This window comes from Electrona antarctica (assembly GCF_951216825.1).
Source record: "Electrona antarctica genome assembly, chromosome: 4".
Lineage (NCBI taxonomy): Eukaryota > Metazoa > Chordata > Actinopteri > Myctophiformes > Myctophidae > Electrona > Electrona antarctica.
In genome coordinates this window covers 16,063,576-16,351,933 of record NC_136809.1, presented here as the reverse complement: position 1 = coordinate 16,351,933, position 288,358 = coordinate 16,063,576, and the positions used below count along the sequence as shown (strand labels likewise).

At 43.3% G+C, this 288,358-nt stretch overlaps 12 protein-coding genes across 24 annotated transcripts; 5 read left to right on the top strand and 7 right to left on the bottom strand.

The window, feature by feature from the left end:
• Positions 1 to 4,136: 4,136 nt before the first annotated feature.
• On the bottom strand, positions 4,137 to 37,646 carry LOC306922435 (tudor domain-containing protein 7A-like). 3 transcript variants are annotated; one of them, XM_079500036.1, is made up of 26 exons: positions 37,493 to 37,646; positions 36,680 to 36,900; positions 31,977 to 32,130; positions 31,501 to 31,633; positions 29,069 to 29,161; positions 25,577 to 25,624; positions 25,313 to 25,360; positions 25,068 to 25,115; positions 24,908 to 24,939; positions 23,916 to 24,067; positions 23,104 to 23,532; positions 22,714 to 22,851; positions 22,036 to 22,232; positions 21,038 to 21,230; positions 18,455 to 18,566; positions 15,641 to 15,840; positions 13,043 to 13,177; positions 12,302 to 12,385; positions 12,045 to 12,179; positions 11,500 to 11,604; positions 10,480 to 10,666; positions 9,720 to 9,877; positions 8,941 to 9,134; positions 7,940 to 8,100; positions 5,006 to 5,126; positions 4,137 to 4,411 (listed from the first exon to the last, which is right to left on the bottom strand). In XM_079500036.1, exons 2-26 carry the CDS (start codon positions 36,881 to 36,883, stop codon positions 4,312 to 4,314), a joined length of 3,561 nt encoding a protein of 1,186 aa, XP_079356162.1. In that variant the 5' UTR covers positions 36,884 to 36,900; positions 37,493 to 37,646; the 3' UTR covers positions 4,137 to 4,311. The 3 variants fall into 3 exon arrangements, with proteins under 3 accessions (XP_079356162.1, XP_079356163.1, XP_079356164.1); XM_079500037.1 differs by lacking the exon at positions 37,493 to 37,646 and adding an exon at positions 37,259 to 37,452; XM_079500038.1 differs by lacking the exon at positions 25,068 to 25,115.
• Positions 37,647 to 40,133: 2,487 nt separating this feature from the next.
• On the bottom strand, positions 40,134 to 52,476 carry stra6l (STRA6-like; the record flags this gene model as incomplete). Its single annotated transcript, XM_079498290.1, has 18 exons — positions 52,432 to 52,476; positions 50,347 to 50,418; positions 49,926 to 50,026; positions 49,336 to 49,466; positions 47,843 to 47,963; positions 47,433 to 47,478; positions 46,944 to 47,069; positions 46,189 to 46,262; positions 45,955 to 46,066; positions 45,455 to 45,608; positions 45,154 to 45,229; positions 43,778 to 43,859; positions 43,614 to 43,662; positions 43,324 to 43,441; positions 42,709 to 42,828; positions 41,429 to 41,592; positions 40,603 to 40,746; positions 40,134 to 40,381 (listed from the first exon to the last, which is right to left on the bottom strand). The coding sequence occupies exons 2-18, from the start codon at positions 50,410 to 50,412 to the stop codon at positions 40,134 to 40,136; spliced, it is 1,932 nt and encodes a 643-aa protein (XP_079354416.1). The 5' UTR covers positions 50,413 to 50,418; positions 52,432 to 52,476.
• Positions 52,453 to 54,849, top strand: spink4 (serine peptidase inhibitor, Kazal type 4). Its single transcript, XM_079499071.1, has 4 exons — positions 52,453 to 52,564; positions 53,291 to 53,322; positions 54,089 to 54,204; positions 54,709 to 54,849. The coding sequence occupies exons 1-4, from the start codon at positions 52,513 to 52,515 to the stop codon at positions 54,752 to 54,754; spliced, it is 246 nt and encodes an 81-aa protein (XP_079355197.1). The 5' UTR covers positions 52,453 to 52,512; the 3' UTR covers positions 54,755 to 54,849.
• A 3,011-nt stretch (positions 54,850 to 57,860) lies between these two features.
• LOC306921586 (uncharacterized protein) lies at positions 57,861 to 93,861 on the bottom strand. Of its 2 annotated transcripts, none has more exons than XM_079498780.1 (25): positions 93,749 to 93,861; positions 89,122 to 90,601; positions 86,846 to 86,907; positions 86,676 to 86,705; positions 86,296 to 86,504; positions 80,520 to 80,710; positions 80,142 to 80,342; positions 79,868 to 79,975; positions 79,385 to 79,422; positions 79,233 to 79,276; positions 78,487 to 78,638; positions 77,262 to 77,399; positions 77,007 to 77,045; positions 75,022 to 75,150; positions 73,937 to 74,092; positions 72,095 to 72,823; positions 69,687 to 69,842; positions 68,898 to 69,341; positions 67,100 to 67,810; positions 66,162 to 66,440; positions 64,771 to 64,966; positions 64,381 to 64,620; positions 63,027 to 63,125; positions 61,724 to 61,845; positions 57,861 to 59,794 (listed from the first exon to the last, which is right to left on the bottom strand). In XM_079498780.1, the coding sequence occupies exons 2-25, from the start codon at positions 90,256 to 90,258 to the stop codon at positions 59,759 to 59,761; spliced, it is 5,646 nt and encodes a 1,881-aa protein (XP_079354906.1). In that variant the 5' UTR covers positions 90,259 to 90,601; positions 93,749 to 93,861; the 3' UTR covers positions 57,861 to 59,758. The 2 variants fall into 2 exon arrangements, with proteins under 2 accessions (XP_079354906.1, XP_079354907.1); XM_079498781.1 differs by having other exon boundaries at positions 69,696 to 69,842.
• A 2,382-nt stretch (positions 93,862 to 96,243) lies between these two features.
• On the bottom strand, positions 96,244 to 128,609 carry LOC306921584 (uncharacterized protein). 7 transcript variants are annotated; one of them, XM_079498773.1, is made up of 27 exons: positions 128,493 to 128,609; positions 123,491 to 125,383; positions 120,657 to 120,718; positions 120,227 to 120,256; positions 119,960 to 120,078; positions 118,386 to 118,502; positions 117,397 to 117,639; positions 116,528 to 117,201; positions 115,885 to 115,916; positions 115,732 to 115,775; positions 115,456 to 115,589; positions 114,149 to 114,316; positions 112,155 to 112,400; positions 110,905 to 111,072; positions 109,817 to 110,596; positions 106,160 to 106,813; positions 105,000 to 105,554; positions 103,400 to 103,930; positions 101,669 to 102,505; positions 100,737 to 101,273; positions 100,081 to 100,246; positions 99,277 to 99,525; positions 98,834 to 98,965; positions 98,381 to 98,629; positions 97,938 to 98,069; positions 97,695 to 97,828; positions 96,244 to 96,518 (listed from the first exon to the last, which is right to left on the bottom strand). In XM_079498773.1, the coding sequence occupies exons 2-27, from the start codon at positions 125,108 to 125,110 to the stop codon at positions 96,483 to 96,485; spliced, it is 8,649 nt and encodes a 2,882-aa protein (XP_079354899.1). In that variant the 5' UTR covers positions 125,111 to 125,383; positions 128,493 to 128,609; the 3' UTR covers positions 96,244 to 96,482. The 7 variants fall into 7 exon arrangements, with proteins under 7 accessions (XP_079354899.1, XP_079354904.1, XP_079354905.1 ...); XM_079498778.1 differs by having other exon boundaries at positions 99,277 to 99,501; XM_079498779.1 differs by having other exon boundaries at positions 101,978 to 102,505.
• Positions 128,610 to 134,147: 5,538 nt separating this feature from the next.
• On the top strand, positions 134,148 to 135,776 carry LOC306921651 (ADP-ribosylation factor GTPase-activating protein 2-like; the record flags this gene model as incomplete). The annotated part of the gene is made up of 1 exon (XM_079498884.1): positions 134,148 to 135,776. One exon carries the CDS (start codon positions 134,148 to 134,150, stop codon positions 135,774 to 135,776), a length of 1,629 nt encoding a protein of 542 aa, XP_079355010.1.
• Positions 135,777 to 140,823: 5,047 nt separating this feature from the next.
• btr01 (bloodthirsty-related gene family, member 1) lies at positions 140,824 to 156,062 on the top strand. 3 transcript variants are annotated; one of them, XM_079498834.1, is made up of 13 exons: positions 140,824 to 141,236; positions 145,388 to 145,614; positions 147,022 to 147,428; positions 148,599 to 148,779; positions 149,843 to 149,938; positions 150,040 to 150,129; positions 150,975 to 151,118; positions 151,264 to 151,411; positions 152,622 to 152,675; positions 153,363 to 153,389; positions 153,723 to 153,898; positions 154,542 to 154,930; positions 155,139 to 156,062. In XM_079498834.1, exons 2-12 carry the CDS (start codon positions 145,411 to 145,413, stop codon positions 154,908 to 154,910), a joined length of 1,896 nt encoding a protein of 631 aa, XP_079354960.1. In that variant the 5' UTR covers positions 140,824 to 141,236; positions 145,388 to 145,410; the 3' UTR covers positions 154,911 to 154,930; positions 155,139 to 156,062. The 3 variants fall into 3 exon arrangements, with proteins under 3 accessions (XP_079354960.1, XP_079354958.1, XP_079354959.1); XM_079498832.1 differs by having other exon boundaries at positions 154,542 to 156,062; XM_079498833.1 differs by lacking the exon at positions 140,824 to 141,236 and adding an exon at positions 142,932 to 143,202 and having other exon boundaries at positions 154,542 to 156,062.
• Positions 156,063 to 183,292: 27,230 nt separating this feature from the next.
• On the top strand, positions 183,293 to 184,484 carry LOC306921177 (GTPase IMAP family member 9-like; the record flags this gene model as incomplete). The annotated part of the gene is made up of 3 exons (XM_079498289.1): positions 183,293 to 183,311; positions 183,477 to 184,147; positions 184,416 to 184,484. 3 exons carry the CDS (start codon positions 183,293 to 183,295, stop codon positions 184,482 to 184,484), a joined length of 759 nt encoding a protein of 252 aa, XP_079354415.1.
• Positions 184,485 to 192,252: 7,768 nt separating this feature from the next.
• Positions 192,253 to 197,400, bottom strand: adisspa (adipose secreted signaling protein a; the record flags this gene model as incomplete). Its single annotated transcript, XM_079498288.1, has 5 exons — positions 192,253 to 192,359; positions 193,226 to 193,351; positions 194,690 to 194,831; positions 196,466 to 196,596; positions 197,382 to 197,400. The coding sequence occupies 5 exons, from the start codon at positions 197,398 to 197,400 to the stop codon at positions 192,253 to 192,255; spliced, it is 525 nt and encodes a 174-aa protein (XP_079354414.1).
• Positions 197,401 to 201,493: 4,093 nt separating this feature from the next.
• On the top strand, positions 201,494 to 211,297 carry tmx2b (thioredoxin-related transmembrane protein 2b). The gene is made up of 8 exons (XM_079500169.1): positions 201,494 to 201,866; positions 203,517 to 203,577; positions 204,908 to 205,021; positions 205,631 to 205,707; positions 208,257 to 208,363; positions 208,547 to 208,612; positions 209,395 to 209,524; positions 209,735 to 211,297. Exons 1-8 carry the CDS (start codon positions 201,678 to 201,680, stop codon positions 209,912 to 209,914), a joined length of 924 nt encoding a protein of 307 aa, XP_079356295.1. The 5' UTR covers positions 201,494 to 201,677; the 3' UTR covers positions 209,915 to 211,297.
• A 6,405-nt stretch (positions 211,298 to 217,702) lies between these two features.
• zdhhc5a (zDHHC palmitoyltransferase 5a) lies at positions 217,703 to 260,899 on the bottom strand. Of its 2 annotated transcripts, none has more exons than XM_079499769.1 (12): positions 260,569 to 260,899; positions 245,093 to 247,997; positions 235,280 to 235,401; positions 233,065 to 233,213; positions 232,805 to 232,977; positions 232,181 to 232,283; positions 230,476 to 230,567; positions 229,660 to 229,786; positions 228,821 to 228,929; positions 227,757 to 227,866; positions 223,044 to 224,149; positions 217,703 to 222,217 (listed from the first exon to the last, which is right to left on the bottom strand). In XM_079499769.1, exons 2-12 carry the CDS (start codon positions 245,260 to 245,262, stop codon positions 221,974 to 221,976), a joined length of 2,505 nt encoding a protein of 834 aa, XP_079355895.1. In that variant the 5' UTR covers positions 245,263 to 247,997; positions 260,569 to 260,899; the 3' UTR covers positions 217,703 to 221,973. The 2 variants fall into 2 exon arrangements, with proteins under 2 accessions (XP_079355895.1, XP_079355894.1); XM_079499768.1 differs by having other exon boundaries at positions 217,704 to 222,217; positions 233,065 to 233,222.
• A 5,802-nt stretch (positions 260,900 to 266,701) lies between these two features.
• Positions 266,702 to 285,462, bottom strand: LOC306921674 (dual specificity testis-specific protein kinase 2-like; the record flags this gene model as incomplete). Its single annotated transcript, XM_079498916.1, has 10 exons — positions 266,702 to 267,954; positions 269,742 to 269,838; positions 270,538 to 270,624; positions 272,923 to 273,006; positions 273,986 to 274,076; positions 274,738 to 274,820; positions 277,437 to 277,583; positions 278,766 to 278,814; positions 280,126 to 280,247; positions 285,250 to 285,462. 10 exons carry the CDS (start codon positions 285,460 to 285,462, stop codon positions 266,750 to 266,752), a joined length of 2,178 nt encoding a protein of 725 aa, XP_079355042.1. The 3' UTR covers positions 266,702 to 266,749.
• Between the last annotated feature and the right edge of the window lie 2,896 nt (positions 285,463 to 288,358).

The following is a 288,358-nucleotide window of genomic DNA, read 5'->3' as shown; positions in this document are numbered from 1 at the left end:
GTCAAGCGGTATACATGATAGAACAAAAAGCTTGTATTTTACTAATTGCAAGTTAATTTGTGATTTATAGCATTTTAGCTAAAGCTTAAAGTAAATTAGCCAGTACGCTAGTTAGCTATAGCTAGATGTGGTGCCATGCCCATGTCAGTTGAGTTCCGACAACCCATTTATCAGGTTGGCCTCATTTAGACATTACTAATCATGACTAAACATTAGTAATGACCAATTACCGACTTAACGTTGTTAACTACATTTACTTTCACCTGCTAACATTTATCTCATGGTGAAGGAGAAGTCTTTATTGTAGCGCCCATGTTTATTTAACGGTGACAACGTTTCGACATGCGTGAAGAGTAATGGAGTAAATTAAGTAAGGGAGTTCAACAAAACACGTGCAACCCATATTAGACTGGAACACCCTACCAACAGCCATTAAGACATGTGATTCTCTTGACTCCTTCCAAGCCGCTCTCAAAGAGCACCTACTCGAATTTAAATCTGAGCTCCCCCACCCCTTTCTCCCCATGCTGTTCATGTTTTTCCTTTTACCTTTGTATGATTTCCTGTTTTATAGAAGTGTATACGTCTAAATGTTCTGATGAATTGAAAATGGTGGACCCTGTTGTAAACCTGTTTAATGCTTAATCATGGATCGTCCACAGAGTAACAGTTTTTGTATTGACTTGGCTTTCATTTGAAATGTACCCATTCTGCATACTGTGAATTTGTGAAATAAATAAATCAAATTTTCTTTCCTGGCATCTCAACAGTCAGACAACCATGGCTGCCACTGCTGGCGGAAACAACCCCCTGAACCCACCTCCAGCTGACAATGCACCCGATGGCGGCGAATATAGAGTATTAAAAGGATAGACTGAACCGGAGCGATAGGCATTTTGTTACAAAAATGTGTTTTGCAAAAATCCACCTGTTGGTGGCGCTATAACAGGCCAAGGGTGGGATATATTCCTCAGCTTAGTGGGAAAGTCTGTGAAAGATTTCACGCTTTTTGTTCCAAACGGGCCAATCCTGCAAACTTTGAAAGCCAATGTTAGCCAATTAGGATGGAATATGAAATATCGGACAGATCCGTCCATCGAGATAGTGTGTACTTGAACACATGACTATGGAGATAGTGTGTACTTGAACACATGACTATGGAGATAGTGTGTACTTGAACACATGACTATAGAGCAAATATCATGCAGTGTAAGGCCCATTAGTCAGAAATAACGATTGTGCTGTCCCTCTCTACCACTCTATCACACACACCCCTTCCTTTTCTCTTGTGGAAACTTCAAACATACGATGGAGCTTGCAAACAAATTTGTCCAAGTTTTATACGTAAACCTGTAATGACACTAAAGTCGATTCTGATTCTGATTTAGGCGCAGATAAGAGCCGGAGGACGACGCCAGACCTAGACAAGGATCCTCATTTGTTTAAAAAACTAAAATAAAAGTAAAGTAAGACCATATAACCGTGTTCCAATTCCTTTACTTTCTTGATAAATGGGGGGGGGGGGGTCCATTACTATACATTTGTGTTGCAAATCCATTTGCTTTGTTTAAAAAATATATTCACGTATTTACAACCATTAATCTCTCAAGTTTAATGTATACTATACTAAATTCATTCAGAGCTCATAAAGTACACATAACATTGCTTGGTGTATCATTTACTATTGCCAGCCATTATAATATGCCACATGAAGTGTTGCTCTACAAAAATGACCTGTAATTAAGTCATTTCCTTTCAGACTTCTCTAAAGCAGTGGTCCTCAAACTTCCAGTCAGACCCATAATATTTGGTGCAAGGACTAACATGGTTTTGTGTTAAAATATTTCAAAATATATTCCACTTTGAGATCGTTTGGAGGATGTTCCAAGCCCTGGGGGTCCCCAGACTCCACTTTGAGAATCACTGCTCTAAAGTAAACAGACAGGAATGTAGGCCATTATTCTGCAGGTTGACCCTGCTGTGTCCCACTTCATCTTCTAATTTCAGTGGGTTTTTGTGTTTGTTTTTTACAAGACAACACTTTGCTATGTTTCAAATAGAAAATTTGTATTTTTGTTCACAACACTTCTAGGAAGGTACTCTTGGGAGTCACTTCAGCCCCATTTTAATTATAGTGAAAGTATCCAATCTACCAGTATCACAGAATGTAATAATCCTGGTTATGGTCGTTATTGAATTTGTAGATTTAGAGACATTGAATCAAGCTAAAATGGATTTTCCATTTTGAGGCTGTGGATGTTTGTAAAGAGGGGAAAAAAACAATTGGGCCAAGAATATATCCCTAGGAGACCTTGGTCAGTTTACCAAGTTACCAAGTATAGGGTTTAAATTACTTAACATTCCAGATTCTGCAAAGATGGCTGTGAGCAAATGTATTTTGATGGTGAGAAACAAGGTATAGTTACTGAATAAGGTCTTCTGTGGTTTCACACGTTTCATTTTGACTACAAGAAGTCACTCATTCCATGACACGCCTTTCAGAAGGTTCTGGGTTTTAGATACACGGAACCAATTTGGACCTTAGATTAAAATAGGGTGCATTTTGTATCCCAAAACGCATTTTATAGTTAAGAGACACAATAAAACAACGGCCTCTGCATCCATGGGATGCACTACTGTACCGTTTATTATAGTTTATTTTGCTAGCTTTAGTTATAAAAATGTCTTCTTCCATTTTCTACATGAATATAACCACATTATAACCATATAAAATGAAATGAGTTAAATGCTGCAATTTGTAAAAATGGCAAAATAGGACTCCTAACATCATTGAAGAGGGACCATTCCTGCACTCATACATTGAAAATCTATTTACATCACTGACCTTACTCGGTAGGTACTGTAGTAGAACTCCTACTTCCACATTTAATTTTTTTTAAAAGGGCAGCTCTACAACCTCCCAATGTATCACTATCACTAGGTGCTTTTAGATCAGCTGTTTTAATTTAGTTTATAAAGTACCTCCCTGGTTCTGTTCTGGTTATCACAGAATTTCAGATTCTGCAAAGATTCAGGTTCTGGATTACTCTTCATTGTCTGAAAGACTCAGACGCAGCTGAGACGACACTGGGAGTTTATTTGGATGCAAATGAGCCGAAAAACTAAGACCTTCAACAGTTCACCAAATGGATGCTTAAAGGAATAGTTCAGATTTTTTGAACTTAAGTTGTATGAAATACTTGTCATTAATATAGTGGTTGCAACTATTAATTGATTGCCCGAGTCCTGTGGTGAGAGTTCTGCTCTGGTTTTGGTGAAATATCAAGTAGTTCCGGTCATTTTGTGGGGGGCACTGGGGGCCACGCAGTAAAAGTAAATTAATCCACAAAACTAATTCGTTTCTCATTTGTATTGTTGACCTATTTCTAAAATATTAGTGCAACTTCCGTTCTTTTTTTACCCCTTTATCACACAGAACTATGTTTTTTGTGTTCATATCACTACACCCAAAAAACAGTTCCATGTGATAGAGGGGTCAAAGTTGAACGAAAGTCGCGCTAATATTTTAGAAATAGGTCAACAATACAAATAACGTTCGTTTTGTGGATTAATTTACTTTTACTGCGTGGCCCCAGTGCCCCCCACAAAATGACCGGAACTATTTAATATTGACCAAAACCAGAGCAGAACTCCCACCATGGGACTCGGGCAATCAATTAATACAGTTGCAACCACTATATTAATGGCAAGTATTTCATACAACTTAAGTTCAAAAAATCTGAACTATGTCTTTAATGACAAGGGTGCCAGCCAGCAGAGAGCCTGATGTGTTTTCAACCATGCCCCTGCTACAGCAGACCCGACACATGGATTTGGCTTAGGTATGTCTAATTATGCAGACCCACAAGGGTCGAAACGTTCATACAAATAAAGAATTTTCCTGGGAGCAGTGAATCAGTGTGTGGACATCCCTTCCTTTTCATTGTACGTATATTTTTGACCAGCACCTGTAGAAGTTCTGGAGATGTGCGTGCTTCCTGTCGGATCCTATCCCTATTTTTTAACCACGTTAAATCTGGTGCCCCCGTCTTGGGACACCAGGTTTTGGCCATTTCCCCCTTCTTAAGAAATTTGCTTAGATAAAAATGGTGCTTAAATAAAAGAGTTTCGAAGTGTTCATTTCTTACACATTTATTTGAAACATAAGTCTTTTTCAAATTATTAAAGAAAATGACAATTTAAGAAAACATGCATTTAAACCACAAACAAAAGGCTCCCAACTCAAACTATTCAAATACAAACAACAACATGCAGAAACAAAACGATAATAAAATAACTTTTTAGTGTGTCCTAGTCAGCGGTGGGCAGCTTCTCTGCAATGTCTGCCATGATTTTGTGGATCCACACGTCACTGTTTTCCTGGCTGGTGTCCACCAGGTACACCGTCAGCCTGCGTGTTAAAGTAGGGATGTCACTCAGTCACTATCATTACATTTATTTATTTTTTTACACTGACTCACAACTTATACTGTATATGGAGAAATGGCAGACATTTAATAACTTTATACTCTCAAAATAAAATAGTGGAAATAGCCAAACTGCATTTCCAAACTGCCTTGCAAACGTGAAGCGAGGAAGTAGGCGTTGTTGCCTGGATCAACACAGGTCTCCTCCAGGTCTGTTGAAGAGCAGCGCAACAAAGCAAGCGTAAAAACCGAATCCAGGTCTGGTGAATCGCGTGTGCACGTAATGAGCACGCGTGCAACAAATTCACGGGACCGCTCACGTAAATACGCTTGCGTTGTCGCAAAAAAAAAAAACGCAGGTCTCATTGAAAATGAACTGAGGCGCGTTTTATCACTCGCCGTTTGCAAGGCCGTTAATGCATCGCGTTGAGCTTGCATATTGGCAAGTTTTTATAATGTTTGAAAATGTATGAATTTTATTTCCAAGTAAAGTGGAAAGGATTATGGAAAAATAATCACGGTTATTATATCAAGTGATTGTGATTAGACGCATGTGGTCATAATTGTGAGCAACCTACCTGCGTGCCCACACCTCCGGGCCCTCCTGCACACTCTCCACCTGGGCTACCAGGGCCTTTTTCTCCACGTGGTTCCTGAACAGGTTGGAGGCTTCTTCGGACCACTGCTGCTGTCCCACACCTGGTGTGCAGACAGGGATAATAATAATATCCCTCTTAAGCAAGTACCCCTCAGTTTGATATGCATTAGGCCACAGACAGACAAAAAACATTCTGGAGACTGAATCTGAATCTGTCTGCACGTGCACACGGCTGAGAAACGTAAAAAAAAATGTGGAAAAAAAAAGTCCCCCTCCCCACCTTGGTAGCCACAGAAACACCTATTTGCATGTGAGGTGACAGACAAGACAGTGCACTTCATCCCGCGTGCGGTTAGTGTTTGAGGTAGACTCAGAGTATCGGACTAATAACTGACTGTTAGTATGTCGGAACTTATGCCTGTACCCAAGGCTCGTAATAAAATCGATTCTTCAATTAGTTGCCAACTCATTTAGTAATCGAATCGGCAACTAATCGCTGGAGGTTTTGCTGCAATTAATCGTGGGTGTTTTCCCACTTCGTTTTTCCAGTGTTAAATGTAACTAAGCTAAAGAGGAGTCAGCCATCGGCCTTCCCTTACAATCTGATGGTGGTTGCACATGCACAGTAGCGACTGCAAAGCATGATACATAATGGAGAATCACATGGTATCAGAAAACCTCTAAGGCCATTTTACCTTCAACATCTTAAAGAAAGGGATTACCTGCAGAGTCTATTGTACATTAACATTAATGCCAATATCTGACTGCACCTGCATTCAGGATTATAGGATCAAAAACAAAATATGGCTGGCATAATTCTTTTCAAATAGCCCATTTACGTTTAACCCATTTTAAATAAACTTTCTATATCAGTGATTCTCAATATTACATGTCAAGGACCCCACAAATTATATGTAATTGGCCACCGACCCCCATCTGAACATATGTTGTTCCAGGGACCCACCAGAAGCAAAGATTTGAGTTAAAAACGTCTGAAAGAAAATATATTCAAAGATTTGCACCACATTTTCACTATTTTTCAAATAGCTAAATTATAACATAATGCTTAAAACAAGAGTACCGTTACTTTTTAGACTGACAATGTGTAACTATGTTTTAACTTTGATAAAGACTCAAATGTATGCAGTAAGAGTAAAGGTGGCTTTGATTTATTTCGATGTTATTTGTCTTTTATTTGAATAGCAGCCTAATCAGCAGCTGAGCAAAATGTAATAAAGAATGTACTTTGAATGAATTATTCATCTTTAATCTTTTTTTTTGTTAAAACATGTCTAAAATAACCTAATAACCTAATCTACAAGGTGATAGCTAAATAAGTGCCCTAATCAGGGCTCCAGACTAACCTTTTCACAGGTAGCACTGGTGCCACCTACCTTTTCATTTGGTAGCGCCACCACAAATTAGGTTTGCGTGGTATTAATACATGACCTTATCATGCCCCCACATCGGGCGCCATTTATTTATGTAGTGGTTTCCACCATTAAAGGTTTGAATCATAAAACCCCCTACAAAAGGTCACTGTGTAAAAAACAGCAACCTACCTGGTTGTACTTCAAAACACTGTAGAGTAGATGGTTTCAACCCAACAAGTCACTCAAAAGTCAATAAAGGCAATACTTTTACAATATCTCCATTACCATTATCCAAATTAATTCCTTATTATAATATTTGTACATTTTGGAAAAAAAATAGCTCTTTTGCAATGTGAAATGCCACCGAATTCTTAATTTTACTTGTCTTCATGGCCCAACTTGTGAAAGCTGCATGCTTTTATTGTGAAGGCAAAAGTTTCTGAATGTTCTCAGTGCCTGCATATCTCCGCGTGCTGAAAATGGCTGATCTACAAGCTCACAGCGCGTCACGGACGCAACGCTTTGTGAGCTTGTAGATCAGCTATTTTCAGCACGGAACACGTACGACGAAGAATAAATCGGGCATCAGTGCGCTTCACTCACTGTGGAGTGAAATGTCTTTGGTTGGCCGATCGTATGGACACATACCTCCTCGATGGAAAAATAACAAGCTATTGGAAGCCATTTCTCGTGGCACATTATGTTATGTTTAATCAAACAACAAGTTTACCTCCTCAGTGTTTGGGTCGGGAGTCGGCTGTCTGCGTAGATGACTGCATGCAGTTACATGCGCGCTGCGCGCTCCAGTGAAATTGTACAGCTGAGAAGTATTAGTTAATTTGTGTCGTATAAGGGCTTATTGCCGTTGGTGGGTATTTGTGAACGATCGTTCTTTGAACGCGTTCAGGGACAACACTGGGCGTCAGGCGACCGTCCAATGTTTTTATCAATGGGATGGGCAAGCACCACGGGATGTTTTTTTTTCTTCCTCCCTGCAAGTCGCACTGGTGCGACCTCGTTAAATTTTAACTCGCACGTTAAGAAATTAAGTATCATATGCGACCTATTAAGTCGCACGCTGGAGCCCTGGCCCTAATCCAATTAATCGTTTAATTGGCAGATTAATCGATTATGAAAATAATCATTAGTTGCAGCCAGAGATAATCGTCATGGGGGCCCTCCCGCTGCCCTCGCCCCCCCGCTTTCTTCGAGATCTGGAGATACTCCAGTTACTGAACAATCTATAGCAATGTTTACCATCAGAAATGTTTTGGGCCCGGGCGGCTGGCGTAGCCGTCTGGGCACCTTGGCTGGTAATCCAGTCTAGCAGTGTGCCGTGGGTTTGACTTTACTGCGTGTCACCACCCCTCCCCATCTCTAAGTAAAAGCGGCCATGTCTTTCCGCCACCCCAGAGCTCCTATTTTGGGAATCCTGGGAATGTTTGTGTTAATATCACCACCGTCTGACTCCAAACATTTATGTTTATATAAATGACATGTAGTCATTTAAACTATTTTACATTGCTTTGCACTCAACTCACCTGCCAGCTGTGCGGTGATGGCCTGGAATGGAAGCTGTCTGAACTCCTCTATGAGAGGCTGGAGTTGAGTAGAGCTGACCAGTTCGTGTTTGCCGTAGTCCAACTCGTAGATGGACACCAGTCCGTTGGTCAGAACCCCCTTCACCATCACACGGTGCCAGCTAGACAGACAGGTCAGGTTTATTGGAGCAACATGTCACATTATGAAACAACAAGCACGACTATTCTATGACAAATTGTACAGGATTTGCAGGATCTAATGGAACATAACATTGAATTCACTGTGATGCTAGAACATATGATTCTCAAACCTTTTCATTTCAAAGAGCCCCAGTTACCATGCATCAGGCTACATATGGCCATAACTCTGATACTAATAATTTAGCTGGTGACCCCATGGAACCCTGGGGGTCTCGGCCTGGACCACACTTTGAGAATCACTGTGCTAGAGGTGATATTGGGTTGGGAAAAAGATGCTTTAACCACTTCAGACCGTACAACGTGTACAGCCGTCATAACTAATCCAACCTATGGATCCAGTGGACGTGTACAAACGGCCTAGCGCTTTTTCATTGATATCAAACGGGGGAAAAAATATTCAGAATTTTTTCTTGCGTTGGCCTCTCCTTCTGCACCATACTCCTTGCTGTTCACGCATGCGCGCTGGCGTTCACTTCCTTGTTTAGCGCTCAGAAAGAAAGGCTCGTCTCTCCTAATCTAGGGAGCTCTCCGTGGTTTTGACCAGATGTGTATACTTCCGTCTTCATTTCTGACTTTAACATGCCTCTCGTTTAAAATATCAACGCTTCTAGAGACTCTCGTAATGATCGCAAGGTAAGCAAGCAACATTATGCCTCCTGGTGTGAAGTGTCCTTGAGCAAGACTGAACCGTTAATTTCTCTCCATGTGCAATTACACAATAAATAATATATATAGCGCTGGACTATTTCAGTTTGTTGACCCTAGATGCAACATGGAGGGGGAGAAAAACTGCCACTTACGTCTTGTCCACTTTCCCGGCATAGACGTGTCCTTTGTGGATCAGTGTGTCTGTGGAGGTGTCCTCAGTGCGGTTGTAGTAGAGAGCCATCTCTCCCATCAGCACAGACAGCTTGTACAGCTCCTGCCACGGCTGCACCACAAAGTAGCCCGGGTGAAGAGCCACAGACACGTATACGTCCAGGTTCTGACCCGCCTACAACACCAATGAATGGATGGATAAAGGACAGAACAATGAGGAAGCATCAAAATAATATTCATATGGCGGGGCATTTTCATAACCACTTAAGCCACAGTACTGTACTTCTACCCAACACATCAGGTGGAGATGACATAACTGCAGTGCATAGCCTTTGCAGAGGTGTTGTGCTGTGTTCATGCACCATTCATTTTCAATGGAAGCCAGCGACGTGAAGATACAAAGCAACGGCAGACGTTTGGAGCTGCTACAAAATCTACAATCCAATTTGAGCTGGCTTCAACTGCAGCTACAAAATGACCAAGTGTTGTTTAACCATCTTCTCTCTGCACACAATTCCTGTTTGTAATGGGGAAACAAATTTACATGATCCAGTTCCTTGATATTGTTGCGGCTCGTCAGGACACATGCATAAATCTTTGGTAGCCGTAAGTGTGAACACACCATTATGTGGTGGTGGTTTTTATATGTTTGAGTTTTATTTTGTAAATGAATGCCCTACTTGATCATGCATCACACAAAAGCATCAAAAGCAGTATTTTTTAACTTTAATCGAGAAAAGTAACAGTTTTGGACACCCACCCGGGGAGCCTCCAGTGGAGGGGGCAGGGACAGTGGCTCCTCTACAGCAGTGGGGGTCTTGGCAGGGCTGACCACTTCAAGCTGGTCCCGATGGGATGAGCTGATGGGTCTCAGGGCTGGTCTGCTCAACCTCTCCACTACAGTAGAGTCATCATCACCTATAAGGAGTATGAACAGCCTGTGAGTCATCCTTGCACGTCTTTAATTCTGACCCAGTTATTATAAGCTACTGTGTGTTGTTGTCCAGAGGTGAATAAACTGTTCAACATGAATGACAGACATCAAAATTATACTATATAGGTAAGTCAATTGTATGCATTACTAAATGTGACAAACTTGCCTGTTATGTAGTAGCTTGAAATTAACAATCATTTGAAGTATCAGAAAAGAGACATTTGGGTTACTCTCTAGTGGGCCAGAAGCCATCCTGCACGTAACCGATTATTGTCATTCAAACAATTAATTGGGCCTTGGCTACTGGTAAACCTGGTAAAGTGTAAAGCATATAAATAAAATCTACATTTATTTCCACAGGTGGCCCGGGTTAAAATCGGACCAGAGGCTCTCTTTCCTGCATCTCATCCCCACTATATCTCCCGCTTTCTATCACAGTAAAGCAGAAATACAATAATCTCTAAAAAAACAACTCTGAATTAGAGTTGTTTCAATGACTTGGTCACAGCTCATCGTTCTGACCATCCAAGCGAGTTTCACCAAGACTAGTGTAGTCTTGGTGTAGTAGTTAAGCACTTAGCCGTACTAGAGTCCAGACGGTGGTTGGGGCTGCCGACTTCGACAATGTTGTTGTTCTGCTCCGTGAGTCGTAGCCACAGCTCTGACTGGGCCAGCTGATGGTTGAAGCTCTTGTCCCGCTGACTTCCAGAAGAGTTGGGGTAAAGGTAGATGTGGACCAGCCTGTCCTCTTTCACCTGGTCTAACTGCACAATCTGAGAATGATAAGGAGACAGCCAGACTGAGGTTCAATTTGTGATGATTTTGTTAATGGGTAAAGTTGATCAGAGTTGGCTCTGTACTTGTTGCACTCTTTCCTGTAATACCAAATCGCTTTGTGGGAAAACCTACAAGTTCCCCACAGAATTGGGGGGGGAGGGTTCAAGTGTTTAAAAACCAACCCCACTGACCGTAGAAATGTCACTTCATTTAAGCATCAACATCTATATTCAAACATTGCGTTTGTGGATACATTTTGGGATTATGTAAACATGGAGAGATTATGACACCCTGAATGGGATTGCACCTAGGAACAGGATTCACGGTTCAAGGCCGCCTGTCAAAATGCCCTTGAGCAAGTCACTGATGAGCCCATAACTGATAAATAGGATGATGCCTTGCGTGATGCTTCCATTATAAATCTTTGTTAACCCATTCTGTACGAGAACCTGTTTGTGTTTTAACTAAGCATTATGTTATACTTTAGCTATTGAAAAATAGCAGATCTACAAGCTTGTGGCACAAATGTTTGAATATATATATTCTTTCAGAATACTTTTTTTTCCCATTTCGACGTCAGGCCTAAATGGGTTAAAGGGCTACAATGTGCCTGCATGATACGGTTTGTGGTGTGTGTGTGTGTGTGTGTATACGTGTGTGTGTGTGTGTGTGTATATATACGTGTGTGTGTGTGTGTGTGTGTGTGTGTGTATATATATACGTGTGTGTGTGTATACGTGTGTGTATACGTGTGTGTGTGTGTGTGTGTATATATACACGTGTGTGTGTGTGTGTGTGTGTGTGTGTGTGTGTGTGTGTGTGTGTGTACCTTCATGCTACAGTTGGTGGTGTATAGTAAAGCTTCTCTCAGCCAAAGAACGGTCTCAGAATTCCCTACTGGGCCAGTCAAGTCAGCCAGACAGCATCTAATAGCCTGGGGGAGAGAGAGAGAATAATGTGGCTTAATATACCGTAGTTTCACAATCTTTACATCAAGTTTACAACTTTCAACATATTAAGCCCTGCTGCGTGTGCATAAGGATGCCGCCGAGGTCTGTTGGACGAAAGGACGAAACGACTTTGCAATGGTGATTTTTTTATTTAAACTTGATCACTCTCCAGTGATATTTTAAAATATCACATTTTGCCACACTAACACGAATTGGATTCATTTCACGACAATTTGTTTCATGAAATAAAAGGTTTTGAAAAGAAATAAATGTGCTGTAAACACAGGCACATCTAGGAAGGTTTGGTATTTTGACAGTTTTGGACTGACAGGCAGACGTATGGATGGAAGTCACCCGAGCACCTTATGGCTGGAAGACATCTTAACCTGTATTAAAGCGCACGTGTCACACACATGCAACTGACCTGTGGTGGTATGACGGTGAGATCATTGAGGAAGGGTGTGGGGATTTCTCTGAGCTCAGTCACCGACACAGAGGCTGGTATACCGAGATCAATGAACACGATGTCCATCACTCTGTTGCCATGGATGTTGGTGATCTAACAACACACAAACAACAAATCTGATGGAGTACTGAGGGAGTTTTCCTCTGCATGTTTTCTTTTATTATAATTCTTCCACGATGTGTGGAGATACTAGATGTTCTCGTGCAGGTTCTTACCTCTGCTCTGGACCACTTGTCTTTGTAGCGGGACAGGCAGAGCTTGCCATAGTAAGGCCTGGAAACCAGGGACTCTGACGTCACCTGAAAACAAACACCCAGCATATATGAGGACTCTGATGTTAACCTAAAGACATAAATCGTCCATCAGCGATTTTGGGCCAGATGGGTGATAGGAAAATATTGGTATATCGCCCAACCTTAAATCGAACGATACTGATGGAAAAAAATTGAATATTTCCCAAATTAATATATGTCAAAACCCACGTCAAAACTGTTACCGTGTGTGGGAAGGAGGGGAGATTGTTTAGGCCTGTCACAAAGATATTAAAATATACTATATATCTGATTGACTTTATACCACTAAGATCAGTTTCTCCAGATTGGGTAAATTGCAGATCACCGATCAAGTTATTTTGAGTGAATACCGATCGGTTGCCGATCGATCGGAGCACCTCTAAAATGAACCATTTATAAATTAACTACACCAGTTCAAATACAATCATGAATGCACGTCAAAAGCCTGTGAATTCAGATTTCAGTAATATAATACATCTACATAGTAAGTTCAAAGCTGTAGGGTCAATCTAAACCACCATTGGATGAAATGTAGGCTCTCAGACCCAAAACTAAAGACTATTTTGTTGTCATTGCTCAAAATAACAATTCTTCTACATTCTCTAATTGAAAAACTACCAGCCACTACTAGTACTAACCTGTCACTTGTGATGTCATGCGTACCTGGGATAGGAAGAAAGCCTGTATTTTATCCAGTAGTTCATGGAGCTTCACGGTGCCTCTGCTGGGCAGCTGGCAGTGCAACGTCCCATCTGAACACACATTGGTCACACTAACGTCCTGGTATGTACTGTTCACCTGGGATACAATAGAATAGAAATACTGTAACGAACAGCAGAGAATAACTTCTGTAAAGCACACTTTCAGAAGGGCACACTACTTGGGTAGCCCCCATTCCCCATTTTGGGCAATTCATTATAGTGGTTCTCAAACGTTGTCACTTCCAAGGATCCCATGACTCAGAGTGTACAAATGGATACAAATGGCAGGTCCATTTGTACACCCTCAAGAGTTACAGAACTGTAAAGACCCCACAGCATACTCTAGTTTTAGGTGATAACATACTCACCGCGTTGGTGGGGAAAACTCACTCACCCCAACACATGTTTTACTAAACCAACATCACTTAAAAGTTGATAAGGTGCAGGGGTAGAGGGTTTGTAAGGCTAGACGAGGCTAAATGTGCATTTATACTCCAGTTTGAGGTGATAGTTTATCACCACTGTGTAGTTTCTTTAATGGTTAGAACATTACGTCATTCACCGCAGACCCCGACACATCTCTGTATTTACTGTCAGTCTTTCAGACAAGTCCTTTCACTCTGGGGCTATCACCTCCTTCACCGATTGGTCTAGAAGTTGGGTGGGTGGTCCCTTAAGGTTTTGCAAGCACGCGGGGACACGCATCTGAACCAGAGGGAGGCGGGGTCAATGCTCGACAGGCCTTGACTCATTATGAAGGTGACAGGTGAAGGTGATAATCACCTAAAACTGGAGTATTTATGAGCCTTAAGCCTTCCCAAATTTGATGCTGGGTATTTTACAAATCTATGTAATATATGTGTGCAGCATTATATAGGCTGTAGTGTGTGTGTGTGTGTGTGTGTTGTCGCTGCCCCCTGGTGACAATCGGGTAATACTACAGCAGCCGGTTGGATGAGGATTGCGATTGGCTACTTGGCATGTCTGCAAACCTTCACCTTCCAGTCGCTTTGTAGCAAACAGTAGTGCACGCCGTTTTGTTTTGGAAAACAGCAAAAAGCTAAATGGATATACGGTCTTTTTCAAGGCAAAGATGAACTAATTCAGAAGAAGCTGTGAGTCAGCTGTACCAGTGACCGCACAGTTCACCCCCCCTGCAACACACAGCGAGCCGGGCATGCTGACACGGTGGTATCCGGAGAACTCACCAGTTTTCCTACTCGCCGCGGTTTAGTGCATTTTAGTTTTACTTTACCTTCATTTAAATTGCATTGAATTGAGAGAGAGAGAGAGAGAGAGAGAGAGAGAGAGAGAGAGAGAGAGAGAGAGAGAGAGAGAGGATAGTTGTTTAGAGTTTACACTAGATGAAGTAGGAATGCTTAAGTGCATTGGAATTCACAACATCTGTGGGTTAGACATACTACACTGATGAAGACAGCATGTTAACATAACAATGAAGACATTGATGAAGAATTTTCCCTGCAGCAAGTTGGTAAACCAACGAGTTCTCCGGTATCCGACACGGTAAGCAGAGAGGCTGCCGTCTCTGTGCAGTCTGTGAGGAGCCATGAGCCAGGAGGGGCAGCAACATTGCCACCACCGGGTAATCTCCACACTGACTTGAGACTCAGTCTCAGCCAAAATATCCCAAAACAATGTCCTGGAAACAGAACACTTAATTTTCCTCAGACTACTTTAAAAAGGTAAGATGCAGTGGCTATAATTGGGTCAAGGATCTTGCTTTCGTGAGCAATGGTGTACGAGATTGGTAGTAAATTGGTCAAATTATGCGAAATAACACATTTTTGGCCATTTTGTGGGAATAAATACATGCCGATTTCACAGGAGTAATCACCCACGCAATTTTGACAGTGATCACCTAAAGTGGAGTATGCATCCAGCTCCATTTGGAACCTCCTCAAGGAACCCTGAGGTAGATCTTGTAGATCGGCTATTTTTGAAAAAACAATCAAGTTAAAGTTCTGGAACTCAGGGTTAGTAAGGGGTAGGACCCAAAATAAGTTCTGAGAAGCTTACCTGAAACAGAGTCATAATGTACGGAAACCAATCCAGAACGGGAGCCACGATTACAAAATGTAGGTTGACTATTAATTGTCAAACAAATAATATTCTTTGGCTTTGAACACTGAACACTGACTATACAATTTAAATTTCCGTTTGCCTTGCTTTGTGAACAAAAGTTCAAATATATACAGTATATGAAAACCATGCATCCGTTACTTAAACAATGTACAGTACAGTACACACTTTGGAATTACGTTAAATATGGAACCTCCGCGGCATGAGGTGGGTAGTTAATTGTATAGCTCAAAAAAAAAATTAGGTGCACACCTGATTATGAACTTTCCAGAATGGAAAACGTCCATTGAACAAAAAAGGTTAACAAAACACAGGTTTACATGTGAACAAAAGTTCTCGGACCTAGAACAATAGTGTTGCATACAGCGATCACACTAATAATTGTGACAGACCCATTATATTTCACGCCACCACTTGCTTAGTTCTTGTGGAAGAAAAGAGACAGTAGCGTACTACTAACCGTCAGAGGGTTATCCATGGTCCTGTCCTGCACGGCCTTGAGGCAGAGCTGGTTGATGTTGACGTCGTCATCTTGTGAAGTGTCGTACAGCACGACCAGGGGATCACAGCGATCCACGAACTCCATCAGAAGGATCTTCCCGACGGCCAACGTGTCCAGGCTGGCCAGGACAGCCTGATGGGAGCTGAACGACTCTAGGCCTGGGATGGAGGCAGGGAAGAGAAGGATACAAGGAAAGGGTGGTCAGAATTGGGACCAATGTTCGTCCTAACGTGCGCCCGTGCACGCACGGCTGCATCACATGTTCGTTCGTTCGACCGTTCACACACACACACACACACACACACACACACACACACACACACACACCACACACCAAAAAAAGTTTTCTACCATGAAAATGCAGCGGTCCGATACATGCATTAATGTTGGTCAGACTTGGTCCAGCTGGTTTAGTTTTGTCCAACGCAAAACAGCGTGATAAAGTCCATAAGCAGGAGGAGAGCCTAGCCTACAAAACGAACATAAATGTTCTTTTGCGTCGCATATGGAAAGTGACTGAAAAAGACCATGGATATAATCCCTGTGCGCTGCGCACAGGGATTAAAGCCATGGTCTTTTTCAGTCGGAGATAACGCACTTACTCCAGGTACGAACAAAAAACTGATCTGAAGCTGCACCTTCACTTTGTGTTGATTTTTAACTATCTCCAGGGTCCTTTTTGTATTTTCTGTGGATTAACCATAGTCTACAGTTTAACCCAGTGATTGACAGCCATTTTAATTTCAAGGAGCCCCAAATTAAATTCATATGAATTAGCCTAGGCCATTTCAGTATGATTTTCATCTCTGGACTGGGACCCGAATCTACATGGCCAAAAGCAGGTGTTAATTTAACTCCGAGTGTAGGCTAGTAAGGCTACAAATGGTAGGCCTAGCAAATGCTCACATCACACCATACAGTATATAGATTACATGCATATATTAGGCTACCGTCTTGTATTATTCATAATGCCTGTCACTTCTCTGCTAGGACTAACTTGTTTAAGACATCTGTCAATATCAATCAATAGGTCAATGCATTCTTTTGTTGACTCATTTAGGCCTATTGTATTTATGTACACAACATTTTGTCAATGTGTTCACAACACATATAATACTGAATAATAATGGATGTGCTTTTTTCCCCTGGCAGGAAACGGCTAATTAAAATAATGCAACAGTTACTTATTCTGTAATTAGGTTTGAATAAGCCATAATTGGACATGAGCATAATGTACACAGCACACTCATGTTGCTCAGCAGTTGTTCAAGTTGCGCTCAGAAGGTTGGAGTGTTTGCTCAGATCACTGATGAGAGAACATTGATTGAGATCGGGAGAATCAGATCCAACATTGAGGAACTGGACTCTCTTCAATCACATTTGGAGACGTTTCCAGAACCCATTTTATCTCAGTCAAAGCTGGTACAGTATGTGGACTTCACTTCTGCTATACAATTACAATACCAGTGCTTCCAAATACCAAATGCTTTAATTTCAAGGACCACCATAACTCTTGACTCTTGAGTGTACAAATGGAAACAAATGGACCCGCTAGTGGCCGCTACCGTTAAAGGGATAGTTCAGATTTCTTGAACTTAAGTTGTATGAAATACTTGCCATTAATATAGTGGTTGCAACTGTATTAATTTATTGCCTGAGTCCTGTGGTGGGAGTTCTGCTCTGGTTTTGGTGAAATATCAAGTAGTTCCGGTCATTTTGTGGGGGGCACTGGGGGCCACGCAGTAAAAGTAAATGAATCCACAAAACTAACGTCATTTGTATTGTTGACCTATTTCTAAAATATTAGTGCAACTTCCGTTCTTTTTTTACCCCTCTATCACACAGAACTATGTTTTTTGTGTCCATATCACTACGCCCAAAAAATAGTTCCATGTGATAGAGGGGTCAAAGTTGAACGAAAGTCGCGCTAATATTTTAGAAATAGGTCAACAATACAAATTACGTTCGTTTTGTGGATTCATTTACTTTTACTGCGTGGCCCCAGTGCCCCCCACAAAATGACCGGAACTACTTAATATTGACCAAAACCAGAGCAGAACTCCCACCATGGGACTCGGGCAATCAATTAATACAGTTGCAACCACTATATTAATGGCAAGTATTTCATACAACTTAAGTTCAAAAAATCTGAACTAACCCTTTAAGTACACTCTCAGAGTTACAGACGTGTAAGGATCCATTCCCTAGGAGTGGTTAAAGGGAACCGTTAAGGAATCGGACCGTCGTTACAATCCTAAAGGATCCCATTCCCAACCCTCCAATAAATGGAAAATGCAGAAAAACTAAAAGAGTAATACATTACTCTTGAGACCAAGTAATAATACTTTTTAAAATAACATATTACCTTCCTGAATAATATCGCCCAACACTGGTCTTGATACATACAGTTGGAGGCCATCGATATTGTCCTTTTCTTTTTGCTGAGGTTTGCGTGATCTGCGCAAAACCCCTTTTGGTGTTTTAAACATTGTTATAATTTAGCTATTGAAAAATAGCAGATCTACAAGCTCATAGCGCGCCACCGAGTGGCGCGCTACGAGCTTGTAGGTCTGCTATTTTTGAGAAATCGTGAAAATATTTATTTCAGAAAACTGGAGGATTTAGAAGGATTTCAGGAGTTCAGGCCTAAATGGGTCAAATGATAAGGGACAATATCGGTGGCACCCAACTGTATCAAGTTCGGGGTCGTTGGCATGAAAATGTTCCTGAACCACTGACTTACATGTACAAAAATAATGGAGGTGGATCTACCTGCTAGTCTGACGTTGGTGGCCTGGAATGGCAGTGTCAGGAAGTCCTCGTGAAGCTCCAGCAGTTTTGACCTTTTGGTCTCCTCTGAGAAACCGTAGTCCACGTAGTACACCTGGTGTGCACACAGACACGTTTGTTTTTTTTACAGACACAATTAGTTGTCAACTAAACACATAAGTAAGCTAATGGGCTCTATGCACATCGGGACCCCAGAGCAGCTGGGAAACTTTGAATCTGTCTTACCGTACTGGCCAAAGCTGAACTGCAGCCGGGCAAAGTACAAGCACGAGCAAAAGAGTTAGAGAGTTCTTCCGGGTGCTTCAAACGCCACTGAGCAACTTCCATCTAAATGAATAGCAGGGCAGTCCCTCTATTTTATATATCTATTCTAAATCTATTCTACTGTATCTATTCTAAATTCAAGAAGCAACTTCCATCTAAATGAATAGCTAGGGGCAGGGCAGTCCCTCTATTTTATATATCTATTCTAAATCTATTCTACTGTATCTATTCTAAATTCAAGAAAAGCTGTCAGACAGCTGTCGCAAAGTGTCGTCTGTCTAAGACCTTCCTTAGAGCAAGACTGCTAAACGCTTTGGGGCCCCATCTCACAACGCATGGACAGCCACAAGGAACCTAGCGCCGCACAGCCCTGTCCTCCAACCTCAATGTGCACTGCTTGCAACCACCACCCATTTCTTCCACTATTTTAATTTACTTAATTTTTGCCAAAAAAAACAACAACTCTTACGTAAGCCCATCTTCCCGCAGATCACGCGTCACAAGTGAAATGCATGTTGGGAGGGACACAGATTAATGTATGGGTCAGTTTTCTGTGCAACACTCCCGGAACAGGGGAATTAGCAGCCACAACGTTACGTGCGTTATCGCCAACACATGCACTGTCACCACAACATGTAATGAGCAGGTCCATTTAGCTACACTCCCAAAGTTACATTACTGTGACGGCACAATGACCACCATCCCGTGCCGTCAGTCAAATAAAATGATAAATACATACAGAGATGCAATGACAGTTAAAGGGTAAGACCACTTTTTTAGAGGTTTGGGTTGTTTTCTTACCTTATTATGGTCAAACTAGTCCAGTCCAGGAGTTATTTCGCTCCATAGTGCAGTTTTACAGAAAATAGCGTTATAAAAATACCAGCCCATTGACTTACATTGTACACTGAAACAGCTCTCAAAATCACTCTTTTAGTTCGTAAACAAACACAAACAAAGTTGTTTCAGACAATATAGAGCAACACCAAAACTCATGTGGTTTTATTTTTTCATAAAAATGTTAACTTCCTGTTGATTTGTCCATTTTTATTCAGAAGAAAACCCGGACTGGATCCATGGATCCGGATCCAGATCTTCATATAGTAAAATCAACAGGAAGTTACCATTTTTATGAAGAAATAAAACCACATGAGTTTTGGTGTTGCTCTATATTGTCTGAAACAACTTTGTTTGTGTTTGTTTACGAACTAAAAGAGTGATTTTGAGAGCTGTTTCAGTGTACAATGTAAGTCAATGGGCTGGTATTTTTATAACGCTATTTTCTGTAAACTGCACTATGGAGCGAAATAACTCCTGGACTGGACTAGTTTGACCATAATAAGGTAAGAAAACAACCCAAACCTCTAAAAAAGTGGTCTTACCCTTTAATGACAGATATCTATCTATCTGAAATAACATTATTTTGTGCCCAACAATTATTCTTCTACATTCTCTAATTGTGTAGACAGACACTAATTGTGTAAATTAAATAATGCAGATGTTTAACATTAATTTAACTTTTGTGAACGTAACATGAAACCAAATGCACCCATACGGGTCCATTTGGTTTCATGTTACGCTCTCAAGAGTTAAAGATCTATAAGGGTTTATTTGGTTACCAACTCTTCATCATTTAGCTGGGGACCACCTGGAGTCCCTTCAGGACCACTGGTGGTCTACGGACCACTGGTTGAAAACCACTGATATATAACCATAGACAGGTAGACGGCTAGACGCCCCTTTAGCTCTGGGACATCTGTATCTCGGGCGCCATCTTACAGGGAAGGAAGCCACAGAAGCTTCCGCGTGCGTAGGCCAGAGGCAGGTGGGGTTCTCAAATTGTTAATTTTAAGGACCTCCACAAATTTGTACACAGTCAGTTACACACCCATACGGGGCCATTTGGAACCCACTGGTGTGAGCCAACATGCACAATAGCAGCACCCTGACTCTGTTTGACCAGAATGGAACAGAGCCTTCATTAGTATCATCGGTAACACCTGTGAAGGAAGTAGGGAAGGGGCCCCAAGTTCTTTCCAAAATGGCGTGTGTGTATAGAGCCCATTAACACAAACTACACTACAGCATAGTATATTCTGGCGGGCAAAAACAGCAGATCTACAAGATCACAATGCAATACTTGGCTAAAATATTTGGCGTAGACAGAAAAAAGCAGTGCAAACTGCAAAGCCAACTCAGGTTATATGGTTAACCATTTATGATGAATATCATTTTGCCCATGTTGACAATACCTAAAATACATAGGTACGGTACACCAGGTTGAACATGGTCAACTCTTACCATGATCTTGTCAAATGGCAAGACTGCCACAATCTGGGCCCTGGCTAGCTCATCTCCATCCTCTCCTTGGACAGCTGCCAGCTGACCCATGGCAGGGCTGGAGAGGGGTTTTTGGGCAGAGCTTTGGCTGTAGAAGGTGCGCATGGTGTCTTCCATGGCCTCTAGGGCCTTGGAGAAGTTGTCACCTACATACCTGAGGTCAAGGACACAAAGAAAGAGAAAGTGTATTTAGTGAAGCATGTTTTTCAGTCAGATTATTATTGTCTGTGCCCACTTCAAGAGCACTAGGCTCTCCCCAAAGCTTAGAACAATGGAGCCGTGGATCCATTTTATCATGAACATTAGTGAGGACCAATTATATGAAGATAAGTTCAAAAGTGGCCCTTTAACAGTTCTACTGCGTACTACGCGTTTCCCGCATTAAAATCAAATATTCTATGCTGCCGGGATTGTTTTATTACCTTTAGATCATACGCTGAAGTATCTGGGCTTTTGATCGTCGAAAATCCGCGAAGATAGCTTGCGCCGGGTGTTTACATTCCATCGCACCAATCGCCATCTTGCTACGCAAAATGGAGGGGGGTGTGAGGCTGTTGTAGTCAGACAAAACCCCCGTCCACTTGCATTGGACTCAATTTCTCAGAAGCCCTAGCAGCCCAGCTTAAGTTTCGATTTCCAGTTTCGAGATCATAACATGAAGCTCTCTCCCCCTGCTCCGCGGCAGAGACGGACTTTCTTTTTAATTATTAGGGCGATTTAGACACATAAAACAAATAGCGGGGATGTTGTATTAAGCAGGGCATATCGTTTGATCAATCAATTTAACGCCCTCAAAGTGTTAAGAGTAACTAGACTCAAGTGAACATGCTTTTCTTGGTCTGCCAACTACAGCACTTTGCTTAGAAAACCGTAGCTAGATAGAACATAGAAATATTGAGAACCCACCAATTACAAATAAGAAATGGAGTTAAAGAGTCAGTCCAGAACCAGTGTCCTACCTCACAGTGACAGCAGTGCAGTCTTTGGCGTCAGTGACCAGTGCAGAGGCGAACTGCTCCTTTGGCATCTCCAGAGGCGGCGGCACCACAGGGCTCTGAACTCTGAGTCCTGAAGGGATCAGTGGACTGCTGCCAACATGGCTCTTATGGGTTTTTAACATGTCCAAGTCTGCAATAATGGAACTATACAGGATGGCCTGTATGGGGTCAAGAGAACAGCATTAAATTACCATAGACCAGTGGTCTCAAAATGGGGTCCAGGAACCCCCAGCTCTATAACTAAGTCATGGGGGTCTGTGGAGTAATACATAACAAAACTGTGGATTTAGAAGTGAATCACTACTATAGACCATTTCAACAGTGTCCTTAATGTGCTAACCTTTGTAAACTACCTGTATGACTATTAATTGTTTTGTATTATCCAACCAGTATTATACTTATTCTAACCAATCCTTCAACTTTAAGCCCTTTCATGAATGGGAAATTGCTGCTTCACCACTGGCACTCCATTTCAAAAGTAACCAATCTACAAGTTCGCAACACAGACTTTTGTAAACATTGTACCTATAATGGCATGCCGAAAACAGGGACGCCAGGGTTAATGTGGCTAAATAGTGGTGCAATTGTGAAGCATCTTGTAAGGAATAGTGAATCCACATTGACATGCCAACAACCTACCTTGTTCTTGTTATTGGGGAAGGGGTATTCCACGGTGCATATGTCTGGCAACATAGACAGGTTGCTGTGAACCTGTTCTGGGAAGGCAGTCTTGTACGTGTCCAGGTAAAGCTTGGACAAAGCATGGGCCCACAAACCCTGAGTGCAGGTGGAATTTATTGAAATGTCATAAGGATAGAGGGGGAAAAGTCAGATGACAGAACATCAAATATATCAATGTCTTGTAACTGCAAAATATTGGGAGCTTTTAATAAACCTGAAGTTGATCAGTTTACTGATAGAAGTGTTAGGTATTTGACAATTACGTAAACACAATATCAAGATTGCCTGAGTTCAGATAACTTGTGATGGGCAAAGAACAAAGCATCAACAGATGAATGGATTAAGTACCTGTGCATACTTGGACAGTAGCTCCTTCAATTTGACACGCACATCTGGCGATACATGGACAGAGGGGGGAGAGGCGACGGGGGTCAGGGTGATGTCACCGGGAGAAAGTGGGGATACAGTGAAATGAGAGGGGGGACATAAAGAGATGGAGGGGGGCGTAACGACAGATGGACGAATGCAAGTGGCAGGAGGTACAGGTTTGACCGGGGAATCGTCCACTGGCTTTGGAGGGAAAAGGAAGGTAGGACCGGCTAGCGGACTCTTGGGGCTTATGGTGGGTTTCGGGGTGGGGGGTGGGGTGAGGATGGCAGCCGGGGGGCTCATCCTTGGCTTGGGTGTAGGGGAGCACGTGGTGGTGGACACAGAAAGAAGTTTGGGAGGGAGAGGCGGGTAGACCAGACAGTCTGCTCTGTTGACAAGATGCTCTATCTGTAAGCAAAAAGGCAGGGGAACATGGAGCAAATAGTGAGGACAATGGTGAATGTGAAAGGTGCATTTAATGTTTAACACTACGCCAACTGTCCGTTTAAACGGCACACGCACACACACAAAAAGGTGTTGCTTGAAAATGCGATTCAGTTCAATTGGGACCAATAATTCCTCTCCTGTGTGTAGATGAACTAACCCATTTATATATTATTCATCTTCCTGGTGTCAGTTTTGTCAGAACCTCCTCACCTGGTTAGCAATACACTTTAGTTTCAAAGCGACAGATTGTGCCTTGCAACATGTTTTTTGAATAATGAAAAGGAACAGGTTTGAATGTAGAATGTTTCCAACCAACAGTGACAATACGCAGACTACCAACTCACCTGACAGATGTGTGTCCACTTGTCCATGTCTATGAGAGTCTGGGGATGGAGCTGCTCGTTGAACATTTTCTTGTAGACGTCTGGTAGCTTCGACTTCCACAGACCACTGTAGTGCTTAGCAAGCAGCTGAGTTAGCCTGCTCTGAACTTGCTCTATGTGATAGACAAAGACAGTGTTTGGTTAGTAAGGTAGACTGACTTTTTTTTAAATTAAAGCTGTATTCAAATGAACCACTTAAAACAGTAATTATTGTTTAGTAGTAGACCAAGGGTCAAGAAGGGTCAAAGGCCCCCTCCTTTTTCCCTCTAGACAAAAAATATTAGCTGAAAATACAGATTTACAAGCTCAAAACACAACAAGTTGCATTGTGGGCTAGTAGATCTGCTACTTTCGCCGAATGTTTGCCCCAGAGTTGGGGCATAAGCGATCATTTTCTAGAGATCATTTTCTGTACATGATTAATATGAGTGATTATGATTGAATGAGTGATTATGAGTGAAGGTGTTCCGACTCAGCCTCGCCTCGTCCACCTTATGAAAATGTATGACTACGTCTTCATTCTAGTTTGTTGCTGGATCTATTTAATGCTGCACACACACTAGCGGCTACAAATGCTACAAAATGACCATTTTCCGCTACGCTGTCAACTAGTAGCTGTTGAAATGTTGCTCGACACCCTCACTGACATTAACTGTGTCCGTGAGCAACGAGAAAGACAAATATAAAAAGGAAAACATAAAGGCTTGGGTTAAAAGGAACGGACTGACAGGGGAAAGAAATCCCACTTTACAAGCCGGAATTGTGTGAAGGGAGAACATGACTGAAAATCGTCGAGCATCCATTTGTATCTCCATGTTGCTGAAAACGGTTTGTTGCCTTTGCTTTGTAGCCATAGCTATAGTGTTAACACAGCATAACACCTTAAGGACCTTTAAGCATTCTATTTTGACACAAGGACAGGATATAGATGACTTTGTTATGGTGCAACATACCTCCAGGCGTCTGATAGCTGTTCTTCTCGGTCCTGATGACAGAGAGAAGAGTTAGTCCTGAGAGGGCGATCATTTTGTTCAAAACACATTGAGATGCATGCTTCCAAACACTGGCACATGAAATGCTTTTTTGACTGCTCAGTGTCAGTTACAGACTCACCGGTTAAGCTGGACAGGTTGAGCAGACGGGGGTGAAAGGACAGGTGCCCTGTGACAACAGAGGGAGAGTTAGGCCTGAGAGAGAAAACATTTTATGTTCAAACCACATCAAGATGCACGCTTTTAACAGAGGCTCATTTTCCAGCGAGATCAAGTATCACAGAGCAATCCAGTCACCCGCCGGATAACCCAAGTGTTGTCATTCATCTATCCTAGGACATTTTGTGCTGTCAGATACAGACTCACCGGTTAAACTGGACAGGTTGAGCAGAAGGGGGTGAAAGGACTGGTGCCCTGTGACAAAAGAGGGAGAGTTAGGCCTGAGAGAGCAAACATTTTATGTTCCAACCATGTCAAAATGCATGCTCTTAAACACTCCCATTTTGGAGCAAGACAAAGTATCACAGAGCAATCCAGTTCCCCGCCAGATATAGCAAGTGTATTCATCCTAGTCCTTATAGAAGATATAGGACATTTTGACCACTCCTGTGTCGTCAGTTGCAGACTCACCACTTAATCTGGGCAGGAGGAGCAAAAGGGAGTGAAACCACTGGTCCCCTGTGGCAACAGAGAAGAAACATCTTAAATCACAGAAGCTTTCAAACACTGAAGAAACTTTTTTTCCCCCACTATGGATCGCAGCGCCACCCAGTCCCCCGCAGGATATACCAAGTGTTGTCATTATATAGTCCTTATAAAGCGTCGCAGTCCCGCCCCCCTTCATGACGACGCCAGGCCCAGGAAATGATACCCAATGCATTTTTCCCATAGACATTTCAAAAAGTATTTATTTAAAGACGGTTACGCCGCGGACAAAGCCAACTCGAGTCAACTCATGACAACAAACAATATTTTGGACCAAACAAATAATTACAAAGAAGAAAAACAACAAAAGAAGTGTTGTAACCTGCCGTTTTTTTCTTCTTTCTAATTATTTGTTCGGCCCAAAAAAAATGTTTGTTGTTATGATTTGTCACGACAAGAGTTGGCTTTGTCCGCGGCGTAAACTTCTTTAAATAAATACTTTTTGAAAAGTCTATGAGGAAAATGAACGGAGAATAATTTCCTGGGCCCTGGTAGGGGGCGGGACTGCGACGCTCTATAGTATCGGAGATTAGGGGTGTGCACGCTTATTTGGTTACACGGTTAAACAGTGCTGCTGCCCCTACTATCCATTTTATAAATACAATTTGGTTATTCCATTTTGATTTTTATTGCGATATTACCTTAATTACACATTTTGCACATACAGTATATTACTGTAATCTCTTAATAAAATGTTGCCAAGTAAAATACCGGTAAACAGATTAGGTATTTATGCCATGGTTGATTTGCGGAGAGGGTGAGCCTGTCCAAAAAAAGAATGGATGTCACGCCGATACGACTCTACAGGCAGTAAATTAAGCCAACTCTGGAGCGATTTCAAATCCGCCATCTTTCTATATCCGGGTCCAGACATCCCGGACGAATGCCATTGGTTGGGACCAGACTACTCTAATAAACCGTTTAAAAAAGGTTGTGTACACAAGTCAGTGAAATTAACCGCCTCCCCCGGGCAGGCAGTTGCCCCCTGGCAGGGGGGGGGAGGCAGTTGCCCCCTGGCCAGGGGGAGGCAGTTTAGTGACCAGAATTACTGCATGTTTGGTGAGGGTACCTACCCTAGGGGATTAAGGAGATATGACCAGGGCAGGAATTTCACGGCGGCCATGGCCGTCGTTGCCCCTCTCTTTGGCCTTGTGCCCCTCGAAAAATTATATGCCCAGACGGCCACAGTGGCCGCGGTGCCCATGTGCCCCGACCGGCGCCCACAGCAGTTCATTTTACCGTTTTTCCTCTGCGCAATTTTCCAGTCTTTACGGTAACCTTCCCCAAACGTCTCGCGCAGACTTGTATTGTCTGTAGGCTATTGTAGTTGTGTTGCCATTTGCCAAGTGGTTTGATTATTTTGCGTTACTTTGCCTCCTCCGCTCCATGCACGCATACACGCACTGACAGCTCTCACTCACACTGACACCCAGCGCTTCAGGATTATTATCACACAGAGCCCGTGTGTTAAGACCAACGTGACTCGTCTTCATGGACATATAAACTCACAAAACAACACCACGCAACAGCATAGACTGCAGGACTCCTCCACCATTTACCACGCTATCGTCTGCTACGTTAGTTGACAGAGTAAATTGTTTAAACAGCCAACGCTGGCCACTACACGGCTAATATCGCTAGCCAAACGCTAGTAGCCAAGCACCAGAGCGCGCTCACTGTACACCACGCGTCCTCAGTCCTGCAGCCCCACAATGCCATATGCCAGTCTAGCCTTAAAATCTACATTTATGTTATTGTCTCCACCAGGCCGAAGGCATGGGGAGAGAGTATGTTTTGCACTCCGTCCGTGTGTGTGTGTGTGTGTGTGTGTGTGTGTGTGTGTGTGTGTCCGTCCGTCCTTCCTTCCGTCCGTCCGTTACCAGCTAATCTCCGGCACCGTTAACCCGGTCGATGCCAAACTTTGCACACACACTCCCTGGATGCCAACGATGAACCTCTGCCCCACATTTTCCAGAACGGCCTGTTATAGCGCCACCATGAGGCAGCTTTTCACATTTTTTACCTAAATCTGCACTGATCTGCGTGAAACGTTGCATGCACACTCCCTAGAGGCCAAGGACAAACCTTTGACCTGCATTTTCCGCATCTGCCTTTTATAGCGCCACCAGGAGGCCGACTTTTGTAAAACACATTTTTTGATATTACTCCTCCAGATTCTGTCCAAAAATCTCACATATCGTTACACAGTATCTCTATGGTCATGTGCTCAAGTCGGATCTGTCCGAGATTTCATATTCCATCCTAATTGGCTATAATTGGCTTTCAGTTTGCAAGATTGCCCTGTTTTGAACAAACGCCTCAAATCACAAACACAGTGTGCAATTTCCGTGAAATTATACACGCACATTTCCACTAGGCCGAGGACGACATGCCACTATTTTTTTCCCCAAATCAGCCTCACGGTGGCGCTATAACAGGCCAATCCTGTTTTTAGCTATAACTGCATCGATCTGTATACAACTTATGTATGCGCACTCCCAAGAGGCCATGGAAAAACATTGTCCCTGCATCCCTCCACATCTGCCGGTTATAGCGCCACCATGAGGCCGATTTCTGCAAAACATATTGCTTATGTTAGTCGCATAGATTTCATCCAAATGTCACGCAAATCGGTACACATGATCTCTGTAGTCATGTGATCAAGACGAGTCTGTTGGATTTCTCAGATTCTACACTGATTGGCTAACATTGCCAGTTTTCAGGAGTGGCCCGTTTTGTACAAAATGCTGCACATGTCCTGCTCATCCAGAATTCTATCCTCATGCTATGAGTGATCTGGCTCTGCATTTCCTCAACAAAATGAAGAAAATTGTTGCAAAAAACTAACAAACAAAAAAAACATGTTTATATTACTCCTAAACATTTTGCCTAACATCTCACACAGTCCTATCCTCCTGGTGGAGACCTGTGCCCAGAAGGGCACTTTTTCTAGTTCAATATATTACTTTAGCACAAAATATAGGCTTTTCTAAAACAAGCCCTCATTCAAAAGTTATGCAAGTAATTAAGTAAATGTTATTTATAAAGCACCTTTTGAACCTTTTAAAAACAAGGAACATATCACACAGTTGTGACTAGCAGAACAAAAACAAACAAGGCAGAACAGAAACAGGGATATAACAATGAATGTAGGCTATTTAAGAATAACTGTTCTGAACCAATGTTCGCCTTTAAATTAAAAAAAATGTAATCATCCTTAACCTTTAAGCTAAAATAATGATGACCGGGGACTTAAAATCATTGTTTTAATTGATGGCCTTCATGCCCTGGCACTTGGCCTTGTGCCCTCAAAAAGTTGACCACACTAAAGGCCAAGTGGCCTTGCCCCTAAAAGGATGAAATTCCAGGCCTGGATATGACATTTTGCCCCCTCTGTGTTGTCAGTTGCAGACTCACCAGTTAACCTGGGCAGGTGGAGCAGAACGGGGTGGAACCACTGGTCCCCTGTGCTGAACAGGAACGGTAGCGTTCAACATCTGATTAAGCTGCCTGTAGTTAGAGGGGAGCGAATGTGATAGAAACTTTTAATATCCTAAATCATTGCAGTCGAGCAGAAACTATGAAACGCTATACTCTTAAATCTTTGTTAGAAAAAAAAGAAATCACACCCATGTGAAGTGAGGGGCTCGTTTATTAAATGTCCCCTTCAATGTCAATGGTGTTTAATGTTTTGATGTTTTTTTTTATCCCACGATTTTGCAACACGTTTTTTCCACTCAGTGTCAAATATCTAATGTAATCATGGGTGCTACACTTCCTCTGCCAACCTGGGGGGGGCAGCGGACTGACCTCATGCTTCCTTCTATGCATGAGGAGTCCAAGCTGCTTCTTTTCACCTTACAGGGGGGAATGTTCCCGGTCGGACGTAGCGTGTGGAAGAAACACGTTATTCCGACCAGTTCATTTCCCCTCCATCAGGCGCCCCAGCTGGCCTGGGGGAGGTAGTTTAGAGAACAGGATTACTGTATGTTTTTTGTATGGGTACCTACCCTAGGGGACACAGGGAGAACATGCAAACTCCACACAGAAAGCCCCTTTCGCCAACCCCGCCTCGGGTATGGGCACTGATGACGCGGAGGAGGGAACACGCCCCCAGCGCCCCCCAATGGGAATCGAACCCAGGACCTTCTAGCTGTGAGGCGACAGCACTAGCGATTGTGCCACCGTGCCCCCTAATGTTTTGATGTTTAATTTACGTCATATTTAGCGAAATTTTGACCCAATTTTTCCGTTCGTTTTCAAATGGCAAATCTTGAGACGTGTGGGGACAAAAGCTGTTTATAGAAGGGGCTAGCACCCCTTAAAAGAGAAATAAATACCCCATGGCATATGACAATGTTGGTAGAGTAGGTAAAACAGCTGATCTACAAGCTCACAACATGTGAACCACCATGAACAATCTTAATATTGGCCACATTATGCATACTTAGTTAATTCATACCTTTCTTTCTCTGGTAAAACCGTCACAACCATTTTCATTATTTGAGAATTTCTTCATTTACTTTCGTCTATGACGACATGTCCAAAATAGGTTTAAGTGATTACGTCTGTCTGAGGGTTTTCTAAATATTTACCACATGAAGTATTAACAAGAGCTTGTAATTAAACTACATTGGAACATGCAGTATCAAGATGGCTTCAAAGCTAATACAGACATAACCTTTTTTTTAAATCATCCTATCCTTGTTGATATAACACCATTTAGGTCAATTAGATCATTGGTTCCCAATCTTTTTATACTGAAGTACCACCTCAGAATATATTTGGCTCTCCAAGTACCACCATAATAATGATTTTAAAATACAGGACCGTGGGGTGTCTGTTGGCCTAGTGGTCCAGGCGCATGCCACATATAGGCTCTGGCCTGCGTTGCGTGTTCGAGTCCCCAGTCCATTTGATTAAGAAGGGTTGGAACGTGCCAAGTATTGTAGAAGAGAAGGGTGTGTATGATGGGTTTAAAAGTGTTCTGGTTGTTAAAGTATTTGTGATTATATGGGCGCCTAGAAATGTGATTCAATTATGTTGTACATTTATTTAATAGTTAGATTATTCCTGTGGTATGGGAAATGTCGGTAAAAGCTAATTGATGGTTAATAGGAATCTGTACTTGTGGTAGTATCCACTCCCTATAAAGGGAGGCTGCAAGGGACAGACAATCAGTAGTACTGTATCAGGCAGGCAAAGCGTTAACAGCCGGGTGACAGAGCTGACAGGGCCCTTAAGGGATAGCCTTTAGTGCAGTCACTGTATGGTTTGTCGTCTTTAGTTGTGCTTTAAGTTTCCATTGTTTTTGTAAATCTATTTTCCCCAGTCTTATTTATTGAAAAGGCCTTCATTTTTTAGAGAAATAAAGAACCCAAAACCGGTAATCCTGAACTTGTTTATTTTTGGAGCCTAGGCCACTCGGCCAACGCTACACTATCAATAAAGGCAGAACAGCCAAAAGAATAAATACAGGAGCGTATACCTGCCCTTTTTGTTCCATTCCTAAGCTAATTATGCCGATCTGACAAAATCAACACAATTGATGATAATTCTAATGTGAATAATCCATTCTCAAATCTTCTACTAAAGGCTAGGTGTGCGGTCATGCTCATTTCAACACGACTGGATAGCCTATTTCAACCAATTGCTTGGTCAGAAGAACTACCTGTAGTACCACCAGTAGTACCTCCTCTGTGTACCACCAGGAGGACTCAAGTACCACCAGTGGTTGGGAACCTCTGAATTAGATAACATGTAGTGATATGATTATATAAATAGTAGCTAGTCAAGTGTCTTCTGTGTTTTGGTACGATTGATGCGCGATCGATCCCACAACCTCCTACCTGTAATCTCCTGTGGCACTGACACCGCTTCTGGACATGTTATAGGGCCGTGATGATGATGATGATGGACGGCTCGGTGGCCAGGAGGGTAAACCATATGACGAGGGCTGCCGGAGGAAAGACTTGGGAGTCACTGGAGGGAGAGAGAGAGAGAGAACATTAACTTACCACTTCAAGTGTGTCTCTTTTTTCTGAACAAAGGAGTGCACAGTGCACACCAATAGTGGGGAGGTACTGACCACGGGAGATAAACTTGAACAGAAAGGAGAGGTTGCACAACTCTTAGTCACAATGCAAGAAACTTATTTTAAGGTTCGGCATAAAACCCTTTATAAGTTTTATCCCATGATTTTGTACCCCATTTTTTCACCCTGTACCAATTGCCTAAGCTGTAATCCTGGGAGCTACTCCCCCCTCTGGATTTGAAGACATATTGTCCAGTCCTAGTGTGATTGGCTCTAATGCATCTCTCCTACCGTTGGGCATGTAGAGCCTAGCGGGACTGGGTCTCATTCTAGAGTTGACCATCTGGAAGCGGCTGGTCTTGCTGGTTTTCTTGGTGGATTTTTGCCTGGCCACCAGCTCAGCAATGTGGGCCGTCTCCTTACACACTGCAGCAAAGCACGTTAACTGCACAACACAGACGCACAAATCAAAATATATCAAATCACCACAATTCAGAAAGACAGTCTGTGTTCACAGACCATTCTGTCGATTACAGTTATATAGCAGCAATTTAAGAATCTTGATTTATTTTCTTTAAAAAAAGAAATTAAAAACACAAATCTTGTATGGGTCTTTATGTAATTAAAAAAAACTAAAAAAGTCAACCAAAGAACTAGATTCAGCAGTGGTTCCCAAACTGTGGTGCGTGCACCCCTTGTGGTGCGCGAGCGCCTTCTAAGGGGTGCACGACATGAAAAGGCTAATGGTTTTATTTTAAATATATTAACATATTATGCCAATATATGGCAAGTATATAATAAAGCCTATGCTGCATATATTATGCCATATTCAGGTTCATATTATGTGCATATATGTGGATAAAAAGGAAATAAATCTCTATGCTTATGCAATTTATATTTCCATGTGGGGGGGTGCGTCAGCTAGGTCGGTTAGGTAACGGGGGTGCACGGCCAAAAAGGTTTGGGAACCGCATTGGGTACCGCAGTGGTCAACACCTTGAAGACCCCAACAGGAGCTCTCATACAAGGTTTCGTCGACTGCCCATTTTGACAGGCTGGAATGGCTTAGGGTTGACGACTTGGGGTCTGGTCCACAAGATTCTCTACTCCACCAAGATACCCATGTAACTATCTAAATACTTCCTTAATGTCAACGAAGTCCACAACCACAACACCAGAGGGAGTTCAACAAACCACGTGCAACCCAGATTCAGCACAAACGAGGTACTAAATTAATTTCGCTCCTATGCCACCAAAATGTGGACGGCCCTACCAACAGTCATTAAGACATGTGAATCCCTTGACTCCTTCTAAACCGCTCTCAAAGGGCACCTACGGCCGGCTGCAAAGTTTGAAAACCATCTAAATCAGTGGCCCCATTTACATGCAGAAATTCATCAGAATAAAAATGCTCATGTAAACACCTCAATTGGAATAGAATATCCCATTTCGAATGAATTTTCATTCCGGTCTGGAGGGGTGGTATATACCGTTTGAATCGGTATAGATCACCATATAAATACTTTATTCCGAATGCTATTGGGAGTTTGGAATACATGTATTATTTACATGATCATATTTGAACTGGGGACACCCCACCCTCCCTGACAAGCAATTGGAATGTAGGCCACACTACTCTGGATCTTTTGCAAAACGGATATTTTCGTCCTCCGTTTTATAAAAAATCCCTGCCCATACGACGGAGATATCTGAGTCCACACCTAAACGCAGAAACGCATTGAACACAGGATAAAATCACTGCAGTAGCAGGTTTCAATTGTAGGCTATATTATATTTGATTTTATATTTACACTTATGAGGTGCCAATCATATTTTTTAATGAAGGAATAAGTACCGCATTTTAAAAGCCACCTAAATTGTGAGTGGAAGTATATGTTTCTTTCATTGTCTGTCAGCATGTCACACTATGTGACAATTTAAAAATGATACACTTTACCATTGCTCTGGCGACTTGGCAAGTCCTGCAGAGAAATTAATAGCAGAGTCAGACCTATAGAAGTGTCCACAACCAGTTGTGAGCTTGTAGAGTGGCTATATTTTCGAGCTGTATAATAAATGTCACGTTATAATGTAGGCTGTTATATAATACAAGTTCACGCGCACATTGTCAGCATGTAGGCACAGTGACATGCAGTCAATGGTGCGCCCTTAATTACCTAAACATGAGAGAGATGTGCAATATATGCGCACGCACGATGCGATTCCATTCACACCTCTCTCTCTCTCTCTCTCTCTCTCCCCGCATGACCATGAAATGGAGAGCAAAATACAGCACGATATAGTTTCACATGCGGCTATGCACACACCACGCATAGACTTGTTGGTGTAGGCTACTGCGCAATGGCATTTGGCCTGGGTCCTTATTGGTAGGTTAATATCCACAGTTTATCTGTAGCGGTCCGCAATTAACCTATTGGCTCGGCACTCGGCACCAATACAAATGAAACTATTTGAATAAAGGTTGTACACATCAGTGAAATTAACCTCTGGGAAAATCCCTAATTGAGAGAGTGTAGGCCTAGCAAGCGCACCACAGATCATATAGGCTGCATGGCTATAAGGGCTTGGGCACTACCCGTCCCTACCATCTCTCTATATCATTTGATAAAGGCATATTAAAAACATGACTTGTACACCCAATGAAAATATAAACTTCACAGAATATATACCACTTTGAATTATAACAATCTGTTGAAGATTATCTGAATATAGCACGAGTAAAATCTCAACTTCTTTGCGCAACGGGCCTGGAGGACTGGCAGTGTTTTACCTATACTTTTGAGGACCTCTGCTTGGATTCATGCATGAGTGGGGCACCGACGGGCACAGACGATCTGCAAGCTCACAACACGATGCATGTGGACGCAACACTTGGAGCTTGTAGATACACGGAAACATTTCACAGAATATATACCACTTTGAATTAAAACAATCGGTTGTGCGTCCCACTCGGCACCAATACAAATGAAATCACCAGTCTGTACTGCTGGACTAGTAGGCTGATTATTATTATTATTGGATGCAGCAGAGCAGAGCCTTTGCTCGCTGCAGTTGATGCAATCATGCAACATATGATACGTTTTTAAGTTGTTAACAGTGATATATAAACATGAACAATTGAATAGTAGTAGTAGTAGTTTCCATGCAGGCACAAGCTGCATTTCACACCGTGACCTAATTATAGTAAAAATGATATGCGCTAATAAGCGGTGACATCATAGTTTCTCAAAAGCGCTGTTTCGCATGACTACACAGCTCCACTGATCCGGATATTTTCGAAAACCTTCACTTATTTATCCGTTTCCAAAAACCTCCGTTTGAGTGGCCGAAAGCGCCGTTTGCGTGTGGCTGAAAGGCCCAAACGCACAAAGAAATGTGCGTTTTGCAAAAGATCCATATACGTGAAGCCTGGGCCTTAGTTTGACTATAGAGTATGCACATGCATGATTTTCCCATCAGGACACGCCCCCCTCATCTAGACCGAGTGGCAAAACATTGAGCAGCATGTGTTGGCGTTTGGAAGCGCTCGTTGGGTATCACTCAACCGTCCTGCGTACCACCTGTTTCTAAATGTCACATAATGCAGGAGGCAGCTAAATGTTGTGTTATTGAAAACAAGCACTTCCAAACTCTGACACTTAGAGCACGTTTGGAAATAGCACACTGAGCCCACTGCGCAATGCAAACTAATAGGCGAGTGCGCTCCGGTGTGGTATTTCCGAACGCGCCCTTAGAAAAATAATCAAATGCAGGGCATTTCTTGACAGAAAGTAGCTCATAACTTTTCTATGGTGGATTTTTATGAAACAAAAACTTTGCAGATAGACAGAGGATAATTCAAGCTTTTCGTACAGCTGCAATGTTGGTGAGTTTAACATTGTTTAATGCAATCAGACAGGACTTTTCTGTTTGGATGAATGGGCTGGCAAGGCCATAAAGTAGTTTTTTGCCACTCAATGGGCGTTCCCGCATAACTTCCAGGCACGATGATGTCACGCGCATACCCTCTATTGGAGATCTATACAAGCTAGCAATGTCTTCCTCTTTCTTACTTAGTTAACTATGAAATCGTGTCAGTTGGTCACGCCCCATACTGTATATGGTCATGCCTCGTGACATCACGTGATGTCATCAATATTAAGCCCATATATGGAGATCCCTGATGTCATCAATATTGGCCAGCAACTCTACATCTCACCTCAAACCCTTAGATCTCCATATATGGAGCTGACCTGTTCTGACATTCACCGACCCCACAGGTTGAGAACCACTGATCTAAATCAGTGGTTTTCAACCCTTTTCATATCAAGGTCCATCATTTATTCAGCATTAGAGCCACGGACCATCATTATTTTTATGAGATTAAAGGTGGCCTTACACTAGCCGATGATCGGGCGGGTGCCCGACCGCTCAAAGTGCGATCGGCCAGATCAACATCAAGAATGTTTGATATTTGCTCTGCCCCGCTCCGATTATCCTGTAGTGTGTGGTGCTATCATATTTCAGATTGAAAAAAAATCGGCTAGTGTAAGGCCACCTTTAGCCTCTGAGACCCAAGACTCTGAATACATTGTCGTCATTGGATAAGATGTTGTCCAAAATTCCATGCTGTATTTATGTGGTACCATATGAGATAACAGGCAAACGTTGATCAAAATAACAATTATTTCACTTCTTAAAGTTAAATTAAGTAATGCAGGTTAACAAATTTTAACCGGTTACATGTTACACTCTCAAAAGAGTTTAAGATCTATAAGGGTACATTTGGTTACCAACTCTCCATCGTTTAGCTGGGGACCACCTGGAACCCCCTCAAGGAGCACTGGTGGTCTCCGGACGACCGCTCTAAATTAATAACAACAGAGCAGGCAGCGCATGGTCACTGTAGAAAATAAAAGCCTTGGTACCGAGGCTACTGTATGATGGATGCAATCACAACACGTTATCATCACTGAAAGAAGCCACTTAATTACTTCTCCCATGCGGTTCTCCACGCGGACCACGGACGGGACGGAGCGCAGGTAGGGCTCCAGCTCCTTGTAGCCGAGCCTCCACAGCGGGATCATCTCTCCGCACAGGGAGCGGTACTCGGCCTGCAGCCGGTGGATGGACACCCCGGCCTTGCTGGACTGGAGGACGGACCTCAGCATCTTTTTCACAGACTCCGCGTCCGACATTGTTTTAAATCACTGTACTGAAACAGAGAGACAGCGGTGGAAGATATGATTTCATTCAAACGTTCATTTAAAATTAAGTCCAGCGTGTCTGCGGTCGGCCTTGGCTTTGCGAAAACAAAAACACATCTACAAGCTATCAACTCGTCACGGGCAGGTTACCAGGTTTGTCCGCGACGCGTCGATAGCTTGTAGCCTATCCGTTTTCTTCTTTGACAAACGATGGCGTGTGGTTCTAGTAAGTACTAGTACAAGTTACAACGCGGGTGGAAAGCTTTAAATACAGAAGACCGGCTCATTGATAAACCACCTGTTTGACATGGGTGTCGAATATCACATAAATGTCAAATGGAATACGTCAATGTAGTTTAACGTTACTTTGCTTCTTTAACGCGAGGCGAAGTCGGGAGTTGCAGCTGCTAAACGACCACGCCAACAAACACATACACACGTTTGGTCCAACAGGTGTGTAGGCTTAGCTTAGCTGTAATTAATTACACTTTTTAGCGACAACGTCGAATCGTGAACGAACAATATTACTTGCTAGAACTAAACGAAAATCTTTGTGTTGTGTCGCGCGTACTGCTCGACGTACATTTTACACTTTTTTACCTGTTTTCTGCTCCTTGAAAAACTTTCTCTCCAAACTCACTTCTGTTCTGCGCACCTTTTCTCTCGCTACAAAACTACAAGTTACAAAACTCGCGAGATGAGATCATGGCATATACCACGTGTCAGGGCCTGGAACAATGTTGCCAGAGTGAGAGTGAGAGTGAGAGAAATAAGCATCGAGGTCTATGAAAACAAGCCCAAAGAAGCGAATATTATTGATTGATTTTTGCATTGATTTTTTTCACAGCCTATGCAGAATGGCCCTGGCCCCTGGGTACATTTCAAACGAAAGCACAAGTCAATACAAAAACTGTTACATTGTGGACGAACCATGAATGATTAAGCATTTTCAGGTCCACCTTTTTCAATTCGGGCACTATCTATACTATAGGCTATTGAAAATAGCAGATCTACAAGCTCACAACGACTCTGTGAGCTTGTAGATTTGTAGAAAAATATTGAGGAAAAAAAGTGACAAATGTGGAATTTTAACGACACAAATCTGGTATGGGGGTCCCTGGCACAAAATATTTGTAGATGTAGGGTCCTTGACAAGACATAAATGTGTGAGAATCACTGGTTTAAACGACATTAGGAAACAAGCCCAAATAAGCGACTACACTTTATAAACAAGCCTAAAAAAACCGAAAACCGCTGCCCACAACTACAAATATTTACAAGCAACTACAGAAAAAACCCAAAGTCGCTTATAAAGAATAAGCGGACATGGCAACACTGGCCTGGACTGGCTGGTGACTGGTCCGGGTGGTCCCCTCAGGATAAGGGTCCCCTTATTACTCTATGTGGTCCAGGGGCCGGGTGGTCCCTGGCTTAAAGCCTTTTTAAAAGGTCAACTCCGCGCTTGGTTTTAATTAAGAACTACTGAACTACATAATGTTGGGTGTGAAAAAGAATACTTTTTTTTCTCCTATTCTGTATCTGTATGTATAACATGATAGTTATTTACATAATACATGAATTTATGTACATGTAGGCCTATTTATGTATGTTTATTTATACAAACGAATAGCTAAATACATAACATGTAATATAGAACCAAATAAAGGATATCATTGTATATGAGTAACAAACAAAAATACATATAAAAACAAATACACAAACATTATTTCAGGTTTCATGGAAAGGTTATCTATTTGTTGTACTGATGGATTTAAGTAGCCTGCATAATTCTGTTCTAAAAAGAGAAAATTGTGATTTCATTTAGAATAAAAATCACTACCTTTAGAGGTTGTGTAAAAAAACGTTCATCAGATCATCAATAGCGCCATCTTCTGCATTATCATAGCATCACATATAGCTGTTAGTTAAACGATAAATAACAACAACAAACAAGTATATAATGCCATAAGCTTGAGAGAAGTGTCTTTTCAAGGCAGCCTTGAAAGAGTCCAGGCAGTGAGTGCCACTGCTAGAGCATGCATCTCCATTGGGACTGGAGTTCAACAGGGACAGGGTGTGGTGGGGGTAGCTCTGATCCATAGCTCTAATGCCTTCATTAGAGCTATGTTACTCTTCTCTTCCTGCGCTCGTATGAAATGCATACCAGCAAAAATATAAAGAACGTTTTCGCTACTCACCAAAGGTGGCTTGTGTTATTGGAAAGCCTACTTTCCTTTAAGTGGACACACTCTGAGCCCCCCACCACCACACATAAGATTCATGGACTTTTTGGCCAGAAGGGGATTTCTTTTTCCCACTGGAAGGTAAAATCTTGTGTATGGGGTTTTCTCTTGCCAATATTGGTAGAGGGTGCAGTGGAGTAACTGAAAGTAGGCTTTCTAATACCACAAGCCGCCTTTGTATTGTTGAGTAGCGAAAACGTTCTTTATATTTTCGCTACAGACGAGAGGCTGGACTTGTTTTAATAGTTTAATAAAGTAGGCCGTTCTCCATAGCGTATCAAATAGTGATGACAATCAATAACTTATTGACGTGTATGGTTAAAAGATAATATATGATATACGTTTGACTCTTATCAAATTAATTTCCCATTCCAAGTGCATTTGTCTCATACGTAACACCAGTGCTGCTATTCCATATTTAAACTATTTTCAGCAATGGTATAATAAAAAATCACACCCGTGTGAACTGAGTGGTGCAAGGTCTTATATAGTCTGATCAGCTATGTCAGTGACGTCACACACTAACCATAGCAACCATGCTCGTTTTTTTGGTACCAACAAACACGGGTACACGGGGTACACGGGTACAAAGCCAGTTGTTGGAGTGGTTTGCACCACTAAAAAAAAAATCAGTGTGGGCACACCTGGTTTAGGCTAACTGTACCATCACACTGACATTTCTATAAGTTTGACACCAGCAAGGCAGCAATCAATATCAGCATAATTATATTATAGGCACATTTCTGCTGCTTCATGCAACCAGAAAACAGAAAATGCAATGTGTTCATTAGAGCGCACCACCAAGCCGGAGGCTCCACTGCCAGGCATTGGACCTGGGTCATTTTAATCTGTTTTAATGCTACCATATGAATCATTAAAGGCATTAACAGTGACTCTGAATACCCATTGGAATCGTTTAACTTATGAAATACCATGCAATGGAGGGAAAGAATTCCTCATAAGTTTACTTATACATATGTATGGATGCTGAGTCTTTATTATTCTTCACATGGCGTGATTATGATCTCCGGTGGTGGTGGTGACGCTGGCTGGCTGTTCTGCATCTGTGATGCCATGACCCATGTCCGAACCACTATGTCCTGGTCAGGATGGTGGCTGTCTGACTGTGGTGATGATGGTTGTGGTGATGTTGGATAGTGCTTTCTGAGGAGGATCAGACGAGGGTTCCTCATTAAGGTGTAGAGGAGCAGCCAGCGTCTCCTTCCTCTACTGTGTGCAGAAGACTCTGGAAGGAGAAGAGATGAAGAAAAGGAAAGTCAGGAAGAAAGATACAAGGTTGCTTCAGAGAGACACCAAGGGACAGAATGGGAATTATTGGACATACGTAACATGAGACATTATTATGAACCTTTATTTAAATGTATAGTATACAGACTGTATTTTACTGATGCGAGCCTGGCCCTAACATGTAGGTCACGCACACACACACGCACGCACACAACTGACCGGTTGGTCTGTTGTTGAATGTGGAGTAAGCAGAGGCCGTACGTCTCTCCAGAGTGTTGGAGACGAGAAGCTGACAGAAACACACCATCACTGGATTGTTGTGGTAGTGATCAGCGAAGATCATCCCAATCCATGTACTGTAGCCTGGAATATGAGGGAGATACAGTTACACACACTGGAGTGGACAAAGATCTTATCAATCTATGTATTGTTGAAACTTGGATGCTAGATACACATACTGGAAAAAGATAAATATCAATCCATATTGTATCCTGGAATTGACCCATAATGTTTATTGACTGTATATATCAGTGGTTTTCTCTATTTGCACACTAAATTCAAGGATTTTACTGTGTAGACTGTACAAGTCAGAAGTCACCAATGTATACAGCATTTACAGTACTGGACATTGTACAGTACCTACTGTACAATGTTACACATTGACTTGAGGTTGTAGGGAAAAATAGCCTACATTATTACACATTATTAAAAGGATGAATATTATCGAGTCGATCAACAGAAATGTATTAAAATTGAACTTTAGTAATCAACTGTAATCAACTGTACTAAAGTATGAATGCTTGTTATTATGAATACTATATTATGAAATACAGTTATTTGAACAAAATCCTTTTGACTACTGTGCCAAGATATTAAGCAATTTCAAGATGTTTGTGTTCAGAGAAACTTTACTATAATTCCATGGTCTAAAATGTATTAACAACATAGATTATTCAAAGTCAAGTAAGTGGCTCATGCTCCAATAATCAGTTTTACATGCAGTATCATTTGTTCTGCAACATGTTCTCATTGGTGATGAACGTACCAGGGTCCATGGTCTCGTACCCTCTCTGCATGATGGTTCGGTCGATACGGGAGACCAGCCATGTTCCCACCACCACGCTGGACAGCAGTCTCAGGATGCAGTTGCTCAGCCCCATCACCACATTGTAGAAGAAGAAGAAGTAGTTGAAGCAGTGGAATGCCTTCCTGATGAGTGGGGCACAAAAGTTGCGTTAAAAGAGCAACTTCACAGAGACCTCGTGCCATTATGAACTGGGTGTTAACATTTAACACCTTAGTCTTAATGCGTTCTATGTCTTCAGAGCTTGTCTCAATGGAATGCTAGGGTTTGCATTAAAAACTCCCTTTAGAAGGAGTAGTTTACCCCAAAAATCACTTATTTTCTCTCATTACACACAATCCTAGAATTCATGGAGCTCTTTTTTGGGGGTTTGTCGCATTCCTAATCCAGTGAGTGGCAGAGTCTCGGGTAGGAGACTCAACAAGTCTACAACTACTAATTTAAAGAGTCTACAGTACAGTAGGAGACGTCTCCCACGAGTCTCCTATTGACCCGCTCATCAAATTATTGTCTCAGGAATGCAAAAAAAACAAACATCTCCACGAGTTCAAGGATAGAAAACAAGTCATGTTTGGGTGAACTAATCCTTGAAGCATCACATAGTTTCTGCTTAGATGTTTATGCAGCCTGGGAAATTAATTTGTCAATTAAACTACACCAATAAACCCAAAAGTATGCTACGGGTGCGTTCGGAAATGTGCACCGGGAGCGCACTCGCCTATTAGTTTGTATTGGCAGTGCGCTCAGTGTGCCTATATCAGAACGCACCCTAGGTTTTACCCGTTGTCCTGTGACCTGTGTGCAGTGTTGTTTTTGGCAACAATTTTTTATTTTAGTTTTAGTCATAATCCCTTGAATAGTTTTCATTTAGTTTTAGTCACATTTTAGTCACCTGGAATGTTTTAGTGTTAGTCTAGTTTTAAATCTACAGTTGATTTTGTCGAACAAAATGTATTTCGGCAGGTCTTGATGCCGTCGTAATGACGCGCCGCGTTGTCGGCTTGTAGATCGGCTATTTTCAGCATGCAACTAATTGTAAAATTACTTATACTTGATCTCTTGTCCACTAGTCCCTTCCTAACATTTTAGTCTTTATAGTTTGTAATCATAGCGTAGTTTTTATTTAGTGTCCATTTACTTTCCGTCAGTGGAAAAAGATAAGTCGACGAACATTTTCCGTCTTAGTTTTAGTCGACGAAAACAACACTGCCTGTGTGTACACTTTCATTACTGTTGCCTACCTGTTGTTGAGAGCTAGAGGTTTGTGTTTGTCAGTGGGAGAAATCTTGTCCTGGAGAAAGAAGATCTGAACCAGAACAACCTGCAGAATCACCAGCGCTATCACCACACCTATGGTTAGACTGACACAAGCAGTACAGCGGTCAGTATCTTTAGGTATATCACACAGACAGAATGAGATACAGACTATTGATCAATCAATCATTCAATAGACTCTATTAATTGATTGATCAATATATCGATAGATGATAGGCTTTTATTGATCCCACAAAGAAATTCAGTTGCCAAAGGCAGCACTATGGCAGTTAGAAACACAGGGCAGTTCGATACAGAAAAAAGGAGATATGGCCGGGAATCAAACTTTCTGTTTCCCAGGCGGTACCCATCTTGTAGCAACAATATACTAATAGGAATGATAAAATGTATGCAATATTATAATATACAGTATCAGTGAAAACAATATCAGTATCAGTGAAAACAATATCAGTACAGTGTACAACACTGGATGTTAGGACAGCAACAAATGCAGACAAATCCCGAAGACCACAGTTGTCAGAGAGACAATGTATGCATAAATACATACATACATTTACAGTAGGTACAGTAGGTAGTCTTACATTATGATTCCGAGGTTAGTGAGCATGGCTGCCACTCTGCCATGCTGTATTGGTAAAACCAGCACGTAGACAAAGAGCAGGGCAAACAGAAACTGGACAAAATGAACTATCAGATAGCCTGGAATCACATCAGAAAACAATAATGAAGCACATTATCTGCCATATTCTTGTCTCACTAAATCAACAGCGCTATCATATATTTGTAGCATAGTATTTTGAGTTTTCTGAAAGTCAGGCTGATCTTGTATCATACTGTGTTTTTATCTGCATCGCAAAAGAAAGGTTCTTACCCCACAGTGTGAAAGCTATCTGCCATCCCGAGTATCTTGCAATCGCAGCCTGCAAAGAGCATTAACACATTTACGTTGTGTTTTTGTCCTTAATGGTAAAGTGTGTAGTTGCGGTGAGTGCGTGTGCGTGCGTTCATGCGTGTGTACATGCGTGTGTTACTCACTACGCTGACAGCAGAGCTAGGGTTATGGAACTTCTCAGGAAGAAAGCCTTTCTGTCCAGCCCACAGTCTCTTAAGGTGTTTCCTATGACCGTAGTACATGAAAACAGTATTTAATAATGGATTCATGGCTAACAGGTATTTCATATCAATAGTTCAATTGGAAAGACTGCTTTCAAACAACAATTCTTTATAGAGGGTATGCACATGCATAAAGTCAGTGGCAAATTGAGTGGCAAAGTGAGTTTAATATCATTTAACATCGTTTAATACAATCAGACAGGACTTTTCTGTTTGGAATGACTGTCAAGGCCAGAAAGTTGTTATCGCATAACTTCCGGGCATGATGATGATGCCACATGCAAACCCTCTATTGGCATCCATATTGAACCATGTCCTTTGTGTCATATTATTCAAATACAAAGGGGTGACCCAGAGATAGATGAGCGACATGGCTGCCAAAATTAAATGTAAATTTAAAATCTTTTGTCATCTTAAAGCTACAAGCTGTCAGATGGAGTTCATTACCGGCACATTAATCCCATTTTGTGTTCAGTCTCCTTCCGATAATTCCATTGACAACCAGTAGGTGTCATATTCAACACTCAACACTTATGTCTCAATGGAAGACTACCTCCAAACACTACAGTACTATTTTATATTGTAATGACATATAGTACAGATTACTTAAAATAACATTTTATTTACTCAAATAAGACCTGTAGCTTTAATTTGGGAAAGTGAAATGGGAAAATAATCTTTCAAGATGCAATCAGTCTCATTCCTATATGATAACTAGTTCAACAAGTTACAATTTGTGATAATTTTTCTTCTTGATCTTGAAACGACCAAACTACAATATATATGTCAGGTACTGAGTTTGAGATCTAATATAGAAATGATGTTTCTTGTCCAGAATCAAGTTTCATGGTGTTGTGTCCTGATTTAATGATAATGTAGGCCTTATTAATCCCACAGGTAGAAATTCAGTTCCAGCTTCACCCAGTTGATGGCTACTTTAAGGTGGTCATATTGAGCGCTCTGGGGGGGGACGAGAGCAGTTAGGCTGTACGTTTCTCGTTCATGCACACCTCAACACATAACCGTGGCCGGGAATCCAACCTTGTGTTTCCCAGGCAGCCTCTGTACCCATTCCAGATGAAACTGCATATAGGGATGTTCCGATCACATTTCTTTGCTCCCGATCCAATCCATATCACAATAGTACAATATCCAAAAGCGCAGACAATATCCAGTCTAATATCATGATATGGATATAATATTGATACTCGATCATGTTTTTTTGCTCCCGACAACCCTAATAGAGCCATAGTGGACAGACTACAGTACAGTGACATACCGACAGAACAACCTCCTACCTGTAACATGCCAACACATGGAAGATGTACACTCCAGAGGTCAGACTGGCAAAGATGGTGGTAGCAAGCCAAGACTCTGAACCAAACAACAAACAAACAAAAAAGATTTGACTTCACTTTACTAATTGCTAATTCATGGTTATGGTTGGGATTACACTACACATCAGTGTTTGCGCTGGGGTCGATTTTATTCTAGTGATTCGATTATATGGTTATGAATCATACAACTTTGAAGACAAGTCAGAAAGACTTCTTTCACTTCAGCCAATAAGCAAGAACGCACGCACGCACGCCAACTCACTCCTAGCCACATAGATGAACTCTTCTAGCTGTGGAATCATGGCTTCCAGAGCCTGACTCTGGTTACAGGAAGCAGCCAGATGTTGAAGAGTGTTCTTCCACATGTCCAACCTGTCAAAAGCCAGGTCACTGAGACTGTAGTCTGCTAATGTCATCTGAGAGAGAGAGAGACAGAGAGAGAGAGAGAGAGAGAGAGAGAGAGAGAGAGAGAGAGAGAGAGAGAGAGACAGAGACAGAGACAGACACAGGAGAATTCGTCAAAAAACAGAAATAATTTCATGGTCCTTGTCTACAGTGGGTAGACAAAATGAGACAGTGAGAGGGAGTGATAGAGGGGCAGACACAAAGACATATAGACTATGTTCTATTTGTCCTCTTGTAAGAGGATCATAAAGTTCTGTTATAATCTACACAGCTATGTGAACAAGTGTTTGTTTCTGTTAAAAGTTCACACACACAATACATGTACATACACACACACACTGGACAAAATCTCCTTACCGTATAAAGCCCTATGAGGGATATTATAGCAGTACCGATGATTCTGTTGGGGAACTTGAAGTATGGATCCCACTCATACACCCTCCTCTGAAACCAGCTCACTGGCTGACCACTGTAGACACAGGGTTGATATACCGTTATGCCTGATTTATGCTTAAGTTGCACAGTGGTGCGCGCACGTGGGTGCGTGTGCGTGTGTGTGTGTGTGTGTGTGTGTTTGTTTTGCTGGTATACCTGTCTGTAGGTATTCTCTGCAGCAGTCTTTTGGTATGCTGTAGCTGGTGTTGTTGCATCAGTTCCTCTGACTCCTGCAGCATAGACAACATCTCCCAATGAATAATCAAGGGTCTATACCATAGAGTATATAAAAGGATAGAGACTGAACTGGCGCGAAGCTCCGCCCCCCCAGCTATTCATGTCAGTGGAAGTTGCTCAGTGGCGTTTTGAAGCACCCGGAAGACTGCCGGAAGTACCGTCTACTTCCGCATTTGACCACCAAAGTTTGGTGGTCAAATGCGGAAGTGCAACCGAGCGCTCAATGTTAAAGCCCAGCTGCACGGGGTTTCCCGGTCATGAATACACGGGTCCGCCTGTAGTCCCTCCTCCTACCACTAGGGCCCAGAGCTTCAACGTTGAATAGCCTCACTGGCCCCTTGGTCTATACTTGTCCCCCCAGGTTTTTCACTCTACACCAAATCGCTTGGCCAAAAATACCTGCGTCTTTCTAGCTGACAAGCTCATGCGTCGTGTTCCGATACAAGTACAGTTTCATGATGAAGTAGACATCAAATCTGATTGATTGATTAAAAAATATATTTTCACAGTATGCAGAATGGGTACATTTCAAACAAAAGCACAAATCAATACAAAAACTGTTACTTTATGGACAATCCATGATTAAGCATTACACTTGGGTCCACCATTTAGAGACGTACAAATATACACTACAGACAGCTTTGACGTGCACACACATTCGCATACATTCTAACCTCTTGCTGCAGTTGCAGGTGCACGCGTACAGCTTTGAACAGCATGTAGACATATCGTCCCAGGAGGAAGATGAGAGACAGGATGGACGGCCACTGGGAAATGATCTTCTGGTATTTACCCAGCTCCTACACACAGAGAGGAAGAACATGTTTCTTTTGTTGGTTTGACCAAACATGTCTACCGATGATGTCACTGGTAGGTTTCGGGAACCCTCCGCAGCCCTCCTCTGAGACACAGTGAATAGACAAACAATGTATTATATTATAATAGTTTACATCAGTGATTATATGATTGTGAGATGGAGGAAGACTGATTTAAGCAGTCACACCTGGCCTGAGTCAAACTTGGCTCAGAGTTGTTGTGACTGCTGAATTCCTCCAGCTCCTGGCCCTCATGTAAGGGTATATTCATTTCCAATATCTACACTCCCTGGAGAAAAGCATTTTATTTGTGTTGATCGGACCAGAACAAAATCAGTACTCACCTACCTTACCACCAGCGCAGGAGAACATGTCCCACAGAGTCACAATGGTCCTGCAATCAGACATGACCACACACATACAATACATACAGTCAGCATACATTACAAAATGCAATTGTGTAATACAAATCGTTAAAGATGGAGTGGAGATGGATTTTTGTACTTTTTCTGTTTTGTATACAAGTACAGTATGTGTCTATATGGACTACTCTAATAGACTCCCAGGTGTTTTGTATTATGTCTATGGAGTTAACATTACTAATAGACCCCCAGGTGTGGTTAGAATACTGAAATGTGTCTTCCTTGTGTATTTTTGGTTTCTTGCTGAAAGCTGAAAGCCTTTGAGTGGTATGAGTACATATAGTCCTACTTAGTATGCTTTCCACAACTGAAAGTAGCTCAAATAAACATGATTACCAGGGTAGAGTGTAGAGTATTCCCAGCACTGCTCCAACCCCTCTGAATGGAGTGGACAGACAGGCAAAGAAAGGGAAGTAAACCAAGCCAATCTCCAACGCTCCAACCAGGTACACTATGGCTATATGCAAAAAATAACATCATTATTAAAACTCATTCAGTGCCACCTGGTGGACACCAGTTTTGGCCCTCGTTGCCACCGAAGCCCATTATAAATAAAAGAAAGAAAATGAAATTCTATTGTGCATGTCATGTACATGTCATCACCTGCACACCGGATTAGAGGAATTTTCAAAATAAGGAATAATAAAAAAAATTTTTTAAAAGAGGCGTCCTTGGCACTCTAGGACATCAGGGGGAGGCGTCCAAAGGCGTCCTGTGGCACTGAAGGCTAAATGGTAAATGGTAAATGGTGCATTTATATAGCGCCTTTATCCAAGGCGCTTTACTTGGATTGTGCATTACATTCACCCATTCACACACACATTCATACACCGATTGCAGCGGAAGCCATGCAAGGTACCAACCAGCACATCGGGAGCAATTTGGGGTTCAGTGTCTTGCCCAAGGACACTTCGACATGTAGACAGGAGGAGCCGGGATTCGAACCGCCGACCCATGGATCATTGGACGACCTGCTCTACCTCCTGAGCCACAGCCGCCCCTGGCTCATACATAGTCTGGATTTTCGATGGTGAGGTGACCACCGCTCTGGTGGTGGGCTGACCACCGGAAAGGGCTGGAGTGGTGGCGGTGGTTTGCTCTTCCCCGCGGCTCGTGACGTCACGTTGTAGTTCGGTGGTCACCTAACCACCGAAAATCCAGACTATGTATGAGCCTTGAGTGAGTTAAGCCATTTTGAGCTGAGATCAGATTCTAAAAATGTCTTCTACATCCTGACAGTTTTCTGAAAAAGCTATGTCGTTCTTCGATTTTTCAAAAATAGCAGACCTACAATATCATAGCGCACCACTCGGTGGTGCGCTATGAGCTTGTAGATCTGCTATTTTTCAATAGCTAAAGCATAACATAATGCTAACACCAAAAAGGGTTCCCGCCCAAAATGGGTTAAGCCAATAAGACTAAACGATTCTGGGGCGATGGGGGATGTGTAAAGAAAATGAAAATGCTTAATAAAAAACACAAAAAAAAGACTAAACGATTCTAAACATGCCTTCTAAAACTACTACAAGCGACACGCTTTGCGCCACCTTGTGAGCCACCTTGTGAGCCACCTTGTGAGCTTGTAGATAAACATTTGTTTTCTAATTTATGGAATTTCTTAGATTATTCGTTCATTTCTTCATACAATTACTGGGGAAAAAATCATGAAAATATTTGCTTTTTTGGGATTTTCTTTTGAAAATATTTTTGAAATAATAATCATTAAAGACAAAATGTAGGAAACTAAAAATAAAGGGATCCATACAAATCTGTCCGTGACCCACAAATGGGTCCCGACCCAGTTTTGGGGAAACACTGCTGTACAATACCTCTAGCCCAGGGCGGGACATGGAAGGGGATGTAACGCTCAGAGAACAGCAGCAGGACACTGGAGGACACGGCACCAAACGCAAACCCATAAGACCAGCGGTTACTGAGGCTGCCGATGGCGTCTAGAGGCCTGAAATACACAACACAGCACATGTCTGTAACACAACTACAAGCACACAAACTTTGAGTGGTGTAGGTCAATGGTTCTCAAAATGGAGTTCAGAATCTTTCCAGGGGGTCCCGACTCCCCAGCAAGATTAACATTAATATAGCATCAAAAGCAGTTTAACCACTTTAAACCTATATACCCTGGCTGATGGCTATTTGAAAATAGCAGATCAAGGTACAACGATGCAACACATTTAATGCTGCTTTTTTTTTATAGCTTGTACAGTAAGTCTGCTTTTATTTTATCTGGAACACGTTTGAATATTTTCTGATGGGGTTCTTGTATTTAAAAAGTTTGAGAACCACTGGTCTACACACTAGTAGGTTCTGTAGATTTGATTGAAAGCATATAAGAGCACTGGACAAAAACATTTCCCAGCATGTATGACATTGTATTGTGAGAGAGAATGTTCATGCTCACACGACGACTCCAAAGCGCCCCGCCAGGAACGGCAGCCTGTGGTCAACAGGCAGCCGGCGTGCACGTGTCTGCAGGAACGACAACACCAGTACAATCACCACCTGGGAGACAACAGCAAAATACATGCCATCATAATAATAATGCTCTGCAAAAAGTTACCAAAACACACAAAGATAGACTTTACTAATAGCTGAGGAGAGGTAGTCGAGTCCACTTGTTTGGCACAGTATAGTCAATGAAGTGTATGATGTAACCACAAAAATCCCAGCATCATTGTTGTGGCTTTTGCAGAAGATCGCAGATCGACAAGCTCACAGCTTGTACTGTCGATTTCCAGTGAAAGCTTTCACCACAAAAACAGACAATACACTAGTACAGAGCCTTTATGGTTTAAGTGGTTAAAGGTTTGAAGTTGACTTACTGCTGGGATGATGGACAGATGCAGGAAGAGCTCCATGGAGATTCCATTGTGACAGGTGGCTTCCATGGAATCCTATTGGAGCACACAGCATGATTTCATAATATCTAGCATACAATATATTTATCCCACGATTTTTTTAACCCATTTTTCACCCGGTGTCAATTGCCTAAGTGTAATCCTGGGCACTACTCCCGATGCCAACCTGAGGAGAGCTCCGAACTGAGCTCATGCTTCCTTCAGGAGTGAGCGGGCCACTTCTTATCACCTGACAGGGGGTAGTTTCCCTGCTAGAACAGGGGAGGAACACGTAGGGCGTTGAAGGAACACGTTATTCCAACCAGTTTCTTTCCCCTCCATCAGGTACCCCAGCTGATCAAGGTCAGGCAGTATATAGAGACCAGGAATACTGCATGTTTTTTGTGAGGGTACCTACCCTAGGGGACACAGGGGGAACATGCAAACTCCACACAGAAATGCCCTTTCTCCCCCAGTGTCCCCGGCGGGAATCGAACCCGGGACCTTCTAGCTTTGAGGCGACAGTGTTTAGCCTATAGCGCTACCGACTGCACCACCCTATATAGATATATCTGAACAAAGCTGACCTGAACAGAACTACTAATTGCTCCCGATGTGCTAGTTTGTGCCTTGCATGGTTTCCGCCGCCATCGGTGTATGAATGTATGTGTGAATGGGTGAATGTAATGCACAATCTATGTAAAGCGCCTTGGATAAAGGCGCTATATAAATGCACCATTTACCATTTTATTTACCATTTAACTACAGTTAATTGTGTGATTTGTTTATGTATCATGTTATTTGTTTGTCCTGATGGTTGCTTGGAGAAAAAATCTTTATATTATATTATATTATATTATATATTATTTTGGGTCATTTCCGGGCCAGCTGTCAACAACAGGCTTATACTGTATACGTAAATCCATTTTGACCAAGTGCAGTACATAGAACAGTAATACAGCAGGTCATTTACATGTGGACTGTGGAATGTCTTGAATCTATAATGAAACTGAACATCTCCCAACCTCATGCTTGAGCTTTCAGTTCCCACTACACTTCTTTTGTATGTTTACAAAAGGCTCCTGCCCCCTTCAGAGCTTAGAGCTCACAGCCTCACAACATGATCGTATGAACTTTACAATGATTTGCATAATCATAAACTGCTGCTGATAGTAAAAGACATAACATTTTGCTATCTCACAGTTTTGGATAAGAATTTGGTGCAGTCGTTACTCACCCTTTTTGATGTGTCCTCATCAAGGAGATAAAGTGGTGTTTCAGCCTGTTATGCGATGGCACTGTGTGTGGAACTGTTCTCTTTTTCCTGTTTCTGAACATGTGACTCATACAGCTGACCCTTGACCCCAGGTTTAATCTGTTTATTACTTCCTCTGTCTTTATTAGCTTTCTCTTCTCTCCCTCTCCTAACTTCTTGACACACACACACACACACACACACACACACACACACACACACACACACACACACACACACACACACACACACACACACACACACACACACACACACACACACACACACACACACACACACACACACACACACACACACACACACACACACACACGACTACCAGTTACTCAGTATTGGAACTGTAAACAGTGAGCTCTCTGACAGAAGATAACCAAACGACCATTCACCTCCCGCCTCCATTCCACAACACATCCTTCATTCCAAAGCATTGAGAGCAACACATTCTAATCAGAAAAGAGAGACAAAGGAGCACATCTGTTTGGCTGGAGTATAAATCCCCAACAAGGTGCTCTTTGGTGCAAACATGCGTGACAACATTTATTTGCAAAAAAGGCACTCTTGTGGAAAATTTAAAAAGCCTTTAATAGTATATTAGCAACAACATTAGTAACAAAACTATAGCAAAGTTGCTTTGAAAATGAATCAAAACCAAATGAAATTGGTCAGTTGGTTTTGTCAAAACTAAAAATGAAAAAAGTAAAGGTGTGCGCATGCGTGAGACCAATGGTGTTTGTATGTGGATGCGTGCATGGCAAGCATATATGTGTACTGTAGGCAGATGTGAGCCTGTGTACCTCTCAGCTGTTGCATTCCCACAGATATTGCAGACTGTAGCTTGCTTTCTGTGTTAAGGACAGACAGACACTTGGAACACGATGACTGCTAAAGTGCTTTTGTTGGGTCTCCTGCTCATCCTCACAGCTGCAGGTAACAGATAAAACCTTATCTTTATGTTTTAACATGATTTAAACAAGTGTTAATTGCCTCTATATTCTCGTTGTGATAGACTATAGTGATTGTTCAGGGGGGTCTCTCAACAGGGGTTTCTCAATCTTCAGGTCAAGGGGAGGGAATTATATGGCACTCAAGTGAAATTTGAAGTGATTAAACAAGTATAGAAGGAGACAAAATTGGAAGTGGATCACAAGATAAATGCCTCCTGATCGGATAAAATTTGTAACCCACCTGAAAATGAAAACATGGTTGTTACTGCCGTTACTGAACAAACACTCCATAGCAATGATTACTTGCTATATAAGTGAATAGAGCTTTTACTTTAACAATAAACCGTACAGCACCTTTAACACATTAAGACCTGAGGCCCATTATACAAATGCGTTCTAAACCAGTAGTTCTCACTCTTTCAAGATTTGTATAAAAATTGTCAAAATATGTACAAGCTCGCAGCGTGACATGAAGTGACGCACTGTGAGGTTGTACATCTGTTATTTGTTATTAGCCAATGCAAAAATATAAAATGACAAGATCCTTTCCCTTACATACCGTATTAAGTATGATATAAATGACAGTTCTTATATGGTTGTTTAATATTTTAGCCTTGTGTACGGACTCATGTAATCAATATTGATTCACCATATTTGACAATGAAACCATACTGTAAGTGGCCTCATCCATAATGTGCTTGTTTCACAGATGCAGAGGACAAATCTGGTGATGTGAGAAAGGTGATAAATCCTTTAATGTCGTTAAGTCTCTTCAACTTTTTGTGCGGGAACCCCTTTTAGTGTTGTAAGCATTATGTTATACTTTAGCTATTGAAAAATCGTGAAAATCGGCGCAAATCTTTGAATATATTCTTTCACAATGAACGTTTTAACTCATACCTTTGCTTCTGGGGGGTCCATGAAACTACATATTTTCAGATGGGGGTCTGCGGCCAAAATCAGATAAATCTGGAAAAGGTTGAGCACCACTGACATAGAAACATGAGTTTTTCAGAAAACTGTTTTTAGAAGACATGTACAGAATCGGCCTCAGGTCGAAATGGGTTAAAAGACATCACTCATTTCATATTATGTACTGCAAGTTGACCTCAGTATTAATTAAAAAATATGTCACTCTGAGAATCCGTAGTGAAAAGGAACTGAAGTTATTAGTACACTCTAAGTTAAATTAATAGAGTATTTATTATTAATCTAACTACTAATTCTAGAGATTGCGTCCTCAGACGCATTCTGAACTGTGATTGATTGAGCATTGCATAACGGGTGTGCGACATGAGCCAATATACTGTAAGTGGTGGGGATAGACAGTACAGTACAGTACAGTACAGTACAGTACAGTACAGTACAGTACAGTACAGTACAGTACAGTAGCCTCACGTGCCTGCATGTGTGTTTGTTTGGCTGTTCTTAAGCCTGCACAGGTATGGACTAGTATTATTAATGTTGTAATTTTCCTTCCGTCATACCACATGGTTGTGCTTGACAGCCATCTTGCCCTAACATGGATGAAGAGATCATGGCATGTCCTCTCAATCTTGCTCCTGTGTGTGGCAGCGATGGCAACACCTATGCCAACGACTGTACCCTGTGTGTCCACAGGCAGTGAGTATAATTATGTACACAGCTGCTCCGTTCTCAGGGCTAGTGCGTGAATCAGTCTCATGGGAGATGAGATAACCACTTTTGACCTGGCTTCCAAAGTTCGGGGCGTCATTATAGACGGGTGTGACCTACTGGGGTGATGAGAACCCAAAGACACGACAAAACAAATGATTTGCCGTCAGGTGAACAGAGATCAAACTAAAATGATGCAACACTAAACAATGACTAAACAAGGACTGATGGGGAAACGTTAACCTCGCGTCACCAGGGAAAAGGTACATGTGGGGTGATTACAAATGAGATACAGCCAGTGGTGGACAAGTACTCATCTCCCATACTTGAGTCAAAGTATAGATACTCCTATTCAAATATTACTCAACGACAAGTGAAAGTTCTCTGTCAAATTTATATTTGAGTTCAAGAACTGGAGTACTTGCTTTCAAAAACACTTTATGTACAGGTACTGACTACCTACTGACTGTCACATCATTGTTTGTTCTCCAGGACAACCAGAATGGATATCTTGATTGTCAAGGAGGGGAGCTGCTGACTTGCCAAGATGTGACATCACCACCAAGCAAGCCTATCAGATCTAAGGATTCTACTTGACCTGTCTTTCTTGTTTACGTCATGACAAGATTAAACATAATTCAGCAAAAAAAAAAAAAGTTTGACATTTTCTGTACCGTTTTATCCACAAAATGAGAATAACTAGTCATTCACAGTTTATAAAACTGTTAGGTAGGCTATTATTTGTTATAACTATGTATGAATTCCTGCATATGCGTGTGGAAATAAGTGCAAAAAGTGTCCAGTGATGAACTGAACAGTGCCCATGCATGGTGGGAACCTGTTGGACTTCCGACATGTCGGTAAAAAAAACCTTCAACTGATCTAGAATGGCACAGCACGCCTGGTCTTCAACCTCTCTAAATTATGAAATGTCTCTCTTCTGCATTCCCCTAAGGCTTAGGGAACGACAAATCGCATATGCCTCCGGTTTGTTGCTTATTTAATTTCATTCATGTATGTGCACCTGCATCAGTTGCTAGCCATACCCACCTACTTGATCTTATAGGCTTTGTAATGTTGTAGACCAGTGGTTCTCAAACATTTTGATGTCAAGGACCCACAAATTAATATCCATTTGGCCGTGGACCCCCATGTGAAGGGCTAGAATGCACATTGGGTGGGTAGGGGTCTAGGGGAGCATGAGGGGTGACTGGTGTGATCAGTGAGGGGGCCACTGTGAGAGCATAGCGGGGTGTGGTGGCTCACTGGCTCTCAGGAGGCTACAGGGAGGTTGGGGTGGTTGTAGAGTAGACTGTAGAGGTTAAGAGGGGGGTGGAAGCCCGGGATGTCATGTGCTGTCCCCATTATCCCCTCTACATATCTCAAAAGTGCCATACTTATAATAACTTTATTTATATAGCACCTTTCTAGGCATGAGCCACAAAGTGCTGCACAGGAATAACAAGAAAATTCACAATAGAAAAATAGAAAAACAAATAAGTGACATGATCTAACATAATGAACGCAATAAACAAGAAATACCCAAACATTAAACAAATCAAGATAACACAAGATCAGTAAAAGGCAAGGAAAAACAAAAAGTTATTTATAGGAATGCTTTTTGAAACAAATGGGTTTTTAATAGGGATTTAAAACGTGTGAGGGAGTCAGTGAGGCAAATTAATTCTGGAAGCTCATTCCAGAGCTTTGGTGCTCGGATGGCGAAGGCCCGATCACCCTTTGTGACGTAGTTCGTGGAACGGATTTTTAGGAGCCCCTTGCCTGCAGACCTCAGGCTGCAAGGAGGGTCGTGAGGGGACTAAGCTGGTCCATCATGGGCTTGGAGAGGGAGTGGTGGTCAGTGCTTACAGTTTACTGGGCTAGTGTTTACTGGGTCTTGGCATAAGTAGTGGAGGAGTATGGCGGGAATAGGGTTCAGATTGGCTTGCCGCAAATGTCTATTCTGGAGCATTTTAACAGTAAGAGGGTAGTAAGATGGACAGCTCATGACGCGCTGTGCTCCAAGTCTCCCCATAGGTTCCATGCAGTGCTGTGTCCCTGCTGCTATCTGACAGACAAGCATTGCTTTCTGCATAGGGGTTTTTAACTGGAACAGCCCAGGATCTTCTGCCTGGCTGGGCCACATTGATAAATCACTGTGGGGTCCTGGTAATAGGCCTATTACTGGTCTTGGAAAATACCAAACAGCCACGGCAGATACCGACTCTCCTGTGAGCCAGTCTGACATAGGGACACCCCGTCTGCCTGACACACTCTTGCACCACGTGGTGGTTTGACAACCACCAACACTGGGAACCAACCTTCCTTATTATCTATACGCACCCACAAGGGACAAGGGTATCTTGGGCATACGAGCTACTGTAGCATGACCGCCCAACATTCCCACAACCCATTTTATTTATTTTAATTAAATGTATTTAAAGTATCTGACTCACGCAAATAACTATGCTATGACATGGTTAACAGTCTTTGGGCCTAGTGGTGAAAACAGTTTCATTCTCCTGGGTTTCACAACAACATACAACTTGACAGAATTCTCTTTGCACAGTCGCAACTCTAATAAGAGAGTGGCTTATTAGCTCATATGTATTATGGAAGTCAAATAATCAACAACACATGATTATTATCCGTGTTCGTTACATACCAATAGTTGTCACAGCTTGTTCTCCATCCAATCCATCTTCAACCGCTTATCCATAGTCGGGTCGCGGGGGCAACAGCTCCACCAGAGAGCTCCAGACTTCCCTCTCTAGAGCAACATTACTAACTTCCTCCTGGGGAATCCCGAGGCGTTCCAAGGCCAGTGAGTCGATATAATCCCTCAGACTGCGCCTTGGTCTGCCCCAGGGTCTCCTCCCAGTGAGACATGCATCAAGGACTTCCGAGACGCTCGAGTCGAGAGGCATCCTAACCAGATGCCCGAACCACATAAGCTGTGGCTCCTCTCCAGGGGAAGAAGCATACTCAGCTTGTTCTCAGGAACCAAAACAATCTCAAGGAAGTGAAAATTACAGAACAGTCTGCAGTTTCTGAATATAAATGGAGAAAGTGTATACAGTAGGAACAACATACAACACCTCTAAATCACTTTTCTAGTAGCCTCATATGACTACACATAGCAATGATTACGGTAACTTAACAAAACAGGAGGGAAAAGATTCAACCAAGAAATGTTTGCAGTGCAGACCTGCATTTTCCAAATGTGCCTTTTATAGCACCACCAGGTCAACTTATGTGAAACTTATTTTTGATATTCGTCCAAATATCACGCAAATCGGTGTACATGGTAGTTATGTGATCAAGGATTAAGATGATCTGTCCGATTATATTCTATGCTACTGTAAGACATTGTCTATTGGCTATTAACTACTGCTTCTATGATCACTCAATACCAAACAATGCAACAAATGGTCCTAACCTGGTGGAGACCTGTGCTCCGAGGAGCACTTTTTGAAAACACAAAAGAAAAAAAATATTCTTCCAATATGCTTAAAAGAAAAAACAAAGGTGGAATATGCTTTTGATACTATAGTTACAGTCTATTAGGAATTCAACCCTGTTCATAATGGCTTGCGGCAAACAGAAATGCTCCAGTATAGGACATTAAAGACTTGACAAAGCAATGACAACATAATAGAACAAACTTTATTTATAGTTTCTCTTAATTCTGTAGAACAGGGGTCTGTAGAACAGGGGTCTTCAATGACCAAGGAACCCAACGCTGAGAGTGAGATGAAGCCTGGCATGGCCTGACTAAATCACTACGTAGATATTAGTCTGGAACTTCGTTGTGCAAGACTTAGTTCCAAGGGGCTGTTACAAACAAATTCCAACACCACAGCAAAAAAGTCTCACTTTGAATAGTGAGCTCTGATTAGTCACCCACAACTCTGGGGTGGGCAAAATGAAATTCAAAGTGCCAGACCAATCTACCCAGGATTTCTTTCCCTGTGCCAGATTCGTCTGGTTTCCAGGCTAGGGAGGGGACTGGCCCCCACTACATCTTGTATAAAATTGTGTTACAGATTAAAAATATTCATAGATAGCTTAACCTTTGGCTCTGTACTTTGTCTGCTCTTTTCTCCTCACTACACCAAAATAGAGCTCTTCACCGGGTCCCCCGACTCCGAAAATGCCCGAGTTGACCCGAGACCCGCTCGGGTCGGAGTCGTGTTTTAACGTAATCACTCGGGCCAGGTCGGAATCGGACGTATCCCCCTTGGATCTCGGGTCTGTCAATCATTATGTGTAATATCCGAGTGGATCCGAGAAGACCCGTAGGCTACTGTGTGTGTGAACTGTCTGTGCTTTTTTGTTGTTGCAAATGTTAATAAAATATTCATTCAGTGTGTGATTGTGTGCCAGTCTGACTGAGGCTATATAGCTACTCTTTCTCTCTGTCCGCTGCATGTGCGTTCATGCTCCGCATCGCTGTGGAGGAGAAAAACGGGGGGAAAAGTTCTGTTTAAAGTGTGATCATTTAGGCTGACCTAGGATCAGGTTAGTGTTGCAGCGACACGAATGGCTGTTACGTGTGATGATTATGCTGATTTAGGATCAGCAGCACAATGGTCTCAACGAGGTGAAAGCAAACTAGCAAAGCTCAAATCAAATGAATATAAGGATTAAAGCAACCATGATGAAAACTCTCCTGTGTATCCCATTCCCCACACGTGGATAAAGAAGAGGGCAAAGTAGGAGCGGTTTATAAATTAATTTAGTGTCGCGCCTTGTTAATATTCCATTCAGCCAAGACCGGTACATGCATCTGCTTCTGCTAAAACTCTGATGATTGTGTGTAAAAAACAAATGATCCGTTAGGTTAATTTTAAATGCACGCTGAGGAGACGAGAAGAGACAACTCTTTTTTTTCTCTCTCTCACCCTCTAGGCCTACTGCAGCGCGTAGTCTCTCTTTGTCTGTCTGTGTCTCTCTCGCGCTTTAATCATAAAATGGTAATTGGTCAATACGTTATATTATTTCTATATAGTCCACATTTATGTCTGCCTGGCTGGGTCTCTCGGAATGTCGTAAATAATCGTATTTCGGTCTGACTCTGTGCCGCAATTTGAAAGAAATCTCGGAACGGGTCGGAATCGGACGAAAATGTCACAGACATTGGACCCGTGAAGAGCTCTACACCAAACCTCTTTGCCGAAAATAACTCACAGCGCTGCGAGGCGCTGTGAGCTTGTATATCTTCCATTTTTGGCCAAAGGTCTTCTCAGAATAGGGATACAAGTGGTTAATGTAAAAAATAAAAAAAATAAAATCCTATCACACAGATAGATTTGACAGACCCCCTGTAGTAACTCTGAGGACCTACTAGGGGTCCAGGACCAGCTGTTGAAGACCCCTGCTGTAGATCATTTTTCACCAATGACAATCAAACTACCGCCAAAGAAAAAGTGACAATGTCACAATAAAACAAATAAACACAATAAACAAAAGGTTTACCAACAACAGCGAGTAGACCGTTGACAGGTGACAACAACACATTCAGGTTCACATAATGTAATGTTCATCTAGAGGTCGTCTTCCTGCTCTTGAGATATTTCTGTAAAACAAAAAACAAAAACCAGAATCAAACAGGGCAACCAAATAGACCAAAGACACCAAACTACTTCACTCGCTCCAATTTCTATGTTAATATACGTTCCCACAATGCCCAGCAGAGGGCAGCAGCTTGCAGTTCTTAGAAGTTGTACGTCTTGTATTGAAGGCCCAAACCGCTGGCCTGACGTACTTGTTTAGACCAGTGGTTTACAACCCTTTTCATATCAAGGTCCATTATTTATTCTGCATTTGAGCCACCATTAAATCTCATGACCACCATTTTCATGAGATTTAACCTCTCAGACCTAAAACTGAATAATATGTCCACCTTTCCATGCTGTAGCCCCGCCACCAGGGGGCGCCAACAGTCCCAGACCGCCACCATATATATATTATTTTATTTTATATTTTTTTCAAAGAAAAAAGTTTTTTTTACCATGTTAATAAACACGAAAAACACGTCCTTGGCGCTCCAGGACATCATGAAAAAGAAGTTAAATAAGTCCTTGGCGACCATTGAGTTAATGTTGGTACCATAGGAGAGATAACATGCAAACTTTGTCCAAAATAACAATTCTTCTACATTCTCCAATTGTGTAGACTTCTTGTCATGTAAATTAACTTGATGTTTAACAATAATTTAACTCTTGAGTCTAAATATTACGGGTCCATTTGGTTTAATTTTACACACTCAAGAGTTAAAGATCTATAAGGGTCCATTTTGTTACCAACTCTCCATCATTTAGCTGGGGACCACCTGGACTCCTCTCAAGGACCACTGGTGGTCCCTGGACCATTAGTTGAGAACCACTGCTTTAGACCAGGGGTTCTCAACGTTTTTGGCTGGGGACCCCCGGAAATGCTTTGGCCATGTCTTGCGACACCCACCTCGCCCACCCCGAATACAAATTGACCGCTAAAATAACCTTAATAATAGAGAAAATACATCATATAAATAAATACTGAAAACAGATATAATCATTAGGGAAAGTTTATGCATGCACTGTGTGTACTATGTAAACTCTCAATTTCCATTTTCCAGCCATTTAGTTGAAAAATGAAAATAATAATAATAATCTTTTTCTTTTTTTTTTTATCATCTGGGGACGCCCCCCAAATAATTTCAGAACCCCTCAACTACGACTCATTGTATAGCTGCCGTTCCTGCCGACCATTCCAAAGCATTCTGTAGTTTATTTCAAGTTTGAAACGTGCCAGTGAGGAGCCCCCACTGGGAGGAGACACGTAGTAGAGCCTCTGCCCTACACCTCCCATTGAACACCCTCCACCTACGGGCAGGTGCCACCCCAGCCCATAGGAGTCGCTATCGTAGGGGGTCTCGGCAAAGATCACCCTCCCTGTCCAGCAGAGCTCTAGAAAACACCAATGTTCCTATCGCGCTCACTGGATAATCAGAAAAGACCTCCGAACATCGCCGATTGGTTCAAAACCACAGGCAGCGCATTAGTTTCCGAAGAAAAAGAGTGCAAAGGCTGCGACTAAAACAGAAGCTAACAAAAGCAGTGCGGTCGGGGCCCTGACAGCGGTGCATAGCAACCGGAGCGGTTCCAAAAATGAAACACAGCGAGGCAATGTTATAGTGATATCAAAACACCTTAAGACGAGCCTGCACATTGCACACAATTAATTAATCAGGACGAGTATACGTGTCAACAGAATCAAATGTGTTAAATTTAAAGCATTAAGTTTAGAACTTCACTGACTATTGTCTAAAAGGGAAAAAATAGATGGAGCTGAAACATTGTCATAATAAAGTAACTTATATGTAGCCGTTGTTTGCTACATACTGTATATATTGTAGCCGATAAGCAGAACCATAAAATCATTTTTATGGGTGACTTTAGAAGAATTGCAACGAGACAGACATCTGCAATGCAACATCATCTTGTGCACAAGCATCCAACTGTACCTGCCAGTTCTCATGGTGATTCTGACTCTTGCAGTGGTTAAGCTCAGACTCCCGGCCTCCGGTGAAGAAGCGGTTGCACAGTTTACAGAAAAAACCTGTTTTGGGAACCAGGAACTCCATGCCTGCAGGGACAATATGAATGTATAGAACAATATTGAACATGAACAGAGAAAATCAACCTTTTTAATATACTAGAACTGTACGTGCCCGTCGCAGTCAGCCACCGGCCTACTTGGGAACGATGCAACTTGGGAACCTAATGATATACGTTGTCATAGCACCCGTTTTAACTGTCAGCCGGTGTCCCACATGGAGATCTGTGTATGTGCCTGTGTGCCTGTGTGTGTGAAGACTGAGTCTGTAACTCCGGTACAATACGATGTATATTTCTTTCCCTTCCCCTTTGGGAAAAAATCCACAGTGTTAATTTAAACTAACTGAAATGGACCCGTAATTGTTCCATTTGTACACTCTCAGAGTTACAGAGTAGACACATAGTCCAGTAATAATGTAATTTGACCTCTAACTAATTGCAAAAAAAACAAACTCAACTGATTTTGCATCTTCAATATATCCTGAACAACAGAAAGAAAGTTGCCTGGAATTGTCTGAGGGGAAAGTGTTGAAAATGGCCTGTACAGTATGGCCACCATTGACATCCTATTATAAGGCAATATTTTCTATATTTCCTTATGCTTTAAGTAGCATGTGACATATCAAACTAGGTTGTTGTCATGATGCTGAAGCCATTCCAAGCATTAGTTTTGCATACAAACACTCATTGGGCTAAATTTGGCCATAGCAACTTGCCAAAATGTAATGAGGTCAGCACATTTGGGCAAGTTGCTATGGCCAAATTTAGCCCAATGAGTGTTTTTATGCAAAACTAATGCTTGGAATGGATCCCCTCAGACAATTCCAGGCAACTTTTTTTCTGTTATTCAGGATATATTGAAGATGCAAAATCAGCTGAGTTCAGTTTTTTTGCAATTAGTTAGAGGTTGATCCTGTATTTTCCATAGATTTCCTGTACTAACAGTGTTACAGCTGATGGCATGGACCGTATCTCACCAACAGCACTGTTCAGGTCAGAGTTACAGAGTAGCTGATGGCATGGACCGTATCTCACCAACAGCACTGTTCAGGTCAGAGTTACAGAGTAGCTGATGGCATGGACCGTATCTCACCAACAGCACTGTTCAGGTCAGAGTTACAGAGTAGCTGATGGCATGGACCGTATCTCACCAACAGCACTGTTCAGGTCAGAGTTACAGAGTAGCTGATGGCATGGACCGTATCTCACCAACAGCACTGTTCAGGTCAGAGGGAGGAGGCTTGTCTTGTGTCTTCTGTTTCTTCTGTATAGGTCCTTCCTCCTTCTCTCCAGGCATCCTGCGCTTCGCTGAAACAAAAAGAATGTTGGGAGTGTCCGGGATTACATAAAACTATAAATATTATTGCAAGGCAAATTGTGGTAAACTGCTTTAAGTTACAATCAAAACAACATTTGATAAGTAGAATGATAGTGATGTCATATTTATTTTGTCTATGATAGCCCCATAATTCGATCCTGCTTACTTAGCTGTGGCACCTTGGAGAACTTGAGCACTTTATTATTTGGGTTTTATAAGTTTAGGTACCAGGCCCAACATTTAAATACAATATAATAGGTTATTTTCTTAGCAGGGTGCAGGGATGGAAATGAGGTTTCGATGTTACTACACCTTCTTCGATGACCTGATGAAGATTAATCGAAACGTTGCCATTTCCATCCTTGCACACCGTTAAGGAAATAAAATAAAAGGCTCCAACTGCCAACTTGCTCCAGTGTCTTCATTCTACTTGCCATGTGTGATGTATTGCTCCTGAGATGCACTGGAGCAGCCTGAACTTGTCTTGAGCCACGGTGGATAAAAGTTGGTATCCGAAACCGGGGGAACCAGATCCAACATTAAAGAACCAGAGTCGCTTCCATAACATTTGGAACCGTTTCTGGTTTATCGCACTGTCAGAGCTGGTATGAGGACATCCCGTCTGCTATAATACAATACGGGTGGTTCGGTTCTCCAACTTTTTAATTTCAAGGACCATCATTCATAACTCTGAGAGTGAATAATTTACCCTCTCAGAGTTACAGATCTGTAAGAGTCCCTTTTGGAACTCTATAGAAATCGTTCAAAGGGAACCGCTAAGGAATTAGACACTAAGAGGGAATCTTTAAATCCCAAACGATCCCAACCCTAGCGGTGGAAACCCATTCGTACAATAGGTTATGTTTTTTTTTAAACCAGATAAGCAATAGAATGAAGGCAATATTGAATAATCAAATAAAGTACGAACATTTTAACCCATTTACACCTGAAAAGCCTATACGTTCTTATGGAAAGCATCTGTGTCATTTAGATGTTGCTATGTGTATACCTAAATATATCTAAATATTGAATCAAGCGACTTAAAAACTAGGGTGCACACAAAAGCCAGGGTAGACATTAAAATGACCCCAGAAGTGAAAATATCGCTTTATTTATTTATTTTTTTAAACTGTAAAAACTTGCTTTTATGGATTCGTTTGTCATCCTCATATTGATAAGCACTTTCGGTCAATTCTTGTAGTTTTAAATGTTCTATATAAATAATGAGTTGATCATTCAACCTACCAGAGACGGAGGCTGCTGTCTTCTCTTTGACCCTTTGTCCTTGGTTCTCCGGCTCTACTTTCTCCGGCACCAACTCCTCAGCCTGGCTGTGGCTGTCTGGACCTTGGTTCTCCTGCTCTCCTCCTGCTGTAGGCTCCACACCAGAGGAGCACACCTCCAAATCAGGGCTGGTGGAACCCTCAGGTGATCCGGCTGTCCCAGCTGGAGCAGATGCATCTGCCAGGGTGGAGTCCATATTGGCTGTAGTTGAAGACATCAAAATGCATTAGGACTTTTCAGCCGGTTTTGTATTTCGGTATTAAACTACAGTAAAATTCCCAGTTTAAATAAACGTGTCCCATCATATTAAAGCAGGTTGTAGATGTGCTGGAACAGAGGGAGCAGTGCTACCTGCTACAGGCTGAGGCACAGGTGTGTCCAGCTGGTCAGAGGAGCACATGGCCTGGGGGACAGGCGAGTGTGGGTGCTCAGCGGTGACGACCGGGCCCAACGCGGATTCCACACATGCAGGAATTTCAGAGGCGGTCGCAGCAGTTTCATAATTGTCTGGAGCAGCTGTTGCCAGGGTGACAGTCCCGGGTGAGCCCTAAGAGGTTTACAACAAGTACACGGGAAACACATTAAACACTGTTAAAACAAAAACAAACACAAAAAAGGAAAACAAAAAACTTAGGACAAGATAATGTCCTCGTCTGATTGAAATGAAGCGTCCACCATGTTCACCGTTCGTTAAGACACAGTGGTGTCAAGCTTGCTACTACGAAAATCCTTTTTGTTTGAGTGCAGCACGGAAAAAGTAGCAACAACTCGCAGTATTCTGCCAAGCGGCAGTTGGGTTGTGAATTCCTTTTAAATCATTGAGTTCAAAGTGTTTCTCCCTAATGACTCCTCTGTGTGAATGGGTACTACTACTTAAATCACTTTTTTGTTTTGCCATGGTATTTGTTCAAGAAATAGTCATTATTTGAGGTGTAATAATAATAATAATAAAATGCATTATTTATTTATAACGCACTTTACATTCTCACAAATCTCAGAGTGCTACACGGTTAAAAAGCATGGCAAAACAAATTAAAAACAGCATAAGCAACAATCAATATCATGGGACCCAGCTTGGCTAAACTGAAAGGGTCAAGTTAAGACTAGGTAAGATAAAGAATAATTAAGAGAATGCTTTGTTAAAGGAGGTAGGTCTTGAGGCGACTGTTCAAATGTGACAAAACGTAAATCCAAACTTTGATTAATATGCTGTACTCGACTCGTTAAGACCTTAGATGACCACCATGATCCCAGCAGCCCACATCGACCAGCTGGGTGGACATTCAGACAACTGAGAAATAATGCACCCACCACCACATTGACCTGAGGCCCAGTCTACAAATGGCTTAAATTAGTAGTTCTCACACTTTTTTCAAGCAGCAAGCTCGCAGCACCGCACAAAGTGACGCACTGTAAGCTTGTATAATTGCTATTTTTTAACAAAAGCTAAAAGACACCCGGTTTTAATGGGTTAATTTACTCTTCCAATGATTTCAACCGTAGCCCAAAAAAGGCGAGGAAATGTGGGCCACTGTTTGTTTCCCAAACAATGACATTTTAAAGTAAAGATCCCTTCTTTTTTCCTCACATTGTTTTTGGTTTAATTATTATTTCAAAAGATTACAAAAATAATAAAGCAGAATTGATAAATGTTCACAAAACATGCTAAAAATTGTGCAAAACGAAAAGGAAAAAGCAGCGGGGTTGAAAAGTTAGCGGAAGCTAATCACAAATGGAATTACCTGCGGTGTGTCTTCAGACTCCGACTTGCGTTGTTCTTCTGTGCTCTTCTCCTCCGCCGCCTCCCAAGTATCCATGGCAACGACAGCGGGCGGAGGTGGAGAACAGGAGAGGTAACACACGTCTCCCGTCGTCTCCTCTACCGTTGCTGTGGTATCCATGGCAACGACAGCGGGCGGAGGAGGAGCGGTGATATCGTGGACGTCTCCCACCTCGTCCACCGTCACAAAGTCTGCCATGTCAAACTGGAAGTCTTGGAACGGGTCCTCCTCTGACTCCACCTGAGGATAATGCAACAGCAGTGTGCAGTTTGACAGGACATTTTGATTTAGTCACAGCCTTCAATATATTTAGAAAATAATCTAAATCGTGAAAAATGGAGTTAGCTAGTTATATACCAATTAAAACATGTTTTAACAAAAGCTTTAGCAGTAGAAAAGTAGAAAATGCTAAATGGTTATTAAGGACTTGTGTTCACGAACACTTCAGTTTCACTGTGAAGTACGACGATGGAGAAACAACAGACAAGTGGATAAGATGAAGGCAACATTATTCAGTAACGCGTTACTATTGAAAATTGCCATTTATGCTAGAGTTTAATCTACAGACTCGAGTGTTTCAGCAGTGATGAAATACTGCAAAGGGTAAATAAAACCCACAAGGTGTGTTCTGCTGTGTTCAAGTCAACATGAATGACGATATGATTTTATTTGACATCATAGCACAATCCAACTATCAGTTTAGGAATTAGCATTACGGTTATTCATACGGAAAACGATGTCCAAAGTGATTTTAGGCAGATTTTAGGCAGACTTATTGAGTGCTTCAGTGCCTTATTTGCGTAGTATATTTTGAAGTGGCCAGGTAAATTGTTTTTATTCATATTATATTGTCCTCTACTGTGCACGTTAAGACTCCCCTTTGCAACGATATCAAATACCTTGGGAAGTTCAAGACAAGCAGGCTTGCATGAAGAAACCTCTCCATCACCAGCAGCAGAGCTAGACGACTTGGTCTCCTTTGGTCCAATGGTCATCTTGTCCTCTTGAGGTTGCATGGCGAGGGACTTCATGGCCGCATCCGGGTTGCAGACTCGTGTGGGAGCAGCGTTGGAAAGCTCCTCTCCAACCTCAATATCCTGCTGGTCTTTACTCTGTTCTTTCCCAGCGACTTCATCCTTGCTGCTGATCTTCTCATCTGTATCATCTTTCAGCTTGCCCTCCTTCATCTTCTTCCACAGTGAAGCAGTGTGTTTTATTCCCTTCAGGTGTTCGCATTTAAAATTATTATTTTTAAGGTATTTGATTGAGCACTTACAGAGAGAACAGTAGTAGTGGTTGGATGATTTTGGGTGTTGTACAATACATTCATCTTCGCTGAAGATCTCAATATCTTTGTCTTCTCTCTTCTTCCCAAGGTGCAGGTTCAGGCTTAGCAGCTGGTTGTGTTTTTTTCCATTCACGTGGGCGTCTACACATTTAGCGTCTCTACTGTTCACCGTGCTTTCACAGAGTGTACAGAAGAAGTCTATGGCCGTGCCATCGTAACAAAGGTCCACAAGATAGTCATACTTTCCAGTCTGTTGAGGAGTGGAGTCCTCCTTGTCACCAGGGGCCACTGCATGGCTGTCTTTGTCATGGACAGGTGACTCCTAGGAACAGAAAACAAGGACATGTCAAGCTGGACAGTTAAGAATAACTTATCTAGATCGAGGGTTCCCAAACATTTCAGGCCGCATATCATTACAGGTGAAAGGTTTCCCATAAATAATTGATATTTGCATGACACAAGACAAGTATACAATAAAGATTAAGTGGATAATCGATGATCAGATAGATAGACTAGAAAACATACCGTTCTTCTCAATTATTAATATATACACAAGTTATCGATAGAAAATTCACTAAGAGGGGGCACGGTGGCGCAGTCGGTAGCGCTGCCGTCTCACAGCTAGAAGTTCCTGGGTTCGATTCCCGCTGGGGACGCTGGGGGCGTGTTCTCTCCTCCACGTCACCAGTGCCCATACCCTAGGTGGGGTTGGAAAAAGGGCCTTTTTGTGTGGAGTTTGCATATTCTCCACGTGTCCCCTAGGGTAGGTACTAGGTGGGTACCCTCACAAAAAACATGCAGTAATCCTGGTCTCTAAAATGCCTCCCCCTGGCCAGCCGGATGGAGGGGAAAGGAACTGGTTGGAATAACGTGTTCCTTCCATGCGCTACGTCCCACCGGGGAAACTCCCCTGTCAGGTGAAAAGAAGCGGCTTGGACGTTCATGCATTGAAGGAAGCATGAGGTCAGTCCGTTGCTCTCCCCAGGTTGGCGGAGGGAGTGTAGAACCCAGGATTACATTAGATAATTGACACTGGGTGAAAAAAAAGGGTTACAAAATCGTGGGATAAAATGTAGTGAAAAAAATCACACCCGTGTGAACTGAGTGGTGTAAGGTCTTATATAGCCTGTCTGACGTAATGAAATCATGTCTGACGTAATTAAATCACACCCGGGTGAACAGGGTGAACATAGCAACCATGCTCATTTTTTCTGCACAGGTAATTAAATCACACCCGGGTGAACAGGGTGAACATAGCAACCATGCTCATTTTTTCTGCACTAACAAAGCCAGTTGTAGGAGTGGTTTACACCACTCAAAAAAATATATATATATACGCCAAGAATATAAATCGATAGTTGCAGCCCTACACCCGAGTGCTATTTTTGGGGCTCCGAGTCCTCTCCAACCTTAATATCCTGCTGGTCTTCATCCTTGCGGCTGGTCTTCTCATCAGCATCGTCTCGCAGCTCGCCCTCCTTCAGCTTCTTGGCATCAAAGTCTAATGCGCTTTTGTGTGCATTTGAACGCAGGTGATGTGCTTTACGATAAGACGATATGTTGCAGAGTTTACAGTGATACATTTGCTGTCCTTTAACATTACGGACCGATTTCTCCAAACACTTTTCTCCCAACAGTTGTAAACTGTGTCTTCTTTCCTTCAGGTGTTCATCTTTAGCCTCATCATCTTCGCCGCTGATCTTTGCATCACCGCCTGCAATTCGGTTTCCCATCTTAACATCTTTTTTCTTCTCTCCTGGGGCAGATTTTGGAGTAGAGGCAGATCCTGGAGTGAAGTCCTCCTTGTCAGCTGTGGCCACTGCGTGGTTGTCTTTGTCATTGACAGCTGACACCTAGGAACAGAAAACAAGGACACAAAACAACATAGACAACAGAAAATTAAACCACATCCACGAGCGCAGCTGACCTGTATGACATGCAGTAGAGTCAAAAGTACAATATTTCTATATGAAATGTAGGCATTTAAGTGATCAGCTTGCAAAAAAACTACAATAAAAAACGAATGCTCCCAAATGTACTTAAGAACAGTACACAAGTAAATGTACTTAGTTACTGTCCACCACTGCCTATGACAAAGTATAAATTGGCCTCAAGGCTGAACTGGGACGACCTTGGGAAGTCGGTCACAGCTCCCATCTTGTGCACCGTTACTGTAGTATCCATGTCTTTAAACTCACATCTCCTACCTTATCTACCATCACTGTAGTATCCATGGCAACGGCGTCGGGCACAGGAGGATTACTGGGGAAGTCGGTTACGTCTCCCACCTCGTCTACCGTCACAAAGTCCAGGAGGTCTGGGAAGTCTCGGAACTGATCCTCTTCCGACTCCACCTGAGGATGGTGATGAAATAGATGAGAACGCTCCTCCGTCCTACTCCTTCCGGACCCGGAGGCCCCAACACTCCCTGCCTTCAGGTGCCCCCCCATAAGAGTACGAGTAGTGACACAAGTATACTGTTGATTTAGTCCAGGGGTTGTCAACCCGTGGGTCGCGACCAAAGAAATCTTTGCAACTGAATGGCTGGAAAATGGAAATTAAGAGTTTACATAGTACGTGGTGCATGCATAAACTTTCCTTAATGATTATATCTGGTTTCAGTATTCATGTATGATATATTTTCTTTATTATTACGGTTATTTTTGCAGTCAGTTTGTATTGGTGGTGGGGGGAGGGGGGGGGGGGGGACATGGCCAAAGCATTTCCGGGGGTCCCCAGCCAAAAACGTTGAGAACCACTGATTTAGTCGACTGAAATGTATTTTGACGGGCCTTGATGGTGTCGTAACGACTGATTTTAGAGTTGGTTGCATGCTGAAAATAGCCGATCTTGTAGAGCTGCTATTTTCAGCAATTTTTCTGCTATTTTATGCTTGATTCATGATGAACCAAGCATAAAATGACAATCTATGCATTATACAAGCTCACAGCACGTGGCAGCTAGACATGTTGTGAGCTTGTAGGTCTGCTATTTTCAGTGCGCGACATGCTTTCATAGAAGACATTCTATGGAATCCATATGACGGTGACAGAGAACTTTAATCCATGTAATCATCTCAGGCTTACGACAGTAGCGTTGTGCTATATAACTGTTACTACACACAAGCTGGTGTTATTAAAATAAGATGTGTGCCGGCAATGGAGTTACTGCATTTAAAATGCTCAAAACATGTTCATATGGGTAAACGTGGTCACGTTTACTGGCTAAATGAGGTCTGATCAATATGAATTCTACAGAATGCACCGGCCTCAACATTAAAAGGCTCCATGGCTAATAAGCCAAATATGCCTTAATGTATTATAATTGCCCTCTATAACTAAAAGGTAAAATTAAAAACACCCTAAATATTGTATTTATTTTAGAAATAGTTGTCATTTCAAAAATAAAAAAATATATATGTAAGGTGTTTTTAATGTTTAATTTAAGTTATAGACGGCAAATAGAATGTATTAAGGCATATTTGGCTTATTAGGTATCATTTTAAATTGAGTGTCATTAAATTGACACTTAATTGAAATCACTGATTCCAAAGACCTTTTTAGTGAAAATATTCACAAGGCCAACACACCGCCAGAAGGTTTGAGCCCAGTGAGACTGTCCTGAGCAAGCTACAAGTGAAGCGAATGCTCGCCCCGAGTGGTGCAAAGCGGAAAGGTTTTACACTGCCCCAACAATACCACTCCCAACAATATTCGGTTACTAGTCAGTAAAACGGAACGGATACTAAAACGCCCGCCCCTAAAACACAGTCACCACAGGCGTACAGCCGGCGGAACGGCTCAGCCTGGTATTCCTAAACATAACCTCAGTGGTTCTCAAACTATTTCATACAAAAGACCCCAAAATATTATCTGTATTTGGCCAGAAGTAAATATACAAGTTAAAAATGTTTGCTTTTAGTTTTAAAGCATATATTCAAAGATTTGTGCCAGATTTTCACGATTTTTCAGAAATAGCAGATCTACACTGTGTGACCAGACAGTGGCCTTGTGGTTAGAGTGTCCGCCCTGAAACTGGGAGGTCGGGGTTCGATCCCCGGCCGGGTCATACCAAAGACTGTAAAAATGGGACCCAATGCCTCCCTGCTTGGCACTCAGCATCAATGGGTTGGATTGGGGGTCAAATCAACTAATGATTCCCGAGCGCGGTGCACGCTGCGGCTCACCGTTCCAAGAGATGGGCCAAATGCGGAGAACAAATTTCACTGCGGTAACGTCTGTGACTAATCGTACGACTTTGACTTTACAAGCTTGTAGTGCGGCACTCATTGCCGCACTATGTAGATCTGCTATTTTTCAATAGCTAAAGTTTAAAATAATTAAAGTTAAAGTGGTTAAACGCTAAAGCGACATGGAGCATGTCACAGATTTAGCGACACGGATTTAACGTCCTAAATGGGTTAAGGCGAGCATTCCGGTTACCAACAGAACATCTATATGAAATTAAAAAAACATTTAAAAAAAAAGGTTTTATCTCGTCTGATCCACGAGCACATTTTTACTTTAAAAAAAATAAACATTATTGACTTATACATTTCCGGTGAGCACCTGGTTGTCTCTTTTTCTCTGCCAACTATATCAAATACCTTGGGAAGTTCAAGATCAGCAGGCTTGCTTGAAGAAACCTCTCCATCAACAGCAGCAGAGCTAGATGACTTGGTTGTCTCCTTTGGTTCAGAGTTAATCTTGTCCAATTCCTTTGGTGACGTGTCGCACACTTGTGTGGCAGCAGCGTTGGAAAGCTCCTCTCCAACCTTAATACGCTGCTTGTCTTTACTCTTTCGTTCTTTTGAAGCTGCTTTCCCAGCAGCTTCATCCTTGCGGCTGGTCTTCTCACCAGTCTTGTCTCTCAGTTCGTCCTTCTTCACCTTCCGGGCACGCTTGTCATCCAGTGACATTGCGACACTGTGACATTGCTGCACATTGCTGCGAGCAGCGAGCTTTGCGCTGCGAACAGCAATGTGGTTTTTTCCCTTCAGGTGTAGGAATTTAGACTTAAGGTCATTGATGTAGCACTTACAGAGATGACAGTAGAAGCGCCTGAGGTTAATGTTCTTATTAACCTCTTCAACATAATCTTCTTGCTGCATGCGAGACAGCATCTGGTGCCTTTTCGTTTTTAGGTGGGCGTCTATACGTATAGGGTCTAAAGATTTAAATCTGCTGCCACAGAGTGTACAGAGGAAGCCATTTTTTATGTCCGTGCCCTGATAACAAACTTCCTCAAGATAGTCACGCTGTCCATTCTCTTGAAGAGTGGAGTCCTCCTGGTCAGCTGCGGGCACTGTGTGGCTGTCTTTGTCATCGTCAGGTGACTAATAGGAACAGAAAACAAGGACACGGTCAAGTTGGACAACAGTTTAAATGAATCCAAATCCACGAGAGTACCAGACCAGCATGATGGCACTCTAAAGGGGGTTTAGTTATAAACACCTGCAGTTGATTTCAGTGACAGAGTTTAAATACGTTTGAAACACTTTTACAGGATAGAATTATGTATGTTACAAGTTGGAATCTTATCGTTACCAAGTATCTATATGAAAAAGGCTTGTTAACCGTTTTCTGTGGCCACACGTCCTAGGGAATCCAACCGACGACTCCATACGTGTGTACACGTCCTAGCGCATCCTCAATGATAACAGGCGAGAGACGAATATTCTGAATTTTTTTATTTTTTTTTATTTTTGAGTGAGCCTCTAAGGCACCCGTAGCTTCGCTCTGCCTTCATATTAGCATCTCGTTCACTTAGCTGTTAGCGCGGCAGAAAGAATGCCTCGTATCTGCTCATCTAGGGCGCTCTCCGTGCTTTTGATCTGAAGGATATACTAAGCGCTTCATTTCTGACTTCAACATGCCTCTCGTTCAAAATATGAACGCTTTGGAGCTTCTAGCGATATAATAGAATTGAGACCAAGGTAAGGGGGGGGGGGGGGGGGGGGGGGCTGTCTAAATAATAACATCATCTATGTCTGTGATACTACTGTGATACTACTTAAATGTCGGGAAGTGGATGCACCTAATCGAGGTACTTGTATATAGTGATCATCAATAGAGTAGAGAGGCAGATATCTCCCCTTGTGCGTATTTGTATGTATATTGTTTGTTTGGTTGTATTGTCCTTGTCTTTTCTTTTTCATGTATGTTTGATTAAAATTCAATAAGAAGTAAATGGAAAAGAAATAATATAGAAATGTGGGTTCACAGCAGAAACCAGTGGTGACCATTGGCAATCAACCGACTGCTGCTGATTTAAGTGAATAGGCTCTTAATGTGGGGTCCCCCAGGGTAGGTTCCAGAGGTTCCTCAGGATAAATGATAGTTAGGAACCAAATGGACCAGTGCAGGTCTGCAACTCTGAGAGTGTACTCATACATAAACTCTCAGAATGATGGTAGTCCGTAGCCTATTGCATACCAAACTGGGGTTACCTTGAATGAATCCCGGAAGGCAGGCAGTCGATTCGATTTGAAGTAGTATCGATTTGAGGTGAAGTACAGGGGATTGCTCTGGACGATACACGGAAACCTGTAGTAGTGTCTCTTGACGTTGCAAACCGCAGCAGCTGATAACATCTCACAGATGATCTGAACGGTGGAATGAGGGATTGTTTTCGTCAATAAAATACCAAGTGTGCAACAGTTACTACTCATACGAAAGAGTTTAATATAAAAAATATAGCTGATCAGTGAAATTCCACAACAAAGTTTAGTCCGTTTAGCTCAGCAGTTCTCAAGATGGGGTCCCAGTTAACCCCAGGGGTGCCCAGTTAAATGATATAGGAACCAATGGACCCTTACAAATGTCCACCAGGCAAAAGTTCCTGCCTAATGTAAGTCGCTCTGGATTAAGAGCGTCTGCTAAATGCCTAAATTGTAAATTGTAGAGGTGGACATTTGTGAGAACCGGAGATTTAGCTTTGCAGTGATGCTTCTACTGAAAAGTGACAGCTTATAGGCATTTATTTATTTTAGATATCATTTGGACTATTTATGCCTTTATTTGATAGGACAGTAGACTGCCAGGAAATGGAGAGAGATGGGGAGTGACATGCAGCAAAGGTCATCAGGATCAGGATTCAAACCCACAAGATGCCGTCAGGCTTGATTACCCGGACATATACGGCAGACGTCCAGGCCATCTAATGGGTATTTATGTGGGGACCGAAATCTGCGGTGTGATTCGGTCTCGTAGGTACCTGACATATAGGAGTATCGGTACCCAAGCCTACTTATAGGGAGGGGCACATAGGCTAATCAAATACAAAAAATCAATATGATTTTGTTGAGGCATGGCGAATGGCTTGGGCATCCCTGCTCTATCATATCACATGCAGCCAACCAGGCGAATGGCATGGGCATCCCTGCTCTATCACATGCAGCCAACCTGCTCTATCACATGCAGCCAACCAGGCGAATGGCATGGGCATCCCTGCTCTATCACATGCAGCCAACCAGGCGAATGGCTTGGGCATCCCTGCTCTATCACATGCAGCCAACCGCAATGTGTTTCTCACCATGTTGTGATTGAGAACCAGGGTGTTGTTGACAATTTCGATTCGCTCGACTAATTTCAGGACCTCCAAAGATGCGGTGGGCGTGTCAGGAACATTTCTGATCACCAACAGTTGATTCCAGTGTATGTCCTGCAAAACATTCCATCATTAATTAACCCTAGCGTCCCTATAGTGGGCATGTCATAATAGGTGAGCATTCTCTTAAAATAGATGAGTGTGTGTTGTGAGTTTGTAGTAGTAGGGGTACCGCAGTTAATCAAACTAATCAATTTAATAGATTACTTGTTTGGCAAGGACTGTGTCAATGGAGTGTACAAACTATCTTAATTTCGAGCACATGTTTTAGTCATAGTGTATGCCCTCGTCAACGTGAGATTTATCAACCAGGGGTAACCGGTCAATTCTAGCGTGAGATTGTGTTGATAAATGTGGCACAGCCTAGTCACACATGTTTTTTCAAACAAAGCCTACACAAGCTGCAGGCCAGACGTGAGCTTTGGCGTGCCGTGTGTCAAAAGTCAAAGTCACGGTTGAATGACACTGGTTGATAAATGAGGGCCATTGTGATTACAAGTGACTATAAGTGGTCAACGGGTGTTTTAAAGGGATATTTCACTTTAAAAAGAAAGTATGGTCATTTCATTGTCTACTCCGGCTATTATGAACACACCAGGCAGTTTTTAAGTTGCTTGATCCAGTATTTAGATATTCGATACAAAAAACCCATTGTGACTTCGAACTCTTTTTAGCCATGTTAGATTAATCAAAAACATCCGTGCTTGGTTTTGGTGACTGATATTGTCCTTCTAATAAGTGAGGTTCCCGTGTTTTATGGATTCTTGTCCTTTTCATTTAAAAAAAGAAAAAAAATCACACCTGTGTGAAGTGAGTGGTGCAACGGAGTGGTTCCGGCGAGCCACCCGACGTCCGAAACGGTTGAGAAATACCGTGTGGGGGTCCCTCTACTGTACTGTACAGTCACTGTACTGTACTGGCACACCCGAAATCATATATACAGTTAATATGTGTGTGTTTGTGTGTGTGTTAGGTTGCGCACAGGTGGTGAAAAACAACCATGCTGTTTTCGTGCTCAGACCCAGGCGGTGAAAAACAACTATGCTGTTTTCGTGCTCAGACCCAGGCAGCCAGCCACCCAGCCAGCCACCCACACACATAGCTCCGTAAGGGAGTGGTTGCACCACTCAAAAAAAAACACGGGCTCCTCACATATTAGGACAATTTGAGACACCAGAACTAAGGATGGGTGTTTTCGATGAATGTTTAAAATGGAGTTTGAAGTCACAATGTGTGCTAAAATGAATATCAAATATCTAAATACTGAATCAAGAAACTCTCTGGGGTGTTCACATAAGCCTGAGTAGACAATAAAAACACCAACAGTTTTTTTTTATTGAAATATCCCTTTATGTGAATTAATTAAATTGTGCTGTGCTTGACATTGTTACATTTTGCTTATCTACCAAGTGATTATTGTCATTGATCACAGATTCAGGAAAATAGTCACTTCCCAAAAAGAACAGATCTACAGTACAAGCTGTAAAAGGCGCAATTATATATTTTATCCAAAGCACTTAATATAGATAGATATATAGGCGGAGGAAACCATGCAAGGCATCAACCTTCACATCAGGAGCAATTAGGAGTTCAGAGTCTTGCTCAAGGACACTTCATCACCAACTCTGGGGGATCCCGGGATCGAACTGGGAACCGCCACTCTACCCCTGAGCCCCAGTTGTCACAACAATGCAGTGATTTGGTACTGTAGCTTGTAGATCTGTTATTTTTGGCAAGCAAGCAACACCAACAGCAAGGCGGTGTATCATATCAATTAAAAACAATCGATTGTAATGTACATATTTTATGGACTTTTGGGTCAACTTTAGTTGTGCTAAAAGTAAAGATGACTTGACAATAAGTTTGCCATTAAGATAGGGAAGCTCAGAAGGAAAGACAAAAATACTTACTGCTTTGCTAGATTGATTCAGAAGATTGTACAGCACCACCTGCAGGACAGGTAGATTATTTTCAGGGTTGGCATTTATAAGAGGACAGCACTACATGTCAACATTGAAGGATATCAGGAATATGTTATAATAAGTTATGGCCCAAAAAGACAGAAACTATATAGTAATAGTAATAATATAATAATAGCCTAAAATACAAAATATAAACTAGCGTGTAGATAGAGACAGGATTGCAGATTAGGGCTAGAAGCGTACTGGTGTGTTGGCTGTGGGTTTGATGGCCTGATCCAAGTTGGTCATCTTCAGTTCAGAGTCATTGATTTTCATCGGGGTGATGCTGTGGTTCTTCATCATCTCCTCAGCCATTTCCACATCTGGCATCAACAGCAGCACCTGATGGACAAACACCAGAAGTAATGTATTTTCACTTTGTAAGTGCAAAAATCATCTTGCCCTGGTCAACAAAAGAATGTGTCAAACTTTTGTGGGAGTAATATATAAAAAACAATTCTGTTGCAAGGCCGGGTCCAATGCCGGCGTGGTAGATGTTCTCTTTCGATTCCATCTCACCGGGTCTTGGATGTAGCGGTGCATACGTGTAGAGTTAGCCGAATCCCATTCCCGCTTCCAGGAATTGCCAGCCATGCCCTTGTAGACAGGTCCTCAGGAATGGAACCAAGCATCTCCTGTACTGTCCAGTTGAAGGGGTGGTGGGACTTGAGTCTGCATGGGGGTGCTGCCTTAGTTGTAGTTTCTTGCAGGATATGCCAGGATATGCAAACTACCATCCTCAGCCACGTCTCCTATGAAGACGAAGCTTAAGCCTGGGTCCAAGAGAACTAAGCCAGGGAGCTCTGAGACTGATGAAATAGTGGGTCTAATAGACAGCCCTGCACATGGTGAGCTGTCAAAGTGCTAGTTGCCACGTTAGCGACCATATTTACAATATGAAAACCATGCATCTGTCAATTGAACAATGTAGGTTACACATGTTGGAATTAAACATGGAACCTGCAGCATTAGGTGAGTAATTCATTGTATATGTGTTGGACGTTTGTGGTTGTGCTAAACAGACACCTGCTGCCAAAGGGACCCTCCAGCTGCTTAACGACTACAAATACACTGTCCGTGACTGTGTACTACTAGTGTAGCTTTGCATCTTTTTATTTTTTGCATCTGCCCATGTGGAACACAGCATAACGTTGTGGCAGGAGAGGAACGTCCATACACCCCCCCCCCCCCCCCCGGGATTCATATGATTTGATACCGCCGTGGGGTGTGCTTAACAAATCTAGTGAGCTTATCTAAATTAAACAATAATTATGGAATAAAATAACAGTTATAGCCTTGTGAGAATACAATATCAGAAGGGTCTGTCCAGCACTCAGTGCCAATAAGAACTTGTTGTTTTCAGTTCAAAACCGCATTAAAACCCTTCCCTGCAGTGTGTGCGCGTGGTGAGAGATACCACCACACCCACCTTTCCTAACTGCGCAGCCACGATGATGTTAGTGGGGGGAACTCCAAAGGGCTGGCACAGTTTGATGACATCACTCTCAGTCCAGCCGCTCTCAGGAAGCCCAGTGATCAAAAGCGTGGATTGTGAACTACATTTCAGATCAGGCCCGTTTCCTGTAGGAGAAAACACACACAGCTCTGCTAAATGTCTCGTTTAGTCAACCCAAACCTTTCACAGACAATGCAACTGGCCATGTTTAATGGACCACTTCACCACTTTTCAACCTATCTTCATATACTAGTCCTCACTAATAATCATGATAAAATGGCTACCATTTTTTTCTACTCAGTCTGTGTCTCATAGGAGGACTGTGGGCAGTTCAGAAACCCGTCCACCAGTGACATCATCGATGGGGAATCCAAGCCATTAGAAACTGCAGGCTTTCTAGTCCTGAAAAGTTGCAATGCGAAAATGGAAGCAGACTGAGTAGAAAGAAATGGTGCCATTGTATCATGATTATTAGTGAGGACCAATTATATGAAGATGGGTTGAAAAGTGGTGAAGTGGTGCTTTAATGAGCAACAGAGTTAACACAGAGTGAACTGCAACTCTTGTTACATTTTACAATTTGCACACCTCTATTTCAGATTTCAGTCACCAACGTGACTGAAATTATTCTGGGTAAAGAGGGTTGACCTACACTATATTGAATCAATACTGATCTGATGCATGTTTTATTCTCTTCATGGGCTTTGGAATCATCTTACCCGAATCCTCACCACCTTTAGCAGCCAGGTCCTGGGTAGATGTCCTGTGAAGACACAAACACATTTGTTTTATCTCTGATGTGTTTTGTTAGAGGAGGAGTGAGAGGGTATGTACAGCAGGGTTGTAAAATAAGAGAACACATCTAACTTACCCTTTACTGACTGCTGTTGAATCGTATGCTTCTGGTTTCTAAAAGAAAGGAAACAAGGCAATAAGAAAAATGCATTTATGCCAAGACAATTAATCATATAGGCCTACTGTAAGTAGAGTATTCAGACGTCAATGGATCACACTGTATCTGAATCACTTCAACTCTATATGTTGTTGATCTCCAGGGATCTGTAAATGGTGCCCTCTTTTCCCCCTCGTCTACAACAATCACTTCGCTGAAAATAGCCGTTCTACAAGCTCATAACACCTCATGCGGTGAGCTTGCAGATGTGCTATTTTCACTGAACATCTGGCTATTATGGGGAGGATATAGGGGTGCTAGGGTTCATGTGGATCTCTAATTAGTCATAGACAATGTTTCATATTTCTGAATCTTCACAACACACATGCAATATAAATGTTTGTCCCTGATGGAACTACCACCGATTAATACAATAATTAATTAATAAAATAAATAGGAAACCTTGGCTAAAGTGACAGTAATGGGCTCATTGGGCTGGTCTCCGATGGAGAGGCTGCTACACTGGGCCAGAGCCAGAGCATCATTTTCCTTCTCCATACACACTGATGCCTAGGAGGGAAGACAATAACAGTCTGTTAATTCTGCTATTCTGCTATTTTCATTAAATAAAGATAATAATGATAAGCGTCTATTAAAAACAGATAATTGAGAGAAAACGTTTGAATTAATGGTGATGTGGATTTGAGGTCGTATCGACCATCCCTAATGAGAATACCGTCTGGCCTTGGTCTGCCTCGCTGCCAGGCAACAGAACCACATTGTTGTACTTCCCGAAGTCCCTGACCCACGTTTTCACGTCTTGTTCTGTGGCCGTTGTGGGGATGCCCGTCAGGTACACCAGACACGCTGCGGTACAGAACGGGCTTCTCTGGGTGGATACTTTCTGCATTTTCTTGGCCGGCGTAAATTTGGCTGACTGGAAAACAATAGACTTTTTTATGGCTCTTTGACTGTAAGATCAAAATCAGCAAGCACAGCACACAATCAATTGATTGATCATTAAAATAAACATGTTCTGAAATACACATCTGACCAGATCTACATAATTTAAAACTATATTTGTAACTTTAAATAATAGTATATTTAGACCCACTATTTCATCAGTCTCAGAGCTCCCTGGCTTAGTTCTCTTGGACCCAGGCTTAAGCTTCGTCTTCATAGGAGATGTGGCTGATGATGGTAGTTTGCGTTTGGCCAATTTGGGAACCAATCTGGCAGTCTCATCATGTTTGACAGATGCATCGCGGTGACGTTTCAAACCATCGCGAGAAGAACTCCCTGTATCTGTAGATTGAGGCAGGGGGGAAAAGGGAATAATTAATAAAGACAGACAACATCAAAGGGCCCACTCCAACCAATCGACATTGCGATCTGTAGAGCCTTGCTGCTAGGGAGCTAAGCTGCCCTGAAGGAGGTGCTAGAGAACTAGTAAAGTGGTCACCAAAATCTGTGATCTGCCAATTAGATGAGATATCATGTGCACGATTGGAAAATATCGCTAGTGGAAAAGGACACAGGGTCGTCAAACAAGTGGGATTGACCAGGATACCAATCAGGGAATATTATAAAAAGAATATTGAAAAAACAATCCTTATCAAGACATTTCAACACATTTCAAAAAGTTGAGTTAGTTTAGTTGGGGTACTGTAACCGTATCTGGGACAAATCTAAAAATGATTGAGTAGCTTATGAGGGGTAAAACATTTGTTTGCACCAAAACAACTCCTTGGCATACAGTAAGTACTTCCATGCTCATTTGTCCTTCTAGCCATTTAGTCCGGGAGCCGTGGGGGTGAACGTGGTTTCGTCAGATAAAGTTTTTTTCTCAACTGATTCTTGTAGCTTGGGGTCCCCTCTTAATAATTCAAGAGGGTGCCCAGTGATATCCCTTGGGCATTTTTTGTTATTAACCCCTTAATGCCCGAAACAGTAAAAATCAACCCAAAATAGAGTTTTATGGTATGTCATGCAAAATGCTTGATCTAAATGCATCAAATTTGCTTTCTACAGTTTTTATACATGAAAGTGGATGTGTACAGTGCATTAGATTTAACATTTTTGCATTTTTAGATATTAACCCCTTCATGCCCAAAACAGCAATATACCATACAGTTAGATTTATGACGTTTTATGCAGAATTATCCATTCAAATGCTTCAAATTAGCTTTCTACAATGTCTGCATTAATGTTTATGTGGAAGTGGTCATGCACATCATATCCCGTTATGGTCCAATGATACCAACTAGCCAAATTTGTCTGAGACCCCAGAATCAGAGACGGAGACGAGAACTAAGTTTACAGGAATTTATTAAAAAAGGTAAATCCTATCTAATATCACTAGTGTGGTGACTATGGGTGCCTTGGCAAGTGTGGATGGTGTGTGTGCTATGCTACATGTGTGAGTGTAATACCTGTGTAATAGTGTAAGAAGCTTAGGGTGGTGTGTATGTACATGGAAAGGTGGGTGTTATATAATGTGCTGCAAGTCTATCGATGAGCCCAGGACAGAGGTGAGGGAGTTTTTCTGGGAATCGATGTCGGGCTTAGGAGTGTCGAGAATGTTCTGGGTGGTGGGGGTAGGTGTTGCCATGGCCGTGGCCAAGTCCCTGGTGCGTTCTCTACGCCGAAACGACTGGTTCACGTCAATAGATTTAAAGGACGCCTATTTCCACATCCCGGTCTACCCGCCACACAGGAAGTTCCTGAGGTTCGGGTTCAGGGGGAGGGTGTACGAGTATACGGTTCTCCCTTTCGGGATGTCCCTGAGTCCCAGGGTGTTCGTGAAGTGCACCGAGACAGCGCTCGCTCCCGAGCTATATCGACGACTGGCTTTTGTCCGCAGACTCAGCCCAGGAGGCGCTAGGGAACACGACATGGATCGTGTCCCACATGTCCTCCCTTGGTTTCACCATAAATCACGAGAAAAGCGTGATGGTGCCCTCACAGTCGATAGAGTTCATAGGCATAGCACTGGATTCGGTCTCCTACACGGCTCGGTTGAGTCCGGCAAGGGTCGACGCTTTCCTACAGTGTATAGCTCTGTTCAAACGGGGCTGCAAGCTCCCGTTCAGAACGTGCCTACGGATGTCTGGACTCATGGCGTCGGCCATATCCCTAGTCAGGTTAGGCAGACTGCATATGAGACCTTTCCAGCGATGGATAGGCTCTCTGCAGGTGCCCACCAGGGCCCTCTCACGACGAGTTACGGTCTCTGGGACCTGCACGCTTGCGTTGAAGTGGTGGTCAAACAGACAGGTCCTGACGGAGGGCGTCCCTTTGGGGATACCAGTGGTCAGGAAGGTCTTCACCACAGATGCCAGCCTGACTGGTTGGGGAGCCACCCACGAAGGCAGGACGACCAGAGGAGTGTGGGAGGGATCTTTGAGATCCGCCCACATCAACTACCTGGAGCTCCTAGCAGTTTTTCTGGCTCTGCGACAGTTCGAACCGCTCATACGGGGGTATCACGTCCTGGTTCGTACCGACAACACCACGACGATGTGCTATATCAACAGGTCCTGAGGTCCCTGCGACTACACACGCTAGCACACAGACTGTTGATCTGGTGCGACACGCGCTTTCTGTCCCTTACAGCTTGTCATGTCCCAGGGCTCCTGAACACAGGCGCGGACCTGCTATCCAGGGGCCCTCTCCGCTACCACGACTGGTCCCTACACCAGGGCGTGGCAGCACAAATATGGGAGACGTTCGGGACGCCGGTGTGGACCTGTTCGCCTCAGAGGAGAACAAGAAGTGCCAGCTCTTCTTCTCAATGAGGGGCTCGTCGGCCCTGGGGATAGACGCGATGGCCCATCGCTGGCCCCGGGGTCTACTGTATGCATTCCCTCCCTTAGACCTGATTCCTCTCGTTCTGGCCAGAGTGAGAGCTCAGGGCTCGAAGGTGCTCTTGGTGGCACCGGCCTGGGGGTCTTGGAGACAAGAAATATTCCCCCTCCTACACGACCAACCTTGGCAGCTCCCTCCGTATGGCTTGTGGAAGCCATACGGTTGGCTTATACAGTTGGAGGCATGGAGCCCCCGGAGGGCCTGAGGGCCCATTCCACCAGGGGCATGTCGGCATCCTGGGCGCTTGCAAAAGGTGTCTCTATTCAGGATGTCTGTACGGTGGCAAGTTGGTCGTCTCCATCAACGTTTGCCGCGTACTATAACCTGGATGTGGTGCCGTCTGAAATGGCTCATGCTGTTTTGGACGTCGCTCCCAGGTAAAGGGTTGGTTGGGTTGGCCGTCACAGGTGAAAACCTGTGACACAAATACTGGGGGCCCGATGGCCCCCTCGTGCTTTTCCTGGCAACTAGTGGTAGTCATACTGGGGGTGTATGATTCCCCATCGGCGATCCTCTTAGCGGAATGAGATTAAATAAACTCTGGGTTACTTTAATAACCTCAGTTTATTAATCGAATGGAGCGATGAGGATCGCCCTTACTACCCTTCTTGCTTAACAACGGCAGAAGAAGCTGGTTGTCTAGGAATGACGTGACAGAGCATGGAGGTGATATTTATCACCTGGGGGCGGATCAAAGACCACACAATGTCACGTAAAAAAGGCACAACAAAACAAATCAATTTGATCGTGAGGTTATGGATGTACTTCTGTGTTCACGCCACTAGATGGCGCTCCCCATCGGCGATCCTCATCGCTCCATTCGATTAATAAACTGAGGTTACTAAAGTAACCCAGAGATTCCCTACTAGCTTGTCAGTCGAAATAGCAGGGAAAGGTAACATGGACGAATTGTGTTTCTATTATGTAGGTTACAGTTATGAATTGATACTATTACAAAAATATATTATTTTTGTAATCCGACTGTTTATTCATCTCGTGCAATATTTGTATTTTGTCATTTATCAATACACATTTGAAAAATCACACCCGTGTGAACTGAGTGGTGTAAGGTCTTATATAGCCTGATCAGCTGTGGTCTGACGTAATGTCTGACGTAATGAAATCACACCCGGGTGAACTGGGTGACCGTAGCAACCATGCTCATTTTTTTACGAACAGACAGACAGACACGTAAACTAACAAAGCCAGTCGTAGGAGTGGTTTACACCACTCAAAAAGTAAATTGGATGGTTTTGATTTGAATGTTTTGATGTTTCCGTGCAGGATGCTCAAGATGAAATGCTTAATAAAGGGTTAATATGCATTAATCTGAAAGGAAACATTTAGTACATGACCAGTTTCACTCATATACTTTGAAGGAAGCAGATCTGATTTGATTTCATTGCTGAGCAAAAAAATGCCCTAAATCAAATTTTATGGGATTTTGGTGTTTTGGATATGAAGGGGTTAATATCTAAAAATACATCAATATTAAATCTGATGCACTGTACACATCCACTGTCATGTATAAACACTGTAGAAAGCAAATTTGATACATTTAGATCAAGCACTTTGCATGACATACCATAAAACTCTATTTTGGGTTGATTTTTACTGTTTCGGGCATTAAGGGGTTAATAACAAAAAATGCCCAAGGGATATCACTGGGCACCCTCTTGAATTATTAAGAGGGGACCCCAAGCTACAAGAATCAGTTGAGAAAAAAACTTCTGACGAAACCACGTTCAGCCAAAAATCAGCAGTCGGCTCCCGGACTAATTGGCCAGGTGCAATTTCTGACTTTTCTTGTGACCACTGCGCTCATAGAAAATAAAGGTAATGGATCGCACACAGTGGCAAGAGTCAATCTCAATTCTATGTATTTTCTACATTTTCTAACAGAGACAGACGTTTCGGCTACTCAGCCTTCATCAGTGTGTGGTGAATCTAGAAGTGAAGAAACCATACTCCAAGATGCACAGAACTGTACCCGTCGGTCACAGCCTTTCACAGGCTTCTAGACAGTGACCTAAACTTTCCCAGGCAAGTTTTGAAACAATATATTAGTAAACCAGAGACACACTATGGGATCTTTGAGAGACCTGGTCATTGCTAGACTCTGAATCTGCCAAACTTTTCACCTCACTTTATCTGCCCAGTAACTGAGTCTTTTCTGCAGGTGAGCCTTTCAACAGGCCAACATTATTGAAAAACTATGCTCTGAACAGAACAAATAAAGTAAAAGGTGTGCCAATACATAAATTGTATAAAATGTGTTGTGGTTGATTCCATTAAAGGACCACTTCACCACTTTTCAACATCTTCATATAATAGGTCCTCACTAATAATCATGATAAAATGGCACGATTTTTTTCTACTCAGTCTGTGTCTCATAGGAGGGCTGTGGGCAGTTTAGAAACCGTCTTCCAGTGACATCATCATTAGACAGATTCTTTTTTTGAGTGGTGTAAACCACTCCTACAACTGGCTTTTGTGTGCAGAAAAAAATGACCATGGTTGCTATGTTCAAAATAATTTCTGACGTAATTAAATCACACCCGGGTGAACTGGATGACCGTAGCAACCGTGGTCATTTTCTCTGCACAAAAAAAGCCAGTTGTGAAATCACATCCAAGTGTGATTTCATTACGTCAGATCAGAGCTGATCAGACATTACGTCAGACCACAACTGATCATGCTATATAAAACCTTACACCACTCAGTTCACACGGGTGTGATTTTTGATGATGTCACTGGTGGACGGGTTTCTGAACGATGGCTTCCATTTTTGCATTGCAACTTTTCAGGACTAGAAAGCCTGCAGTTTCTATTAGCTTGTATTCCCCATCGATGTCACTGGAAGACGGTTTCTGAACTGCCCACAGCCCTCCTATGAGACACAGACCGAGTAGAAAAGAATTGCGCCATTTTTAGTGAGGACCTATTATATGAAGATAGGTTGAAAAGTGGTGAAGTGGTCCTTTAACTTGTATGTAGCATCCCTCATGCAGCATCCCATTTACCTTGGTGGTGACGATGATAGGAGTGACGGGGGGTCTGGTATGATCTCCTGTATTGCCCTTGAGGGTGGGGACCCCCTCTGGGTTTGTCAGGAGGAGGAGAGCTAGGGCTTGGAGACCAAGAATGGGACAGGGATATAGAGCGAGTGGGAGAACGCTCCTTGGTGTGCCAGTTGGTTTCGCTGTCATCTTGGCCCAGGGAGTGTTCCCTCCTAGAGTGGCCAGGAGACAAAGAGGGAAAGGGAAGTAAAGTTACATTTCCGTAAACGGTAATAGTTTAATTTTAAAGTGACATCTTCCATGTTTTCAATGTTTCAGTGTTAGAAGTGCTTAAAAAACAAAATAAAATAACTGAAACACGTTAGTGTTAAAGTGATACTGACCTTGGTAGCTTGTGTTTCCACTCTGGGTAGCTACAAAACACACACACACGCAAACACACACAATTTAACACTCTATAGGCAAGCAGGTAGTCCAACAACACGCATTTCACAAGTTTTCCATAATCATAAGGCGATTTATGGCTTCTACAAGTGTTTAAATGCCTCCTTACTTCTTGCGTAGGTCTCGGCAGGATTCACTGTGTATTATGCTTTTGACATGCTCAATCCAATCCTAGAGGGGAAAGAAAGATGAGAGCGAGAGTGTCACAAGTAATGGCCAATCATCTAGACACCAATTAACTGCATGCACAAAGCAAACACATTAGTAAAATGCAGATAGAAACCATATTTAAAGTAGTGTTTTTGTGGCTCTGTTAATACTGCTATGGCTTAGGTCTCAGAAGGCAATGTAAGAAGCAGAACGTACAAAACCATTTCTGAGTGAGGTCTTCTATTTACTTTTTGCTTCTAAGACGCAGAGCTGAAAACATGTCAGACTCGGATAAATAACTGTCTCAACATCGTCAAGGACCATACTTTTGTATTTCTCTTGGCTATGTCAGCTGTACATCTACAAAATATCTGTGTTAGGGGTTAAGTGTCTCAGAAACACTAGTCTCTAACTGGTGACCTTCGGATTACCAGACTGCCCGTCTACACAATACCCACTCAGCTACAGCTGTACGGTCACTGTATCTCTGCTGTCTGTAAGAAACCACCAAAATGTTCATTTTTCAGGAAATTTAAAAACATCCAGCTCAAGTGGAGTTAGGAGGTTTTTGTCCAAGTGCTTTTTAATATTTTTCATTGGTTCAATAATATTTTAACAAACACACAGACAAAAAGGGTGTTCAATAGCACTCATTTATGGAAAAAAAAAGATGGCCAAAACGGGTGGAGCCTGTTTGGCAGATAGTTTGAGGATCCAATTGAGTTAGGAGGTTTTCACCGAAGCACTTTTTAATACTTTCCATTTGTCCATTTTGTTAAAAGGGTGTTCAATAGCATTGATTTATGAAAATAATATATAATAGCCTATGTCTATATAACATACTTTTCCCCACTTTAAGTTAACTTTATGACGTCTTTCTTTAATCCATTTAGGCCTGACGTCGGAATAAAAAAAACGTTTGCTCTGAAAGAATATATATTTGATAAGATTTGTGCCGCTTTTTCACAATTTTTCAAAAATAGCAGACCTACAAGCTCATAGCGCGCCACCGAGTGGCGCGCTACGAGCTTGTAGATCTGCTATTTTTCAATAGCTAAAGTATAACATAATGCTTAGTTAAAACACCAAAAGGGGTTCCCGCCCAGAAAGGGTTAAAACAAAAGGAAAGGATTCCAAATAATCCTGTTGGCTTCTTCCTTATCTTGCACAATTTGATATGTATCATGATTCATATCCATTTTACAACGTAAACTAAACTAAATCCATTTCAAGTTTTGAATTCATATAAAAAAAGGGAACAAAATAAACAGATGCACAACATTTTCAGGAATTTCCCCAGAAGGCCAGATCGATAACTAGGATGAATAAGATGGGGCTGTTAGTTGCTGACCGGTGCATCAGTCATTCAGCAATTGAATGTTCCGACTCAACTCGAGCGGAACTTTTGTTACATGTCCCCCCATCTGTCGTCAGTTTCCTGTTCCTTCTAAATTACTACTGTAGATAGATTACATTAAAAAAACATAAACTGACTATAAAGCTATTACATATTGGTGGCAATGGACTGAGAGCCCAGACATGTAAGAAGACTTGGCTAAAAATAAAGAAAGGTTCTGACTCTGCCTTAATTTAGGCAAATGAATAACAGCAACATCAAGAGTTGATTCAGCTTAAAGCTGAACTGTTTATCCTAAATTGCCATCAAAGAGAAAAAAGGTAAAACTAATACAAAACAATACATCGATTTCATATCCATACAATTTGTAGATTGTAGCACAGGTGTGCTAATTTCATTACGACAGTTTGACTCCAAGACTGCTTTGATAATAATTAAAACAATATAATTAAACTGACCAGAGATTATTTTCATTACTGTAATACTGATTATTTGTCCTTTCATAGAAACCGATATAATTTTCAAATGTTATTTTAATCAGTCAAATAAAATGAATACTATGACTTGTATGTAGGCTATAGTAAACTATAAACCAGATTGCGATACAATCCTCGTCTCTTTTCGCCTTTAAAAGAGTCCTCTTGATGAACTTGTTTTTCCCTTCACCAGGCACTTTCACAATATTGTTAAATGATCCAATTATGTATCCGACATTCAAACAAATGGGAACTGGTAGCCACTGGTCTGCATTGTAGTTTGGAACCAGTGATAAACCAATTGGTTCCAATTAAGAACAACACAGATCAGAATTAATAACAAGCGTACAGGTATTCCTTTCAGGAGACCCATAGAGTAGATGATGACACGTTGACACTCACCTTGGCGTGCTCACAGTCTACCTCACACAAGGAGCAGGTGTGAGGGTACACCTTTGGAGACTGTGCTGAGAAATCACATATCATGGTGGGAGTGGGCAACCTCTTGGTGGTCCCATGTGATTTCAAAACAGGATGTCTGGATGATGAGGAAGGGTCGTTCCATGTTTCTGATGAAGGCCTTGGTTTCGGGCCGTTCCTACTGTACTCTCGGTCTGAATGACGAGGTCTGTACAGTGGGGAGAATTCTCTCACAGGCGGCAGTCGTTTGTTCTTGTGAACCTCAAAGCTTGACCTGCAGTAATCCAGGTCTACATGCTTGTTTGGTTCAAAGGGTTGCAGAGGAGCATGCCACCCTTCAGGCATGCTCTCTCCAACACTGCTGTCATCGCAGTCTTGACTAGCATGATCGTAGTCAGTGACTTTTCCTGCAGACTGTGGAACACTGTGGAACCTGGGCACTTCTGGGGTTCGCACATGTCCAGTACTTGGCAAGGAGCGGGCAGGAGGTGGCAGTATATCATGGATGACACGTGAGGCACTCTGAGAATATGAAGAGGAAGCCGCATTGTTCTGGCTTTTTGATTTATTCACCTGGAGAAACCGAAGGATGAAAGGTAAATTTTCAGGGTTTAGCTGCTCTTCAGGATACTGACTCAGAACCTCCAGATCCTCGGTGGAGAGCCCCAAGGTAGCCAAGATACTCTCGGCACGTTCTGGGGTGTATAAACCTTGCTTATCCACACCTCCACCACTGCTATTTCCACCACCATGAGAGCCCCTAGTCTGAGGGGAAGGTGGGTCATAGACAGGGGTTTGCATCCAGGCCTGATTACCCATTGCAGAGTGGCTGCTCTGCGGCTGCTGGTTGACTGTGGAGGAAGGACTGGAAAACATTTGGCTCGGATTTGGCCGAGACCTTTGGTTATGGTTTGGCTGGTTCATAAGGTCCATGAGACAGCGGTCCACGTCCCCAGATCGCCTGGTAGCCATGGCCGATACCAGCTCGTCAGGCAGATGGCTAGGAGGAGGGTACCTTTGCTGCTGCTGTTGATTTGCCTGCTGCTGGTGATGAGTAGGACCGGGCCTATTGGAGGAAGGCTGTGGCGGTCCCTGTTGCTGGCTGGGGTGGTGATACATTGTGTTGCAATGTTTAACCCCACTCCCACACTTCTCAGCACACACTGTCTACTACTGAGATGTTCCTGGATACCAAGGAGACAACAATCACGCTGCCGCTATCATGCGGCACACTGGCTGCCAACAGTTTCAGCTGCTGGAGCAGTAGGTTGCTGGCGGCCGAGCTGGGCCTGAGCTTCAGTCTGGACCAACTGTGCAGAGCTGCCACTGCAGCAGCACCAGCTGTAGGTCCAAACAGGCAAGGGGCCTCTCTGGTGCCGTTTGTGGTGCCAAATGTTCTGCTGCTCTGGTCCAAACGGTCGGGGTGAACAAGACTGATTGTCTTTCTGTGAGCACAGCAAGGCTGGGAGATGGAAAACAGAAATATTAGATTAAAGATGAACAAGCTTTTCCTCTGAAGTCTGAAAATGTTTTGAGAGGAAGTCCCATCCCTGTAAAAAAAATACGGAATTGTCCCGTATATGGAAATTAAAAGTGTCCAGTATTGAACTGATACAGGTCAGGACACACTTTGTTCCGTATTTTGAGGTTGGGGAATCAATATGATGATTTATTTTAGAAATTACGGTAATTCTGCGGTCCTGCAACTGCTCCCCTTCTCGTTGTTGCATGACCTGTGAGTCTGGGTCTATGTCTGAAAATGTGCTCAGCTCATTGGCTCATTTACTCATGACATGACCAATGAGAGAAGTGCTTTTAGTGTTAAGATACGATCTCTGCTGCCGCCACACCAGGGGTGCCAACTGCCAAGTCTGTTTATTTCCTGCAACGTTTGGCTTCATTTATTTTTTCCCAGAGGAGTTGCGTTTTAGCGGGTTGCGGTTTTTTGGGCTAGTTTTAAAAATGCGGTGGCTTGTTTTGAAAATCTAACAAGCTACATTTCTTTGATGTATATAATATAAATAAATACTGGTTTGGGGGAGGGTGAATTCACAGTTCGTCTGGTGTCTCTACTTATAAGCCATGGCTAAAGCATGGGTGTAATAGTATAATAATTTAAATGACCAAAACATTCATTCTTATACAGTAGTATAGTATAGTATAGTATAATTATAATAATGCATTGAATCTTTTTAGAATTAGGATTATATGGCCATCAATCATATTATTGGGCTTGTCTTTCAAGGGGAGATTTGGCTTATTTCTCTCACAAGAGTTGGCTTGTATTCGACTTGTTTTTGGGGGTGGGTTGGCTTATATCTCTCACGAGAGTTGGCCCCACACCCTGCCTCCATTCAAAACCACAACAAACCTGCAAGCATGAGTTGACAATGTGACAGTACTACCGGCTCAGAAGAACACAAGTTGAATTTATGTCTAAAGAAGAATCAGACCAGTCTGAAGCGATTGGTGCAACAGCACCCCCTACTGGTACTCTAAACATAGTCCCATAGATAGACCCATAGGGACAAAGCTGTTCCTTGGAGTGGTTGCACCACTCAAAAACTAAAGACTGAGACATCAGAAGTATGGAAGTACAGTACCGTTTCAGCCACGGTAGAATCCACAAAGTAAACAATTTAAAGTGAGAAGCAGCATAGAAGCCATGAGCCGTTCCTTGTCTGCCAGAGGCCCCCAGACAGCTAACAGGTATTGCTGAACAGTGAAATCATTGTCAAATCAAAGCGTGTTGATTAAAAAAAAAAAAAAAAAAAAACTCTGGTTGTTGTTAGGCTTGTAGTATGCAAATATAGTTAAACCAGGGGTTTTCAACCCTTTTCATATCAAGGACCATTATTTGTTCCGCATTTGAGCCACGGACCACCATTTGATGAGATTTAGCCTCTCAGTAGGATATTTTGTTGTCACGGGATAAGATTTTGTTCACAATTCCATGCTACTACTACATTCTCTAATTGTGTAGAGTGTAGACTTCAGAATTAAGTAATGAAGATGTTTAACAATAAATTAACTGTTGATAGTCTAAAATGAAACCAAATGGAACCTTATGTGTACATTTAGTTTCATTCTATGTTCTCAAGATTTAAGGATCTATATGTGGGTCCATTTGGTTAACAACTCTCCATTTACATTTAGGGACCACCTCAAGGACCACTGGTGGTCCCCGGACAGTCCACTGCTTGAGAACCACTGAGTTAGTACTGGGCAGAGCCATCTAATAGAAGAGTTGGGATATTGAGGGGGCAGAAAACAGCCCGGTCACGTGGTTCATGTACTCGCGAAGCCCATAGACTCCAATGCATTCCGTAAACTTCCGGTTGTCCCCATGCTCAATAGAAGTATATGTAGAAGAGCCACCATTGGACTGGCCCCATGAAGTGAACCGAGTTTGCGTAACTCTGTCTTACTCTATGGCTCTGGTACTGGGTAACCAGAAGAGTGCACACCAGAAGCCCGTATGCTTTGGAAAATGGTCTGAAATAAGGTAAAGTACTGGTATACTGGATTTGAACATGCTTGAACATTTGAAATGTAAGGCCTAATTGCAACCATTACTATAACATTTGTGGACATCATTTTTTGATGAATTGAACATGGTGGACCCTGTTGTAAACAAGTGTAATGCTTAATTGGGTCGTCCACTCACAGTTAACAGCCTTTGTATTGAGTTTGTGCTTGAAATGTACTGTAATTCTGCAAACTGTTAATAAAATTTTCAATCAATCAATGATCAATGGCATAAACAATAATGGGGACGGCTCAGAGTGTTCCCAACAAGCAAAGTAGGCTTTCAACATCTTAAACCCATCTTTGTTTTGGTGAGAAAAACAATATATTAATGACGTTTAGAAGATTTATAACACTTTCCTGGGGTCTTTGTGTGTGAAATTGTGGTTTTAGATATTTTAGATTTTAGCAGTGTCCATTATTGGGCTCACTTACTTCCGTCCTTACATATCCACAAGGAGGAGCAGTGCACCAAAGCATTATGGGAATTGTAGTCCAGGAAGCAAGTGTCCAGTATGCATGTCTTGCATGACATCTAAAACCACATATTACACACATAAAGACCCCAGGAAAGTGTTAGAAAACGTCATCATAAACATATATTATTTTTGCAAAAAGGGTGAAGTGTCCCTTTAAGTCGAGGGGCTGCGCCACAGTGCCCGAAAAGTGAGCTAGCAAGCAAATGAGCTATCCTCCAGTTTCCTAATGCTAATGTTAATGCTAACGTGTAACACTAACGTTACAGTGGCTGCTCTGTGATCATGTTAAAACAACAAGGTTTATAAACGTGTGGGTTCAAGTCACTACAGCACACAGCTTCCAGTCCACGCGTGTAAACAAGTTACAACGCAATAATATAATGTGCAAAAATCAATGTAAACAGTGCGCATGCATGCAAGGCAACTTCTCTTCCCTGTGTGTGCTAAAGACTATTTGACTATACTTTATTTATCCCACACATGCATTGTGATTCATAACCTCTATTTCAACACAGATAGCTCTGGTCCATAGCTCTAATGCCTGCAAAAGGCATTTGACTTGAGCTATGGACCAGAGCTACAACACAGATATATAATTGTACCTTTTTATCACGTATTGTAATGTGGAACTCCTTGGATTTGTGTGTCAGGAAGGATGTTTGTTTATTCTCCTCAGACGCAGAGCGACACACTTTCAGCTCAGGCTGACTTCTTCTTCTTCTTCTTCTTCTTCTTGTGAATTTCCGGCAAGTCTAGATGCCTTAGTTCCGGCACATTGCTCCCTCCCTCCCACCTTAGAGTAAAGCCTCCCACTGGTCGGGAGCTCTAAGGTCGGGAGTGCGTTTTGATTGATTGATTTAAAAATGTATTAACAGTTTGCAGAATTACAGTACATTTCAAGCACAAACTCAATACAAAGGCTGTTAACTGTGAGTGGACGACCCAATTAAGCATTACACTTGTTTACAACAGGGTCCACCATGTTCAAATCATCAAAACATTTAGAGACGTACAAATAGACACTTCTATATAGACAAAGAACAGTACAGGAATTCATCATAATGGAGGTAAAAAGGGAAAATAAACATATACAGTGAGGGGAAAAGGGGGGGGGGGGGGGGGCGCTGGGGGGGATTCATATTTTACGGGGGCCAGTTTCGAATTGCAGCCATCCGTAGGTGCCCTTTGAGAGCGGTTTTGAAGGAGTCAAGGGATTCGCATGTCTTAATGACTGTTGGTAGGGCGTTCCACATTTTGGTGGCATAGGAGCGAAAAGAATTTAGTCCCTTGTTTGTGCCGAATCTGGGTTGAACATGATTCGTTGCACTCCCTCTGGTGTTGTGGGTGTGGACTTCGTTAACATTAAGGAAGTATCTACACAGGTACATGGGTATCTTGGTGGAGTATCGAATCTTGTGGACCAGACCCATTGCAAGATGCTGTACTCTGTCGCCGACCCTAAGCCATGCCAGTCTGTCAAAGTGGGCAGGGGTGAGGTGGGTTCGGGGGGTGAGGCCAAGTAGGAGCCTGACCAGTTTGTTTTGGGAGGTCTGGAGCCTAGTTTTAAGGGCCTTTGAGGTGCTGTGGTACCAGGAGGTGCATGCATAGTCAAAGAAGCCTTGTACGGGCTCCTGTTAAGGTCTTCAAGGTGTTTTTGTCGACCAGTGAGGAGATCCTGTAAAGGAATCTTGTTCTTTGGTTGACTTTTTTGATTACGTTGGTGGCCATTTTATCACCGGAAAGATTAGCCTCCAGGATGGAACCTAGGTAGGTAATTTCATCTTTACGTGTGATAACATCGTCACCCACTCTAACCAAGAAGCCATTTGCCTTGCTGAGATTACTATTAGATCCAAAGAGAATGGATTCAGTTTTTCCCAGGTGTAAAGATAGTTTGTTATCTAAGGTCGGGAGTGCGTGAATCGTACATTTGCGTAAAACAGACACAGAAAGCTGGGCATAGGAGGGGATAGCACCCCTCAAAAAAGGTGAATGACTAGTGCTTAGTGCTCCATCCCATCCTTGGCCCACTTATTTTCTCCAGCTACAAAAATCTATCACAGTTCATGCTGTCCGGGACAGCAACATCAGGGCCTGATGATTCAGAATGATTATTGATTCCCTGTTGACTTGCGTTACCAATTTACCTGACCACAGAGAGTAGGCCTACAGATGGATTATCAAATCCATGCTCCCTGGCCACATAGTGACTCCCTTGCCCTGGATGGGTTTTAAATCAAAAACTGTGCATCTTAATGAAACTGACACTTATTACTGTATATGTCCTTTTAATGAAAAGTCTCTAAAACATGTCATTATTAGCGCTATGGACAGAATGACCAACAAATTAAAGCATTAGCACATAGAGGAATATTGCTAATGTGTGATTGTGTGTATAAGTCAGTGCTGTAGGAAGGCCAAACATTGACCAACTTCTACAACCAGTAAGAGATCATAAACACATTTAAAACGTAACAACTCTAAATAATTACAATATAATTAGACTGGACTTATGTACATATAAATTGTCATCTTTTCTAGGTTCTGTGTATTAAAAAAAGAATCACACTTGTGTGTAGAGGGGCGCTCTTTATATCATTCATCATCACATTCCAGGCTTCCAGCCAAACACTTTTGGCATCCTCCCTCACTTTTGACCTCAGCCAATCAAATCATCGCTATTGGGGGGGGGGGGGGGGGGGGGGGGGGGGGGTACACACAGACACAGAAATCTGGGCATAGGAGGGGCTAGCACCCCTCAAAAGGTGAATCTTGCATCCTAGAGTCACGACAGTGCTGGTGCAGAGGTAAAGGACCAATCTGCTCTGGTTTTACAGCAGATACACAGGAATTTATAATACACTGAATGCTGTGACTCAAGATATTATCTTGGCTCAGTTTCACGGTTTCTCTGGGTTTGTTTAATTGTTTGTTAATTGTTTAAAATGAAAAATAGCCTACATTTTCTATGGTGAGGAATGAGGATTCACGTCATGTCAGACATTTCTACATAGACCTAAAGCCTATAGGGTCCCACATATTTAGCATGGCATTTGAAAAATCAGAACACACGTTATAAATTATTACAACACCAGAAGTCAGTCACCAGAAGAAAAGACCAAATACATTTATTAATATTATTTTCTCTTTATAAGTTTTCGTTAAAACAACTTTCTTTTCAATCATGATTAATCAAAGTACCACAAAATAAAAAGGAAAAGTGACAATAACAAAATGTTTACCAACAAGAAAATGTGGACAGTTGATGGGTGACAATACATTGTTAAGGAGAGGATTGACTTGACTCCGTTATTCAGGTTCATAATAAATGAATGTTCAGCTAGAGGTTGTCTTCCTGCTCTTGAGATATTTCTGTAAAAGAACAAACAAAAAACAGAATATAACATCAAATACACCAAATTACTTCATTGGCTCAAATTTACATGTTCACAAAAGTTCCCACAATGTCCAGCAGAGGGAAGCAGCCTGCAGTTCTTAGGAGTTGTACATCTTGAAGGACCAAAATTGTCAAAATGATATTATCACTGAAAGTGCAGAAACATCCTTGAATTCTAAGTGGTGGTAATTATATCTGCCAGAGTCAATATGTTACATTATGCCAAAATCTTAGCAAATGGGTTGCAATGATGTCAAGTATATCATGAGACAGAGTAAACAATGTTCTACAACAGGTTCCTTAAAAATACTAGCATACAAAGAACTTTACAATCAGGCTCATTTAGGGGTTCGGTGTCTTGCTAAAGGCAGATTTCCCTCACATTTTTAACAATGAATTTTCAAAACGTTTCCATAACTTCTTCAAAGTATGTCATCCCATTTCTAAGCCTATAGCAATCATACGGTGCAATAATGAGGCACCGTATGATTGAGACAGTTACAGTTTACACCTATGCTATCAATGCCCCACGACTCCAGCAAAGGTCTCACGTGACAAAAATAACTACAGATCTACAAAGCTAACACAACGTATCTATTATTCGTGTCCACGTGACATCCGGTATACATTAGGGGCTGAACATATTTCACGTAATGCTAGACATGTTTTGGGACATGAACAAAATCAATAGCATTTTCCAAAACATTTGATTAATTCCAAACCTTTTCCAGGCCTGGAAAAAGGTATTTCATGACCGTGGGAAACCTGTAAAGCAGTGGTTTTCAACCTTTTTAATGCCATGGCTGATTATTTATTCTGCATTTGAGCCACGGACCACCGCCTCTCAGACCCAAAACTAAAAAATATTTTGTTGTTGGACAAGATTTTGTCCACAATAAACAGACAAAAGTTGATCAAAATAAAAATTGTACATTCTCAAATTGTGTGGACTTCTTGTAAAGTAAGTAATGAAGATGTTTAACAATAATTTAACTCTTGAGAGTGTAAAAACCAAATGGATCCTTGCGGGTCCATTTGGTTTCATTTCACCTACTTTATCTATCATGTCTACTTATCTACCTCCTGAGAGCCACACTACCCACCCCATCCCTACTTGTGCAACAGCATCGTCTTGTGCATGTTGGTCCTACCTGCAGGTTGTGGTTGTGCTCCAGGCTCTTGCAGTGGTCCAGCTCTGACTGCTGTTCTCCACTACTGAAGAAGCTGTTGCACACTTGACAGAAGAAACCCGTTTTGGGAACCAGGAACTCCATGCCTGCAGGGGCTGCATGCAAGCACAGACATTGAGCAATCAAGGACAATAGAAATGTATGGAAACATATTGAACATGTAAATCATCGATCCTACAGTGGATGGCATGGACAGCATCTCACCATCAGCACTATTAGGGTCAAAGGGAGGAGGGCTGTCAGCAGTGGCAGCTAGTGTCTTCTGTTTTTTCTGCGTAGGTTCGTCCTCCCCTCTCTCGTTTTCAGACCTCTCGTCTTCAGACATAAGGCGCTTCGCTAAAACAAAGAGAATGTTGGGTGTGTTTATATTTGTAGAGAGTAAAATTAAGTACTATATGTCTACAGACTGGCCAGGGGCAACATGCTGTTGTTTGACTGTATTGTATTATCCAAGTTGTGCCACACACCATTCACATTCAGTTAGCCATTCAAATTCATGTGGAGGGTTGCAGTAAAATGTAAGGCTATTCAATGCTGAAGAATTGTCGGCTGAAAAGCTGGATGGCACCCCAAAAATAATAACTTAAAGAGCAATCCACTACAAAGTGTGTATCATTTCTAAACAACACCACATTCATAGATCCTACCAGAGACAGAGGTAGCCATCTTCTCTTTGTCCTCGACATCCTCCATCGGCTCTACTTTCTCTGGCACCAACTCCTCAGCCTGGCTGTGGCTGTCTGGACCTTGGTTCTCCTGCTCTCCTCCTGCTGTAGGCTTCACACCAGAGGAGCACACCTCCAAATCGGGGCTGGTGGAACCCTCAGGTGATCCGGCTGTCCCAGCTGGAGCAGATGCAGCGAGGGAATCATCTGCCAGGGTGGAGTCCATATTGGCTGTAGTTGAAGACATCAAAATGCTTTAGGACTTTTCAGCTGATTTTGAATTTCGGTATTAAACTACAGTAACATTCCAAGTTTAAAAGACAACTTTGTTTTTTCTTTCCAACCAAGGTTCATGTTTTAGGTTGTTATTAGAGAAACTAAAAGATGAGTGTTATTTTTTTCATTTTACAGTGGATGGCATGGACAGCATCTCACCCTCAGCACTATTAGGGTCAAAGGGAGGAGGGCTGTCAGCAGTGGCAGCTAGTGTCTTCTGTTTTTTCTGCGTAGGTTCGTCCTCCCTTCTCTCGTTTTCAGACCTCTCGTCTTCAGACATAAGGCGCTTCGCTAAAACAAAGAGAATGTTGGGTGTGTTTATATTTGTAGAGAGTAAAATTAAGTACTATATGTCTACAGACTGGCCAGGGGCAACATGCTGTTGTTTGACTGTATTGTATTATCCAAGTTGTGCCACACACCATTCACATTCAGTTAGCCATTCAAATTCATGTGGAGGGTTGCAGTAAAATGTAAGGCTATTCAATGCTGAAAAATTGTCGGCTGAAAAGCTGGATGGCACCCCAAAAATAATAACTTAAAGAGCAATCCACTACAAAGTGTGTATCATTTCTAAACAACACCACATTCATAGATCCTACCAGAGACAGAGGTAGCCATCTTCTCTTTGTCCTCGACATCCTCCATCGGCTCTACTTTCTCTGGCACCAACTCATCAGCCTGGCTGTGGCTGTCTGGACCTTGGTTCTCCTGCTCTCCTCCTGCTGTAGGCTCCACACCAGAGGAGCACACCTCCAAATCGGGGCTGGTGGAACCCTCAGGTGATCCGGCTGTCCCAGCTGGAGCAGATGCAGCGAGGGAATCATCTGCCAGGGTGGAGTCCATATTGGCTGTAGTTTAGTTAGACATCAAAATTCTTTAGGACTTTTCAGCTGATTTTGAATTTCGGTATTAAACTACAGTAACATTCCCAGTTTAAAAGACAACTTTGTTTTTTCTTTCGGTTGTTATTAAAGAAACTAAAAGATGAGTGTTATTTTTTTAATTTGCTGCTTTCTTTCATTTTAGCTATTTTTGACAGGGGTGGGGGCATTCAAACATGGGGCTAAATATGTATTAATATTTACTACTACTAGACCCCAGGAAATTACATCTGGCCACAAAAGATCACAGGATCTATTGAATGAGAAGGGGGAGGTGACAAACTGACATATTATTGAGCCTACGACACAGTATGGCATCCCCCCTAGTATACCCCTTCACATTCACTAGGTCCCATGATCTTTTGTCGCCAGATGTAATTTCCTGGGGTCATATTTTACTTTCTCTAATAACAACCTAAAACATGAACCTTGGTTGAAAAAACCCAGTTGTCCTTTAAATAAACGTGTCCCATCATATTAAAGCAGGTTGTAGATGTGCTGGAACAGAGGGAGCAGTGCTACCTGCTACAGGCTGAGGCACAGCTGTGTCCAGCTGGTCAGAGGAGTACATGGCCTGGGGGACAGGCGAGTGTGGGTGCTCAGCGGTGACGACCGGGTCCAACATTTTTGAATGGGCTTCTGACGTCTCTGGAGCAGCCGTTGCCAGGGTGACAGGCCCCGGTGAGGCCTAAGAGGTTGGTGTCAAGTAAAGGGGCGACATGTTAAAACCGAGAAAGAATAAATGTAAGTGTCCACCCTGTTCCCTGTTAGGCCAAAGTGGTGGTATGCTTGCTACAAAAGAAATTCCTTTAGGATCCCATCAAATCCTTATTTACTCTGCCTCAGCTTTTTTTAAGATCTGCCTTAGAAAATAAATGCAAGTTAAAGCTGCTATAAGCAATAATATGTCAACATTGTATTGACCTTTTTTTGTATTCAGACAGCCAGCAATGGGTAGAACGCTCCCAGAAAAAAATTGTCTCTGTGACACATTCCTAGAAGCGTTGTCATTGGCTGATTTGCCTGTCTACTTCCTGATTGGTTAGTCATTGCGTCCGGGTTTTTTTTCAACCAATGACAAAGATTCTAGGAACATCTTTGAATGCAGATTGCGGCCCCTAGATGTGTTACAGAGACTGCAAAACTAGTCAGCGAAACAGATCAACTATATCAAATACCTTGGGAAGTTCAAGATAAGCAGGTTTGTTGGAAGAAACCTCTCCATCACCAGAGCTAGATGACTTGGTCGTCTCCTTTGGTCCAGAATTAACCTTGTCCAATTCCTCTGCTTCCGGCTTGCAGACTTGTGTGGGAGCAGCGTTGGAAAGAACCTCTCCAACCTTAATATCGTCCTGGTCTTTACTTAGTTCTTTTCCAGCGACTTCATCCTTGCAGCTGATCTCATCTGTATCGTCTCTCGGCTTGTCCTCCTTCATCTTCTTGGCATCAAAGTAAAGCCTGAGGTTTAATCTTCTTTGGTGTGTCTCGGTCTTCAAGTGACTGTGATAGTGCGTTACGGCGCATTCGCAGAGATTACAGTGGAGACGAATGACCTGTCCAATAGGATTACAAAACTCCTCGATATATTCATCTTTTTCGATAACACCTTTCTTCTTCTTCCCTCCTGGGACAGATGTGTCATTCTCTCGAGGAGTGAAGTCCTCCTTGTCAGCAGTGGGCACTGTGTGGCAGTCTTTGTCATCGTCAGGTGACTCCTAGGTACAGAAAAGGACACGTAAAGCTGGGCAAAAGTTAATAGATACAGTATACTGTATAAGGCTAGTGGCGCAAGGCAGAGTCAGCAGCACAGCGCTTTTATGTATGGTAGCTGGTGATCTGCTCAAACAAAATTACTCTTAACTCGCTGAAATCTTGACGGATTTACAAAGATTATCAACATGGCTATGATTCAGGATGCTTATCTGATTAATGTTATTTTTATATGACAGTAAATTATAAGTATGCAGTACATACAATACATCATCTGATGTGTATAACAAACCAAACAGTTTGAAAATCGGTTGCCAAAAGTTATGGCTATTTAAAAAGTACATGCACCATAGACACAATGTTATGAGTGAGCGAGCTCATTGGAAAGCTCCTCTCCAACCTTAATATCCTGCTGGTCTTTACTCGGTTGTTTCCCAGCAGCTTCATCCTTGTGGCTGGTTTTCTCATCAGTATTGTCTCTCAGCTTGTCCTCCTTCAACTTCTTGGCATCAAAGTAACGCTTGATTTCTAATCTTCTTGTGTGCACCTCTGTCTTCAGGTGCCAATCCATGAGTGTCTTCACGTGCTGGTCTTTTTTATTTGTTATGCTGCATTCGCAGAGTTTACAGCGGAGAAACGCCCTTGCCACGCCCTTGCCATTAAGAGTACGGACCTCTTCAAAATATTCATCCTGCTGGTCTGTACTCACTTCTTTCCCAGCAGCTTCATCCTTGCAGCTGGTCTTCTCATCTGCATCGTCTCTCGGCTTCTTGCCATTGGAGAAACCCTTGTGTTTTAATCTTCTTTTGTGTTGCTCTGACTGCAGGTGCTGTTTTCTATCACAAAGCTTTATCTTACGTTCACAGACTTTACAGAGGAGGAAAGTGACCTTGCCAGAAGGATTACGAGCCGCAACGTAACATTTCCGTTTTTCATAATCCTCTGTATTTCTCTTGTCTCCCTTGGCAGCAAGTAGGCCTACTAGATCTTTGTGTCTTTTTCCTTTCATGTGCAGCTGTGTGGAAACGTTTTTTGGTATGGTGCATTCACAGAGTTTACATCGGAAGCAGAGGAGCCTGCCAACAGCATCAAAAACCTCCTCAACATATTCATGCTCGCTGCTGATCTTTTTATCACACTCTAAATTCCTGTTATCCACATTAACATCTTTCTTCGTCTCTCTCTCATTGTCAGCAGAGGGCACGATGAGGCTGTCTTTGTCATCGTCAGGTGACTCCTAGTAGGAACAGAAAACGAGGACACAGTCAAGCTGGACAACAAACGGTTCAAACTAGAAAGATGCAATTCTTGACAAATTGTAACGCCTGCCCTGAAAGTGTTATCCTGTACGCGTTAACACACAATTTAAAAGGGCCAGACTAAAGAAGTGCTTTGTTCATCTGTCGATTTTTAGGCTGAATTTAGAACCTGGCCATGGGCCAGTAAATATAGAACAATGAAGGACAGCACTGCTTGTCTTCATGTTTGTGAGGGGCGCTAGCCCCTCCTATATACAGGTTTAATGTTTGTTTTTAGTTCAAGGTTTGTTTTAAAAACGCCATTGACAATGAAGGGAAAATGTACGTCATTGTACGTCGTTTGTTTTGACACTGTTTGTTTTACATCATCCTTACATTACCTAATCATAGCGTGATAAAGAGTGCCCCTCACTTCACACGGGTGTGATATTCATGTATGTATTCCAATTTGTTCTGCTTTGGCGTGTCAACTTTGTGTATTATGTGTTGCGTGGGCTGCTGTATCACAAGACAAAATGTGTATTATGTGTTGTGTGGGCTGCTGTATCACAAAACTGACAATAAAGTAATATCGTGCCAATCCCTCCCCCGTGCAAAGTGATTTGATATTTACATTATGTTCAATTGATTTAAAAACTGTATTAGACTGGATCGTTTGTACACCAGTGATTTGATTAACTGACATGGGTCACTCATTTCTTGAGGTCACTTCACGGACCCACTAGGCTCTATAGCAGTGTTGATAAGCTCAAGTCTTGATTTATTTTTGGGTCTTTAAAAGATTTTGGAACAGGGCCCTTAAGAGAACCCGGTTTCGATCCCCAGGCATCCAGACTCAATACACAGCAAAACAAACTAACTATATAAAATACCTTGGGAAGATCAAGATCAACTTGTTTCCCAGCAGCGTCATCCTGGCCGCTGGTCTTCTCAGCAATATTATCTCTCAGCTTGTCCTTCAACTTCTTGGCATCAAATCTTCTTGTGTGTGTCTCTGCCTTCAGGTGCTGGTCTTTTGCATTAAGTGCCACGTTGCATTCACAGAGTTTACACTGGAGATAAAGGAGCTTGCCATTAGGAGTACAGATCGCTTCCAAACTTTCATCCGTCTTTAGCTTTTGTAAACCATCAGCGTGTCTTTGTCCCTTCAGGTGCTTCTCTTTATCATTTGAGGGGAAGACAAATTTACAGAGTTTACAATGAAGAAGAATGACCTTGCTGTTACGATTATGAGTCTCCTCAAAATATTCATCTTCGCCGCTGATCTTTGCATGGCCCTCTGCATTTCTGATGTCCATCTTAACACCTTTTTTCTTCTCTCGTGGGACAGATCTTTCATTCTCCTGAGTAATGCAGTCCTCGTCAGCAGTGGGCACTGTGTGGCCGGCATTGGCAGGCGACGCCTAGGAACAGTAAACAAAGACACATAAAATAAAATTGGGCAACAGTTCAAATCCACAGGTGTGAAGTGTTAACTGAAAAGTATAGTTAATGCCTGCAAGTGATTTCTGTTTCACGGTTTAAGTCAGTTTGAAGCACTTTCACTGGATAGAATCATGTAGGCTTTAGTCAGCAAGTATCTCTACAGTCTACACAGTATGTAAAGGCGTGTTAACCAACTGGCTGGTTGTCACCAACATGATCAAATATAAGTGAGTGCACAACAGCCAGTGGTGACCATTGCCAATCTACAGTAACAAGCAGATGTTGGTTGATTGCCAGATGTCTCCCTCATCTATCCGTCTCATCTACGCCTACACTGTCTCCCAATCAGGACAGCATACCACACATTTAATTGACTTGAATTTTAAGATCAATGATGCTAGGAATGTTCTAGCAATGCATGCCACCTAGTACTGTATCAAGGGCTGTGCCTGAAATGAGTGTGGTGCAATTTACAAAATCGAAATGGTGGCTAATGACATAATGAAAAAAGCACATCTACGCACTCACGCCGCATCACATCTGCTAAGCATCGTGAGCTATTTTCTGTGTGACACCTTCCCACGACGAAGTATACTGGGCTTAAGGCTTAATGCTAAACTGGGTGACCTGGGGAAGTCGGTAACGTCTCCCATCTTGTGTACCATCATTGTGGTATCCATGTCTTTAAAGGAGCATTCAGTGATTTGGGTGATTTGGAAAACCACCCAGTCCGCCCCGGTAACAAAATGTGCACATGCACGCTCTACAGTGGGGTGAAGTGCAACAGGCCAACAGCATGTGCACCAAAGCCCGCCCCCAGTCGATCATGATTGGAGGAAGGCCCCTCTCATCCTGATTGGATGAAGGCGTTGCCACCCGCCACGAAAACTGAAACTAGGGTTTTTTGACCCCAGGGGCTCACTGGGGACAGGGAGGAACTCCTTATATGGTCAGCACACTCTATAGTAGGGAGGATTATCCAGAAAAAAAGAAAAAATAAGTGATATTGGAATTAAGTAAAATCACTGAATATACCTTTAAACTCACATCTCCTACCTTATCTACCATCACTGTAGTATCCATGTCAACGGTATCGGGCGGAGGAGAACTGGGGAAGTTGTTTATGTCTCCCACCTCGTCTACCGTCACAAAGTCCAGGAGGTCTCGTCCAGCCACTTCATCCTTGCCGCTGGTCTTCTCATCAGTATCATCTCTCAGCTGGACCTCCATCAGCTTCCTGTTCTTGCCAAGCAGATTAGCAACGTGTCTTCTTCCCTTCAGGTGTAGGTCCTTCCCACCTGAAGGGAGGGTGCGATCACAGAGCCTACAGTAGAAGCACCTTTTATTCGGGGCATTAACCACCTCTACAATATATTTATTGAGGTTCGCCTCAATCTCGTTTTCATTGTGAACCCTTCCCGTCAGGTGGGTGTCTTTAGTATCAGTTAGGAAGCTGCATTTACAGACTTTACAGTGGAAGCCAAGGACCGTGCCATCATCAAAACACACTTCCTCTAGATAGTTTCCATGATCTTGAGGTCGTATGGAGTCCTGGTCAACAGTGGGCACTGTGCGGCTGTCTTTGTCATCGGCAGGCGACTCCTACAGGAAGAGTAAATAAGGACATGTCAAACACTTCAAATGAAACCAAATCCACGGGAACAGCTGACCTGTATGACAGGAAGTAGTAACAAAAAGGAGTGAATTGATTGCTGTGTCACAAAGAAAATCAGATTGAAACAATTTTTACTTAATACTATGTCTGAATGATATGTCTCATCATGAGCAAGTATCAAAATGAAAAGGCTTGCTATAAAACAAATTGTTCCGTTAGCTTATTGATTGCTGAACCCAGATGTTCGAAAGCACTGAACAAACAGACAGCTGGACCACATGTATCAGTATCACTGCAACGACATCTTACTTTACAATATGTAACCCTTGTCCCCACAAGTAAACCATTCCTGCATATCTGTGGACCAGCTAAGATGGATCACAAGACCGAGAGAGATGTTCACAATCAAGCTCAAAATAAAAAAAATTAAGATCAAAGTTGCTAGAAGGAATGTTCTCAAAACTCCAAAACTGTGATGTCTACAGCAAATAATGGCAAGGAAAATAAGAGTAAAAATTACAGTGCAGAAGGATAATTTTAAAATATTAAGTCACTAGTCAGCAAAACTATAAAACTATAAAGTATCAAATACCTTGGAAAGTTCAAGATCAGCAGGCTTGCTGGACCAAACCTCTCCATCACCAGCAGCAGAGCTAGATGACTTGGTCTTCTTTGGTCCAGATCTAATCTTGTCCAATTCCTCTTCCGTGATTGCCTTGGTCTCTTCCTTTTTATACAGCAGTTCTGCTATCCAGTTGTACCAAAGAACACCTTGTTGTAGAGGTGTCTGTTTTACTCCAGCCAAACAGATCCCTTCCCTGACCTTCACCCTCTTGAACAACAGTGAAGTAATGTGTCTTTTATTCCTCAGGTGTTCGTGTACAGTCTCTTTGAGGTTGTACTTACAGAGCTCACAGTGTAAGCGAGTCATACATTCATTCCTGCAGATATCCTCAAAGTCATATCTCTTCATGGCCAGGTACAAGCTCCTTAAGGTGTTCTTCTGAATGAGCAATACGTTGTGTTTTTTTCCCTTCAAGTGGTTGTCTATGGTCAAGTGGTAGTTTATGTCTTCTTCATTCCTTCTGACGTTACAGAGATTACAGTAGTAGCCTATTACCTCACCAAATAAATTATAAGACATCTTAATATAGTCAGACTTTACATAATCATAAAGAATTGACATGGAGTCCTCCTCTTCAGCAGCGGGCACTGTGTGGTCGTCTTTGTCATCGTCAGGTGACTCCTAGGCACAGCAAACAAGCACAAGCAACAGTACAAATTAAACCAAATACATGACAGCAGCTGACCTGTATGACAGGAAGTATTCATTATTATTAATAATTCATATATTGTAGTTCATTAACTAACAATTACAAACACTATAGAAACATTGTCTTTCATTTTTAATGAATGATGATTGTGCAATTGTTTTTCTATTTTATATAGACTAAAGTAAGAAGGGTGTGCATTATAAGATACGGCTACACCTTTTTGGTCTAGCCGTTGTTTTTGTTTGATGATGTATGATGTGTCATCTATCACAAGAATTTAGATCACAATTCTCACACGAATCTAATTTTTTTCTCTGAAAATATTTATTAAAAAAACATGATAAAATAACAAATTAATTGGAAAGCCAACTAGTGCTGCACAATTCTTCACAAAATGAGATTTCATTGCATTTTCTGATTAATTGTCCAGCACTAACTGTCTACTACATTAACTGCAATGAGTTAATATCTCCAATTGATTGAAGACTTTAGAATCATTTTATCATTAGCAAGTATAAAAGTAGTGAGGAAGTGAGGAAAAAAACTAAAATAAAAAAACTAGATAAAGTGCCCCTCAGGGCACAGGTCTCCACCAGGGAAGGTCAGGTTGTGGCCTCCTGGTGGCGCTGCCGCGCTATAATAGGCCAATGTGAAAAGGGTGCCATTTCTTCTTACGCCTTGGTTGGCAATTGGATGATTTGAGGCATTTTGTTCCAAAAACTGCTGGTGGCACTATAACAGGCCAATGTGAAAAGGGTGGGATATATATTCCTCAGCCTAGTAGGAAAGTCTGTGAAAGATTTCACGTAAATTGCAAATCCTGCAAACTTTGAAAGCCAATGTGAAATATCGGACAGATCCGGCTTGAACACATGACTATAGGGATAGTGTGTAACGATTTGTGGGATTTTTGGACAGCATCTGGAGGAGTAATATCCAAAAATGTGTTTTTCAAAAGTCGGCCTCCTGGTTAGAACAGGCCGTTCTGGAAAATTTGGGGCAGAGGTTCATCGTTGGCATCCAGGGAGTGTGTGTGCAAAATCTGGTATCGACCGGGTTAACGGTGCAAAACATACTCTCTCCCCATGCCTTCGGCCTGGTGGCGACAATAAAATAAACAATTAGTTCTGTTGCTTCTGACTGGCTGAAGCCTGTTGTAAACACTCAACAAACACACACATGGACCTGAATCACTGCACCAATGTCTGGTTTACAGTAAGTGACCTATGTCTGGAATGAGGCATTTGTCTCTCTTTCATTCACAATCAAGCTTAGTGACACATTTAAGTTATCAATAATTTAAGATCAAAGTTGCAAGGAATGTTCTCAAAATCCCAAATTATTCCAACTAACCGATTACATGATTAATGGAGAAAGTAATCGATAGAATAATAGCTCTGAAAAATAATCGATAGTGGCAGCTCTACGCCAAACATTGCATGTCCACATGCTCACGCATTGTGAGCTTGTAGATTGCTTCTTTTTGGCACGTCTACGGCAAAGTATAAATAGGGTTTAAGGCTGAACTGTGTGAACCAGGGGAAGTAGTTCAGTTCAATTCAAAGGATCTGCTGTCTAAAGTAGTAGCTAATTAACCTGACTCCGCCAGATGAAAGACACTTGCTTTACATTTGTTTCACAACCAACTTCCATCTGGGATCACTGTAGCCCAATCGCTGAAGAAGGCCATCCATTTTTTAAAGCTACTTGGCAGGTGATTGGAAGATCCCGCCCGTAGCTGTCGCCGATTGGTCTGGCCCGCCACGGGCCGGTTCATCGGCAGTCCCTGTCAGTGCCTCCAGATATACGCAACAAGGGGCGGCAAAATGCCACGAGCGGCAGGAGTCTCTTCCTGGTTTTTAGCAAGGAAGCTCTGAGAAGGAAGGGAAGTGGTCACGTGACTGGGCTGCGCCATGACACTTTCATGGACACTTTCATGGGAGCCAAACTCACACCGGAAGTGCAATGAATACATGGCAGTGAATGGAGCCGGCTGGACCAGCTCATAACAAACATTATTTATGAACAATTGAGACCTTTTGTAATGTAATCACTTCTGGAAAATAACAGAAGACATATCACAGGTTGTTTTCTAATCACTTACTTTTCGATGTGCACAGAATATAATTTTATCTGAGGATCTAAACAGCAGGTGTGGAAACGGTGGGAAGTATCGCGATACTTGGTGCGTTCAGAAAGGTACTTTGTGCTCTTTAGATACCATACCTCTATAAAAATTACAGTGTACACATCGAATAACAACACAGCAGACAATAATGTGTTACATGTCTTCTGTTATTTTCCAGAAGTGATTACTTTACAAAAGGGCTTCCTTGGTTTTTAGCAAGGAAGCTCTGAGAAGGAAGATAAGTGGTCACGTGACTGGGCTGCGCCATGACACTTTCATGGACACTTTCATGGGAGCCAAACTATCCGGCAGTTTGCACTGGAGTCAATGAGAGCTCAGTGACCAGCTCATGAACAAACATTATTTATGAATGACTGAGACCTTTTGTAAAGTAATAATCACTTCTAGAAAATAACAGAAGACATGTAACACATTCTGTTCCTTCTCAGAGCTTCCTTGGGTTTTTAGACAGCTGGTGGATGGAAATTAAGCTCCAGAAAACCGGAAATGCCCACGCTGCAAGTTACCGCGTGGGTGGAGCTTCATTTCTATCCACCAGCTGTCTAAAGACCAGGAAGAGACCCCTGCCGCTTGCAGCAAGTGGCATCTTCGTGTGAATACAGTCTGAGCAGCACCAGATGGGGCTGTATTATGAACTTGTGAATCAATACCGCCACCCATCTGGCGGAGTCAGGTTAGGAGCTAATGGGGATCCAAATAAACAAAGGAGTTTTAGTTCACCTCTTCCACCTCATGTACCATCAGGTGCAGAAAACAAGGAACAGAAAACAAGGACACGTCAAGCTGGGGAAAAAGCCATGGGAGCAGCTGAACTGTATAACCTTACCTTTTTTACTTCCTTATACCTCCACTCGCTCTCCCTGTCCCTCTTCACATTCTCCTCCCGTCTATCCTCCCGATGCCGTCTCTCTCTCGCATCTTTCTCTCTCCTGGCCTCTCTTTCTTTCCGTTGGTGCCTCTCCTCCTCGGTTTCAACGTGTTTCGACACATCTTTCTCTCTCCTGGCCTCTCTTTCTTTCCGTTGGTGCCTCTCCTCCTCGGTTTCAACGTGTTTCGACACATCTTTCTCTCTCCTGGCCTCTTTTTCTTTCCGTTGGTGCCTCTCCTCCTCTGTTTCAACGTGTTTCGACACATCTTTCTCTCTCCTGGCCTCTTTTTCTTTCCGTTGGTGCCTCTCCTCCTCTGTTTCAACGTGTTTCGACACATCTTTCTCTCTCCTGGCCTCTCTTTCTTTCCGTTGGTGCCTCTCCTCCTCTGTTTCAACGCGTTTCGCCGGGTCCTTCTTCTCTTGTGCTTTTACCACCCTTTTGTCTCCCTGCCGGCTGGATGTCTCTGCTGTATCCACGCCGTCTCTCCCTGAGCTCCGCTTACTTCCCTTCGACCCTGACCCAGGAGAATCTTCCCTGTACCTTTTCCGCCTCTCCTCCCTCTCCCGTGTCCCCCTGTCCCCTCCTCTCCTCTTCTCCTCTGCTTTTACAGCGCTTTTGTCTCCCTGTGTGCTGGAGGTCTTTGCCTCTGGTTCCTCCACTGTGTATCCCACCTCGTCTACTGTCACAAAGTCCAGGAAGTCTGGGAAGTCTTGGAACTGGTCCTCCTCTAACGTCACCTGAGGAGCATGATAAAATGGATCAGTTGTCGCTCGACATGATGACATCTCTCCTATTGGTCTGGGGATGAACCAGGATGAACCAATTGCCAAAGTCTCCCTCTTTGGCAACACCCATCTCAGAAAACTCTGAACAATGTGAAGCACTTTCAGACTGAATAATGGAGTAAAACTAAATTAAAATTCCAAACATTCTGATAAGCTACCTGGGGAGATTTTTTAGGTCTGAACTATTCCGTTCAGTGTCATTGAAGCTACATTCAGAGTTTACAGCCCAAGAGAATGACCGTGACGTCATCATTACGAACCTCAACATTGCTGCTGATCTTTTCATCAACCTCTGCATTTCTGTTGTCAATGATAATGTCTTCTTCTTTCTTCTCTCCTGGGACAGAGTTTTCATTCTCTTGAGGAGTGAGGTCCTCCTGGTCAGCAGTGGGTACTGCGTGGCTGTCCTCGTCATTGCCAGGTGACTCCTAGGAAGAGAAAACAAGGACATGTCAAGATGGGCAGCTCTGCCGTTAAGAATTTATGGTCGGCATGTTGGTCCACCCATGTCCCACCGCTCTTAACCAATAAAATAACAGCTTAGAGCCCTGCACGGTCCCAAAATATGGGCTCTGGCCCAGCCCGGGTCCATTGAGTTAAGGCCCGGCACCGGCCCGTTATAGTACCTCAGTTTTAAAGCCCGGCCCTGCCCGAAGCCCGACACCTTTTCTAGCACGTCACTGTGCGTGCATTCACAGTCTAGCAGCGCTCTGCTCTCACGCTGCATGATAAAAAACAAACCCACAATAATAATGATAATGACTGAAGAACACTGTACTCGTGTGGTAGGCGGTAATTCTCCTGCAGTATTTAAATTATGACTGCTTGTTGCTCAGAACGGCACTATAGCCAATCTACAAGCTCACAACACGTCGCTGTCTCGGGGTGTGTGTGTGTGTGTGTGTGTGTGTGTGCGCTCGCAGCTGCAGCGCATACTGTAACTAATTAGAAGAGAGAGAGAGGATGAGAGCACGGTTAGCACTGTAGCACGGACACTCTGACAGACAGAGATTGAAGGAAATAAGTTTTATGTCTGAAGATAATTCAACACACCGTTTGTTAAAAGTCTTCAGATAACTGTGCTTGTCTGTGTGTGTGTGTGTGTGTGTGTGTGTGTGTGTGTGTGTGTGTGTGTGTGTGTGTGTGTGTGTGTGTGTGTGTGTGTAGGGGTGGGTTGTGGGTGGATTGTCACGTCACTATGGAGTGGACAGCGGCCGGAGCATGCTGCCGTGCTGCAGAAGAAAGTCCAGTCTGGGTGAAATTCACATCGGAAAATTAATCTAACGGCACGTGAGCCCACCCCAGCCCTGGGCCTGTTGGTCAGGGATAGAAACGGTCCGTTTTGGCGGGCCAGGCCGGGACCTGGTCGGGTCACAACAGGCTTGCAGGGCTCTAGCTCCAATTGCTTTTAGTCTCTTGTGATCTTGCGGATTGTCACTTACTCTCTATTCCAAGAATGAAATGAGTGTTCAAGTGTGTGTTCAATGTGTGTTCAACCATCATCACAAACCTCTGCATTTACGTTGTTCAAGTCGGCACCTTCTGATTTGATCACTCCTGGGACAGATTCTTTATTCTCCTGAAGAGTGGAGTCCTCCTGGTCAGCAGGGGGAACTGTGTGGCTGTTATTCTCCTGAAGAGTGGAGTCCTCCTGGTCAGCAGGGGGCACTGTGTGGCTGTTATTCTCCTGAAGAATGGAGTCCTCCTGGTCAGCAGGGAGAACAGTGTGGCTGTTTTTGTCATCATCAGGTGACTCCTAGGATAGAAATCAAGGACATGTCAAGCTGGACCACAGTTCAAATGAAACCAAATCCAGCAGCAGAAGTATTAAACACTTTTACAGGATAGAATCATGTATCGTATCGTTAAACAAGTATCTAATATTTATATGGAAAAGCTTATTAACACCTTGCTTGCCCGGACCTATTTAATCCATTACTTAATGTGCCCATCATTTATAGCGCCCGGATCACTTTTACCGGCGAACCGGAAGTTTTTGTGAATGTCTGTGTAGCAGCTAACAATAGCCACACCACTCTAGAGTCGATCGACAACAACGGGAGGTAAGAATAAATCTATTGCGACTAGCGACTGGACTGCGGAAGGCCGTCAAACACAGGATCTTTTTTCAGAATTAGACGGGATGATTTAGATCGGGAGTTATGAACGTTTTAAGATTTTCGTTTTCGTCAGCTAAACAGGCAGGGAACATTTTCGATGACGTGTCACTCTTGCGCGTCATTGAGGATTGGGCAACAAGCGCTCCTAGGCTGTGGAGCGATGCGATCGGTTTTGATATCATTAATCTCCGTCCTATTTATCAATCTCCGCCTTGGGCACTTGACCATGAACTTGAACTTGACGGAGATCTCCGCCCTGGGCCTCCATGGTGTTAAAAAAGATTGCAGGTGACTTTACATAGCTGTTTCTCACTTCCGGTCCAAGGCCGCGAATCGTTTGCCTTCAAAATAACAGTACAAAATGAAAAGATTGTGAAAAGATCGTGGCAGGAGTGAATTAATTAATTAATACCTGGCAGGGAATGTATTGACACATTCACTGCTTAATACCTGGCAGGGAATGTATTGACACATTCACTTCAAGGGAAAAGGCCCGCTCTACTCGGACAGTTTCATATAGTTTCAGGCGTGTGCTGGGTGCAGATTCAAAATGAACATATAGAAAATGAATAAAATCCGCACATCCAGTCGAGTAAGAGTCTTTGTTTAATGATCATAGTGCTCCGCAGCAGCAGTCATACCAGACAGACAATGGCCTCCATGGCATGACTGCTGCTGCGGAGCACTATGATCATTAAACAAAGACTCTTACTCAACTGGATGTGCGGATTTTATTCATTTTCTATATTGACACATTCACTGCCATGTATTAAGAAATCCTTCCAAAACCGGCAGTGTTTTTCCGTCAAGAAAGACGGGATTATTTGAAGGCCCACTGGGACCCGAGATGTGAACCGGATGTAAAAAAAAAAAAACCTTCCGTGTAAATTGTGTAACAGTGATCATCAAGCTTTTTTTGACCAAAAACTAATTTTCCAGACTGAATAATGGAGTGAGACTAAATTAAAATTCCAAACATTCTGATAAGCTACCTGTGGAGATTTTTTAGGTCTGAACTCAATTCCGTTCAGCGTCATCGAAGCTACATTCACAGAGTTTACACAGCCTAACAGTGTTTCCACACCCAAGCGCAAAACGGCAGACAGCCGCGCACAGAAGAAGCTGTCTGCAGCTTATTTTCCGAGTTTTTAGACAGCTGGTGGATGGAAATTAAGCTCCACCTCCGCGGACGACTGCCACGGAGGAGAGCGTTTCCGGGAATCTGGTCGTCGCGCAAGTCGTCCGCGGAGGTGGAGCTTAATTTCCATCCACCAGCTGTCTAAAAACCCGGAAAAATAAGCTGCAGACTGCCGAGAATGTCCGCGGCTCTTTAGATAGTCTGGCAGCACCTTAAGAGAATGACCGTGACGTCATCATTACGAACCTCAACATTGCTGCTGATCTTTTCATCAACCTCTGCATTTCTGTTGTCAATGATAATGTCTTCTTCTTTCTTCTCTCCTGGGACAGAGTTTTCATTCTCTTGAGGAGTGAGGTCCTCCTGGTCAGCAGTGGGTACTGCGTGGCTGTCCTCGTCATTGCCAGGTGACTCCTAGGAAGAGAAAACAAGGACATGTCAAGATGGGCAGCTCTGCCGTTAAGAATTTATGGTCGGCACGTCGGTCCACCGCTCTTCTTAACCAATAAAATATCAACAGATGTATATATGCTCCAATTCACGTCTTGGGACAAAAGATGTGAACCAGATGTAAAATAAATGAGAAAAAATTAAACAAAAACGCTGTGTGTTGTGGAAATCGTTGAATAAAGCTTTTTTTGACCAAAAAAACTGAATTTGTGAAAAGAATCTTAGATAAATGTATTTTTCAAAATCTGATAACGTGGAGGCAGATGCCAGGCAAAATCGTCACTACTATATTATGAAAACAAATGTGTTAATTGTGGTAATTAAAGCCCATTGTTAATAGACAAAAATGTTATTTGGGTTATTTCAGCAAGTCAATATTCATTTGATTTAATAGTTTAAATGAAACTTTTTAAATTATGCAGCCCTATCAGCATGGGCACACTTGAGCAGACAGCCGCGGACAGAAGAAGCTGTGTTTTACGTCATTTCCGAGTTTTTAGACAGCTGGTGGATGGAACAGAAGCTCCACCCCTGCGGCTGACTGCCGCGACGGACAGATTCCCGGAAACGATCTCCTCCGCAGCAGTCAGCCGCGGGGGTGGAGCTTCTTTTCCATCCACCAGCTGTCTAAAAACTCGGAAATGACGTAAAACACAGCTTCTTCTGTACGCGGCTGTCGGCTCAAGTGTGCCCATGCTGAACGAGAGAGGAGAGACCAATATGAGAATAGCCTGTCCAGCACTGCTTGCTGATGAGGAATAGGATTTTTTTGTTTTTAGTACAAAACCTCATTAACCCATTTAGACGCATGTGTGTCATATTATAGCTTTAAACCCATTCTGGGCAGGAACCCCTTTTGGTGTTTTAACTAAGCATTATGTTATACTTTAGCTATTGAAAAATAGCAGATCTACAAGCTCATAGCGCGCCACCGAGTGGCGCGCTATGAACTTGTAGATCTGCTATTTTTGAAAAATCGTAAAAATGCGGCACAAATCTTTGAATACATATTCTTTCAGAGCGAACGTTTTTTTTATTTCGGCGTCAGGCCTGAATGGGTTAAACCCTTCCCTGCAATGTGTTTGTGATACCTTCACACCCACCTTTCCTAATTCCGTAGCGTTAAAGGGCTGGCACAGTTTGATGACATCACTCTCAGAAAGCCTAGTGATCAACACGACGGGATTATAACTAAATTCCTCTGCTGAAGTTGTCTTGTGAAGTTTAGGCCTGTTTCCTGTATGGGGAATTGGAAACAGACTTCAGAATCACTGGCTTTAAACGGCATAAAATGGACAAAAAACTTCTGGGTAAAGAGGCTCTCGGGTTGACCTACAGTATATTTTGTATTCTCTCCATGGGCTTTGGCATCACCTTACCTGAATCCTCAACACCTTTGGCACACAGTTCCTGGGTAGATGTCCTGTGAAGACAAACACAAAGTCGTTTTTATCTCTGATGTGTTTTGTTAGAGGAGGAGTGAGAGGGTATGTACAGCAGGCTTGTAAAAGAAGAGAACCCCTCTAACTTACCCTTTACTGACTGTTGTTGAATCATCTGGTTTCTAAAAGAAAGGACACATGGGAATAATAAGAAAATGCATTTATTTATAGACAAGCACATACTGTGTTCACACTTAAATTGATCAAACTGTATCTGAACCTCTTTTAATAGACTCACAACCTTCATATTTTGTAATCTTCAACACACATTCAAAATAAATGTTTGTCACTGATGGAACTACCACTAAATATTAATATATAACGTAATACAATAAATAGGAACCTTGGCTAAAGTGGCAGTAATGGGCTGGTCTCTGATGGAGAGGCTGCTACACTGGGCCAGTGCATCCTCTGTGTATTGGCCAAATATGTTCCCATACAAGAATTTGACAAAGAAAACTCATAGAGTACTTAGGGTATACAAAGGAAATAAGGAAAAAAATATAATGTTACGATCTAATCCGTAAACAAAAAACAGCTAAGAGACATCACAACACTCTTTAAAGCACATATTTTATGCCTCTACATACGCCTCTAACCTAAACATCTGATTAGTGCAGTTTGTTGGAGCCATCACTTGGGAGTCTAGAATAAATGCGCTCGGCACAAGAAGAATGTAAGTTCTTAATCAAATTGCATAATGTAGCTTTAAAACAAAGTCTATTAGACTCACTGTTTCATCAGCCTCGGAGCACTTCGTTTTGTTGGACTCAGGCTTAGGCTCTGTCTTTGGGGCCTTGGCTGACAACGGCAGTTTGCGTCTGGCAGAGTCATCACGTCTATCAGCCTCAGAGCGCCCTGACTTGGACTCAGACTTAGTTGTCTTGGACTCAGACTTAGTTGTCTTGGACTCAGACTTAGTTGTCTTGGACTCAGACTTAGTTGTCTTGGACTCAGACTTAGTTGTCTTGGACTCAGACTTAGCCTCGGAGCGCTCTGACTTAGTTGTCTTGGACACAGGCTTAGCTGTCTTGGACACAGGCTTAGTTGTCTTGGACACAGGCTTAGTTGTCTTGGACTCAGATTTAGTTGTCTTGGACTCAGACTTAGCCTCGGAGCGCCCTGACTTAGTTGTCTTGGACTCAGGCTTAGCCTCGGAGCACCCTGACTTAGTTGTCTTGGACTCAGACTTAGCCCCGGAGCGCTCTGACTTAGTTGTCTTGGACTCGGACTTAGCCATGGAGTGCCCTGACTTAGTTGTCTTGGACTCAGACTTAGCACCAGAGCGCTCTGACTTAGTTGTCTTGGATTCAGGCTTAGGCTCTGTCTTTGGGGCCTTGGCTGACGGCTCGTCACGTCTAGAAGATTCATCGCGGGGATGTTTCAAGCTGTCACGGGAAGAACGTCCTGTAGCCGCAGATTGAGGCAAAATAAACAAGGGAAGAATGAATTAATAAAAGGAGATGGAGTAGTCAATCTCTCATCATGACCAGGTAGCTCTAGGTAGTTAACAGTAACCAGGTAAAGTTAAGCACAGTACTCGAATAAATGTTACTTTACACCACTGGCGAGGAGTAGAAGGAGAGAGAGGACAATGCTGACCTGGTGAGTGTCTGTCTCTTCTCTCAGGTCGATGGCTAGTAGAGGAGGACCCCCCTCTGTGAGAGAGCTTGGGGCTGTCTCTTCTCTCAGGTCGATGGCTACCATAGGCGGTCCCCCCTCTGTCAGAGCGCTCAAGGCCGTCTCTTTTCTCAGATCGACTAGAGGCGGACCCCCCTCTGTGAGAGCGCTTGGGACTGTGGACGCTGCTGGGCCGGGGGTCCTTTCCACGACCATGGTCTTCTGCTGGTGAATTAACATAAGGAAGATGCAAAATCTTTAACACATTTGATCCTAAGGACGGGTATACTAGCACTTATTAATTAATTACGCAAGGTGCTCATGACGAGTAGGCTCGTCTTAAGGTGTTTAATATCGCTATAAGATTGCCTCGCTAGTTTCCATTTTTGCAATCGCCCCAGTTGCTGGCGAGCAACTGGTTGCCAGCTGGTGCTGGCGAGGCCCTAGCAAGCATCCCTCTTGCTAGGGCCTCGCCAGCACTGTGTGTGTGCGACCAACCACATTAGCTTCTGTTTTAGCCACGGCCTTTGCACGCTCTTTTCTCAGAAACTACGCCGCTGTCCGTGGTTTTGAACATACCGCCGATGTTCGGAGGTCTTTTCTGATTATCCGGTGATCGTGATTGGAACATTGGCACTTTCTAGAGAAAGGTTGGACCTCACTTTAGCTTGCTAGCATTGGTGTTATTGCTTTAGCATCCAAGATGGAACCCAAAACCAGAATTGCTTCTCATCACGTGGCACCCAAGCGCCACCACTTTCGTCCACAGGCACAGCCATTGTGTTAAAGTGTCTATGATACATGCTGTTGCTTTTGGGCAGAAACCTATTTCCATCTACTTTTCTCATGAATTAACGCCCTAACTTGATCATACTACAGTACAGAGTCACATCGAAAACAGCAAATTTTCAAGCTCAAAGCGCGAAGCGATGCGTTTTGAGGTTGTAGATCTTCACAGGGACAATGCTGACCTGGTGAGTGTCTGTCTCTTCTCTCATGTCGATGGCTACTAGAGGACGATCCCCCTATGTGAGAGTGCTTGGGGCTGTCTCTTCTCTCTGGCTCCTTTCCACAACCATGGTGTTCTGCTGGTGAATTAACATAAGGAAGATACACAATACTTTTTTTCATGAATTAAACTTAAAGCCCTACTTCAGTGGTTTTCAACCCTTTTCATATCAAGGTACATTATTTATTCATCATTTGAGCCACGGAGCGACCACCGTTTGATGACAATAGGCCTATCTCACAGCCCGCTTTCCACGCCCACTTCCGGTAAATAGTGGTGTCATTTAACATTAGCATTTACACGTTACAAGTACATTTTCTAATGTAAAAATGTGACAGACCAATATTATTATGAAGCAAACAAGATGGTAAATCAGCTCGAACAGATAGAACAAACCTTACCTTGAGAAAACAAAAGTTGTAGACTTCTTAAATTACCTCTGTTAACATGTAGCGTCTATGGAGTGACGTCACGCTATCACCACTAACCCCGAAAGGGGGCGTATTAAGAGGGCGGGGAAATTCTGTGAGATAGGCTTATTAGCCTCTCAGACCCAAAATGGAGAATATTTTGTTGTCGTCGGATAAGATTTTGTTCACAATTCCATGCTGTATTGATGTTGGTACCATTAGGGCCGATTCATACTCCTATTTTACCGCTGTTTCGGCGCTGTAGTGCCGAAATGATTTCGGCTCGTCAGAAATTTTCAGTAGCACCGAAGAGCCGACTTTAGGACGGTCCCCGCCCCCCCGAACCTCAAATGACGTCACATTGTAGGCTCTACAGAGCCGAACCGACTTTTATTCGGCTCTAAAATAGGAGTATGAATCGGCCCTTAGGAGAAATAACAGGCAAACGTGTAACAATGATTTAACTCTTGAGAGCGTGCTGGTGGTCCCCATTAGCTGGGGACCACCTGGAACCCCCTCAAGGACCACTGCCCTACTTGATTATACTGTACTAGCGTCACACAGAATGTGTGACGTCACATCTGCTAATCAAAGGTAGTAGATGTTCAAGCTCGAAGCGCAAAGTGTGAAGCGGTATGATCTTGTGGATCCGTTACTTTCGCTATTATTGAATTTGAATCCTGAAAAATAACCGTTTTGGATATACGAGGTGTCCACCCGACAGACGTTTTACATCTTCAAACTGGGTGAATATGTAGCAGAGTGGCTCAGAGCCTCAGCCTGATGGCCTCAAAAGTCTAATATCTCCCCCGGTCTATAGGGATATCCCTTTGGTCTAGTGGTCCCTTTGGTCTAAGATATTGGACTTTCACGCGGGAGACCCGAGTTTGAATCCTGGATCGGGTTTCACCTTGGGAGGACGGACCATGCGCCACAAATTCACAGCAAAACAAAATCCATGTCCCACACCTGTGGGTACGCTCAAAATATGAGCGTAAATTGCTTAGTGAATCGTGAATCAGGCCCAAATGTGTTTTTCACAACTTATAGCAGGACAGAGTATGACGTTCTTGCACATGTGTGTGTGTGTGTGTGTGTGTGTGTGTGTGTGTGTGCGCTATGGTACCTCGTTTCAGTCGTTCACTCTCTCTCCCCGTTCGCTCTCTCCTCGCTGAGACAGAGCGAGAGGGAGAACGCTCCTTGGTGGTTGGGCTGTCATCTCGACCCAGTGAGTGTTGTTCCCTCCTGCAGCGGTGAGGAGATGAAAGCGGGGTGAGAAAGAAGGGAATCAAATATACAACTCTGTAAAAAGATAACAGAGACCAAAATCGACACAAAACAAAGAATGTTTTAGTGCCAAAATAATTATTTGGAAAACGCAAGTCAAACCGACCTTGGTACATCGGGTTTCCACTCCGGGTACCTATACAAACAAAATATTTTCTTATTATTAATTACTCAATTACAGCAAAATAGCCCCAGCTATCAGGTCACCAGACACAGACACAGACACAGACACAGACAGACAGACAGACAGACAGACAGACAGACAGACAGACAGACAGACAGACAGACAGACAGACAGACAGACAGACAGACACACACACACCCTTTTGCATTAATTTAAAACTGCTGTTTGTGTCATGAGTACATGCACACAGAACTTGTGGGTAATAAATGCAGGCTTTTTTCCCTTCTTCATAGAATACTTTGTGTATTGTATTGCCAAACGACCTAAACAAAACAAACTGGTCTTCCTGGTCTTTAACGTGAATAAACAAAAGATATCAAGGCATCTACAGGACAATGAATTGCCTCCTCACTTGTTGTGTAGGTCTCTGCAGAAATCAGTGTGTTTTGCACTCTTGACATGCTCAATCCAGTCCTGGAGAAAAACAAAAAGGAGAGAGAAATATACTGTATAACAGGAGAGAAAATGGCAAATTATCATTTAGGAGCAGGTTATAATATATTACAACAATCAATTTGAAGATAGTGAGCATATTTAGAGATAGTAAGCATATTTAAAGTAGTGCTTTTTTGCTGGCTATGTTAATACTGCCATGACTTACAACAGGTTCACCCAACAACTTAGGTGATAGCAAATACATTAGTCTTCCATTTCAGGAAGGACGGAGAGCTGAAATGACTGTTGAGACTTGTCACGTCTCAACAGCGTCAAGAACCCCCCCTTTCAATTCTGTTGGCTGCTGTACATTACAATATACTGGCGGGGTGTGCCGGATAGTGCCGACAAAATAGCGGCAGAAGTTACACCAATACTATAGTGTCCAACAAGCATAGTAAGGCATCAGTCGGAGCAGAAGTCTATCCCCGTTTCGCAATGCGCCATCTATAGATGCTGCTAGAGATGGACTGCTGAAGTGGAACGTAACACAGACAATCAGCTCAAACGTGCCTTTTGCAATTAACCACCCACATCTTCTGAGTGACTGAGAATAATCCATGAGGAAAGTTTATTCCATCAGTTGGACTGGCCTCCAAGTCTTGGGTAGTGGATACTGCTGATCTGCAAGCTGACTGACATCATAGACTTCCCTCGAACTACTGCACAATAACCTGGACACCACTGGGTAATGACAAATACACACAATCAGTGCTGACATCTTTGTACTGATGTCATCATAGCACTGACAGACTGCCCTCAAAGTACGCTGACAATGTGTGCTGATGATGATCAGTAAGGCCTGCCACTAACTCAACATCCTCAGAGTTTCTTTTTGTGTCTCCCACTCTCTACAGTTCCATATACTTCTATTATGGACCCCCAGCTGTGACTGCAGACCAGGCCTCTTCACAGAGCACGACCATGGACTGCTACCATATTATATTTACCACTACACTGTATTATCTTAACATTGTTATATTATCTAACATCATTGTTATACCATATTATTGCCACTACTTGTATTTGCCTGTATCTCTCTCTCTCTCTCCCCTGACACGGTCGAAGCAGATTGGCCGCCCACCCTAGAGTTGGGTTCTGCTTGACATTTCTTCCAAGTTCCAGCTAAGGGGGAGTTTTTCATTTTCACTGTCACAAAATTGCTTGCTCAGGGTGGGATCTCTGTCGGTTCTCTGCTCTACATGTAAACTGTACGCCGTTTACTGTGTTACTGTTGAGACAACTTGTGTTACTGTTGAGACAACTTGTTGTGATTTGACACTTTCATAAAATGTAATTGAATTGATCTACAACCTGACAAAGCATCACAGTAGTGTACTGACACCACCGCCATAGCATCACAGTAGTGTACTGACACCACCGCCATAGCATCACAGTAGTGTACTGACACCACCGCCATAGCATCACAGTAGTGTACTGACACCACCGCCATAGCATCACAGTAGTGTACTGACACCATCGCCATAGCATCACAGTAGTGTACTGACACCACCGCCATAGCATCACAGTAGTGTACTGACACCATCGCCATAGCCTGGACAGTGCTGGGTAGTGGGTACCGAGTATATAGAGTCTATATACTCAGTATATTATAAACAGAAAAGCGTAGTGCTAACGTCAGATAACTGATATCATAGATAGGTACTTTGTGCCTATATCGGCCGCACAACAATATTCAATAGGCACGTGTTGTCTGCTTTGCAAGGTTTAGGTTTAAGTACACACTACGGAGCATTGGCCAGGTTATTGGGTGAAACAAGCCCTCTATCCCTCTAACTTCCAGTCTGCCACTTCAACTCAACCTCCCCTTCTCCTGTCGATCTCTCCGTCTCAAACCATCTGAGCAGCCATCAGCTGAGTGAAGCTGAAACTGAATTTCCCCCACGGTAAAGGTCTCTCCTCCCCCCTCTCTTGCTGATCAAGCTCTGGTCAGATGTCACACACATCGCTCCCTCTCTCCCTCTGATCGAGTGTTGCCTAACATTTGCACCGACGTTGGGATCTGTATCAATATTTGGGCATAAGCTGGGCAGGCAAACACCACCACAGAAATCTTGAACTTGTCCGCAGATTGGCTAAAAGCCAAGGGCTCGTCTGAGGTAGGACTGAAACACTCGTAAATAAGAAGAGCGCCACTGCTCCAAGCAGCTCAAACAGTAAAGCCTGCAGCAGGGAACAAACTTACATTTTAATTTAAAGTTAATGAACATAAATAATTACAAGCCAGGGAGAGTTTTACCAGCCAATAAGGATAAGTAATGTACTGTAAATATCACTACATAATATTGTCATATGCAATACAGGCATAAATAATATTTTGACGGGTCAGTTATTAAATGATATAAAATTATATTTTAATCATGATTAAATCAAATTGATTATTTTGCAAAGTAGAGTATAGGATACTCGGAAGCAGACTGAGAAAATATCCTTGGCTCTTCTGGCCATTTAAAGAGTCCTATTGATATTGTACATTTTGCACTTGTACAGTATTTCCTCTCACCGGGCACTTGATGGGTAAATTATCTAGTATTGTACAGTATCCAACATTAAAACCAATAGGAATTGGTACTAGCCACTGGTTGACACACTAGTTTGGTTTCAATGAAGGATGATGACATTGAGAAGACAACTGCCTAGAAAAACAAATTGAAGAGTTAAATTCAAAGTGTGCAGGTATTCCTTTAAGGACACCCTTAGACAATGAGACGACGACACGTTGGCACTCACCTTAGCCTGCTCGCAGTCTATCAGACACAGGGTGCAGGTGTGAGGGTACACCTTTGGAAACTCTGCTGAGAAATCACATATCATGGAGGGAGTGGGTAACCTCAACCTGTGACTGCCGGCACGTGATTCTGAAAGAGAGGACCATGGAGCAGGACATCTGGACATTGACGAGGAGTAGTCGCTCTGTATTTCAGATGAAGGGCTTCTTCTGTAGTGTAGGTCTGGACAACGAGATCTGGGAGGCTGGGGAAATTCTGCTGAAGGTGACCGTCTGCTCTTGTGAACTTCGCCACTCGAACCGCGGTAATACAGGTCTCCAAACGGATTTGGATCAGCAGGCTGTGGACGAACCTGCCAACTTTCAGTCATGTCCATTTCTTGTTTAAGAAGTGAGGACGCTGGTGGACAATCTATCTTGGTGGATATCATCTTTCCTTCACTAGATAGCGGCTCTCGTATGAAAGCCTCTCTGCTGCTGCTGACATCAGTGAGTAGACTTGAATGACCATAGTCAAGAGTCAATCCTGCGGTCTGGGCAACACTGCGGACACTGGACACTTCCGGGGATTGCCAACGTCCCGAGCTTCTCTGGGAGCAGGAAGGAGGCGGCAGTATTTCACGGGTGGCGCGTGTAGCACTCTGAGAATATGAAGATGAGTTTGAAGCTGCAATATTCTGATCATTTGATCTCCTGCTCATCATGTTCTTAAGGATGTAGGGTAATTTATCGGGTGTTAGCTCATCCTCAGGGTACTGACTAAGAACCTCGAGATCCTGCGTGGAGAGCCCAAAGCTAGCCAAGATATTCCCTGCACTTTCTGGGATATCCACTATATTCTGTATAGTCACACCTCGACTATGAGAGCCCCTCGTCTGAGGGGTAGGTGGTTCATAAACAGGGGCATGCACACCAATTGCAGAGGGCTGCTGGGTCACGGTGGAGGGAGTGACCCTGGAAAACATTTGGCCAGGCTGTTGTTGGTAGTTTGACCAATCCAGCCCTTGCTGGTGGCCCGGTTGGCTTTCAAAGCGAGGTCGTGAGGTATCGCCTCCAGACCCTGAGCCATTCATACGGTTCAACTCCATGCCCATGTCCCTGGAGCCCATGATAGGAGGGCACTGGAAGTGGCTGTGCTGCTGCTGCGGATGCTGCTGCTGCGGATGCTGCTGCTGTGGATGCTGCTGCTGTGGATGCTGCTGCTGCTGCTGTGGATGCTGCTGCTGCTGCTGCTGCTGCTGCTGCTGCTGCGGATGCTGCTGCTGCTGCTGCTGCCGTGGATGCTGCTGCTGATGTTGCTGCTGCTGTGGATGCTGCTGCTGCTGCTGCTGCTGCTGTGGATGCTGCTGCTGTGGATGCTGCTGCTGCTGCTGTGGATGCTGCTGCTGCTGTGGATGCTGCTGCTGCTGTGGATGCTGCCGCTGCTGTGGATGCTGCCTCGGCTGTGGATCCTGCTGCTGATGTTGCTGCTGCTGCTGATTATGTTGCTGCTGCTGCGAATGCTGCTGCTGCTGCTGTTGCGGATACTGCTGCTGCTGCGCTTGCTCTTGGTGATGAAAAGGACTAGGCCTGTTGGAGAAAGGTTGTGGCGGCCCCTCCTGCTGGCTGCGGTGGTGATACATTGTGCTGGATGGATGCTGTGATGTCCTGCAGTTTGTTGTAATGTTTAACCCCAGCCCCTGGCACCCACCTGCTGAATACTAATATTCAGAATAGTATGGTGAGGAGGGTGAGCTGTGCCCGGACTTCAATCTGGACCAACTTCAGAGCTGCCACTGCAGCAGCACCAGCTGCAGGTCCAAAGAGGCAAGGGGCCTCTCTGGTGCCGGTGGTGGTGCCAAATGTTCTGCTGCTCTGGTCCAAACAGAGGGGGTGAAAAAGATAGCACAGCAAAGCTGGGAGATGGAAAACAGAAATATAATATTAAAGGTGAAAAGGCTTTTCCTTTTCAGTTTGAAAAAGATTTGAGATAAAGTCCTTGTCTGTACAGTGTACACCCATTCGCTAAAGGTTGACACAGTATTCCTGTGTGTGGACTCATTACACAACAACCATTAGGCTACATCACAGAATAGATGCAGTGAGATTTGAGATCTCCTCCGTGTCCAATGGCTCCACCATGGCTGTCTTGCAGGACGGGATGTTATGCAAACAGTGGATCAATGAGAAGCACTTTCATCTCCAGGTAGCCTAAATGGCCTTAACTGAGAGAAAGACCATACCTAGGCTTTACCCTGGAGACCAGTGACAAATCCTACAATGCTGGCACACCACACTTGCAATCCACTAAATTGTTTGTTTTCCTGTACAGGTTAAAAACTAAAGAAGTGTAAAAACATGGATTTCTTGTAAGCATTGTAGATGCAGTTAATCAACTTAATAATGGAAGCGACCCAATAGCTAGGGCTAGGGCACATGATATCTAATCACATGGGCTCAAACGCCTGACAATGAGTCCCTGGTTTGATTACTGGCCGGCCAAACCATTTGCTGCACATCATTCCCCTACTCGCTCTCTTTCCTGTCTCTATGCTGAATAAAATACACTGCCACAAGTCCTCTTTCTATTACAAGATTGCCTCATCGCATCATCTCCCATTTATCCTTAAACCCGCACCCCTCGTCTAGCTTTCTCCCATCTACCCACAACTCACCCAAATACTAACCCCAACATGTCATGCCTTTCCTCCTCCTCTCTTATCTCTCTAGATGAGGCCCTAAGACTAGTGATATCCACTAGACTAGACCAACCAGAGCCCATTCCTTCCTCAATGCCCCATACCATTGGCCCTGATCTACTCCCTTTCATTACTACCATGAACACCAAGACACCAACACATCTGTATTAACGTCAGTCTGCTGTGCCGATATGCCATCATGTCAGTCAGAGACACGCCGCTCCTCAAGAAACCAAGCCTGGAACCCTCAGACATAAAATACTATAGACCAGTATATCATTCCTTTCCAAAACTCTTTGAAGTGTTGTTTCTAAGTCTAACCAACATTCTCTCCATCTCTTATACAGTATATGTCACCCCAGGCCTCAGTAATTTCAAAGCTTGACTACTGTAACTCCCTCCTTACATACTGACCTCCCAGCATGCTCACTTAAGCCTCTCCAAATGATCCAGAATGTCACAGGACAGGCATGCTGCATGCCTGGTCCTTCAACCAGCCAAAATGTTCATGTTGGCCTTGTAGGCCCCATACTTAAAGGCCTGATCCAACCCTACAACCCCTCCCACTCACTTAGATCAGCCAAGCCTTCCCTGAAACATTCAGGACAACGCTCCACTCTCCTGGTCCCACATTGTGGAATAAACTCCCCTTGCAGTCAGAACTGCAGAGTCTGTCTCACCCAATTTTCCACTGTGAACTGAAGACCCACCTCTGCAAACTACACCTCACACTCTAGCACCTCTCTCAACATTATAAGTGCTACCTTCGTGGGAATTAATTCAATTCTGAGCAATCTCACACTTAAATTCAGGCCCTGGCGGTATACTATAAGGTCAGCGGAACTGGAAAATGATGTACAAAATCAGCCTAGGGTTTCATGTCCCTTTAAACACTTCAGTGATGTAAATAGGTAATGGGTCCCAGGACACAGGGGTGGTCTTTTAGATGGGACCCAGGGACCTTTTATGAGTCCTCCTTGAACGACGTTAGAGTGTACAGTACTGAGTACAGTATTGCATCCCAGGACCCCCGGGGGGTGACATGATTGCGTCCTTTCTCAATTTAGTGAGTCTAAGGATGCAGGCTATTTGCATCACTTAAACGATTACCATATCGTTTGTTTGTTGAGAGGGGTCCCCCAGGGGTCTATATACATGGTTTACTCCTTTTTCCCCTATAGACCAATCCGCCGAGCGGCAACCACCATAACTGCGGTGTCAAGCAGCGATAACAAGAGCCGATTGAGTTTGCCATTATGATTGTGCCCAGGGCAGCGCTCCTTGGATTCAGCTTCATCTATAGACCAAATTTCTACACTGAATTTAGCTTATCTACAAGATTGATGTAAATGATGACTATCATTGATAACACCTGTTATTTGTTGTTTATTTGTATGCTATGTCCCCTGGATTTTTTTGTGTGAGTGTGTTATCCTATTAACCTTTTATCCTTTTTAATGTATGACTCTACTTTGTGCAACTATACAATTTGCCTTTTCAATCAAACAAACAAACAACCAACCACAACACCACTCCAGTGGCTGATAGCTGCTGCGGTATATTGTTCCGTTGTGTATACCAACTATGCCTTTATGGTTGTGATCCATTCAGGTCCTAACAGGGTGCATTGTGTATGTTGGCTCAGTGGACGGACTATTAAATGATGGAACAGAACCTTAATAATTACTATCATTACGTGTGAATACACGTGTGTTATTACATATGTGGCTGATCAGACAGAGCTGCCAACACTCCTGCAGGAGTCTTCACACATCGTGCTGCATGACTCCTGCAGTACCATGTATCCTGTATTGTGTATCAATCTCCCATACTAATGCTAACGTTGCAACGGCTGCTGTGTGTTGGATCAACACTAGACTATCATAGGTGTATTTATTGACTCTGGCATTTGCGCTTACGTACGTATCATGCGTAAGTATAAATGTCAAACTAAGCAAGTGTCAGACTCGAGTAAATAAATCTTGATCGAAGGCTAGATGTGCTATTTTTAAGGCCTGGTCCATTGCGTTAGCGAGGAACGCACTGGACCAGAGCTATTGTTCAAGTTAGAAACAACAGTTTTCGAGTCCCTAGGCTCAAGTAGCCTACATATTATACATATTACTACTGTATTATAATACACATTAATAATCTAGCGGTATGTAAACAATGGACTTATAGTTCCGTTTGGAACCTCACCATTAGCTGCAGCAGTTAGCGGGGCAGCTGCTAAAGGCCATTTTGTCTAAAGAACTTTATTTATTCATCGCACACATTAGCCTCTTGACCACAACGCTCTAGTTTTATAACAGTCAAGTATGTTTACCTCTTATCGCGTATTGTTGTGGAAGTGGAGTGGAACTCCTTGGACTATATATCTCTCTCTGATGTTTACATATTTATTATCATCCATGGACCATGGTCGACTCGATCGCATCCTCCACACGCACGTAGCTAAGCTACCGAATCCGATATGTTTGTTTTACGTCTTTGTTTTGCAGATGGGTTCCCAGATTGGTTTAGACGTAAAGCGCAGGCTGACTAATCGACAGCAGAATGAAGTATCTGTTGCACATGACAATGTAAACACAGAGTGGTAAACAGAGCTGCCTGCTACATATTTAATATATCAGATTTTTTGTTTTTAAGTGGTGCAACCATAGGGTGCAGCCATTCCAATGCCTGTGTGTGTGTGTGTGTGTGTGTGTCAGTCTGGTGACCTGATAGCTGACATCTGTTTTGCTGTAATTGAGTAATTAATAATAATAAGAAAATATGTTGGCCACAATCATATAAATCTAACGCCTATTACATTTCTATCTTCTTATTTTTTCCCCCCAGTAAATAATAGGCCTACATACTAGGAATTCATGTTCCATGATATTTGTTAACTGTTAACTGACAATTTACTAGCCTAAAAAGAAGAATTAGGCCTATGTTGGATTGTTGGTCCATCATTGCAGGCTTGACTCCCAAACTGGCCAATAAGGTCTCTGGATGTGGATTTTGGTGAACCCAGACTTTCCTTTGGCACCATCTTTAGGCCAAAACGCCCATCTGCACACTAGCTTTATCAAAATCAGGATGAACCCTAATAGTCCGGCAGCCAACAGGTTTCTTTTGTTTAAAGTGGGAAATGTGATATATCGTTTTTTTTTATTGGCCTAAAATATTGTCATACTGTACATACGGTACATTCATGAATCCACTTGCTGACCGGCTGTCGGTATTGAGCATTTTTATAGAGGGATAGTATGTGACCATACCATAACATCCTATATAAGGCAAGATTTTCAAAATGTCATTATGCTTTAAGTAGCATTATGTGACGTGTCAGACTAGGGAGTTTTCATGATTCTGAATCCATTCCAAGCATTAGAGTTTTGCACAAAAGAACACTCCTTGGGCTAAAAACAGCCATAGCCACATGCCCAAATGTGCCCAAAACGTGATGACCGGCTTTTAGCCCAAGGAGTGCAAAACGAATGCTTGGAATGGATTCTGAATCATGAAAAACCCCTAGTTTGTCACGTTCACACATGCTACTTAAAGCATAATGAAATTTGGACATTTCTGCCTTATAGGCTGTTAAAGGGACACTTCACCCCTTTTGCAACCAGATCTTATTTTAATTGTTTGGAAGACGAGAAACACTTTCATGGGGTTTTTATGTGGGTAATATGTGTTTTTAGATATTTTAGTATTTCAAAGTGTCCATGAAGTCATGGGCACTTGTCAATACACATGTCAATACAACAGCCGGTCAGCAAGTGGATTCATGAATGTATGTATATAGACAATATTTTAGGCCAATAAAGTGTGTGTGTGTGTGTGTGTGTGTGTGTGTGTGTGTGTGTGTGTGTGTGTGTGTGTGTGTGTGTGTGTGTGTGTGTGTGTCCACCTTGAGTTCCCCCTTTTCTGAAGCCTACATTGTTCCTCATTGTTTATTTAACTCTGAAAAGTGTACTGTACACATGACATGATGGGTCCATTTAGTTCCATTTGTACACTCAATTGAACACTCAATTGTACAATCAAATGAACACTAAGACCTTTACTGTACATGAATTCATAAATTACAGATTAATTGAAAACCACACCTGGCTCACACTCATAATGAAACTAAAGCACAATTGTTGAACGACTTCTAAGCAGTTAAGCTACAAACAAAGTGCTATAGGCCAATAAGGCCAAGGCATTGTGCATTTCTATCACAGACGGAAATAAATGACACAAAAATGTAAAACCTTTCCTTTGAAAAACTAACATTTCTATATGACTGCCCCTCCACATCCGATAATTCACATGTACAGATAAGTGTGTATCGTTTCCATATCCGCTCTAGAGACCTGATCAGCAGCCTGCAAAGAAACTCCATCCCAACCCAGACACTCAAGGCCACAGTACCACAGAGGCTTGTGAAAATAGTAAATAGTAAATAAATAATATTACTCAAAACGTGAAAGTATTGTGTTACATTACTAGTTACTGGAAAAAAGTAATAATATTACTAAAGGTAATAAGTTACTTTAGTTACTTTTTAACACTGGACGTTTCCACATTGAGTAAATGGTGCATTTATATAGCGCTTTTATCCAAAGCGCTTGCATAGATTGTGCATTACATTCACCCATTCATACACCGATGGCGGAGGAAACCTTGCAAGGCAAGGCACCAACCTAACTAACTCTGGGGGAGCCTGGGATCAAACTGGGAACCTTGCAATCTGTGGCATAAACACTCCTTGGGCTAAAAACGGCCATATCCGCCTTCACAAATGTGATGAGGTCATCACATTTGCCCATTGCAAGTTGCTGCACTCTGTCCGTCATCTACCTAAGCCATCCCAAACTATCGTAATGAGCAGGGGTAAGGTGAGTTGTAGGAAGGCCAAGCAGTAGTCTGACCAGTTTGTTTTGCAATGTCTGGAGCTTTGTTTTTAGGGCGGTACCATGAGGTGCAACAACCACCGGGTGATTGCTAAGCCCCGTTCACATTTAAAAGCATTGCATGCCCAGTGGAAATGAGGCATCAGACTGCGTTAAAGCATTTAAATTTCCCAACTCGGTGGATGTACAGGAAGGGATGGACAAACTTTGGCATGATGGTCATTAGATATGCTATAGAAAGCACAAAGTTGTAATGGTTAACGCTGAAATAATCTTTGAGCGGTAGAGTAATACAATGTGGAAGATAGCTTACTAGCATTGCTATCAGGATGATCAGAATAATCTGAAAAGCCCTGCTCTTCATGTCTCTCCCCTCCCTACTGTCCCTCTGACCTTCTCCTGGTCCAGGCTGTTTCAGAGCTTTGAGGACCATGACACAGCAGAAAGACATCACAGAAATGAGCACAATGTAAAAGCACAGCAAGACGTAATAGTGCAATGAATATTGACGGCCAGCTAGAGGGGAATATCCGATGCAGAATGCAAGCACTATCGGCCAGACAACGCAGGAACAGGCCACCTTGTACCGAAGAGGTTTGTACCTGACAAACACAACAGGGTGGACCACCGCTATGTAACGCTCCACACAGATACAACACTGGAAGGACGGGACGGCAAAGTACACTAAACCGGCAAACAAGAAGAAAAAGGTGTGACATAGATTGTTGCACGTGTAGATCCAAGCAAAGTAAAGGACAGAGGCCAGCGAGAAGACGATCTCGGATACAGTCTGGTTGAGAGAAAAGAACTCGGAGGCTAACGTCCCACAAGCTCCGCTCAGAATCAGCCACAGGACGTAGCTGTGGATGGGGAAACCCAGGATGAGGTTGATGGCATTGATAGCCGTCAGCACCGACTGGGACAGATATTCGTAGTCCCCTGAGGAGGATATGGAGATGGAACAGTTGTAGCTGCTTTCCAGGGTCATCACCGCCTGTCTCCTGTGACCTAGAACCCGTGCAGAAGAGGCAGTGTGTGACAGTAGTTCTCACCCAGTTGTTTTTCATGTCAAGTAACTCCAGTTTGGTGTGCATTAGGCCATGGACCCCCGTAACCCCGGAGAGTGTACAAATGGAACCATGTTGAGATGTTCTCAAAAAACACATTTAGGTGGAATGGTTCTTGTGAAAAACATAGCATTGAAATATTATATCAAAAATAACTTTTGTTTAAATTGAAAAAGTTATTCATTATGACTTTAAGGTTGACTTCATGTAACTATGTACTAAATATTTTTTGGCAAACATCTTCACAACAAATCCTCTCATGAATATTGCTAATATTTGAAGAATTCTCACCTTTGCGCTTGGAAAGTGTTTGAAACCTTTGAGTAGCCTACAGCTTCAGTCCCTTGTGTGCGTTGAAATCCCTGCGTTGAAGTCCAGAGCGTCACCTCTATGAACAACTGTTTTTCCAGATGGTGCCGCTTACTCATTCATTTTTCCCAATCATTTAGCCTTCTCATCTTTCCCTTAAATACCTTCACTTGTTTTTCTTTCGCACACCTGCACAGAGCCGCATTTCCATAATTGTATAAATGTTCCCATTGTGCAGTGTACACTTTGCCTACTGCGCGGTATGTTAACAACTTGTAACAACTGTACAACACACTGATGGGAGATCCCATAGAAATAGTTTCATGTAGTATCACATATCTGCCCAGAACCTTAAACCCTGGAATCAAGAAATTAAGCTATCACAGTGGTAGACACCATAACATTCTTTGGGTCATCTTCCTTGTTATTCGCCACCTGCCACAAAGGTGGACATGATTCATGGCCTGAAACTTAGAACGACTGGTCACAATTATCAGTTTCTTCTTGTTCTTCACCATGAGTGCATGGACCACAATGGAAACATTCAGTTTTTGGAGATTTGATCCATGTGGGCATTTTTATTGGTGTTCCCTTTTATTGATGCCGATAACATTCTTCTATTCTATTCTACCGGAAGCACAAATCCCTTTCAGTTCATGTCAATTATCTTTAAATTTCTATTTTCTCCATTGTGTAGCCTACTTCCTTACACTTCCCTTGCTTGCATTTTGCATACACACCTGAGCCAAACCATTCATGCCATGTTTGTGATGGAGAATTGCAAACATGCAAAAGGGGGAATTGAAATGGATTTGTTTAGCATGGTGTGACCATGGTAAGTGTACTGTCTGACCTCTTCATACTCTCTGAACTAGGAATTATTGAATTTATTTTTATAAAATAGAATGTGAGCAATTGTGAAATAAATGTTATAGTGTAATGCATGGCATGTATATAGTGCTACAGGGGCTACGTGACCTTTACGCAATGTTGAACTTTGGTAGAACCAATTCTTCATGAAGGGAAAAGTTGTTTCAGTATTTGCCCTGATGAAGACATAAGTTGAAACGGGTTGCCACACAATGTGGCTGCTTTGCTCGAACTACATTTAATGTAAATTTGGATAGACCGCTAAAAAACCTAACAATTTTCAACCCATTTTTAGACAGCCATTTAGACGTATATTAGACGTCTATTAGAAAATGCTCAATGGGATGTGATAGACTCGTCCTACTTCCTTGTGGAGATATGCGCTCCACTCAGCACGTGAAGCTTTCTGGTTAAAATCGCACTTGTTTGAAGTGAGCGGTGCCTTTGTGGGGTCTTTCGGTCCCAAATGCGCATGAATGTTTGTCAATTTAGGGTATGTTCTTCCTCTTGCGAAGGACTCACAAAGCGACAAACCAATGTGTTACATTTCACATAGCAACGTGTAAGGAAATGTTTTTCGGGTTTTGCATTGTGGTGTTTCATCACCTACAGTTAACTTGTCTAAGCTGTGGAACTGTTTTGGCCTGAAAGTGTATAAATGTGTGCAGATAAGAACTTCTATGCAAATTGGCGTTGTTATGCATGCTTGACAACAGTTTGTGTTGCGTTTGGTATGTGATGTCAGACCATAGATCTGATCAGCCTATATAATGGTATTTCAGACATCAACACACATATGAGAGCACCAACTGAAATAAACCTAAGGAAAATAGACATTTAGGCAAGATGGCTACAGAACCAAATGCTACTGTAGTCCCTACGATATTCAACAGGCTAAGATCTATTCCAGCAAACAAGGAATGCTTTGAATGTCATGCCAAGAATCCCAGTTGGGTCAGTATTCCATATGGAGTGTTCTTGTGCATTGACTGCTCTGGGATGCACCGTTCGCTTGGAGTGCACATCAGTTTTGTCAGATCCACTGGGTTAGACTCCAACTGGACTTGGTTCCAGCTTAGATGTATGCAAGTTGGAGGCAATGCCAATGCAACTGCCTTCTTTCGCCAACATGACTGCACACCAAATGACACCAAAGCCAAATATAATAGCCGTGCAGCCCAGATGTATCGGGAAAGGATTCGTCAGAAAGCCAATGACGCTTTGTCTAAATATGGCACAGAACTATGGATCAACTCATCTGTTGGTAATGCTCCAAACGCAGCCACAGCCTCTGAGAAGAAAGAGGAAGAAGACTTCTTTGCCGAGCACTCACAGCCTAAAGATTGGAACATGGCACCTACCACCGTATCAGAGCATAATGGTCAAACCTTTGTCTCCCCACCACTGCTGGCAGAGGCAACAACCACAGACCATTATACCACAAACCCTCAATCAGAGGAATCACCCAGCATTGATGGACTGAGCACACCATTTAAAGCCACCATTGATGTGAAACCCTACATTACTATTGGGAAGAAGCCCATTGTTGCTAAAAAAGGTCTTGGTGCAAAGAAGGGTCTGGGTGCCCAGAAGGTATGCAGCAAGAGCTTCACCGAGGTGGAGAAACAAGCTCAGGCAGCTGAGAAGCTTCGAGAAGAGCCTGTCGCTGAAGCTAAGGAACAGGCAGAGGAATCCATTGTGGCTTCCATGCGTTTGGCCTACAAAGAGCTGGAGATTGACAGGAAGATGCAGGAGAGGAAGATCAAGAGCATGGGAGGACAGAAGAGAGAGCAGGCTGAGAGGCTGGGCATAGGGTTCGGCAACAGGAGTGCCGTGTCTCACTCTGTGATGTCGGAAGTGCGGGTGATTGAACAAGAGACTCCTATTGGTGCCAAATCCTCCTCTCGCTCCAAACTGAGCATGTTTGAGCCTACAAATACCCCTGGTCCAACTAAGTATCATCCTAAGGACAACCCGTTTGCAGTGAGGCGAGACAGTTTTGAATCTCAGTGGGACTCGGAGGGCGGTACTGCCTCCTTCGTGTCCTCCTGGCCCCTGGAGAAAGAGGATCCCAAAGAGCAGATCACCAAATTTAGTACACAGCCCATCGGATACAGGCTTCCCACCAGAAAGAAAGATGAGGTATCAGCGACTGTGGCCGAGTCGAGCGATGCTAGGCAGAAGTTCGCCAACGCAAAGTCCATCTCCTCCGACATGTTCTTTGGCCGGGATAGCAGCGCTGACTATGATGTAAAGGCACGACTGGAGGCCATGTCCAGCAGTACATCAATCAGCTCTTCTGACTTGTTTGGGACTGGCAGTCACCAGACCTCAGAGGCATCGGGCTTCGACAGAATGCTCCCATCCCCCAAAGATGTTGCAGATTTCAAACACGGAGTAAAGACTTTAGCTGGCAAGATGGCTGTGCTGGCCAACGGCATCATGAATACCATCCAGGATCACTATAGTTCCTAACTTCCTAATGATGAGGGGTAGGATTAGGGTTAGACCTCCAGGTAAAATCAAATATTACAATATGTTCTACAAAATACCTCCTTATCGATATTGTGGCTATAATATGGGATACATTACTATATCAATTTTCCAAAAAAAAATGTTATGCTAAAATATACATATATCCAATTATCCATGTATGGACATTCAAGGACAGACAGATACAGAGATCTCATATTTGATGGTTGGGACCTCCAACCTGACAATTAAGCACTTGAAATTGTAGGCATACAGTACATTTCGTTTGACTTGGTTCCAGTTCCACCCATGAATATTGTGAAAATAGTCTAACTATATTGTGAGGTATTGAGCTTGTAGATCGGCTATTTTCACAATAATAACGTAATATTTGACAAGTTGGCCAATTTGGCATGAAGAATAAGGCATTCTACATACAGTACGCAAGCTTTTGTCCAGTGTAAGTGAGCCTCTGAGCAGACTTGAGAAAGAATCGACCTCCCGCAAAACTGACAGAAAAAACATTATATGTGTAAAAGGCGTAAACACTCTTAAGTGAATTGGGCCCTTTAAAATATTGTAACTTTAGAAATGTGCAGATACCCTGTATACACTTATACTGTATGTTGGTTTGTCTACTGTTGAACGAGAAAACAATGTTGCACATTAGGCTAATCATCAATATTACCCCCCAAAATCATTTGGGGCCCTGCTGGTCACAGCTCCCAGTTTGGGAACCACTGCTTAACAGTAGTGCAGTGGGCCAGGGAAGTTGTTGCTTCTGCAGTACAACCTGCTCTCTGGTACTCCTTTCCAGGCCCCAGTGGATTGCTATCTGCTGGACCTTTGTTATCCTTCCTTTAGTATCATTCATTAGTTTATTCTCTTACCCATACCTGTACGTGCTTTAATGCTTTTTCTTAAAGGAGTAGTTCACCCAAAACATGACTTATATTTTCAATCAATTTCACACCCCATGAAGCCTTGAATTCATGGATTTTTTTTGTTTTGTCCCATTCCTAAGCCAATAACTTGATGACCATCCAAGCTGGACAAACGGTAAGGTTGAGGTCCACATTGGACCCACTTGGTTCCCATGCACTTCCCATGTGGATCCTGAGATGCACATGAATACAATTTTACATTGTGGCTCTGAAAGAGCTAGTCTTCAGATAAGTGTATTTCACATGCAGTAAAGATTTATTAAATGAGACATTGCTGGTATCTGGGGTGAAACCTGCTGCCGTTCTGTTGTGAGTATATGAAAGGCTGGCATAGCACTTACCGGTGTGTTCTGTGGGCCGCCAGCCCCATGTAAAACTTCATGTTAATGTGTGGCCTCACTGGCCTGGCAGCACATTGTCAGCATGAACGCATGAGCTCTTGGTACAGACAGCCACTACATCTGTGGATATTTGCCTGTTCCTCACAGCAAACGTTCCACCATGGCAAACAACATACAAAACACATTTCCCTTAACTTAACTCATTAATGAGAGGGCAAAAGATGTTGAGCTGGCTGGACAGTGACTAAAGAAAAAGGAGAATGCAGGCTATTGGGCTGCAGTGGCAGTACTGTGGGAGACACGCGCTGGATGTTGGTTTCTCTCCATGTGCTCATGCCATACAGTTGTACCTGCTAAATCTGTAGGCGTTAAGCAGCGTGCGTGTGGCGTCATTAAAGCAGCTAGAGGCGGGATCAAGGCAGCACTGTGTATGCCTTGATCCCGCCTCTAGCTGCCGCTGATTGGCCAGGCCGTTTGGTGGCCGGAGCATCAAGTCTGCCTGAGAGTTCCCAGATGGGAGCAGGAGGGGGGAACCCAGTGTACTCTCTGCTGCCCCATCTGGCGGAGTCAGGTTAGCAATCATTCATGACACAAAGACAAGTTTCGGCTACTCAGGCCTTCATCAGTATTTGGTGCTGATGAAGGCCTGAGTAGTGAGTACTAGTAGCCGGAATGCATCCGTTTGTCATGACTGCTGCGTTAAATAAATCAGCTGACTGAATAGGTTGGTACAACCACAATGGTCTCATGGTCTTTGCCACTATCGTCAGGTTTGTATAATGTAGTGCTAAATGCAATCTAAAGTAAATTAGTAAATTACTTATTTTTTACTGTCTTTATCACTTGTGGCCATCCCAGGGGTCGAGAGTTTTTGATTGATTGAATATTTCATCAACAGTTTAAAAAATCACACCTGTGTGAACTGAGTGGTGTAAGGTCTGTCTGACGTAATGAAATCATGTCTGACGTAATGAAATCACACCCGGGTGTGATTTCATTACCTGGCTTTGTTTGTGCAGAAAAAATGAGCATGGTTGCTATGTTCACCCTGTTCACCCGGGTGTGATTTCATTACGTCATTACAACAGGGTGAACATAGCAACCATGCTCATTTTTTCTGCACAAAAAAGCCAGTTGTAGGAGTGGTTTACACCACTCAAAAATAGTACAGTGGTACACCGTATAGGCTACACTGATGCTATAAGGATAACAAAAAGTCCTAATGACTTCCATTGTGGTCCTTTGTATTCAATTCATCAAGCCTTTTAAAGGGGACCAGTTATAGAGATGACCACTACGAAGACCACACAACACTAGTCTCTCGAGACAGACTGTTGACTCCATCAAATTCAAAGGAAAAGAGGGCGCTGTTTTTCCTTTATTTGCTGATGGTTTCTCAGATTGCTACAACACCAACATCAGAGTCAAGCTCAACTATAATTGAAAGCCAAGGAGAGTGAGTCAATAAAGATTTAAAAACCTAATATTTGGTTGCTCCCTTCCATCTCACCAAAATCAGATCCTTAAGGCAGGTATGGTTGCTGCAAAACATATATTGATACCCTGGAAGTCTCCAACGTCTCCATGTTTCAAGAGATGGCTCAACGAGATGCTCTCCATTGCTAAGCTTGAACAAATCCGTCATGAGTCCGGACAGAATACACAAGCTAAGTTCCAAAGAATGTGGATGCCATTCTTGCCGTGTTTGACAATAGTTGAGTATATGCTCTGGCATCTTTCATTATTGTACTCCCTGATCTCTCTCTGATGGTCATCAATCCCACCCATATGTCCCCTTGTTTTTTCTTTTCTGTGTCTGTCTGTGTGTGTGTGTGTGTGTGTGTGTGTGTGTGTGTGTGTGTGTGTGTGTGTGTGTGTGTGTGTGTGTGTGTGTGTGTGTGTGTGTAAGCTTACTTACTTTCATTTGATGTCTTGTATTGTTGTGTTGTGTTGTGTCATGTTACTCTTGTATTTGACAAAAACTCTAAATAAAGTTATGTAAAAGAAAAATAAATAAAACCTCAGCAGATTTAATCTAGAGAAGCAAGCTATTCCATAAACAAACCTGAAAGGGTTTGTTTATCTGCTTAGTTCTAAATACATCCAGCAACAAACTGATCAGCCGATCTCAATTCTGTAGTTAGGGTGTGACAGTGCAGGAGCTCAGTTAGAGCAAGAGAGTCGGACACAGCTAGACAGACACGCTCTAAACTAAACGTCCTTCAAAAACAAAGAATAACTATTTAAGGACGGTCCAAATCCAGTGTGACAACTGATAGAGATCTCAGCTCCTTTGTGTCCCGACGTTGTGGTTGAGCCACGTGCAGCACCATGCTCAAAACCAATGAGAAACTAGTCATTGGATACTATTCATTTAAGGAAGTGCTTTCTTGGGTTTAAATCCTCTTAGCAGACCTTGCATTGAACTGTACTCTCATGTGGTAAGTGTGGTTGTCTTTGCAAACTGATAATAAAGTATTCCATCAAGCAATCAAATTGGAACATACTTACAGCAGTGTTGCTCAAATGGGGGTACTTTGCTTACCCCAAGGCGTACATGGAGGTAGGCTACTACAGGGGGTGACTGAAAGAAAGTGGAAAATGGAAGCATTTTATATCACCGTAATATTAAAGATTGACAACCTTTGTATGAACCTTTGTTTTCACTCAGAGTGGCTGACATAAAACACTAGTGGATGATACAAAACATCAAGCAAAGATATTTTCTTTATAAAAGCCCACAAAAAGTGTGAAATAGAACACATAATCGGGACACAGAGCAAAAAAAAAAGAAGAAAAAAAGACTGTAGCACTGACTTAAATGCAGACAGGACTTGAACAGTTTCAGTCAGTGGAAAGAATGGCTGCATTGCTAATGACATAGGACTAAGAAACAATACATGGAATAGGGCCTACACAGATTCAATTTCAAGATTCAATTCAAGATTCAATACTTTATTGCCATGTCAACAGAGTTGATTGGAAGTTGTTTCAGTGACATTCATTGCAGTAACGGGGGATAGAGACAACAATTAGAACTACACAGCTGCAGCCATATTTCGGCGCTGCCCTCAGCTTCATTGCATCAGAAAAAAGAAAACAAAGAAGAGGTGGGGGGATAGGGGGGGATGCATAGAGGGGGGGGGGGGTGGTAAGAAGACATCACATCACACTTCAAGTAAGAATGGCTGTGCAGGCAGGTTTCTGGGGGTGGGTGGTGGGGGCTTGGTCCTGGGCATAAAAAAGCTCTACTCCTACGCATACCTTCCAGTGGGATGAGCTGCGTGGGGGGAGGAAAAAAGATAACCCAGCTGACGGGGGGGGGGGGGGGGGGGGGGGGGGGTGGAAGGCGGCTGTGTGTAGAGACATGTGTGTCCATGGGATAGTTCGATGATAAGGTTCAATCTCATGTGTTTGTGTAAGTGTGTTCCCGCATATCTCCCGAAGGCCATGTCACGTTGCCTCAAGTCCTGCGTTACTATGGCACACAATAAGTGGAGAAGACACACACACACACACACACACACACACACACACACAGAGAGAGAGAGAGAGAGAGAGTGGAATGTGGGGCAGGTGTGTGTCAATGCATCTCAATTCCTCCTCCTGTCCGGCCATCTTCAGATCTTCTCTATCACATCTTTCCAGTGGTTGGCGCAGGTTAGTGCACCAATAGAAAGCAACAGAAATACTGACCTGTTGGGAGAAAAGTTTAAAAAGTAAGTGGACATACACAGAGGAAGAGAGAGAGAGAGAGAGAGAGAGAGAGAGAGAGAGAGAGAGAGAGAGAGAGAGAGAGAGAGAGAATTGCAGTGGGTGGTAGAGAGGGGCAGAGTATGTATTGTGCAACAGAGCATACCAGAGCAACTGCACCTGTAGAGCCGGTTGGATTGGATAAGCTAGTATAGTGGAGAGGCGGGTCACCTGTAGTTGAGAGGCTGTCGTTACAAGACAGAGAGGAAGAGGTGATTTCACTGTTAAAAATAGATTGGGGAAGAAACAGAAGAAAAATCCAGTTGGAAGAAAGTGGAAGAAAGTGGGAGACAAGGCCTACTGTAGTTACAAAAAGAGGGACAGCGAGAGAGAGAGAGATCATCTTTGAGATCATCGTCAACTTTTGGACGTATACTCATCACTCACTCTGGAATCTCAGCGGGACGCCTCACCTGGCACTGCAGGTATGCAACCTTACCACTGGAAACCACTGATTTCTACACGGTAACATCCTTTTTGTCCATTTAACTCAGAGACTGTCCAAATGGACACATTCTGAACCGTCTCAGAGTTATAGAGACACAAGGGTCCACTTGGTTCCTTATGGAGCCATGACGGTTACATTTGTACAGTGTCACAGACACAAGGGTCAATTCCGTACATTCTCTGAGCTACACATGGATAAATAAACACATAAAAAGATTATTTTTGAGTGGTGCTAACGTTCCAACGAGTGGCTTTGTTTGTAGGCTATGTATGTCTGTCCAGTGTCCAGATTGCAGATTGTTTGTGTATGTGTTTACAGACACCAACATTTACATCATCATTCATCGTGATGAAGGGCACCAAGATTCAAGATTGCTTTATTTGTCATTTTGTCCAACTGCAGCAGCAGAAAAAAACAAAATTATGATTCTCGTAGTTAAAAGACAGCAGACTCGTACAAGAATAAATATATCAAATGCAAAACAACACAAAACTACAGGAATTCATAAAAAAATAAAATAAAAACATTTAAAAACTGAACATAGAGTTCATGTCATCACTTCTCTAACATAGGAATGCCTCCCTGAGTTCATGTCCTATCTACCAGGGAGACTAGAGTTCAAAAGTCTGATCGCCTGGGGAAAGAAACTGCTCTGCATCCTTTCCATCCTGGCACTGATCTCCTGTACCGTTTCCCAGAGGGCATAAGGGAGGCTGTGAGAGGGGTGGGTGATAGTCGCTCTCCTCATGCATCTCTGCTGGTATATGTCTGCCAGGGAGGGCAGCGAGGTACCGATGATCTTGCTGGCTGTTCAGCTGTTTTTTCTCCTCAACTGTGCTGTCAGGGCTGGGACAGGCAGGTCGACTCTCTATCAGCTGTGAGGGGGTATAGACACTGCTGGGCCTTTTTTATGATGGCAGTGGTGTTGCTGTTCGGGGCCAGGTTGTCCGTCAACAGTACTCCCAAGAATGTTGTGCTTGTTACCCTCTCTACGGCCGAGCCATCGATGGTCACACAAGTGTGATTTTACCGTGTAGTCACGGTAAGATAGCATGTCTCGAAGTGGTCCTTTTTACCAATGCTCAATATTTGTCCACATTCCAGAAATAATAATTCCTGTTCAATGCTAATAGACGCCTTATCAGACGACCACACTGATAAGAAACGGCATGCGCGCGCATAAAGGCAGCAGAAGAACACCACCTCTCATAAGATGCAATGGAAAAGTTCTAACTGCACTCACGTGTAAAAAATGCCCCATCAAACTTTCAGATGCTGTTTTTCTCCCAGTGTGGAGGAAGAATGATTAGGATTTTTATTGTGATCTCTCGCCCTTGAAATATATAATCCTTGGTTTCTGTTGTGTTTGAACAATAATAGCAATTCAAAACAGTTGTCCTCAAAACCACACCTCCAGTCGCTGTCATAAGAACGGGAGGTGCGCTCATGAACACGGCAGCAGAGCCTATTTGTGCACGGCTGCACGCGCACCTGCAGCCCATCAAGTATAATGTATGCTTCGTCCCGCGATGGTGTCGCGCACGCAGACCTCTACGCTCACAACAGTCGCATTTGCGATGCGATGTGAGCTTGTATATCAGCTGTTCTCTGTGCGCAACACTGTTGGGCTTTGAAGTATAAATGTATCCTAGGGTGCATCTCACTAGCCAAGTCACAAGAGGAGGTTGAATGGACTGAAACCAGCGCTCCCCAAAACAACAGGTTTCGAGATCTGTTGGGAATTGATTACATGAAACAGTCACCCGTGCGCCCAGTCCCAATGTTTGTAAACAAATAATTGGTCTATAGCCTGAGAAGCACCTTTGCCACTTATCACTTAATTTGCTATCAAGCAAAACAAACAAAACGTGGCCACTTAGTGTCATTATCAATGTTTGGTAGTATTACTTAAGCACCTTTCCCACCATCAAAAGCACATTATTGTGAGTACACAGGTGTCTATGAATGGGTACAAATTGAAATTTAATTTAAGTCTTATCCTGTATTTGGACTACATCATACTGTACCTTTTTTAGCCTTGTTGGATACAAGATAACCCTGAAGTGTTTGTGTGAATGTTAAAATCCACAGGTGTTTCATCCAAAGGGTCAAGTTCTCATACCTTTAATATTTACATTCACGTTTTCTGTATTCCAACATCATCGATTCACATAGGAGCCACATGCCTGCATGCACCTGATATGGTAACAATTTACTAAGAGCTTTTGAGTAAATAAGGAGAGAACCATTACATACAGTACCATAGGCCTCCACTTGAGAAACATAATCAGAAAAGGTCAAGTTGCAACACATTGTCAGTGTAAATTAGGGTTAATGGGACAGACCTCATTGCTGAAGTAATATTAACAAAGTAATACATTTAATTTTGCTTTTATTTAATTGAATTACTCTTTGAGGGGCGCCAGCCCCTCCTATACACAGGTTTAATGTTTGTCTTTGTCATAATGTGCCTCATTACGTCATATTGTCTCTTTATTGTTAGTGGCGTTTAATGTTTGTGTTGGCACCGTTTGTTTTACATCACCTTATCAACATGAGTTAGACTTTAATATATTAGCGCCCCTCACTTCACACAGGTGTGATTTTCTTTTCGAGGGCCCTCCTATGCCCAGCTTTGTGTGTTTGTGTGTACCCCCTAGGGATGATTGGATTGGCTGAGCACCACGGAATTGAGGATAAAAAGTGAGGACAGAAAAGTGCTTGTGATTGGCCGGAATGTGATGATGTATGATGATAAGAGCACCCCTCCACACCAACCTGCTTTTGTAATTTGCACTGCTTTACTGACGCATGGTGCATGTGTAACAACCAGGAATCAAACCAGGGCCTCCCATGCGGGAAGGGACGCTACCGCTATACAGTCATGACACCTGTACTGTTTGAGTGTCTATTGCATTATATAACCGTCTTAAACCCTACTTGTTTAAGTTGTTTGGTTTGACTGGTGTAACCCAGCCCCCCCCCCCTCTTCCTTTTCCCCTCTACACCAAATGTCTTTAGCTGAAAATAGCTGATCTACTACAGAGACACAAATATGGGGAAATTGCAGACCTACATTCTTTACTAACATGTATGTGCTCAACAAAGAGACAGACATGGGCAGAAGCAAACTGTTTTATCCAGATGATTTTGGCAGGGCACTGTTATGATTACATTCAACAAAATAATTATAATATTATTATGACATTATTATGCCCACAAGACATTTGCTGTTGACCGGACGAGTGGTTTGTGACAGACAGACAGACAGACAGACAGACAGACAGACACATTGTGTGATTGATTTCAAGTCTAGTCAAAACTAAACCCAAATGCCTCATAAGGAAACGTGAGGATGTCAGGATGTGTCATGATTGAATTGTGACCTTCATCTAACAGGATGACATGCAGATTTTCCGTATTTCCGCGTTCCATACAGGAACACAATGTACAAAGATACATTACTTTAGTCACATTCCTTTATGTAAAGGGATGCATTTAGAGAGAGAATGAGAGAAAGAGAGAATGAGAGAGAGAAAGATTACCTAGAAGATAGAAGTGATAGAGAGAGATAGAGAGAGGGCTAGTGAGTTGATCAACTATTATTTGATGTGATAAAAACTAAAACAAATATTTTAAATTACAAACTCAAGACAGTGCTCAGTGTGAATGGCCCTTTAGGCTGCTCAACAGTGCCAATTGAAGGCTGCTCAACAGCGCCAATTGAAGGCTGCTCAACAGCGCCAATTGAAGGCTGCTCAACAGCGCCAATTGAAGGTTGGTCACCCAGTGGTTTTGCAGCTGTTGAGGCCGTGCTACAAACATACAAACATATACAGACATAGAGACATAGAAACATTGTCAAACATTGGAGCGGTTTGGCACCGCTCAAAAAGGTTGGTAGCAGGACGTTGACTCGCTGTCATGTTGTGAGCTTGTAGATCTGCTATTTTTGAGAGAGACACACACACACACACACACACACACACACACACACACACACACACACACACACACACACACAGCACCCTGATTTTACTGCTTTCGCAGGACACTGACACACAACAAAGTATAGAAATAGGGGAAAAAAATATATATAAATGGAATGATAATGTTTCTTTCTTACAGCTCATTGATAAAGTGGTGACATCATGGCCCTGTCGGCAGCCTTACTGACCGAGGACCAGTTCACCTGCTCCATCTGCCTGGACGTGTTCACCAACCCGGTGTCCACGCCGTGCGGACACAGCTTCTGCCTGGCCTGCATCTCCTCCTACTGGGACGGTGTCAACAGCACCAAGCCCTGCCTCTGTCCTCTCTGCAAGGAGGCCTTCCGCAAGCGCCCCGACCTCCAGGTACGCACTGGCTGGTACTGGAAAAAGTAAAAAAACGTTTTTTTATACAGCAATATAGAAATACTCCTATTACAAGCGAAAGTCCGGAATGCAAAATGCACTTGAGTAAAAGCGCAAAAGTATTGGCATCAAAATGTACTTAAAGTACCAAAAGTAAACTCATTATGCAGAATGTCCCATTTCAAGTTAAAAAATATAAAAATCTTTTGAAAATAGCAGATCTACCCAAGCTCACAATGCGTAATTGTGACGCATTGTGAGCATGTAGATATAAAATTGTCGAAATGTATATAGGTGGTTAATGTATGTTTTGCAATAATAATCAGAATGTAAAAAATAGTAATAACTAAAGTTTCAAAATATATGTAGTGAAAGTACAATATTTGCCTCTGAGATGTAATGGGATAGAAGTAAAAGTATTGGAAATTGGAAATACTCAAGTAAAGTACAAATACCTCAATCTTTATCCCACGATTTTGCAACCCATTTTTTCACCCAGTGTCAATTATCTAATGTAATCCTGAGCGCTAAACCTCCTCTGCCAACCTGGGGGGGGGGGTAGTGGACTGACCTCATGCTTCCTTCTATACAAGGCCACTGTTGACCAGACAGTGGCCTTGTGGTTAGAGTGTCCGCCCTGAAACTGGGAGGTCGGGGTTCGATCCCCGGCCGGGTCATACCAAAGACTGTAAAAATGGGACCCAATGCCTCCCTGCTTGGCACTCAGCATCAATGGGCTGGATTGGGGGTCAAATCAACTAATGATTCCCGAGCGCGGCGCACGCTGCGGCTCACCGTTCCAAGAGATGGGTCAAATGCGGAGAACAAATTTCACTGCGGTAACGTCTGTGACTAATCGTATGACTTTGACTTTGATGCATGAGGAGTCCAAGCTGCTTCTTTTCACCTGACAGGGGAGAGTTTCCCCCCCAAAACAAAATGTTGAGCTTTTCAACATTCAATACCACATTGCCCTGGTTTTCACCACAATAATGTAAAAATAATGGCAAAAACATTGCCAAAAGTAGCGAAAATAGCCGGTTTTATAGATTAAGCGTCCGGCTTGGGCTTTTTTGTTTTGTTGAGTGGTGTAAACCACTCCTACAACTGGCTTTGTTAGTCTGTGCAGAAAAAATGAGCATGGTTGCTATGTTCACCCTGTTCACCCGGGTGTGATTTCATTACGTCAGACATGATTTTTGAGTGGTGTAAACCACTCCTACAACTGGCTTTGTTAGTCTGTGCAGAAAAAATGAGCATGGTTGCTATGTTCACCCTGTTCACCCGGGTGTGATTTCATTACGTCAGACATGATTTCGTTACGTCAGAAAGGCTATATAAGACCTTACACCACTCAGTTCACACGGGTGTGATTTTTTAATAATATGGTCGCCCTACCACCTCCAGGTCAACAGGACCCTGAAGGAGATCACGGAGCAGTTCAAACAGTTGGCCGACATGACAGCAAAAGGACCGGCCGTCACCAGAGAGTCGGGTGGAGGTGGAGGTGGAAGGGAGGCGGAGGAAGGTCACTCTAGCGCTCACCATCCACATCACCACACCCTCAGGCCCGGGGGGGTGCCAGTGGGGATGCCGGGGGGGATGCCAGGGAGCCTGTTTGCAGAGTTGATGACACGCCTGCAGCGGCCTGCAGGCGACAGGGCACCGCCTCCTCCGCCAACCCTCTCCCGTCCTCAGTCCACACCCATCCAAACACAGACCCAGGTGGTAGATGTCCCACCCCCGTCTCCACGCGATCGGACAAACAGCTACACGCACACGGACGACCCTCCACCCTACTCACCCCCTCGCAGGTATTGAGCTTGATCTAACACCTAATTTATCACCAAAGAAAGAAAATTGCATTTTACTAACAAAGAAAATTGACAATTGAATAGATTGCCAAGACCTCATTGCCAGTAATGGTAAACAAAAAGGTGGCTCCACTGGAATTTCCTGACAGTGTGATGAGGGAGATAACACACCCACTGCAGCAACTGTGGTTATAGTAGCCGAGTTTCACTGTTTCACCAAACCACACCGGTATAGTAGGGACCCCTTCTGACAAAACCGTTTTAAGGTCAACCACACCAATGCAACTCATTGAGTTGCAATGAGTTGCATTGGTGTGGTTGACCTTAGCGAGGTTACAGATGCTGCACATGGTGGCACTTCCCTCACCAAATTTTAAAAGGGCAGGATACCCTATACTCATAGGGCTAGGCTGTTTGTTTTACGTTTTGGTTAAAAACTACAGAAGGGGGGAAAGATTCTAGGCTAGTTTTATAACCGGTGTAGTCGCTATCTCTGCATCCATTGTGTTGAATGGATTAGAGTAGATGGACCCAGGACTCTTTGGAGATGATCTCCATTTATTCTGACAGAATGACACAAAATACATGTCTCCTCTCCAGGTTAGTTAGTTAGTGCATTTAGTGCATTGACTCCTCTCTAAACAAGCAACTAGAAATGTGCTTGGTGGTTGCACCGACCACTCTTATGTTGCAGTCAAACAAACACTGTATAAGTAATTTGCAGCTCCAATTCTTATTTTGTTATACAGGGATAATAACAAAAGACACCCACCTCATTCCAATATGCAAAGGAAGAGGTGGAGGTGTAGCAGGACATTTATACGGGGAACAGGAGGAGGGGACCACTAATGTACTGTAATGTTAGCCTGGCGCAGCCACACTTCACCCGCCCCTATTGCATATGCATATGCCCCACGTAGCCCAGCGCAGATTAGTATCGCAACGCGAGGCTACTGTAATGTACCATATTATACACATGGAGTCACGTAGAAACACTTATATTGTTAAAATAATGCAGACAATTTTACATTGTACCTGTAGATCTCTGTAGTACCAGAGATAAAAGATAATCAAATGGGGGTCTGTTGCTTAATATGCATATCAAACTGTGTCCTTGAAATAAATAAATAAAACATCTAATATACACAATACTATTGGCCACTATCCAAGGTACTCGTTGAGCGGCCCCTCTGACTACTCCCTCCACCTCCCCCTGTGTCCCGTGCACCAGAGGGGACTGGAGTTCTTTTGTCGTACGGACCAGACGTGTGTGTGCAGTGTGTGTCTGGAGACAGCCGAGCATCGAGGGCACAGTTCTATCCCCGCCAAGAGAGAATGGCACATCAAGAAGGTATGTCAGGGGGCAGAGATTCAGGGCGGAGCTGAGGGGGCGACTCCCAGAGGGTCGACTGCGTGCGTGGGCCCCTGGCATGTCAGGGGGGCCCCATCACATGCAATGTAGTGTAGTAGTTGTAGAGACTGATTGAAGCAGGTCTCTGGTGCTGAACTCTTAGGACTTAGGTTGTGTGTGTGTGTGTGTGTGTGTGTGTGTGTGTGTGTGTGTGTGTGTGTGTGTGTGTGTGTGTGTGTGTGTGTGTGTGTGTGTGTGTGTGTGTGTGTGTGTGTGTGTGTGTGTGTGTGTGTGTGTGTGTGTGTGTGTGTGTGTGTGTGTGTGTGTGTGTGTGTGTGTGTGTCACAGCACAAATCGTGCATGACTCATGCACGATTTGTGCTGTGCAGCCAGGCAGTCATCATGTTATTTTGTTCAAGAATCAAGAACCAATTTCATTGTCCTATTAGAGCAGAAATGGATGAAATTAACTTGTTAAGTTAACTTATATTCTGTAGCCTACATATTTTCATGATGATGAATGTATTAAGGCTTGTAAGAGCCACAGTTGCGGGCATGTGTGCAAAGTGATTTCATGTCAAGCTTTAATGGGTAATTTAGCACCATAATGCAACAGCATAGTGCTTTTATGAACCTGGCTTGTCCACCATGCAAGGACGGAATAGAACAAGTTCTGCCACTGCTGTCTGGCAAAGGATTTTAAAGGGAAAATAGCATTGCTTGCATTCCATTCGATGCCGTAACACTGAGCAACCGTCTGTGTCTCTGAAACATAGCTAAAAGGTTTACGTGAATGTGACAATGCTAGTAACGTTGGCGGACGTGATATTGTCCTTGTTCACAAAATAATGATCTCAACTTAAAAAACATGAATCAGGTTTATGTGATGATGGCAATGCACCGTAAGGGAGTCCCGGGATCAATGAAATGCACCATGGGAATTGTAGCAATACAGAGAAAGGCCAGAACAGACAGAAATATGAATCTTCCCTGTTTATATGGGTTGTAAATAAATACTATTTTTATAGGCTATGAAAAACATTATTGTATTCTTTTCCTGCAGTCCCAGTTAGGTATCACCGAGGTGGAGCTGAGGGATCAGATTTCAGAGCGAGAGCGTAAAGTGGAGGAGATACAGACTTCTCTGCAGCACATACAGGTAAACTGGGATCACCATCACCAACTATTGGAATGGCTCACCTGGTTTGTTAACTAAAACACTTTACTGAACCACCCGCTGTTTTCTGTGTTTGGACCCAGGCGTGTGCGGAGAGAGAGACGAATGGCAGTGTCCGTGTGTTTTCACAACTCGTCACCAGTGTGGAACGCTGCCAGTCTGAAGTGTTGGAGGTAAGCAGCTCATAAATAAATATCTACTCTGCAAGAGTACAAGTCTTGATACATTGTTTTTTGTATTGTCCCTGATATAAAAAAAGAAAGTCGAGTCGAGTTAACCCATTGATGCCTGAGGCCGAATCTGGAAACGCCTTCTAGGGCCTGACCTAAGGTTTCTAAAAACCTTCAAATTCGGATTAATAATTTTTTAAATAGTTATGTTGCTACATGTATAGCAATAGCTGATGAGACGCAGGGAGCGCGCCGGCATCAAGGGTAGAACAACGTATACGTTGCATCAGGCATCAATGGGTTAAAGATACAATCCATAACTTCATAAATTCATGTCCTATAGGATTTGAATCCCAAAATGTGCGAGTGCCGAAATGTATAGTGTTGAGCTCTCTGATCTGAACACAGGATATAACGTTCTTAATAGAAGAGGTAGAACAGGTAGACTGGTAGACTTGGCCTCCAACTTCCAATGGATGTAGTTATTAGTTAAAACCCACAGACAAACTTAACATTTCAACCTGGTGTCCAGATTTTGGGCAAGAAATTATAGGGACATTTCTCATTTTGATTTATTTTTATTTTCAAATGTTTAGGGAAAAAAAGATGTACAAGCTCAAGTTTGCTGCATCTACTGTACTTTTGTTGCTTATCTTAATCCTATCTCAACCATGCAATGTGTTGTGAGCTTGTAGATCAGCTATTTTCACTACTTTTGGTTGACCACACACACATATGACTGTAGCGCATTTATTTATGGGGGGGAGATGAAATATAAAGATACAAGGATTGCTCAACAGCGACCATGTGAGAACAAACGATATGAGTAATGTGTTTGTCACTTGCAGGTGATCGAGATGGCGAGGCGTTCGGCGGAGCACAGAGCACAGAGTCTGCTCAGAGAGCTGGAGAAGGAGCTGGATGACCTGAGGAAGAAGAGCACTGCACTGGGACAGCTTGCTCAGTCTGAAGACTACGTCCTCTTCCTCAAGGTAACCATGGTGACCATGTTTTTGTTCTTGCATGCTTACTGCAAATCGCTCTGGATTAAGAGCGTCTGCTAAATGCCTAAAACGTGTCACATGGTGACTTTACGTTTTCTTCAAACTATCTCTTGTCTCCAATCACTCCCTGCAGACTTTCCCTGCACTCTCCAGCCGTCTGCTGACCAAGGATTGGTCGGACACCCATGTGATGTCAGAGCTGACCTCAGGAGTGGTTCTCAGATCTGTTACGCAAATGATGGAGCGATTTCAGGAGGATCTGAGGAAACTGCCAGAGATCTGTAAGTCCACACACCTGAAGGGCAGCAAGACTGCCAATCTCCAAAGATTTTACACAGTTTTCAGAATGTTCTATGTTGTGAGCTTGTTTTTATCTATTTTTGAACATTTCTGATGTACGTAGGACTTTACTGGTTAGAGATTCCACATTCAAAGACATTCATATTCATATTTCATATTGTTTAACCCATTTAGGACTGAGACCAGATTCTACAAATGTCTTCTAAATCCTGACAGTTTTCTGAAAAACCTATGTTTCTATATTAGTGGTTCTCAAACTAAGGAGCCCCAGAATTAGATGTATTTGGCCGCAACCCCCATCTGAAAATATGTTGTTCCAGGGATCTCCCCAGAAGCAAAGATTTGAGTTAAAAACATTTGCTCTGTATTCAAAGATTTGTGCCACATTTTCACGATTAAAAAATAAATAGCAGATCTACAAGCTATGAGCTTGTATATCTGCTTGTAGATCTTTTATTTAAGGCAGATCAAATTTTCATTAACTTTAAGTAGCATGTCCATTATTCTGAATCCATTGCAAGCATTAGATTTGCACGAAAAACTAAAAAAACAAAACATACCGCAGTTACAGGATAACATTTGCCCTTGGCTTGGGCTATAAACAGCCATAGCCGTCATCACAAAAGTGATGAGGTCAGCACATTTGGGCAAATATGGCCCTAATCTCCCTCACTAGCAGTGGCTGGAGGTCTCCCTACTCTTCCAGTGAGGCATTTAGATCCTGTGATCAGGTAGGACACCTACTGGTTGACAAGTAGTAATGCCTGAAGGTCAAAATTAAATGTCTCCCATCAGTACTAAGCAGGCATGCTCCATACCAATGAGCATAGACCATATTCACAAATCACACACACGGCAGCCATCTTGCCATTAAGTTAATGAAATGCCACCCTGTACCCGTTTCCACCCAGACTTTTCAATGCAAAATGCCAACATGGCCGCCATGTGTCTTAGCTCAAAGGTCGGAGTTTTGGCACTCACAGGAGGGGCCAAGGCCTGATAATCACGGGTACAACATGAAAGTTACAGATTGGAGCTTTAAGTGGTCATAGAATAACAATAAGCTTTATTTGTATAGCACCTTGCATGAAATTCAGCTCAAAGTGCTTTACAGACACAGTGCAATAAAGGAAAAAGAAAAGCAAAAGCATTATGACAACAATAACAATACCATGTCCTTCCTACGAACAGGTCGCAGGTCCCCATCGGAACAATCAGTAACCAGGTCCCCAAGGTCCAATCCAAGTACGTTCTCACTGACCAATAGATTTAATTTATGTCACACATGCCTAGTGTTTTATTTCACTTTCACTGGATGATTCAGAGAGTTGCTGTTTCCATTAGGCCAGGGGTTCTCAACCCCTGGGTCGCGACCCCTCGGGGGGTCGCCAAAATATTTTAGGGGGTCCCCAAATTATTTTCAAAAAAAAAAGAAAAAAAGATTTTTTTTTAAATTTTATTTTCACGATTTTTCAAAAATAGCAGACCTACAAGCTCGTAGCGCGCCACTCGGTGGCGCGCTATGAGCTTGTAGATCTGCTATTTTTCAATAGCTAAAATTATAACAATGCTTAAAACACCAAAAGGGGTTCCCGCCCAAAATGGTTTAAGGTTATTGTAGCAGTCAATTTATATTGGGGGTCGGGAGGGGGCGGGGTGGGGGTCCCGAGACATTGCCAAAGCATTTCCGGGGGTCCCCGGCCAAAAACGTTGAGAACCCCTGCATTAGGCAATGTGTCTCTGTGTTGCACCCTCTGTTTCCACCCATGTTTATTGTTTTACTCTTAATATGTTATATTTGTTTACTGAGTGTATAGGACTTTCGTTCAACACTGTTGTTTTAGATGTGCTCTATGAATAAAGCGGATTGGAATGGATTGAATTTTGTAATCTTTAACTTCAACCTTTTCCATCTTTCTCTCTCCTCTGCAGAGGTTAGGAGGGTTCAAGAATATGCAGGTAAACGTTCAATTCAGTTCTAAACTAAATTGTTATATTATGATATTATCAAACATAAATATCCCAAAATGTAATACATGTATTAAATCCAGTCGTATATACCAGAACCACAGATAAAATATTCCCAGCATTGGCCATAAACAATGAACATGATATCAATAGAAATGCTACAACAACTAATAGAATACGCACATCACTTGGTTGAGGTTCGGAATTAATGTTGGATTGCATTTGTTTATGGAGTTCCATGTGCGTTTGTGACATTCAGTCATTGTCTCAGTTATCTGCCGATGATCAATCTAACTATGAAATCTCTCTCTCTCTCTCTCTCAGCTGACATCAATTTAGACCCCAACACGTCCCATCCACGTCTTATAATATCTCTGGATGGTAAACACGTGTACTGCGGTGACCGTACTCAGACACTGCCAGAGAACCCGGAGCGTTTCGACAGGGTGGTGTGTGTTCTCGCCCGCGAGGGCTTCAGCTCTGGAAGACATTACTGGGAGGTAGGTAGTAGGCTTTCCCAAACAGTTATAGAGCCCATTATACATGCATATACTGATTGTACAATTAGCCTGTGCCTATTTAGTGGTGTAGCCTACTGTAAATCAAGTAAATCAACTAGTAACTAAAGTTTTCCAATAATTGTAATAACAACAATATAAGGAAATGCAATGGTAGAAAAAGTATTCACATTTTTTAAAATGTGTAAAATGTCAATACTGCAATGTAGACTGGTAATCAAAATATACTTAAAGTACCAAAAGTAAAAGTACTCATTATGCATTTATCATTATGTATCATGTATGAAAATAGCAGATACAAGCTCACAATGCGTAAAATAGCCAAAGTTTAAATAGGGCTGAAGTGGTATTAATATATGGTAATCCAAATCTACAAAGTAACTAGTAACTAAAGTTATATTAATAATTGTGGTGGAGTTAAAAGTACAATATTTGCCTCTGAGATGTAGTCGAGTAGAAGTATTGAAGTAGTATTGAAAATTGGAATTACTCCAGTAACGTAATGTAAATTTAAAATACCTCAAATTTGTACACAATACTTGAGTGCATGTGCTTAGTTACTTTCCACCACCAAGGAAATGTGTGCATACGTCATATGACCGTAAATGTCATCTTTCTGCTCCAGGTGGAGGTTGGCGGGAAGACCGACTGGGACCTCGGAGTGGCGAGTCGGTCTGTCAATCGCAAGGGCAAGATCACTGTAAGTCCCGCCAACGGCTACTGGTTCCTCAGCCTGCGGGACCGGAACGACTACGCCTTCCGTACGGAGCCCTCCACCACCCTGTCGCTCAGCCAGAGGCCCTACCGTATCGGCATCTACGTGGACTGTGACAAGGGACTGGTGTCCTTCTACAATGTGGACGCCAAGGTCCTGATTTACACGTTCATGGACACTTTCTCCGACACCATCCACCCGTTCTTCAGCCCCTGTAACAATAAGTCTGGGAAGAACGACGCTCCACTCATCATCTGTCCTATCGCAAAGCCAGAGTGAAACGAATGCACAGATTAAGGGTCGATTCATACTCCTATTTCACCGCTGTTTCGGCGCTGTAGTGCCGAAATGATTTCGGCTCGTCAGAAATTTTCAGTAGCACCGAAGAGCCGACTTTAGGACGGTACCCGCCCCCCCGAACCTCAAATGACATCACATTGTAGGCTCTACAGAGCCGAACCGACTTTTATTCGGCTCTAAAAATAGGAGTATGAATCGGCCCTAAAGCTGTGTATTTCAACCGCGTCCGCCCTAGTTTGCTTCCCTACACCTGTAGACATGTGTAGCTTCCCTACACCTGTCTGACATACAGTACAAGTCATTGGCTCCTCAGCTGTCCCCCAAACCTCATTACAACAATGGATGGCCTGGACAGGTCAACAAAGGTCAAAGTTCCCATTCAGCAGTGGCAGGCCCTCTGGCATACATTAGCCCTGGGCCTGCAGTAGCATAAGCCAGCCCACATGTCCTGTGACTGTTCCATACACATACTCACTAATACATATAAAATAACAATATAATAATACTGGTACATATGAGTAATATTACATAATATTATATTACACCACAATCCCTCTTGGAAGAGCAGTAGAAGTTTGGTCTCCCAACCCCACGGGAGATCAGATCGAATCCATGAAGCGTACGGTATGCAGCTTTAAGAACAAACCTTTCAGTCATGTTACAGATAGACGACTATTGTAGGCTTGTTAAAGCTCCACAATACTGATATAATTCTATGAAAGACATTGATTAAAGTATTAACCTCAGTACTGTATGCCCTCCAATATGCTTTATACTAATGTATCAGATTGGGCTGAAACCTGCCCAAATTTGCATTGCCAGAGAACAAATTCATTAGTACAAAACAGAAGAATGAAGGCTTCTTCCTCTAAAGGATTTCATCAACACCATTTCTAAATAAGAACCCCTGATAATTTCTAGAATGAACTAGAACATTCTAGAACAACAACAATTTTGGTGCACCTGATTGATTGATTGATTGATTGATTGAAAATTGTATTAACAGTTTGCAGAATTACAGTACCATGTTCAATTCATCAAAACATGTAGAGACGTACAAATAGACACTTCTATATAGACAAAGAACAGAACAGGAATTCATCATAATGGAGGTAAAAAGGGAAAAGAAACATATACAGTGAAGGGAAAAAGGGGTGGGGGGGATTCAGATTTTACGGGGGCCAGTTTCGAATTGCAGCCATCCGTAGGTGCCCTTTGAGAGCGGTTTTGAGAGCGGTTTTGAGAGCGGTTTTGAGAGCGGTTTTACCTGAGATCAGATAAACCAGATATGTTGACACTTCATCACTTTGTCATGTTTACAGGCTTGAATTCAGAGGTCATTAGGAGGGTGCTTGTGCTTCAGAGCTCATTTTCTTGCGTAACAGGGTAGAAGATAAGTGATAAGATAAATGGTGGTCATAACTAACGTCACTAACCTGTACCTCTGCTCTACTTCAAAGGAACAGGATGTGGCTTTCTATTCTACCAACGTTCCGTTCATGAGTCAAATCATCTTTTCTATCCTTGTGTGTTGTCTATTGAAAACTGAGACAGAACTGCTGCAGGTAGCAGCAGCAGCATGCCATATTATCATATAATGTGTATGCGATGTGTACAGTATATGGATAGGCAGTATATATATTTTACTTTTCAATCTGTCTTATTTTTAATAGATTTTTATAATGCATAATGTCTTGTTTTTTAATGCTCATTATTTGTATGAGCATTACATTGCTTTATTTTTAGTCTGTTGAAAGCAACATTTAGGGATCACACTTCTTTTACATTGTTTTAAACACAGATCGACAGATTACACTTTTTAAATTGTGTTGCATTACAGTATATTGACAATAAAGTATTCTATTCTATTCTGTGTGAAGATCTCATACAGTAGAGTAAGTTGCATTGAACCAATTATGAATGATATTTCTTGAACATACAGAAACTGCAATCAGGAGCACAAGTATAGGCCTAATGACAGTATCACACAACGAGCAGAGTTATCACCTTTGACATGGAAGGTTGCTCACAATTCTTCCAGGAACGTGCATAAACCTTGTATCTCCGTATTTCATCTTTTTTTCCCCTTTTTAAAAAAATTTATTTTCATAAATAAATATACTTTGTTGAATGATGACAATTGCGAACGTAACATACTGTAGGCATACAGCATGAGCAGTATGAGCACACCAAGCCATATTGCTGAAAGCACTTGATCCAGTTTCCTGTATGTTGCACATCTCAGTTTCAGGTCATTTTTCTCGGCAGACCACACATGCTTTGTGGTGTGTCGAAGTGTTAAGTGGCATTTTATTGTTTTAATATGTATTAGCCCCAGAGCCGGAGCTACCATATGGGCACTTTGGGCACGTTCCCAGGGGCCCTGGGCACCAGGGGGGCCTCAACCCTCCTTTTTTTTTCTTTTCTTTTTTTTTAGCTCCACAGAAATTTCCGCCACTAATCCGAATTAAATAAATGATGTCTAAAATTATATAGTGTTTTATTGTTGGTGAGAATGCAGCTGAAAAGTGTAATCGTGTGTAAAGCAGCAACAATGCGCTAGATAATGATTGGCTGTTCAAGGTGGGTGGGCTAACTAGGCCGTGTGAGGTCAGGTGGAGAGGTGATTCTAGTGGAATAAAAGACGTGAGTCTGCCATCCAGCATTGCTTTGTTTTCATTCTGCACGCATAGCGTGTCAGGTGGCTCGACAAAAAAAGGTAAAAACACTGAAATACACTGCATGGCACTGGTGGATTCTTTCACCCATTTGCTTACTATGAGTCAAATAAAAATAATGTGTTTTTTACTGCCTGACTGTCACTATGGGGCGGGGTAGGCAGCCGGGAAAAGGCTAATATCACAACATAAAACCGCCCCAAAATGCCCAAAAACGGCCTAAATGTTGCGTGCGCACAGGGCACACGCAAACAGGTTCGCACATGCATGTGCAGGGGGGCCCTTCGAGCTTCAGTGCCCAGGGGCCCTCAGAGGTGTTAATCCGGCTTTTTAAATGTATCCTTGCTCAGAGTGTGCATGAAGCCTTTCTCGATGGGACCTCTCTTCATTACATCCAGTGAGGCCAAAATGTTGCCATGTTCACATTTAACATCATAGAGGCAAAAAATGTGTAAAGATCACCCAGTGTGATGGTTATACAATGAATTGGAGTAAGAGTGACTTTGTATGTCTTACAGAAGACCTGGACCCAGATTCCATCACCTCATTGCCATTTAATCTAATCGAGGACCACTTCACTTACCTTGGGCTTAAAATACCTAGAAACCCAAAAAATATATTTAAATAGAATTTTGGAGAAAAGATTGAAAAATTGAAAAGCAATATTGAAAATTGGAGGATCCTACCATTATCCATGATGGGCCGCATCAATGCTATTAAGATGGTGACTTTACCGAGATTTCTTTATTTGTTTCAAAACCTGGCAATTTTTCTCACTGCAAAATTCTTTAATAAATTAGACTCCATTATCTTACCATTATTTTGTATGGGGATACAAAGCTAGTCGCATATCAAAACCTCATCTTCAAAAACCCACTGAAATGGGTGGACTGAACATACCCGTGTTCAGACACTATTACTGGGCTGCTGGGCATGTAATGCCAGGGCCCTGACCTACTGGCAATGGGGACTCTCAGAAAAAATGTAATGGCCCTACAAACCCTCCCGAGCACTCAGATCAGCCAACGCAGGGAAGCAGGAAGTACCCTCACTAAAAACGCCGGGACAACGCTCCACACGTCCCAAACTCTTCTCCCTTCTGGCCCCAAAACTGTGGAACGCACTTCCCGTTGCAATCAGAACTGCAGCATCACTCCCGATCTTCCGCCGTAGTTTGAAAACCCACCTTTTCAGACTCCACCATGGCCCATAGCACTTACCCTACCCCCTTAGACAGCACTTTTTTAGACTTAGATAGCATTTGAAACAGACTTATAGCATGTCATGTAGACAGCACAATAACAGTACAGCATAGTATAATATATATGTATAGCTTATATGTATAGTGTCATTATATATAGATATGTTCTAGTTACGTTCTTAGCTTACGCATGTTTCTTGATAAATGCTGTTTATATATGTGATGTATTCCCATGCTTTTTGTTCTTGCTTAATGTAAATCGCTCTGGATTAAGAGCGTCTGCTAAATGCCTAAATTGTAAATTGTAAATTGGCTTGACATAGAACTAACAGCATCAACTACATATTCCCTTTCTGCCATGCTTTTCTCAAGAACAGAGTCGCCAAGTAAAATAGTTGGCGAGGATTTTATAGTAAAAAACTCATTGAAGATTTGGAAACAAATAAAAGCTACCCTCAAACTGCCCGATGTCTCTATCTATACCCCTATTTGTAAAAACCCATCATTTCCACCATCAGACTCAGATAGTAGGGCTACTAAAGGGCTTTCCACTGTTGGAGATTTATACATGGAGAAACGTTTTGCATCTTTTCAACAGTTAAGAATGAAATTTGAGCTACCTCAGTCACACTATTTCCGTTATCTTCAAATTAGACATTATGTCAGAGAGAATATCACACAATTTGAAAACCTACCAGAGAGCAATGCTTTTAATAAGCTTCTACAACTTCCCCCTGACTCTAAGCAAATGATTTCTCGTTTTGTTTCTGTCTTTACTACTCCTGTATCTACCAACCACTTGGGAATGGAATGGAGATGAATGATGAAATCTGGAAGAAGGGTTTATCGAGAATACACTCTTGCTCCATTAATGGAGTTGGTACAACGTAGGTTCAGGAGGAAGGCCATGCCTACAAGCTAAGATCGGTGACCTCCCCTGCCACCATGCCATGCTAATTCTATTCCTAGCCTCAGGTATCTAGCTACCTCCTTCCCCACAGCTACAATCAACTCCACCACTTACCTGCCATGACTACCGATGCCAGCTCCACCCTCGCCACTCACCGAGGCCCTGCTGCCATGACAACTGTCTGGCGCTCTGCCCTATCACCACCCTCGCTCCATTAAAGGGAAGAGTATATATGCCAGCCTGTTCCACTTGTCACTCGTGCACCGTATCTCGTACAACTCGTACCATACACAGCACAACTAACGACTCGCTGCAGCAATTCGTTACTCGCAATGGATCGTCTCGACCTCCATCCCCCCGACTCTGACGATGACTTCCAGGACCTTCCCGAGACGCCGGCGCCGCCCGTCCAGAGGTTCCTGCCTGCCGGCGTCCTGCTTCGGTCCGCCCCCAGCTTCCTCAGGGCATCGGAGGCAACCCGGCTGGAACCAAGCCCCCCCCGGTACTCGTCTTCTCGCCGCCGCGTCTTCCCCCCTCTCCCTCCGCCTCACCAACGCCGGTCTCGCATCGATCCCCCACCTCCACCCCCTCCTCGTCTCGAGTCCCCGACAGCGGCCGCCGCTTCGGCTCTACCTTCCTCCGCCACGCCAACCAGGCCGACCATCCGCCCATATAATGAGTGGACCATCGCCGGGCTCAGAAGGGCTCTCCTCGAGCGGAACGAGCCCCATTGTAGAAAGGCCAACAAAGGCCAGCTTTTTACTTTACTCATCCAGTGCTCCACTCCAGCACGACCAGCAACAACAACAGCGGCGCGTCCCGATGACGTCATCCCGGGTCCTTCCACCAGACGACGCGTCACCAGGAGAGAGGTCCCTGCGCTGCCTGTCCATTACTCTCTAGGTGAGCAAACCATCCGCAGTAATATTAATAATGATGATAATCACAATACTGCTTATCATATCATCACCGGTCAACACCTCCCACCTGTACCTCCAGGCCGGTCTATCCAAAGCCGCCTCGGACCTCCAGCCACCCAGGTCAGACTACCTTTGCCTCCCCCCCAGCATACCTCTCACCCCCCCGTGCCTGCTCCCCCCTCTTTCCCCTCTTTCAACCCCCCCCCCCCCTCCCAAGCCTTCCTCGGAAGGCTTACATCCCCGTCTCTGCAGGCCGCACTGTCATCCAACCCCCCTGCACACTTCTCTCACCCCCCCCCCCCCAGCTCTCTCCTTCTCCCCCTCAGTCCCCCAGGCCGCTAGCCAGCCCCACGCTCCCAGGGCCACCGACCCAAGCTGGCTAGCACCTCCCCCACCTCTGGGTGCCCAGCTGCCCCAGAGCACCCTTCCCCCCTCCCTCCCCCTCCCTCCCCCCCCCTCCCCCATGTCTCTCCCCCCCCCCTTTTCTCTCTCCTCCGCAGCCGCTGCCGTGATGCCTCCAAACGCACTCGCCCTCAACCCACCTCCCGTGTCAACCCACCTCCGTCAGCAGATCCTACTGGGTAACAATATTGACCTCTCCTCCATCCTCAAACCCTCCTCTCACTCCTTCCAGCCACGAGCTATTGACTGCGGAGGGTTTTCAATAACCCTCCGCGATCTCACATCCTCCTCATCAGCCCACTCCCCCCTCACCCACACAGAATTCACCCTAGCATTTTCCATATTCACTGACGTCATATGTTCCCAGTACCCACACAGGAGGCAAGAGTTAAATCATTATCTCTACCTCATCACGGACCTCGCAGCGCGCTTCAGCGGATCTCTATTCTACGAATACCACCGACAGTTCGCGGCGAGAGCAGCAGCCCGCCTCCAGCAATGGAATGTCTCCACGTACTGGGGCGCCCTCGACGTAGAGCTCTACTGCCGGCTCTTCGCCGGCAGTAGAGCTCTCGCCTGCACCATCTGCGGTTGCCCCTCCCACCCCACCACCGAGTGCGTCCTCTCAGCCAAACCCGCCTCATCCGCCCCAGCTCACACGTACACGCCGCACTCCCAACCATCCCCCGCAAAAAAGCAAAAAACCAACCGCCCCACCGGCCCGACCACCTTCCCCTCTTCCTCCCAAGCCCTGGACAAACGGGGCCGAAAAATAATGTTTATCGGCTCCCGCATGCTCTGCAACAATTTTAATGCGCTGGGTTGCAGCATGAACAACTGCAAAATGCTACACGTTTGCTCCTATTGCGGCGGAGCACACAATCGGCCCAGCTGCCCCCACAACCCCCCAAAATAGCCAATGCTGGTTCCTCCCCATCACCAACCACATCCCCCACCTAGTCCACCTCCCGGATGATTCCTCGCCATCAGCCCCCCCCCCCCCCCCCCCCCCCGCTCGCAGCCTAACACGCCTCAAGGCCACCTCCTCAGCGCCCGGCATCCCCCTCGCCAATTAAAAAACCACGGGGCCTCTGACAAAAATAGAATTCCTGGGCACCAATCTAGACTCAGCCACCTTCCAAGCCTCACTACCCCAGAGAAACTAGACCGCACTTCACTCCTCACCTCCAACTTCCTCGAAATCCCGTCTTGAATTGTACCCCGTTATAGTCGCGGCCTCTTTTGGGGTCACGATTGGACCAGCCGCCCAGTCCTCATCCACTCAGACAACCAAGCCACTGTCCAAATAATCAATAAAGGTCACTCCACCTCACTACCCCCCCATGGCTCTCCTCAGACGCCTCACACGGATTTCGGTCACCCATAACTTCATAATTCAAGCAGCTAGCCACTGCCATTCATCACGGGTCATGCTTCCATCCACCATCCGAGTCCACATAGCAGGCGCTCTTCCCGCGCCTCTCCTCTCGATCCTCCGTTTACTACAGATACCGGAACCTCAGCCACCAGACGCAGGTTCCTCTACCATCTCCGCCAGATCCCGACCAAGGCCGGATACTCAGCATCCGACTTCCCCGGCCACTCATTCCGGATCGGCGCCGCCTCCACGGCCTCCAGACAAGGTATCACTGACCACACCGCCCAACTCCTAGGGCGCTGGTCATCTCAAGCGTACCACGCTTACTTCCGAACGAGCGTTCAGGACCTCAGAGCCGCTCACGGATCTCCGGTCCAGTAAATGCTCCACGATCGATTCTCGATCTCATCTATCCTTTTGGGGTCTCGGATTGGGGGCGTGTCCTCGTACGATCAGGACGCCCGCTACTCAGACCCCATGCCAAACACCCAGGGTATCCTACCCCCCCTGGAACCCGGCCTTCGTCCACCACCTCCCCCCCCCACAGAGCTTCGCAACGAGCTGGCTCTTCCTTCACCTCCCCCAGGGGCTTAGTCTTCACAGAGCTTCGCAACGAGCTGGCTCTTCCTTCATCCCTCCCCCTCACCCCCTCCCCCCTCCTGTAACGCCAAATCATCCATGTCTTCCTCACCCCTCGAACCTCCCCCCCCCCCCCTTTCACCCGTCACCCAGCCCCTCGGAAACTACCCTTCGTCCTCACTCCCCCCTTCCTCCCCTATTCCCAACCCCTCGTCCTCCTCCCTTCCCCCTCATCCCCACGGACAGTCCAAGGCCATCCTACGCATATCAATATGCACGCATGTCAACATGCACCTCATTTCCATCATTCCTTTTCATGTTCCTCCTCTCTTCTAAATAAACGCTAAACTATGTCAAACGATGTTCGATTGAATGTGTGGTCTGTACTAGTGAAATGGAGTTGGTACAACGTAGGTTCAGGAGGAAGGCCATGCCTACAAGCTAAGATCGGTGACCTCCCCTGCCACCATGCCATGCTAATTCTATTCCTAGCCTCAGGTATCTAGCTACCTCCTTCCCCACAGCTACAATCAACTCCACCACTTACCTGCCATGACTACCGATGCCAGCTCCACCCTCGCCACTCACCGAGGCCCTGCTGCCATGGCAACTGTCTGGCGCTCTGCCCTATCACCACCCTCGCTCCATTAAAGGGAAGAGTATATATGCCAGCCTGTTCCACTTGTCACTCGTGCACCGTATCTCGTACCCCTCCCTCCCTCCCTCTTCTTTACTAACTCTCGTTCTCCAGTTTCAGGTTCCAGACGGGGGTCTCGGATTGGGGGCGTGTCCTCGTACGATCAGGACGCCCGCTACTCAGACCCCATGCCAAACACCCAGGGTATCCTACCCCCCCTGGAACCCGGCCTTCGTCCACCACCTCCCCCCCCCACAGAGCTTCGCAACGAGCTGGCTCTTCCTTCACCTCCCCCAGGGGCTTAGTCTTCACAGAGCTTCGCAACGAGCTGGCTCTTCCTTCATCCCTCCCCCTCACCCCCTCCCCCCTCCTGTAACGCCAAATCATCCATGTCTTCCTCACCCCTCGAACCTCCCCCCCCCCCCTTTCACCCGTCACCCAGCCCCTCGGAAACTACCCTTCGTCCTCACTCCCCCCTTCCTCCCCTATTCCCAACCCCTCGTCCTCCTCCCTTCCCCCTCATCCCCACGGACAGTCCAAGGCCATCCTACGCATATCAATATGCACGCATGTCAACATGCACCTCATTTCCATCATTCCTTTTCATGTTCCTCCTCTCTTCTAAATAAACGCTAAACTATGTCAAACGATGTTCGATTGAATGTGTGGTCTGTACTAGTGAAATGCCAGATATCATCTAATACAATATAAAGTCATGCACAGATTGCATTATTCTAAGACAAAACTGCACAGGATCTATCCTAACTCAACCTCTCCGATGTGTGATAGATGTAAAACAGCAGAGGGCAACCTAACACATCTATTTTGGCTCTGTCCACAGCTACACAGTTTTTGGTCAAAGATATTTTAATGGTTTTCTAAAGTGTATAAAAGAAGTATAATAATTGGTCCTCAATTGGCTTTATTTGGATGCTCAGAGAATGCTTTAAAATATACAGATGAAGAACAAAAAGCTTTGATGCTCGGAATGGTTGCAGCGAAGAAAATTATTCTGTTAGACTGGAAATCATCCTCTCCTCCTTGCTTTATGAAGTGGCTTAATGAGATGACTGTAATCATACAAATGGAGAGAATCAGATCCCACAAGACATTCATAAAAACATGGACTCCCTTCACAGATTATCTAAAAGGATAGGTGAAAACAAAGATCAAACACATGAAAGAAATGAAGGAAATGCACAATGTATGGCAGTGCTCTGTCTGTCTGTTTTTGTTTGTTACGTATGTTGTTGATTTTGTTTATTATTGTCATTATTATTATTACGTTGACATGTATGTACTAAGGGATTGTTTTAATTATATGTTGAAAAAACAAATAAAAAATATAATTTGAAGATCACCCAGTGTGCCCAGTCTTCTGATAGCTGGGCAGATAACATGCAAATTACAGGTGAATCGTTCACTTGCGGATACAAGCACCAAATACAAATACAATATATCAGTCCCGGAATCCTAATATTCTGCTAAATTAGAGGTTTGTGTTATGCCTGACTCGGGTAAAATGGATGGTAGTGTATAACTTAATATTGTTAGAGGTTTAGTGTGTGTATGTGTGTGTGTGTGTGTGTGTGTGGTGGTGGTGGGGGGGGGGTCAATGAGCGGATGTCAACATACAGCCAGGGCACACTGGTGGCACCGCTCCTGTGAAACTCAGCATGGGGTTCAGTATCAGCTGAGTAATTTGTTTGGTGTAGCTAAATAATGACTTCAGTGTCCCAAATGTTGTCTAATAAGCCCTGCATCTTTTAGCTAGATTACATGTAGTGTACCATGTATGATGTTCAGTTAGACAACCGTGCCTGAATTGACAGGGTACCAGCACGGGAGAGCCGAGCCAATGGTAAGGGGGCTATACATGACTTATTCATGGACTTACCAACATGGTGTACAGATCGCACAGGACTTAAATGATACTGGATGAACGATCAGGCTAGGTGTAGATCAGATATTTTATTGTCAAACCTAGTCATATCCCATACCTTATTGTGCATGATGGCGGTAAAAGGATAATCCCTCTGCCTTGATTCACTGAATACTGATAATGGTCATATACTGTGATACCTTGATTACCATTCACCAAGATTGCAAATATAGATCCAGGACCGTCTAAATTCAAGACTGACTGGAGCAAGTGTTGTCTTTGCAAATAGAAGAATAGTAAAGAGCTCTCATCACCACATGCAAGACAATCACAACATGATGGCTACACTATGATTGCAACTAATATTCCCCTCTTTCACACAATGAATGAGATGCATATTAATACAATGTATCCAGACAGACTTGATGATGGTGGTGGCATTGAAGAAAATCTGAGGAGGAACAAGGCGCAATATCACAAAAGTTGTTGCATTACGAAACTGGATAGTGAGAATCACAAAACTAAAAGCAGAGTGCACTCAGCCAGTGGAATGCAGCTGGGTGTTGATAGCCTGGCTTGGCCAGCCTCATAGCGGGGATTCACTGAAGATTCTTCCCGCATGAGGAAACATCAGTGAACCCTCGCTATGAGTCTGGCCGCGCCAGGCTAGGGTGTTGATGCATCTGCTGTCAACTCCACAAGACTGAAGGAAAAACTGCTGTCAGAAATACCTGAGTTGGAGGCTCACAAGCAGGTAAGCCTAGGGATGTTCTTTTGGCTTTCCTTGGCTTGTCAGAAGCCTCTGACTCTTATAGTGAAGCTATTGTCCTTAGCAAAACAGCTAACATCTTGTGAAGACATATATGCTGGACCACAAGTCCCTCCAAATCAGGTATTTCTTACAGCAGTTTTTCATTCAGTCTTGTGGAGTTGACAGCAGGTGCATCAACACCCAGCTGTTCCAGGCACTGGGCGTACAGGTGAACTATGTCTGCAAGTCGGAGGACTGAAGGACCCTCACCAGATCTGATGGTCTCCACTAGATATGTGACTAGCTCTGAGAATTCCTGTAGGTGGGCAACTGGTGGGCAATGTTCCTCTTCCAGTCTCTTTGTGGTTGTGAGGTACGACCTCTCTCTATTGTACAGGTCTGCCAAGCATGCAGCATGGTATTGGTAAAATCCTTTCTATATTAATATGTTAGATTCATGTTAATGTTTCAGACATTTAACCATTTAAACCCTCAAAACTTGACATTCAGCTCTGTAGTCTTGGGTCTTCTCTTTTTTTCCCTTGACACCTTGACACCAAACCTCTTTGCCGAAAATAGGCAACATGCTCACAACATGTCGCAGCGCGAAGCGTTGAGAGCTTGTAGATTGGCTATATTTTTGGCGAATGTTCTCCCCCAGAATAGGGATGCTATAGGGTTCAAGAGGTTAAAGGTATTAAAAACATTGTTTATATATATATTATCATAAAAATCTGGCAAGAGACTGAAAATATGTTTCCTCATACCACAAATACACCAAGTGAAGATTCCCATGACTTCACCATTGTGAAACCTCCACCATTGTTACATTCCATTATAGTTTTGTGTTTCTTCCGTATACCAACAACTCAATGTGGCTTATAATGATGGCACAAGGATGTCACGATGCAGCAGTACAAGCCAATACAAATAAATAAATCAGTATCGGTGTACCCACCTGCTGTGTGTGTGTGTGTGTGTGTGTGTGTGTGTGTGTGTGTCTGCCAGTCTCTTTTCCAACAAAGATAAAGATAAAGATAAAGAAAACTTTATTGTCCATTAAATTGACATAAAACATAAAATGCATCAACACCCAGCTGTTCCAGGCACTGGGCGTACAGGTGAACTATATGTCTGCAAGTCGGAGGACTGAAGGACCCTCACCAGATCTGATGGTCTCCACTAGATATGTGACTAGCTCTGAGAATTCCTGTAGGTGGGCAACTGGGCATCCTCTTCGGTTGAATGTTCCTCTTCCAGTCTCTTTGTGGTTGTGAGGTACGACCTCTCTCTATTGTACAGGTCTGCCAAGCATGCAGCATGGTATTGCCTATTGGAGCAATAACATCTCCACCACTGAGTCTTGCAAGAAGTTTTCCGTCATTTAAAGTTTGGGCACATTCATTAACTCTCTTATTGAGATTCATCGTCATAGCTTTCTTGTGAGTTCAGAGTATGCGTCACATCTGAAACATCTTTGGCTTTTAATGCTGGTTCTACTCCACTTGGTCTGGCATTCCACTGGGTGATCACTCTCTGCTTTTCGTTTTGTGGTTCTCACTCTCTCCAGTTTCGTGTTGTTGAACATAATGCGACAACCTTCGTGATATTACGCCTTGTTCCTCCTCAGAGTTTATTCAATGTCACCACCAGGGGAATATTAGTTGTTGTACGGATATAACTAAACTTTGCTGTTTCATAGCTTTGCTTAATTACTGATTCAGACCCTCCGCAAAGGGGTTATAACAAACAGGTCTGGTAACTGTGATTTAACACACACCAATTGTAACATTTATATTACTCAAACATACATAGCCTCGACGTTGCAATAATGCCCGTAAACAATCACTTGATTTTGGCCATTTTATTACTATTATCTCATAACACACTCACACACGTACAAACATACTTCTACTAAACTTGTGTACAGTATAAAGCCTTATTTGCCTTGTCTGGCCCGTGTTAGATCTAGTACAATAGCATGATGATCATTACAAAGGAAGTCAGAGACTGTGGCGTTTAGGTAATAACTGCAACACAACAAGAGAAACACAAGATACATACTATTAATTCACAGATATAGCGACTGCATAGGTGCATCATTTATGACTGAATTTAGAGCATTTAACGAACATATAACACATTAAAAGGACTTACTTAAACGCGTCATCCCGTTTGCTACATTGTTTCTGAAAGAGTGAATGAACACATCGTGCCCTGGTATAGCTCGCCCCTTCCTCTGTCACCCGACACTTCCTATCCCCATACCATTGTAGTAAGACCTCGCATTCCTGGTATATAGTATTGGTAACACATTTGGTAACACATTTACCCCCCAATTAGCTGTATTAATATCTACATCCCTGAGACATACTGTAATTGGTTGATAAGAGGATCTCTGTTCTTATATAACACAGAGTATTTACTGTATAGGCAGTGAACTTCATAATAGCACCAACATTCTATACATAAATGACACAACATGAAGTTACAAATATAAGCTGGGCCGGCACTTAATATTATAATGATCCCACTCACGGAATAAACTCGACACCTCCCACTTTTAGGCTACGGTTTGAAATAAACCCAGTAGGCTAAATAGATTCCCCACAATCATTTGCAAACAAAAACATTCAAACAAAAATAAAAAATAAGTATATCAATCATGCTTCTAATCGATGAACGCCTCCGGATGGCACTCACCAGCTGAACTTATGAAATAATAAACCTAGTTTACTTTCATGCACTGAATTAATTTTGATCTCAATCTGACTGTAGGAGGTAGGCACCACCGCTTTGCTCCTTACTGAGTGACAAGTATGCCCCATCACCCAGCTGCCTCAAGTAAATACCCACTGACTAGTCTTACTCGCGCAGCATGCATATGGAAGAGTTCGTTAGGGTATTTCTCAAGAGGACTTTCTAGTCTACTTTACTGATCTTCAACCGGGATTAGGACAACCAGCCGCCGCACATCACGATGGAGGATGACGGATGGCCATGCCACCACGTCTTTCACCACCTGCGACCAACTGATGGGCAGACTTGGACATGTCCGCACCTTTACGTCCCTGACGACACCCTGGTTATCTGGATTCACCTCCACGACACGACCCATCCGGAATCGACCTCGTAGAGCATTCTGGTCCGCGACCCACACCAGGTCGCCGACGGCCACATTCCGTGCTGGAACGTGCCATTTCTCTCGGACGAAGAGATGAGGGCCCGCCAGCTGGCTCCACCGCTTCCAGAACCTGTCCACCTCGCGCTGGACCGCCCGAAGACGACTGTACGGGTAGCTAGGGAAGTCAAAGCCCAGGATGTCTCCCCTGGGCCCTGCCCGCCCCAACAGCAGAGAGTTGGGAGTGATGATGTCCACGGAATCCTCGTCGACTTGAGTTCTGGCTCCGATGGGTCTTTCGTTGGCCAGGTTAGCAGCAAGGTAGAGTAGAGTCTGGAACTCCAACGCCGACAGATCATCGGTGTCGCCGATGCTGCTCAACGCCCTTTTCAGAACATGGACGGCAGCTTCGGCCGCCCCGTTCCGATGCGGTGAGTCCGCTGGGCTAAACTCCCACGCCCAGTCGGTCCCTGCAACTGCTGCTCTTTGCTGGATCTGCTCCTTGTCAATGTCCCCTAGGAACTTGTATAGATCCTCCAATGCTGGCCTCGCGCCAACAAAGTTCGTACCCTGATCAGACCACAACTTTTTTGGATGGCCTCTCAGAGCAGTGAATCGCTGGTAGGTCTGCAGAAAGCCTTCTGTAGACAAGTCCTCAACTAGGTCTGCGTGGACAGCCCGTGAGGCCATGCAACTGAAGACCACGCCCCAGACTTTTCTCTTAATGCGTCGCTTCACAGTGCCCCTGACAGTGTAAGGACCGAACAAATCCAGCGTTGTGTACTCGAACGGAGCTGCTGGACTTGTGCGCACTGTAGGAAGATTAGCCATCACTTGACTGGATAGCTTAGCCCCCCGTTTGCGACAAAACAGGCAAGAGTCGATCACCTTACGTGCGACCCTTGGCCCCTGAACCACCCAGGCTTTCTTCCTGACTCGCAGGAGTGTCCCAGCCACGCCCTCGTGGTTTGCACGATGGGCCTCCTCACACAGTAGTGTGCTGAGTCGTGCCTCGTAAGGAATGATGGGCACGCCCTGGCTTTCTTGGTCAACGGTCTGAACCCGGCCTCGGCATAGCAAGAGACCTGTCTTGTCGTTCTTACTAACTACAAGACGGTTTAGTGTCGTTGTCGGGAAAGAAATTCCCTCTTGGGCGGCAAGGCACAGCTCCTTAAATGCTGTGTCCCGCTCTCCGACAGAGAGCACCGCCCCCCACTGTACACGACTGCCGGACTTGAATAAGCCTCCGTGGCCGTGCAACACTCTGCGGACGTAGCCAACTGCCCCGCAGAGTTTTGACAGTGTGCTGCATCTAGCCAAGTCCATTTGGTTCACAAGGCCTGACCCCCACAGCTGTTCAGTTTCGTCATTAGATGCTGCCACAGAACCCCCATCACTGACTGGTGAAGGACCCCTGCTGACCGCTGGAGACCCCCCATTGTCTGGTGAAGATCTGCCACTGACTGGTGAGGACCCGCCACTGTCTGGCAGTGGCGCGGACCCCTGGTTCTTAGTTTGGGATCTAGTAACAGCAGCAGAGAATGCTTTCATTTTGAACACTTTTCTCTGCAATGTACCCACGATTTCCCGCGATGAAGCAGCCACCTCAGCAGCAGACTTCATAGGCCATTGGTCGACTGGTCTGGCTAGGAACTCTGGTCCCTTTTGCCACAGGGAATCACTGTCTAATTGCTCAGGAGAACCCCCCCTCGTGACTAGATCAGCTACATTTTCCACCCCGGGAACCCACCACCAGTCAGTCACAGGCCCCGCCTTCTGGATTTCCCCAACCCTATTAGCGAAGAACGTTTGGAACCCATAACTGTCCCTTTGAATGGCACCCAGCACTGTCTGGCTGTCGACAAAGTGATACCACTTCTCGATTGTCAGCCTGCTATGCTTCAGCACGTACCCTTTCAGTCGTGCGGCAAAGACAGCACCGCAGATTTCAGCTTTCACTGCATCGCCCTTTTGGTCTAGAGGAGCCAACTTGGCTTTTGACTCCACCAGACGAGTCTCCACCCCGCTAGCAGTTTCCCACCGCAGGTAGAGCACCGCTCCGTAGGACTCTGAGCTCCCGTCGGAGAAGGTGATGCCCCAGGGCTCCCCCACCCATCCGGGCGGAGTGATACACCTGGGGAACGTGATCGCACTCAGCTTTGCGTATTCCTCAAAAAGTTCAACCGCTTTCACGCGGAGATCGCTAGACAACGGTTGATCCCAAGTGTCTTTGGTCAATGACCCCGCCTCTTGGAACGCCCTCCTGACTAGAATAACGCCTTTCTGTTTCAGAGGCGTCACAAGGCCAATGGGATCATACAGCCCCGCTACTTGACTCAGCAACATACGCCGAGTCAGAGGATCTGGCGTCTTCTCCGCCACCTCCTCCAGAGCAAGGTTTTCCTCGCTCCGCACTTTCTTTTTTCTGGCGGAAATGTTTATGGCAACCATGATGAAGAGGCTGTCCTCCTTCACATGGTAACCAACCCCCAGAGCCTTATTGTCCTCCTCTCTCATCTGATTCGGAAACAACATAGTCTCTGGTTTCATTTCTCCATCTCCTTCCCTCCCACTTTGGCCTGACCGTACCCAGGGCTTTAGGTGAAACCCCCCGGTAGCCAGAATGGTTTTAACCCCCGCCAGTACCTTCTCCAGCCTCTGGGGGCAGTTGTGAGATAGAAAAATGTCGTCTACGTAAGCGTTCTCCACGATTACGTCCCTCTCGTCAACCATGTGGGTGAACTGAGGTAGATACGCTGTCTCGCGCATCGCTATTTGAGCTATGCTACCCGCTGGACGGTCTCCCATATTGACCCGTACAACTGCATAGTCTTCAATCTTGCTGTCAACTGAGTCTCTCCATAGGAACCGGTGCAAATGTACCTCCCGCTCTTCTAGCCAAACGGAGTGGTACATTTTGCTTACGTCGCCAATGGCGGCGTATTCCCCCTCCCTGAAACGCAGCAACACTGCTCGGATCGGGTTCAAAACATCGGGCCCCTTTAGCAGGATACTGTTCAAACTCACGCCCCGGAATTCTTGACTACTGTCCCAGACTATCCTAACTGGCGTGGAAACTGAGTGTGGGTTCGGTGCCATAAGATGGTTGATCCACCAAACAGCCCCGTCCCACATGTCCATGGCAGCTTTAGACAGCTTGACAGCAGCACCTCTTTTGAGCATCTCATGCACCTGGCTAGCATAGGCCTGGTACCACACGGGATCTCGCCTGAGACGTTTCTCAGACTTTAAGAACGTGGCCTCAACCGCCGCCCTATTATTCGGTAAAGTAGACGGGTCCTCTTTCCAAGGATAGCTCGCGTCCCAATGCGACTCATCGCTGTGAGCGTCGCTTGTCTTAAAAGTCAGGCCCCTCTTGACAATCTCCATTTCTCTCTCGTCAGCGAGAGACATCTCTTTTCCACCAGGGGCGCATTTTCCACAACGACAACCCCCACACAGGGGATCGCATGCCGCCCCAATACTGTCCCAACGCCACCAAGACAGTGCCGCGCTGGTGTCAGTATGGCAAGTAGCAGCCTTAATTTCAACGGCTCCACCTCTCATTGAAAGAGCAAAATGGGTTGACGCCCACTGTCCTGTGATCATTTCACTGGCGTCGAATAGAGACGGATGACATCCGCTAACCGTCTTACCCAAAATCCCCGACCAAAGTACCAAATCTCCACATCTAGCCAACCGCTGTGGGGCTAAACGACCCTCACGCGCACTGATAAGTATTTCCACTTCCAGTGGACGTCGCAACTCCTCCGGATCGGTGCCCGGAAAAAGATCTGCAATGCGCCTAGGATTAACTGGACAATTGATCTTTGCAATCTCATCCAGACCATAACAAGTCATGTCATGGTCCAGTGGAGAAGAGCCCTTCTCCCCCATTGTCTTCAACTTAATGGAGTATTTTTTCGTCTTGAATGTCTTTTTCATCCCCCCAACGCCCTGCACGCTCAGAGTGACAGGTCTTCCTTTCAGCCCGAGCCTTTCTGCAGCTTTGTGGGTGATATAATTTGTATCAGAGGCGAGGTCTATCAAAGCCCCCACCCAATCACCACTTTTCGTGGTTACTTCCAGCGTCATCATCAGAGCAGGCAACTCTCCGCCCTCAGTGCAGCCTGTCGTGGCTGTATTGTTTGTGTAAGCTTTGCGCACTATAGCTAGTTGCTTTGGCGTCAACTCGGCCTCAGCAAGCTTAAGTTCAATTTCATGTGTAGGCCCACGTGAGTCCCTCCCCACGCTACTAGCCCCCCCTCTCGCGCTGTCACTATTATTATTAGTGCTACTATCCCCGTTTCGTGGACGCGCTTTGGGGCACAACTTGAAATTATGAGGAGGCGACGAGCCGTCCCTTTTGCACTCACTTAACCTACACAGGAAATTGTCATTGCGCACTCTGCATTGGCCGTCATGTAGATATAAACACTTAAAGCATGCTTTATGTTTCTTCGCATACGCTCGCCGGCCTTCGACGTTAGCTTTCATGACTATTTTACAACGGAACAATGCCCCTGAGTGATCGCTCTCTCCGCAGATTACGCACGAACCCCGCGCCTCCTCGCCGCTAAACGTAGCCCTTGTCGACGCACGCTTCTCGCGCGCCCCGTTCCCCGGCTTATCATTCTGTCGGTCATTATTACGGCTACGTGGGCTCGGATCACTTCGTTTGGTCCCTATGCCTTTTGCATTTAATTGTTCTTGTTCAACGAGCACCTTTGTATGCTCGCGTAAGAAGGCAATGAAATGCGGGAACCGGTTCTGGCTATCTATATTATTATTTGGATTACAACGCATCACAAGCCACCGTTCTTGCATTTCTGGCGGCAATTTAGCCTCCAAATTGTGAATGACGAGCTGATTTTGAATGACGTCGCCAGCATTAAGATCCGCTAGATCTAGAACCGATTGCTCTATTAATCTAACAAGATTTAATGTCTCCTTTGGCTGGCCACTGCTTACAGCGGGCACACTTTCCAACTTCATTATAATCTCCTTGACAATCTGTCCTACGTTTCCATAGTGGAGTTCTAATTTCTGGTAGACCTCATCTGAAGTCTGGCAATAATCAAGCCTTAATTCATCATTTATCCTTTTATCAATAGAATCAATCAGTAGCTGGTAACGCATGTCATCACCCCATCCAGGATTGTCAAAGAGTGCATAAATCCTATGCCACTGTCTCTTCCATCTGAAGTATGACATGCGTTCCCCACTGAATTGGGGTAATTTCATAGGCTGAGCAGCCAGCTTGCTACCGGCTGACTTCTTTCCTCCATTGTCAACGGCGAGAGGTACACTTTCTTGTTTAATTTCCTCTTTCATTTCTATTATTATTTCGCCTTTGTGCTTTAAATCCTGGAGGTTGGCACTCTTACGTGCTTTCAAGGCATATACCTCAGCTAATACCTTGGCCAAATTCCCGTCAGAAATGCAACCTTCCCAAGAGTTTAATAACGTCTGCATGTCTGTTAATGATCGATCAATTACACCCTCTAGCCCGTAAATAAGACTTAGGTTAATATCCTGTTCTTTGTAACGGTCAGGATGCGCTCTATCTGCCGCCTCTGCCACCCACTTGAGGGCGCGCAGCACAGACTCATCTATGAACCGCTTCCATAAGTTTTCCTGCAATTCTGTCCGAGCCAAAAGATAGGACATCTTTGCGGCATCGAGTCTCGTACTAACAACAGCTATGTCTACAGCATTTTCATCAGCCTCTACCATTGCACTTGTATAATCCGTGCTACAAGTTAGAAGCTCATCAAAACCTATATCCATGTCTTTCAGTAAAGCCTTAAGTTCACTTTCGGACTTATGGGCAGCCGTACTTTTGGCTTTGGTCGTTAACTTTGTTAACGTGCCTTGGCTCGACGCGCGCGCTTTCTTTAACGCAGCTAAGGCTGCCATGGTTACACGAAATGGCTACTCGCTCGCCCCCCCCACCAACCTTGTCTCTCAAGATGGCCGGTCCGGCGTTCCTCCCTGGCGGCCAGTCGTGCTGTGAAACATACACAATGCGGTAGCCCCAACTATGCTATAGCGTTAGCATTGGCTAGGCTAGCCCCAACAACATCCAACTGGAGTTAACCTCCTTTAGCTTAGCATTAGCGTCAGTCAGCCAGTTCCTCCTTTAGCTTAGCATTAGCGTCAGTCAGCCAAAGTTAGCCACCGTTAGCCTAATGCTAGTTGGTTGCTAGGCACAATGCAATGTCAATGGGAAGGTGGCTAGCTCCTTGCTTGTTTACAATTTAGCTTGGTCTGGTATACCCCCCAAAGTCAATGCACAGTTCCTTTCTGCAACACACAATTCCAGCGATATTCCCCCCAATGCACAAGCACTCATGTGGGCACTGAAACTCTTTATTTAGGTCGGCAAAACCGGATGCTTCCTAGCACCCAGGGCACAACCTCCTTAGCAGCAGGATCACGCTACTAGCATCCTTTCCCGAGTCAACTCAGGTCACCTCAATACGGCACGGATGATTCCCGCAGATATCAGCTACCTCCGGCAGCCTACGGGTTTCGGTCGCTGGTCCTTGGACACGGCGATCGATGACGGGTCAGCGATGCTCCGCAAACGCTGGATGGCCGTCCCTTCGTTGTCTTGCTTCTCAGCTAGCGTCACGCTAACAGCAGACAACCACCATTGCTCACGTAGTAGCTAAGCTAACAGCTAAGCTAACACGGGCCGATGGCTTTCATTAGCATGTGGATCACACAATGCTCGTATTACTTTAAATAGCTACGGTGAATTAAGTACCGTTGCTTCAGCAATACGTCGGTGGGTTACACCGCAATGAATTATTACTCACCGGTGATTACACACGGTTAATTATTACTGGTGGGTTACACCGCAATTAATTATTACTGGTGAGTTACACCGCAATTAATTATTACTGGTGAGTTACACCGCAATTAATTATTACTGTACGGATATAACTAAACTTTGCTGTTTCATAGCTTTGCTTAATTACTGATTCAGACCCTCCGCAAAGGGGTTATAACAAACAGGTCTGGTAACTGTGATTTAACACACACCAATTGTAACATTTATATTACTCAAACATACATAGCCTCGACGTTGCAATAATGCCCGTAAACAATCACTTGATTTTGGCCATTTTATTACTATTATCTCATAACACACTCACACACGTACAAACATACTTCTACTAAACTTGTGTACAGTATAAAGCCTTATTTGCCTTGTCTGGCCCGTGTTAGATCTAGTACAATAGCATGATGATCATTACAAAGGAAGTCAGAGACTGTGGCGTTTAGGTAATAACTGCAACACAACAAGAGAAACACAAGATACATACTATTAATTCACAGATATAGCGACTGCATAGGTGCATCATTTATGACTGAATTTAGAGCATTTAACGAACATATAACACATTAAAAGGACTTACTTAAACGCGTCATCCCGTTTGCTACATTGTTTCTGAAAGAGTGAATGAACACATCGTGCCCTGGTATAGCTCGCCCCTTCCTCTGTCACCCGACACTTCCTATCCCCATACCATTGTAGTAAGACCTCGCATTCCTGGTATATAGTATTGGTAACACATTTGGTAACACATTTACCCCCCAATTAGCTGTATTAATATCTACATCCCTGAGACATACTGTAATTGGTTGATAAGAGGATCTCTGTTCTTATATAACACAGAGTATTTACTGTATAGGCAGTGAACTTCATAATAGCACCAACATTCTATACATAAATGACACAACATGAAGTTACAAATATAAGCTGGGCCGGCACTTAATATTATAATGATCCCACTCACGGAATAAACTCGACAGTTGTTGTTGTGATTGTCTTGCATGTGGTGATGAGAGCTCATACTATTCTTCTCTTTGCAAAGACAACACTTGCTCCAGTCAGTCTTGAATTTAGGCGGTCCTGGGTCCATATTAGACATCTTGGTGAATGGTAATCAAGGTATCACACACACACACACACACACACACACACACACACACACACACACACACACACACACACACACACACACACACACACACACACACACACACACACACACACACACACACACACACACACACACACACACACACACTAAACCTCCAACAATATTAAGTTATACACTACCATCCATTTTACCTGAGTCATACATAACACAAACCTCTAATTTAGCAGAATATTAGGATTCCGGGACTGATATATTGTACAAGGAAGCCAGTGAGTAAGTCCATGGGTCCAAATTTGGATTCTACATAGTGAACAATGTATGATTTGACACCAAGACCATTCAAATAGCACAAGTCTATGGGATTTTATTGTGAAATGCAATATTACTGTATTTTCAATATTGAAATTTTATTTGGCACAATGGTTTTATCAAAAGAGCAATCCCTAAGGAGTATGTGTACCAATTTTGGTGCTTGTATCCGCAAGTGAACGATTATTTCCGCTATCTGCCCCGCTAAAAAGGCACTTATAGTTGTATGAAGGTGATGCCATTCCCAGGGGGGGGGGGAATAACTGACATGGTTATATAACTATATATTTAACTCCAGGTGGAATGCGTTCACTTCAGCATAATTTCATGCTTGCTCTAACAATTAGCATGTGCAATGGTGCTTGAATGTGATCAGTCACGTTATGAGTTTCAAAACCTTGATTCCCAACAGAGTGGAAATCCCTCTGGGAGCAAAATAAATTGAGAGGAACTTTTGCGACGAGGTGAAGCTGTGAATTGTGCAACTGCATGGGTGAGCAACATAATTCACATCACTCAGCAGCAGCTTCTTTCATTTCTGTCAACTTTTCACCCCAACAAAAACAATCTCCTTGCTCCAAGGGGTTTTGTAAACAGGTTCTGCATTATGCACCTTAACCTAGTGCACAGCCTGACCACTGTTAAACCAACCAACATCTCAACAGAGAACGTTGTCTTTAAACTTGGAAAGTTATGTTCTATGAGAGCTAACTGTTCAAAACAAAGTCATTTGTAGTTAAAGTAAGTGTTAAATAGCTCCATATTCATTTTTTGTTTAATGTTTTTTTGTCTGCCTTGGTTGGATAGTACTACACAGAGTCTACACACAGTATGTGGTGTGGGCCTTAACTACTCTGCTATAGGCTATAGATGCCCCAAATAGCTCTCTATTGTGATAGTAATAATTGATAAGTGATTAACAGCTAGGGGTCTCCCTGTCTCTCCAGGTCTTCAGCAAACTAAATACATTTTCAAATTTGGATACCAAGTGATCAGATAGAGGATAAGCAAGTTAAAATGGAAGTGATTAAAGTTTATTTATGGAAGTAAATTATTTTGGAATAACAAATAGCCCAACAAATCCATGTGACCTGTATGTGTTGCTCACACCCAATTAGGCAAGAGGTATGTAAACTCCAGAATGAGTATAATTTGGACAAGATACAAATCCAGCTGGGCCGTGGCTCAGTGGTCCAGGCACCTTGGCTGGTAATCCAGTCTGGCAGTGTGCCGCGGGTTCGTCGATCCCAACGGCCTTTACTGCATGTCTTCCCCCCCCATCTCTCTCCCCATTTCCTGTCAGCCTACTGTCTGTCCCTCCATAAAAAATATAAAATAAAGGCAAAAGCCACAAAAGAAACATAAAAAAAAAAGATACAAATCCAGAGTGCAAAAAGCATGAAATAATACTTTTGACTATATACTATAAATGGAATGAATTCTGTACTGGCCATATATGGAGCGTGTCTTGAGTGCACAGGGTTTGATGAGGTCAGAACAACATATGGAATGTCAGGACAGGTCAGCTCCATGTACGGAGATCTAAGGGTGGCAGCGGGGGCACTGGGCAGTGTCTTGAGTGTACACAGGGCGGGCCCGTCTAGAGTTTGAATGGACAGGTATCAGTCAAACGGGAGACATCGAAAAAGAAGGACAGGTGGGGAAGGATCAACATATGGAATATCAGAACAGGTCAGCTCTTATATTCAGGCCAATAGGGTATGTCAAAATGGGCTTATTTTTTTACAGCCCAAATCGGCTTCCATTGGCTTTCATTGAGTTGAGTGATTGACAGCCTCCGTTGATTCACTCACCATTGGGGCTAATATTTGTCAGCCCCAGAAGCATGGAGTAATGCCAAGCAATGGAGTAATGCCAAGCTGCCTCTGATTGGACTACCGAACGTCCCCTTCTGTGACGCACGTGAAACCGCGTCACGGCCAGTGAGGCTATTCAACGTTGAAGCTCTGGGCCCTAGTGGTATGAGGAGGGACTACAGGCGGACCCGTGGATTCATGACCGGGAAACCCTGTGCAGCTGGGCTTTAACATTGAGCGCTCGGTTGCACTTCCGCATTTGACCACCACAATTTGGTGGTCAAATGCGGAAGTAGACGTTCTGAGACGGTACTTCCGGCAGTCTTCCGGGTGCTTCAAAACGCCACTGAGCAACTTCCACTGACATGAATAGCTGGGGGGGCGGAGCTTCGCGCCAGTTCAGTCTCTATCCTTTTATATACTCTATGGTGTCACAGTACCAGTGGCAGTAAATAATATGTTGCAGGAGCTTTTTGGTATTGTACGTACCAAATGACCTCAGTACATAGAAATACTGTTCATATACACAGGGCAACTAACTTTAATTCAATTACATTTGAATAAATTGCTGCTACTTGTCAGTGTCACAAAGCTTTTGCCTGTGTTCCTGCCTGTGAGCCCTGTCACAATAGTTAAAGGTGTCTCAGGGCCGATTCATACTCCTATTTTAGAGCCGAATAAAAGTTGGTTCGGCTACAATGTGACGTCATTTGAGGTTCGGTGGTGGGGGGGGGGCTTACCGTCCTAAAGTCGGCTCTTCGGTGCTACTGAAAATTTCTGACGAGCCAAAATCATTTCGGCACTACAGCGCCGAAACAGCGGTAAAATAGGAGTAAGGGCCGATTCATACTCCTATTTTACCGCTGTTTCGGCGCTGTAGTGCCGAAATGATTTCGGCTCGTCAGAAATTTTCAGTAGCACCGAAGAGCCGACTTTAGGACGGTCCCCGCCCCCCCGAACCTCAAATTACGTCACATTGTAGGCTCTACAGAGCCGAACCGACTTTTATTCGGCTCTAAAATAGGAGTATGAATCGCGCCTATGAATCGGCCCTTACCTTGATCAGAGGTGAGAAGGAGGTCTGATGGTGAGTCTGTGGCTAAGGGTTTCCTTGAATTATGCTTTCTGAGTGTTATTATAATTTTGTTGTTATTGATATTATTGGACACTTTGAAAGTCTTTCTCTCAACTGACGAAATTTTGATTTACTTGTCCAGTTCTGCACTCCTTTGCCTTGGTGCTCCATCTCAACAGATGACATGCCATGTTTTCCTCTTTTCCACCGTTGGCTTGACTCACACATATGACATTATATACGTGGTACAGGTATCACAAATCAATACCACAAATATCCTGCAATATATTAATAAGCATGTCATACCAACACTTCAAACACTTTTTTTTGTCCATGTACGGACATGTTGATGACTCCCTGATCTGCACGTACAAACAACGGATCACTGGAGCAGTGGAACCCCTGTTTTGTTGTTGGTGCTTGTGTTGTTGATGCTGTGTTACAACAGATATGTGATCAGTCCTGATTTTAGTGTTAAGGTGAGCCAGCACGTGTGTGTGTGTGTGTGTGTGTGTGTGTGTGTGTGTGTGTGTGTGTGTGTGTGTGTGTGCGTGCGTGCGTGCGTGCGTGCGTGCGTGGGCGCAGGGTGTGAAAATAGAGTTATATATATAAGGGTGTGACCTGCTGAATAGAACAGACAGCAGGTTAGTGCTTTCTGCAACAGTGAAGACCAGTGGAGGACCAGTGAAGACCAGTGGAGGACAACAGATATTGGATTAAGTGAGTAAGATAATGTTTAAACATTTAAATGTTTTATATAGTACATAATTGTCATCACTTAATCTTAATGCATAATATGTACATTATTATAATATATGTTTACTAATTAAATTGATTCACATTTGTTGATATTTGTTGGTGATCCAGTAAGATGAGAGAGAGGTACATGTACACGGGAAAGTGACTTAACTCGATGTTAATGCCAGCAAATTCATTCGGTGCAGTTAAACCCCCCTGGGAGGTTAAGTTGACAATCATTTGACAATCACATAATTATTTTGTGTAGGTCTCTGTTGTAGCCTAAATGTGATTTTATTTAGTCTCATTGAGTGACCTGATAAAACAAAGGTATAGAATAAAATAGATTAAGTAAGTAAAGAGACATCTAGGTGGCATAAAAGAAGCTGACAGGGTATTGTACTGTATCATGTGTCCTCATTACTGCACTAGAGACTGCTACAACTAGTTGGCGAGGAGGATTGTTAACACGGGTGTTGCATATAAAATGCAGAAGGGACAATTAATGATTTACTAATGATAAAAAGGACTGTATTACTTTATTACTTCGATAACAGAGCTGAAACTATAAAACTTTTGAAAGTAATCAGAGTACAAATAAATACTCGGCACCACAAATCTAGGCAGAGAGCCTCTAACCATTTACAAAAATGGTTATTAAACCTTTTAGATGATAAAGTTAATAATTAGCTTTAACAGGAATACTTTTAAGAGAAATGATCAATATCCAAATGTTACCTTAAGCAGGAAATACTCTTTAGAAAAATACCTTTAAATACCCAATAAAAAAGATGAGTCCACTGAAAGAATGATTGTCCAGTCAGAAGCATTATGGTTTAGCCAATTCATTTTCAGTTCGGAGAGAATAGAACAGATCCCACATACAGCCACATTACAAAATGTCTCTCTGCCGTCTCCAAAATGGAGACGGTATATATATCATTTTAATCAAGATTTGAGAAGGCACAGAGAGCAACGTGTCAAATAACCAAAGGATGATTCACTGTCACTTCCTATCAAAACCAGGAAGCATAATGTATGGGATATGTAGTTAATCATGAAAATGTAGTTCATAATTTAAGTTAAATTCAACCAGCTAACGTGACTAGCAGACAACTTGTCTGCTCTGGCAAAGCACCAAGGCCGAATAACAGGGTGTTTTCCACAGACACGCTGGGTGTTTTGGCAAACAGGAGAAAACAATACTTTATCAGCACGCCGGCTGGGGGGAAGAATTAAAATCAGTAGGACACAGGGCCTGAGATATGAAAGGTACAGGACATGGGGCATGAAGATACAAAGTCATTGGGAACATGGAAACTTCCATCCACAAAATAACAGATCTACAATAATTCAAAATTATCCATCAACGGTGTCATTTGGGGTCTTTTTTTATGCGTATTTTCTCCACCCCGGAATGTTTTTATTTAATTTTTTTTGATCAATTTGTTCCCACTGATTTAGATTGGCTGTGAATTCATTTTAATTCACACTCTCCATATCTCTGTGTGTGTGTGTGTGTGTGTGTGTGTGTGTGTGTGTGTGTCAAAGTCATACGATTAGTCACACACGTTACCGCAGTGAAATTTGCTCTCCGAATTTGACCCATTTCTTGGAGCGGTGAGCCGCAGCATGCGCCGGGAGCCCGGGAATCATTAGTTGATTTGACCCCCAATCCAACCCATAAGGTTTTAAAAAAAAGGCAAAAGCATGCTCTTGTATGTGTGTGTGTGTGTGTGTGTGTGTGTGTGTGTGTGTGTGTGTGTGTGTGTGTGTGTGTGTGTGTGTGTGTGTGTGTGTGTGTATGGCTACACATTTCAGTATGTGTATGGTCCTTTAAGGTTTACAGTTCACTAATATCACTTATACTAGCAAACAGACTGTCCTTTTCTGCTCATTTGAAATTCTCTCTCTCTCCCTCCCATCTCCCTCCCCCTCTCCCTCTCCCCCTCTCTCTCTCTCTCTCTCTAGAATGGAGAAAAAATACATGAATGCAGATTCAAGCAGCATGGAGGCAGGTGAAGGAGGTATGCACGTTGCCAGAAGACATACAACATATTTAAATATATTATTTTCTTTTTCCAGACAAACTAGGGTGAATTAAATCTAATTAATGTTATTGCCACAGCTATTTGTTTAAAGTCTCAAATATTTAGCAACCATTACCACCTTTTATATTTCTTATCCACCAGCTCTCATTATAAGTGACAAAGAAGTTCGGATTGTGCTGATGGGGAAGACTGGAGCTGGAAAGAGCGCCACTGGAAACACCATCCTGGGTTCTGAAGCTTTTGAATCCAAAGCCTTGGTTCAATCTCTGACAACTAAATGTAAGAAGGTCAGAGGAGTTTTGGCTGGTAGAAATGTCTCTGTTGTTGACACACCAGACCTGTTTGACTCCAAGATCAGTGAAAATAAAACCCTCAATGAGATCAAACAGTGCATTTGTTTAGCTGCTCCTGGTCCCCATGTGTTCCTGATTTTGATCAAACTGGGAGGATTCACGGACGAGGAGAAGAAATCAGTTGAAATGATTCAGAAAGTATTTGGTGAAATGTCAAACAAATACTCCATGATTCTCTTCACTCATGGAGATGAGGTTGAAGATGAAACAGCTGAAGAAATGTTGCATAATAGTCCAGAACTACAAGAATTAATCAGCAAATGCGAAGGCTGCTATCATGTCTTCAACAACAAAACCAAGGATCCCTCTCAGGTCACTGAGCTGCTGGAGAAAATCAACAAGATGTTGAAGAAGAACGGAGGCAGCCACTACACCACTGAGATGTTCCAAGATGTGGAGAAAGAAATAGAGGAAGAAAAAGAGAGAATCCTTCAGCAGATGGAATGGCTGGAAGAAGAAGCAAGAGAGGAAGCTGAGAGAAGGAATGCATTCATCATGGGTGAAGGAATTCATGTTGAAGCTACACCTTTAGTTGATTCAGATATCCAGATTGATGCATGGCAGGGGGCTTTGGTTAGCATGTGTACCACTGCTGCATTGGGCGCTGTAGCAGGTCGTGTATCGACTGGTCCAACTGGACAACAATCCGAACAAGAGCGTAGTGAGAGATTGAAAAGATTCATCGAGTACGGGACTGAATTAGGACGTGCTGTGGGAGCTTTGGCAGGTGAAGAAGGGAAAGCAGCAGGGGGCGCAATTGGGGGAGGAGTCGGAGCTGTTGCTCACTTCGCAATGACAACGTTTAAATGAGATGCATGTACAGTATACATTGTTGATTGATTCCCAGAACTGTTTTCATGTAGCCTGGGCACCATTCCATTTCGGGTTCATGAACCGGTCGGGAGCGGATGATATCGCTACGTTATGTTGTAGTATTGTTTTGTAGTCCGCAATCTTCCGGAACTTCCTTTTCCCTCAAACCAATTTTTCTCAATAAAGCTACAGGCTACGAAAGCTTTTATTGTTATTCTTCCGGTTTGAGGGAAAAGGAAGTTCCGTTTGATTGTTTGTTCCTGCCTGATGACTACAAAACAATACTACAACATGACGTAACAATATCATCCGCTCCCGAACCGGATCATACGGCACTTTTGGAACAGAGACCAGGCTTTCCTCCGAGGTGGAAAGCCTGGTGAGGCGAGGTTAGTTTTCATGGGTCAGTGGGTCACAAGTAAAAATGTTTTTAACTTTCATACTCCCCCCCCCCCCAAACTGATTTCAAAAGAAATTCAGAAAAAATCCCAAAAAGAAGATGAAGAATAAGAAAAAGAATAAGAAAACTTATTTTCATTATTTTGGATATAGGCATAAGTGATGAATTCATAATGTATCTTTTTATGTTTTGGTACCGCTGTTGAGCTGAAAAGGTTTGGGAACCCCTGATAAAAAGTCAAAAACAAAGGAATCCACAATGAACACTTTCAAGAGTAAATGTTTTGAAAAATTGCATGTCACAGATACAGCTTAGGCCGATTAAGGGGGTTCAATGTCTTGCTCAAGGACACTTCAACACAAAGCCATGAGGAACTGGGGATCAAACCGGGGACCAACTGGTTCCCGGGCAGCCTTCTGAGTCTCTGTCTGCCATCCTTATGTTGTGTTATGTTATATTAATGGAAAAATGTAAAACATACTGTATGTGAAATAAAGTGTGTATTATACAGTATACAATGTTTGGTTCTGATCGGTCGAGCAGTTTACCGGTCATACAGATGCAGACAAGCACACAGACAGACCCTCTCATAGACAACTAGCTAACCCAGGACAACAGTGGGCAGTTATAACTAACAGCTGCCATAAGGTCAGAGGTGTAATGCCAACGGCTCAGTGTAAGTGTTTACAAACCAGGATGGTTTGCAACCAGTTTTTTTTCTCCTTCTTTTTTTTGCCATGCCAGTGTAACCAGGTGCGGCAAGGAATTTACGCTTAAACATTAAAATTGTACGCAGGGCCGGCTGTAGCCTGGCCCACTAGGGTGGGCAGGACGAATATATGGGGGGGCATCCCTGCACACACCGCATAGCGTAATAATCCCCCGAAATGCATAGAAAACTATGCTATCATCTCAGATTATCTATCTATTTTATCCTTCTTTGACCAACAGTAACCCAATTTCCATCCGCACCCTGTTGGCAGTGGCGTGCACAGACATTTAGAGGGGCAGGTGCTCAAGTGAAGAAAAAAAAGGGCACCTTGTGCGGCGCATGGAACCACCGGCTAAATAGTGTGTGAGATTTATAGATGTTTGGGCATAAATAATATATTGGTAGCTTTGAATCCAGAATTGATCAATGTCACCATGGGCCACATACTGTACACTGTAGTGTACAAAACAAAAATAAAATGAACAAAAAACGAACATTCAAAAGGGCACATGTCCAGAGGGCAAAAGGGCAGGTGCTCTAGCACCACCTAGTGTGCACGCCACTTCCTGTCGGTTAATGGCACTTATGGCAAACAGTGTTCAGATGGGTTCAACCCACCCAATAAGAACTGATAAATGGTACTGATATTTTGTGGTATGTTTTATATTGGCTACAAATAAATATTCTCCATAACTTTTTATTGGGTGGGCAGGACACACCGTCACGCACATTTCGGTGGGGTCTGCACACCCCTACAATTTACAATTACAATTTACAATTTAGGCATTTAGCAGACGCTCTTAATCCAGAGCGATTTACATTAAGCAATAACAAAAGCATGGCATACATCACATTATATAAAAAGTAGTTATCATGAATCATGCGTAAACTAAGAATGTAAACTATACATACTATAAGAATGTAAACTAAGAATGTAAACTATACATACTATACTATATAATTTTTCCTTTTATTTTTTTTTGCTATTTTGCTTCCTAAACATGTTTTCTTCCAAACTAAAGCAAAATAAACATTCAAAACACAGATTTAGATGTTTATTTTAGTAGTTTATTTTAGCCAATGACAGCTCGTTTTGCTGGGTGAAAATCCACCCTCTCAATTTTCATGATTGGTTGTTGGTTTGATTGATTGATTGATTGATTGAAAATGTTATTAACAGTTTGCAGAATTACAGTACATTTCAAGCACAAACTCAATACAAAGGCTGTTAACTGTGAGTGGACGACCCAATTAAGCATTACACTTGTTTACAACAGGGTCCACCATGTTCAAATCATCAAAACATTTAGAGACGTACAAATAGACACTTCTATATAGACAAAGAACAGTACAGGAATTCATCATAATGGAGGTAAAAAGGGAAAAGAAACATATACAGTGAGGGAAAAAAGGGGGGGGGGGTGGGGGGGGATTCAGATTTTACGGGGCCAGTTTCGAATTGCAGCCATCCGTAGGTGCCCTTTGAGAGCGGTTTTGAAGGAGTCAAGGGATTCGCATGTCTTAATATGTTGGTAGGGCGTTCCACATTTTGGTGGCATAGGAGCGAAAATAATTTAGTCCCTTGGTACAAAGGAAGTGACCATATTTGGATCAAACCACAGTCAGCCAGACCTTTCCAATGATATATGGCATTATATGTTGTTGCCAAGATTTGGATGAGATATTTTGTCTCAAAATAGTGGCTTCAAATAAAACGTTTTGGAATTTTACAATACAATTCTTTAAAGGCTGTTTACTCAAAATGAGTTTTCCTCATACCTGGGACAAAGAATCTCCACTTCAGTTGCACTCACATACACCAAACTTTCCAGTCTTATTCATAACTATATTCTGCAGATATTTACAGATGGGTTTGTTGATATATCATTCACAGCCTGATTTACATCACATTTTATACCTAAAAACATGCCGAAAATTGGGTTTTTTATGCCTGTTGACACTATTTTGTGATTTGTGGAGTGATAATTAGAGATATCTAAAATCCCTTCTGTAATTGTCAACAAAATGAAACAATCATTTTGAACCTGGCTTTATCCGATCTTCAGATTTATCGTCCCGAAATGTATTATTTAAACATATAATTTCAGAAAACTTGTAATACAAAAAATCTTAGTTTTAATATAAGTAATCAACTGGAGAAGTTTCATTGTGATAGCTATTAGTTAACTTTTTTTCCCTATTCACCTACCATGTCTCACCTTAAGTGCACATGCCGGTAGGCCAGTAAGGAGGGAGTTACAATAGTCAAGTTTTGACAAGACTGTTGTCTGGATTAGGAGCTGGGCTGACTCCTGGGTGAGGAACGGTCTAATTCGTTGTATGTTGTAGAGTGTAAACCTACAGGATCGAGTGACAGCTGTGATGTGTGTTTTGAACGAAAGCTGACTGTCCAGGACAACACCAAGGTTCCTGGCTGTCGGGACAGACTTTACCAGGGCGTTGTCTACGGAGATAGTTAGCTCCCGCATAGGGCAGGACTTAGCTGGGAAGAACAGAAGCCCCTGTCCCCTTAGAACCAGCCCTGGTGGAGGTGGAGAGACTGGGAGGCCCCTGCTACTGAAATAAACACACTATGGCAATGATTACCGGAATATTGGAATACAGAGATACATTGATTAAAAGTAAGAAATCATAAATGAATGGAGAAAAAAGAAGAAAAAGGAAAGAATATCTAGGCTACCGTGTATGAATTGAATTGTGAGTCTGTCCAGCGCCTCAGTGAGGTGCATAAAGTTAATACGAGGCCAAAACAAATTTATTATGGAATACTGTAATCAAGTAATTGTTCATTTGTATTGACTGTCCACGTCAAACGGTGAATATCAGCAGTCAAAGGGCTTTTATTGCAGATGATTAAAGTACACTGTCCTTTGTCCTTTTTTTGAGTGGTGCAAACCACTCCAACAACCATCTTTGTCTGTACCCGTGTACCTGTACCCGTGTACCTGTACGTGGCGAGCATGGTTGCTATGGTTAGTGTGTGACGTCACTGCACCACTCAGTTCACACGGGTGTGATTTTTTTTTAATGTTCTGTTTATTCATTTTATGTTTTTTACAAATATAGAAGTAAATTAAGAAATACAAACAGTGTCCTTTGTCCTTTTGATAATTATGCTTTTATATTGTTTATGCAGTAGGCCTATATTAATCTGTAACACAGTTACCTAAAAGATGATCGTCCGTGCCATCTTTCCATTCACTGCAATACAAGTCTTGCTTCACTGCCGTCCTTTGACCATGCACTGATATTCACAGTTTGACTTAGGCCTAGTGTAGGACAGTTAATACAATTAACAATTACTTCATTACAGTAGTTTGGCCACACACACTCACACACACACACACACACACACACACACATACATGAAACGCTGTACTGGATTATTCTACAGTTCAGCAACTTCAGCCACCTTGTTGTAACTTGTGCATGAGAGTATGAAACAACAAGAGCCATTCTAGGGCTATAGGGTTGCGATAGCTCTGGTCCATAGCCTTCTACGATTCTGCAGAAGCAGTATATGGACCAGAGCTAGGGTTGCGAATGCACACTGCAGCCTACCGGAGTGTTGTGGAGCTGTGCAGTCGCCGGTGTGCAGTGCTCAACTGGGCTCTTCTTCACCATGGTTAATTTGCGTTGATCCCCTGCTTTTACAAATAAATCCAAAAGCACTGTGACTTCCATGCAATCCATGCCATGGCCTTGTATCCTCCGTCTTCTCTCAATCTCTGCCACCCATGTCGCTGATCGCTTATTGCTTGCACACCATGCATGTTGACAATTTATGACAAATCAATGTAAAGTAAACAAGAAAGACCAGTCCGTCACCCGTGTGTAACACCAAGTGTTATTGACTAATTGCAAAGCATCTGTGACTAGGTCACCGGGGGCCAAAACCGGGGGCCATTGTATCAATAATGCTACCATGCTCTCCAATATGCTAGGCGTTTGAGATTCACTTTTTTTGAGTGGTGCAACCCCTTACGGAGCTATGTGTGTGGGTGGCTGGCTGGGTGCGTCTGAGCACGAAAACAGCATGGTTGTTTTTCACCACCTTCCTTAAAGCCAAGGCCACTAGGGTAATCAATAGGCTACACGCTATAGCCATTTCAAATTCCATACTTGAACTATTATATAGTTGTTAGCCCCCCTAGTGGTGGGTTCAAAGAATCTCTATCTCAATATGGTCCTTCCATCCATCCACTTTGCTCCCAAACATAGATTAGATTGCCAAATCTAAAGGGATGAAATACCATGAAACGTGCTGTGTGCATGCATGCTCCCCTGAGGATGGATACTGGTTTTGGTCTGTAATGGCTTTTCCATAGCACGGCACTAGGCCAAAATTGTCAATAACACATTCAATATAAATGTAATGGGCAGATTGTCAAGAAAATTAAACCGTCAAACACGGTTCAACAATAGTTTGACAAGTGAAGGCAGGACTTCGGCTCCATATTGTATTCCAGTGATTAAACATGGTCCACAGTTATATTCATTATGAATCTTAGTGGTGCAATACCACTAGCAGCATAAGTCATATTACACATACACAGTATATATCCTCCTTTAATTCAAACTTCTTGGTCACATTTGGTTTCACCTAAAACACATATTGCAATGATTTGATTCTGTGTAATGACATGGCAGTTTTTATGCTGTCATTTTGAAGAATCACCCACTTGAAATACAAGGTTATGTTCATGTTACAATGCACAGCTGAATTCTGATTGCTTAAGGTAGGTTAATCCACAAATATAAATATATTAATATATAGAATAAATATAAATTAAATAGATAAATAAATGTAAGAGATTAATACATACTAGAATCCACAGATGTATTAGTTGTTAAATGCAAAAAATACAATTCTCCATCCACAGATATATATCATGTTTGTGTTCTGTAAACCATAACCTACTCTAAATGGATCATAACGTTTTATATATTTTCATATTATTAAGTATTCATAATGCTAAATGCTAATACATTTTTCTAGCCACATTCCTAGCAATCTGCGGCTTCACACACAGAACAAGTATTCTTATTGTTCTTCAACGACACAGAGACAGGGGGGTTCACCAGCCATGGAGTTGACCATCTGTGGCAGGTTGAGCATCTTTGCTAATGAATTACAAGGACAGCAATGTTCTATTTCAGTGGTTTTCAACCAGTGGTCCTTGGGTTCCAGCCAGGTGGTCCCCAGCTAAATGACGGAGAGTTGGTAACCAAATGCACCGTTATAGATATTTAACTCTTGAGACCCTTACCCTTAAGGGTCCATTTGATTTCATTTTACGCTCTCAATATTTACATTTTTGTTAAACATCTACATTACTATTAATTTACAAGAAGTCTACATAAGATAGATGATAGATAGATGATAGATGGATAGATGATATCCAACAATAACAAAATATTCTTTAGTTTTGGGTCTGAGGCTAAATGTCATCAAAGACCTGATGACATTTAGCCTCTCAGACCCAAAATATGTTGGCTCAAATGACAAATAAATAAATAATGGGCCTTGATATGAAAAGGGTTGAAAACTACTGGTCTACTTGATCAGACCAATTTGTGGATACACAAGCAAGCAGCAACGTTTTTTCCCTTTATTTGGATGTTGTCTTTTGTTGTATTTTGGCTGGTGGTGACATGGGGATATTCCTGCCATTTAGACAGAAAATGATACATGAAATCAGGGAGTTAAAATATGGTCTTACTGTAAGAGTTTTCCTGCACATTACGGGACACTGTGTACACTACAGTATATCTTGTGTTATTTTAAAACATTGTAGATGTAAATACAGCACGTTGTGCGGGTATCCCAAATTACATCTACATTGTGTACATTTACATAAGATATTAAGAAAAACTAAACACCTGCCTGAAACGTCAGCCGTGCATACTCTCCATGTCAGTGGGGAATTATAGTAGTTCTTGTAGATAAAGATATACACACACATATTACATATTACATGGTTACAGTGTGTGTGTGTGTGTGTGTGTGTGTGTGTGTGTGTGTGTGTGTGTGTGTGTGTGTGTGCGCGCGCGCGTGCAAGACGGCTTGTGTCCAGAGCTGATTTATGGCTCCTACATGGATTATTCTTCCAAGTACCCTACCTGATAATGTAATGTGAAAGTTAGACTACTTATTATAATTTGCCAATTTGGATACATTTACAGGGCTATACTATTAAACTAAATTATTTAACTATTATTTAATGGTATGGTGGTTAAAAATCACATACAAATAAATTATACAATTATACATTATTAAAAAAGAAAAAAAACAGTTCAGGTCATTCTCCTGTCGTTGGCGTCATTTTACTCGTCTTTGGCTACTACAGTATGACCCACACAGCGATTCTCAACATGCAGGCCAATGAGTTGCCATGGTGATACCGATAAACAGGAACTTAAAGCTATACTATGTTAGTTTCATTGTTCCAGCCCGGAACGCTATATCCATGGATCGATTAAAAATTAAACCTGCTCTGAAGAAACTGCATGCAGCCCACCCACCCACTATGGCTTTTAAGATTTTTTCTAAGTGGGCCCTGATCCAGAAAGGTTTGAGAACCACGAAGATTAGATTAGTATGTCATAAAGATAGTGTCATATCCTCTTAGCGTCACTGCTGTGTTTGGACTGCTGGGTCTTCTTCTTGTCACCACCCAGGCACCTCACTCCCTCCAGCAGCATTGGTGTTCCATGGTGAGGGTCTGAACGCAAAGTCAACAGGAGAGAGGGAGAGAAAAATAATAACAATACATTTAATAATAACACAATAAAATGCATTGCTGTGGTCACCTATACAGCTAAAGGAAAATGTGTCATTGAGAGCAGTGTCCTTAAGTACAATTTATACTTTTAGTACTTTTTTAAGATTTGTTTTTGGCTTTTTGCCTTTATTGATAGTTATTAGTGAAGACAGTCAGGAAAGTCGGAGGGGGAGAAGGGGAGAGACATGCAGCAAAGGTCGTCATGAACGGGACTTGAACACGCAACACGCTGTCAGGCCAGAGCCTATATGTGGCATACGGCTGGACCACTTGGCCAGTGGGCACCACACTTTTGTACTTTTACTTACATAAGTTCATTCTGGCCACCGACCTGGCCCCCTGCACTGACCCACTCTTTGAAAATCACATTTCCTTTTTGTTTGAACGATGAAAGAAATAGACATTATATTCACATGGGTTTGAGAATGGTTTTAGGGATCATTCAGCAGCACACGTGGTAACATCCTAATGCAAAAAGGAGGTTTTCAATCATACATTTCCGCTGACAAGTTAGGCAAGAGACTCGCAACAAATATCTAAGAATAATTCAGAATTCCAAACAATTCCAAATTATTCCGACATCCCAGTAGTCAGACAAACGTTAGGTTAGTGTGAGGCTAGGGTTAGTAATTGGTTATTTATTTCATAATGTGTAACCTTTGTGTTTGTGTGTGCGTTTGTTGTTTCCTTCTATTAGGGAGTTGCGTCAATGAGGGGGCAGAAAACAGCGGCGGTCACGTGGTTCATGTAACTCGAAATAGTGACAAACACAAATAGAGATCTGGTTCTGGTACAGTACTACCTACCGATGACTTTGGCCTGTAGTCGGACTCTCAGACTGCTGTCTCTTCTTCCTCTGGTCACCAGAGTGATTTCTTCCTGTAGCACCCCCTCGTGGTGAGTCCTGTACTCACACGACACCTTCAACCCTCCTAAAGATGGAGGGAAAAACAAACCACTCTCTTAGCTAAGTTAGCTGGTCCTGATGCTCAACTTACTAACGCACGCACGCACGCACGCATGGACACATGCACGGATACATCTATCAAGCACAGACTCAACAGCCGACATGTTCTAATCCAGTGGTTTTCAACCTTTTTCATATCAAGGCCCATTATTTATTCAGCATTTAAGCCACGGACCACCATTTGAAGAGATTTTTACTCACAGACCCAAAACTAAAGAATATATTGTTGTAGTTGGATAAGATTTTGTCCACTATTCCATGCTCTATTGATGTGGTAACATAGGAGAGATAACAGGAAAACGATCAAAATAACAATTGTTTTTGTGTAGACTTCTTGTAAGTATAGCCTAATGCAGGTGTTTAACAATAATTTAACTCTTGAGTGTAAAATGAAATCAATGGTTTCATTTTACGCTCTCGATTGTTAAAGATCTTATAAGAGACCATTTGGTTACCAACTCTCCATCATTTAACTGGGGACCACCTCAAGGAGCACTGGTGGTCCCCGGACCACTGGTTGAAAACCACTGTCTATTCGGTTTAGAATTGTGTTCTCGTTCTCGACACTATGTTAGTTCCATTGATCCAATTAAGCCGGAACACAATCGATTGATTGAACATTAAAATAAACATGATATATGAAACTGCAGCCCACCACGTGACCAGTGCCGTGTTAAGCTGTCAGATGGGTGGGAGAAAAGCTTGGGAACTACTGGCCTATGTACTGTAGCTGCAACTGCTGCATTGCATCTTTGGAAAAGATCCATCTTCTGACAATTAACATCAACTTGTCAATGACAATGTCAATAAAGCACTTAGAGCTGAAAGGAGGGGCAGAGAGGGACAGTCACAAGATAGAACGAGGGATTAGGGGGAGAGGACACAAGAGGAATGAAATGAAGAGGATAAAATGGAGGCGTGTGACCTGTCAGTGTGCATGCATATTGAATATTGAATTCTCCAGTAAAAGAGCAAACCACTCACAGTTTAAATTATTTATTGACAAGAGAATGGAACTTTCAACCTGGCGTCCCTGTGGCGAGTGGCGACTCACCAGAAATCTATACATGGAGACACTGAAAAACCTGCAGTTTCATGTATGTACATATATCTTTGTCCTTGTGTGTGTGTGTGTGTGTGTGTGTGTGTGTGTGTGTGTGTGTGTGTGTGTGTGTGTGTGTGTGTGTGTGTGTGTGTGTGTGTGTGTGTGTGTGTGTGTGTGTGTGTGCAATGGGGGGTTTATGGGCTTAACGACAGACTATAGCTAAATAGCCAAACACAGTGGCCAGCATGTGCTGCCTACCGTCCAGTGTGGAGGTGATGCGGTTGACCTTGAGACTGCTGGGGTTGGAGGAGGGGAGGGAGCACAGCTCTCTGCCCAGCGTGGGGACATCAGGGACGGTGAACATAATCTGGTAACAGTGGTGGCTCCTCAAGAAGCCAGCCTGGAGAAATAGAAGGAGAGGGAGGGAGAGAGTTAAACGGAGGGACGGAGACGAGGCTGTGTCTGTGTGTGTGAGGTGCATGCGTGTTTGTGCGCGCACACGTCCACGTCTGTGCGGTATAATTAGATTGATGTAACATTATTCTTCTGCATTGGAGCTGAGAGCGAGACGGAGTGCCTCTCTGTCTCAGCATCTATTTCTGTGACGGCCTTTCCCTTACCTCAGACCAGGTCTAGGACAATTATGTTTGATCAAAATAGCTGTGGCCTAAACATTGATATTCGATATGTCTAAAGGGCCGTTCTCACTGAGCACTGTCACTTCTCTCTAGGTCGTCCTCAGACGAGCCCTCCATCGTCGTTTCCAGTCATCCCGGTTCTCCATACATCTGGCCAGTTCGTTGGTACTTTGCACTCCTGCATCGCTCTTGAGTACATCCACGTATGTTAGTGTGGGACGTCCTCGTGATCGATGCCTGTGTGTTGGTTCCCAGAGCACCAGTTTGCTGGCTGGCAGTTCTTGATGCCTTTGGCAGTGTCCTGCTAGTCTCATTCTCCTGGCTGCTATTTTCTGGCTCACCCTTGGTAACCCCTCATACAGAGTCTTGTTAGTAACATATAACATCTATAACTATAAAAATCGTTTACACCAACTATTTAAAAAATACAATGGTGAACGATATAGTTAGTGTTTAGTGTGAGCAGGCCTTTAATATTGCCATGTTTTCTCTAAACTAAGGTTTAATGTAGCCAATAATTCCTCGCCACACACATTTCTGTGTGTTGCCAATGCTCTTGTACCCTACTGACACATCTGGAGTGAGGAGCCCACAACGGGAGGACACAGTGCCTTTGTCCCACTCCTCCCGCCCCAATACATTGATTGATTGATTGATTGAAATATTTATTAACAGTATTCAGATTTTACGGGGGGCAGTTTCGAATTGCAGCCGTCCGTAGGTGCCCTTTGAGAGTGGTTTTGAAGGAGTCAAGGGATTTGCATGTCTTAATGACTGTTGGTAGGGCGTTCCACATTTTGGTGGCATAGGAGCGAAAATAATTTAGTCCCTTGTTTGTGTCAAATCTGGGTTGTACATGGTTCGTTGCACTCCCTCTGGTGTTGTGGGTGTGGACTTCGTTAACATTAAGGAAGTATCTAGACAGGTACATGGGTATCTTGGTGGTGTATCGACTCTTGTGAACCAGACCCATTGCAAGATGCTGTACTCTGTCGTCGACCCTAAGCCATTCCAGCCTGTCAAAGTGGGCAGGGGTGAGGTGGGTTCGGGTGGTGAGGCCAAGTACGAGCCTACATGTTCACAAATAGTAGTCCCTGCTGCTGACAGGTGCCACCGCTGACAGCCAGGTGCCACACTGGCACAGGAGTACATGCAGTGACAAATATCACCCTCCCTGCGTGCTTAATGTTAGCCTTGTGAATTTGAAGGAGAAGACACAGAGCGATGGTTTTCATTTCAAAGATGAAAATCTGAACACTGTCAGCGTTATTAGATCACATAGGTAACTTGGTCGGTTCAGTATATTACCCAGACCTACCTCAGACCCAGGTTTATGTGTACAACACAAGCATTGATCGCTACAATGGGGAAAGCCCTGGTGGGTCGATAGACGCACCTTAACGAGGTAGGTGCCATCTTTCTCTGCGATGGCGACGATAGACTCGTTGGGGTGGTCGTCGCGGCGCGTCGGTGAGCCGGGTGGGTCGTCATCATCAGGGAACCGCACAGAACCTTTGGAGGTGGAACCTAATCCGGTGGAGAAAACACGCACGCACGCACGCACGCACGCACGCACGCACGCACGCACGCACGCACGCACGCACGCACGCACGCACGCACGCACGCACGCACGCACGCACGCACGCACGCACGCACGCACGCACGCACGCACGCACGCACGCACGCACGCACGCACGCACGCACGCACGCACACACACACACACACACACACACACACACACACACACACACACACACACACACACACACACACAGGTTAAATATACAATCTAAATCTTTCCCAAATGTAAGTCTAATTCCTAAAACCAGGAAGATGGTCCTAACAATGTCTATTTCTGAAATTCTTCAGGGGACATTTGGCTCTCACAAGTATAGACACACACACACACACACACACACACACACACACACACACACACACACACACACACACACACACACACACACACACACACACACACACACACACACACACACACACACACACACACACAATTCAATTTCAATTTCAATTCAAAGGGCTTTATTGGCATGAGAAAACATACGTTTACATTGCCAAAGCAGAAAGCACAATACAACAATACAGCAATACAATCAAAACAAAAAATATGTACATTTGAACGTCAGAATCTTCAATAGATCAATTTCTATATTGTACCAAGATCACTGGATGTAGGTATAGTGCAGGAATATACACAATGATTAGTCTTTAGGGTGGTTGTGTTCCGTTTGATATCCTTCTCCTATCACAGCAACTCACGAATCTCACACACACACACTTCAATAACTACCTTTTCGTCCTGTTGCCATGGCAATATGTCTAGGAAGCGGGAAATGCCAGACAACGTCTTGTTGATGTCATCATCGACCTCCTGGAGAAGAGAGGGAGAAACAGACAGAGACAGACAGAGAGAGAGAGAGAGAGACAGAGAGAGTGTGAGAGAGAGTGAGAGAAACACAGCCAGAGACAGACAGAGAGTCAGTCAGTGTTGAATGTAGGCCAATTGTTGCATAATGAGTTTCAAGAGATGGAGATGTTTTTTTGATCAAGTATGACAGTGAATCATCTATATGATGTGCAGAGTGGGAACCACGTGGGAGTCACGGCTCCTCAACACTGCTCATTGTTTTTGTGCATATCATTTTCTGTAGCTGTAAATTGACTGTATAGTGCAGAGGTTCCCAACCACTGGTACTTGAGTGGTACTTGAGCCCCCCTCTGGTGGTACGCAGAGGAGTCGCTCAAAAAAGAAGAAAAAAGACAAAAGTGGAATGAAATGTTTATATTAATACAGGTAGTTCTTCTGACCAAACAATTGGTTGAAATAGGCTCTCCAGACGTGCTGAAATGAGCATGACGGCACTATAGCCGTTAATAGAAGATTTGAGGACGGATTAATTACGTTAGAAATATTATCAGATGTGCTGATTAGACAGAGTTTCGTCAGAGCAGCAGCAAAATTGGCTTAGGAATGGAACAAAAACAAAACAATTCAAAGAATGATTTACATTTTCCTTCTGTGTTGATAGCTGAATAGGATGGGGCAGGTCTACACTCCTGTATTTTAACATCAGTTATTATGGTGGTACTTGATATAAAAAGGGTTGAAAACCCCTGGTATAGTGTATATAACATGATCGTATGTTGTAAGTTTAACCAGGGTAATTTGGATTTAGTATAGTAGTGGTGTCAAAAATAATCAATTCAGCAATGCATCACGATTCGGCCATGCACGATTCTGCATCGATACAGAAATTTGCCATGTTGTGCAGTGAGTAATATAGAAAAGTGTGATGCACCGAGACGCATTGTATCGTAGAATCTAATCTAATCGTTACCTGATTAATCGCAATCGAATTGAATCATGAGGGCAGTGCCAATGCACACCTCTATTGTATATAGGCAGCCTGTTCTTATCTTTGATTGACTGTGTTGTGTTTAATATACCTGTAGACGTTTCTGTTTCTTTCTTATTTGTGCTGAAATTGTGCTGATTGTATTCTATTGTATTTGACTATGTCGTACAGGTAATGTTTGTTTTTTGTCATGTACACATGTGCTGACACGCAGCAGTACATACACATCAAGGACGTTTCATTACCAGCCGCTTGTACTGAGGCATGCAAAAAGTAAGCTCCCTGAAAGCCATGGTATTGATCTTATACACTCTTTTCTGATCTGATCTCAAGCTTCCAGCAACCCCCAGTGCCTTGCAATTATTACAACTCTTCAGAGACTAGTCCTGGCATTTAACTGAAAAATATATTGAAACCCAAACTTTGGTTAGGCCAGTAGTGACCGTGATTAGCTGTTTACAGACTGACGGACGGACAGACGGACTCACAGGAGCACCAACATAATCCCATGCCATAGGCCGTTCCCGGCATGGCGGGGATAATTAATTTACACACAGTCGGAGGGACAAATTGACCGTGACCGCCACCATCAGTGTTCAAAGTATTTGCAACACAACACTAGTTTTCAAAGTATTCGAAGTATTGCCTGGAAATTGACACTATACTACTAGTAGCCTACTTTTTCACAGACCATTGGCTTTTCTTTTTTTAATGTTATTTAGAAGACTATTAACCACGTGCACTTGTTATAGCAATTAGACCTTGGCTCCCATGTCAATATTATTATTATTATGTTTTAGTTTTTTTCACAAAGTACCTAAATAAAATAATTATTTTTCTCTCTCTTCTGCTCTCTGAGCACGACGCTATCCATGGTGCTGAATGGCACATATGCCAGAGTGAAGCCTACAGAACCGTAGACTGTGATGTACATGTATGCACACTTCTAGAGTTTACCTTGAAAGGCATATTTAAAAATGGAGATGTAAAACAAAGTAATTTACTGCTTGTTGTGTTATTTACCATATGCTTTGGCCACCAATGAATGTTTGCATACGTGTCTTTCTTGGAGAATTATTTTTAAAGACGTTTAAATGATGATTATGTTTGCCATGTAAATCTAAATTCCTATGTCAGAAATGATTGTATACTGGCCATTGATGTTTTCAAGTGACCTTGCCACACCTTGCGCCAAAGAAATGTACTTTCATGTGTATGTATATATTTGTGAATTTCAACATAATTAACATAATGACCAAAGTACTAACCACACAAATAGAGATGTTTTTACCTTAATACCACTATTGTCCTTGGCAAGAGGGTTGGCAATAAAATGGAAACTATTAAATTGGCCATTTGTAATCTTTAGTGGTGGATATTAACTAAATACAGAGTATTGCACTTGCAGTTTGAGTATTTTTTTTTATTTTTTATTATTATTTCATATTTTTAACTTTCACTCAACTATACAACCCCACTAGGAATCCAAATATTAGGAATGGACCACTTAAGCCAAGGCCTACTTTGCCCATCTGGTAATGTTGTAAAGTTAAATCAACACTTCACACCTCCCCTGCAATGCTGTTGCATATCCCAGCAGGGGGACGTGCCTCACACTTTATAGCAAAACCATGATGTGCGAGTGAGTGAGTGAAATGACTAAATGAGATGGCATTTCCCTCGCCTCGCTATAGCCAAAGGAGTACATTAATCTTTGCTTAAAATTAACAGCTATCCTGACCTATCGGCAAATTCAGCAATAGCGCTGCTTGATATTGTGCAGTGAGAGAGAGCGCATGCATGGTGATGCAGATAGACACAGACACACACACACAAATTCAGAAAACCATCCCCAATTCCCAAAAGCTCCAATATATGTTTAACTACAGCATTCAAAACAACATTATATGAACACTGAACTCACTCACTACATCGGAGATGTGCTCAGTGCTCCTCGATATTTGTAGCAGCACTCACAATAATCTTCCATGATACTTCCAGCTTCCGTCGAGTGTCCACTCTCTCTCCCACGTCGCCTGACTCGCCTCTGTGCAGCAGCACTTTTGTGCACCACTCCCCTCCCCACAGAGATAGAGAGACTGACGGCCGGGATACACCAGGCTTTTCACGCACGTTTTGTGCGCGTTTACCAAACGCGAACCCCGCGTACGCGCACTTAAAATAGGACTGGACCTAAATTCGCGCGTGCGCGTGTGTGCGTATTCGCGTAAACGCGCACTGAAAAGCCTGGTGTAGCTTGGCCACACCTTAGATTATATGAAGGGCCACACACACACACACGCTCGCGCACGCATGCACACGCGCGCACACGCGCGCGCGCACACACACACACACACACACACACACACACACACACACACACACACACACAGTACAAATGTGCAATTAAGATTCGTGCGCTTCTGTGATAGAAGGATATCAAATGGAACGCACCCATACATACTAATTATCATTGTGTATATTCCTGCACTATAGCTGTATCGAGTGATCTCTCGGTACATAGAAAATAGAAAAATAAAATGATTGATCATGTGTGTGTGTGTGTGTGTGTGTGGTGTAAACATGAAATGGGACAGTCTGCATAATGAGTAGCCTACTTTTACTTGTAACAGAGTATTTATTTCTACATTGCAGTATTGATACTTTTAAAAGTGAACTGATGAAGTATACTTTTGTAAAAACCCTTTAGTACTTTTTCCACCACTGCTGGACTCTGGCTGTGGGCTACGCGTGTATGGTCCGGACCATTGGTCCCATTCTGGACCGTCTGGCGATGCCTGCTAGACTCATAGGACTAGACTGGACATCAACTCGCTTTACAACGTGCATATCCGGTCGAGAGCGGATGCGGAAACAGTCAGTGTGCAAGCACAAAATATATATACTCTAAGATAAAACCACCAGATACAGTAGGCGGTCTCTAGGCCGGATATGAGCACGGAACAGCAAATAGAAACCAAACCTGTCAACCAATGCGCACCGACCGAGTCTCCCAAGGAGCCAATCTGCGCCGATCTTCAGCACTTCGTCCTCGGTGACCTCCGCCACTTCCTTCCGGGGTGTTTTAATTCTCAGCTCAGTCACCATAGAGAAAGCAGCAGCACACACACAACACAATAGACACACAGTTTAGCCTTAGCGTTAGCATTATCATTCCAGTTATTTTAGTCTAATATATATTAGAAGGTTTCGTAAGAACCAGAACCACCATGGCGCTGCTGACGCCCCTGTTGGCGTTCCTCTATCATCTGCCGCAGGTGTACAAGTGGCTGCTGAAGCCCTACTATGTGGCCTCTCTCTTCATGTCCGTCGCCTTCCTGGCCGTCCGCAAAACACCCGGCGTCTGTGACCGCCTGGACACCTCGAGAGAGGACGGCAACTCTTGCGACTTTGACTGGGTAAGTGTGTGTGATGCTGTGATCCGAAAGATGGAAGAGCAGTAGACAATGGGTGGCAGTGGCACGGTGGCACGCTCCTTTTATATACTCTATGGGTGGCACCCATCAAAGAGATCTGTTTTCAACCCTTTTCATGTCAAGGTCCATTATTTGTTCGGCATTTGAGCCACGGTCCACCATTTGATGAGATTTAGCCTCTCAGACCCAAAACTTAGAATATTGTGTTGTCGTTGGATAAGATTTTGTCCACAATTTCATGCTGTATTAGTATTGATGTTGGTATACCATAGTAGATAGCATACCAATTCTACATTCTCTAATTGTGTAGAATTCTTGTAAATTAAGTAGCACACTAGCCCCATATGTGGAACATACATACTACTAGTACACATGTTTAACAATATTTAACCCAAGAGAGCGTAAAATATATATACACTCAAGACGAGTTAAAGATAAAGTTCCATTTGGTATACCAACTCCATCATTTAGCTGGGGGCCACCTGGACCCCCTCAAGGACCACTGGTGGTCCCCGGACCACTGGTTGAAAACCACTCTTATGATGGCATCACTGACTGGTGGCATCCATCATATCAGATCTACAAGATTACTATGTGGTAGGTTAAGCTGGTATAGATCTTTTGCTATGATGATGATATATCAGGACAATGACAGGATATGGTGGTGTGTGTAGTGTGTACAAGGTCAGAAGAGTCCCTAATTGGGCCTATTAGTTTGCCAAATGTTGTGTCCATGTCAGGAATGTATGTTCAGTACCCATGGTTTTTAACCAGGTAGATTAGATTCAACATGTGTAGTAGGCCTATTGTTTTAAGATATTTTGTCTGAAAAACTGTAAAACAATGTTTACATTATGCACTCATGAGAGGAGGACACATTATGATAGGCCTATCGGTACATGTCAGGTCAGTCTACAGGCTGTAGACCTATCATATTTGAGGGGGGACACATTCTGACCATTATATTATACAATATAATGACAGACCTAAGGACTGTCTGCATTATAGTGGAGGCCTGGGAAGCACTTTCTGAGACCGATATAACATTTAGCAGAACTAATGGACCCATGATGCATTATATTGGAGGGGAGATGCATATTCATACTGTAAAAAGCCTGGTTTTAATTTAACTCGGAGTACTGTGTACAAATGGACCTGTAACTCTTAAGACGTTAGTGTGACTTATGTTCCAGCCGTGGACCTTCCATGACGGTTGTGGTACTTTTCTTGTCACAAAGAAATGGAGGAGAGGACACATTGTCAGGTGCTTCTCAATCATTTTAATGTCAAGGGGCATGAAATGTCACCAGTTGAAAAGATTTTGTGCCAGGGACCCCCATCAAAATATATTATTAGATTTGGCATAGAATTACATTACAATAACAGGACTCAGACTTTATTTACGGGGGCCAGTTTCGAATTGCAGCCGTCCGTAGATGCCCTTTCAGAGCGATATTGGGAGCCCTTGAGGCTCCGTTTGAGAGCCACTATCTGAAAGGAGAGGTGCCGTTTGCTGTTGACACCGCAAACAGCACCTGCGATGAGTTAACGTATGTCAGGGTCTGGAGGGAGGGGTATGTGTGTAGTACAGATGAAGAAACGCTGATAACAATCTCTCCTATTGTCTTCCAGAGAGAGGTGGAGATCCTGATGTTTCTGAGTGCCATCGTCATGATGAAGAACAGGCGAGCCAGTGAGTACACAATGTCACATTTAATTCCTACACGCCTACAGCTGTTCACCTACAGTAGCTTCAACTTCACTTCAGCTTTGCTTTATTTGCCACATCACAACCGGGTGGGAGAAAGTATTATTTTGTATAAGCTCTGACGCATTGCAGTTACATAATGGACTCACATGTCAGTCGATTAAACGTTTCACTCAGCTAGAGAGACTGATGACGATCTCCACTTTTGATGCTACAACTGGGTGAAAAGTAAACCAAGAGAAAAGACACAGGGATAGTGATGTGATTGGTTTGGTTTCCAAAGAGAAGTGTGCGTAGGTTTGTTTTGAAGCTGTTCTCGACACAGTTTCAGCAACTACTTGTTTGATGTCTGCCAGACTTATCGGTAGGCAGAGATCGATGATCTCTGCCTACCTAACGAGACTACATGAATAATAAGAATAGAGGTGAAACACATCAGAGTCTGCTCAAAATGTGTGTACTCTTGAGTACCTCAGACACTAACTACATCACTTAACAGCAGCACGCCGTACAAATATATGTATATATAGTGTGTATATACCACCACACGTATAAACAGTACTTTTTGGCCAGAAAGGGATTTTTTTTCACCGGAGGAAAAATATTCTCTATGAGGCAGTTCTCTGGGCAATATCGGTAGAGGGCGCATTGGAGTAACTAAAAGTATTTTTTTCCCGGTGGAAGCAAAATCCCTTTTTGGCCAAAAAGTACCGTTTATACGTGTGGTGGGGGGCTCAGAGTGCGTCCACTAAGGAAAGTAGGCTTTCTATTGACACAACCCGTCTTTGTATTGGTGAGTAGGTCAAACGTTCGTGAGATTTCCACTAAAGAGGAGAGGCTGGTCTGATTTCGATTTGAGATTTAAAACCGAAAGTCCCATAGCCTTATACTGCAGGGCAGAATCGTAGAAGCAGTAGAAGGCTATGGACCAGAGCTAGTGTGGAGTATATCCACAGTATGTTCACATAAAGGAGGAAACGTGTCCTCTGCATATTAGGAGCATTGGAATTAAGTGTCTTACTCTGGGACACTATATATACAGTAGGACCTTCTGATTCCCAGATAGCCTCTATACTCATTCAGCTATTCATATACTTGTTTTATTCATTAAATAAGCCAATGGATTGTAGCTTTATAGCTGTGTGTGTGTGTGTGTGTGTGTGTGTGTGTGTGTGTGTGTGTGTGTGTGTGTGTGTGTGTGTGTGTGTGTGTGTGTGTGTGTGTGTGTGTGTGTGTGTGTGTGTGTGTGTGTGTGTGTGTGTGTGTGTGTGTGTGTGTGTGTGTGTGTGTGTGTGTGTGTGTGTGTGTGTGTCAGTCACGGTGGAGCAGCATGTGGGCAACATCATTCTGTTCAGTAAGGTGGCCAACGTGATCCTGTTCTTCAGACTGGACATCAGGATGGGTCTGCTCTACCTGACCCTCTGCATAGGTCAGTACTTTACCGTTTGTGTCATGTGTGTTTTTATAAGTATGTAGACGGTGTCGACTTAAATCTGACAGAGCAAATGTTTACTGTTTTAATATTATATTGATGATGATGATGGAAACTAACTCATTAGTTAGACACCCGTCTATCCAGGTCCTTAGCAAACAGAAAATAAATGTTCAGGTCAGGTTACCAATTTGATCCAATCAGGAGAGAGAACCCCACAAAGTTAATTATCAATTTCAATTGCATTGCATTCCAGTTCCAATTTTGTCTCAACTACGTAGATTCGGGGGCCACAACTGTCGAATGATTTTGTATGGGGGGGCCGCACAGCGTGCACACTTTGCGCAGAAAAGTTGTGTTCTCAAAATTTATTTTGTGCTTAAACACGAAGATTTATGTATATATAATACATTTGTGTAGGGGTTTGTGATTGCTGTTGGAATATAGATATATTTAATCCTTATTTTAACTATATATCACTACAGCACTAGTATATTATATAGCCTGTATGCAGTGACTGTGATACGGTGTGGGTCTCTCGTGCACACAGGCCTCAGATATACTACTAATACTACACTGTTGAATGAATGGTTTGTGTTGTTGCAGTGTTTCTGATGGTGTGTAAGCCTCCTCTCTACATGGGACCAGAATACATCAAGTACTTCAGTGATAAAACCATCGATGTGAGTAGAAACGCTAAAGCATGCACTGATCCATCTCATTTACAAAAGCTCTGCACTGGTTGATGAAGAGAAGGTCTCTTCAAAGCTATTGTTTATCCACTGGGAAAATATATATTCTGTGGTCTTTTTTTGTTGCTTTTCCTTATCTTGTGGATACTGTAACACGTGTACCGGCAATACCTGTGTATAATGGATTAAATAAAAATACCACCAAGGTATTAAATCTGGACTAGTTCAGTAAGGTTCGGCTCTGGGAGCATAAAAGAGTAATGATTATGAGACCACACCATTATGTAGCATGTAATAAAGAAAGGGCCGGCTTGTTTAGAAAAATAGTAAATACATTGAATGATAACACACACACACACACACACACACACACCAGTAAACAATAACAATGAGCTCAAACAGTGTAACTTGTAGTCACCTCTTGGCGTCAGTGATTAGATCACTATGATCTCTCAAATTAAACCCTTTAAATATTTTGGGTGAAATACCCTTTCATTTAGGCTACAGGTCCTATGGGTTTGAACCTATGGGTTTTAATCTACCTTTTTATCGTCAGGTTTTTATCATCGAGTGCACCCTGGTAAGTATCTTTTTAGTTAGTATCCTTTTAACCAGTGGTGTCATGGTGTTTTTATTACTGGTACCGCAGCGTTTTAATGATGTCACGTGCACGTGCGTGCACGCGCATGTATGTGTGCATCATGGCATGCACACAGAACAGCTGATATAGCCTAAGCCTATTGTTGAATAGTGTGTGAGAGTTTTACACAAAAGTAGACTTAAAATAGTCAGATAAACATCTTTACTGCACTGCGAAACTAAAAAGTTTGCTTTGGACGAATTAATCTGTTCTTTGATGGAGGAGGAGGCATTCTTCTTGTGTGCAGAACAGCGGGGGGGGGGGGGGGGCGCCAGTAAACCTAGACCACTGGGTACTTGGTGTGTCTTGGAAAGTCTGGTGACGCGAGCTTAGGTGCGTCTTCAATCTAGGGGGACGCATTCTAGCACGCACATGCACCGTTCCGTCCCTGCGCGTGCACGTCAAAAACATACTGGTACCACAGCATGGTACTGCGTTCTACGAGCATGACACCACTGCTTTTAACTGTAGATATCTTTTTAACTCCTTTACTGCCCCTAGTGTTAGCATGCTGTTACTGCAGCATATGTCCAGGCCCACTATACGGAGCTTGTTGTCCTTCCGGGTTAAACAGGAAGGTGGGGGCCTCCGGAAGGGGAACAACACCACTGGCATTAGCCAGTTAGTTAGCCGATCGTCGGGTGTGCGGCTGCACACCATGGACAGCTCTCGAACCTTTGGAGATACGGCTCTCTGAAAATCGGGTTATAATGGAGGCTCAACAGAGCTGGATTTAAAAATTGCGGAGGTGGTCTATACTACCCGGAGCAATGCTAAAAGGTAAACAGACGGACAGCGATTAAACGGTTGTCTACGCTTATACGCGTAGCTGGCATGAATAGGTCCCAATAGCCTAGCTACGTTTATAAGCGTAGATGGCAATAAAATAATTAATTGTAAATATGTTTTTAACTGTATGGTATGAATATTAATGAACTATGGATCCATAAACTCTTAATTCCAATACAGATGAAATTACAATGGCCTTCAAATCAAATCAATTCACAGTCAATAAACCCAATGTAAACCACACCGGTGTGTATGTGCGTGAGTCAATGACAGTCCAACTACACTGTGAGGTATAGTAGTGTGTGATGGATATTGTGCAGTGTTCACTTGCTCCATTTCTGCATTAGTAACCAGTTTCCATGACCTGGGTTACAATACGCTTTTGTCAAACTGTGTCTTATGTCGTATTGTAGTTAAAGCATGGTGTGTCGTTAGTGTTGTGCTGGAGTGATCAGGAGTGATCCTGCACAACCTGCAAATCCTGTAGGCCGTGTTCCGGAGGTGGGGTTTGGACAGCGATGGCACTGGCAACACAGACAAATGTGCAGGGAAGATGAAATGGCACAATGACTAAATTGGGAGAAAAAGGGGTAAAGACTGGAATATTGCCTATGCGTACACCTAAAAAGAAAAACGGAATGTTGATGCAGTCTTTTTGATTCCATAGAAGCCATCATGTCGTCTTTGGAGGCATGTTGTGCAGCGAAAATAGACGCCTGCGACGCATTGAGACCTTGTAGATCGTCTATTGTCGGTTATTATTTTAGAGCATTTGATGTGGTTAAACTATCAATACGTTCCGAAGCATCTTCTATAACATCTTTAATAGTCGTGCTCGGATATTTCATAAAAAAGCAACGGTTAATTTCTTTCATCTGGTTTACAGCAGGGACAATATTACATCGTTTTAGATATTGTTTTAATTGTTTAGGAATCAGTGCATATTTAGGACTTGGTCATACAAACATTTTCAGTCGTGAGATTTTATTTTGTGTCAATTTCACGGTGCTGCGCCTGCTTGCGCCAATGCCCCTCAACTTGTCTGCATGTCCAAACTCCAAAATAATCGCCATGATCCTAACAATGTTCTCACCTGTGTCTGTACATTCAGGACGAGTTGGAGAAAGACAGTCGAGTGACGTGGATCGTGGAGTTCTTCGCCAACTGGTCTCCAGACTGCCAGTCCTTTGCATCAGTCTATGCTGATCTCTCCCTAAAGTAAGATTAGTAATTAGTTGCTTAACGGAAATAATTTGTGACTGTGACAATATTTATTTCAAACATTTTTCTTTCTTTTTTTGCCCAATGCGATCAGCGTCTGCCAAATGATTATAGAGATGCCATGTTTTCTAGTCTAGGACGGTCATCAAGTCATTTATATATACTCACTCAACATTTCAGGTATAATTGTGGCGGCCTCAAGTTTGGAAAGGTGGATATTGGACGATATGGAGATGTGGCCAAAAAGTAAGTATTTTCTTGTCTTTCAGTAAATAGATGAATGTTCATGTCATATAAACATGATCTCTTCCCAGCTCATCATCCCAGAGGAAAGATGGTGGTAGAAAATATTACCGTAAATAGTCTAGGGGGGGGGGGGGAGTAGAAAACGGAAGAAATAAAATCAGTAGAGGAAACATCTACTGACTCTCTCGGAGGCCTGACCATGCCTATTTTTTATTTTTATCTCTATTTTTTATTTTGTTTCTTATTCTCTACCATTATTAATATCTTACATCCATGAAACCGATGTAATCAGGGACCTTTCATGCATACTACAGTGATCAACACTATTACAGTATTATTACCAACATCACTATGTCTATATCAACAGGTTCTATTTCTGTCTTTGTATGTATACTCTCATACAATTGTCATCACACAGACTGTCATTTTATGTATATTGTACAGACGTTGCGTTCACTTGGACACTTACCCTGGTGCGGGAGGGGGGAGGGGGGGTTACATACGGTATGTAGTATGTATATACATGCACATAGAAAAATGGGGGGAAAAAATGGCACATTTACTGTGAAAAAAGAAAAAAACTGAAATGGAACACTGAATGGGGAGAGTGTATGTATGGAGTAAGAAAAACAAAAGTTAATTTGTTTATGTTCACTCTCCTCCCAGTTCTGTACAATTGTATGAATGAGTGTGCTTACCAATAAACAGAATTAAAAAAAATATATATATATATTACCGTAAATTCCCTTATTTCATCCCGGCCTCTGTCTTTCTTTCTCCAGGTACAGAGTGTCAACCTCCCCTCTGTCCAAGCAGCTGCCTTCCTTGGTGCTTTTTCAGGGAGGGAAGGAGGTGATGAGGCGCCCCCAGGTGGACAAGAAGGGCAGAGCAGTGTCCTGGGGCTTTACAGAGGTGTGTGTGCACTGTGTGGGGAAATAGGTTCTCAAGCACCCCCAAATTGATATGGCCACCTGACCACAGCGATCACATTGTGATGCATTGTGAGCTTGTAGATCTGCTATTTTCACTAGTTTGGGTCCCGGGCTAACGTCTAATTTTTATATGAAGGGTTTTGGAACCACTGTTCTATTTGAACAAACCTTCTCCCTTCCTTCCCAACAGGAGAACATCATCAGAGAGTTCAACCTCAACGAGCTCTACCAGAAATCCAAGAAGCTCAACAAGGTCAAGGGCGACAAGGCCATCCAATCGCAGTTCCCGCCCGTCCTCGAGGAGGAGGAGCCAGAGCAGGAAGGCGGGGCAACCCAGGTGGAGGATTTGGAATCAAAGAAGGACAAATAAGGATCTCTCTCGGAACGCCTCGGCTGTTTGGGATGAAATGTTTCATCCTAACTTCTATTCCTCGTTGTTTTCTTTTGCTCTCGTTTTTTTAAAGCGTCCATTTCTTCACTCCTCCGAGTCCTCCACAATGTTTCTACACCGACATGGGATTCATATTTTCAAAGGAATGTTATTTTTGTTTTCGGCAGGGTGGAAAGCCCTCTGAAGCAGATTACAGACTATAACACTAAAGCTCTCCATTTCAAATCCATGCACCCTGACTGTCTGGCAGTAGAGGAACCATAAGTGTGAATAACTATATATGCTACTTGTATGACAAATAACAAAAATAGCAGATCTATAAGCTCACAACGCACTGCAGCTTTTTGTGTGCTTGTAGATTTTGTGAAATTGTTTTGAATTGTCTTTTTACATTTCCGCTTATTGTCCCAAATATGGACGCCAGGTTGAAGGTGGTTAAAGTGGGGTGTTCCATTTTGAAAGCGAAACAGTGAGCATGTGTACGCTTAAAGGTCTTTATACACCAGGGGCTCGACAAATAAACTGTCCAGAAATTGCTCGCTAGAATTTCCCATAAATATTCATATAGTTTAATTCATACAGGTTGATGCCTTCATTTGCGGTGAAAACCCGACATCATTTTGAATAAAAACTGTCGCTTTATATTTGCGAAAACATTTTGTTTCAGGCAAATTAACCGCACGAATATAGTCGCACGTGTAAAGTCCTTAATGGTTAGGGTATGCTTTGAGCGACAAGTGTCAAACGATGCGTTGCACCACGTGTCTCAACATTTCGTTTAGAGCATTCAGACTGCAACTCTCCGAAAGCATCGCCATAAGAACGAACCCTTATTTAATCTTCTCAAACAATTAAGAGTATGCAACATCTTATGTAGGCATCTGCGACACCCTCAGAAGGCCTACCTTGACACATTTTGGTTGTTTTGATGTCACTTTCATCATGCGACCCATCACTTGACACTTATCGCGCAAAGCCTAAATTGACCTTTAGAGATTGTGCAGCATGTGTTTCTTTGAGGATGTAGTGGATCCAACATTTAGATCAATTCAAAGGCTTGTAAATATGTTGTGTAGATGTGCAGTTTGTGTGGGTTCATGGCATTGTCATTTCCATTTCTGAACCCATTAAAACATGGCGTTTGACTGAATACATCCTGATTTAGTGAAACCATGCGGTGAAATTGACATAAGGGAACATGTTTTGTAATTTCGTTTAGAATTTGGACTTTTTCCTTCTCTTTTTTTTTAACATACCTAATCTAATTTGCTAAATTGCATTTTTAAAGATTTTAATATAATTTAATATAAACATTTAATTCTAAAATGTACATAAAAGTAGATGTTTGAGGGTTTTTTTTAATCGCAAAACCTTGCAGTGCTGGCGTGATGGAGTGTAAATTAAGGACATGCCGAGATGAGCATGCTTAATTATTTTGACATTCCTTTTATTTCTAGCATTAATCCATTCTTTTATTTGTTTTTCTCTTGTCTCAACAAACGACGTCAGCAGAATAGTCTACCGTCCACCATTTAAAACTTTTGATTGTTGAATTAAGACTGAGGATTCTTTTCATCCTAACGGCTCACATTAAAAACTGCAAAGTAGGCAGAATATGGGAGTGAAAATTTCACTGTTACAGTCCATACTGTAACAGGCTGTGATCAGACATTTCTACAGCAAAAAAAAACGGTTAATTTAACTTTGAGAGTGCACCCTGCTGTAGTTTTAAACCTGTAATGGAAAGCTAAGAAACTACTACTACTTCAAAGTAGTCTAAATTCTGGACAGGGCCATCCAGATGGTCCAGATATAGCATACAATACCCACCAGTCTGAAATATTATAAATGCATGCTCAAATATGGTCAAATGTTTTATGCTGCTACAGTATTTTGTATTTTCCTTTTAATATTGTTGGCTACAAGAACATCCTAGTTATTTGTTATAGGTACAATCCATTCCATTTTTTGTATTTGTTTTGGAGACAACACGAAGTTACCAGTAATTCTCATGCACTGGAATTTCTCATTTATTTTATGATAAAGCTGAATGGTGCAGGATCATGCGTTTTGCTGGCCATTTAGCCCTGGCCGTGGCTAATTGTCTGAATCATCGCCTATCGGTTCTGCTGTTTTTTGTCATCAACACTGTAAAGTGGTATCTCTGAAGGGGCATTTTATGACTAACTCTGTGTACTTGTGTTTAACTGATTGACCCTTCACTTACCATTCTGCGCTTTTGTTTTGTTGTCAGGAGGCCATCAGTCTACTGTACATATTCTTCTGGCATCACTTTTGAGTTGTATGAATTGAGCAACCCAGTGTGTATACACAGTTAAGTCCCCAGGGTTAATTTACTGTAACTCTGAGAATGTACAAATGGACCTGTCCATTTGTACATTCTCAGTTACAAATGGATAAATTGGCACTGAGGATTTTAATTGGTGCTCATGTAAGGGGATGAACAAGCCTGCTGAAAATGAATGAAAGTCTGATCTGTTTTTTTTTTCCTTCCATGCAATAAAACAACGTGCACATCAACTCTCTCATTTGCTCTTATCGGTGCGTATTTGATATTACTATTGAATTAAATTCATTGTTACCAGTGTCACGGTGGAACATGTTATCTTGTAGATCCACAGACATGTTTTGGGACACGTTTTTAATTTCAACCAAAAACAATGTATATCCAAGCATTTTCCAAAACATTTGATTAATTCCAAACCTTGAATTCCTGGCCTGGAAAACCGTTTTTTCTAATTTCAAAATATTTCCAGGAATGTCATGACAGTGGAATCCTCAACCCTGATACATTGACTTGTTTATTCAGGCACTTGTGCCATCATATTATGGACACCAGCACAATGCCATTATACTCCATACATCTGGCCAGCTCGTTGGTACCTTACGCTCCTGCATCTTTCTGGAGTACATCCACATGTTAAAGTGGGGCGTCCTCTTTTTTAGTGGTGCAACCACTCCTATAGACAGCTGTGTGTGGCTGGGTCCCTGGGTCCCTGTGTCCGAGCACGGAAATAGCGTTTGTTCACCACCAAGTGTAACTGTTGCACAGCCTAACACACAGACACACAGGCCAGGGAGGAGGGCTTGTACAGTACAGCACCACTCACTTCAGACGGGTCTGATTTTTTAATTGAAGTTTTTTCTTGTCTTTTTCTTTTGTGTATTTTGTATGCATAATTATTGTAAGATAAGCATACAAACTACACAAAAGAAAAACAAAAAACAGATATCATCTGTAATGTATTACAATTACAAATTGCTAATGCAACCATCCTTTAATATAAAGTAGTCCCATATTTCATGGAACTTTCCTTTGACATTGTTCCTACTGGCAATCGAGTATTCGAAAGATGCAGTTTTGGACATAAGTCACCGTGATCTCTGCTGTAGCTGAGCTCTTCCAGTTTCTCAGTATCAACCTACGGTACATACTTACACGTATAGAAACCCCATTCAAACCTATTTAGGTTCATCTTACAGTGGACATGTTTGCCTGAAATGGAATCTTTGAAATGTTTCATAGTTTTAGAAATATAGTGCTTTCAAATTTGATAAATGTATAATGGGGCTCAATGGCACGTAAAAAAATCACTTTCACCTAGAAACTCCATTCACACATTTTATAATTCAGCTTACTGTGAAGACAAATGCTGGAACTTTTTACTTTGAAATGATTTGTAGTTTCTGAGTTGTTTAACTTAAACGCCCAATGCATTCTCAATGGCAATAGCACAAACTTTGGCATGCTACTAGTCCTACAATGTAGGCCTTTCCCAGGCCTACATACTCTCCAAGAGTTGGGAAAGAACATATCAAGAGAGTGGAGTGGTAGGCCCTTGGATTGACCAGTGGATGCAATGTACCCCACTTTGAGGTGTCACGTCTTAGGCCTAGATTTAGGGTAGGATTGAACCAGTCGCACTGTAGCCATACAAAGGTCTATAAGGGTACCCAGATTGTAAAATGTTGTTCCTCCATCTTGGGAGAGTATGTAGGCCTTCCACTGGACCTCCTAGCCACTAAGATGACCACAGGCCCACCACTTAAAGACCACATGTTAGGGTGCCCAAATCTGAAGTTAGGTGGTCAAATTACCTGAAACTGAAGCAATTCAGTAAAGGTCATCGCTTCCTCATGGGGTCATTTTAGGGCCTAGGACCTCCAGTAAAGGGTAAAATACTCTTCTCGGTTGTGGGAACAACATATCCAATGATGAGGACCCCAGGCCCAAAGATGTCCCCCTGGCAACTGTTTCAACGTTGGGTCAGCCTACATGTAAAAGTGCCCAAAGTTGAAAGAAGGTTGTCAAATGAACTGAAACTGAAGCAATGGTGTAATTATGCCCAAATCTGAAGTTAGGTGGTCAAATGAACTGAAACTGAAGCAATTCCGTAAAGGTCAACGCTTCCTCATGGGGTCATTTTAGGGCCTAGGACCTCCAGTAAAGGGTAAAATACTCTTCATGGTTGTGGGAACAACATATCCAACGATGAGGACCCCATGCCCAAAGATGTCCCCCTTGCAACTGTTTCAACTTTGGGTCAGCCTACATGTAAAAGTGCCCAAAGTTGAAGGGCAGAGCTTCAACTTCAGCTACCCAGTACCCAAGGTTGAAGCCCTTCAACTTTGGGCAGATCTACAAGCTCGTAGTGCGGCACCGAGTGCCACGCTACGAGCTTGTAGATCTGCTATTTTTCAGTGGGGTACATTTAATCACTGGTCCTGGGTCAATCCAAGGGCCTACCACTCCACTCTCTTGATATGTTATTCCCCAACTCTTGGAGAGTATTTAGGCCTTTTACTGGAGGTCCCAGCCCCTAAAATGACCCCAGGAGGAAGTGTTGACCTTTACTGAATTGCTTCAGTTTGAGTTCATTTGAGCACCTAAATTCAGATTTGGGCACCGTAGCATGTGGTTTTTAAGTGGTGGGCCTCAGGTCATCCTAGGGGCTAGAACAGGGGTGCCCACACTTTAATGACGTGAGATCTACTTTCAAAATGACCAGCTCAACAAGATCCACCCACTGAAAAAATAAGTGCTCCATTGCTGAAAATAGTTTCAATATATAATGTACCTGGGGGGGCTTTGGAATAGGGAGAAAATATGACAGGCAGTTTGCTGTCATATTTCCTCCCCGTATTTAACTTAAACGCCCAATGCATTCTCAATGGCAATAGCACAAACTTTGGCATGCTACTAGTCCTACATACTTACACCTAGAAACCCCATTCAAACCTATTTAGGTTCATCTTACGGTGGACATTTGCCTGAAAATAAATCTTTGAAATGTTTCATAGTTTTAGAAATATAGTGCTTTCAAATTTGAGAAATTTATAATGGGGCTCAATGGCAGCTCTATGGCACGTAAAAAATCACTTTCACCTAGAAACTCCATTCACACATTTTATAATTCAGCTTACTGTGAAGACAAATGCTGGAACGTTTTACTTTGAAATGATTTGTAGTTTCTGAGTTATTTAACTTACGGTAGCTGCAGTGATAAGACCTGCAGTCACTAATGCACGTTGTGCCTTGGTGACCCCTTGTGGAAACAACGTCCTATCTCCCAAGACAAGAGACAGAACCTTGGTTCTGGTAGTGTTAGTCCCAGCCATTCTCCAAGTTTCCACAGTACCTCTTTCCAGAATGGTAAAACCACAGGACATTCCCAAAAAGCATGTAAAAATGTACCATTTTCCCCCTTACATTTCCAACACCTTTTAATGTGGGACGTCCTCTTGACCGGTGTTCGCGTTGATATACCGGCTCCCTGGGGTGGGGACAGTGGTCACGCACCTTAATCCTAGCCAATAAATTGTCTGTGAGCATATAAAACATCACACCCGTGTGAACTGAGTGGTGTAAGGTCTAAATAGACTGATCAGCTGTGGTCTGACGTAATGTCTGACGTAATGAAATCACACCCGTGTGAACTGGGTGACCGTAGCAACCATGCTCATTTTTTGGTACGAACAGACAGACAGACAGACAGACACGTAAACTAACAAAGCCAGTCGTAGGAGTGGTTTACACCACTCAATAATGGTTCTGTGATCACGCCAGGAGGCGCAATCTCCCATAAGTGAGCAGTCTTGCTCTCTGTTATATAACCATGGTTATGTTCATAACCCCCCAGTTCCCACAGCACTAATTTGCTGGCTGGCAGCTCTCGGTGTCTTTGGCAGTGTCCTAGTCTCATTCTCCTGGCTGCCATTTTCTGGCTGACCCGTGGCATTCCATCATACAGATTCTTGTTTGTATGCATGCAACATTCTGGTGTAACACTAGCCTGGCTTGCCAGACTCAAATCACACTGTCGTGTGGCAATTTTTTTTTGCCAACGGCTGATTCGGTCTGGCTTATTAGCCAGGCTAGTGTAGCACCCATCTAGACAGAGACTTCTGCAGGGTCCAGCATTCACTGCTGTATAGGAGAACAGACTCTACCGTTGCATAGAAGAAGCTCAGTTTGATTTGACAGGGGATGTTGGAGTTCCATAAGCTGGCCATTCCGTTCAAGGGCCTCCAGGCCTTCCTCACTTTAAGATCTTGCTCCGTTGAGTTGACCCATGAGCCCAGGTATTTCGAAGTCCTTGACTTCCTTCAGAGCAGTGCCTCGTGTTCTTGTCCGAGGTGGATGTTCCGAAGGGATTTTATAGGTGACTTCAGGGAAACCTGAGTTTAATTGGTATTCAGTCAGAGGCAAACCTTGGCACACTCTAAGGGCCGATTCATACTCCTATTTTAGAGCCGAAAAAAAGTCGGTTCGGCTCTGTAGAGCCTACAATGTGACGTCATTTTAGGTTCGGGGGGGGGGGGGGGGGGGGGGGTACCGTCCTAAAGTCGGCTCTTCGGTGCTACTGAAAATTTCTGACGAGCCGAAATCATTTCGGCACTACAGCGCCAAAACAGCGGTAAAATAGGAGTATGCTACTACTCCACTCTGGTCAGGAGGCAGGAGCTCCTGTTCCACGTGGTCGGAGAGCAGGCTGATGTCGTCAGCATAGTCCAGGTCTGCCATGACTACTGTAGGGTGTCGTCTTGACCTCCTTGGTGTTATGGTGAGGCCAAGATCGTGCTCTCGTCCATTGATGGCCTTCCTTAGTACATAGTCCAGAACTATGACGAAGAGGAAGGGGGGTAGGGTGTGCCCTTGCAGAACCCCAGCCAAGATGTCAAACTCCTCATTTCCATCACGTTGTCACGTTGTGAAAAATAGCCGATCTAAAACATGGCCAAAATATGGATCTCTCTCTAGGTCGTCCTCAGACGAGCCCTCCATCGTTGCTTCCAGTCATCCCGGTTCTCCATACATCTGGCCAGCTTGTTGGTGCTTTGCTTTGCGCACCTGCGTCGTTCTGGAGTACAACCACATATGTTAATGTGGGACGTCCTCGTGACCGGTAGTCACCTGCTAGTCTCATATGAAAATAAAAATATATAAAATATGGATGCCAGTTTGAAAGAGGTTATACATGATTACTGGAAATGATGATTTTAGCTGGACAAATATGTTATAACCTTTAACAGATCATTTTATTAAATATAATTTAAAAATGATATCCCCATTTTGGGCATGTCATACTGTAGGTGAAAAGTAAATAAAGGTATAAAGTAATTGAAATGGTTAATTGATATATAAAAACTTGAATAAAGAGTTGTGACAAAAGACATCTGATAATTGAGTTTATTATCAATTCTCAAACACATACTTAAGCACACACACACACACACACACACACACACACACACACACACACACACACACACACACACACACACACACACACACACACACACACACACACACACACACACACACACACACACACACACACACACACACACACACACACACACACACACACACCTCCTGTTTTTCCAATGGAAAACAAATTTAACACATTGTCTTAATCAAACTTATTGACAATGTTGTGTTGCATGCCAAATACGCTTGACCCCAGCCTCAAATCTCTACCATCCATCCTTGTCAAGAGTAGGCTAGTGTCCTGTAACTTTGTCTTTAAATATACTAAAATTAAAGTAAAACATATTGAAATGAAACATGGACAAAGAGGATTTCTTCTTGTTCTGTTCTCGATTTAGCCAATGGAAAGTTTTACTTGCACGTGGTTCGATTGACTTAGCAGCCCAGGGAATGCCGAACAAATGTATTTTATTATTTTTCAACTTGGCAAGACGCAAACAGGATTTTGCCTTCATTTCAGAGATGTTTAGGGTAGAAGAAATACTCCCACACCTCACACACGTCTTCAAATGCAAAGAAAAAGTAAAGTTTAATGGGAAACACACTTTTATGTCATCAGGTTATCTACGGCGTAGTCTCTCAAGCCAGACAACCTTTTCCACGATCTTCCAATGCTACATAGACTTTGTAGCCTCCTCGTCGCCTTTGAAATATTGTTTCTACCAAGTAGCAAGCTATATATGCTTCGGCGAATTTGATTTACAGTAGTTAGGACAAATGTATGTGACTAAAAAGACAAAACAGATGTGGGGCTTCTTTGCATTTTCTGTGTGGCGGAAGCGTTTGAAAATGGTGGGAACCATTTTATTATTTTGTGCCTGATTAAGGGTTCCGGAACAAAAACTGTGTGTTTTTTGCATTTGAAGACAGCGTGCTGGAGTCTTTCTTCTACCTTGTTCGGCCCTTTGACTTCTCTGATGCACCTGTCATAGGCTACTTGTGCAAAGTCTCGCTCGTTTCAAAGATGTTTAGGGTAAAATTTAAGATGGAAAAAATGTTGGATTAAAACTATATTTCCTTGAGGTGTGCTTAATTTATACCATGTGATCAAAACCGCCACAAAACTCGACACATCATTTGCTAAATAAGCCAAATAAAGTGCTCCTTCTGATTTTCAAGTAAGCTATGGACTGTTGGCGATTGTGTCCTTTAAATGGCAAAAGATGGGACACCCAAGTGTGCACGATTTGTAATGTCAACCTTTTGCTCATGTCTGCTAAAGGCTAAAATAGTCGATCTACAAGCTCACAACGCATTGCAACCGGTTGTGAGCTTGTAGAGGGGTTATTTTACAAATTTTACACAGCATCTTTTGTCCTGGACTTGAAAGGGTTAAGGAAATGACCTAATTACCTCACTAATCAGTGTGGAGGTCTGTCTGACAACCGCCCTGGCTTAGATGACCACATTAGTCCATTCCCAGCACTGAAGTGGTTAACGAAACATGGCATTGAAAGGTAACGGAAGACCTGATGTATAACATCGTCTCATATAACATATCATACATTTTTAAAACTTTTATTTCAAATGCATAATGCTGTCGGGCAGAAACCTTGTAGCCTACTTATATTTAGAACGAGCCGTTTTTTCATGAATAATTTTATGCGTTGACAGTGGCACGCAAAATTAGGGCAAATAGCCCAATCTACAAATCTAAAAGAGGGACGCAAGGTTGAAAGTTGTTAAGTGTGTCTGTGGGTCTTATAACCAATGAAAAGTATTAAGGAGCTTGTGACTAAATAAATAACTCCACTCCTCCATAACACAGGTTCCTTTTTCCATTTCCAATTCAACAATTATGAACACACTGTACAAGGTTTCTACCCAACAGCTACGACATGCTTTCCTCAAACAAAGGACATTGCATTTTCATCACTAGTTCTCATTGGCTGAACATATTTTCCAAACTAGGCTGGAGCATCCGTCAACTACAAATGAGCGAGCGGGGCACAAGCATGTTTCGTTACGATCCTGAATTTAACACCACCGATCCCTTGGAGCAATATTAAAAACTCTTCATTTATCAACAGCTATTTTCTTTTTCTTTTATATATAAATTCATATAAAACAATTTAAAATTAAATTAATGAAATAAAAAAAGACAACCAATTTCTTTGATTTCCAAGGCAATTGCTCTAATGTTTTTTGTTTTTCTCCTAGAAAAGGCTGCCCCGTCTTAAAGACACCCACAACAAATATTAAACACCGTTTCCTTGTTCACTTTAGTATCCTTATTACCGATTGGTCAAAAGACAACTGACAGCATGGTCCACAGCCAATCACAGTGGCCCATAGTGGCTAGTAATACTAGTGCATGCTGCATGAGTCCATTACAAATGCCACTGCTTTTGTTTTGGGTTTTTTTCTTCAGGAAATCCACATTTAAATCACATCATTCTGTACAAACACGGAATCATATACACACCTAGGAATAAATCAATTGAAATTAACAAGGGGATTCTCAGCGATTGTTTTTTTTCCAGCATCACCTTTTTCTTCCCTCTGATGAAAAGGCAATAAGCTCCTCCATGATCAATACGTTCACAAACACAGCTCCCTCCTGCAATCACCAGAGCCTTAAGAGTCTCGTCTCTCGAGGTGCATGATTGGCTGGGAGGGGTGTGTGTGTGTGTATGGGGGTGGAGGGGAAATGTGATGGAAAGCACCGTGGTTGCTTGGTTACCAACTTCCATTTTCTTCTTTTTTTTGCAGTGTAGTTCCTTCATTGTACAGGAAATACTTGAGCGAGGCAGGTCCCCAGAAGGGAAGTGTACCGAAGGAAAGCGTGATGGAGGTCCCCAGAAGGATGAGAGTGAAGGCAAAGTGTGTGAGAGAGGAAGAAAAGAGGGATAATGCCTGGGTTTCATTTAGGCCCCATGCATGCACCACAGAACAACACTTTTTAAAATTGGTTAAATAAGGTTTCTTCTAGGCCCCCCCGTCTAGGCAAAATTAAAATTTTGCTTTTAGAAAGGGCTTTTAGAAAGGGCACGCGTATTTTCACTATGGCTGACACCGGAGGGGATCATGCCCCTTTTGTGGGGTTAAGAGCCACACCCTGAGCCCCACACAGAATAAAACCCTAATCCTTTTAAAAATGCCGTAAGCTACAGCGGGTCTGGACACCCAGGCAACCCTATATACCCCCCAGGGGTCTATACTCCACCCCCCCCCCCCCCCCCCCTCTACACCAAATAAATCTCTTTGCCGGAAAGAGCCAGTCTACAAGCAGATCGGCCAGTTTCACTTATTATTATTACATGCCCAGAAGAGACGCTAGTGTTCATGTGGTTACTGTACTCCGACTATGCAGCCAGAATTGGTCCCGTTCGATGCAAACCCGGTCGCAGATGTGATGGGATTGCAGCGTTATGGCTGAACTGAGACCGGCCTCTCAACGTGGAATGAAATGGTTTCACGGTGCTGTGCAGTTAGCAGCCCAGTCCTGACTTCAACTCGGTTCAGTTCACGTCAGCCGTTACCAGAAATGTTACACTTTGTATCGGGGGTCAGTTCAAAGTAAAAAAGATAAGAAATAAAATAAAAAATAAAATAAAAAAGAGTAGCTCCACTCATTCGTTATTCCCTCTCTTTCTCTGCCTCTGGGACACTGGTCTGCAGTATGACCATACAGCCTCTGGGACACTGGTCTGCAGTCTGAACATACAGCCTCTGGGACACTGGTCTGCAGTATGAACATACAGCCTCTGGGACACTGGTCTGCAGTCTGAACATACAGCCTCTGGGACACTGGTCTGCAGTATGACCATACAGCCTCTGGGACACTGGTCTGCAGTCTGAACATACAGCCTCTGGGACACTGGTCTGCAGTATGACCATACAGCCTCTGGGACACTGGTCTGCAGTCTGAACATACAGCCTCTGGGACACTGGTCTGCAGTATGAACATACAGCCTCTGGGACACTGGTCTGCAGTCTGAACATACAGCCTCTGGGACACTGGTCTGCAGTGTGAACATACAGCCTCTGGGACACTGGTCTGCAGTATGAACATACAGCCTCTGGGACACTGGTCTGCAGTCTGAACATACAGCCTCTGGGACACTGGTCTGCAGTATGAACATACAGCCTCTGGGACACTGGTCTGCAGTATGAACATACAAAAAGACCAAAAGAACGCCCACAACGTCCCCTTCTTTCACTTTAAATGTCTAACAGGAGTATCGTTCAGTCTGATCTGTTCCTGTCACTTCTTCTTTACCTGGAGACCGTCCGTCCGTCCAAGTCAGACTGAAATCTCATACGTGGTGCCCCCGACTCCCGTCACCTTCTTCACTCCGCCTCCTTGCGGCTTGTGGGCGGGGCTCGGCGCGGACCCACCCGCACTGGGATAGGCTGCTCCGGGACGCGTGGACACGCCCATTGGGTGGGAGGGTGAGCAAGGGGCTGAGTAAGAAGCGGAAGAAGGGGAGGAGAGGGCCTGGCCTCCATTGGGCCGACTCCGAGGTTTCATCTGGATGGCCTCATTCCTGACGGGAGGGAGGGAGAGAGAGAGAGTTTAGAGCTACTCCATCAGTATTTCATCAATTCAACCCTCTATTCTTTGTAAAAGTGGACTTGAGTTACAACTGTACAGTACTCTTTTCCATCTATATAAAAATAGCCCACATAAGTTATAGATCTGCCATTTGTTTTGCCAAATGTTCCCCCCAGAATAGCCATGAACTGGTGTGAGAGCTCTACTGGGCCCTGCTTAAATCTGTATAGGCTCTGTGTAGAACTGTAGTCCTGGCTTACTGTACCTAGTTCCGTTTCTCATAGCTTTGGTTTGATTGGATCAGCAGCAGATCTGAACTGGAAGCACATATGAAGGCGTTTCTGTTTAAAATGCTGCTGCTGAGCCAATCAAAGCAAAACTATGGGAAACTGAAATAGGTACGCCACCTTCTGGAAACCTACACAGAGCCTATTCTGAGACTACAGGAGCAGAGAGGAAACATTACAACGCACACAACGACATATCATTCAGGACGTTACCCGGAAACACACAACACAGTGGGGAGGGGGGAGGGGCGTCGACGAGACGGAGGACAAACACCACGAATGAGTGAACGACAAGCAAAAAGAGGAAAAAGGAAGAACTCACAGGCAACCTGGCAGGAGGAGAAGAGGATGAAGAAAAGAAGGGAAGAAGAAGAAGAAGTGCAGGAGGAGCAGCAGTCATTTTAGGTAGTTCAGGTTGTCAGACAGGAGGGTGGAGGCAGAAGGGTGGAGGAGGGGTGGAGGCTTAGTGGCGGCAGAAGAGGAAAAAAAGTAGCCGATCGTTCCCGCGACCGGCGGGGCGCTTATACTCACTTCGGCGCTTGTATTCCTCCGCCCATCCCTCCTCCTCCTCCTGCCCCCGCAGCGTTGGCACTGGCCGAGGCCGAGGCCTTTCGGACCAGCCGGTACTGCATCTCGGCCGCCGCCGCGCTCGAGTACGACAGCGACTTGCCCAGGGGCGGGGCGTGGGGCGCGCGGAGCGGGTGGGTGGTGTTGGTGCCGGAGGAGGAGGAAGGCGGCGGCATCAGCGGGGTGTCCGTGGAGCGCGTGCGGTAAGGGTAGTGGTGCGGGGCGTGCGGCGCAGAGAAGCGCGGGGGGCGGGAGGAGGTGGCGGAGGAGGAGTGGTGGTGGTGGTGGTGGTGGTGGGAGGAGGTGGAGGACGACGACGAGTGGTGGTGGTGATGGTGGTGGCCAGGGGGGGGTGCCGTAGAGGAGGCGGCAGAGTGCGGATCACTGAGCAGCCGCTCCCGCTCGGGGGGTGGCGGGGGCGGCGAGGAGGAGGAGGCTGTGGAGGAGGCCGAGCGATGGAGGTAGGGCGGGTGGTGGTGCGAGGGGGGGTGTTGGGCGGTGCGGTGGTGATGGTGGTGGTGCGGAGACTGCGAGGACGACGAGGACAGGAGGGCGTCGGCCTCGCGCTGCTGGGCCGACAGGAAGGGCGAGCTGTAGCCCGCCGGCGTGCGCGGCCTCCCGGGAGGGGGGGAGAGCTCCATGGCCGCCGACAGGTCCACGTCGCCGCCGCCGCCACCTCCTCCTCCGCCCGCCAGCAGGCTGTCGTAGGACAGGCGGTGGTGCGACGGCGTCTGATTGGCCAGGCTCTTGTAGCTGGCCGAGGTGGCCTCGGAGGCGGGGCCGGCGCCACCCCCCGTCGCCACCGTATGGGCCACTCCCCCCGACAGGACGGCTGGGTCGGAGAAGGAGGGGTAGGACCGCCCGCCCAGCGAGTAGCCGGGGATGCCTACCCCTCCTCCTCCTCCTCCCCCCTCGCGCCTGTCTACCGCTCCTCCTCCTCCTCCTCTCTCGGAGAGAGTGTCGCGGCCGTCCAGGCTGGGCTGCGAGCGGAAGCCTGGTGTCTGGCCCGCCTGGAGGAGAGAGGAGCACGACGACTCCCTGGCACTGCCCAAACTCTCCCCCCGACTCAACTAGAGAGACACAGAGAGAGAGAGAATAGGAAGTAAGGAGTGGAAAGGCAAAGAGAAAGCAGAGGGAGAAATGTAGTTTGAAAAAGTTAAGTGTGTGTTCCTCCATAATGTCAAAACAGCTGGCATCACATAATAGCGTCAACCTGTTAAGACACCGTATTCTTACACATGATCCCCCTCTAGTGGTGAAATACTGATAAAGCATCAATCACCCAAGTCAGACACTATGTTTAACTCCAGTCAGGAAACTCCACTTGACTGGATGTCAGTTTTGTGTTTGTTTTTAAGTAGGAATATAACAAGTTTGCACAACCTCCTCCTCCACCACTGGGAGTGAACTGCTCATCACCAGACAGTGTGTTAACAAGAGGAGAGTGGAGAGATGGAGACTGCTGTTATGCAACATTTAACAAGCATGTAACCCATAATAAGCTGTGGCCAGCTCTCTGTTCACGCTTGAGCGTCAGTGTGACGATGGGTTGCGTTGCGTGGCTGCTACTAAAAACAGAGAACCTGAGGTGTAGTGTACAGTCGGGGCCAGTTTATAAATGGAGAGGGACAATAACGGCACTAGTAAAATCTAAGACAAAATGTTTAACTAGAAGCACTAAAATTGAAAGATCTGGTTGACCTTAAAACAGTTCAAATAATGTACAAAGCAGAAAAAAAGATTACTACCGAACAATATACAAAAGTTATTCCAAACGAGAGAGTCAATACAATTTGAGGAGTCTGTATGTTTATTGTTTAAACAGCAGTAATGAGGACCAATGCAAAATACCACTGTATTTCTGTTAAAGGGGTTACTCTGTGGAACAAATGCAGAGATGACTCGAGGATAGAATAGCTAGTTAGGTATGTCTAGATTTGGAGTATAATTTTGACTGTCTTGTATTCTTAATTTTCATGTAATGACATGTGATTGTGTAAAAATTGGAGCGGAAAGCCAAAATACATATCTGCAGGTTTAAGGCATTTTGAGATACGCAAAAGGTGTAGGACCCGATACGTTTTCACAAAACGTAATCCTACTCATTTCTCGAACATAGAACAGAATTAAATGATGATGTTAAGATAACTTCGGCCTGTCTTTATTTAATTTTTCCATATATTTATTATTATTATTTTGTCTTTTCTCATTTGTTTTTAATTTAATCTTTACATCACAGGCACATTCAAAATGTTGCCACAAGTCTGCTGATACTGTGAAGTCATTATCTAAGCTCTGTGAGTTAGTGTTTTGGAATTGTTCATACAGTGCTAAAACTGTAATAATTGTTCATACAGTGCTAAAACTGTGACATTGCCTCTTTCAAATGTTCACCCATTCCTCCCGTCACTCGGAACCAAATTCTTGTGATAGGATGAACATTTAAAACCACATATATAAACTGCAAGAAAAGAAAGAAAAAAAGCCTTCAAAAGGATTCATTTTCATAATTCTACAGTGACACTTTCTTCAACAGCCGAGGCAGAAACTGTAGGAGTACATCTTACCATGTACCTCAGTGAGGCACATACTGCTTGTTCCAAAATAAAATTGATAACACCAGGGCCACCATTTGATTTGATAAAAATGAGCTCAATAACCACCTCTGGCAGAAACAAACAAACAAACAAACAGACATGACAGTGCAAATCACAAAGGAGTGACTCCTAGCTAAATGCGAACACAAGGAGAAGAGGGGACTGGAGGTTTGTTAACCACTTAGGCCCTGTTGTATAATTCGTCACACAAGGGTGTCGCGTGCTGAACACATGAACAAGCTCACAACGCAGTGCTTGTAGATCTGCTATTTTAAGTTTTGAAAGTTTAAGAAACCCTGTGAAAATGTTTACCTATAATTCCAAAATAGGGACACCAGGATGAAAGTGGTTAAAAAAACCAAAACGAGTAAGTGTGACTGACTGAGAGTGACACAGGGTGGGACAACAGATGCTAGGACCTGGGAAGATAAAGAAATCGTAGGCTACAATGTACAGTATAGTGTATAAAACATTAGCACCAAGAAGATGGTGCCATTTGTAAGTTGCATCTATTTCTATAACGTAACATTAATTCTGTGAACAGAAATGCAATTGAACACAAAGAGGACAGGCTAATATTTTGCACCCCGTCCCCAAAGTGGTTATCTGAATACAATTTGAATGTTTGAATTTGAGGTGTGCTTGATTCATCTTGCCAGATTACAGGGATTTAAATTATTAAATTATTCAAATGAAGAAAAATAATTGTAAGGATGTTATTTGTTATTTCCGCCTTTTATAATACTACTCCCAATGGTTATTTCTGTATCAACTACTATGATGCCTGCAATGTGCAAAGAAAAAAAAAAGTTTTCTGCATGCCATGAATGGTTTATTTAGCAATATTTTAGTGAGACGTCTTTGATTATACAGCACGAGTAGTGTGACAATTTGCTACGGACAAATATGACATTCATTACGAATGATCTCAGCTCTATTGTATCTGAAACGGATATGGTCTTTAGTTGGGACTTGTTCTCATGTAGGCAATAGGCATGATAGAAAGAAAAACTAAATGTTTTCTTCAGGCATGCGCAGGCAACTAGGGATGAGTAAATGATTCACATTTTAAATGTAAACAATTCAAAAATATCACAAATGTATGGGAAAGTTAAAACAAATCAAGAGCTACTCTTGCATTTTCAAAGTATTCAAAATGCATTCCACTAAAGTTTCCTCCCTGGGTCCATACTATACTAATCCTCAGTGTTAATTTAACTCCGAGTGTCCAAATGGACCCTTACAGGTCTGTAACTCTGAGAGTGTACAAATAGAACAGGAGCTTTGGTTCCAATTAACACCCAGAATTCTACTGTGCACAAAAAAGGAAAGGTTGGACAGACAGGACTAGAAGCTTTCAGAACATGCACTTACTGATACTGATCGACAGAAAGCCACTGAGAAACCAAATCAAGACAGACGACAGGAAATCAAAAACAACAGAACAGAAACAGAAGATGTGTTAGCCATCAGCTTGCAAATGAAAAAGATCAACTGAAACGAGCAGAGTCATGGGCATGGGCAAATGTCTCACATGCAGGTACATCATATCTCTATGGCGTGCTCTCTCAAGGTCCTTATATACCGGGACGTGTCACGGATAAACAACCCAAAAATGCATGCATCATAAATATCTCATATCCAACTATTAATTTGGCATGCAGGTCAAGAATATAATTATGCCGCTTTATAGGCTCGTTAAAAATCGTGTTCTGTGTGTAAAAACTTGTTCTGTGTGGATGTTCTTGTTCCACGTCGGCAATGTAAACGTACGTTTTCTCATGCCAATAAAGCTCCTTTGAATTGAATTGAATTGTTCCCATGTCAACACAGCTTTTTAGCTAAATAAAACACACCCCACTGTGTAAGGACCTTCACTCATACAGTTTACACTGCAGATACATCAAAAGTGATTTGAGAACGTTTGCATGTTTCCAATGACAATATATGTGTATATTATCTTATACTCTCGAGGACTGTGTGTGTGTGTGTGTGTGTGTGTGTGTGGCATGTGTGTGGTGTGTGTGTGTGTGTGTGTGTGGTGTGTGTTTGTGTGTGTGGTTGTGTGCACAATAGCTACCTGGTTGGCGTAGGCGTGGGTGAGCGCCGTGTGGTTCTTGCCGGGACTGTAGGTGGGTCTGTACTTGTACATTGTGGGGGTGGGAGGGGCTTTGTTCAGCAGACTGCTCTCTGTAAGACAGCACAGGTGAGGGAGAGACAGAGAAGAGAGACAAGAGACAGACAATATGAAATGCAAAGAACAATCGAAATTGTGTCTAGGTGCGGCCGTGCGTGGTTCATGACTGCAAGTTGACAAATAAAGCCCTATATTTGGAAAAGCTTTTTTTTTTAATAATAAATGAAACAGGGACGCCAGGGTTGAAGTGGTTAAGTTAACATGTAGATCCGGGATCCACATGAGAAAGGCGTGGTGGCTCGAATATGTTCTTGGAGTTTTCACGTGACCAGTCTGTGACAGTCGTGACATGTCTATGACGTATGACATCGTATTTGGTGTGGTTTCAGTCTGATCAGAGCCTCATTGACTCATTATGAAAATTAACATAAATATTTATATTAAATATTCATAAAACAATAGTGTAGGTTCTATTACTACTTGTGCACAAGACATTTGGTGCTGATCAGTCAAGCAGTTTGTGAGATAAGCTCTGGACATATAGACACACCGACTAGGGCTGTGAATCATTGGGTGTCCCACGATTCGATTCCGATTCTTGGGGTCACGATTCGATTCAAAATAGAGCATTTTTTTTCCAGATTCAAAACAAATTTCTATTCAAAATGATTCTCAATTCAATACATAGGATTTCATCACAATCTACTAGTCTTGAACTGAAGTGACTACAGTAACTTGAAAATGACTGAAGACATGATGTTTACTGTGATTAGGGTAAGCTTACATTTCATATCACAGACACCATGTAGTGAAAACCCCTTGTAACTGTAACCAGAAAAAGAAATATATAAAAATTCGATTTTTGGAAATTATGAATCGATTTTGAATCGTTCATAACGGAGTCACGATTTTAATTCTAATCGATTTTTTTTGCCACCCCTAACACCGACCCTCTACTACTACGACCAGTGAATTGAGTTAGAGCTGTGTTACTCAGTGTTACTAACCCTCTGTGTTGCCTCTGGAGAGTCCAGGGTAGCGCAGCTCTGGCTTAGGAGGAGGTGGTGGCTCTGCGTCACATGACTGACTCTCCATCATCTCCAGACTGGACTTGGACTGCAAAGGAAGAATAATATGAGAGAGTGAGAGTCAGAGAGAGAGATCACTTCAACAATGGCATGGAAAAGTGACTAAGCACTAACAATATATAGATTTTATGTCGATAATATATGTTGCAAATATTATCAAAGAATGTGAAAATATCCGATTTACAAGCTTACAACGACACGGTTTAACCCATTTAGACCCGAGGCCTTCTAAAACCTAAGGCAGTTTCATGAAAAACACCCTAAAACCTGAGGTCTTTCTGAAAAACATCACAGAATTGAATCCGGAAAAGCACAGAAAAAGATTGCAAAACTACAAGGAGACGTGCATGCATTCCCGGCTTCAGAGATGTGACACACTGTGCTGTGGCACAGTGGCAGCCAGTCTTTTTTTTTGGTTCAATGTTTCTTTATTAATATTTTCCAAATCACATATCGGTCAATAAAACAATAATAGTATAAAAAAAAAAAAGAGTATGTTACCCCTCACCCCCCAAAGTTCCCGTTCCGAAAGAGCCACAAACCTGGTATCTTGTACCATTAGCAAAAAAAGAACAACAATAATACATACAAATAAAACATTTTAATATCGTCACAATACCGATATATCGAGGTATTTGTCCACATTACCCAGCAGTGCACTACCACTGTCAGGCCTTGTAGTTTCTGGTGAATCAGCGATGTCTTTTGTTGTTGACTCAGCATAAAGAGAACCCCAGCATTTCTAGCTGAAGGCTTACCCTGTGCAGCTCTCCCTGGATGCCGTTGTCCAGGATCTTAGCAGCCAGCTGGGCCTCTGTGAGCTGGGGCCGTAGGAAAGGTGGCTGCACGCACACGCTCTGAGCAGGCTTCTTCCTGCCTAGATATCTGGAGACACACGGTCAGATTAGTAGACAGACAGACCTGACCTTTATTGATCCCAAGGGAAATTCAGTTGTCATAGCACAGGGGTTCTCAACGTTTTTGGCCGGGGACCCCCGGAAATGCTTTGGCAATGTCTCGGGACCCCCGCCCCGCCCGACCCCCAATATAAATTGACTGCTACAATAACCTTAAACCATTTTGGGCGGGAACCCCTTTTGGTGTTTTAAGCATTGTTATAATTTAGCTATTGAAAAATAGCAGATCTACAAGCTCATAGCGCGCCACCGAGTGGCGCGCTACGAGCTTGTAGGTCTGCTATTTTTGAAAAATCGTGAAAATAAAATTTATTTTATTTTTTCGTTTGAAAATAATTTGGGGACCCCCTAAAATAATTTGGCGACCCCCCGAGGGGTCGCGACCCACGGGTTGAGAACCCCTGTCATAGCAGAACCGCAGCAACGACGAAACAAAGTACACAAAACAAACAAATACAAGTAAGAGTGAAGAACAAGGACAGAATATGTAGTAAAAACATTGCATAACAATAATATGTTGTTAATTGCCCCCAAAAGGGGACACTGCATCATAGGGGACAACATGAAGGGGACTGGTTTATTGGATAAAAGTATAAATAATAATAATATGATGTCTAGATGGAGAGAGTGATATGAGTGTAAAACAGACTAGTATACCTGGGTGCTTGCGAGCTGCACAGGACATGGGAGACATTATTCCAACAACCGTTGGTGAAGGGATTGACACCTCCTCTGAACTTCCCTGTCACCTGAGCACAGAGAGAGAGAGAGAGAGAGAGAGAGAGAGAGAGAGAGAGAGAGAGAGACAATCTTATTTCTTGAGGGGCTCATGCAGACACCAAAATTACATTAACATAAACTCAATTTGTAACAGCATTTTTCATAGACCTGTGCTGGGAGAATTGTGCAGCAGTGTTAGCGAACATACTGTACAAGCTGTAGAGAGCAGACAGGCCCAAAAAGTACTCACGTGTAAAAGTGACCAAAATAATAACGATTATTCAAAATATTCTATTTTGTAATTATTTATATTATTAATATTTATTTTTTATCCTGTTAACAATTAATCGAAATGTGTATCCCATCCCTATACTCACCAAAGAACAGGGGTTGCAAGAGGTTTGGACAGGAAAGCATTAGCAATGATGACCCTGATAGAAGCTGTAATTCAGTCTCACTCCTTTTACGCCTGTGGCCTACAGGTTGTTCCTGGTGCAATGGTATCACAAAGTACCTTAGAAGTAGGCTCGGCTTCTCAGAAATACATCAATAAGGATTATTCTGAATCTCCCCATGAGATCTCAAGTTTGCATTGGGCGGTTGATAGTTGAGGATCAAGTCTCTGAGATTGAGTTGTACATACAGTAACACTGTTCATGGCATGCTACCGTCTCTAAATAATACCCAATGAAATACTATAACCAGATGAGGGATGTTCACTTCACAGCTATTCCACTAAAAGGGGCCGGGCCACTCCCCGGAAGAGTAACCGTCCTAGACAAGGAAACCTTTTTGTACGCAGAAGCAAATCAATGCTGTGGAGAAGGTTGCCAGAAACTCCTGAGACGATCTGTTGCTTGGGATGTTTGGTCAATAGAAGGATGTTGTATTGTTTTAGTGCAGGAGTGATGTATTTATTGATGATGTACAGAACCACAATTTAATACACTCAGTAGCTGTGTACGTAGGCAGAGGTGATTATTAGATCTTCTGTCCTGCCCCTTTCCTAACGGACCACATTGGAAATGCATTAGCCCTTGGGCTTTATTATGTTATCCTGACATTTTTGTTTTGGTTTGAATGATGGCACTGCTTTGGCTTTCAGAGAAGAGTTGTATATTTATACGATTAAATTGTCTAATAGAATCAATCCGTAAATCAATCAGCCGCACATGGACCCAAAAAACATATTAGAATTCGAATTACAACATAATAACTCAGAGTTATCTAGTCTGAATTAAGTTTGAGGTCTTTTCAAGCGCACAGTAATGAAAAAGATCATGTGCCATTTTTACAGCCCTCAATCCAAGCACTTTCTCTCACTGTTGTACCTCTGCTACAGTGGGGAGAGGTGTACACAATACGTAAAAATCCTTACGCACTTGTTCAAGCCAGATGCACTGCAGTAGATTCAAACCTCTAGAACCTGTGCTGGTGGGCAGGTATACCCCTGTGCCACCCACCGAGTGCCATTCCTTTCAAAATTAAATTGCAATTGTTTGCTGCATGCTTTGTTGCAACATGACAGCACTTCAACGCTCAAATTCGTACGTTGTGGCAGCAGAAGTGGCATCCACAGCTATGCCTCCCTCACAGGTTGACAAACACAGACTCAGTATGTTTTTTTATTATTGTATCTTACCTGTTCATTGGTGGTTCTGCCTCTGGCCACCAGTACAATATGGAAGCCAGTAAGACCAGCCACAGGGATGAAGAACAGACCTGCTACACACATCACCGCCAGGCTGAGAGGATCGCTGTTAAAGAACATTACTAGAATATTGATCTACAAGTAACGCAATGACGAAACGTAGAAGAATTGTAGACTTGTTGCAGTATGAATAAGCACAATACATAGAACTTGCTCATTTCATTTAGTTATACATTCAACACATTTTGGCTACTGTTTCTAGTGCTATTTTCCTATTGCATACGAGTTGAGATGTTTTTTTACTATCCCTGAGCTTATATTGACCTATTTCGCTTAAAATATATCATCGTTGGGTATTATTTTAGTAGCTTACCTTGCACCCATATAGCGGAAAGGCAAGTTCTGCTACTGATCCTGACCCAAAACATTTTGTCATGTCATGGAAACATTATTTGTGAGTGATATTCCTTGGCTCTTATGAAGTGCCAATCATTTTCATCCACTTGTTGCTGAATACAGGGGACGGAGGCTTCCGCGTGATTAACCACTTTTCAAGTGGCATCCGTTTTTTGGACGTCATGTCATAAGTTTGATCACACATTTGAAGAAGGATACGTGACGATAGCGTGGAGGCGGTCGATGTTCTGCCGGTGGTAGAGGATGAAGAGCAGGCCGAAGCCGAACACGGCCATGATGTGCGCCGTCAGCGACAGCAGGAAGAGGAAGAAGTAGCGGTAATTCCTCCTGCCGATGCAATTGTTCACCCACGGACAGTGGTGGTCAAAGTCCTAGGACACAGCAGATAGGAGTGTGTAAGATCACGTCACGTCACGTTGTGTGTGAATGTAAGTGAGTGTGAGTGTGTGCGGCCGTACCTCCACACAGTTGTCACAGACAGAGCAGTGGGAGCAGCGTGGCGGCCGGTAGAAGCGGCAGGTGGAGCACCACTTCATCCTGACCTGGATCCCTCTGATCTCCACCGTCTTGTAGAGCGGAGCGCGGAAGTCATCCTCCTTGTCCTCGTCTTCCTCCGCTAAGCACATCATTCAAAACACACACACACACACACACACACACACACACACACACACACACACACACACACACACACACACACACACACACACACACACACACACACACACACACACACACACACACACACACACACACACACACACACACACACACACACACACACACACACACACACACACACACACACACACACACACACACACACTTTCCCTAAGTGAAAACTGACGACAAAGGTCTTTGCTTTTAACTGTGGCTCAAACAGTTAGGTTGTCTGACCACCTAGTTCCAACATCGCTGATCCTGACCTGAATACAATGGGATTACTTTCAAGTAAAATTACATTTTATTTTTGGATACCTTTAAAAGGCCTTTGAAACAGAATATTTGAGGTGGAACTTAACAAACATGATTTCAATAAACCAAAGTTCCCATAACCTGGAAAGAAAAAGCCCTCGGCAGTGATATTAGTCTGAGCATGCCAGGCTAAAGTTCCCCAGCCTTGGAGGATGGTTGCAAGCACTGCTTTAATAATGTATACAGGTCCATCCCATGTAATTAGAATATTTTGTAAAAGTTAATTTTCTGAAATCTGAAAAGTATATTAATGTATGCAGTTAATACTTGGTCTGGGCTACTTTTGAACAAATCATGTCATCAATGGGGCGTGGCATGGAGGTGATCAGCCAGTGACACTGTTGAGGTGTTATGGAAGCCCAGGTTTGCTTTGATAACAGCCGTAAATTAATTTGTATTGTTCAGTCTTATGTCTCACACCTTCCTCTTGACAATACAACCTAGATTCTGTGTGGGGTTCAGGTCAGGCCAGTTGGCAGTTAAGCACAGTAATACCATGGTCAGTACACCAGTTACTAGTAGTTTTGGCTCTGTGGGCAGGTGCCAAATCGAGCTGGAAAGGAAAATTAGCATCTCCATGAAGCTTGTCAACATACTGAAGAACAATGTACTCTAAAAAGATGGCTGTGTTGAAACCAGTGTTAAGTTGGATCAGTGGATCAACACCATAGCAGATAACATGGCCTAAATCATCACTGTGTTTTGTCATGTCCAGAGTCTCAACACACGCTGCTGGAAAAGGAAGATCAGCATCAACATAAAGTGTGTCAATGTACGGAGGCACACAGTGCTGTAAAATATCAATAGATGGTTGTGTTGAGACTCTACCCCTGAGCCACCGCCGCCTCGGGAAGGTGAACTGAATGATTTTTAAAGCAGTGGGCCTAGGCTTGTTAATGGCCGTTCTCGCCACTCTTCTAGCCCATTATACTGAATTTAGATTTCCCCAGACGTACATAGAGAGACTATGCAGGATATGACTATCTACATGACATTGAGACTATCAAAACCTGCCCTCAAAACCCACCTCTTTAATATTGCTTTTCCTAGCCAACTCCTTTCACCGTTTGTGATTTTATTCCTTAGCTTTTAGCGTGGTTTTTTCCCCCTAATAAAATTGTTTTTATTTTTGTTGCTTCCACTTGCCACCAATTGTAAAGTCTCTTTGGGTACTCAGAAAAGCGCTATGTAAGTTTGAGATATTATTATAATAATAATTATTATTATCATCATCAATATTTTGACATTCTTTGACATATGCTGTACTGGTGCAATAGGTGCCTGTCAACCCAAGACAAATACTCAATGAAAACATCCATTTTTATTTAATAGGCTTGGGCTCTTTTATATATAAATAAGCATTTAGCCACAAAATAATTACTTTGAAGTGACCCAGATGCATACATTAATGTTGGATTATGTGCCAATGTGGATTTGGGCTAAACTATGACTGAGCTAATCCTGTTTTACATGATTCAGTCAATCAAATCTGCAAAATGTCAGTTAAAGTAATGCCATCAATGGCCCTGCCCCTGACTATGTTTAATCCAAATATTAATGGACCAATGGAATCCATGCATAGTGTCTCTCAACACTGTTTGAAATGACAAAAATATTAGTAGGTAGAGACAGACACGGGCACACACACACACACACACACACACACACACACACACACACACACACACACACACACACCTCTGGGGAAGATACCCGGGTCCATGAATGTGGCCATAGAGAAGTTGGCCAAAACGAACAGGAAGATAACTCCATTGTAGATCGGCACGGCCACTGAGAAACGTTCTGAAAGCCACGGGCACCTGAGGGAGACAGGGAGGGTGAATGAGAGGGCAGGTGGGTTGAGAGACTGAACAATGCTTGACAATCAGGAGCATTTCTAGAGCTCAATGGGCTGACTGTTCCTGAAATGCACCTCAGCTCTTTGGACGGACGGACGGACGGACGGACGGACGGACGGACGGACGGACGGACGGACGGACGGACGGACGGACGGACGGACGGACGGACGGACGGACGGACGGACGGACGGACGGACGGACGGACGGACGGACGGACAGACGGACAGACAGACAGACAGACAGACAGACAGACAGACAGACAGACAGACAGACAGACAGACAGACAGACAGACAGACAGACAGACAGACAGACAGACAGACAGACAGACAGACAGACAGACAGACAGACAGACAGACAGGCGGGGACTAAAAGGGGAGTCGGGAGACGAGATGAGATCGTCTGTGTCCCTTTTATGTCTGCCCTCTGTTGTCCTGGCAACCCCCCCTGACATCCTGTATAGGTGAGTTCCCACAGGAGGAAAATATATTTTCCTATGCAGTGCGATTACATACAACACAAAGACGTGAATGAGGGGAGCCGGGTGACTCGAATGCGTGAAATTCACCTTTTCTTTGCTCAAGTTGAAATATCCCAACTCGGGTGAAGTTTTTGTAAAAGCCTCCTTCAGGCTTTTTGCAAAAGCCTGAAGGCGGCTTTTGTGATGATGAAGGCTGCAAATGATATCACTCTTTTCTGGGGAAGCTTTTGAAAGAGTCAATAGTTGGAACATTTAAAAGAAATACTACATTCAAGCCGTTTATGTTGGGATATGAGCCAACATTTCAATAACGGTGTATCCCTAGTTTTGAAATAAAGAGGCATTGCTTTTTTCAAATTCAGCCTTTTTTCTGAATGGCCAAAATAATAATATTTTTTTAATATAGAATTAAATCATATCGACATCGGTTATATCGGTTATCGGCCATAATAGCAATTAATTATATCGGATATCGATATCGGCCAAATTGGTACATCCCTAATCAGAATAAATCAGGATTTAACATGCATTGGCCTTGGCAGCTCATGTGCACACAAAAATAATCTGCCTTTGGAAATCCCACACATTTACATAAAGAAACGCCTCCAAATAATAAGTGAAGTGACGGTATAAATATGCCCTTTACACTTCATTGACTGGTGTCCCCCAGAGCGCTCGCTTTTCCCCCTCTACAACAAATCTCTTCAGATTCCTCCACTCCTAAACGTATTTTTCAGACAATAATATATATGTTCCAGTACTCTTACATCTGTACCCATTGCAGAAATAACTGATCTGCATTAATTTATGCAAAATAATGACCTACACTGCAGTATATGTTTCAGTAGTAGGGTTCAGATCAACGAGGTTCTCCTGATCGAAATGTTGTAGTCAACAAGAAACCCAAAGGATTGTACTGTAGCAGTGGCTTAACAAACAAGGATAAAATAATATTGCATGGTGCATATTTTATCAAAGGATACCGCAAGCCGGTGGGGTTTGTGAGAATTGTCAATTAAGCACAGCACTAAATACAATAAAGCACAAAATCATCATGAGTACCATACTTTGACTGTACACATGGTTTACGGATATTTCTGTTCATATGCAACGTTGATAAATAGGGGCCCAGGTGTCAATGCAGTACATGTGTGAGATGTGCACGTGCTGCATGCACATGTAAGACGATATGAGTGGTGTTTTCCAGCTCATTACACCTGCACACGCCGCCACTTAGCTACAGTACAGTACAGTATCCTTCTACTACACAGCTCCTCATTCCACTTAGCTACAGTACAGTACAGTATCCTTCTACTACACAGCTCCTCATTCCACTTAGCTACAGTACAGTACAGTATCCTTCTACTACACAGCTCCTCATTCCACTTAGCTACAGTACAGTACAGTAACCTTCTACTACACAGCTCCTCATTCCACTTAGCTACAGTACAGTATCCTTCTACTACACAGCTCCTCATTCCACTTAGCTACAGTACAGTACAGTAACCTTCTACTACACAGCTCCTCATTCCACTTAGCTACAGTACAGTACAGTATCCTTCTACTACACAGCTCCTCATTCCACTTAGCTACAGTACAGTACAGTATCCTTCTACTACACAGCTCCTCATTCCACTTAGCTACAGTACAGTACAGTAACCTTCTACTACACAGCTCCTCATTCCACTTAGCTACAGTACAGTACAGTATCCTTCTACTACACAGCTCCTCATTCCACTTAGCTACAGTACAGTACAGTATCCTTCTACTACACAGCTCCTCATTCCACTTAGCTACAGTACAGTACAGTAACCTTCTACTACACAGCTCCTCATTCCACTTAGCTACAGTACAGTACAGTATCCTTCTACTACACAGCTCCTCATTCCACTTAGCTACAGTACAGTACAGTATCCTTCTACTACACAGCTCCTCATTCCACTTAGCTACAGTACAGTACAGTATCCTTCTACTACACAGCTCCTCATTCCACTTAGCTACAGTACAGTACAGTATCCTTCTACTACACAGCTCCTCATTCCAAATAGGAAACTCCCGTCTCTGAGCTTGTAAGTCCAAAGCTGTTCCATTTTTATTATTTAAAATAGGTGAAAATAGCTGATCTACAAGCTCACAAGGCAACGCACACAAGGCAACACACACACACACACACACACACACACACACACACACACACACACACACACACACAGCAGGGCATAGGATGGGCTAGCACCCCTCAAAAGATAAAATGGGTCAGTGTAAATATTTGGGTCACAGACCAATTTTATGACTATATAACTACATATATTTTTCATTGGGGTAGGAGGGTCCTACAATATATATATATATATATATATAGTCCCATTATATATATATATATATATATATATATATATATAATTATTATTTTGTTTCTTTACTTTGAATATTAATTTAAACTCAATCACATATTTTTGATTTTATTTTAGACATTAGACAGTTATCTTTTACATCTCAACGGAAAGTCTTAGTTATAACCAAGTGGCATTTAGGGGCTAAGTTTCTTGCTCAGGGTCATCTTGACACATAGCGGGGGTCGGGAATCGAACCCTGGTTGTCCCAAGCGGCCTCTCTACCCATTCAGCTATGGCTGCTCATGTGTTGCCAGTATGTGAAGATCTTCATCATCCAGTGAGAAAGAACACTCACGTTATTTGTTCCAGTTGTTGCTGTTGGTAGTCATGGCTGCCAGTTCCCACCTGATGTGTGTGAGGTCCGACTGCTCCAGATCGTACTGAATAACTGCTAGTTTACATAATGTCTTGAGGCTGGGACTGAAGTCTAAGACATACAGGTATTTGTTTCCTCCTCCAAAGAGGATGATACGATCCCCCATCATGCAACAGCACAAACTAAACATACTAAACATTCTAAACGGAGACGGTCCTTTCCCCTTGGGCTCAACCTTCGTCCAGGAGAAGGTCTCTGGACTGAGTTTCCACACATCATCGAAATGGTAATTTGGTGGTTTCCAGCCACCAAATATGTACAGCTCTCCATTGTAGGTAAAGGCTGAATGGCCCATGCGTTCTTCTGGAAGAAGCTGTGCAGAAGGCGTGTTCACCCAGTGGTTGGTCTCTGTGTCAAACACTCTGATGGTGTTGTAGTGCTGACCCCCCCAGCCTCCAAATACAAACATCTTTGTCCCAATGGTGGTGACAGAGTGAAGCCTTGAAGCAGGAGGTGGAGTTCCTCTGGTGTTAATTAACGACCAGACCATTGTGGTGGTGTCCAACTTGTAGATGTCATTAGTCCATCCAGTAGTCTGGTTCCTTCCTCCATGAATATACATGACCTTCCCCAAGACACAAGCTGAGTGTTTCCTCCTCCCCTCTGGAACAGTCCCAGAAACCTGTGGTTTGAACCATCTATGGGTGTCGACATCAAATGCATGAAGCACGTTGCAGCAACCTGGGTTAGTCATAATAGTGAACCCTCCCCAGAGGTAGACAATATTTTCAATCAGCACAGCTGTGTGGCCCACGCGCTTGGAGGGAACCTCAAGGTGAGGTTCCCTCCATGACCCAGGGGTCATCGGAGGCCCCTGGAAGAAATTCCTCCAGCACAAAGACACTGTGTTGAAGATGTAAACTTGAACATGGTCACTTCTGTTCACATTACTGCTCCACTCTCCAATCGTGTACACCTTGTGTCCGACTGTCACTGCTGCATAATATCCTCCTGGTCCGTTCAGTTTCACAGTCCACCTCATCATTTTACACATAAAGACAAGAATAGAAAATCTTCTCAAGCGTTGTTCTGTAACATAATGTAGTCACGTTGCTCACACTACCACTTCTATATTGGTACAGACCTACGAGTAACGATGTCATCTTGATGACATCAGACTTCAGACCAAATTTGGAGTTCCACCCTTCCTGGTGGAGATATGCGCTCCACTGAACACACATTTCACCTTCATTAGTGTGGTTGACAGAAACAACCAGACTATAGTAATTATTCATTAGTGTGGTTGACAGAAACAACCAGACTATAGTAATTATTCATTAGTGTGGTTGACAGAGACAACCAGACTATAGTAATTATTCATTAGTGTGGTTGACAGAGACAACCAGACTATAGTAATTATTCATTAGTGTGGTTGCCAGAAACAACCAGACTATAGTAATTATTCATTAGTGTGGTTGACAGAGACAACCAGATTATAGTAATTATTCATTAGTGTGGTTGACAGAGACAACCAGACTATAGTAATTATTCATTAGTGTGGTTGACAGAGACAACCAGACTATAGTAATTATTCATTAGTGTGGTTGCCAGAAACAACCAGACTATAGTAATTATTCATTAGTGTGGTTGACAGAGACAACCAGACTATAGTAATTATTCATTAGTGTGGTTGCCAGAAACAACCAGACTATAGTAATTATTCATTAGTGTGGTTGCCAGAAACAACCAGACTATAGTAATTATTCATTAGTGTGGTTGACAGAGACAACCAGATTATAGTAATTATTCATTAGTGTGGTTGACAGAGACAACCAGACTATAGTAATTATTCATTAGTGTGGTTGATAGAAACAACCACATTATAGTAAGTATTCATTAGTGTGGTTGACATATACAACCACACTATTGTATTTGCCCGCCTTTCATCCTCGATACTTGCGTCAGTGCAACCACACTTGCAATTTCCCAGAATTGCGCCTATGTATGTATGCATTAATTCATTCATTCATCCATTCATTCATTCATTCATTCATTCACGTGCTGTACAATATTGGTTCACCAATATTGCGGCCAAAATAAAAGAGGTGGTTACTGGTTAATCATCTTTTATTAAAATAAAAGATTGAAAAAGAAACAAGACAAAAAAAGAAATGAACCTTCAGATGTCCTTTTACTGCACCCCTCCCAAAAGCAGACTGTTCCAGTGTGCCTGCAGCCCTGCATGGCTGTGTGTCACAGGACTACGTCAGCTGGCAAGGTTGTGAATTGTAATGAGCCATTAACACTTCATGTTATCCCCAGCATGACAGGTGTGTGAGAGAGAAGGACTAGAAAGAGAGAGGCCAACAAAGTCGCTAGAGACTGGAGAATAAGGTCAGTTAGAGCAGTGGTTCTCAACCCGTTGGACTGAGGCCCAATGGTGGGCCATGAGGATACTGCAAGTGGGCCCTCAAATCATTGGTAAAACAAAGATATTAAGGGATAATATAATATTAATGTAAAAACGAAAAGCAATCATGGTAGAAAATGTAGTTTTCATTGTGATAAAAACCTTAAAGGACAACTTTAGTTTTGTTGTTGTTTTAGGTTGTTATTAGAGAAAGTAAAAGATGAGTGTTTTTTATTTGCTGGTTTCTTTCGTTTCAGCGATTTAAGCAATCTTTGACAGGGGGCGGGGGCATTTGAAGAATCACACATGGCCCTAAATATGTATTTTTTACAAATAAATATGGTGATTTAATATAGTCCTACTAGACCCCAAGAAATTATATCTGGCCACAAAAGATCAGATCTATTGAATGTGACATATTGAGCCTACGACACACAGTACGGCATCCCCCTAGTACCTCTACCTTCACATTCAGTAGATCCTGTGATCTTTTGTGGCCAGATGTAATTTCATGGGGTCTAGTAGGACTATAGGAAATATTAATAAAGAAACCGCTGTAAAATGTTGTAAAAAAGGACATATTTAGCCCCATGTTCGAACGCCCCAACCCCCCCTGTCAAAAATAGCTAAAATCGCTAAAACGAAAGAAAGCAGCAAATGAAAAAAGAATAACTCACCTTTTACTTTGTCTAATAACCTAAAACTTGAACCTTGGTTGAAAAAAACTAAAGTTGTCCTTTATAGATTCAGGTTGCCGTGAGTTTTGTATGTCTCTATACAGCCTGGGCGAGGCTTAAAGGCGTAGTGAAACGGAAATGGTGGACATTTTATTTTGAAGTCTCAAGTTGAAACACTGCTATGAAGTTTCTGAACCAATCAGAGCGTCGCATCCCTTCAGGGGATGGGACGGTAGCTAGGGTTTGTAGCTATGCTACGCAGGACAGCGTGTGGATGTTTGTTTACAAATCAGATAGTCAGCCAGCTTTACCAGTTTACTCTTATGTGGCTTATTTCTACCCTATAATGTTTTCAGATACATTTTTTAGCGTGATGATTAAGTTAAAACCGAGTAATACACTCTCTGGATGTTATCTTGAATGGGAATAAAAACGGAAGATGTCTGAAATCAGTAGCAGCTGTGCAGCCTGTGCTGGACGGATGCGGAGATATGGGGAATTAAACGGGTGAGCTTCATTTTTATTGGCTTTTATCGATGTTGGCCTCGACACGTCATCACGCAGCACGTTTTCGTTTTCAGGAAGTAATAAAAAATATATTTTTATGGACGTTTGATATAAAAACACACAAAAATGAGAATTTTCCCATTTTTTTGGCATCCATTGTTAGGTATGACCATATGATGACCACGGATATGGTCTAAAAGTGTGAAAAACGTATTTTTCATTTCACTACACCTTTAAGTTCAGGTGGGTGGTGCTAAGGTGAAAACCAGGTATACTGGTGGGTGTGGCCACACAATAACATAATTTTAACACTTTCTGTACACTTTTTCGAAAAAAATTCCTAGTCCTGGTATAATCATAGTACCTGATGATCATGTTGTTGGCTTCTTTTGGGGGGGGGGGGGGGGATCACAGCACTCCATCTTTAGTGTATACAGAACACAATTGATTGATTGATCATTCAAATAAAAATGCTCTGAAAAATTCACACAGCCCACCCATCTGACCACTTATGGGTGGGTGGGCCGCAAACGCTTCCACAATTTCCAAGTGGGCCCTGATCCAGAAAAGGTTGAGAATGACTGAGTTAGAGGGAGATTGGCTGAGGAGGACAATTTGAGTCTGTGTCTGTTACAATGAGTAACAGACACAAGGAGGGAGGGGGAGAGAGAGAGAATGAGTGACAGATGTTGACCCATTTTCTTGTGTTCTCTAATCTGAGGCACAGGCCTGACAGGCTCACCATGCTGACCACACACACACACACACACACACACACACACACACACACACACACACACACACACACACACACACACACACACACACACAGGCCTGACAGGCTCACCATGCTGACCACACACACACACACACACACACACACACACACACACACACACACACACACACACACACACACACACACACACACACACACACACACACACACACACACACACACACACACACACACACACACACACACACACACACACCTGACAGGCTCACCATGCTGACCACACACACACACACACACACACACACACACACACACACACACACACACACACACACACACACACACACACACACACACACACACACACACACACACACACACACACACACACACACACAGGCCTGACAGGCTCACCATGCTGACCACACACACACACACCTGACAGGCTCACCATGCTGACCACACACACACACACACACACACACACACACACACACACACACACACACACACACACACACACACACACACACACACACACACACACACACACACACACACACACACACACACACACACACACACACACACACAGACCTACCATGCTGACCACACACACACACAGGCCTGACAGGCTCACCATGCTGACCACACACACACACACACACACACACACACACACACAGGCCTGACAGGCTCACCATGCTGACCACACACACACACACACACACACACACACACACAGGCCTGACAGGCTCACCATGCTGACCACACACACACTCGTTTACACACACACACACAGCGCCATCTAGTGATAGCATGCGCACACCTAAGAAATGCCGCTCGTCTGCTCTCACTCTACGGAGCTCGTTTCCCTTCCGGGTTATTCAGGAAGGTGGGGGCCTTTGTGAGGAGTACAACACCACTCGCATTAGCTCACAGCCTTTAGCTAGCAGTACAACCAGTTACATTTGCTCAGCTTTGAAAATCCTGTTTTAATTGAGGCTCAACAGAGCTGGATTTAAAAATCCCATCGCTGGTGGGGACGGAGGCTCACCGTACTAGCCGGAGCAATGCTAAAAGGTAAAGAGACGGACGGCGCGTTCATATATGGAGTATACAGTTGTCTACGAACATACGCGTAGATACCAGTAGGTACCATTAGCCTAGCTACGTTTATAAACGTAGATGGCACAGAAAAAGTTAAAAACAATGAACCTCTGCCCCCAATTTTCTTTTTTATATTACTCCTCCAGATTCTGTCCAAAAACCTGCAAATCGTTACACACTATCTTTATAGTCATGTGTTCAAAATGGATCTGTTTGCAGGATTGGCCCGTTTTGAACAAAAAGCCTCAAATCATGAACGCAGCGTGCAATTTACGTGAAAACTTTCACAGACTTTCCTACTAGGCTGAGGAATATATCCCACCCTTTTCACATTGGCCTGTTAGAGCGCCACCAACAGGTGGATTTTTACAAAACACATTTTTGGAACAAAATGCCTCAAATCATCCAATTGCCATGCAAGGCATAAGAAGAAATGACACCCTTTTCACATTGGCCTATTATAGCGCCACCAGGAAAATGGTCATCACAATTGTCTTATTTCTCATGGGATTGGAGACATTTGGCCCTTACAAGTACACACACACACACTCGACAGAAAGTCAAAACAAGGTATTTTTCGAGGAGCATTTAGCCAGAGAGGAAGCGTTATTCACCTTCAGCTTCACCATCACAGGACACAACTGCATTGCAATCACAGAATGATGACCTATATAAGTGATTCTCAACCTGTGAGGATATTGCAAGGGGCCCCCAAAATAATTGTCAAATTATTATTATTTCTTCTTAACTGAATGGCTGGAAAATGGAAATTAAGAGTTTATATAGTACAGTACATGCATAGACTTTCCTTAACGGTGGCGGAGATTAGCTGGTAACGGACGCGGGCGCGCGCACGCACGCACGCGCACACGCACACACACACGCACACACACACACACACGGACGGACGGAGTGCAAAACATACTCTCTCCCCATGCCTTCGGCCTGGTGGAGACAATAAATACAATGTTTAGAGATAGGGTTGAGTGTGTGTGTGTGCTTCTCCCGCGCTACTCACGTGAAGCAGAAGAAGAGCGTGGTGGATCCGACCAGGAAGAAGGTGGCGGCCGACACGGGGACGTAGCGCGAGGGCCGCAGGGGTCTGCTGGGAGGAGCCACCGCATGGGGCAGGGGCGAAGAGGAAGACGCCCCGCCCCCGGCGCTCTTACTGAGGCCGATGCCCGGCATCCTTTACTGTGTGCGTGTGAGGCAGGGGGGAAGGGTGTTGAGCCAACTCGTTGAAGGGAACAGGAATAGACACACAAACAGGATATTTGTGCACTTGGGAAAATGTGTGTGCGGGATGGGGGTCCGTTAGGACTCGTCAGAGTAGGGGTAGCAGCTATGCGAGTGCATGTAGCAGTAAGACACAAAGTGCTGTATATAGGTGTGTGTGGTCCCTTGTATGTTTCTTTTTTTTGTTGGGGGGGGGGGGGGGGGGTCGATCAGGGCATTAGCAAAAAACTGAAAAAACGAAGAGATTAAGAGAGCGAGAGAGCTTAAGAAGAAAGGATGCGGAGAGAAAGAGTGCGACAGGACAAGACGTGAGGAGAGGTTAGAGGGGCCGGAGGGGACCGTTCACTCCAATGTTCTGCGACACAAAGGCAACATTTTCTGCATCGTAGCTAGTGGGATGAACTGACAGTGTCGTTTCAGGCCTAATGTCCACTTGACTCCTTGATGTGCTCTATTACTTCGCCCCGTGTGTAGGCCAGGGTGGGAGGCTTCACGTGCAGCTGCCCTGCAAAGAGTTTGCTTTCACCTCAATAACAAAAAGACCTGGCAGGTGAAAATGTCTGAAGGAGGGAAGAAGAAATAAATGCAAAAAGGATTCAAATGGAAGCAAGCAATTAAGCGGAGAGAATGTCTAAATCGTCAAACTTAAGCAATTTTTACATTTTTAATGGGTGGGGTACAACAAAAATATATTCATTTTTTTGTTTGAGTGTTTTGGTGAGCATGAGGTATCCCTATGTAAATAAAGACTTCACTATAAGAACTACAAGAAAAACTGATATGGCTCCTATACTCAGATAATGAATACAGCAATACGATAACCAATATTTGGACCCTGTGTTATGTTGATAACACAGGATACTAAGCGTTGCTTCCTTTGCACAGATATACTCTAGGCGAGAATTATGAAAAGGTGATTTAATGGTGTGAATAATATCACCCCGAGCTGTGCTAATGAGTTCAATGAACGCAAAAAGACGTAGGAGTCAACAAACTGACTGAGTCACCCACCATACATTCTGATTCAAGCCTGCCCGCGAACCTAACCGCGGTGTCTAGATTCAGAACATCAGGCTAAGAGGCGATGGAGTGGTCGGTTAACTTTGGTTGAATGACTGAACCATACAGACTGACTGGGCATAACGGGTTGACAGAGAGGTAGAAATGAAGGAGAGGACAGAACCCGTTTCCATGGAGGGGAGACAGAGCGCAGACATCTGTGAAGACCGGAGGGGGGGAGAAAAGCCAAAGCGAGACTAATGCATGTGACAGAGAGAGTGGCCCAGAGGGGAGGGGGACGCCTTAGGGACAATAATCTGGGACTTTGTGCCTTCCTTCCTCTGTGACTTCCTGTTGAGAGAAAACAAAGACACTTCATAGACCAGGGGTTTCGGATAATGATTCCTCTGGGGTTTCAGAAACGGTGCATGTTTCCAGTTTACGGTGGCTACCAGTACAACAGACTTTTGTTGAGCCCGTTTCCTATGCGTCAGTGCTTGTGTTTATCCAAATGTGTGTCCCGGGCTGAAAAGGTCACAGGGCCCCAGAGACCAGCAGTCCAAAGCTGCTGTAGAACGTTTTGTATTTTTGTTTTTAAATTCCCCCTCCTTCGGGGACACAGTTTCAGTCCAGAACTCGTATTAATAACTGTGGTCTGTAGGCTGGCCGATACTGCTGTCTGGTTTTCCTGTGTTGGGGCATCCCTGAGCGCCACGGGGGTGTGGGTGGCTGTTTCAAACCACCTCACCTGCCTGCAGTGCCTGGGATGTTAACGCAGCAAGGTGCACAGCGAGAGGTGACAGTGTGGTGGCATGGCATCCAACGGATCCAGGCCAGCATCCATTAGTCGCCATGTAAAAAACAGCTGTTTGGGGGGAAAAACTAAAACAACAAGTAAAATGACACCCAAAGAAGGATTACATTTAATCCTATAGGTGTTGCACTCTGAAAAGGGATTTAAAATAACAGATTACAGACAGATAGTAATCACAGTCACAACAGTGCCACGGGACGAGTAGTACACCAGGCCCGGCTTAAGCACACTGTGTGTGTTTCTCCAAGAATAACTCCTCCACTTGGTTACGTAAACGCTGGTTTCTCAGACGTTTTGGTTTTTCCGCTCGTCTCCTCCAGGGACTTCGGTTCGGGGGCCATTCCGGCTGCTTCTTTGCCCCGAGAGAAAGTGTGATTGAGGCCTCGGTAACGCAATCCAGCACTCTCCCCCCCCCGGGGGACCAGCTTCTGTCGCAAAACACTTCGCCGAACCCTGTAGTTGTGTGTGTGTGGGAGAGAGGGGGACCGACTCCAAGCACCTCTTACCAGCCGATATCTTACGTACTGCCTGTTGTACAATTTATAATTCCTGGTTTATTCAAGTCCACAGGTGAATATCGGTATCACTCCTTGTCCGTGAGCAGAAATAAAAGGAGGCTCAGTCACTTAAGAACACAGGAGCGTCTTGTCTTCCGTCTCTTTGTCTACATGGTGATCTATCCTGTTTGAATTAGGTACGGCCAAAGAGATCAACTTGGTTAAGCGCCCTCAATCCGGCAGGTTCTCCCTGGTACTTGTATTCCACTTGTGTAAACTGGAGTTTGTGTCAGTGCTGGAAGGTACCACAGGCCCGTAGGATGGCTGAGACACCTGGAAGGTACCACAGGCCCGTAGGATGGCTGAGACACCAGCACCTGGCAGGGAGACACAGATATGTTTGGTTAAAGGGAGTATATTACATGAGGACGTACAGTTGGGTGCCACCGATATTGTCCCTTATCATTTGACCCATTTAGGCCTGACCTCAAAACTTTTAAAAATCCTTCTAAATCCTCCAGTTTTCTGAAATAAATATTTTCACGATTTAAAAAAAATAGCAGACCTACAAGCTCGTAGCGCGCCACTCGGTGGCGCTATGAGCTTGTAGATCTGCTATTTTTCAATAGCTAAATTATAACAATGTTTAAAACACCAAAAGGGGTTCCCGCCCAAAATGGGTTAACTGTCCTTTTGCGCAGATCACGCAAACCTCAGCAAAAAGAAAAGGACAATATCGATGGCCTCCAACTGTACACTACATTTAAAAAGGTCAACTATTTGTTGTTCATCAAAGACATCGTTAAAAGTTAATTTACTTTGAGTGGTCATTTTGGGGATTTATTGATTTTGCAATACACCAAGTACGTAATTCTGGTCTTCTTGTGTAGCAGCACGATCAGAGATCTCGGCCTACTGGTTCATCTGGGGACATCTACAGTGCATTCAATATATGGGCTAGAATGGCAGCGAGAACAGCCACGACAGCATGCCCACTGCTATTGAAAACCAATCCTGACTCTGTCCCAATATGATCTCTGAATTGTTTAGACGTCACCAGTCATATAAGTAGGTGGAGATCACTGATCGTCTGGCGAAGCAAGACTAAATTATGTTCAGACAGTTTCTCATTAGCCACAGATAATATATTTGAGCTGGACTTAATTGACACGACTCCCAGAGCAGTTACAGCACAAAAAAACGCAGGCAGTCTTCTGGAATGACTGGGCATGTTTTACAACACTGTGACAATGGGACTTTAACCGTGCAAACACTTTTATAGATCCAGAGACAGTAGACGGTTCCTGGAAACTGACAATATTATACCTTCAAAATGAAATGGAAGCACAGCTGACTTAACCTGACTCCGCCAGATGGGGCAGCAGAGAGTACACTGGGTTCCCCCCTCCTGCTCCCATCTGGGAACAACGGCCTGGCCAATCAGCAGCAGCTAGAGGCGGGATAGCTGCTGCTGAGGCCGTTTTGTGGCCGGGCATCAAGTCTGCCTGAGAGTTCCCAGATGGGAGCAGGAGGGGGGAACCCAGTGTACTCTCTGCTGCCCCATATGGCGGAGTCAGGTTACAGCTGACTACACAACAGCATGAATCACACAATTGTCTCCTTTCAAACAAGACTAAAAGCCCTGCTAGCAGCCCATAAGGGCTGTGTTGCTCCTTACAGACGATAGTTTGTAAGGAGCAAAGCGTGACGAATGGACCACTAAAGATGACTAAAGACGGCATTGGCATCTTTAGGCTGAATTGGGGTGGGTGGGGGGGGGATCAATACATGGTATGTTCACTGAAGGAGGCACTAGAGGAAACTGGAAAGGCCATCATTCTCGATTCCTCCCCAACGAGTCACAAATCAAAGAGCGAAGCCGATCACATGCACTGACTCTGACTCTATTTTTGGCTTACTCTAGATTATTACACCCCTCAACCACTTATCCAACAGAGACATATCCATGTTATTACACCCCTCAACCACTTGCCCAACAGAGACATATCCATGTTATTACACCCCTCAACCACTTGCCCAACAGAGACATATCCATGTTATTACACCCCTCAACCACTTGCCCAACAGAGACATATCCATGTTATTACACACCTCAACCACTTGCCCAACAGAGACATATCCATGTTATTACACACCTCAACCACTTGCCCAACAGAGACATATCCATGTTATTACACACCTCAACCACTTACCCAACAGAGACATATCCATGTTATTACACCCCTCAACCACTTACCCAACAGAGAGCTGAACCCCCCATCCCAATAAAAACTGGATTGTCAGTTATAGAGCTGAACCCCCCATCCCAATAAAAACTGGATTGTCAGTTATAGAGCTGAACCCCCCCATCCCAATAAAAACTGGATTGTCAGTTATAGAGCTGAACCCCCCATCCCAATAAAAACTGGATTGTCAGTTATAGAGCTGAACCCCCCATCCCAATAAAAACTGGATTGTCAGTTATAGAGCTGAACCCCCCATCCCAATAAAAACTGGATTGTCAGTTATAGAGCTGAACCTCCCACCCCAATAAAAACTGGATTGTCAGTTATAGAGCTGAACCCCCCATCCCAATAAAAACTGGATTGTCAGTAATAGAGCTGAACCCCCCACCCTAATAAAAACTGGATTGTCAGTTATAGAGCTGAACCCCCCACCCTAATAAAAACTGGATTGTCAGTTATAGAGCTGAACCCCCCACCCCAATAAAAACTGGATTGTCAGTTATAGAGCTGAACCCCCCATCCCAATAAAAACTGGATTGTCAGTTATAGAGCTGAACCCCCCATCCCAATAAAAACTGGATTGTCAGTTATAGAGCTGAACCCCCCCATCCCAATAAAAACTGGATTGTCAGTTATAGAGCTGAACCCCCCACCCTAATAAAAACTGGATTGTCAGTTATAGAGCTGAACCCCCCATCCCAATAAAAACTGGATTGTCAGTTATAGAGCTGAACCCCCCACCCTAATAAAAACTGGATTGTCAGTTATAGAGCTGAACCCCCCATCCCAATAAAAACTGGATTGTCAGTTATAGAGCTGAACCCCCCACCCCAATAAAAACTGGATTGTCAGTTATAGAGCTGAACCCCCCACCCCAGCTGAACCCCCCACCCCAATAAAAACTGGATTGTCAGTTATAGAGCTGAACCCCCCACCCCAATAAAAACTGGATTGTCAGTTATAGAGCTGAACCCTCCACCCCAATAAAAACTGGATTGTCAGTTATAGAGCTGAACCCCCCATCCCAATAAAAACTGGATTGTCAGTTATAGAGCTGAACCCCCCACCCCAATAAAAACTGGATTGTCAGTTATAGAGCTGAACCCCCACCCCAATAAAAACTGGATTGTCAGTTATCGAGCTGAACCCCCCACCCCAGCTGAACCCCCCACCCCAATAAAAACTGGATTGTCAGTTATAGAGCTGAACCCCCCACCCCAATAAAAACTGGATTGTCAGTTATAGAGCTGAACACCCCACCCCAATAAAAACGGGATTGTCAGTTATAGAGCTGAACCCCCCACCCCAATAAAAACTGGATTGTAAGTTATATAGCTGAACCCCCCACCCCAATAAAAACTGTCGCTGTGCTCAACATGAAATCCCTGTGTTTGTGTATAATGATGTGCCAACATGTTCCCCTCGTAAACAAGCATGTTTAGACGCAAGTGACTAATTCCCGTGCAATCCCCCCCGCCCACCGCCTCTCTGGCCGCCACCATGCGACAGACTGTATCAAATATGAATGACTATTGACTGACTATCGTAAACGATACAGACAGACCTCCCCAACAATATCACCGAGACGGTTTGTTTATTTGTGGACCGATTTAAGATGACCCCATGTTATGTTATTCTCCATAGAGAAAAACTGCCGTGAACCAGGGTATGAGCGATTGCGTCAGGACTTTGGCACTATACGAATAGTATAACGCTGTACAAACACATCAACCAGCACTGGACCTATATCTATATTATTATCATCATCTATATTATTTAGCGCTTGTTGTGCCGCTTCAACGTTGCCTGTCATGCTGCGGATTAATTTTCTTCTCTCGCAGCTCGCGCTGCCATCCTGTCGAGAACGGGGAGGCGGGTGGGCGCGGGGGGATTGCACGGCAACACGGTCACTCGCTGTTAAGACGTTATCTGCTTTGTCCAGAGATGCATACTCTTGACTGCAAACTTTTGTTATGGTGCGTTCACACGGGCAGATGCAAAGATGCAGTCTATTGAGTCTACCATTCATTGTCAATGTAAGCCAGCCACATGAAGATACAAAGATGCATCCAACGTCTGTAGCTGCTGCAAAAGAGCTACAAATACACTGTGTAGCTTTTGCATATTTGCATCTGCCTGTGTGAAAGCAGCATTAGGCCAAGTTCCAATCTGCCATTTGTGAAATTGAGAAAGGGAGCCTCCCACACAATTGCGCTGTTTCCTAAACAATTAGCACAATATGTAGAATTATGATGTTTGACCATATTTGTCTAAACCTACGAATGTTCTTCATTCCTTATTTAAGAAATCACAGATTGAGGCCTTTGCTTATGAAATATCGTCATCATTATCATTAGGGTGTTGATGTTTTTTAGGGAAGATGCTTGTGAACATGCATTCTATAGCTAGTTTGACCAATTTAAACACTCTAAACTAAATCTAAACTAATCTAATCTATCACTAGTTTGAATACTTCAGTCTTAAAATAACGAATAAGCGAAAATAAAATAGTCTATCTACAAGCTCAACACTGTATGATTCCTTGGAAGAGGGAGAAAGAGAGAAAAACTGGGAAATCTATTCTACTGCATTACTATTACTGTAACCTGAATGCTGTGTGTGCATGCAGGCAGCTGAGATTAGTGTGCGTGCGTGCGTGCGTGCGTGCGTGCGTGCGTGCGTGCGTGCGTGCGTGCGTGCGTGCGTGCGTGCGTGCGTGGTGATGATTAATGCTGTATGGGTCTGGGACATTGTGGGCAACTAATGAGGCCATTTCTAAGTTCTGGGATTTTTAATGTCTATTCTAAAACAAGACATTTTGAAAACTAGATATTGTGAAATCTACACATTTCCCTGCTTAATATGTAGGCCAGTAGTTCTCAAAGTGGGGTCCAGGGACACCCAAGGGTAGGTGGTCCCCAGCTAAAATGAGTTAGCATCACAATTATTTGAACCACCATCCAACCGCCAGCCAACCAGCCAATCAAAAATACAGAGTGTCACACTTTAAACATGTTTACACTTTACAGAACATTAATGTTCATCAGTGTACATGCTCACATCATTATGCTATAAATATATAGTTATGATTGTAGGTCAGGTGTGGACGACAATTAACATCTTACTAGTTTCTCAGGCACATTAATTAAGCTTACTGGTTATGTACATTAAAAGCATCCAGCTGTGACCATCATATTATAAACAATATATATTACAGTATATAGATATACACTGTATGATACGAGTGTGTAGATATGCAAAAAAGGCAGATAGAGCCACAAACAAAATCACGTCTGTGTGTCTCTGTGTGTGTGTGTGTGTGTGTGTGTGTGTTACAGTTATAGCAGTGCGGATGATTGCCTTATAAGTGGAGTAAAGGGATTGACTTTGTTGCATGCATGGTTGAGCACAATCTACAAGCCCACATAGCGTCGCAGTGCAACACGTAATGGTCTTGTAGATTGGTCATGTCCGGTGCACGACAGCGCTGCACAACAAAGAATAAATCAGGCATAATCGCCAAAGGGGGAAGCAGAGGAATTGCAGCACTCACTCTCTCTCCATCCCTCACACACACACAGTCACACAGTCTCTCAAACACACACACACACACACACACACACACACACACACACACACACACACACACACACACACACACACACACACACACACACACACACACACACACACACACACACACACACACACACACACACACACACACACACACACACACACACACACACACACACACACACACAGTGAGTCATCGCAGAACTACGCCCTGCCTGCCTGCGTTCACTTCTTCTGTGGGGGCTTGAGGGTGTTGGGAGGGAGGGAAACGGAGTGAGAGAGGATGAGAAAGACACAGCAAATGGAAAGAAATATGGGACAAGAAACATCCGTGCGGTGGAGCGCAAATCACAGACAGGCCGTGTGGCCTATCCATTTTGATGAGGTCAGTCTTGCGTAAATATGAAGTTCTGAATGGCTCATCCCATAGCCTGAATGGCTCATCCCATAGCCTGAAGGCACGCTCGGTCTGAAGTTAATAATGAGGAGGCACGCCCCGCCCCCTACCTCCCTCCATCATTTCAAGTGATTACACCGTTTTGGCATCGTGCACGAGTATGAAAGCGGCACAGGGCAATGGGGGCGGGGTTAAGGCTACGATAATGGATGCTGATCGTTGATGCCTTGTGTCAATTATGTTTGTACAGGGATAGAGTGGGAACACAGTCACACATCAGGGTGGGGAATTGGGAATGCCAATGAAATGCAGCCAGATGTAATACTGCATCATACAGCTCTTTCTAACTGCATGTACTGTATGTAGGCACACACAGAATGACAGAAGGAATCTGACATCAGAAAGCCTGTGGTTGACTGCAGAAGAAAAACTATGCCCTCTGTATTCTTATACAATATACTACTCCCGTGATGTAAATAGGTTTTCAATGTAATGAGTCTGGTCTTTTAGCCGAGTCCCAGGGACATTTGAGGAGTCCCACTTCAACAACGTTAGGAGTCATATTTTGCCATTTTTACAAATTGCAGCATTTAACTCCCATTTCATTTTATATGGTTATAATGTGGTTATATCCATGTAGAAAACAGAAGAATAAATGATTATTCTTACTAAAGCTAGCAAAATAAACTAGAATAAAAAACAGTACAGTAGTACAGCAGTGCATCCCGTGGATGCGAGGTCATTGTTTTATTGCGTCCCTCAACTATAAACTGCATTTTGGGATGCAAAATGCACCCTCTGCTACTCACACTCACACACACACTTTAGATCGATGTTGACAGATCTATATTAGAACCTTGAGTTATATAGCTATCCATTGTGGCCATGATGCGAGTCCAAATATTGTCAATCATGTTTATCTGTTGCTGCTGTGCTCCGTGAGTGTGGAATAGAGATTTTAAACTTTTTATCATCCCTGCTAGTGGTGGGGCTCTAGGGATGGCAATGTCGGCCTGTCAACCCATAGATATATATAAGAAAGCTAGATGGCTCACCCGTGCTGCTGGCCAATCTTACAGAGGGGCAGCATAACATTGTGTCTATGGACATATACTTTTTAAATAACCATAACTTGCTTCGTTTTCAAACGATTTTCAAACGGTTTGGTTTGTTATAAACGTCAGAGACGTCCGCATACTTGTATGCTTTTATGACATTTTTATAAAAAATAAAGTTAAGCAGATCAGCGTCCTGAATCATAGCCACGTTGATAACGTTTGTATTAAACCAACCCGTTTGTAAATCCGTCAAGATTTGAGGGAGTTATGACTATTTTTGTTTGAGCTGCCATTGAACATACTGTACTGTAGCCCCTCAGCAAGATGGCCGCGGGTGAACTACGTCAGAGACTCCACCTTGAGCCATCTAGCCTTTATATGTCTATGTGTCAACCCTTCCAATACTTCAATTCCAAACAAGATATCTTGAAAACTACTGTATGGAATTTTCTGTGCAATGCACATTATTCCTCTGTTGAGGAGGAACCGCACCGAGTTCGGTGACGCCATGGCCTTTACAAAACTTCCACTTGCACACAAGATATATGAAATCTGTTGGGTTGTTTTTTGTTACAATACAAAAACAAACATTTATTTTGTTACACAGGCAGCAACATTAAAGTTTGTATCGCATCTCTCTCACACACAGTAAGCTGTGTGTACACACTACTGTATATAGCACTTATTACTACAATTCAATTAGGGTTTTTTTTAAATATACAATCAAAGCAGGAGCAAGTGGAAGCTCAAGCACACAACAGAGAGTAAGATTTGGTTTAAACTTCATTGTGCATGTACTGCTATTTTCAGCATGCGCCACCACACACCAGTGATTTATACTTGCACACTTAGTCACTCCGGGTACAGGTTGCACAGTAATGTCATTCAGCAAAATAAGCAAGCCATCACTGTTTTACACCCAACTACTGACCAATGACCATAGTAACAAATAAAGAGATAATTGCAGTTTGCTGATTCTGGACCGGAGGAAGTGATATGAGGACTCCTAATGTCTGCCAAAAGACAGATTACAATTTTTTTTCAAGTTCAAGTTCTTTGTCACTTGCACACAGCAACACTGCAAGCAGGAAAACTCCAATCCATACTCTGTCGTGTAGGTTTGAGCACGGCTAGCGGTGTAGCTCTAAAGATGGCAAGGACAGTCGGTTGGTCTCTCATCCGTCTGTCATTCCATCCCAACATTTTGGTCTTTTGGCTAGCTTGTGAACAGAGGAGTACACCCCTCAAGCTACTGAGAATGAATTGTGCTCACTCACTGAGCTGTTGAGGGTGCTAATACACCTCAAAAGTCAAATGATATACCTGAAGCAAACAAAATGACAATCAACATTCTACATTAAAACAGAATTAAATCATTGGACTGGATCTTTAAGTGCTTTTTCTTTTTTGTTACAAGATAAAAGAAAATGCTGATCAATGATGTACAGGTATATGAACCTATGTATGGACTATGTATGTGCATTTAAAATTAGCCTCATCAGTCTCCTACAAAATCACTTGAGAAGATACTTTTTCCATTTCAATTAATACCACACTCACTGGCAGAGGTGATACTCCCAGTATGCAAGCATTATATTGGTGTTTGATGTTTACTTATTAATTTCCAAGCTTGTTCCAAGTAGTGGTGGATATTGCCTGCAATCCCACGATAGATATGCATCACAATGCAGAGGCCACGATACGATATATATCGATATATGCAATAAATCACACCCGTGTGAACTGAGTGGTGAAACTCCGTGTGGGGGTCTCCAGGGGGTCCCCGGAACTTCCAGACCCACAGGAACGCGCCCAGGGTGCCGGTTCCGGCGAGCCGCCCTGCGTCCGAAACGGTCGAGAAATGTTACTGTTAAAGAGTTTCTGTGTGGGGGAGGGAATAAGCAGACAACACACTCTCTTTCACAAGCAAGAGTATATTCTCTCTCTCTCTTATGCACGCTCCACATTGTAATTAGCAGGCAACAGTGCAACACTATCTCTCTCTCTGTTTCTAGCACAACAGTGCCTATACATAGGGACATACAGACATAGGGAGAGACATAGAGACGGACATTGCTGTAGCTTGGAGTGGTTGCACCACTCAGTTTCAGGCCCACAGAGATCTTTAAATTAAAATAGAATGTCTAAACATCTTAACAAGGGGTCTGGGAAGGGAGTGCATTGCAACTTGCAAGGGGGAGCTTTGATAACGTTAAACAGAGGTATGTTTGTCAACACTAATCACCCAGATAATTCATGCCGTTTATTGCCATAACGATACAGCAGCCTCTCGATCGATTCACCTATCATCCGGATGTTCTATCGATATATTGCCATATCGATTAATTGAATGCACCACTAGTTCCAAGTCAGGGACACAGACTTTGGAAACTTTCACTCTGCCAAGCCAATTGCTTTCTTGTCCCTTCAACACATTAGTGTAATTGTAACTTTGTTCTTCTCCTTTCCATGCTGACTATAGTGGAAAGTGCCCCATCTGGGTACTTGTGGGGTACAGCCAAATACTATATCAATCTCGCTCTATGCCTGCTGACTTAACAAAGTGTCTACTCTTACTATTGGCAGTGGAACTGCCAACATTATTTTCCTAAGATGTTAAGAAGACTTTAGGCCGATTTCTGATCAGGCCACCTACTCAGATACCCTGATCACATGCTATCTAGAAAGACCAAAAACAGATCTAATAGTCTAATACGGTATTTCATATTGATTCACAATGATTTCCAGATAGATTGTTGGATATGGTAACATGTCGCCAATGTTCATTTGAATGAAAGAAAAACACACATGAACATTGTGGCCAATGTAGATCTCAGATCTCATGTGGCCAGCGCCAGCCTGTGACTGTGACCTAAGTCATGGACTCCGTTGTCTAGTACGAAGTGTGTACCACTGCACATTTGTCAAAGTCTGGCCTGGGCCGTGGCTCAGCGGTCCAGGCACCTTGGCCGGTAGTCCAATCTGGCAGTGTGCCTCGCTCGGGTTCAACTCCCGATCCCGACAGCCTTTGCTGCATGTCACCCACCCACCCCCCGCCCCCCCCCCCCCCCCCCATCTCTCTCACCCATTTCTTGTCAGCCTACTGCCTGTCCCTCTATAAAAAGAATATAAAATAAAGGCGAAAGCCACAAAAAACAATAAAAAAAAAAAAGAAAACATTTGTCAAAGTCTGGTCCGAGCCGCCCACTGACTTCCATTAATCAAATTAAAGTTAATAAATATTTGAAAAAGTATAACACACATGTGAAACTCAGTTTCACCGGTTTGTGAGATTAGCTCTGGACAGACACACACAAACATTACTAGTCTAGATGGTCCATAAAAACCTGAATTAGGTAAACTCGGGTACGCCTGTTGTAGCCTTAGAATGTCTCTAATGTTACATATATTTCATATATTTCACATTACAGAGCCATAGATCTTTGTGGGAGATGTTTTGAATGGTGCTGCTGAGAAATTATTCACACCACCTGCCAATAGAGCGTCGCAGTCCCGCCCCCTACCATGGACCAGAAAATGAATCCCAATGCATTTTTCCCATAGACATTTCAAAAAGTATTTATTTAAAGACGGTTACGGCGCGGACAAAGCCAACTCGAGTCGTGACAACTCATGACAACACAAACTATATTTTGGACCAAACAAATAATTACAAAGAAGAAAAACAACAAAAAAAGTGTTGTAACCTGCCGTTTTTTTCTTCTTTCTAATTATTTGTTCGGCCCAAAAAATGACTCGAGTTGGCTTTTTCCGCGGCGTAAACGTCTTTAAATAAATACTTTCTGAAATGTCTATGAGGAAAATGAACGGAGAATCATTTCCTGGTCCATGGTAGGGGGCGGGACTGCTACGCTCTATTGTGTGCCCCAAACATTTGTGCTTCCCTGGTCAATTTGTGATGACGTTTGTGGTGATCAGAGGAAGTTTTGGTAAATTCAGTCCAGCTGTCATTCCGGGCCCTTCGCCCGGAGAGAATGTCGTCCGTGTGAATCCCGTGGAAAAAAATATATTTGACTAAACACACGTTTTCTGCCAGAACTTTCACATGGATTTAAAACTAGAGGACAATATCTGACTCCAAGTCTTAGGAATTATTTAATGGATGAGTACTTAGCACCGACCACATTTATGTGCATGTCGCGCAGCTATAACTGGGAGTCGATGGCTCCAATATATGGCTCTGTATTGTGAAATATATTAAATATATGGCCTGTTGATTATTTAGAGGGGAAATGTATGCTCACACCAGAAAGAGAACCGAGGTAGTAGGCTTGCTAAAACACAACATGCATACCTACTCCATATGCATCCGAGATCTGTCTACACCACCTCTCTAGATTTCCACTGAGGGCAGGTTTTGATTTATGTTTAATAGTGACTCTAGACTTCATAACACCATGACACTTTCAAGTGGCAAACTTCCAAATACTGAGTGCGTTCCTGTGGAATGCTGATAAATGAATACCAGGTCAATGGCAGGGTTATATACACTCTGCTTAATGGGCAGTGATTCTAAGAGACAGATCTTTATGTTTAGTAGCAGAGCTTATTGCTTTTAAATGCACATAGAATATAGCATGGTATATTACTGTAGAATATGTTGCATGTTAATGTTTACATCAATAACATGCAGTGATGAAAATAGCCTGCATCCTTAGACTCACAAAAATGGGGAAAGGACGCAATCATGTCACCCTCCGGGGGTCAAATACTGTACTCAGGGTCCCTGGGAGTCGGGACCCATCTAAAAGACCACCCACCCCTGGGTCCCGGGACCCATTACATTGAACACCAATTTACAGAGATGCCTATACCCCCCCACCCATAAATTAGACACAAACCAGAGTGGGTTACACACATAGACCACCATGGCAAACAGAGCTAGGATGACTGAGCTCAGTTGGCACTATTCACAGTCACACACATTTTAGGGAAAGCCAACACGTATCATGAGTAGTAGTAGATAGAAGAGCTATTGTGGATCCATTATGATATCCACCTGATCTACACTATAGTACACACACCAAAAGTCGGGGTGGGGACACCACACCACCACGGTAGATGGCGTGGTTTTGAAGTGTGGGTTAAGGGATATATTGATGATGTGATTGATAACCAATCAACTTGGTGGAATATGTTCAGATCAGCTTGAACTGATCCACAGGGGATGGCATGATGCACGGGGGCTAGGTGGATGGATGGAAGGATGGCTGGAATAACAGCGGTGTAACGTTACAGCCTTTAGCTTGACTTGACTTGCTAACGTGAGCTACTACTACCAACAATAATAATGGATATGAACGACAATATACATTATCAAAATGTATTTTGATACGTTTTAATGTGGTTTTCGAACCACAGCCATTCTCGTAACGCCATGTTAATAGTTCCACCTAGTATCTTTATGATGGTTTTTAGCCTCCCTTCCCTTTTAGCCCCTTTCCATTTAAGCTTCATTTTACACACCGCATATCGCGAGAGTCCGACAGAAAAAAGGACAGATCTACAAGCTAACAACGCGTCGCATTGCGACGCGTTGTTAGCTTGTAGATCTGTCCTTTTTGGGTGCTTCTTAGGCTAACTAGCGACAGCTCTCTGATTAGCTGGCTAGCATGCTAAAACGCTAACGCGTCCATGAAACCAAACTCACCTGTAAAGAACAGAAGAAAAATAAAAACAAGCTTCCCAGCGGCTCGTGTTATTAAAAAATACAAATAAAAACGTCCATGGTTCGGCTGTCTTCGCTGCTGCTGCTCGTGTGTCTTATTCCATCGTTGTATTTTCTTTTAGGAATTATAATCCGAAATTATGAAGGGATACTGTATCATTGACATGAACACCCCCGAGCTCAGTCAGATTGTCAGCTTTTAATAATAACGTTATGGTCGTGTTGGTTTATTATAAATCCTCTGGTAAATAAATCCACACAGTGTTTGTTGGTTGATTGGTCGCTCATATGGTTCCTAAAAGGACGACACACATTATCATTTTTTTTTCAGCACCACAAAACGTCCAAAACTCCCGATTTCAAGAGGCTCCGTCCTCCGCGTTGACGTGGGGGGCAGAGTTTGTGCGGTACACGCCCGCTGATTGGACGCCTGGCGTGTCGGTCAAGGCCGGGAGTCGGATTCGATTGGTGGGCAACGATGTCGGAGCCCCTCCCACCGGACCCGCCCCCGAAACGGTGCACGTCATGATTACGGTGGATCAGTGGTTCTCAACCAGTGGTCCACTTGACCAGTGGTCCTTCATTCCTTGAGGGGGTTCCAGGTGGTCCATGGTCCCCAGCTAAAGGAAAACACATTTCTCAAATTCAATTATACTTGAGGGACATTTTGCCCAAGTATAGTAATAGAAGTATAGACACATACACGCACGCACGCACGCACGCACGCACGCACGCACGCACGCACGCACGCACGCACGTGCATGCCTGCCTATTAAATAATGGGCCTTGATATGAAAAGGGTTGAAAACCACTACACTAGATTGTGATTGAATGATGACCTGTTCTGACGTGACCCAATACAAAGACCCTCAGTCTGACCCCATTGTAATAACAAAGTAATAGCGCAATGTACATATCTTTTACGACTTAAGTAGGCCTACAAAAGTGTTGGCATAAAGATATAGCCTGTACACAGAGTACCAAAAGTTAAACAAAAAAAGGCAGAATCTGTCAGACTCTTTTCGAAATTAGCATATCCAATCTACCTGATCACGAGTTGAGAGCTTGTAGATCCGCTATTTCCAAATAGCCAAAGTATAAAATAGAGCTTTAATAAGTGGTTGTTTGTAGTGATTATTAATATGTTTTATATTAATATGTTTCATATTAATAATCTAAATCTGCAAACTAAGTAGGCGTATAAACTAGAAGTATAAAGTAAGCTATTGAAAATTGGAAATACCCCACAATTAAGTGTACCTCAGAATTGTATAGTACTTATGAGTACTTTAATAGTTACTTTCCACCACTGATTGCATTAGTTAATAAAGCCCCCCTCAGCAATATGTGATGTATTCCATGGACTGGCACATAAACTGTCATTAACATTAATACTTAATCCGCTACGGCTATGCGACACACTGACATACTAACTCTCTCTGTGTGTGTGTGTGTGTGTGTGTGTGTGTGTGTGTGTGTGTGTGTGTGTGTGTGTGTGTGTGTGTGTGTGTGTGTGTGTGTACGTGCACTTGATTGTTTTCATCATGTGTGCTTATTATTTCTGTTTGGCACTGATTGCTGGTGGCACATACAGTATGTGCGAGTGTGCACAACACACACAGACACACGCACGCACGCACGCACGCACGCACGCACGCACACACACACACACACACACACACACACACACACACACACACACACACACACACACACACACACACACACACACACACACACACACACACACACACACACACACACACACAAGAGTCGGAGGGATTAAATCGACAGCAGGGGCTATGGGGATAAGCCCTCACAGCCCAGCTCCTATACAGCATACATACTGTACTGTGTACAGTAACAGTACATACACAATTACACATGCACACACCTATACAATAACAAAGCCAAAACCCTCAATTCTGTGTGTGTGTGTGTGTGTGTGTGTGTGTGTGTGTGTGTGTGTGTGTGTGTGTGTGTGTGTGTGTGTGTGTGTGTGTGTGTGTGTGAAAGAGAGAACTCCATGGCAGTTGGCTGTGGATTCCATAATGCCTGTGAGACTAAAGGGACAATCATGGTATTAAAAACCTAAACAATGGAGCATTTTAGAATGACCCATTTCACACAGAGCGGTGGCCAAGAATGTTTTTTTTTTCATGTGACCCTCCATACTAATAAAGTATGGCTTTAATGATTTGATTTCCAGAGATAATTGAAGAATCTGAGAGTCCTGGATAGATGTCTGTCATAGAAATCATCTTACTTCAATTCAATCATCTTACTTCGATTCACAGTTGTGTATTGTACAGGGAAGAGCCCCTAGACATTATAGAGGGTATATGCACGTGCATATTGTGTGGCAAATCAAAGTGAGTTTAACGTAGCTTAACGTCATTTAACGCAATCAGATAGGTCTTTTCTGTTTGGATGCATGGGCTGTCAAGTCGTTTTTCCTGCATTAACATTATGATGCATACCCTCTATTGGTAAAGGAAAAGACATTTCTCAAATTCAATTATACTTGAGGGACATTTTGCCCAAGTATAGTAATAGAAGTATAGACACATACATGCACACGCACGCACGCACGCACGCACGCACGCAAGCACGCACGCACGCACGCACGCACGCACGTACGCACGCACGCACGCACGCACGCACGCACGCACGCACGCACGCACGCACTCCATGTCAAGTTCAACAACCATGATGAATGCACCCGCACCATCTTCTCTCGTTCTACATTTTCTGGATGTTGTGGATGTTGCCCTGGACCTTTTTTACCCAAAACGTAATCGGGCAGCCTTCTGATAATTCCCACCAACTTTCATCAAAATCCTCCCATCTGTTGACCTGCACGGTGACCTTGAACTTTAGCCTTTTAAACCCTAAACAAGTGAATTACCTCGTCAGAGCAGCCTGATTCTTTTTATACCCCAATATATTTGTTATCCCACGATTCTCTTGTGCACTGTTTACTCTTTGTTTTATTTTTTATAGTCAAATGTCTTTTCATAATATGTTTACACAGTTTCTTAATTTTGCTGTCTTAATGCTTAATGTTTTGTGTAAAGCACTTGAACACCTTATAACAAATATTTGGACAATATACAGTACTCACACTCTCCCCTTATTTGGAAAAGGTTGCTACAGCAGATAGCAGATTCATATACTGACTAGGACAATCCTAAAATTGCATTACCACTAATTACCATTAGTAACTATTTTGCAGAAGTGGATGGCAGATATATCATCTCAAGTGAGCAGGGAACTTCTAGGTTCTTTACTGAACATGCTTCATCAGGGCTTCCTAGTATGTCGGGGACACTTCAGGTAAAGCAGACTTACAGTGACATCTATTGGTGCAATAGCTCTATTGGTGCAATAAGAACTACACATACTGAGGAGACTAATCCTTTACAAATAATGAATATAACATGCATTCAGGTAAGCATGAACATTGTTCCTTGTCTCTATTCAATACTAAATAACAAACCAAAACATCCAGTTTTTCACAAGTGCGATCTGCTTTTTTGCATTCTATGCCTCAACATTTGTTGTCGGTGTGCCAGCCTTTCGGCTGTATGCACCTCTCACACCTGGCTTCAATAAACTACAAACTTGACGGGTGATCTGTGTATTTTGTGAAAAATTAAAAAATATATATATATATTTTAAAAAAAGAAAGAACTACAAACTTGATTAAGACTGCAACTGGAAAATCATCTGTTAGGGAATGGTCACACTGTTATTCTACCGGATTCTGCCAATACATTTCAATGAGAATGGATTTTGCAGAAATAAGAATGTTTTTTGCAGAAATCCGCAAATGGCAGCAACTCTATAAGGGTCTATTTGGTTACCAACTCTCTGTCATTTAGCTGGGGACCACCTGGAACGCCTTTAAGGACCTGGTGGTCCCCGGACCACTGATATATACGTATACTATGTAACTTGTAATCTAAGTTAGGACACAACAAAGTGGATTTAAATGCAATAGAAAAGATTATACATAACCAAGTTTGTTTAATATCAGATTATTGCACACAGGTTTCTAGTCGATACATAAGAACAGAGCAAAGAAATTATGCTTTAAAGGGGATTGAAACTCTAGGCTGATTTTTAAGTTGGTTCCAGTTCAGGTTAAAAAACATGGATGACATATTGGTACCTACACGTACACCATGATGTAAGTAAGCAACACAGCTGCAGCCAATCAAATTAATAATGGGTGTTAGATTTATATTAGTTGTGTCTATCACTATATCACAGATATATGGTGTTGCACCTACTGCACATCTAATCTAATACACTCAATATTAATTTGATTGGCTGCAGCTGTATTGTTTACTAGCCTCAGCCTGCCATGTTTTTAATCAGCCATTCAGCCTAGAGTTGCATGGCCCTTTAACCATGGTTCAACATCTGACATGTGACATGCTGGAAGGCTTTCACCTGTCTGAAAGCACGCACGCACGCACACGCACACGCACACGCACACACACACACACACAAAATGCCCAATCCTAACCCCAACCTGAATATTTTACTAATTGTAAATATAACTCCAAAAAGATATCTTTAACCATAAAAAAAACTCTTTTGGCCCTCGCACACGCGCACACGCGCGCACACGCACACGCACACACACACACACACACACACACACACACACACACACACACACACACACACACACACACACACACACACACACACACACACACACACACACACACGTTAACGCATCATTCTCAGTTAGGGTTATTATCAACATTGCACACATACTCAGACATGTACATTTGAATAGGAGTAGATTTTAAAGGAGGAAATATTTGAGGTTGTATCAGAAGCACATGTTCATAAAGCACTGATTCAGTTAAAAAGACCCAAGCATGAGCAAAAAAAACTTTCAATAAGTTAAAAGTGAAACAGAAATAAAGCAGGTAGATTATCTTTCACCATATGAGTCATCAATATACAGAAACACACACACACACACACACACACACACACACACACACACACACACACACACACACACACACACACACACACACACACATACTGTACAGTGTACACACAGCTGTAAAAAATTTAAGAAGTACATCAATTCCTTTTGCATTAACTTTCTCTTATAGCTACCGTTATTATAAATTATTAAATAGCATAAAAACAGGTAGTTTACTTTTCACATAATGTGGATGTTCACAATACACCCTGGTTGTATTTAGTCCTTTTTACAACACCGTCGACAACTAAACTGAACATGGAACCAGGCCAGCTCAGTACAGTACAGCAGTGTTTTCCATGTCATGAAAATTATGTTTGAGTTCCAATTCCCTCATATATATGGTGTGGATTATTATTACTATGGATTATTACTAAATCACAGGGCTTTTAGAATAAATGTTTGACTGTAACAAAAACTTCTGACTAGAAAAGTATTCAATCAATCAGTCAAGGCTTATGCAACTTTTTTGTTTTGTTTTAAGTATCAAGTTTAAGCACAAATCCAAGGACATTATTTACGAATGATTTACAATAGTTCAAATCAGAGTTGAATTATCTTGTTTACAATCAAAAGGAGGTGAGATAATAGGTCATGTTTAAGAATCACCACCGCTGAAAGATAAGACACCGTACCGTACAAACTCATTGATCTTCTTACTCCTGTGTCCACCGTACTGAACAGATATGAACCGTCATTCTTTTTGTCTAGTGCAGTGGTTCTCAAAGCGGGGTCCAGGGACCTTCAGAGCTCTGAATAGACCCTTGCAGGTTTGTAATTTATGGAGTTTGAGAACCACTGTTCTAATGCAATCCCAGAACCAAACAATACACAGTGCAGCACAGTAGAGTTTGATTTGGTAGAGTTGAGGCAGTAGAAGTCAATAGAAGATGTCAGCTCTGCGTTGCTCGGCACCATGTGCGTTGCAGTGCTAAGAGCCTGTCCCTGCTTGGGGTTCTGTTCAGCTCACTTTGACCTTGGCTTAGCTGAAGTTCCATCTCAATCACACAGTCTCTAACTGCTATTGCTGGGTGGTTCACATACTGGCTGACTCGCGCTCGGCCGATCTACAAGCTCACAATGTGTTGCACTGCGACGCGTTGTGAGCTTCTAGAATAACAGTTGCGTGCAACTGAGTTTCAATCAGGCTTATGTCTGAGCCTCTGGCAGAGGAAGTGCAGGCTCACAGGCCACTGAGGGAGATGCTGCTACAAGTCTGTTTGGGCCGCGACACAACAGCGCCTTAGTGGCGGAAGCGGCGGCTGTTGTCGTGGCGGGAGCGCCGCCAGCGCCGCCTGGGCCGTTGAGGTTACGGTAGGACCGCTGCCGTGGTAACGATCGCCGGCGGGGGCCGGGCACGGCGGCCGAACCACGGAGGCACATGGAGGGAAAGCTGAGGCCCACCAGACAGCACCCGGGACAGAAAAACACATCGTCCTGCTCGGCGGGTGGGCCCGGGTGGTCCGAGGAGGCGAGGAACTGGGAACAGTGGTAACCGTTCCCCTGTCCTGTGGCGCCCCACTGTACCTGTCGTCCAATCGCGACCGACGAACCGTTGTTGTTCTCGAGGGGAGGCAGGGAGGGCGGGCCGGCGGAGACAGGAAGTGGCCAGCCGTTGGTACGCAAGGGGGAAGCGGAGTTGGAGGAGAGCAGAGGTTGTTCTGGTTCTGGAGACTTGGTGCAGTCCATGGGCTCTGTTACACACAGCTCCTCCCCTGCTTTCTGCCGACGTTGCTGCTCCTCCAGTCGCTCCACAGAAACCACCTCCAGCTCCAGAGGATGACACCAGTCATGCCCATCCTCCTTCAGCGATCTCTTCTCCCTCCCGTCCTCCACCGGCTCTCCCTCTATCCTTCCATGGGCCTCCCTCACCGCTGATATTCCATCGCTTCTCCTCTTTCCGTTCTCCGCTTCTTCTTCTATAACGTCTTTAAACGTGTCTTCCGGTTCCTCATCAGAATCGCTCAAAATGGCACAGTTTCTGCCCAGCTCTGGGGTGCAGGGGAGCGACTGGCACCTCCTGGGAGTTGCTCTGGCCGTCCCTCTGAGGTGGTGCCGCGGAGAGGTGCACGAGCCGTCACAATGAGCCGGGAGCGTGAAGGTCAGCGAGATGACCGACTTGCTGGGTGTGTCCAAGAGCTTACAGTGGCCGCCGTTCAGGTCCTGGCGCAGGGAGAACGGGTTGACCCGCACAGGGGTGCCCAAGAGGAGGGGAGAGGTCGGGGCCGTCGCCGGCAACGCGTCCGACTGGCTCCGTGACAGCCGCCGCTGCTGCTGCTGGCCCTGGTCGCCCCCGAGGTGGCAGGGGGAGCTGAGGCGGCGCCGGTAGGGGCTCTCGTCCACGGCCACGGACTCTGAGAGAGAGACAGGAGTGACTTAGGGAGTTAGGGATTTAGAAAGGGTCATTTTGTATTTCGTGATAGAATTTTTGGTTGTTGTGAGCTTATGAATGTGCTATTTTCACTTTTGACAGTTGCTTTGGAATCAGGATGGGGGGAATTATTTTTGGACCTAGCACACTTAAGACACAACATAACAAACATTTATGTAAGCACTCAAAACATTATTTTAATTGTGGTGAAAAAAACAAAACAAAAGAACAGACATTTTGGTAGTGAATGTTGAAAACCGGGACATTCGAGTGTTTTAGAGATATTGTCCGGGACTCTGGAGTTGGTACACTCAGCTTGACACAGTGTTAATGCCTCATCAGAGTTCAAGAAACAGTTCAACAAACCCAACTGTGAGAAGCTGGCATAGGAGGCTGATCTCTTCCACTAGCGCCTCCTATAGGTTGGTCAGGGTGAGCTATAGCATGTACACCCTCCAGCTTTGGCCGCAGAACCCCATCAGAAAATATTTTGTAACGGGTAGTAACTCCATACAAGATTTGTTGCAAAAAAGATCTAGTTAAACTGCTTTTGACGCTATAGCTATATTAACTCAGCTATATTAATTAACGCCCTCCTTGTCGAGATCGCCGCCTATTTTAATATACATTGATTACGGTCCACAACTGTGTTCTCTACATCCTCGTAACTCACATACTCCTCGTAACTAACACTCTGACTGGTCTACACTTTCCCCAAGAGTGAGTTTGTAAAGTTATATTTTGATATCTATGCTTAAAGCTGCTATAAGCAATAATATGTCCAAATTTTAATGATCTTGTTTTATGTTTTTTTTTTTTATTCAGACAGCCAGCAATGGGTAAAACGCTCCCAAAAAGAATCACACCCATGTGAAGTGAGTGGTGCAACTCCGTGTGGGGGTCCCTGGAACATCCAGACCCACAGGAACGCGCCCAGGAGGCCGGCCCGGTTCCGGCGAGCCGCCCCGTGTCCGAAATGGTTGAGAAATGACATGAGTTACGGTGTAGGGGTCCCCAGGGGGTCCCTCTACTGTACTGTCACTGTAGTACTGTACTGTAACACCCCCAAATCATCATACAGTATACACTTAATATGTGTGTGTGTGTGTGTGTGTGTGTGTGTGTGTGTGTGTGTGTTAGGCTGCGCAACAGTGACACTTGGTGGTGAAAGCCAACCAAACGCTATTTTGTGCTCGGACACAGGGACACAGCCAGGGACCCAGGGTAGGGACACAGCCAGGGACACACATAGGAGTGGTTTCACCACTCAAAAAATATAGTCTCTGTGACACATCTAGGGGCCACAATCTGCATTCAAAGATTTTCCTAGAAGCTTTGTCATTGGTCGATTTGCCTGTCTACTTCCTGATTGGTTAGTCATTTCGACCGGGTTTCTTTTTTTCCGACCAATGACAAAGTTTTTAGGAACATCTTTGAATGCAGATTGTGGCCCCTAGATGTGTCACAGAGACTATATTTTTTTGGGAGCGATTTACTCATTGCGGGCTGCCTGAATACCAAAAATAAATAAAAATAGAGGTAATTAAAATGTTGACATTATTGCTTATAGCTACTTTAAATACTTAGTTATTGTTTTTATCATAATTGTATGCTGTAATGTTATGTTTTCATATGTTTTCAAAGACCAACCAGTAAGGGCCTGCCGTGACAGGGACTAAAGTACAAAAAAAGGAAAAGGTTTAACCAAACTAAACATGTCTTTCTAAGGGAAAGGACTGCTTATTCTAACCCCTGCCCTGTGTTGTTTACCTAGAGAAGTAGTCTTGTCACGGTCCTCTGCTCCTCTCTCCATCCCCTCCAGAGATATCACAATGTCAGAGAACGATGGTCTCCTCACTGCACTCATCTGCGGAAAGACAGGAGTTGACAATAAAGAGAAGGAATCAAACTGAAAGGAAACTTGAGTGTCTGTGAGTCATATTCAAGTATCTCTAATGCCATCGATACACTATTGTGTATGCACACGTTTGACTATGTGACAATCTTTTCATTTAAAACCAAATTAAACTAGTAGAGGTTAGGGTTGTGTAGTTAAATTGTCATGGTATAACTCAAAATAGTGTCTGTTCTATAGTTGCTTTGTAAACTGGATCATCCAAAATAATCTCACAGTTTACCTACTGTATAGTATATTGCATGGTGAAACAGTTCTCAAATCATACAATACTTTTTGCACACAAATCAACACGAATAAAATTATTCATTTTGCCAATGTATTACAAATATTACAAAACTAAGAAGCAAGAAACGATTGCAGTACTTTATTAATCATTGTAAACGGGCAAGAAAAACACTGTCTTAGGTTCTGTAATTTTATACATCAGATTCGTCATAGAATTCACTTTGCTTCTTACTTATATCTTCGTTCTAACACTTTGCATTAACACAATATAATTTGTTCCATTAAAGGAACACAGTGGCTTCATGAAAATCAAACTACGATATGCTTTGAAAGATGTGAGTGTGTGTGTGTGTGTGTGTGTGTGTGTGTGTGTGTGTGTGTGTGTGTGTGTGTGTGTGTGTGTGTGTGTGTGTTGTTCCTTACATTGCAGCATGTGACTGCCATGCTGAAGAATGCAGCTGGACAGTCTCCAATCATGTTTTCAAAGGCCTCCACATCCAGCCCAAAGTCCTACAAACACATAACAGCACATATACTCATTGTTACATTTTCCACTCCAAAATGTATTAAAGTATTGAGCATATTGTTTAAAAGAAATCTTAACGTTATGCCTAAGGGCCCGTGTCCACAGAAAGGATGTTATGAGCAGAGGAGTGCTTTGGATATCGTTGCTCTGCGGCAGAAACCTCTTATCTCCACACTCTCACTTTTTGTCTTTTTTTTGTAAATTTACACCCTACTTGATCATAGAGTGTCACACAAAAGTAGCAGATCTGCAAGCTCGAAACACGGCGCAAAGCGTCATTTTGCGCTAGTCGATCTCCTACGTTTGCTCAGTTTGAACATATGAGATTTCCACCCGACAGAGACTATATCATGTGCAGAGACTTGCATGGGGCGTTTATTGACGACCACTACATTCAAACCTATCAACCGTTGCTGTGCTCAAACACCATGGGCTCCATCTTGCTAGCCTGGCTAATAAGCCAGACCAATAAAAAACCTTTTAAAATAGTTCAACTATCCGATCTACATCGAGACATTGTGAGGTTGTAGATCGGCTATTTGAACTATTTTAAAAGGTTTTTTTAAATAGTAAAAAAATGGCAAATTAGTTTAGGGAAAAGGGATAAGGGGTGGCGCAAGATATAGCCCAATGTCTGTGTTAATGATTGATTGATGTAATACTTTGTTAGCCAAAAATGGAAACAGCACAGACGTCCCTGGGGTCCCGTCCTTTATTATTAGTACTAATAATAGCCTAGCTGAAACGAGTTTTAAACATGGACGTCTCATGGTTGTGTTAAGAATTAATTAATTGTCAGACACAGTCAGGGCGGTCACACTGAGGAGCAGCTCTCCTTTCACAGTCAGGGCGGTCACACTGAGGAGCAGCTCTCCTTTCACACTGAGGAGCAGCTCTCCTTTCACACTGAGGAGCAGCTCTCCTTTCACACTGAGGAGCAGCTCTCCTTTCACACTGAGGAGCAGCTCTCCTTTCACACTGAGGAGCAGCTCTCCTTTCACACTGAGGAGCAGCTCTCCTTTCACACTGAGGAGCAGCTCTCCTTTCACACTGAGGAGCAGCTCTCCTTTCACACTGAGGAGCAGCTCTCCTTTCCAAAAGTTGAACTGGGCCTACTTTCGGCTTTAAAAAAACAGAAAAGAAAGAAAAGAAAACAACAATGTTCTGTGTGCATCTTTGCTATAGAATTGCATGATTTCAGAAAGGAGCTGGGAGCTTCAAAAAACACTTTCCGTGGACAAACACAACCCCTAAGATCATACACAGACAGACATTCTTTACTCATCCACTATTATGATGGGGCAGTTATAATAAAGCAGGTCAGTAGAGTAGTCATAGACCCTTTTATTTTACACACTGCTGTATATGTCTGTCTCGATACCCGCCACACACGCGCGATTGCAGTGATTAAATATTCATGTCTGCAGAGGAGAGATGATGAATGAAGCGGCTCGTAGCGATCCATTGATCTGGCTCAGTCAACCAACATGTCTGCTGACTGTGCTGAGTAAACATTTCCTCTGGCACGCTCTTTGAAAACAACAGAGTACTGACACATGTCACTTTACTATTACATTTTGAGGTGAAGCAAATACAAACACACAGTGTGCCTTTATAGCAGTGGTTTTCATTTCAAGGACCCCCAGGTCCTGCTTGAGTGTCTGCTTCCACAGACATGCATGCATCAGGAGGCACGGCTCAACGTAGGTAAGATGGTGGCGGCGATGGCGCTTTGCTCCAATGCCGGGGGCCCGCCCGGGGCCAATGAGGTACCTATACATCTACAACTATGTGATCAGTAACACATTGTTGTCCATGCTGCCAGTAGGCCAAGGAAGTATCTCCCTGTCACAAGTTTTATATTTGGCCTTGTGGTTAGACCGTAGTGTCCGCCATGAAACTGGGAGGTCAGGGTTTGATACCCGGCCGGGTCATATCAAAGACTGTAAAAATGGGACCCAATGCCTCCCTGCTTGGCACTCAGCATCAAGGGTTGGATTGGGGGGTTAAATCAACTACAAATGATTCCTGAGCGCGGGAATTTCAAGAGATGGGTCAAATGTGGAGAACAAATCTCGCATGTATGTGACAAATAGTAGGACTTTAACCTTTTAACTCAGAATTTCAAATGCTTTAAATCACTGGTGGCATCCAACACCAACTAAATGTTCATGCACATCTTTATGTGTACACACTAGCAGCTTCCTCTGCAAGTTGCTTGCACGCACGCACGCACACACGCACGCACGCACGCACGCACGCACACACACATACACACAAACCTCAGTCCTTGGTAAGAAGTCAGGATCGGCTTCTATCCTGGCGATGATCTCACATAAGATGATACCGTAGGCGAACACATCCACCTGGGTGGGTGACAAGTGACAACACAGAGACTGAAGTCCTGTTGCTGTTTTGTTTACACAGTGTATGATTTGTTGATGTTAAATGAAGAGTTGCTGTGTGTGTGTTAAGGCTGTCCCCAAACATTCAAGGTTTGAATGTTCGCTCGTTAGGGTTGGCACTCGAATCTTAATTAATGGGCTTGAACCATTCGTTTTATTTATTTTTATTAAATAAAAAATATTATTATTTTTTCCCTTTTTTTTATTAACTCGAAAATATATCTCGGCGAGAATGCGATATGAGCATGTAAACAAAAAGTAAGTTTCTAGTGCATTCCTGTCAAAAGTTATGATTTTTTTAAAGAAATATCTCCTAGTTCTGCTGTCCCATCTCCCGTGCTTGTAATTTGGTGATTGGCCTGCAGCTGAGGTGAATTGAATGGAATGTCTGACGCGTCTCTCTCACACACACACACACACACACACACACACACACACACCAGCATAATCGCTGATAGGGGCCATGATATATTAGCATATGCTCTCTAGCATCACATCACAAAAAGTAGGGAACTCTGATCATTGTTAAGCAAAACGGTCACGGAGGATCTGCTTTTGCCCTGTGCCCACTTCACTTCAATGCGCCTCCCAGAATACACAGGTGGAACAAATAACGAGCAATATACGCTGTTTTAGCTGCCTGCCAGCAAGCTCACGTGAGCTTGCAGATCAGCTGTTTTCGCCCACTTGACGGTGTTTGTGTGTGTGTGTGTGTGTGTGTGTGTTGGGAGAGACGAGAGAGATTGATAAAGAGCAGGGGAGACGCGCTGCGCTCTGATCGAGACGGATATCTCAAAGGTTATTTTTTTAAATTAATTGGAAACAAATGGTCCGGATGTTCGCTCGGGAATTCCTGCCGAAGTTCGAGTCCAAAAAAAAGGGCTAAGGTACAGCCTTAGTGTGTGTGTGTGTGTGTGTGTGTGTGTGTGTGTGTGTTTACCTTCTCATCATAGAGCTCTCCTCTGAGCACTTCAGGGGCCATCCAGTAGGGGGAGCCAACGACCGACAAAGGCTGCTTCTCCACCCCTTCACTGAACACAGCAAGACAGCACTTGTAATTTAAACATTTTTCTCGTCATTTAATGCCCTACCTAGTCAGTAAAAAGGTTAATGGGACCATACAAACCATCATATTTGAAAACAAAGTTACCTAAGTTAAAGGAAGAACTGTGTACTGTGTAGTGTACAGATGGTGTACAAGAGTGTCAAGCTAAAGTAGTGAAAATAACCGTCTACACAAGATCACAATGTGCCGCAATGCGCTGCCTACATTATGAGAGACCTGTAAAGAAAAGATTCACTGACACCATTATCCCTTCCCCAAATAGACTCTATAATGGAAGAGAACATAGACATTGGATATCTGTTTCTTTATGGGTTTCTTTAACAGCACCACAATGTCAAACTGCCTTCCCTTGACTCAGCATTATAAGGAACGGGTAACAAAAGTCTCCAATGACATTATTACACGGACGCAACATTATTAAGGCTATGGTCGTCGCTGTGCAGATGGATGTCCAAAACCGTGACATTTCAGGGGGGAAAAAAACATAATAATAAATAACCTGTGTTCCAATTAATACAATGTAGTTATTATGTAGTCACAAGCTCTTATTAATACTTTTCTTTGGTTAAATGTTCATAAAAGCCACCTAACCACCTAGCCACCTAACCAGGCGTCAGCTTACTAACCTGTATGTAGGGATCTTCTCAGCCAGGCCAAAGTCTCCCACCACCGCAGTGAACACACCGCTGTCACAGCGCACCAGGCAGTTCTACACACACACACACACACACACACACACACACACACACACACACACACACACACACACACACACACACACACACACACACAGTTAGCAAAGTTACTATATTTACCCAGGGTAACTGGACTAAGCATCAGATACTTGTTTACAGCCAGGCCCTGCTCATAGAACATGGTTCAATGCCTTGCTCAAGGGCACTTCAGCGGTGGTAATTTTAACATGCCGTTCCGGGGATACGAACTGGCGACCTTCCGGTATCAAGACCGCTCCGCAAACCGTTCGGCCACCGCTGCCACCACACACACACACACACACACACACACACACACACACACACACACACACACACACACACACACACACACACACACACACACACACACACACACACACACACACACACACACACACACACACACACACACACACACACACACACACACACACACACAACAAACACCACAGCAGTGAACACGAGCACAGCGCAAACACACCAAATGTCACAAACCTTGTAATTCAAACCTGTTCTGTGCTGTCATAATGTGCTGTCAGATAAAGGACACAGTGGCTAAATCCAGTCAAAACCACTTTCTGTTTTACCCTCCATTGTTCATGGACAACCTGTTACAAAGTAATGAGCGACTTCAACTTGCACACAGTCCAAGGCAGTGATTCCCAAACGTTTTAGCTCAAGACACAAAAGAGACATTAGTCGGGACCCAAACTAGTGAAAATATAGCAGATCTACAAGGTCCCAACGCGACGCTTTGCGCCACACTGTGAGCTTGTAGAGCAGCTATTTTTACTACTTCTTAAATATTTGTTTTCCAATTCATGGAATTTCTTAGATTCTGCTTTTATATATTTATGAAATTACTTCGAAAAAGCATTAAAAAAAAATTCACCAGTGGTCTAAGTTCTACCAGATACACATTGCGTGTAAGCTGTGAAGCGCTCCACCTTGGGCCTATCAACTATTCTGCCTAAAATCACTGTAAACCACAGCCTTTTGGGGCTCACTGCTTTAATGAATGATATTACAACATTTCAGTGCATTTCAGATGTTGTGGTGGGGGCCTCGATGAACAGCACGGCTAAACTGCAAGGTGTAATGACAAACTTTACAGCTTGAAGTAAAAAGGTTGAGATAGAAATGATAGCTCAACCTTTTTACCTCAAGCTGTAAAGTTTGTCATTACAGGTAATCTGACTATTATTTAGCTGTTACTTGTGTATACAAGTCTGTTACAACAAGATAAACCTGGATGTGTATTACACTATCATGGAATGTTGCCCAATTTGCCTACTTGATTAAGTTACATGGACTTGATTTGAGTGTGTGCATCATTCATGATGACTGCCTGTAAAATGTTTACATTTGTGTCTATTATGCGTAGTAACATAACAAATATTAGTAGTATAAACAGCATCCGTATGTGTAGTAATATGATGAATAATGCTGTTAAAACATGCGTTGCACGACATATTCAACCAAAGCGAGCCACAGGTTTCATGTCCGTCTGACACAATGTGAGCCACATGCCTCACATCTGTCTGACATGCAGCATTTTACACCACCCATCTATCTTCACAGATTTGAGTTGATATTTGCTGGACTATTTTCCACAGATGCATGCATACACCATTGTGTTTTTTCACAAAAAGGAAATGCAGGTATGCTAATAAATACGAAGCCTATACGAACTGCCTGTCAGCAATATTCCTGATGAATGGGCAATGTATTCCCAATCCTTTTGCAATTAACTGGCCTATAAGAGACAGACAGAGAAGAATTTTATAAAAAACCCACACACACAGAATCATTGTGCTAAATTATTGTTTCCAGGGAAGTGCTGGGATGCGTAATAAAAAGGCCCTGGCATTCTATATCATCAGCAACTGTGTGTGAACCCAGGATAGAGAATAGAAACCTAACCCCAAGTTAGACAATGTGAGAAAGCAATTGATGTAAAGCAAGCAAACAATAAACAGACCCCATAAACCACTACAGGAGAATACAAGGTAACATGATGTTTCTGCAACACTGCCTCATTGCTCCAGTGACAAGAAAGTTTCAAGTCTGTGCAAATTGATTTTCATAACGTAAAACAAAACAAACAAAAAAACTGCAGTATGCTTTTGAAAGTAATGTCAAGTATACCATGACATGACATGAGTTACAGACACAAGACTTAACATGTCAGACCATAAGTACATTTGTATATGTACATTACAGTATACAGTAGGCCAGTGGTTCTCAAACTGGGGTCCGGGGACCCCCAGGCGTCCTTGGGACCAGAGCATCCCCATCAAAAGGTGTGAATAGCATCACATTTGAACCACTTTATTCATATGTTATACTTTGGCTGTTCAAAAATAGCAGATCTGCAAGCTCGCAGTGTGCACAAACATCTGCTTGATCTGTTTAAAAATATATATATATTAATATAGGAAATGTTTTGAATAATTTAGATTCCCCCCCCCCCCCCCCCCCCCACAAATCTTCTCTTCTGGGGGGTTCCTGGCACCAAACATTTTCAGATGGAGGGTGCACGACTGCACGTATACAAATGTAGGGGTCCTTGACAAAATAAAAATGAGAACTACTGCAATAGGCTGTACCTTAGAGGTCAGGTCTCTGTGGAAGATGCCCTTGCTGTGAAGGTAGCACAGGCCCCGTGCGATGTCCAGTGACAGGGCAATCCTGACACCCCATGACAGGTACAGATCACTGTCCAGAAGCTGCTCCAGGTTACCACCATTTATATACTAGAGAAAAGAAAGAAAGAAAGAAAGAAAGAAAGAAAACTTGAGTGAAAATGAAAATGAGTGCACAGCACACATTCATATGTCTCAGTATACAGTAAACTAAAGTGTCACCAGATCAGCCTAACATTTTATATATTTGGGTCAAAATATATGAGAAGATATCAACAAATCAAGGCTGACAGGAACCTTTGCGTGATTGGCACGGCAGTAGATTTGGTTGGAATGGTATAATAATTGATGAACGTTCATTTTCTATAGCGCCTTCATCACCCATTCACACACACAGACCATCACCCATTCACACACACTCACAGACCTTCATCACACACTCACAGACCTTCATCACACACACACACACACACACACACACACACACACACACACACACACACACACACACACACACACACACACACACACACACACACACACACACACACACACACACACACACACACACACCGAGGCAACCATGCAATGCACCCAACTGCTCATCGGGAGCAGTTAGGCTGTTTGTCCACTAAAGCTGCTCTCCTAAAATGCTTCCGAGAGTTACAAATATTTCAAGTCTCATCGACCGGGTAAAACCATGAACGTGAATGTGCAGTGCAAAATGCATGCTCAGCACCTCATCAAGCTGCATGCTTGCGTTTCCAAATTCCAGCAAAGCGTAAATACGCGCCGCTCCCTTTGGGAACAATTTAAAACATATGCTGTGCTCAGAAAGACACACCTCGGTAGACACAACCCCTGTGTCTTGCTCAAGGACACTTTAACACTGAGCCAGTCACTGCTGTTACCGTTACCGTGTTTCTGGTTGAAATCTGCTACTGTGCCAATTAAACGAAGCTATGGGAAACTGAACCGGAACCATAGTTATGCGCAGAGCCTATATTTGACGTATCATAGTGGCTTCAGAAATTATAATATCAATGCAGAGTTTATTAGGGCATTGGTTTTCAAACCACTGGCCTAAAGTAAACTGGCCCATGGACCCCCATCTGAAAATATTTAGTGCTAGGGATCCCATACAAGATTTGTGTTGTTAATGTTTAGGGGGACCCCCTGGATCTCCTCCAAGAGAGAACCACTGTATATGAGATTATAAATCAGTGGCACTGTAGTGTGATAAGACATAGGCAAGAAGACAAGAGAAGCGTAATACTGTAAGTACATTTTTACCTCAGTCAGAGCATGGAGTTGACCCTCATGAACACACACCCCTAGAAACCTGGGAAAAGATGGAAAGATGTATCAGGGAGATGGTTAATTAATTACCTCCACCAGAGGAGTTACAGTATGAGCTTATGCTTCATTTATTCTTTGTTGTACAATGTCGTCCCGAAAATGGCCAACCCACAAGCTCAGAACCACGGGAGACCATTGTACAACAAAGTATAAATCACGCTTTATGTGTATGTAGGTTCGAAACGTTGACAGTTGCATTTAAAAAAAATAAAGACAGTTCCTCTTTTTTACTCCTGAGTGCCAGGATCGTCTGTTGTCTTTTTCAAATGTCTTTTTCAGGCTTTGTTTGTTAGTTAGTTTGTTTGTCTCTTGTCTCCAAACATCCTGAATTGAATTAAATGAAACTCGTGCAATGGACTTGCACGAGTAAATTATTGAATACAATACTGTAACTAGAAAAAGTGTCCCTCGGGGCACAGGTCTCCACCAGGGCAGGTCAGGTTGTGGCCTCTTGGTGGTGCTATAATAGGCCAATGTGAAAAGGGTGCCATTTCTTCATAGCCTTTGATGGCAATTGGATGATTTGAGGCATTTTGTTCAAAAAATTTGTTTTGCAAAAATCAACCTGTTGGTGGCGCTATAACAGGCCAATGTGAAAAGGGTGGGATATATTCCTCAGCCTAGTAAGAAAATGTGTGAAAGATTTCACGTAAATTGCATGCTGCGTTCATGATTTGAGGCTTTTGTTGAAAACGGGGCAATCTTGCAAACTGTGAAAGCCAATTATAGCCAATTAGGGTGAAATATGAAATATCGGACAGATCCGACTTGAGCACATGACCATAGAGATACTGTGTAACGATTTGTGGACAGAATCTGGAGGAATAATATCAAAAAATGTGTTTTACAAAAGTCGGCCTCCTGGTGGCGCTATAAAAGGCAGATGCTGAAAATCCAGGTCAAAGGATTGTCCTTGGCCTCTAGGGAGTGTGCATGCAACGTTTCACGCAGATCGGTGCAGTTTTAGGTAAAAAATGTGAAAAGCTGCCTCATGGTGGCGCTATAACAGGCCGTTCTGGAAAATGTGGGGCAGAGGTTCATCGTTGGCATCCAGGGAGTGTGTGTGCAAAGTTTGGCATCGACCGGGTTAACGGTGCCGGAGATTAGCTGGTAACAGACGGACGGAAGGACGGACACACACACACACACACACACACACACACACACACGGACGGAGTGCAAAACATACTCTCTCCCCATGCCTTCGGCCTGGTGGAGAAAATAAACAACTCAGTAGTGTGTATGTGTGCCTGCATACGTAGTTATGTACGTGCATCTGTATATGATCACATACCTTAGTATATTAGGGTGGTATAGCCTGTTCATCAGCTGTACTTCACGTAGCATGTTAGCTTTGTTGCTTGCTAACGTGTTCATCTTCAGTGCCATCACCTGCCCTGTAATCCTGTGTTGTACCTGGAGAGCAGACAGAAATTAAAGATATTAATTTTTGATCACCAAAAATGACGTTTCAAGCGCCAAGTCTGAGGAAGACTTGGGTGCTTGAAACCTCTCCTTTGGAGGTCATTTATTAAATATCCATTGGAGCATGATCCAGTGTGTGGTCAATACTTTTTAAATCAGTGTTTCACCATAGTGTATGTGGGTCATGGTCCAGTGTTTATGGGTTGGTTGCAAGTATTTATGAGCATTGTATGTCTGTCCTGTTTTTTGTTGTGTATTTTTTTGTTACTGGCAGAGCTGTGTCACTTATTTTGCCTCTTGTCTTGGCCAGTTCACACTTGTAAAAGAGACTTCAGTCTCAATGTGGTTTTTACTGGTTAAATTATTATTATTTTGTATCATTATTCAATGATATTTCTATGGAATTTCATGAATAAATAAAATAAAATAAAAATAAAATAAATTAGAAAACAAAAAGTTGAAGAAGTAGTGAAAATATCAGATCTGCAAGCTCTGTGAGCTTGTAGATCTGCTAGTTTGGGTCCCGGCTCAAGACCCACAATTTCTCTTTTGGGTCTTGAGCTAAAAAGTTTAATTAGGAACAGCTGTTCTAAATGAACAGTTCCAGCCAGGCCAAGGTACTGAACAGAAAGTGGCTGCTAGTGGTCAAGACTCACATCACAGTATATGCACTAAATATCAAGGAATATATAACGGGTAGTTCACTACCTGCTCTGACAATGGAATTTCCCTCAGAATCAAAAGAATTCCGCACAGTACGTACTCTGTCTCCGTCTGTCTGTCTGTCTGTCTGTCTGTCTGTCTGTCTGTCTGTCTGTCTGTCTGTCTGTCTGTCTGTCTGTCTGTCTGTGTGTGTGTGTGTGTGTACGTGTAATTTACCAGTCTACTTTATCATTTGACTACTAGACTGTGAAGTGTGAAAACAGAAATGCTCTATTTTGACGGTCTCTGGACCAAATACTCAAGAGATTTTAAGGGCAGATTCACGCTATGGTCCAGGGTGCGCACTCGGGACCACTTGGCAGATGTTGTGGTAGTGTGAATGCTGCGTACCGCAACGTTCACCGGAGCGGATCACCCAACCATTCCTGGGACCGCATGGAGGTAGTCTCGGGACCGATTGAAGTGTACTCGGATATGGATCGGTGCAATGTGAAAGCATTGAATACAGTCAAATGAAGTGTACTCGGTGTGGAAGAATCAAGGCCAATGTGAATCATGGACAGCGGGGACCAGGCAATCGTATTCGGGAACAGTTCAAATCAAACCGACTCAGTGTGAATCTGCCCTAAGTAAGAAAGAGAGTGGAAAGTGGAAATTAATGGGTAATAGCTAATGCTACATTTAAATCGCCGGTTGATCACAGGCTACTGCCTCTGGTTTTTCAAGACAGGGACAGTGACCTATCTTTAACTAGAGAGTCGCCCGCATTTGTAAACCAGCTTGGAAAAGGTCTAAGGGGCTCTTGTTAAAGGAGAGTTTCAGACTAGAAGGCTTTCTTACCTTTATTTGTAGTTGTTACGTCCCCACCAAAGAGGTCCAGGTGTTATTTTGTGCAAACGCGCATTATTGGCTATTTCCCCTACCATAAGCCCACAATGAATTGAATTGCATTGAATGGGGCATTGGGTTTTTGTACTAATTTGCTTATTACCATCGCTCAAAAATCAATTATTTCGATGGAAATAACAAGCGAATTAGCACAAAAACCCAACCCCCAACGAGGGCTTATGGTAGGGGAAATAGCCAATAATGCACTTTTGCACAAAAGAACATTTGAACCTCTTTGGTGGGGACGTAACAAATACAAATAAAGATAAGAAAGCATTCTAGTCCGAAATTCTCCTTTAATAGAGGCATGCCGAGGTCGAGGTCGATATATCAGCCAATATTTGACTTTTTTGAGCCGAATGCCGATGTGTCCCAATTTTATACCATTGTCAACCTGGTGTACCGGGCATTTTTTTATACGTGAGTTGTGAGCTTGTAGATTGATGTTTTAACATTATTTAATAGGGGGTAAGTGGTTAAATAAAAATAAAGTTCACCTGATGTGTATTTTACTTGTTTGCTAAATTAAAGTTAAATGTTCTGAAATAGAAACTTTAATCAAATTGATTAGATTGATTGAATACTTTATTAGCACGATTATTAACAGTACAGGAAATGCAGTCAAAGGTGATGCTAAAAGGATAACACAAAAGATCCCCAGGGGCTTCCTTCCATTAGGCCATCTGGTCAGATGCTTTGTCACATTGTGGTCTATAAAATTCATCAAGAAAATGGTGCACATGTTGACAAAATAGGACAGGACAGAAATCTACCATCGGTGGGGCACTACAAAAACAAAGGAGGATCCCAAATTTGCTACAGGCGTGTGGCGTGCACTCAGCGTGTGAGGTCATGTGTGTAGGCATATGGGTCATTGAGTCTGACTGTGCGTGCAAAGTTCAGACAGCGTCTGGACCTACAGGTCTGTGTGTGTATTAATAGCAGTGAAACACTAATAGGCTTTCTGCTTGATCTGCACAAATCCACTGGGCTGTCACTGTGACATCACACAACAAGTAGACATGGTACACACGTCTGTCTGTCTTAGTCTGTGTCTCTCTCGATGATGAATGATTTATGATTCCAAGTAAGTAAGCAAGATCCCAGTGAGTGAGGCATGAACTCATGCAACAAAAGCACATATTGACCAATCAATCCAAACTATGGATCAACAGAATGGATCAACACAACAGCTCAAGTGCAGAAGTAGTTGTTGACCACATAGGACCTGTGCTGTAGTGGCCTGGAAGGAAGGAACACAATGAAGCAGAAGCAGATCGTATAAATGCGCAAAAAGAGTTGTAGTTCATAATTGTGACCAGGTCTAGCAAAATGGTCCTCATCTCGCCTATAATGAAAAGGCAGAAAATCTTAAATAAACTTGATTTTTTCATTCCAACAGATTATTGATTTGGGCAAATTAAATATATATATATTTATAAGTCAAAGTAGGCTAGCCAGCTCTAGGTGTTGAAATGTTGTGAACATTCAAAGGGGATTTTCTCAGCTTTGGGTAAAACGGCACAATCATTTTAAAATGGTCATATCTCCTTCAAATATTTTCCAATTTCATTGAATGATACATCATATGAAAGCTTACATTCTGTACTTTAATAATCTGTAAAAAACTGAAAAATTACTCTGGTCGAGATGAGGCCCTATTTGCCAGACCCGGTCACAATTAAGAGTTCATAATAACGTAACTTTAGCAGGGTCAATTTAATCAGAGGAATATTGGTGACACAGGAAAGCCACACCCTGATACATATTATCCAGACACACCCACCCACGTGAGGAACGCCACACCCTTACACACAGCTCCGTGAGAAACGCGACATCCGCAGTGATACTGTAAATTATACAGCGGTAAAGGGCCACATCACCCCGTTTGCAACCAAACCAGATCTTATTTTAATGATGTTTGGGCCACAAGAAACACTTTTCTGGGTTTTTGTGTGTAATATGTTTTTAGATATTTTAGTATTTCAAATGCCTGATGACTCATCGGACATTGGTCTCACTTCCTTCCTGGACTACATATTGTCTCAGTCAGACAAATATGACTGGGTGGGGCAGTGCAGCAAAGCATTATGGTCATTGTAGTAATCTAGCAATCCAGTCAAACACACTACTGTTTTCTACTACAAATACTACTACTAACACTGAGTGACTTGAGTTTCTTCCAGTGGTGAAATGTCCCTTTAAAAAGGTGCTCAGATAGCAAAAAGTAGTATATCATAGTGAAAAACAACAGAAAATCATGGTAAGAATCCTGCTTGTACCAGTTTGCAGGTTAGTTTAGGTGTGGCTTTGAATATAGTTATCCATTAAAGATGATTGGACCATAGGAATGCCCTGTGGAATTCACCACAGCAAACAAAGCATTGTTTCACCTTGAGTAAACAAAGTGTAGCAGTGAAGCGCCGCTCTGCATGGTCAATAGAACTGCTGCTGTCTGGGCCTGTGTTGGCTGGACATTTAGAGGACACTTAAGTGCCATCTGGAACTTATTCTAATGAATAAAACATTCATTGAATCACTTTAACAGTATTGTAAAGTATGTTAATACAATATAAATGTAAATCTGCAGTGGTTGGAAGTGGTTCTCCCCACTCTTCCATTGAGACAGAGCCAGATTTAAAGTGGTTAAAAGAGCATGGCAATGGAACTAATGGTGGAAATATGACATTTCTGTTAATTTCATTGAGCTACTTTAAATGATTCTGCAAAAATAATCCAGATTATCTAAAATAATTGCGATCAGGCAAAAATTCTTGCACAAACAATAGTAGATGTGCAAACTTGGAAAACTATACAACAAGTGCTTCAGAATACAGATCACGGGTACAGGAAGCATCGTCTTCTCCATATATGGCAACTGCCAATTATCGCAGACACCGAACAGAATTTTGCCAATTCCTGAATCCTGCAATTTGCAGGCGCCTCGCGACTGATTTATGGACATTACAGAGGCTTCCAAATATGAACACAAGTAGTTTACATTTGTAGCCTAGCTGTATAATAGCATCCTTAAGACTTTGGTACTTAAGCACCTTGGTAAGGAATGCCTCTTTCAGACTGTGGTGAAATGTACATCCTCATCAACAACAGCAACATCTGGTGTATTAGCTGTAACATCTGACAAGGCATCATTTTCACACACACACACACACACACACACACACACACACACACACACACACACACACACACACACACACACACACAGTGAACCCCATAACTCTGTGTATTAATGGAACCAAATGGAGCCTTGCGGTTTCATTTGGTTCCATTTGTACACTCTCAGAGTTACACATCTGTAAGGTAAGGGTCCATTTTTGGAATGAACCCTGCCTAAGGGTCCCTGGCTGGGACCCCATTTTGAACACTGAATGAATTAAATCAAAACCAATGAACTGAGGAACAGTTGAGGTCACCGTACCTTGAAGACCTCCGAGAAGAATCCGGCGCCGATCTTCTCGCAGAAGAAGTCGTCGATGCGGGCCAGGCTGGACACGGCGCTGCGCAGGGCCCGGTACGACGACGGGCGCACGCGATGGTACGCGTGGACGCTGTGGAGTGGGGGCTCCTCTGGAACCCCTCCTCCTCCCCCATCCTCCGACCCACAGAGGCAGCAGTCCGCATGGTAGTCCATGGCGAACCTCCTCCACGCCCCCACTATCAGGGGATCTCCTTTTCAAAAAGATCACCAACCAAAAAAAGAAAAAAAGGGATAAAGGCTCACGCCTCAGCCGTAGTCCTACTGTGGCGCGGGACCCCGGTGCCACCCGCCGCCATGCTGCTGTCAAGATGATTAATTCCGTCCCGGGGCAACATGTATTCCGGAGCGCCAGGCAGGTGAATATTATTCCACCACAATCGTCTCTTACAACATTGTTTTCATGTGTGCTTCAAATAAGCCCCAAAAAGAACCCTTGCACACAGATGTTCCAACACGTTTACCTTCAAATAAAGCATGGATTTTTCAGTGGAGTATTGCAACGCAGGGGGTTCTTTCATTTGTGCACAACGTAGCTGGCTGCGCTGTGCCAGTACGTGGGGGGGCTTGGTTTACTTCCGTCATCCCGTTGGTTGAGCAGAACAGGAGGAGGGGGACGCAGGCGGTACCAAGAGGAGAGGAAGAGGGGAGGGCTGAGCAGCAATAGACAGAGGAGTGCTATGTGAGCCCCGGTTCTCCCCGGATCCGCCACAGTTCAGCTGATTTCCTCAATGCACCCCTCCTTATATGTCGCTGCTGGTTCTCTCCGATTCTGGTCTGCCTGCCACACACGCCATGCACCACTCGACTGATGAGCTGTGTACGGAAGGAGCCATGTTGAATGAGTAGGTAATAACATTGTAATACAGTGAACCACATTGTCCAACTTTACAGGTCATAGAAGAAATGGACAGAACATCCAAGCCACTTAGCCACCTACAAACTGTCATAATTGGCTTCAAAATATTACACACACAAAACTTTCATTATTTTTAGTCAATATGGAGTAAAATCAAATGTGGCTATTTAATTAGACTCAACAGCAAAGTAAATAATAATCTCAACATGTTCTGTCTCTCTTTTTCAGAGCTGCAAGGTGCAAGTAGGCTGTTCTCAATGTTTTTGGCTGGGGACCCCCGGAAATGCTTTGGCCATGTTTTGTGACCCCCGCCCTGCCCCCCCTCCCCACCCCCAATACAAACTGACTGCAAAAATAACCTTAATAATGAAAATATATCATAAATGAATACTGAATCCACATATAATCATCAAGGAAAGTGTATGCATGACCCTGAGGGGTCGCGACCCACGGGTTGAGAACCCCTGCACTAGGGCAAGGTGCACTACAGTGTAACTACACTGCAACAGAAATGCATATTTCACATAGATGTATCATGTAGCCTATAGTATTATGTAGTAATAATAACACTATTTTCATCATCATCATCATTATTATTAATAATAATAGTATTCCACATGCATCACATCAGACATTCGACATTGCGATCAGCCATAACCTCTACATATGAGAAACAGATCACTTTAGTTTAGGGACAACCACCACTCAATTAAAGCTTAATTAGAGCGGCCGCAATAGTACTACGGTGTCGCTTTGTTGAAAATAACAAATATACAAGTCCAAGTAGAGCGTGTGTAATGTATTGTATTATATATCTTATCCAGTGTTTTCGGCAAAGCGACAACCTCCTACACAGCCTACACACAACAGCAGAAAGCTGCAGCAGCATTAACAAGAAGTGACCCAGACGTGTTCTTAATTCGCATTAAAAGCCCGTTTTGCAGTTGACCCGGCCGGGCGGCGACATTTCACAATCTTGTTAAAATAATTCCTCCTCCATCATCAGCACCAACATGACGCCAATAACAAACGCTTCATTAACGGGAATGGGCGGCTTACCTCTGACTACCACGCACGAACCTCCGATAAAGTAGCGTCATATATTCCATTTAAATGAATGAATTCTGTGTAAAGAATGGTTTCATTCTATCGGTGATTTTATATCCGTGTCGTAGCTCCTCCTGAGCGGCTTGTCCATCTGTGTGAGACCCCCACCCCCAGCCACCATAAGAACACAGAGCCCACCGTCCGCTCGGCTCGCCCAAACGCCGACGCTGATTGGAGGAAATCGAATAAAAGGGCCGGACCGAGGTCTCTGATTGGACGAAATACAAATGAACGGGGCGGGGTGAAGAGAAGACGACGATGTCGCCGAAGGCGGCGGATTTATACTTCGTCGTCGTTTGACGGAGGCGAGCGGTAAAAAATTGCAGATCTACAAGCTCACCACCAATCGTATCCGCGACGCGTCGTGAGCTTGTAGATCTGCCATTTTCGCAGAGCGACACCTTCGTACGACGGAGCCTATATACGTTTTGGCTTAAAGAGCTGGTCTGGGAACAGTGTTTGCACACCACTACTTCCATTCCATTGTACAAATAGCTCTGCATTGTACCAACTCCACCAGAGAATACAAGCTGTTCTGAGATCAGTATTTCAACAAGAAGCTTTCGACATCCTTTTCAGTGGCGTGGTGATGATGATGTTCCTGTGTACGTTGGAGGAAATGATGGGGGAACTTTGAAGATAAAAGGCCAACACAATAGTAAACCTAAATAAATAAGTAAATAAATGAATATAGAATGAATGATGAAGAGGCCGCATAATAATAATAGTAATAATAATAATTAATAATAATAATTATAATAAATATAGCTGAAAGCAGCTATAAGACGGGGTCAAGCCCAAAAAGAAAAAAGCTATACGCAATATACACAATGAATGAGCTATATAAACATTGATGACTGAAATTATTTAACAAGTGATAAATCAAAAATCACACTTGTGTGAAGTACATACATCGTCATACATCACATTCATCAGTACATCCCGTGCTCAGCCAATTGTCTGTCAATGCTGTAGTCCCGTAACCAGAGTCCAGACTCCATTCGCATGCGATTTCAAGGAGAGTGGTTATTCTTTGATGCGGCCCAAAAAAGGCCTAAAAGTGGATCGAGCAAATCATAACAATTT

What these genes read in the sequence shown, in the direction of transcription:
- btr01 (XM_079498834.1), top strand. Translation starts at nt 145,411, where the DNA reads ATGGCCCTGTCGGCAGCCTTACTGACCGAGGACCAGTTCACCTGCTCC. An exon ending in GCAAGCGCCCCGACCTCCAG is followed by an intron (nt 145,615 to 147,021) that starts GTACGCACTGGC and finishes TACCACCTCCAG; the next exon opens with GTCAACAGGACCCTGAAGGA. An exon ending in GAGGGTTCAAGAATATGCAG is followed by an intron (nt 153,390 to 153,722) that starts GTAAACGTTCAA and finishes TCTCTCTCTCAG; the next exon opens with CTGACATCAATTTAGACCCC.
- LOC306922435 (XM_079500036.1), bottom strand. Translation starts at nt 36,883, where the DNA reads ATGTCGGACGCGGAGTCTGTGAAAAAGATGCTGAGGTCCGTCCTCCAG. An exon ending in CATCACCGCACAGCTGGCAG is followed by an intron (nt 5,127 to 7,939) that starts GTGAGTTGAGTG and finishes TCTGCACACCAG; the next exon opens with GTGTGGGACAGCAGCAGTGG. An exon ending in CCGGAGGTGTGGGCACGCAG is followed by an intron (nt 4,412 to 5,005) that starts GTAGGTTGCTCA and finishes TTTAACACGCAG; the next exon opens with GCTGACGGTGTACCTGGTGG.
- LOC306921586 (XM_079498780.1), bottom strand. Translation starts at nt 90,258, where the DNA reads ATGTATCACCACCCCAGCCAGCAACAGGGACCGCCACAGCCTTCCTCC. An exon ending in TAGACTGTGAGCACGCCAAG is followed by an intron (nt 86,908 to 89,121) that starts GTGAGTGTCAAC and finishes TTTCCCCTCTAG; the next exon opens with GATTGGATTGAGCATGTCAA. An exon ending in CCTTCCGGGATTCATTCAAG is followed by an intron (nt 72,824 to 73,936) that starts GTAACCCCAGTT and finishes TGTTCCTATTAG; the next exon opens with TCACCTGACGATGACAAAGA.
- LOC306921584 (XM_079498773.1), bottom strand. Translation starts at nt 125,110, where the DNA reads ATGTATCACCACCGCAGCCAGCAGGAGGGGCCGCCACAACCTTTCTCC. An exon ending in AAGAGACAGACACTCACCAG is followed by an intron (nt 117,640 to 118,385) that starts GTCAGCATTGTC and finishes TTAATTCACCAG; the next exon opens with CAGAAGACCATGGTCGTGGA. An exon ending in CTTATCTTGAACTTCCCAAG is followed by an intron (nt 100,247 to 100,736) that starts GTATTTGATATA and finishes CCAACCTCTTAG; the next exon opens with GCCTCACCGGGGCCTGTCAC.
- spink4 (XM_079499071.1), top strand. Translation starts at nt 52,513, where the DNA reads ATGACTGCTAAAGTGCTTTTGTTGGGTCTCCTGCTCATCCTCACAGCT. An exon ending in AATCTGGTGATGTGAGAAAG is followed by an intron (nt 53,323 to 54,088) that starts GTGATAAATCCT and finishes TGTGCTTGACAG; the next exon opens with CCATCTTGCCCTAACATGGA. An exon ending in ACCCTGTGTGTCCACAGGCA is followed by an intron (nt 54,205 to 54,708) that starts GTGAGTATAATT and finishes TTTGTTCTCCAG; the next exon opens with GACAACCAGAATGGATATCT.
- tmx2b (XM_079500169.1), top strand. Translation starts at nt 201,678, where the DNA reads ATGGCGCTGCTGACGCCCCTGTTGGCGTTCCTCTATCATCTGCCGCAG. An exon ending in ACTCTTGCGACTTTGACTGG is followed by an intron (nt 201,867 to 203,516) that starts GTAAGTGTGTGT and finishes ATTGTCTTCCAG; the next exon opens with AGAGAGGTGGAGATCCTGAT. An exon ending in CTACCTGACCCTCTGCATAG is followed by an intron (nt 205,022 to 205,630) that starts GTCAGTACTTTA and finishes GTGTTGTTGCAG; the next exon opens with TGTTTCTGATGGTGTGTAAG.
- zdhhc5a (XM_079499768.1), bottom strand. Translation starts at nt 245,262, where the DNA reads ATGCCGGGCATCGGCCTCAGTAAGAGCGCCGGGGGCGGGGCGTCTTCC. An exon ending in ACGCTCTTCTTCTGCTTCAC is followed by an intron (nt 235,402 to 245,092) that starts GTGAGTAGCGCG and finishes TGTCTCCCTCAG; the next exon opens with GTGCCCGTGGCTTTCAGAAC. An exon ending in TCTGTGACAACTGTGTGGAG is followed by an intron (nt 232,978 to 233,064) that starts GTACGGCCGCAC and finishes GCTGTGTCCTAG; the next exon opens with GACTTTGACCACCACTGTCC.